At 42.6% G+C, this 236,663-nt stretch overlaps 2 protein-coding genes across 7 annotated transcripts; one reads left to right on the top strand and one right to left on the bottom strand.

Moving 5' to 3' along the window:
• Nucleotides 1-10,809: 10,809 nt before the first annotated feature.
• LOC132835997 (dedicator of cytokinesis protein 7-like) lies at nt 10,810-191,777 on the bottom strand. 6 transcript variants are annotated; one of them, XM_060855177.1, is made up of 50 exons: nt 191,687-191,777; nt 147,940-148,030; nt 131,928-132,103; nt 129,178-129,246; nt 125,431-125,560; nt 123,498-123,710; nt 118,044-118,129; nt 113,037-113,103; nt 111,220-111,369; nt 110,958-111,038; nt 108,018-108,174; nt 106,740-106,864; nt 106,013-106,106; nt 104,375-104,537; nt 93,044-93,161; nt 90,324-90,394; nt 88,711-88,849; nt 87,240-87,341; nt 84,715-84,801; nt 82,701-82,932; nt 76,446-76,610; nt 73,411-73,586; nt 68,747-68,851; nt 67,955-68,044; nt 66,665-66,760; nt 63,971-64,111; nt 63,609-63,722; nt 58,640-58,810; nt 56,995-57,131; nt 55,564-55,733; nt 54,625-54,779; nt 51,553-51,735; nt 50,304-50,430; nt 49,148-49,232; nt 47,980-48,076; nt 45,817-45,951; nt 44,307-44,459; nt 39,284-39,442; nt 38,215-38,315; nt 37,912-38,104; nt 36,577-36,720; nt 31,639-31,770; nt 28,408-28,422; nt 23,680-23,805; nt 22,834-22,923; nt 18,857-19,093; nt 16,655-16,798; nt 15,753-15,859; nt 15,124-15,291; nt 10,810-14,667 (listed from the first exon to the last, which is right to left on the bottom strand). In XM_060855177.1, exons 1-50 carry the CDS (start codon nt 191,731-191,733, stop codon nt 14,625-14,627), a joined length of 6,357 nt encoding a protein of 2,118 aa, XP_060711160.1. In that variant the 5' UTR covers nt 191,734-191,777; the 3' UTR covers nt 10,810-14,624. The 6 variants fall into 6 exon arrangements, with proteins under 6 accessions (XP_060711160.1, XP_060711161.1, XP_060711162.1 ...); XM_060855178.1 differs by lacking the exon at nt 28,408-28,422 and having other exon boundaries at nt 23,680-23,814; XM_060855179.1 differs by lacking the exon at nt 28,408-28,422.
• An 11,691-nt stretch (nt 191,778-203,468) lies between these two features.
• LOC132835868 (dynein light chain Tctex-type 5-like) lies at nt 203,469-224,761 on the top strand. Its single transcript, XM_060854964.1, has 6 exons — nt 203,469-203,522; nt 205,277-205,327; nt 215,611-215,787; nt 217,533-217,646; nt 217,735-217,797; nt 224,414-224,761. Exons 1-6 carry the CDS (start codon nt 203,469-203,471, stop codon nt 224,759-224,761), a joined length of 807 nt encoding a protein of 268 aa, XP_060710947.1.
• The last annotated feature ends 11,902 nt before the right edge of the window (nt 224,762-236,663 follow it).

Here is a 236,663-nt window from a genome sequence, read left to right as displayed (position 1 = left end):
TCCAAACCCTTCCTATTCATATACCCATCCAGATGCCTTTGAAATGTTGTAATTGTACCAGCCTCCAAAACTTCCTCTGGCAGCTCATTCCATACACGCACCACCCTCTGTGTGAAAGCGTTGCCCCTTAGGTCCCTTTTATATCTTTCCCCTCTCACCCTAAACTTACGCTTTCTAGGTTTGGACTCCCCTTACCCCAGGGAAAATAGCTTGTCTATTTACCCTATCCATGCCCCTCATGATTTTGTAAACCTCTATAAGGTCACCACTCAGCCTCCGATACTCCAGAAAAAACAGCCCCAGCCCATTCAACCTCTCCCTATAGCTTGAACCCTCCAACCCTGGCAACATCCTTGTAAATCTTTTCTGAACCCTTTCAAGTTTCACAACATTCTTCCGATAGAAAGGAGACCAGAATTGCACAAATTATTCCAAAAGTTGCCTAACCAACATCCTGTACAGCCAAAACATGACCTCCCAACTCCAAACTCAATGCTCTGACCAATAAAGGAAAGCATAACAAACCTCGCCTTCACTATCCTATCTACCTTCAACTCCACTTTCAAGGAGCTATGAACCTGCACTCCAAGGTCTCTTTGATCAGCAACACTCCCCAGGACCTGCTCTGATGTGCCTTTCCAAAATGTAGCGCCTGACATTTATCGGAATTAAACTCCATCTGCCACTCCTCAACCCATTGGCCCATCTGATCAAGATTCTGTTGTACTCTGAGGTAACCTTCTTCGCTGTCCACTACACCTCCAAATTTTGGTATCATCTGCAAACTTACTAACTATACCACCTATGTTCACATCCAAATCATTTATTCAAATTATGAAAAGCAGTGGACCCAGCACCGATCCTTGTGGCACACCACTGCTCACAGGCCTTCAGTCTGAAAAACAACCCTCCACCACCACCACCCTTTGTCTTCTATCTTTGAGCCATTTCTGTATCCAAATAGCTAGTTCTCCCTGTATTCCATGAGATCTAACCTTGCTAACCAGTTTACCATGAGGAACCTTGTCAAACGCCTTACTGAAGTCCATATAGATCACTTCCACCACTCTGCCCTCATCAGTCCTCTTCGTTACTTCTTCAAAAAACCCAATCAAGTTAGTGAGACATGATTTCCCATGCACAAAGCCTTGTTGACTATCCTTAATCAGTCCTTGCCTTTCCAAATACATGTAAATCCTGTCCCTCAGGATTCTCTCTAACAACTTGCCCACTGCCGATGTCAGGCTCAATGGTCTATAGTTCCCTTATGAGTAAGCTTCTCCTTACCACCTTTCTTAAACAGTGGCACCATGTTAGCCAACTTCCAGACTTATAGCACCTCACCCTTGGTTATCAATGATGTAAATATCTCAGTAAGGGGCCCAGCAATCACTTCCCCAGCTTCTCACAGAGTTCTAGGGTACACCTAATCAGTTCCTGGGGATTTATCCACATCTATTTGTTTTAAGACATCCAGCACCACCTCCTCTGTAATATGGATAATTTTCAAGATGTCACCATCTATTTCTCCACATTCTATATCTTCCATGTCCTTCTCAACAGTCCATCAGGGATTTTCTTTTTGTTTGAGCAGTACGTAGTCTGGGAACAGATCTAGTGCATCCACATCAGATGAGTAAAAGATTTTTGCAGTTCAGGATCCTCTTGGAATAGCAATCACAACATGGTAGAATTCCAAATCAGTGTGAGGGAGAGCAACGTGGGTCTCAAACTAGTGTCCTCAACATTAGAGCAATTACAGAGGTTTGAAGAAAAGATTGTGTGAAGTGGGCTGGGAAAATAGGCTTAGGGGAAGGTCAGTAGATGGGAGTGGGAGACATTTTAAACAGATATTTCATAACTTAGCCACAATTTATTACGGTCAAAAAGGAGTACCATCTGTGATTAACAAAGCCTGTCAAGGAGAATATCCAGTCAAAACTAAAACAGTGGAATGTAAAAACATACAGGAACAGCTTCTACAGATAGAAAAATAAAAGAGTAGCTAGGGTGATGTTGGAACCTTGGAGGGTGTGTGACTGTGGAACCGATAATGGGGAACAGATAATTTAAACCAATATACTTCTGTCTTCATGTGGAGGACACTATAAATGTCCTAAAGATATCAGTAAGCAGGATGCCAATGGGAAGAACGATCTTGTAATGGTCTCTATTACAGGGACAAAGGATGTGACAAATTAATGGGATCAAAGACAAACACATTGGCAGGACCTGATGGCCTGCATCCAAGGGTTTTAAATGAAGTGGTTGCAAAGATAGTGGAAGTATTGGTTGAAACGTTCCAGAACTCACTGGATTCTAAGGGTTCCGGTAGATTACAAATCACTAATGTGACACCCCTGTTCAAGAAGGGAGGGAAACAGAAAACTATAGGCCAGTTAGCCTACCATCGGTATTGGGAAAATGCGAGAGTCTGTTATTAAGGAAGAAAAAGCAGGACATTTAGAAAAGTTTAATGTAATTAAACAGAATTTAACACAGGTGTATGAAATGGAAATCCTGTTTAGACAAATTTGTTAGAGTTCTTTGAGAATACAACATGCAGAGTTGGTAAAGGGGAACTGGGAGCTGAAGTGTATTTTGGATTTCCCAAGGTATTCAATAAGGTTTGACTTAAAAGGTTACTGCTCAAGATAAGGGTTCGCGATTTTAGGGGTAATTGATTGGCATGGATTGAAGATAAACACATGGAAGATGGATAATTAGGATTAATAGGTTTTTAAATCAGATTGGAAAGAACTAGTGGAATGTCACAAGGATTGGTCTTAGGGCCTCAATTATTTATTATCTATGTGAAGACTCAGAGGACGGAGCATATTGGCAAAATTTGCTACTGATATCAAAGTAGGTGAGAGGGCATGTTGTGATGAGGACATAATGAATTTGCAGAAGGATATAGAAACGCTGAGTGGATGGGTAGATGGAGTTTAATGTAAGAGAGTGCTATTGAATGAAAAGGCAGACTATTATTGAAATGGAGAGACTCTAAAACGTACATCACAGAGGAATCTGGTAATCTTATGCACAAACACAAAATGTTAGCACGCAGATGCAGCAAGTAATTAAGAAGGCAAATAGAATCTCTGCTTTTACTACAATAGAATTGGATCTTAAAAAAATTGGGAAGCCCTGATACAATTGTACGATGTGTTACTGAGGCTGTACCTACAGTTGTGCTCCCCATATTTAAGAATGTATTGGTACTGGAGGCAATTCAAAGGAAATGCACAACAGGTTTATAAAATCATGAGGCCATATAGGCAAGGTCTTTTCCCTGGGTGTCCAGAACTAAAACGCAGAGATTTAGGGTGGAGGGAAAAATTTAAAATGGACCTAAGGAACAACGTTTGCAACAGAGGTGGTACATGTAAGGAATGAACTGCCAGAGGAAGTGGTAGATGCTGGTACAATTACATTTAAAAGGCATTGGATGAGTATATGAATAGGAAGGGTTCAGATGGATATAGTCCAAGTGCTGGCAAATGGGACTAGATTAGTTTTGCATGTCTGGTGGGCATGGTTTATCAATAATGACTAAACAGATGAGGCTTTTATCCATTAGACGTTGGAAAAATGAGGGGTGGTCTTGTTGGAACATACAACATTCTGAGGGGCCTGAAAGGGCTGCAGTTGCAAAGATATTTCCACTCGTGGGGGAATCTCAAATGAAAGGACATCATTATAGAATAATGGGACACTCATTTAAAACTGAGATGTGAAGGAATTTCTCCTTCCAGAGGGTAGTGAATGTCTACCTCAGAGAGTCAAGGCGACTAATCATTGAGAGATCATTTAAAGAAAAGGTAGATAGATTTCTTAAAGTATTGGGGAGTTGATGGAGATGATGAGCTGGTAAGAAAGAGGAGTTGAGGATTGGGGCAGATCAGCCATGATCTTGTTGAATAGTGGGGCAGGTTCAGAGGCTGAATGGTTACATCTACTCCGATCTCTTATACGTCTTCATAGTGATGTACAATGGAAATGTTGCATTTCCTGCTTGCCCTTTGTTCTGGGTACCCTTCTCCTTCCAGGTATAATATGGTATTCCAGCCAGACTCCCACATCTACCACTCCACAGGGCCAATTTCTCAGGAAGTATTCAGCCATCCTCCTATATCTTTCTCCCTCCTGTCCTGGCCAGGTACAGTTCCTTAATTGTCAGTTATATATATTTTCTTTGCCAATTTAACATTCCACCCCTCTGCCCTGATAGGCCCTAATTTATGATTCCATCAGCATTCCTATCTTGTAAACTCCTGTGAATTCAACACTCAGTCTCTCCTGAAGTAGGAATCAAAGAATCTCTACAATGTGGAAACAGGACATTTGACCCAATGAATTCACACTGATCCTCCAAACAGTATCCCACACAGAGCCCCCTCCCCCACCCAAACCCTGTAACCCTGCGTTTCCCCTGGCTAATCCACCGGATACCTCTTCCCTGGGGTGGGGGAGTCCAGAACCAGAGGGCATAGGTTTAGGGGGAGGGGGAAAGAAATGAAAGAGACCTAAGGGGCAACTTTCTCATGCAGAGGATGGTATGTGTATGGAATGAGCTTCAAGAGAAACTGGTAGAGTCTAGTACAATTGCAACACTTCCAAGGCATCTGGATGGGTATATAAATAGGAAGGGTTTGGAGGGATATGGGCCAGGTGCTGCCAGGTGGGACTAGATTGGGTTGGGACATCTGGTCAGCATGGAGGAGTTGGACTGAAGGGTGTATTTCCATGCTGTACATCTCTATGACTCTATCTCAACACATCAAATTCAAGATCCTCTTCCGTCTTCAAAATGGTTTTCAAGCCTACTTCACCTGACTTCAGCAATCCCTCTTACCTGAACATGGACTGTGGCTCTTTCTGGATTACTGTTGGCTCCCTCCTTGCATTGCTCACAATCACTACCCCCTCCAACAATTCCAAAAACCTCAATGTTTTTCAACACTTAAATCTTCCTCTCCAATATTAACTTTATCTTTCCTTTGCCATCTCATGATCAACATCCTACAGCTTCTCTGATCAAATGTTGGAGTGTTTTACATAAGTGTATGTTAAGGGGACCATTTTCTACATGCTCTCTTGCTTTGTAGAATGCCATGATGTGGAGGAGCTGGTGTTGGACTGGGGTGGACAAAGTTAAAAATCGACCACCTGAAAAAGGAGCAGCGCTCTGAAAGCTAGTGCTTCCAAATAAACCTGTTGGACAATAATCTGGTGTTGTGTAATGTTTAACTTTGTAGAATGTGTCAGACCACTCAACAGGAAGGTATGGGTTCTGTCAAGGTCATGCAACTCCTGCTGTTTTTTTACTTCAAAAATATACTTTATTCATAACATACTTTGATGGTCTGTACAGTTCGACATGCCATACATATGTAAACATTCCATTTCCTTGCATACCGAAACAGAGTAATCATTCCTATTTACAGGTCTGTACGATTACATATTTAGCTGAGGCGCCAGCAGAGCCCAAATGACTGCGTGGGCCCCCTGTTCTTCTTTAGGCAGGCAGACGTTACACTGTGGTCTTTCCCCACCGCGCCTTGGCGGCAGCTGCCCCAAGCTCCAGCACGTCCCTCAACACGTAGTCCTGAACCTTGGAATGTGCCAGTCTGCAACACTCAGTCGGGGTCAACTCCTTCAGCTGGAAGATCAACAGGTTTCAGACCGCCTAGAGAGCGTCCTTCACCGAGTTGATGATCCTCCAGGCACAGTTGATGTTCGTCTCGGTGTGCGTCCCAGGAAACAGGCTGTAGAGCACGGAGTCCCGCGTCACGGCGCTGCTCAGGACGAACCTCGACAAACACCACTGCATTCCTCTCCAGACTTCTTCTGCGTAGGCACATTCCAGAAGGAGGTGTGTGACAGTCTCATCTCGCCCGCAGCTGCTTTGAGGGCAGCGTGCAGTGCGGCTGAGAGTCTAGGCGTGCATAAAGGATCTCACAGGCAGAGCCCTTCTCACCACCAGCCAAGCCATGTCTTGGTGCTTGTTGGAAAGTTCTGGCGATGAGGCATTCTGCCAAATGGCTTTGACAGTCTGCTCAGGGAACCGCTCGATAGGATCCACCCTCTCCTTTTCCCGAAGGGTCTCAAGGACATTATGTGCTGACCACTTCCTGATGGACTTGTGGTCAAAGGTGTTTTTCTTCATAAACTTCTCCACAAAAGACAGGTGATACGGAACGGTCCAACTACTTGGAGCATTCTGCGGCAGCGAGGCCAGGCCCATCCTTCGCACCACCAGGGACAGGTAGAACCTCAGTACGTAGTGACACTTGGTGTTTGCGTACCAGGGATCCACGCACGGCTTGATGCAGCCACACATAAAGATGGCCATCAGGGTGAGGGTGGCATTGGGTGTATTTTTTCCCCCCATTGCCCAGATCTTTGTACAGCAAGTGTCTTCGGACCCAGTCTATCTTTGACCTCCATATAAACTGGAAAATGGCCCAGGTGACTGCAGCGGCACAGGTTCTGGGAATAGGCCAGAACTGTGCCACGTATAATAGCAATGACAGTGCCTCACACCTGATGACCAGGTTTTTTCCCATGATGGAGAGTGGCCGTAGCTTCCATCTACCCAGTTTCTGCCTCACTTTGGTGATACGCTCCTCCCAAGACTTGGTGCACACCCCAGCCCCCCCGAACCAAATACCCAGCACCTTCAGGTGGTTGGTCCTGACGGTGAAGGGGATCGAGGATTGGTCGGCCCAGTTCCCAAAGAACATGGCCTCGCTCTTGCCTCGGTTACCTTGGCCCCCGAGGCCTGTTTGAACTGGTGACATATGCACATGAGTCTGCACACGGACAGCGGATCCGAGCAGAAAACGGCGACGTCATCCATATACAGGGAGGCCTTAACCTGCAGGCCCCCACTGCCAGGAATAGTCACCCCTCTCAGGCTCGCATCCTTCCTGATGGACTCGACAAATGGCTCTATGCAGCACACAAAAGGCAGGAGAGAGAGAGAGAGAGAGAGAGAGAGATGGCAGCCCTGCCTGACTCCAGATCTGACTGGGAAGCTATTTGATTCCCACCCATTGATTGAGACTGCACTGACAATGTTGGTGTAGAGCAGTCTGATCCAAATGCAGATTCCCTCCCCAAAGCCCACTTTGGAGAGAACATCTCTCATATACCTGTGTGATATCCTGTCAAAGGCTTTCTCCTGGTCCAGGCTGATCAGGCAGGTGTCCAACCCTCTGTCCTGCACATAGGCAATTGTATCCCTGAGGAGTGCGAGACTCTCAGCAATCTTCCTGCCTGGTACATCTCAGGTTTGGTCTCCCCAGAGCAGACCTGACCCGGTTGGCGATTACCTTTGACATAATTTTGTAATCCGCATTCAACAGTGAGATTGGTCTCCAATTTTTGAGTTCCTCCCTCTCCCCCTTCCGCTTGTAGATGAGGGTGATGATGCCTTTCCTCATGGATTCACTCATGGTACCTGCCCGAAGCATACTAACATACACCTCCAGCAGGTCCTGGCCAATCAAGTCCCACAGAGCGGAATAGAGCTCGACCGGTAAGCCGTCGCTTCCGGGAGTTTTATTCTTTTCGAAGGACTCGAGGGCCTTGGTCAGCTCGTCCAGAGATAGCGGCTGGTCCAGCCTCTCGCATGTTCTGTCGTCTAAGGCCTCCGTGATAGAGGACAGGAATGACTGGGAGGCGGTGCTGTCGATCGGCTTTGCGTCATACAGACTGGCATAGAAGCATTTACTGATCCTCATAACGTCAGCCTGAGATGACGATATTGAGCCATCTTCTTCCTTCAGGCTGCTGAGCACGGAGCTCTCTGTGCACCTTCTGGAAGAAGAAACGTGAGCACGTCTCGTCCTGCTCCACCGAGTGGACCCTGGACCGGAAGATTATCTTGGAGGCCTCCGAGGCAAAGAGCGAGGCTTGCTGGCCCTTCACTTCCTTGAGGTCCTCCATGACATCGACCCACATCATCTGCAGCAGAAGCAGGTTCTGCATACTTTCCTGGAGCTGGGACAGTTTTCCCCGACTCTCTCTCGCCTCCTGAACACCTTTGAGGATGAAGAACCCTTTACTGTTTCGCACCAGTCCACAGGGGACTCAAAAATGGGCTTCGCGGTTCTCCAACCTGCGTAGTTCCTCTTGAGCTCCTCGATGTTTCCTGGGGTCAACAGCTTTGTGTTCAGCTTCCACGTTCCCATACCAGCCCGCTGCTCCTCCTGTAGGTGACAGTCGGCCAGCAGGAGGCAGTGGTCAGAGAACACCGGCTTGAAGTCGGTAGATCTGACCGAGAGCGTTTGGGACACAAACAGGTTCCTGTTCTCTGCTGTTAGTTGACTGATATCAGGTCAATAAACATGCCACAATTGCCCAAACTGATCTGACAGAGGAAAAGTAAGCCAGACCTCCTAGTTAAGATCCAACAAACTTTGCCAGTTAAAGGCAGGATACCATGCCTCAGTCAGACCAAACCAGGTTGGTTTGGGATGGCAATATTGGAGAATTGCCTACCAAAACTCAGGTCGAAACCATAACTTGAGGAAAGGATGGGGAATAAGGGACTAAACCTATTCTGCACAGTACTGAAGTAGATATTTTGTGACATTCCCCAAGTACTGGGACATTCGTACTCTGTGTGGTTCATATTTCAAATCACTTTTATGGTCCTTTCTTGAGGTGATAGTCCACAAATATTTTGTGCCATCAATGTCTCACATTGATATAAAAAATACATCATGGCTTGGTACGGCAACTGCTCTGCGAAGGACTGTAAGAAATTGCAGAAAGTTGTGAATATATCCCCACACCATCATGCAAGCCAACCTCCCATCCATTGACTCCATCTACATTTTTCATTGCTGCAGAAATGCTGTATCAGTGATCTGTCCCCTCGCAAATGGAAGCACTGCAGCAATATAGCAAGGTTTGCTTTGGAGGCATAGCCAAGTCCTATCATCTCAACTGCTAAGGAGGGCAAAGAATAAAAATATTCTGGAAGGACCATCATCTCTGACTCACACATGCATTTCTCTCATTCCTGGTTCAATACCCAAGAACTCCCATTCAATGCTCGGGAGGGGTCATCAGCGTGATGGCTACAGTGCTGTGTGAAAAACTCATTAATTTTCCTTAGGTACTAAAGGAGGGAGAATAAACACTGCCTCACCAACACCATTCGCATCTCACAAACGGACAAAAATATGTAGAAAGGGGTCTGAAGTTGCAGTGACTTTGTTTTATTGAAATGGCTGATCTGTAACTCCAATCTGAAGAACTGGCTGATAATCAAGAGATCATACATTTGAAATATCTGACAAAATGTCTATGGAGGAGATGCAGAAAAATGTTTTCATTTAGGATTTACCCTATCAACAATGATGTCGCTTTATAACCAAGTCGAGGTCACTGTTAATTTGGTTTAATGTTGACGCAAGCAACTTCTCTTCATTTAAATGTGCTTGTGATATGTGAGCTTCATTGGCTAGGCCTACATTTATTATCCATCCTTATGTCTGAGTTGTGGATCTGGAGTCACGTATAAGCCAGACCAGGTAAGGACAGCAGATTTCTTTCACTACTGGATGTTAACGAACTGTATTGACTTTTAAAACAATTGACAATGGTTACACGATCATAATTAGGCTAGTCTTTCATTGAGCACAAATTCAATAGCTGCCATGATGGGATTTGAAGCCCATATCAAGAACATTAGCCTGGGGTTCTGGGTCACTAATCCAGAGACACCACCACTTCCCGTATTTATGTTTTAGAACATATTAGAATGCTTAAAAAAAAAGCTCTTTTGTCGTATTAATGTTTACAATGTAAAAACGTTTATGCGTGTGTTTCTGGCATGAATATTTTACTAAAAATCATAAATTTGTACACAGTGAAGAAGCAAAGTATTTACTGTCTCCAGGGGTTCCCAATAATTCTAATTTCTAAATGCAGTTGGAAGTGAAAATGGAGCAGAGGGGACTTTTGAGTGCTTTGCATAGTGGCCCTTAGATGAAAATGTTCAAGAATCACTTGAACCACCTTATCCCTCAAAAAAATGAAATTTTTTTGGTGCTTTCTGAAGTCAATGGGAAGATTCTTCGGAAAGAGTCGCAGGAACTTTGATACACACCTGGTACACGCAGAAAGGAAGATGGAGCAACAGTGAACTGCAACACTCAATATCACTGAGGGCAATGCTACTTTTGTAAAATGCAGTGATGCAATACAGCTTGAAGCTACAACGCAGTGTCAGGTAGTGCAATCAATCCCCAGCTTTGTGTAATACCATTCTCAGCTGCAATGTTGAGGTCACACAGTGATTGTTCGACTTGAGGGATGCACCCTTGTCTGTTCTCTTGCAGCAGTCCATCAAAACAAACTCTTGATGCATCTTTGCATCTCAAAAATCAACCAAAACAAGGAGGGGGGGGGGGCAATGTGAACAAAATTACATTGATCAAAAATAGTATTTGAAACAGGAATTTGAAAGCCCCGTGTTTTATGCTTCCATCAATAAAAACGTGACATTAAACAGTCTCAATGAAATGAACTGTAGCCTCATCTTAAGAGAGATTTTCCAGGGATGACTGACAAAGCTTTGTTAGTGTTATTCATCCATTTTGAGGATCAACTGCCCCCTCTTTCAGGCCAAGAATGACTGGATTTAATTAAAGGCAGGGAAAAACAAAGAAAAAATGCACACACATCAAAGCAGAGATTCTTTATTGATTTACACAGATTATTACAAGTTCAAAAGAAAGATCCATCTCAAAGACATGGGCAACCGTTTCCTAAACTCAGCCCTCCCCTCCCTCCCTCCAAAAAAGTGCAAAGGTAATCAAAAAAAAGAAAACACTGAGTTAACACAGCAACCTGAAAAAAAAACAGGCTGAAGGTGGGCAGGTAACACTATGGGACTTGTGAACTCCCAGCAACCAGTGCTTTGAAAGATGTCCTGTGGCACTGTTCCACTTTAACAAGAGGGTGTTTGGGAACCTCAATTATTGGTAAAATGTTATCCATATAATTGGATAACCAGAACTTACAACCCAGAAACAACTTACACTCAAAAAAAATCTATATTTAATGTGTATATTTAACACACACACACATATATATAAAAGCTATAACAGTGAGGCCTGAGTCCAGTGAAATAAGTTTTTTTTTTCACCTTCTCAATGGAGGGAGGTGTTTCTTCTTCCCAATTACTAAATGAGAATATAGCTAACAAAGGCTTGTTTAAATTTAGAAAACACCGGACTGAATGCATGTCAGTGTGTTCTACACAGAACAGGAGATAACCCTACCTTGCACTCAGTGCCCAGAGTTGTCTGGTAGCTTTTGTGGACAGTGTAATGTGAAAGACATCCTGTTAGTGCACATTACTGCCATTAACTGACCCACTGTGTTACACGAGAATCTTCTTGTTTTGGATTTTTAATGTGTGCAATGTTTACATCTACATCAGGCAACGACAGGTTCAGTCACAACTTTCCCACGTTTATTACTGGTCCCTGTAACTCAGATATATTACAGATTGCAATATATGACATTCTAATATGATCAAAAATACATATTACTAATATTGGCTTAGTGTTTCTGTGTTGGCTGCACTGCCGGAGTGTCATCTTATGAGAAATCAAAACAGTGCAGCCAGATTTGTGGCGTAACTCCTGCCATGAAGAGATTGGTAAAGCCTATGTGATTCCCAAGGTTCCCTTATAGCCTCTTCCAACCTCTGACAAGTGAAAGAAAATGATGCATTCTCACGCAAGATGTCACCGCCCTGAAAAGGTGCACATTTCACATTCTCCTAGCTGCTGCTACAGTGGTAATTGGCATGAACTTGCCCACCTCTGCCCAGCTCATTACGTCCTTTAATGCTGTTCCCAAATTTGGTCCCAATGCATCCTACCTTTAATGGCTCCTTTATTAAAACTAGTTTACATGTTGAATCTATTGGTTAATGGTAGGGTCACTGCCACAGTCTTCTGAGCAGGTGGTTCCCAGCTCTGGTCCCTGTGTGTTGTCTGTAACTGTGTGAGACTGGCAGGAGAGGACAAAAGCTGAATCCACAATGACGACTGAGGTGCACCAACACACCAGCTGTAGCAGCTTACAGAAGAATTGGGACAATCCTGGTGATGGCCCAAGCAATGCCAGCATTTATTCCCCTCCCTTCTACTAATTGCTCAGTTGATTTCCTTTCAGCTTGGCTGCTTATATGCAAACAGGCTACATCTCTGTGCAAGGAGTCTAATATAAAATGAATCAGAAGCACAAACCTATAAAATTTGTAAACCTGAGCATCTGGTAGACATATCTAGACTAGCAATATAGTTCCCTCCTCTGTTTGCAAGTGGAAGGAAAAGTGGGATAAACCAGCCCTAGCTAAGTAACTGTCTAATAAAAGCCCTGGTTACTGGAGTTTATAGACATAGTGCGTCAGACCCCAACAATTTTTAATAAACATGCTCTGTGTAAAATATCCCATCAAATCTTTAAATAATTCTGAATAAATAAGAATAAATCATAAAAAATACAGAAATAGATCTAAGTAAAGATTACAATCAGCTTGTTCCAGATGAGACAGCAGGATCAAGTTTTAATCATGACAGTTGGAACTGACTGTCTCCAAGGATAAAGGCACTCTGATTGAATGGGAATATCCAGAATTCTCTCCTTGGTCCTCTTCAAACATCAAAAGCAAGTTATCCCCACCGTGAACCAAATGCTGGTTCTGGTTGATGGGGGGAGCCAGTGTAAAACGAATCACACATTAGATACCAGAGGATTCATGTGCCCTGGACTTCCACTATTTACAACAAAGTCAAGATAATCAGAATATGGAGTGGAAAATTGATTTGGTCTCTTTTAAATGAAAGGCAAACACTAACAGAAATACAGATACATATAATATAACACCAATAACAATGAGACAGTGTGTTCAACTCAGAAGGTTTCTCTCTGAAAGGGACAGTGATGAATGTGGGCGAGGGGGTTAACTTACTGAAGTGATGTGATGCAGATCTACACATTTGTATTGAGTTAGGGATGTTTCTGTACAGATAAAAAGGTGCCATTCTATGTTAGTGCACGCATACCATTAACCCTCTGACATTCTTAAAATAGAGAACATTTTGTGTCCTTATAGTGTCAGTTCAGCCCCAAAATACAGACATGAGGATTAAACATTGATTAAGACTTTTGTTGACAGATTTTAAAAAAAATATTGTAAACAGCATTAACTTTACATGATCTGTAAAATCTGACCAATGGCCACAACACTGCAGAGAGATCTCCTCAGTTCTTGAGTGACTTTTTTTTTATAACCACTACAAGGAAGCAAGGCTAATCCTACAGCAGAGGCCAATAAACTGGAAATAAACTCCCAACATCATCCAATATGGGTCTACACATTCTCTTTAGGATGCAGTACTCCACGCCTATCATCATTTTGACTTGCACATAAATGTGGTTGCTGTTTAGTAACCCTGTCTACCAATTGTGCCCAATCAAAGACTTTTTGTCTCAGACAGATCTCCAAAATTCCTTGTTAGCCCAGTTCATTCATCAGCTGGGGTTTGCAGGAAAAGACCTGATTAGGTGTGGTTGGATGTCACTAGCCTCTCCAGGTGCTACAACAGGCAGCCCTTCCATCTTGCTGATTAACAAAGCTAACGATGCAAGATCGGAACAGATAAAACATTACAAAACTCAGCATCAGGAGACAACCGGACTGACACAATCAGGGCAGATTATTTTAAAGTCTTATTCTAAGTCTGCAGCCTACATCTCCTAGGAAGAAATCAGTGCCTGAAACCACCAGTTGACTATTTAGTGGTTCCTAGATGGTAAATACATAAAATATGCGCATAACGGAAACAGTAATGGCATTACAAAACAGTTACTATTTGACCAATAGTGGTGATTGGTAAGCACCAGAGTGGTAGTCTGCTTTGCAAGTCAGTGGTATACTTAACCAAGATTGACCCAATACATGTTTCTGTTTCACAATGCCAACTTAAGGCAGTGCCAAAACACAGCCTGTGTGTGCCTCCAGACACTTATGTCAAGAAAAATAAACTCTCACAAAGGAAAGATCAATGCCCTCTTCACAACATGGTGCGTATCCAACTTTTCCCAGTTTGTTACTCGTACAGAATGGCCCATATAATACTGCATAGGGCACAGAACATGGAAAGAACAACACATCAAGCAAAGACAACCTTTTGCCGTATCACTACAGCATCTCCAATGCACACAGACAAATCTTTTTCTTCAAACGTCTGCATTTTGAAAAGTTAACTCACTCTTGGCAATGAATAAAATGATGCCATCAGCAACAGAAGATCATCTCATACAGATCTAGCAGCCAGGCTATCTCAGAGTTACAATTCTTATTCGGAAAATGGTTTTCTGTGACTGGATTGTGAAAGCAAAGCTTCAGTCACACTTGGCTTGGATTTTACAGTCACCTGACTTCTTCTGTTCAGGTCTCATACAACAGCTTTTAAAGAGAATAGATGCTGAGTATTGGGTGCTGTCCCTTCGGCATGATCCTCCTTCATACCAAATCCTTCATGCACAAGAAAAAGAAAAGAAGAAAAGCATCCACATGGTCTTCAAATTTCCACTTTACGCAGACTCGATCTGCTGAAAGAATTCCTGGAAGAAAAGTACCAGGTTTAGAGGAGGATGTTACAGATAACTAATGCAGCACAGAGAAATTGATGATATGGTCTGACAGGAAGGGAGGGAAAAGACAAATAAAAACAAAAGAAATTAATCCCCAGGCTGAGAGCCAAGTGGAAGGAGAACATGGGAAAGATAGAAGGGTTGCATGAGTGATAGGAACAGGTAGTACAAACAGGTGGAAGGAGATGGGAGGGGAGAGTCAGAGAGAGGGAGGGAGCGAGGGAGGCGTCAGCAGAAGAGAAGACTTAGTGAAAAGGGATGGAAGAATGATTATTAAAATTGTTCAAACCTCGAGATGACAGGGAGAGCCAGAAGAGAAAGAAAAGCAAAGCTGATTGAATGAAACCCAAGACTGAAGAGCGGAACACAATTTCAGCTGAGTGAGTGTAATGCTCTCAGTCTCACAGCTATAGGTGAATCCCTTACCGATGGCTGGTGCTGGGTATGAGAGATTTATATAACTGGGGAATCTTCCTGTTGATCATTGGCTGTAGAGACTCTTTCAATCGGTGATAGTTGCGTTCCAGCTCTCGATGGTACTCCTTCTGGTCTGCTCCAATCAGAGTTTTGTTCTTGCGTAAGGCGTCCTCACAGCTACAGATAAAACACTTGTTTCACAGGTGTATCACATAAAGCTTATCATCTTCGCATGGAACAGCTTTGTAAGTGTTGTTGTACGTTACAAGACCCGCGATATTCCTAGGAGACACTACGAATTTTATGCATCCTTGATCTCATCCACATTATGGCGAAGAGTGAAGGTCAGACACTGCCTTAAACTGAAGGTGACCAGCCAATTCTTAATTAGCTACCACTATTCTCCTTTAATCTATATTCAACTGACCGATTCTGGCCTACAACTGGTATTGTACAAAGAGCTAGTTCACTATCTTCGTCTCAATGAGAGGATGATGCATGTTGTAGGGTGTTTAAAAGGGAGTTTTAAAAGGGTAGGTCAGGTTGTAACTGCTGTGAAATAGAAGGGAAGTTGGAAGCTGTAATGCAGAGAATCAACTGTTGACTGGTACATTGGAAACACAAAGGTACTGGCATACCGCTTCATGAAGTCTTTGAAGCAGAGGCGTAGCTTGTTGTGATGTCGGAAAAGCTTGGGATCATCTGGAATGTCTGCCAGGAAAACTTGGGCCACTTCCAAAGGCCCCTGAGAAAATTCCAGAGAGAAATCAGGATCATTTCAATGAGACATCTGTTAGAAACATCATAAACCTAGAAACAGCAATCATTTTTAACCATATGCTACTTGACATAATATTACAGGCTAGAGGTGAAGGTTAAACAGACTTGAAAGAGAAACATTAGTGCAAGTAAGATTACACAGGATACAGTTTAAGCAAACTATAACTTGGCCCCTTCGCACACTGATCCTGGAATATGGATGCTCAGGTAGTAGCTGTTCACCACGCTACTAATCCACGTGGCTATTCTTCATTTAATAAACCAGGTAATGACTGTTTGGAGAACTGTGAAGAGTTATGTGAACATAGGAACAGCAGGTGGCTACTTAGTGATTTGAGTTGAAGACCCATTCAATAGGAACATGACTGAACTGTGAACTAACTCAACACACCTACCTTTGGCCCATGCTTGTCTTTGCAGTGTGTTGTTGACATGGTGGTAAACTGACTAGACTAGCAATCCAGAACCCCAGGCCAATACTCTTGGGAATGAGTTAGAATTCCTCATAGTAGATGGTGAAATTTTAAATTCAATAAATACCTGGAATTAAAAGTTAGCCTAAAAATCATGCAGCCAATGTCAATTGTTGTAAGTTTCCACCTGGTGCACAAATGACATTTAAATTAGGAAACTGCCATTCTTACCTGGTCTGGCCTACACGTGACTCCAGACCCACAGCAATGCAGTTGCTTCTTAAAAGCCCTCAGGATTGTAAACATTGGGACATTATCTGACTATAGAGAGCACTAAGGAACTGTACCTGGTTGACTGTGGTTCCCACACTTCCCTGCAATACCATCTGCAACATTTTGGCATCTGCTGGGTCCTGGTGTGTGGCAAAAGCCAACTCCTGTGTCTTCTTTTGCATGTCCTCAATCGCAACTTCAATTGGGATTAATATAATCTGAAAACAGGACCACAGAGTTTATAAAGATTACAATGCATATAGTGTTGTCTCCAGAACTGTATTTAATTCCTTATTGCATTCTCTATGTCACTGACTTCCCTCAAGTTATCCACTGCACAGCCTGAACATTTTTTACCCACACGATAACATCGACTCGAGGGACCGAATGGCCTACTCTTGTTCCTATTTCTTATGACAGATATGGTTAAGGAAGATCATTTCACTAAATACCCTGATTTCCCGTCTTACTACAACTTTCCTCATTTTTGAGCTCGTTCATTCCACTTCAGTCAATTATTTGCCTGGACCAACAATTTTAGTTCCTTACAGGTCCTCAAGGCTTTGGATTCAGTAGCAGCAATAACACATCTGCGAAATGGCAACAGTCAGCACCTCCAAAAGCCACAGCAGTGAAGGTGATGTTGCCAACCTGTGACAGGGAAAATCAAAGTTGCAGGGTCAGCCAGCCACAGTGGGGAAGGGCCAGTTACAGAGGTACTCTATCTTGGGGTCAATCAGAACCCAAAGTCTCTTCAGTAATTGCTGACGAAAGGTAAAACATTGTAGAGAAATTTCCTACTCATGCATTTAAGTAGAATATCAGTCATCAGAAATGTGCTCAAAATACAACTTCATTGTCTAGATTATACATTCAGTGAAGTTGTCTGTTTGGCTGTCAGCCATGGGTAGCACTCTGGATTCGGAATCACGGGTTTCTGGGTTCAAATCCCACTCCAGTGCTTGAACACAAAAATGAAGGTTGATATTCCAGCACAGCATTGCCAGAAGTGTTTTATTCCAGATGAAATGTGGGAGGGAAGGAGGAAGGATCTGCCTGTTTGCATGGATGTATAAACTGAAGTAACACTATTTCAAGAGACACTAGGGAATTTTCCCAGTGTTCTGGCCAATATCTATCCCTCACTCAGTTTCATTGGGAGATGTAATCTGGTCACTATTACATTGTTGATTGCGGAAGTCTGATGTGTTGCCATGTTCCCTAGAACAATAGTTGTTTTAATATAAAATACCAATATACGTTATAAATATACATAAAACATACACGAACACATAAATATATACTCACATAGTATAACTCATGGGACGTGGGCATGCAAGTGCCTGCTTGGGTACAGCTCCAATAACACTCAAGAAGCTTGATATCATTCAGGACAAAGCAGCCCCCTTGGTTAGAATCCACCAAAACACCCAATCACTCCACCACTGACACTCAGTAGCTACTGTGTGTACCATCTGCCATTTAGAAGGCCAAGGGCAGCACATAAGCTTTCCTCCAAGCTTATGGCTTGGAAATATAAAACTTTCCTTCACTGTCACTGTGTCAAATTCCCTCCCTAATGTCATGGTGGGTCTACCTACAGCAGATGGACTGCAGCAGTTCAAGAAGGCAGTTCACCACCACCTTCTCAAGGGTAACTGGGGACGGGCAATAAATGCTGGCCCAGCCAGTAACACCTACACCCCACAAGTGAATAAATAAAATGCGACCACAGTTAAAAAACATTTCATTAGTTGCAAAGTGTTCGGAGATATCCAGAGATTGTGAAAACTGCAATGTAAGTGCAAATTCTTTCTTTCAAGACCTAATTTGTCAGCTGTTTTAAGTGACTGTATCTCTCTCTCACACACATACACACTAAAGAATGCAGGACATTGTTGTTAAATTTTCACCTCCAGGATGCAGGGCTAAAATCCAACTTGAAGACACTGGGTGAAGATATGATCTTATTCAGATGAGGAACAGATGGCACACTGATTGCTTTACACTTCAGCCTCAAGGCTGCAAAACTGTTTGTAATCTAACACACTCACTCAAACACAGAGATAGCACAGCAAACACATTCAATAAACTGACAATTGAACATTTTGTGCAGGGAGGATTTGAAACTATAAATGGCTAAAAGATAGGGTAAAAACTTTCAGAAACCCTTCACCTTGATAAGAACAAATCATCTCATATCCACACACAAGCCCACACTATCCTCTTTGATCAGAGGAACTTGGTTCAGGAGGATCCTGTCATAGAGTCCCTACCTCTTCCTTATGGATAACATTGATCCTGGTTTTGATGTAGGGGAAGGCATGTGAGGTTGTGAGGATGGTCTTCCGTTTATACTGCTCATGCAGGTCTCCATGAGCACGGCCATCTAATGTAAAGGGTGTGCAGTACATGAAGCAGCGCAGGTTATAATTCTTGTCAAAGTAAGTGATTCGGTCCTTCATCTCATAGGTGTCGAAGAAAGGCTCAACGTAAGTGATCTGTATGTATGCCTGAAAAACACAAACGCTCTTCAGAATGCTTGCAACTTCAGTCGGTTAAAGTTACACAGAAAATACAAAGATGTAAACATAGTGTTGATGCCAATCCTCTGGACAAGTTGTATTTGAATAAAATGTGCCCACTGTATTCGCATATCTCAGTATCCAGTTTCTGCTCAATAGCGAACGCTGGTCCACAACCTCACAAAAAAGTACTTGTAAATCTTTTTTCCTGCTTCCTGTTCTAAATCTCTTTCACTTAATATTGTGTCCATTCCCCCTTTTAGTAGGCTCCTTAGACATGATAAATTCCCCATCTACCTTGACCTCTCCCATCATTAATCTTGAACACCTCTATCAAATTCTCCTGTAACAATTCCTGTCATAATGAAAACTGGCTCAATTTTTTAATGCTTATTTTATCTTTATCATTATCATCAGTTTATGTTTATACGCTTATATTTTCTCATACTAGATGGTATTCTTTCAAGTTACAAAACAGGATGATATATTTGCCAAATAGTGTAAGCAGAAAGTGAGAGAGAGAACCAAACATGCCATAAACAATAGATCAGATCTAAGCTCTGCCAAGTCCAGTCATGAATGGTGGTAGACATTTAAACATCTCACTGGAGGAAGAAGCTTCACAAATATCCTCATCCTCAAAGATGGGGGAGTCCAGCACATCAATGCAAATGATCAAGGAGAAGTATACGCAAAAATCTTCAGCTAGAAGCCCTCAGTCTTCTGAGGTTCCCAGCATCACAGATATCAGTCTTCGGCCAATTCGATTCATACAACAAGATATCAAGAAATGACTTGAGGCACTGGTCCTGACAACATTTTAACAGCAGCGCTTGAAAGCAGGTACTCCATAATTTGCCATACCCCTCGTCAAGCTGATCCAGTACAGCTATAACACTGGCATCTGGATAACATTGCAGAAAATTGTTTATGTATGTCCTGTATATATAAAAAAAGGTGGATTGAACTCAGCCAATTGTCAGGCCATTAGTCTACTTTCAATCGTCAGGAAAGTGATGAAATGTGTCACCAACAGTGTTATCAAGCTACATTTGACAGAGTGTGGCATCAAAGTGCTGCAGCAAAATTAGAGTCAGTGGGAACTTAGAGCAAATCACTTTGCTGGCCTGAGTCATACTTGGCACAATGGAAGATGATTGTGGTTGCTAGAGGTCAGTTATCTCACTTCCAGAACAGTCCTACAGGAGTTCCTCAGGGTAGCGTCCTCGGCCCAACCAGCTTCAGCACTTTCCCACCAGCATAAGGTCAGAAGTGAGGATATTTGCTGATGATGGCACAATGTTCAGTGCTATTCAGGACTTCTCAGATACTTCTCATGTCCAAACGGCAAGTAATATTTGTGCTTTGTACGTATCAGACAATGAACATTCCAACAAAAGAGAATCCAACTATTAAACTTTGACATTCATTGCATTATGATGAATCCTCAACTATCAACATTAAGCAGGGTTAACATTGATCTGAAACTGAGCTGGACCAGCCATATAAATACTTCAACAGCAGATCAGAGGCTAGGAACCCTACAGTGATTAATTCCCCTCTGGATTCCCCAATAACTATCTGCTACCTGAAAGCACAAGTCAGACATATGATGTACATGCCCACTTGCCTTGCTGAGTGCAGCTCCAACAACATTTGAAAAACTTGAAACCATCCAGCATAAAGCAGCCCACTTGAATGGCACCAGTTCCACAAACACTAACTCTCTCCACACTAACATTCAGTCGCAGCAGCATGCACCATCTACAAGATACATGGAAGGAATTCACCAAGGCTTCTTAGACAATATCTTTCATCACCCTCTAGAAGTCAGGGGTACCTGGTACATGGGAGGAAAACTAGCTGCAAGTTCACCTCCAAGACATGGTGGCACAGTGGTTAGCACTGCTGCCTCACAGCGCCAGAGACCCGGGTTCAATTCCCGCCTCAGGTGACTGACTGTGTGGAGTTTGCACGTTCTCCCCGTGTCTGCGTGGGTTTCCTCCGGGTGCTCCGGTTTCCTCCCACAGTCCAAAAATGTGTGGTCAGGTGAATTGGCCATGCTAAATTGCCCGTAGTATTAGGTAGGGGTAAATGTATGGGTGGGTTGCACTTCGGCGGGTTGGTGTGGACTTGTTGGGCCGAAGGGCCTGTTTCCACACTGTAAGTAATCTAATCTAATCTAAGTATATAAAACACTCTTCATCCTGACTCTGAAATATACTGCTGTACCATCAATGTCGCTTGAGGTATTAGCTTTAATCTCGACTTTGTACACAAATCCCTCTGTTCTTCCAAATGACAAGCCCATCTCCCATCAATATGCTTACTTTCCTTCTCTCAAATATTTAAGTATCATGCCACCTGCAGTATTTTGACCATTCCACCATCTCAATGTTGCAGTGGACCTCAGAATGATTAACTCTGTTTCTGAATTCAATATTGTCCCTCTAACTAATGTAAGTCACTTATATACAGACTAATTAGAAATAGTCCCAGAACTAAATGCTATTGGACACTACTAACCACCTCCAACCAGAAACTGCTCTTGACCTCTCAATCCTTTTCAATAGTTTCCAGTTAGGTCCCTTGTCAAAGGCTTTCAAAACGTCACCCAATACATCTGTTACAGCCTACAGAACCATCAGACATGCCAAACACAATCTCCCTTCCTAAAACATGTGTAGGTTGCTTCCAATCATCTTCTCTTCATCTAGACATCCAGTAATTTAATTTTTAATTAAAGATTTCTACAATTGCTTTACCACAGATGTTAACCAAGCTATAATTACTTAGGACAATTAACTCCCACTTCCAAAAGTGGCCACTCTTGGTCTGCATAACATATTCACTCTCAATTGAATCCTGAAACGGAGCTTCTAGATCCTCTGCCGTTTCTTCCACAATTTTATCTCGGCTGTATCCCATCAGGTCTGACATATTATGCTTCTTTAGCTTAACTCGCCTCTCTAATATTTTCCTTTTATCTAACTTTTAAGTGATTTAGGATGTCTGTTCTTCAACAGTTTGTGACGTTCAATAAAAAGGTTTAAATATCACTGTCATTTTGTACTCATCTTTTACTAACTTCACTTCCTTCTGTATTTGCTCCGTTGCTAAATATCTAGCCATAACAGGACAAATGCAGAAGTGCATGTCAAGGCAAGAACTGGCTCCTCAAAATAGCTACATGAAGAATTTACCAATTTTTGAAAGAAGAGCAAAAGGACTGCTGCAGAATGCTAGCATTTCACCTTTGAATCATGGACTACAATACAATCAATCTGATGCAAGTCTCTTCTGTTAACTGTTTGTAAGTATCTAAAGCGATTTGACCTTGAGTAATCTTAATGCAGATCCGAATGGAGAAAGACCCACTGCATACGATTCCTCCTATTTGTTACTTTTTTACGTGCTAAATTAACAACTTCATACAAAGATACCAAAAGTACGTTAGGCATTAGAAGTTTTAGATTGGCACAGGACAGGAAGGTGTTAATGTTTGGAACAAAGGTACACAGTTGTATCAGAGCAGAGAGAGCTTTATGCCGCATTTATCAGAGGTAAAACCACATGGAGCACCTGAGGTCACATTGAAGCTCTTCACTTTGACCTGTGCAAATGCTCTCAAATGCTGTACACTGCAGGATTGAAAGGAAAGCATAGGTTGTGAATCAGCCAGGCGGGCTGTGATGGCGAATAATTTTCACCACTGAGATTGCTGTTACCTTATTAGGATCCAGTTTAGCTTTGTCAACCGGATTGGAATCTTTAATAATCTCAGTAGCCTCTTCACCAAATTGATCACGGTAAAATTCCTGTCACAATGCAGAACGCAATGATTTAGTGACAGCATGTACAGAAACCCCCATAAATCTCAGGACTCATAGCTACACATTATTAAGCCACCCAGTGTTATTGTTATCAGTTCAGACTATGGTTCTATACAACAATTATGCTGTTTCATCTTCTCAGTGAGCATCTATCCTGGACCTCCCACCATGAATGCTAGATCACAGCACTATTAGGTCATGCCCAGTACACAAACAATGTTCACTGAAAGTGCTCCTTTAATGGTTAAATCCCACAGTCTCATATCCGTCAGAATTAGGAGTCAGCCACATTTCTAATGGGTAACACTCTCGCAGAGTCAGGTCATGAGTTCAAGTCTCACTCTAGAGGGTAAACAAATCTCAGCTGACGCTACAGATCCATGCCGAGCAATGCTACACTACAGATTCATTATTTCTGGGTACAAAGTTAAACTGAGGAGTGTGTCCTCTAAGGTAAATGTAAAATATTCCACAAGACTATTAAGAGGAGGAGTAGGGAAGTCATCCCTGGTTCCTTACCCAATATTTATTCCTCAAGTAAAATCACGGAACAGAATATGTTATCCTTATCACATTCCTGCTTCCTGAGTACAAATTGGCGACTGTGGAATCCCCATTACAAAGACTGACTATGCTATGTAAGCACTTCACTGGCTGTTCAACACTTTGGAATGATTTAAGATGGTGAAAACCTCCGTAAAGCTCTTTGTCTTGAAGCTGACATTTTTCGAACTTACTTACCTCAAGCCGATATGAAATCTCTGCGAGCTTGGTGATCGAGGGCTCCTTGTAAACAAACTCTTGTTCATCCAAATCTCCAAACTTACAACCATAGAAACCAACTCGAAAGTAAGTCCCAAACATTCTCTTCGAGTCCTGTGTAAAGTGAAGACAGGAGTGTGTAAATAATCAAAACAAAGCAAAGCAGTGACTTGTTCAACCCTCTACTGACACTCCACTGCTTAAATCTCATTATTTGGCCAGTATTGCTTATATCAAGGTAATCTGGTAAAGGCTAAAGACTGTAGCTCATTGTTAAAGGTTTTGTTTGGCTGGTCAGCAAACATGGCTTGAAGACCAGTGTTGCTTTTTTTACACTTGTTAATGTACCCTTACTTCAGATTAATTTCTTGTCCCACTAACACTTTTAAGCATCTTAATCACAATTAAGGCCCCCGAGAAGGGCAGTACTACTTTAGTATTCACTTTTGCAAGCTCCCCATCCAGCCCCTCCAAATTATGCTGAATTACTTTTAAGATGTAGCCAGACTGACATTAACTAAACACATTTCGATCATTCTGTAGGTCTCAACTGGATCATTCATTTCTCGCTCCATTCGCTTTCCAGAAAATAATTTCCGGCATAGTCATAGAGCCATAGAGACGTACAGCATGGAAACAGACCCTTCAGTCTAACCCATCCATGCCGACCAGATATCCCAACCCAATCTAGTCCCACCTGCCAGCACCCGGCCCATATCCCTCCAAACCCTTCCTATTCATATACCCATCCAATAAATGGTTACAACTGCCAAAGTGGTCAAAACTGAGCCAGCACCCAAGCTATTAATCAAGAATATCAACACACAACCCGATGATGCCAAAGCAGGTACAGAAAATGCATGAAAGGTTTTAAATTCGTTAGCCTGCTGAGAACGGAGGTAAATCCAGTAAATGAATAGAAAGTACAAGTGAGAGGCCAGAATGAAAATGATTTATATAGAGATACCAGGAGGGTCTGAGCAGCCTGTTAGCATCTGAAAAGCCCAGCAAGATTGAGTAGTGGGAGCCTGGATGATTTTAACTGCCAAGCCTCAATTAAATAAGCTTGGGCAGTCTCCCACCTTACAGCAAGACAGACGACAGATCGCCTGGCTCATGGGTAGGAATGCCTTGCAGCGTCAGGAAACCATGGCTAAGAAATCTTGGGGTCAGTCCCCAGCAGTCAGTTATGACGGGTGGGGAAGACACTTAGTCATGACACAGCAGACCATGGCCATGGTTATGATGGGTGGGGAAGACACTTAGTCATGACACAGCAGACCATGGCCATGGGGAATTCAAACTAAAGGTTGGAAACTCATTGATTGTAATGACACAGAAATTGGGACATTCTGTATTTCTACAGTACTTTCCAAATATTTGGTCAGATTTTGGTCTTGTCAAGGTGAAGTGTTCTGTGGTGGGGAATGATACTTAATACAGAGTGTAAGATAGACTAAATGTGAATCACTGTGTCAGAGTGTGTTTTTTCACATTCCCTGAAGATTGAGACTTGACCTCATCAACACATTGCTGACATCCTTGACTTCACCCATGCTTTTTCCCCCCAGATCTTATACTTCAACAGACAGCTGCACAAATTAACAGGCTTGGAAACCTCAGTGACACCCACTCAGGTCCAGACACTGCAGCAGACTTATTTGACTGCACAATGTCAACTCGCTGTCGAGAGAAGAGCCACTTAATATATCAGCCTAGCTGCCGGGACAGAAAGGCTAACATTTAATACATTGCAGTGTTCACCCTTCCCAAATTTGTACAGACTTTCATTCAGTTAGTAGACCCTTAGAGAGAATTTTGAAAGTTGAAGTAACGCCCAAGAACTAGGAGTTGATGGAAGAAATGACTGACTGAACGCCAGAAATATTTGAGATAATTATTCGTTCATTTTAAGTGATCTTCAGTACAAATGATATAATCACTCTAAGTTTGTAGAAAAAAATTAGAGCAACTTACCACAGGGTGAAGTGAGGGGACAGTATGACCAGCAGCAAGTGGAACAAAGGAGAGAGCACACAGAAAGAATCATCAATTGATAGACTTTGCACCAATCACCAATTATATGTACAGGTGTCCACCCTTGACACCAAGGTGCAAGCGCTGCTGCCAAAATGGACAGTGTGCAACCAAAATCAATTCATACCTCATGAAGTTTCATTTTCCTCCCTCCATTCCAAAAAGACAATGTAATTTATAAGCTGCAGGATGAGCCCTACCGATCAGTAAATGGTCATTGTTCTATACAATTTGAGGTGAGTGAGAAGGCACACCTCATACTTCAGAGAGATTTCACTAAGTTTGGATTGTGTGTCCTGACTGGCAGCAGCATTTCACCTCAGGGTTTGTCACAGGGAAAGGACAACCCACCTCCCTCCACCCCGATAACAGGAAGAAGGCACAATTTTGGCTAAAGAGTTGTCACGTATTACAGTCATAGCTCTCGTTCAGATCTCAATGGAACATATAACCAGGCCATGTATCGTCATAAAGCAACTACATTTCTCTCATAGGATCTGAATAAATTCAGTACAAGATAAACATGTGCTACAGCACCACAATTAGAAGGAACCAGTTCCATTGTTTAGTTGAGCTCAACACTGCAGTAAGTTTCTCAATTTAAAACTCCACCCTGGTCACTTCTGAAGCCTTCATATGATGTACCAACATACTAAGGAGTAACTTACCAGAGGCAAGGGCTTATTGATGACAAAATAGTTCACCTCCTTCAATACACTGCAGTGAAATTATGGTACCCACAACTAATGCATTTGAAACATGTCTATTTTCTTAAATGATGAACACACAAAAAAAACACTCAAAATTAACAGAAAAAACATTCAGGAGCACATCCCTGACTACATGGCACACAGGAGCTATGTTCTAATAATAAATCACTTTCCAGTTGCCTTTACAAAGTACAGGGGAAAGTGACTTCATTAAAGCACCCGGCATCCTGCCTAATGCTTTAAAGTCTTCACCTCCGCACTGACATAAAACCTGCTGGCTTTCCTCAATAAACCACTGCTTCCTGCAGGCAGTATGCATTCTGCATCTTAACACAAGATGCAGTGTTTTATGACCCAAGGGCTAATGGCTTATCTGCCCAGAATCCAACACAGCCACAATCAAGCAGCAACATTTTCTAACACATCTAGCGCTTGGTTCGGATCCACCAGAATGTTACTTTGTGTTTTAAAATCAATCAAGATTTTAATTTTCACCCACTCCACCCCACCATGCTCACGTTCCTTTTGGTGCATTAGTCAAATTTAAATTTTGTCTGATGTTTTTATGCAGGTTTTTGAAAACACAGAAAAAGAGCAACCTACACATTGACTACCCTTTCCCACTCCTGTGGAGTTGGTGGGAGGAAGCCAGCAGATGTGTTACCAGGTATGCTGTGAACACAAGCAGAAACAGCTGTGTGAGCCACTAGATGTGAGAGATGGAAATTATTTGGTTACAACATGACTTGAAGGTCAGTGTTACAAATGACGTGATCACACTGGGAAACATCAGTCAGCAAAACAGGGTGACTATGGAATTGTCAGGCAATACTTTAAGCACTCTTCAGGCAGCCCTCTGGATTTATCAGTTCACTGAAGAACATGGAAGAACGCCCTAGGAACCCTGAAGGGAGCTCATTTCCCACCTGAAAACTTATAATTTGACAATTTAAAGACCTGGTGATCCTTCCACAGGTCTGGAATTCAACATCATTTTCAATTCTCAGCCCTCAGCATCCTAGCTTTCTTCCTTATTCTGAAAGCCTGACAATACTGCTCCCGAGTTAGTGTTCAAAGAGACACCCTTTTTCATTCTCAAAATGTCAATAGTCTTAACTTCTACAGAGGCAGGTGAAACTCATGCTTCAGGTGAAGTGCAAGTGCAAATATCTCAGGGTAAGAGTTCAGGGCTAGATATATATCTTGGTCAGCCTTCTAGCTTTTCCTTTGATGTTGACTCGTGTTTCTTAGTCATAAATTAGGAAACCCAGTATTGAGCAAGACCTATCCCCCAGAAGAATAAACTAGGTATACAGCCCAGAAGTTGACTGGTTAGAATCCCTCTGTGCTGAATTTATTAATCTACATTGGAATTTCATTAGGGGGGTGTGCCTAACTAGTATGGGTGTCCTTAGAATACAGAACATTACCTAGGAGTTTGGTCCTTGCCATCTAACCCACATGCATGTAGAGGAGTGAGAACTGCATCAGGCTGGTTTTTCCTCCAGTTCAGAGTTGTCTGGTGACACTCACTGTCTAGACAACATCAAGGCTGAATCTCAAAGTATGTTGCAATAGGAACTCAACAGTGAGTCAGCATGAGGGCAGAAAAATTAGAAACACACTTTAAAATAGCAAGTGGGACAAGCTAAGAGCAGCCTGCCTGCTGACCTCAACGAGGAAATGCTGTAATGTGAAGGAAACAAAGACAGGAAGAAATCATTGGAAACAGTATAAAAATAAAACCAACAGAAATGAGTAACTGTCATTCCTTCCCTCCCCACCCTAGCCAATCCGACGGCTGCCTGAAGCAACTTCCAAAGCCTGCACTCAGTTAGTTAGAACATGAGATATTTCCCAGTTGGAGAGTGCGTTGTCTCCTCACATGATACAGCCATAACATGCAAAAGCACCATCATCATACAAACAATCCAATCCACACGGAGTGCATGCAGCCTACCTCCCAGCCAGAACTCTGCACATGGACAGAGAGAGGGAAGGGGAGAAATAAAGCGAGAGAGACAAAATTCACTGATCAATGAATACTCAAACAGATGCAGGAGCTAATACATAATCGTGAGGTCAAGAGTACACACATTATGATGCTGCATTTCAGAGCCACTTAGATCCTATGATCAAAAGGATGTTTTATCATGATGTTCCAGTAATAACGACTCTAAAGTGCAAAAATCAGGCAACACTGCAGCAAATGTCAAACATGGCTGTACAAACCAGCAAAGTGAGGGGTTTACATCACTCAGTGTCATGGTTTTGGGGGGGGGGGGGGGGGGGAGGGGGGAAGGAATATATATCAATAGGATAGTGAAGGGCATATATCAAATAAAGTGACAGAAAGGAGTCGATATCATTCAATGTCACAGTGAGAAGTTTATATTAGTCGATGTCACAGTGATGGATTTACATTACTCAATGTTATAGCCAGGGGCATACATTTGCTCCTGGAACAAGACAGAACGGATAGTGTCAATGCAAAATGTACACAGTCAAGGTCACAATGAAGGATATGAACCAGCTTGTGCCACAGTAAAGGGTGGCACTGGCTGATTCATATCAAAGCCAAAGGAATACAGTAGCCACTGACAAAGAAAGGGGGAGGAGGAGAAAGAAGTTGCTCTGGATCACTATTTAGGAAATACATTAATCAACACCTTGGCAAAGAGCAACTGTATATTTATCATTTTCAGCTTGATTTTTTTCATTCCACTGTAGGAATCCCACCAAACCACTGCCTCCAATGATCAAGTCAAGAGACAAAATTCTCATGTCTCACCACACAGCCTGCAGTTAGCGTCACCACAAAGATTATAAGCTTTGATTTTATACAGCTTGAAATTCCAAACCATTCTGGTGTTATACCTATACAGCTTTGGACACCCATGCCTTCAGGGTAGGAGGAAATGAGGCACTATAACCAGGAAATGAGTTCGAGGCTACCAGGAGTGGTGGGTGTGTGCGGAGAGTGCATAAAGTCCAGCAAAAGGACAAATGAACTCAATAGTAATCATGAAAACAAGCAGCACTGGGAATGCTTGAAAAGGGTCATCAAAACATTGGGGGCTTCAAAGTTCCACATCTTTAGCAGTGGACTGGGACAAGAGGAACCCATGTTACTGGTAACAAAACTCTAAAAGCAGCAGACTGTCGCAGTTTTCCGAGCGATGTGCCAAGCATTGAGTTGGGTTGAACATTTTGGCTGGTGGGGTTAATTCCAGCACTCAGACTGGTTGGGAAAGAAGATGGACTTCAAATCTGAAGATGAAAATTAATCTCAAGAACCAAACTTACCATTCTGGATCATTTTCCCTACGAATTGCTTAGAATGTTTTGGGATTATCCTCAGCAGATTTCCAGTTATGTGCATTTTAACTTTTGTTAAAGATGTTCTGTGGTAACCCTCTACATTATTTGAAGAATGGCTGGATATCAAATACTGAGCAATCTGGAATTATTATGACCTTCCGAGGATGACAGTCAATTATCTATATTCTGTACTTTTAACTGATCGTGGGAAGTAAGATTTATGATCAGTAGCAGACTGCATACCCATGCAGAACCAAGTTTATCTTTCAAGAGGGCCACATATCAGGATTTGCCTGCACTGTTAAACTAATGTAAGTCAGGGTCACTCACCAGGTTTGACAGCTTGGACTGCAATCAGCCATAAAGTGATGGCACTCGGCCTTTTGACCCAATGTTTTAGCCACTTAACTCATCTAAGTGGCGCTTGGACACTGACAGCTACAGCTCTAATTATAGGATTTTGGAATGGACTTAGAACATTTTAAATACATTTCAAACTTCAGTGTGTTATTTCTTATTGGTGCCTCTGCTTAAACGGTGATTGGTCACATGCCTGACTAGTGTAGCAGCCAGTAGGTTTATCACTAATCTCCAAACAGTACACCATCGCCATCCCATGGCATGGACTAGGTACTGCAGGCATGCCGCCACTGCTTTCTAAACCTCCCCTAATCATGTCCCCCTCCAAATGGGAATAATACTTTTTGTGACAAGCATATGTACATGCCTGTAGGTTTATTCTTGTGAAAGGTAGAAAGCTGCAGCAACCCTATCCATTGGGACTGGCAATGCTTTGGAGTTTGAGCTCATCCAAAACCCTGCAACCCATAAACTAATTTGCACAAAGTCCCATTCACCCAATATCTTTGAACTTGCTGTCCTAAATTACATCCTCATTCACCAACTTCAGAGTTTGCAATTTGTTCAAATGGCTCCATGTCCTGAATCTCTCATATCTCTGTATTATCCATTCTGAATTCTTTGCAGCTTTCCAATTCTCCCCCTGTTGACCGATTTCCACATGGTTACTGGTAGCTGTGCTTTCAGCTGAGACATGATGGTCTGGAATTCCCTCCCTAATCATGTCCACCTCCTCTCTTATAAGATGTTCCTTAAAACCCAGCTCTTCAACCAAGCTTTTCCTCATCTGCCTGAGTGTCTATGTACCCAGGGGTCAAATTTGCTCTGATAATGCTTGAGGGGCTAGGGGGCATTTTCATGCACGACGCATGATAAGGTTAGATACATTTGACAAGATAATGAAGGCAGAGATATGTCATACTTCCCAGAGTGCTGCGGTGAAAGAAATAGCAAACTACACTGCAGCCAACTCCATAGCACCATTGACAAACTGACAGAGTGGACCATCCTCCCTTGATTTACAAAGTGTGGAGGGTGGAGTGCCTGATAGATTAGATTAGGTTAGATTACTTACAATGTGGAAACAGGCCCTTCGGCCCAATAAGTCCACACCGACCCTCGGAAGAGCAACCCACCCAGACCCATTCCCCTACATCTAACACTATGGGCAATTTAGCACGGCCAATTTACCCTAACCTGCACATCTTTAGACTGTGGGAGGAAACCGGAGCACCACGCAGGCACGGGAAGAATGTGCAAACTCCACACAGACGGTTGCCTGATGTGGGATTTGAACCTGGGTCTCTGGTGCTGTGAGGCAGCAGTGCTAACCACTGTGCCACCCATAATGAGGAAGGGTTTTAGCTGGAGTGACAGACAAGGATACCCACCGCCACAGAATAGTGTACAGGTTTTCAAAATGCTTATTTATAATTATGTATCTCCAATGTTGCATTTACTGAACAAAACACTAAGCAAAACAAACAGCTATTGAGTTAACACAGAATACCTGATTTGGGATTTTGTTAAAAGCATCCTGTAGTTTTCCATGGATTGTTGCCAGTTTCTTACTGTCCCGGTTGGCCTCATGAATTGGGATCAGGATCTTGTACACTTCATTTACAGCTTCATACATGCCAGCCTGGTGAGGAAAACAAACCACAGTATCAACATTAGAACTGAAAAGCAGGATGGAAAGGATCTACCTTCAGACATCTCCACCAGCCCAAAACTAATAAGCAGGATAGGTCGCACCACGGTGGTTTATTCACAGTACATTCAGCAGCCTCCAGATAACTGTTTCTTAATGAGGAAAGAAATCAATGCAGGAGATTTGATTTTCAGTTAGATGCACATTATACTGTTACAGCTTGTTTGCAAAGCACAAGCATATCATTATGCTACCATAAAGGAGACTAGCATTGTAACAGTGAGATTTTCCTCAAACACATTATGGTACTGTGGTGGGATTCCATAGCTTTTTTAAAAGATATTTTTATTGAGAATTTTTTTTATTTATAGTATTATAACATTACATAAATATAATATTTTACAATTATAACAATTACAACAAACTAACTACCATCTTACTCTACAAAACAAATCAGAATTACATTCACTACCAATCTATAAATAAATAATACCACCCCAAGACTTCTAACCTTCAGGAGCATTATCACATGCGGATGTATTCGGGATTCTTCCTCCCAGGGCACAAGGCTCACTAAACCCAATCACCATGGCTAAACAAATCCCTCAATTAAAATGGCAGACAAGTCTGCTTTCAGGGTAATTCAAAAAGGGCTGTTATGTCTTCTCAGACAAAGTTCTGTTTTATGGTGCACCATGTTTGTGAGCAAACCCAAAGGGATGTGTTCTACAATTAACTTGTGCCATCCCAACAAGCCCAGAGGGTTCTCAGACACCCAGCTCATCAAAATGTTCTTCCTCGCACAGTACGTGAGAATGTTAAACAGCTTTCTTCCATGTGCGTCTAAGGAAGATAAATTTGGCAGACCCAAGAGCAGAGACATTAGGTCTCTCTTAACTTCGGACCCCAGACCCCTCTCTATTACTCCTGCCACAAAACTTCAGTACCTACGAAGCTTGTGGCATGACCACAAACAATGAGTGAGGGTTCTATGCTTATTTTGCACTTGGGGCACTTTGGAGATGCTCCCTTTTTGAATTTCACAAGCCAATCTGGGGCCAAATGAACCCTGTGAAGAACCTTCAACTACATCGCGTGTGTTCTGTTACAGAACAAGATCATTCTCGCATTCTCCCAAATGTCCTCCAATGTTTCTGAGGGAATGTCCCCATCTAACCCTTGCTCCCAGACCTCACATAGTCACTCAAGACACCACACCCCAATAGGTGATAAAGAGTACTATGCTTGTGGCATGAAGCACCCTCTTCTCTGTGCCAGAAGAACATCACGATCTCCCCTTCAAACAGGTCTCCCCAAACAAGAGACTCCCACAGCTGTCCACAGTTTGAATCCAGGGTCCATCATCCCTGGCCGGAATCCCGGCATACCAACTATAGGGGTAAGGAAGGTGGTTTTAGATAAACTGCCCTTTGCTCTGTCACATTGCTCTCTGTATTAATAATGATTGGATTCTGACAGTACTCCATAACTGTCCTCATCTTATCCATAAACAACAGACTAGCAAGGGGACACTTTGCCTGGGAGGCCTCAATATCCAACTACATTGATCTCGGGTCCTTACAAGCCCAGTCGCTCATGAAGGACAGAAGGGAGCTTAGTTAGTATCGCTTGATAGCCAGAAAGTCTATTGCTCCCAACCTTGGGGGTAACTGCAATTTGGCAAGCTTAGCAAGGGGCTGCCTGTAATGCTAAATAAAAGAACTAAACCAACCAGTAAGTCTCCACAACATTTGCCTGGGAAATATCAGCATTCGCATGGGTTAGAACTGACAAAGAAGGACCTTCATTTTGATAAGGGCTATTCGACCTAACCATGAGATTGGAAGGGCCTCCCATTATTGAAGGCCTTGTCTAATCTTGTCAAGCAAATGAACAAAGTTAGCCTTAAATAGTTGATCCAAGGTGGGAGTAACTAAAATGCCTCAGTAAAGAAAACCCTCTGTGACCATTTAAAGGGGAATCGTAATTCACCTTTATAAGCAGGTATTCCCTTCAGACCCCCCAGGGCATGGCCTCTGATTTTGCAAAATTGATCTTATATCCCAAAAAAGAGCCAAATAAATTAATACATTGTATTAAATGGGATACAGAACCTGCCAGGTTTGATAAGAGGAGGAGAACATCATCTGCATATAACATAATCTTATGTGCCCATGATCCCACTTCTGGGGCAGCTATGTTAGGGTCTTTACGGATCGCCTCTGCTAGCAGCTCAACCACCAATGTAAACATTAGCGGTGATAGGAGACAACCAATACTGAAGTTACTGGATCTTACATCATTGGTGAGAACTGCAGCCAGAGGGTCACTATACACCTATACTCCACCTATTTGACAAAGACCTCATCTAGACCAAACCGTTCCAGAGCATAAAAAAGATATGGCCATTCCACACGATCAAGTGCCTTCTTTTCGTCTAAAGAGATCACCAAACCCTGAACCGAATGTTGCTGACACACTTGGACCGTATTCAGTAATCTTTAATATTATTGGAGAACCTACGGCCCTTTATTAAATCAGTCTGGTCCCCTTAACAATATAGGGTTGTATCTTGGATAAAATTTTAAAATCTAATTTTAACAGTGAAATGGGACTGTACGAAGCACAGTACTCTGGAGTCTTCCCTTTCTTAGGGATGAGAGAGATGTTAGCCTCTCTCAGGGATGGCGGAAGCAGCCATGACTGTATGAATAGTTGTACATGTCCAGCGTCAGCCCTGAAAAGATATTTGCAAATTCTTTGTAGAATTCACTCAGGAGACCATCAGCGTTGGGCGTCTTCCCACTTTGGAGCTGTCTTTCTGTCTCCTGTATCATTGCACTGTCAAGGGGGCATTAAGAAGAGATTCATGTTCCGAGGACAACCATTCACAGCCTATCAAAATATCTGCCACAGTTGCCTTCAACCATGTCTTGAGCTGACGATGCTGCTCTCCCTTCGATCTCTTCCAGCTAGCTGAATAAGAGATAACTATCCCCCTAGCATAGGCCTTAGCAGTCTCCCAGAGTATAGACGGGTTACTAGCCGTCCCCACATTGATAGCCAACAATGCTTTGAACTCACTCGAGAAGTACTCGACAAGCTTACTGTCCTTGAGTATAAAAGGATCGATCTGCCAATGCTGGGAAACTGTTCCATTGCCCTTAATCTCAACCTCCAAATACACTGCCGTACAATCAGAAATGGCTATGTTTCCAATTGTACAGGAAAACACCGAAGGTGCTAACAAAAAAGATCAATCCTGGTATGACACTTGTGTGGATTAGAGAAAAAGGTGAAATCCCTACCCATAGCGTGGAGACATCTCCAAATATCCACCAACCCCAATTCCACGCATAAGTCAACCAATTACTTGAATTGCAGAGGCGAAGGATAAATAAAAATAGGGTATTATGAACAAAAAAAAATTTGCCCATCCCCAAGTCTACCTTGACCTCAATTATTACTGTAAAAAAAATGATAACCAACAACACGTTCTGTAATACAATAGAAAGAAAGGAGAAGCACACAAAGTAGAGAGAAAAAGTAAAGGGAAAGGAAAAGAGAACCATTATTGTCTATACTCTTTGGACCATCCAGTCTATTTCAAAGTGCCCAGAAAGCTCTTTGCTTTCTCTGAGGAGGCAAATACATGCACAGACCCTTTGTGATTAAAGTGGAGCTCTGCCTGGTACCTGATGGAATATTGAATGTCCAGATTCCTCAGTCTCTTCTTCACCCCATGGAAGACTTCCTCTTGCGGATCATGGCCGCAGAAAAGTCCTGAGAAAACATAATCTTTGATCTTTTATAAACTAGGGTCTGAGGAGCCTTTCCCAGCAATCTGGAGGCTTCCATTACCTTTTTTGTCCTTGCAGGACTGGAATTGCACTAGGACCAGGCAGGGGCACTGGTCTGAATCGGGCCTGTGCACCACCACCTGGTGACCTCTTTCAATCTGCACCAGGTCTACCTTGGCATTCCAGCCCAGAAATCGAGGCAGCCATTCTTCAAAGAAACTGATTGGCTGCGCACCTACCTCTTGCTCTGACAGCCCGATCACCCAGATGTTTTATCTTCAACCGCGATTTGAGATCGTCGACCTGTTCTACCAAGGCCCGTACCTACTTCTCCAGGGCCTGGATATATCCCACCGAGGACTCGACCACAGTCTCTGACATCGTGATCCACTGCTCGACCTCTTCCACTTGCTTCCCGAGACTCTGCAGCTCCTGCTCGTGCTTCTGCAGCATGGCTGAGATTGGTTGCAGTGTGACGCGACTCTCTAAAATCGATGCCTCGATCATCTCCCAGATTTTCATGATCTCCGCAGCCAGGCCTTGTTGCATAGATGAGTCCATCGGGATTTTGGGGAGCACCAGCTGCAGCCGTGGGCATGTCCGATGCTGCAGGGGAGTGTCCTGCCTGTTCTGATTTATTCTATCCTTGACCTCTAATCATCTTCCCTCAATAAAAAAAATATGAAGCACTTCTCCCAATATAAAACTGTCAAGTTCCTTCAAAATAGCTTAGTTGGGGAGGGTAAAAGCACCACTTCACCCGAGTTATGGCGCAGAGCTCAGCAAGGCAGACCTGCTAGATTGCCGCCATCTTGGACCCTCTCAGGATTTCATAGTTTTAACAGTGCTATCTGGATTGGAAGTGGGTTGTGTGCAGATGTGAAATAAATGTTAAATAAATGTCCAGGACAAGGATTCCCAAATGCACAACCAAAACAATGTGAGACCGAAATTAGAACAAAACAAGAGGGAAGACACAATTAAATGTATTGTATACCATTGTAAAGGAGGCTGCTGCTTGTTCAAGCAATCCCACCAGACCAGCTTCTGTGAAATACTTCCCAGCACAAATGCCTTCTTCATCAGGAGAAAGAACATCATCCGATACAGCTGATTCCTCGAGAACATTTGATGATATGTACTTTGGGGGAGAAAATGCACAGAATTATAAATTAAAACTGATTCTTAATCCAAACTTTAATTATATAACAGCTTATATTTATACAGTGAGTTTAATATAATGAGATCTTCCAAGGCGCTGTGAAGGAGCATTATAAAATAATGTATAAAACTGAGCTATTTAAGAAAATACCTGGTCAAAGATGTTGGTTTTAAGAGATGCCTTGATGGAGAAAAGTGTGTAAAGAAGCAGACAGAAGATCCTCCAGAACATGGGGACTAGGCAACTCGAGGTATGGCAATTAGTGATGGATCAATTAAAATCAGAGATACTCAAGGAGGTCAGTATTAGATGACTACAGTTCCTCAGAAGGTTGTGGAGCTAGGATAAATTACAGAGATAAGGAGTGGCAAGGCTGTGAAGGGAAAGCTGGGAAACCAACAATGAGAATGCTTAAATCAAGTTGTTGTTTGTGTGGGAGCCAATACGGACCAGTGATCACAAAGCTGATAGAGGAATGAGTCACACTGCAAGTTAAGGCTCCGAAGTAATATAGTAGTCATAGAGATGTACAGCACAGAAACAGACCCTTACATACTTTTACACTTTGTTTTGGGCAACACATACATTAGTACTTTGCTCAAAGCCCCCACAGTTTCTTATCATTACCAAGCTTTTGTCAGCTGGAATGGCAGATGAGGTATTTTCAGTCATAGAATGCAGCTTTCTCGAAAATGATATGAACACCATCCTTTTTATCTACAATAAGTAGCACTTAATGTTATGAGGCAGTCCTGAACACTCAGAAATACTTACCCAACAACATAAAAATTTGAATACCACATCTCTATTTGTACCTGACTGAATGGGCAAACTCAACCTGGGGATAGCTAATCTTTGCTGCCACTTTCCTTGGCCTCAGGTACCAGCTCTTTATAACACAGCAAACAAGAACAAAATATACAGATGCTATAAATCTGCTAGAGGTAGAAAATTCTGGAAAGATTCAACAGATCACCCAGTACAAATGGAGAGAGAAAAACAAAGTACATCTTTGAGATTAATGTTATTTCATCAGAACTGGAAGACAGATTCTGATATGCCATCAATCTTAAACGTTAACTTTCTCCCTTCTCAGATGCTGCCTCACCTACTGACCATTTCCAGCATTTGCCGGTTTAACTTTGCAAGATTGAACCGTCACCCTCTTACCTGAAAGCTGACACAGCCTATCGGCAGATACCGACAGTCTTCCAGCATATTGAGGTATTCTGCCACCAGTGCTGCAGAGTGCACCAGGCACTGTGCCGCTTCAGCGTGGTTAGCTCGCTCGGAGTGTTTCCCTGCCATATTCTGTAACCACGTCAGGCGCAAATCAGGTGATGTCTGGTAACCTTTGGCAATTCTATCAGATCAGGACACACAGGTTAGTCCAAAGCTAGTGGACATGAGCTGCATTTCAACACACTCAATCTTGGAGTGAGCAGAAAGAAACAAAGAGTTTTAGTAATGTACCTGTACATCAGATCCATTAACATTTCTGGATCCTCCTGATGTTCCTTCATCTTCACTGTGTCGGTGAGAATCATGTGCAGGTTAAACACTAAGTCTTGTACCTGAATAGAAAGGAAGTAGGACAGGAAATCTCAAAGTCATTTAAAAAAACTTCCCATAATTTAATAATAAAATAAAGAATAACTTTGATCACTTTCGAAATTCATTCAATACATTAAATATTGCTGAATACCTTTATCTTGTACTTACCAGTATAAACACAAGTATGCCAAATTTCAAATTATAACAAACTAAAATAGTTGAGAATATTTGGAATTTGTCATTGTTACATTTGTCATAATGAAGATAAAACAAAACCTTCAGCAGAGAATTTCTCTTTTCAACGTAGAATTTCATAGAATCCCTACGAGTGTTGAAACAGGCCATTTCGACCCAGCAAGTCTCCAAAGAGTATCCAACCCTCTAAAGAGTATCCCACCCAGACCCATTTCCCTACCCTATTACTCTACATTTCCCCTGACTAGTACACCTACCTACACAATATTCAAGTTCCGTGACACCAAGCGACTCTCTGTATACTTCCAATTAAAATATGTCATGATGTATAGTTCACCTCAAATTTTGTTCCAGAGGTACATCTGACTGTTTTCCCATCTCCAGGCAATTGCCAGGAGATCAGACTGGCTTCCAGTGCTTTACTAAGGAAATCACGTTGTTCAGCCCATTTCTGGGACACATAGACCTCCTGCCATTCACTGATATTCAAATGGAAGGAGGGATTAAGATGTGGCAAAATAGAAGGCATGTTGTGAGGAGATAATTTAAATGTTCTATTGCCATCATCATTTCACGATCTCTATACTCTGAATTTATGGATATGAGGATCGTTATTTGGTAACCAACTTCTGTTGGAAAGAGTTTTTCCATTTCCCTTGGGTTAGGGGACTGGTTCTGGTGACCAGTCATGCGCTTGAAATGTTACCACTGCCTTTCTCTCGCCACAGAAGTAACCTGAACTGCTTAGCACTCACAGCATCTCTGGTTTACTGACAATTTAAAAATGGTCTACCTGCTCAGCAAAGGTGGTCTCCCGCAGTTCTAGATCCTCCTCAGCATATGTCAGAATGGTCTTCAATGAGCGACGAAGGTATTCTTCATTGAAGTTTTGGGAAGTGCCCACCAGTGATGACAATGACATTGTAACTTGCATTTTCACTCGGGCAAAGTTCTGCAGAAAGACTTTTTTTTCAGTTATTTTCCTTAGGCTTGAGGCTATTTCAAGTATTAATATACAAGACGAACTCCCAGTATACACTGTGAAAGTGTGGGTGTACGTTTATTCATAACGAGTGGACAATCAAGGTTAATTTCTTCTGCTGACACCACAAATCTCCCCCCATTCTGATAAGGCCAATGCATTGTATTGCAAAATAAAAGCCACTTTAACTTCCAGATGATCACCAACAGTAGCCACCAATACACAACTTGGTATCAATGAACCACCAACAGTGAAAATGGTGTGACCAGTGAATTGCAGAATTACACGTTGCTACTTTCCAGGTACTGCTACTGGCTTCTTTCTATGTCAACAGGACTAAAGTAGTCCTTGTTTAAAGTCATCCCTGCTTAATGTTACTTTACCATGTTTTGGTCCCCATATTTAAAAAAAAGACTTTCAAAGGAGATTCTCTAGGCTAATCCCTGGGATGAAGGGTTGACTTACCAAGAACAGCTAAACAGGTTAGGCCTTTAGTCAGTAAGGTTTAGAGGAATGAAGGGTGATCTTATTGAGATTCTGAACATACTTGACATGGTAGATGTTGAGAAGATGTTTTCACTAGTGGTGCAGTCTTGCAATAGGGACGTTATTACAGAATTACTAAAGACTCATTTAAAACTGAGATGCGAAGGAATTTCTCCTCCCAGTAGGTAGCGAGTGTCTGGCATACTCCACTCGAGTCGAAGCATCTAGATCACTGGAAGTATTTAAAGAAATGTTTGATAGATTTTTGAGCTATCAAAGAGTTGATGGCTATGCTGAGCCTAGGGTTAAATTGAGCCCACCATGATCTTATTGCGGGGGAGGACAGGCTTGATGGGCCAAATTCCGTGCTTATTTGTTATGTTTTTGCATCCTGCAACTTTGTTTAGTGTACGAATTCATTTTAACACTGGTTCCTGCATAACCAATAGGCACCCATCCCCACCCCCCCAATTCCTGACCTCAGAGTCATGCCCTCCTGCCTGCTGAAATAACTCATGTACCACTTACTCTGCTTGGATTTGCATTCATTTTCAAGATCCAGATTCAATCCAAAGCTGCAGCTACAATGGCATGGAAGTGAGAAGCTAAGTGGTTCCAATGTGCTGGGGCTTGTTTAATCCATGTTCATTATTTTTCTTTTAACTTCATTCATGCGATATGGCATCACTGCCTAGGCCAGCATTCATTGCCCATCACTAATTGCCCAGAGGGCAGTTGAGAGTCAACCCTGTTGCTGTGGGTCTGGAGTCACTTGTGCACCAGACCAGGTAGGACATTAGTGAACCAGATGGGTTTTCCTGATAATTGCTGGTGGTTTCACAGTCATCATTCCAGGTTTATTTTGAATGCAAATTCCACTATCTGCAATGGGCAGGAACCCAGATCTCCAGAACATTACCTGGGTCTCCAGATTACTAATTTAGCAATAATACGCTTAGACCATCACCTCCTCATTATCCTGTATTTAAATAACTTTGAACTCTATTTCTGCCTTGCTGCTCTTCTCTAACGCCTTGCTCACATTGGAAATTCAGTAGAAAGAGGTAAGTGAGCCCTTTTAAAAATAATGAGGCACCAGAAGGATCAGTCAGCAGGAGGATGGTAAGCAAGATCACTGACAAGAGGGAGGGAACTGTACTGTAGACATTAAGTACATTTTCTGTCATAATTTTAAGCACATTCTAAATTTAATGTAATTTACTATTTCAGAATGTAGCACTGCAACACATTTCAACTTTGAGGGCATAGTGTTTTAATTTTTTTTTGCTGATAAGTAAGTTCCTCTAGAATGCAATTAAAACTAGTTGCCATGGACTTTCACTGAAAAGTCATGATTATTAAGAATATAGCCATAACTTTAAGTGAAGATTCATTGTACAAGATGCAAATTAAACACCCAGATAACTTGGAGTGATGACAATTAACTTGGGGTTAACAAGTCCAGCTTTGTGATCAGTTCACCAGTTCACCAGAACAATTCTGTTTGGGGAAAACAAGTACAGAATCATAAACTGGTCTACCATAATCTACCATTCAACGTTGACTTGGCCACTCAACTACTCTGAGCACACCACTGTCACTTTCCTACTCAATGCATAATTTATCCTTACTCAGTGCATCTATTTGATTAACAACATTAATAACCTGGTAGAATAGACACACAATGGACAAACAAATTCAACCTAAATAAATGAGGTAGCATATTTTGGTATGCAAAATAGGCAGGTCACATGACCTGTAAGGTGACAGTCTCAGGTGGGGTAGGAGAATAAATATACCAATCACTGTAAGTGGCAGCACAAGGTCAGCCAGGCCATTACAATAAAAAACAAACAAACCAAGCACAAGGATATATTTCTTGAGACATTATTGAACAAAATGGAAGTTATACTGAACCTGTATCAAATCTTAGACCACACAGAGTACTGTGTACAGTTCTGGGTCACCATGTTTTAAAAAGGATGAAGAAGGCATAAGGAAAATTTACACGGATGATACCTGAAACGTGCACAGTGGATATACACATCAGGAAAGAATGAAAAGGCTATGTCTCTTCTATTAGAAAAAGATTCAGGGATGACCTATTAGAATTCTTTAAAGTTATTAAAGATTTTAATAGATGAGACAGACAATATTTTCTCTCGTGGGGAAGAGCATAACTAGAAGGGACCACCACTTCTATAGTTATGAAGAAATCCAATAGGAAATGCAGAAGAAATATCTTTACCCAAAGAGTTGTAAACAATTTGGAACTCTCTCCACAGGGAGCAATTGAAATGAATTGTATGGATGCATCTAAGGGGTGCCTAAAAACCCGCATATGAAGATGAAGCAAATAGAAGGTTATGCTAATAGTTTAAAATGAGGAAAGACAAGTGGAGAGGCTTGAATGGAGTATAAATACTGGCATTGGCTGCTTGGTCTAAATATCCTATGTATGCAGTAGTCATTTAGAAGCTGAATGCACCACAGAGAAATACCTTGGCTACTTAATGTCTTACAGGTGTACAGGGTAATGAAGGCAGCGTGTGGCACACTTGCCTAATTGGTCAGTGTATTGAATGTAGGTGTTTGGATGTCATGTTGCAGCTGTACAGTACATTGGTTAAGCCACCTTTGGAATACTGTGTTCAGTTCTAGTCTCCCTGCTTTAGGAAAGATGTTATGAAATTTAAAAGGGTTCAGAAAAGATTTACAAGGATGTTGCTGAGTTTAAGGTATAGGGAAAGGCTGAATAGACTGGGGCTGTTTTCCCTGCAGCATCGGAGGCTATGGGATGACCTTACAGAGGTTACAAGAGGGGCATAGATAGGGTAAGCAGACAAGGTCTTTTTCCCAGGGTAGGAGAGTCCATAAGTTTAAGGTGAGAGGGGAAAGATTTAAAAGGGACATAAGGGGCAATTATTTCATGCAGAGGGTGGTGTGTGTATGGAATGAGCTGCCAGAGGAAGTGGTGGAGGCTGGTACAATTAAAAGGCTGCATTTGAAAGGCATCTAGATGGGCATATGAATAGAAAGGGTTTAGAGGGATATGGGCCAAATGCTGGCAAATGGGACTAGATTAATTTAGGATATCTGGTCAGCATGGATGATTTGGACTGAAGGGTCTGTTTCGGTGCTGTACATCTCTATGATGATAAATTACTCATCTTGGTCATTCAATACATAATTCATTGTCAAAAGGCATTTTCTTGGTCGCCTCATCCATTCAGTACTTCATCTATTGAAGTATTTAATATGTTAAGTACCACTTTGGAAGCCTGTGCTGATTGGAACAATCACAAATGTACATAGTGAGTAAGCAGAAGGCTGTAAATGGATTGTTTACGAAAGGGTTTCTCTCAGAAATATGATTAATATGTACGTTAGAATAATTCCAAATTAACCAAATTAATGATTGGTTATCTTGTAATAACACATTCTTCGGCATCATCAGACCTGCATGTCAAAGCTTGCAGTTAAACCCCACCTTAAGGTCAGGATGGAGAATGCTGCAGAAATTTTCTCATGCTGTTTCAACATTGTCACATCAAGTGTGAGTTGAATCTGAACTACATTACCTCAATTTATAACCGTTATACAGTGCTGTTCAAAGTACTCAACAGCAAATAGAGTATTTTCAAAGTGCTGTCACTCTTGTAACATAGGGAAACACAGAATTTAGCTGACATACATCAATGAGATGCTGACTAGATTATCTGTTTTAATGATGCTAGTTGAAGGATAATAATTGGGTGAGAGCTCCCCTGCTCTTCTTCCAATGATGCATTAGGATTTTTATGCTTACCTGAGAAGGCAGATAAAATGTCAGTTTTATATTCTATCCAAAAGAGAGCATTTCCAACAGACAGGCACACGCTTAATACAGTACTGCACTGAAGTATGGTGATTTTGAGTTCTCAAGATTGAGAATACAACCAGTAAATTTCTGACTTGGACACGAGTGCTCCCACTAAGTTACAGATGACACCTCAATTCTATTCCAGAAGTGTGAACTAAGCTAAACTATAAAAGTGCACTCCTTGCTGTGCCAATACTGCAGTTTTGCTATTTCACACACCAGCCTCTCCTTATGGTGTCTTAAAGTGAGAACTTAATGCCAAACGAGGGCAGCTTTCTTCTTTCGATTCATGAGTGAAGAAAGCAGAAGCTATTTTATCTGTGGATAGAGGCAACTTTCATTTCACTGTCAGAATTAAAGCAAATCAATCAGGCTCCAGACACAAATGTGAATTGTTTTACCCAGTTGTATCATTCAGATTACTGGTCTTAGAATCAATACTCACTCTCCACTGTTTCACACAGAAGAGACACAAAATGTACTTACATTGCCAATCTCAAAGTTTTGCCTCATCAGAAGGTAGAGAGAGGCGCTGGCATGTGCTCGGATAGTTCCCACACTGCTGCTGCAGTGTCGCAGAAGCCTTAGACAGAGATCAGCACAAAGTTCAGTATCCTCCTCAAACAGCATTTCAGGAAACTACAGAAAGATAAGCAGGAGAGCAATCAATCAGTAGATTGAGAGGATCAGCTTAGCATCTCCTGACAGAGGACTAAGTCACAGCTTCACAGCATGTTAATGCAGGAATGACTGCTCATTGACAGGGTTAAACTTGCATTTTGCCAACAGGTCGGGGAAAACCAGAAGATCCACTGGGCTTTGAGACTCAAATATTCATAGAGTTCCTACAGTGTGGAAGTAGGCCATTCAGCCCATTGAGTCCCCAATGACCCTCCGAAGAGCATCCCACCTCCTTACCCTATCCTTGTAACCACGCATTTTCCATGGGTATTCCATCTAACCTGCACATCCCTGGACATATGGGCAATTTAGCATGGCCAATCCAACTAGCCTAAACATCTTTGGATTGTGGGAGTAGCAGAGAAAACCCAGGCAGCCATAGTCATAGGGACGCAGAGCACGGAAACAGACCCTTCGGTCCAACTCATCCATGCTGACCAGATATCCCAATTCATCTAGCCCCACTTGCCAGCACCTGGCCTATATCCCTCCTATTCATATACCCATCCAGATGCCTTTTAAATGTTGCAATTGTACCAGCCTTTACCACTTCCTCTGGCAGCTCATTCCATACACGTATCACCCTCTGCGTGAAAAAGTTGCCTCTTAGGTTTCTTTTATATCTTTCCCCTCTCACCCTAAACCTATGCCCTCTAGTTCGGGACTCCTCACCCCATGGAAAAGACTTTGTCTATTTATCCTATCCATCACAAGGTTTGTGAAGGTTTGTAGCTCAGGTTGAGGTTTAGAGTGTAGGTTTGCTCGCTGAGCTATAGGTTTGATATCCAGACGTTTCATTATCTGGCTAGGTAACATCATCAGTGGCGACTTGGAGGGCGCCACTGATGATGTTACCTAGCCAGGTAATGAAATGTCTGGATATCAAACCTACAGCTCAGCGAGCAAACCTATACCCTTATCCTATCCATGCCCTTCATGATTTTATAAATCTCTATAAGGTCACCCATCGGCCTCTGACACTCCAGGGAAAACAACCCCAGCCTATTTAACCTCTCCCTATAGCTCAAATCCTCCAACCCTGGCAACATCCTTGTAAATCTTTTCTGAACCCTTTCAAGTTTCACAACATCTTTCCGATAGGAAGGAGACCAGAATTACATGCAGCCCTGGGGAGAATATGCAAACTCCACACAGACAGTCACCCAAGGCTGGAATTAAACCCGGGTGTCTGGCCCTGTGAGTGCCGATCCCTGTGCCACCCGCATAGGCGCTGAGGGTAGAAAAAGTACTGGGAAGCAGAAGCAATTTTCAACAAAAATAATTCATAAAATTTACAAAGGTTGATTGTGCTTACCTTAAAGACCAATGCCCGCTGTGTGGCAAAGCAGTGTTGCAGAAAGTGGGCACTCTGGTTAGAAGCCATGGCATGTAGAATGACCTTCAGCACTCCACTCAACACACTCTCTTTTGACTCCGACACCATAACTGTCTGAGTAACCGAAAACAACACAATCATGACTTAGTACATACCGGACCGATGTCCAGCTAACTGCAATCCAACTTGATGATTTGTTAGTTCATTGACACAACATTTGTAATATAATATAATTAATTAACTACACCAATTCTGTCTCTTAATTTCACTTCCCCAGCATTACCTACTCATATTTAATGTTTCTGATAGGGGGGCAAGTGAGTTGAGAAGAGGACATAAAGAGCTTCCAAAGAGATCAGTTAAATCAGTGGGCAAAGATCTGGCAAATGGAGTAACATATAACTAAGTGTGAAACTGTCCATTTTGGACAAAAAAAAGGTGTATTATCTGAATGGTCAGAGGTTGCAGAGAGATCTGGATGTCCTAGTGAATGAAGTGCAGAAGGTAAGTATGAAATACAGCAAGTAAACAGGAAAACTAATAGAATGCTATGTTTTATTGCAAAGAGAATTAAATACAAGCGTAAGGAGGTTATATTTCAGTCACACAGGGCACTGAAATGATCACATCTGGAATTCTATGCATAATATTGATAACTATATATATGGATGGATATTAATGCGTTGGAAGCAGTTCAGAGAGGTTTACTAGCCTTACAGTAAGGAAATTGCCCTATTAGGAAAGTCTAGATAGATTAGACCTCTATCCTGTGCAGCTTAGAAGGATCAGAGGTGACTTAATTGAAACATACAAGATCCTGAGGAAACTTGAATAAGTGAGTTTGAAAAGGAAGTTTCCTCTTGTGGGAGAATCTATAACGAGAGTGTCTTTGGAATTCCCTTCCTCAAAAGGCAGTAGATGCAGAATCTTAAAATATTTTTATGGCCAAGTAGATAAATTCTTGATGACCAAGGGGCTGAATAGAGGCCGGGGGGGGGGGGGGCTGGGAAGGAGAAGGGGGCAGGGAGTATGTGGAAATGTAAAGTTGAGATTAAAATCTGAAATCTGATCTGATTGATTGGCGGAGCAGGCTTGAAAGAACAAGTACCCTACATTTGTTCCTTGTTCATATGTTCAAATCATTTACTTCATTCTTAACTAAGTACTCATAATTATTTATTTCATCCTTTACATATCATTGGCCCCCCAAAGGCACAAACCTATACCACAGCAGATTCACTAAACCCATTCTATCCTAAATGTGAAGCTGCTTCTGTTTTCTAACTCATATCAACAATGTTGCAGCAAACCCTCTAACCCGTTTTATATAAAAACAAGCAGCTTCAATACCAATCATCCACAGCAAGGTGAGGGTACAGAAAGCAAGTTGTCCTTTACTCTCATGTAACACAAGCCTCTTAGATTCTTACCTTGGCACTGCCAGGAATTAATCATGGACTCCCTATAGCCTTTGGCCCAAAAAGTTCACACTGACCCTCTGTGAATATCCCACCCAAACTCATTCCCCTACCTTATTACTCACGGCACGGTGGCTCAGTGGTTAGCACTGTAGCCTCACAGCAGCAGAGTCCCAGGTTCGTATCTGGCCTCGGGTGACTGTCTGTGTGGAGTTTGCACATTCTCCCCGTGTCTGCGTGGGTTTCCTCCGGATGCTCCGGTTTCCTCCCATAGTCCAAAGATGTGCAGGCCAGGTGAATTGGCCATGCTAAATTGCCCATAGTGTTAGGTGCATTGGTTAGAGTGAAATGGGTCTGGGTGGGTTACTCTTTGGAGGGTCGGTGTGGACTGGTCGGGTCGAGGAGCCTGGTTCCACACTGTAGGGAATCTAATCTAATTTCCCATGACTAATGCACTTAGCCTAATCATCCCTGAACACTAATTTCGCATAACCAATTCTCCTCAACTGCAGATCTTCGAATTGTGGGAGGAAATTAGAGCACCAGGAGGAAACCGACGCAGGCACAGGGAGAACGTGAAACCTCCACACAGACAGTAGCCCAGGGCTGGAACCGAACCCAGGTCCCTAGTGCTATGAGGCAGCAGTGCTAACCACTGAGCCACCGCGGCTGAAATTACTCCCATAAGCCAACAAGCCAGTCAAAAGAAACCCTGTTTCTTTACCTGAACAATAATTTCAAGTACATCCAAAACTATGAGGTTAGCTTCAGTAACCAGATTCCCATCCACGAGGGTATCATGCTCTAATTCAGCCTTTGTCCTGTGGAGGCAGAAAAGAGAGAGAGAGGGACTGAAAAGCATCAGCCTGTATATCCCACTCAAATAGATATATAAGCAAATCCGCCAGCTGGAATACAAGCAACAAGAGAACAGGAGAAATTTATTTTATTCATCCTCCAGCAGCCTGTTAGCCACAAAAGCTCTTTCTATTCGTAAGTCTTTGTGGTTTTCTTCACATCCTTTAATATGTGTCACTTCAAAATATCTAGTGAAGTAAGCGCAGAAACAACAGAGACAGCTGATCGGATGGCTTCAATTGGCTTGAAAAAACAATTCATTAATTCCTGCAGCAGGATGGAGGAACTTATGGAGATGATTAATAATGAAATAAGGAAGGTGAGCTTATTCTTGTTTTCAAAGAGGTATCTGAGCTGGGGGAGGTTTCAGTATGGGGAGCGAGGACAATGGTCACCAGATTTGAGTGCTAAGTTAATCGAGCAACTGATCAAATCAGCATCTGTAAAACCTGAGTAAGCAAAGATGGGGATCGTAATGAGAAACAAATTGGTTAGGAGCGAGCAGGTGCCAATATATCACAGGTAGGGATAAGGGAGTGATTGAGCAAGATGATGGCTGCAGATGTGTTCTCGTCAATAGAATGCTGAAGGCCACGAAGTTGGGAGTCATAAAACGCAGCATTATAAGTTTATGCCCTTTTTCTATTTTCCCCTACAGAAGCCAAGAATCATTCCCTTTATGACATTAAAAATCAGTTCATCTCAAATCTGCTTCTCCACCAATAATAACCTAGTATACCCACTATCATCATAATGTAGACTCTTCACTCCAGGTTTATGTTAAACTTTCTCAGGCACTGTATCCTTCCAGAGATGGGGCATCCAAAGAAAACCCAATATTACGGGTACAGTCTAACCAGAGCTTTGGATAATACAGTCATACCTTTAAGCTTTCATTTGTAAATCTCCTGTGTGGTGAAACCTCTTTGTTCTAAGAAAGACTATGCATGGTTGTAATCCAACTGATAATCGAGGGGAGGTGTGGGGATTGAGAGAACGTACAACATTCCCATTCTGCAGGAGATTTCACATACTTGTCTACTTTATCAGCATTCTGCTTCCAGTGAGTGATATTCTTTCGCCAGCGAACATTTTCTTGGTTTCCATATGGGCTCCTCTCTACAACAGATTGGAAAATGTTTGATTTTGATCAACTGTCTCTGTACTTAAACCAAAGAAAAGGGTGAACATATTAATTTAAAATACATTCAAATGGGTAACTCACCTGAATCATGTATTTGGTTCAATAATGACTAAGATACCTTCCAACTGTGGGAGGAAATTAGAGCACCTGGAGGAAAACCACGCAGGCTCGGGGAGAATGTGAAACAAGGTTGAAACAAGGGGCTATGAATTGAACTGCTGTTCAAAACTGTGTGCCAAAAGCAGGGTCACAGAATCAGTTCAGCAATTCTGCTCTTTTTGACCTGCACCACAGAATGGAGATGAGAGCTGGAGTTTGATAAATTGCTGACACGGCAGAAAGTGCTGATATTTGACTTTTGAATAGTATCTAATGTACTAATTGGAGATCTCACTTACAGGCTGTCCCATATTTTCAGGGATGTGACATTAGAGCGCGAACATCAAGCGTTGTAACCAGGGACTGGCATTCCAATAAAGGTCAGAATAAAGAGAAAGAACAGTACACTCTAGCTTCATTTAGCCAGAAAACGAGAAGGAAACGAGATTGAGTGGGAATGTGCACTGATTGGCATAGATTTCACATTAATGTACTGTCAATTTCTCTGCCTCCACCCCAGTGACTCGGAAGGTGAACTTGTTGAAGAGGTAAGCAATTTGGGAAATTGCAGGATAATTTCTCTCACTTGGGTTCTGCAGTTAGGCTCAGTGCATCTGTGGTACAGAAGGGAAAATCAGTTGGTGTGCTCCATGGCTACCAGTTACTTTTACTTGGAGGGGAGGGATCAGGCACTGAGTGAAGGACACTCAGTCCCGGTTTCATGTGAACAATAGCCACTTAAGTATGGCATAGAATAGCAGCTAATGCCTGTGGCACATTACTGAAGTCAGAATCAGTTTAAAAGAGTTGGCGAATTGGTTTGAAGTTCCAATGTAATAAAACAATGGTCTGGCATAAAATCACTAATCTGCCACATGCAAACAAAGGCAATGAGTGAATGCTCAAAATGCATTTTAGTGCAGAGAATTTAAACTGAGCTTTCTTACCACGGCTCCGACGCACCATCTCTTGCCGAGCTCCTACAGTGCCAAGTATGGCCTCTTCTAGTCGTGCTTTCATATCCTGGGATTTCTTAAATGTCAGGCTGTTAATCCGCTCAAAAGATTTCTTACCCTGAAATCAACACACCAGAAACATTAATTTAAGGCACTTGCTGAGATTGTGCTTTGTGTCAACTTGCTTTGTGTTATTTGCAGAAATAAAGGCACATCTTCTGTGGCAAGAGACAAGTAGACTGGAAATTGTGTTTTCTTACTACATCAGCCTATCAGCACGCCAATAATAATTTTCCCATAAAGTAATCCTGCCTATGAATGCAATTGGACAGACACAACATACTAAATCTAATAGCAAACTGGTTGCTTACAATCTGCACAATTTTAAATTCTATTTCAATGAAATTTTATGGTCACATGTTTGGAAAACAGAGCTAAATCTTAATCGAATGACAAACATGTCTCACGCCAGATCCAACTCGGAGGCTCCTCCTAGACCATAAAGTAAAAGGATAACTCAAAGCTCAAATATTTCATTAAGAAACATTTACTGTAAAACACAGCAAGGAGGAAAATGGACAAGCTATGGAGAGGAACACGAGTAGGTAATGATGAGATAATGATCCTAAGCCTAGGGGTTAGAGGAAAGAAAGGCACCAGAGGCACAGGATATCCTGATCAACATTCAAAACACACGAGGGAATCTCAGGCAAGTCCCTAAATTATCTGGGAGAATGCATTTATGGCAGTGACTAGAAAGAAGCTACTCCTGTAAACAGAATGGAAGTAAATGGTGAGGAGCTGTTCCTCCAAACGGAATGGTTGTCTTGCCTGTTTGCTGTTGATAGACTCACTAATGTCAGTACTGACATGAAACGAACTGCGAGGGAACACCTCCTGCCAGGTGCCAGGAGTAAGGATCCAGAGGGGTGGGGGTGCAAAGACAGTCTACAGCCACAATTGGCAGGAACATTGAGGCTTTTTGATGAGATCAGAAGGGGTCTTTGCAGGGATTTGGCAGTGCTGTCTGTTGGGTCCCACTTGGGGATAGTGGTGGTAGGAGGAAGCAGGAAGAAGACAAGAGGTGAGGGTTTGGGCAGGGTGAAATGAGGATAATATATGGAAACACACTGTCTTAATACACTATAAATCACAATTTGGCAAATTCTGAAATTGAACTGCAGCCACAGATATCCACTCACACATCACATCACATATATCCACTGTTCTGCATGCTTACTTTATACTCAAAGCAGGAGATGCAGAGATACAGCAAGTCCAACAGCCTGTTTAACTGGAACACTGACAGGTCGGTGAACCATTTCTGTAGGATATCTTCATCCGCATTCTTCAGGACCCAGAGGAAACAGATGAGAAGGATGCGACTTGATTCGGCTGACAGGGTGGAATACTGCCGGCTGGGCTACAAAAGCAGAGAAACTTACATTAGAGGTCACCCAACTTCAGCATCTATTACATCTAAGAGTTCAGTAGTACGGTATGCAGTTGGGCAAATGATACGATTGTTTTTAGAAAGCCCAGTAATTTAGTATCATAGAATCATAGAGTTTTTACAACATGGAAGAAGGCCCTTTAGGCCAGTGTGTCAGCATCAGTCATCAAACATCCATTTCTAACACCATTTTCCAACATTTGGCCAGTAGTCTTATGTTATAGTTTGTAAAATGCTCGGCCACCTTTTCAGGAAGTGGGATCCAGATACCCACAATCTTGTGGGTGAATTTTTCTTCCCGGGAAATCTCCTCCTCACCTTAAAGCTGTACCCCCTGGCTACTGACCCCACTAGCAAGAGGAAACATTTCAGCTTATCTCTACTGCCCACGGCCCTCAGAATTCTGCATGCCTTCATCAAATGCCCCTTGTTTATCACTGGAGGTCAGGGAGTTTGGCTAAAAGAGGAAATGCTGCCACTTAAAATAATTCCTCTCACCTGACCACAAGCAAAAATTAGCTAAAACAATTTCATTTTGTATGGAGCAGTGGTAAGCTAATATTCTGCCTGTGCTACGCTTATACTTCAGGTTGATACCATAATTTGGACATTTCTACTGTACAATGCCCAAGTGGACTTCCAATTACCTACCTTCATTAAAATGGAGGAGAAAGAACAACGCAAATAAGGAGGAGTAAAATCATGCAATCGCATGTCAACCTGAAACAAAACTGAAATTCCTCCCAACACCCTATTAGATAATTTAAACACCTGTCAACTGATTCTGTTGAACTCAGCTGCCTTTGCATTCTATGCATCAATCACCTGGAACCAAATTGATGAACTGGTTCAAAATTTTTTTTCCCCCAACTTCAGCATTAATTTTTATAGTGCAACCAAAGGGAACATTTACAATTACACTATTACAGCAAGTGGACAGATGATTTGCTAGCTTATAGAGCAGGGTGTTCAAAGAGGGAAGTATTTTTAGGAGGTCTAATGTTTTCTGCCTGTCAGAATTTGGAATCAAATTCACTAAAGCTATGGTTTTGCAAAATTCACACTGAGGATTAGATCTGTCACAGATTCTTGCGATGCTTTCTGCCTGTCAGAAAACATTATAAGAATCTTTGAGAGACCCAATCCTCAGTATGGATTTTGCAAAACTATAGCTATACAGATTTTGATTTCAAATGCATAATGGATAAACGTACTGGGACAAGGACATCGACAAATGGCAGGATGGACAGGGATATCGATTTAACTATGATTACATTTTGGAACGGTCAATCTGTCTAAGAGGCTGCCCAGCAGAGTCATAGAGTTGTACAGCGTGAAAACAGACTGTTCGGTCCAACTCATCCATGGTGACCAGATATCCTAAATTAATCTAGTCCCATTTGCCAGCATTTGGCCCATATTCCCCTAAACCCCTTCCCATTCATACACCCATCTAGATGCCTTTTAAATGCTGTAACTGTATCAAACTCCATCACTTCCTCTGACAGCCCATTCCATACATGCACCACCCTCTGTGTGAAAACGTTGCCCCTCAGGTCTCTTTTATATCTTTCCCTTCTCACCATAAACCTATGCTTTCTAGTTTTGGACTCCACCACTGTGGGGAAAAGACCTTTGCTATTCACCCTCTCCATGCCCCTCATGATTTTATAAATCTCTATAAGGTCACCCCACAGTCCCCGATGCTCCAGGGAAAACAGTCCCCACCTATTCAGTCTCTCCCTATAGCACAAACCCTCCAACCCTGGCAACATCCTTGTAAATAGTTTCTGAACCCTTTCAAGGTTCACAACATTCTTCCTATAGCAGGGAGACCAGAATTGAATGCAGTATTCCAAAAGTGGCCTAATCAATTTCCTGTACAGCTGCAACATAATCTCCCAACTCCTATATTCAATGCTGTGACCAATAAAGGCAAGCATAACAAATGCCTTCTTCACTATCCTATCTACCTATGTCTTCACACTAATGTCCCACCACTAATGTCAGGCTCACCGGTTTATTGTTCCCTGGCTTTTCCTTACCACTTTAGTGGCACTACGTTAACCAACCTTCAGTCTTGCGTCACCTCACCTATGGCTATCACTAATACAAATATCTCAGCAAGGGTTCCACAATCACTTCCTTAGGTTCCCACAGAGTTCTAGGGTACACCTGATCAGGTCTCAGGGATTTATCCATCTTCGTGCGTTTTAAGACGTCCAGCATTTCCTCCTCTGTAATGTGGACATTTTTCTAGATGTCACTATTTATTTCCCCATGCTCTCTATCTTACATGTCCTTCTCCACAGGATATACTGATGCAAAGTACTCATTTCGTTTTCCTATCTCCTGCTGTTCCTTGCTCATCTTTAAAGTGTCCTATTCTCTGACAAGTTATCCTTTTGTCCTTACATGTATTTATAAAATGCCTTCGGATTCTTCTTAACCCTATTTGCCAAAGCTATCTCATAAGCCTTTTAGCCCTCCTGCTTTCTCTCTTAAGCATACTCCTACTGCCCTTAAATTCTTCTAGAGATTCACTTCATCTCTGCTGTTTATACCTGACATATGCTTCCTTCTTTTTCTTAATCAAAACCTTAATTTCTCTTGTCATCCAGCATTTCCCTACACCTACCAGTCTTGCTCTTCACCCTGATATGAACATACTGTCTCTGGATTCACAATATCTCACTTTTGAAGGCTTCCCATTTTCCAGCCGTCCCTTCAACTGCGAACATCTGCCTCCAATCAACTTCTGAAAGTTCTTGACTTAAGTATGTTTAACCAGTTCATTGTACAGAAAGAAATTTTTAACGACTCATCCAGCTGCTCCAACAATACGCATCAATGTCCTACCATAACTGGAAGCTGGAACGGGGAGCTTCTATTTGGGTGAGGTACAGGCGATCCTGCAATTGCCATGGCAATTGTTTGACTGATCATGCTGCTGTTCTCAGCGTCCATTTCATCCATTGCTGAGGCAGTGAGCCGGCCCTTCTGGTTACCATTTTCTGCGGGGGAGAGGGATTTGTTTTAGAAACTTATGCAGACCTTAATTCAATCATTGTCAGTTTGTCAGGATATAACATGGAAGGATTGTAATCACTTACAGACACTGCTCAAACACACAAACCTTTTCTTCACTGATTATAATCCTATTGGTTTTTAACTCAACCTCCATTCCTCATTTTTACCCCCCATTCAGGTTTTCTAAAGGCTGAAATCCTTAAGTTTTCCACCTAATTTCCCTGATCCTCACACCCTTACCCTGATAAGATTTCTTATTCTCAGATTTATCCATAGATAAATCTCAAATTCTTTCATGGCCTTGCTCCTTTCTATCTGCATAATCTCTTCCAGCTCCGCTACCAACAAAACTTTCTGTATATTCCTACTTTGGGTCTTTTGCACATTCATGATGTTCTTCCATCCATCAGTGGTCTCCATGTTTTCAACTGCTCAGACTTTAACTTCCTCTGCTTCTCTCCTCCTTGAATACACTGATTAAAACCTCTCTCTTTGACCACTTCTTTACCTTGGTTTCAAAGTTTGTTCGAGATTCCTTCTGTGAAGTCAGTTAAAAGATGTTATCCTACATTAAAGAAGTTAGATAAATGCAAGCTGATATTCTGGCACTGAGCTTTTTATGCCAAGACTCATGTCTTCACTGAACTGTAGAGAAGATCAAATCCACAGAACACTCTTGCCCTCAAACACACCTCTCTCTAAACTGTTGTTAACCCTGATCCTTCATGATGTTGTGCCCCCACCAGACCCTGTAAAGTCCTTTCCTACCTGCAAAGTCATACAGTTGTGGCAGGGTGTCCATGACAATGCCGATTAATGGTAAATACAGCTTTGCAACATGGGCTTTCACCTCGCAATCAGCATACCGAGGGTCTGCATCGTGGCTGCACATTAGGTTATGGACTGCACCGATTGCTTTTTTATGCAGAAAGAACAATCTGGAAAAATAAAGTGTACACACGCATACAGGTTAACCAATCCACAGACTGCAACACCGAACCTGCTAATGGCCTTCTAGTGTTGTCACAAATAATGAATATTGCTATTGTCATACTACTTCTGTTTGAACCACGACAAATACCTCACAGTTGCAATTACATTGTGCATTGTATGTTGTTATGCCTGTAAAACTAATGTGTCAATAGGATCCAACAGAGACACACGTTCTTATCTGTAAGGGGTTATCCGGTTCTGGTGGGTAGCAGTAAGCCACAACATGCCATTTCCCACACATTACAAATACAATTGATGGCACACAATGTTGCAGCTACACATTCTTTGTGGCACTCAATGTGAGAGCAGACCTTTATTCATTTGATACAATATCATCACATTTAGTGATGCTGGAAAGTTTACATTTATTTACCGCTTTCTTACATCCCTGGATGTCCCAAAGGGCTTCACATACAACAATGGGACTAGATTAGTTTAGGATATCTGGTCTGCATGGATGAGTTGGATCGAAGGATCTGTTTCCATGCTGTACATCTCCAAGACTCTAATTACTTTGAAATGCAGTTTTAATTTAACAGCCAAACAAACAGCTGTTAATTTGCACATGGTAAATCCCACATCTATCAATGATATGTTTTTCTTTTAAATAAGGCTCGACTGTAGGATAGCTTTAAGGTATACAGCAAGACTTGTAAGTGAAGTACTGTGGGACTTGCTGGGAGAAGTTTTAAGGCAGTACACTGGTGCAAATTTACAGTCAAAATTGCCACAACAGTATAATACAGGATCGGAAATTAGGAAAAGGAAAATCTGCATCCCCTGATGGGTCAGTAAACCATTGATTTCACTTCTTCTCACTCAGCGGCTGGAGCGGTTCAAGCATGCTCCTTCCTCAATCTTTTCATCTCTTTTTTTCCAATGGCTTTGACAGTTCTACTCAAAGCTACAGGAGGTATTAAGGATTGTCCAGTGTTGTACTCAACAAACTAGAGCTCCCAGTATGATCCTTGAAAACCAGCAGCAATGCGGGGGCTATCAAAGCCATGCCCTATCCCTAGTCTACGTCAACCCCTAGACAGAGGTTTCTAGATAGTAATTGGGGATCAGTTTCTAGGCCAGTTTATTGGTCTCTACATTGACATTAATACACCAGTGCTCTAAAAGGGATATCTGTCTGAATGTTTAACTCCACATAAATATCATTGCCTTCACTCTGTTTAATCAGTGAGAATGAGTAGCTTTTACCCTTCAACATCAGGTTCTAGGATCAAGGCTAGTTCAGTCAGCAGTAATCCCACAAGAAAGTGCTGTTGTCGAAAAGGCACGGACATCTCAAACATGTTGGCTATCTTCTGATCCTGTAGTGTGGAGAATCCTGAACTCTGCAGAACAAAGTAGAATCCTAGTCAAGAGCAAGTCAAATATAGTTCATAAATACATGTTCTCACATAAGAATTTTACCTCCATGTATTTTTATGGAAAAGCATTTAGTCCCCATTTAGCACCATTCCAATAATGATTAGTTTATAATTTTTAAAAAATTATGTCTTAATTCATCTAACAATTTACGCTTAGTTGATTAATAAGATGTGCAAATCACCTGGCTCTCAAGAGTTCGGCCAGCCACATTACAAAAAACAGCCAACAACATCCACTTGCCATTTTTACCAACTGGACCAAAATGTCTAACTAGCCCATCAGGAAGGGTTGACAGTGTAGTTTCTGAAAGTTGAAATTGTTGTGCCCAATGACTATTGCTGACAAGTGTCCCTTAGAAGTGTAGGACACATAGCTCACATGCAACATATTTGAGACTTCAAACCAAGGATCAACCACAGATTAATCTGCTCCAAAGGAACTTATAGTCTGTACTACATTTAGGATAGGATCTTCACAACTGCTCAGTACAGATAATAATTACATCAGTGATCTCAAAGGTGCAGTAGTTTAGACATTAAGCAAGCTCAGTGAAGGTCGAGGCATCTACGCTGAAGGTATAAGGTGCACTTCATTGTACTGGGTTTGCTGACTTCAGCTAAGCAATTGGCCTTGGGTAAAAATGAAGATAATAGCAGCCAGTGTTCCTCTTGTTGAAGCTACTCAGTGACCCCTTCTCAAAACTACTGCTATGGCCAGCAGGAAAGGACAGGGTCAACCAAAGGACCTGCCCAAATGCAATGCCTGGAGTCACAATTAAATGGGAGCAAGGGGGGAGGGAGGTAGCTATTACTGGAATGGTTATACACAGTTTGAAAATGGGTGTTCTTTTGTGAAGTCTCTGGAACCTGAACTATCAACAGCATGGGAAGACATCAGTGAACACATTGACAGCAGAGGAGGAGAGAAAATAAAAAAAAAACCAAAAATGCCTTTGAAAATTTCAAGGAAATCAGTTCTCTTTTTTAATTAATCCACCAGCTTCAACTACAGCAAAAAGAAAAGCTTAAACTACTGATGGATTTCTAAATGTGATTTACACAGTCTTTCAGCTAGATCTCTATCTTCTGGTAGCGTCAAAACAACCAATTATAACCCCTTCCCAAATTAAACCTGAAAGAAGCTAAAGAGAAACTCTGTTTGTTACAGTGAAGACAATGGAATATATAACACAGGAGGTGTTGACTTGTTGTGCTTTCCCTTTGAAAGACATGTCCATTAATCCCATACACCACTGCTCTTTCCCCATAGCTCTGCATGTTTTTCCCTCATCGATTTATTCAAGGTCTTCTTGAAAATTATTACTGAATCAGCTTTGGTCATCCTGCCAGCCAGTGCATCCCTAAAATAAATTCTTGCTCAGAATGTGGTTCTTCTTCCATTTACCTGAAATTTGCATTTGAACTTCTTATTGGTGCCACACTACTTAAATCTATCAATGGAGGAGGCTTACCTGGGAGGTGGCTGAAGAGACTGAAGGGGATGGGGATGCAGGAGGAGACAGGGTGCTGCATGGGAGATTTAGCGTGATGTAGTGTTCATGGCTGCAGATAATTCGAATGAAATCCAGTCGTAGAGCTATGAGGACATTTGGATTCTGTGAATTCTGTAATTTATTACTGACCTGTAGACAGGAAAAGGGGAAGAAAAATACAGAAGGCATTATTTCCAACCTGGAATGACATTGACAGTGAGCTATCCCAAGGTACAAAAACTCCCCTCACTTTGTCATCACTGAGACAGAATCATGGAATTTTACAGTATAGAGGTCATTTGTCCCATCTTGTCTGTACCAGCTCCCGAAAGAGTTACCCAGCTCGTCCCATTCTCCAGCCCTATCTCCACAGCCTTCTAAAGTCATCACTTTCAAATATGTATCTAGCTCCGTTTTGAAATCTCCTATGGAATCCGTCTCGACCACTATCACAGGCAGTGCATTCTAAATCCTAACAATTCTCTGAGTAAAAAAGTTTCTCCTCATCTCACTCCTAGCTCTCTTGCTGATAATCTTGAAATTGTGACTCCAAGTTACTGGTACACCAATCAGTGGATGCAGAATATTCTTCTTTACCCCATCATAATTTTAAACACTTCAAAGAGGCCACCTCTTAATCTTCTCTGCTCCAAGTAGAAGAAGCCCAATCTCAATAACCTTTCCTTACAATCTAAAATCCCTTATTCCTGGTATTAATCTCATAAATCTCCTTTGCATTCTCTCCTAGGATTTCATGTTCTTCCTTAAATAAGGTGCCCGGAACTGGACACAATATTCAAATTAAGGCCTGACTATTAATAATTTGTAGAGGTTTAGTAGCAATTCTTTGCTTTTTGTTGAGCCCTTTACTTATAAGCATCCTTCAAGCCTTCTAACAACTTTTTCAACTTGTATGATCAATATCAGAGAATTATGTGAACCCTGCAATCCCTTTGCCCATGTACACCCAAAGTTGTACCATTGGGCCTGTCTTGTTGCTCCGTTTTTCTTCTACCATATTACTTCACATTGCCAGGTATCCGCCCATTTGGACAACTTGTCAATGTTTTCTAAAGTTGATCAGCATCACCCTCACAATTCACTATTCTCTCTAGCTCTGTATCACCTGTTAACTTAGATATTTTGCTCTCAACACGCATTTCCAAATCATTTATACACATCAGAAAAACGGTTCCAATACCGATCCCAAAGGAACAGCACTTTCAAGTCGCCTTCAATTTGAGAAATGCTCATCTGTACCTACCCTTTGTTTTCTATCTTGAAGCCAATTCCTAATCCATGCTGTCAAGCCCAAAAAAAAATCTAATTTGCTAACGAACCTGTCATGTGGCATCATATCAAATGCTTTCTGGAAATCCAAATATATAACATCCACAACACTACCCACATTTATTGCCTGCATCACCTCAAAGAACTTAATCCAATTGGTCAGCTCTTGACAAAGCCATGTTGATTGTCTAGTATTTTTCTCTAAATATTTATCTTATCCCACATTATGGCTTCCATAAATTTTCCTGCGACTGATGTCATGCTGACAGGTTTGCAACTTTCAGAGTTATCCTTTGCCCCTTTCTTATGTAACAGTGTCACATTTGCAATTCTCCAGCCTGGGATTAATCCGGTGTTCAGAGAGTCCTAGAAAATTTTTGTCAATGGCCCCGCAATTTGCTCCCTTACCTCTCTTCAGTAATCTTGAATGCATCAAATCGATTGATGTAGAATTAGAATAGTTAGTTAGATATTTCCAGACCATAGCTCAGTATTAATGAAAATCAGATCTCCTTTACTATGTGACAGGAGTTCAACTTCTGGCCTGTACTATACATGGCAAGATCAGCTCCTGGTCAACTTCTAACCACCATTTGATGAAGGACAAGACCTGAACCTTTCCTCAGGTGAGAATGTAAACAACGTGAAATATTACAAATGCATAGTTCCTAACATTACTCTCAATTCCAAAGTTCATAAGCGAACTCTTATATGCACTCAAATAATTAGTGCCCTCTTACCCAGTTATCCTCAAACTTAACTGACACAATTACCAGAGCAGAATGAAGAAAAAAAGAATTATTTGTGATTCATTTACTGTAGAATTAAAAAGACTCAGATTGACATTTGCCTGTCTTTATAGAAGGTACATTACAGACATGTGATATTAGGTCATGCCTTTTTTTGCTATATCACTCTCCATTTCTACAATGTATTTTTGATGTTGCAACTATACAGGACATGTGTCAGGCCACTTTTGGGATACCATGTACAATTCTGGTTGCCCTGTAGGAAGGATGTTCTCAAATTTGAAAGGGTTCAGAAAAAAATTACAAGGATGTTGCCAAGGTTGGAGGGTTTGAGCTATAGGGAGTGTGTGAATAGACTGGGGCTGTTTTCCCTGGGGCATCAGAGGCTGAGGGTTGACCTTATAGAAGTTTCTAAAATCATTAGAGACATGGATAAAGTGAACAGTGTTATGAAGGTGTAGAGAGAGGAAATGGCAAGGACAAGCACAGTGTGCTGAACAATTTAAAAATATAACATTTGGTTGAAACAAATAGCTGGTTCTACATTGCCATGGAACAAAAACAAATTCAAATTCAGCCAATCAGTTAAATTATGTCCCAGATTCCAAAATCCAATCGAATTTGAATTTCACTGTTTGGGATGACATCAAGCCAATGAAATGATCTGATGTTTTGGGGTATAAAACCGGACATTTTGAACAGTCAGGGGGAAAACAGCAAAGGGCAGCCAAGCAAGAAACAGACTGCTAGCAGAATAGCTCTCTGAAAGGTACCTGTCCACAAGAAAGTCGTGCAGATAACCAAAGAAAAGACGACCCAGAAAAATCTAGAGTGAAATCTACAAAGGAGAATCGACAGAGCTTGCTGGCTTTGAAAAGTGATTATTTTTCTGCAAATCTTAATCATTTTTTTTTCAAAATCGGACCAGTATTGTAGAGGTGGAAGTAAAAGATAGGTTTCAGAGAAAGGTATTGTAAATAGGCGGAATGAGCTACCAAAGGAAATGGCGGAGGATACAATTACAACAATTAAAAGGTACCTGGGTATGCGAATAGGAAGAGGTTAGAGGATATGGGCCAAAGGCTGGCAAATGGGACTAGATTAATTTAGGATATCTGCTCGGCATGGATGAGTTGAACCGAAGGGTTTGTTTCCGTGCCGTATATCTCTATACGGACAATATTAGCAGCAGGGAAATCTCAATGTCATTTGTCAATCAAATTAGTTGTCTGACCTCTTCACATGTCTGCATATTTGCTTAACAACTCAGAAAATGGAATTTTTGAAGGAGAAAAAAAGTGAAAAAAAAATTGGCAATGGATTTGAAAACAGATAAATGTTTAAACAAAACCAAAAATGTTCCAATTCTCAAAAGAAAACGTCACTGACAGGGCTATTGACCCTTGTTGTTCCCTGACTAGACACTGACTGACCATCTGAGTGCTACCAACATTTTTTTTTATATTTCAGATTTAAAGTTTGGGAGAAGATTTGTAACTCGGGTGCTCATTGTTGTGGTTCTGTTCGCCGAGCTGGGAATTTGTGTTGCAGACGTTCTGTCCCCTGTCTAGGTGACATCATCAGTGCTTGGGAGCCTACTGTGAAGCGCTTCTGTGATCTTTCCTCCGGCATTTGTAGTAGTTTGAATCTGCCGCTTCCGGTTGTCAGTTCCAGCTGTCTGCTGCAGTGGTCGGTATATTGGGTCCAGGTCGATGTGCTTATTGATTGAATCTGTGGATGAGTGCCACGCCTCTAGGAATTCCCTGGCTGTTCTCTGTTTGGCTTGTCCTATAATAGTAATGTTGTCCCAGTCAAATTAATGTTGCTTGTCATCTGCGTGTGTGGCTACTAAGGATAGCTGGTCGTGTCGTTTCGTGGCTAGTTGGTGTCCATGGATGCGGATCGTTAGCTGTCTTCCTGTTTGTCCTATGTAGTGTTTTGTGCTGTCCTTGCATGGGATTTTGTACACTACATTGTACAAAATCCCATGCAAGGACTGCACAAAACACTACATAGGACAAACAGGAAGACAGCTAACGATCCGCATCCATGGACACCAACTAGCCACGAATGACACGACCAGCTATCCTTAGTAGCCACACACGCAGATGACAAGCAACATGAATTTGACTGGGACAACATTACTATTATAGGACAAGCCAAACAGAGAACAGCCAGGGAATTCCTAGAGGCGTGGCACTCATCCACGGATTCAATCAATAAGCACATCGACCTGGACCTAATATACCGACCACTGCAACTGACGCGGCAGATTCAAACCACTACAAATGCCAGAGTAAAGATCACAGAAGCGCTTCACAGGAGGCTCCCAAGCACTGAGGATGTCACCTAGACAGGGGACGAAACGTCTGCAACACAAATTCCCAGCTCGGCAAACAGAACCACAACATATTTCAGATTTTCAGAATCCATCATGTTTTGCATTTGCGCTATAAATGAAATGTCCTTGTCTGCACTAATGTCCTCCAGCTCCTTCATTCTTGTTTAAGTGCTCAGCATTCATATGAAATCTGCATCAGAGTCAAACATCAAAGTACAAATATCGAGGCGTGAAAAATTAGATTTATTATTGTAACAGACAAGGGATGAACTGTACTAAAACCTTCAGACTCTCGTGCATATTTTAGTTTTGACTGATGTTTAAATGTGCTTCCATCTAGTGGAACACCAAAAAATAACAGAAATCTTGTTATGTACAGCAACTTGAGGTTTTTTTTTTGTTTTTCCAATTTTTAGCAGGGTGCAGCAGCCCCAAGTCTCAGATAAATGGATATTCCCACCCAAGTAAAATCATCCAGAGTTACACAGATAATCAAGTCTCTTGCATGCAATTTCAGGGGCAGAAACTCAGCTAGCAATTCCAGTGGCTTTAGTACTCAAGACAATACCTGTTTGTAGTACATGCGAATGAGGCTGAAAACATATCCTCGGTCCATCAGGGAGAGTAAATCATTGAGAAAAAATGCCAAGCTGGTATTCAGCCGTTCCACCAATTCAATATCCTGAAAGAGATGCCCATAAACACAGAAGAGGAATATCACAAATGCTCATGACACCAAAACCATTCACAGCATCAGAAGTTGCTTTCCAAAACAAGATCTCGTAACGTTCTGTGTAGGTTACAGTTAGAAATGCGTAAACATGCAAATACTGTTGGAGAAATCCAACCAGTCCCCTGCTCGCTGGAGTTCAACGACATGTTTGATTTGTGTAACATGTTACATTACACTAAAAACAGTGCAACACTTACCTTCTGGAACCTGCTGACAATATCTGAAGTAATCATGCTGGCTAAAGCTGTTACATCATCCACAAATCTCTCTGGGAATCTCATTTTCCTCGGGGCCTCAAACTTGTCTGAAAGGTGGAGATGATGGCCCATACTTTTTACCTATTTCAAACAGGCACAAAATCAGCAAACTAAAAATAACATCTCTAAAACCATTCTTGTCCAAGGGTAAAGAGAAGGAGAATATAACTGCACATAACTCTCATATTCATTTATAAGCAGCCATGATGCTTTACACAAAGTGATAAAATAAGTCCTGTGTTCCTACACAAGTCCTATGTTTGGGGCGGCACAGTGGCTAGCACTGTTGCCACACAGCACCAGAGACCCGGGTTTGATTCCAGCCTCGGGCAACTGTCTGTGTGGAGTTTGCACGTTCTCCCTATGTCCACATGGGTTTCCTCCAGGTGCTCCAGTTTCCGCCCACAGTCCAAAGACGTGCAGGTTCGGTGAACTGGCTGTGCTAAATTGCCCTTAGTGTGCAGGGATGAGAGAGTTAGGTGTATTATTCAGGGCTAAATATAGGGTAGGGGGAATAAGTCTGGGTGACTCTTCAGAGGGTTGGGGTGGACTTGTTGGGCCTAAAGGCCTGTTTCCACAGTGTTAAGATTCTAAAATAAAAATAAAGATTCTACATTGCTATGCAATAGAAGGTATGACTCGATTCCCCAAATGGTGAGATGCTAATTTCAAGCAGAACCATGGGGAAAATGTTGACTGATGAGGCTGGCACATCCTCATTGTTCTTTTTAGAGGTGAAACACCAGATGTGAACAAATTAGAACACCTAACGTAAACGGAGCCACAAACTCAAGTACAAAAGCACAGCGTCATTAAACATGGGATACAAGCCAACCAAACACTTCACCAAATTCCCAATCTCATCCATGGGAGTAATGATCAAGGCAGAATGAACAAGATCAAGCCATAACTGCAGTTTTCTGTCAGCAGTGTGTTTTGGCAGTCTGTTTAACTGTAGAGGGATTGATGACTGAGCCTTTCTTATCTTCAGCCAGTATTAACACAGGTTCACTTTCCAAGAATGACTCATTGATTATCAACAGCAAACAGAACTGATTATCCAATCCATAGTCCTTGAGGTACTATTGTACCGGAGAGACTAGATGGAAGCCCGTTTAACTTTTCCTACTACCTTGGCCACCATTCCTGTTAGCAATGGTCTATAAGTAATCATCTGTGTTGCAACTAGTGATAAAGGCAAGTCCAAATAGAATTGAGCAAATTTAAATATAAAACTTACACAATAGACCATTTTTCACAAAATTTAAGTATTTGTCTCTTCTGTTACCTTTCATAACCAAAAGACAGTTATTCACACTGATTTTGCATAATTGACCTGCAGTGAAACTGAGTAACAAAACACTGAACAGTACAGCACCGGAACAGGCCATTCAGCCCACCATGTCGTGTGTCGACCAGGATGCCAATCCAAACTAATCCCATCAGCCTGCACACAGTCAGTCCCCTTCTATTCGCTGCCTGTTGAAATGCCTTTAAATGTTGATATCGCATTTGCCACTTTCACCTCCACTGGCAACCTGTTCAGGCACCACCACTGTCTGTGTAAAAATCTTACCCTGCACTGTAGTAACTCCACAAAGGCTAGAATTCAGTCGCCAAATCACCCTCTATGTACACATGGAGAGTCCTTGACACTGACCCAGCCCCTTCAGAGGCGACTCCCAGGGCGAACAGAACCTCTGGCACTCTGGTTTTTTGTCAGATAGTGCTCCCTGGTTGGATCAGATTAACAGCCCCGGGGGGATCTGACAGACGGGATGGTCCTGTGTAATGGAGGGAGGGGGTGGTGACCTGACAGTCACTAACAGTCCCAGTGTAATGGGGGTGGGGGGGGGGCTGTCAGTCGGTGACAGTCACTGTCTAACGGGGGGGTTGATCCGACAGTCACTGAAATCCCAGCGTAATGGGGGGTGGTGATCCGACAGTCAACGACCATCCCAGTGTAATGGGGGGAAGTGGGTGGTGATCTGACAGTCACCGACAGTCCCAGTGTAATGGAGGGGGGGGGTTTATCCAACACTCACTGACAGTCAGGGGTTGTCAGTCAGTGACAGTCCCAGTGTAATGGGGCGGCAGGGGGAGGGGGGAGTTTGTCAGTCACTCACAGTCTCTGTGTGATTGTTGTCGCAGCATTCAGTTCCAGTTTCTTTGTAATGGAAACTGTGAGTGAGACCCTGTATGATATGTCAGTCAGTGTCAGATCTTGTGCTGAGTCAGTTCATGACATTTTTAGGTAATGGTGAGATGCCTAAGTTCAAGATAAGAAAGTAAAGTCTTGTGTTAACATTTTCTCATTGGGAACTATTCCAAACACTCACTGAGAGGAGAGATAACTCCTGCAAAGTTAAACAATCTATTTTTGCCCATTGTCAAATTCTGATACACTGCATATCCTGTTTTTAGTACATGTGGGATGTTTGTGAATAATAATGAATCTAACTGAACAATTGCAATTTTCTCATAAAGCAGGTTATTTTCAGAATGAAAAACACTCAAATGTTCTTAAGTAGTTCCTTAGATGTCAGGCTTTGAGTCATCAATTTTCTGCTCCACTTCAGATTAATTGAGTGAATTGGTATGGCACGGAAATATTGAAACATCATCAGTGCTTACCATAAGCTGGAAGAAAAACCAAGCCTGTTGTAAAGCTGCCTCTCGCACATTGGTGTTGCTGACAACCCACTGTAAGGCGAGCTCCTCATGCAGCAACTGCACAATACAACACAATCATTAGAAAAACAGAGCGATCATTTGAACATATTACATTCATTTTTTATTAATTTAGTAAAAGTGGGTTATTAACTCAGAGGCCATGTTTAAGGACAAATCTAAGATGGTCTTCGATACATTGGAATTTTGACTTGCCAACTCCACTCCAATCTGCAAAGTTTCTTGGCTGAGTTTACTTGCATCACTTTAGACTTCCTAGGCTTAATAAATTAATTTATACACAGCTCCACCTCAGCAGCACGATAATATGTCATCCGCTATAACTATATGAAACAGTTGAACATTTGATTTACTATCAATAACAGATGTGCAAATACATTTTGCATTTGTTTTGACTGAGTATTGGGAGGACTCGCCACTGATGTGACTCAGATCTGTGCAAGTGCTGCTGGAAAATGGTGTTCCTACGGTGTAGGAAAACTCTTTATCAAACATAAAGGCATCACTTCAACCTTGCATCTTAATGTAGCACTAACCAATGATAATGAATGGATGCACCATAAAAGAGAAGATCAGTTGGATTCAAGATGTCGGGGATTAAGTTAAATGTAAATACATGTTGCCAGTTAATCCAAATCTGAATTTCTGCCTATCATTAAAGAATCCATTTAGTCTTGCTGGGGAGTGCTGCAGGAGACCTAACAACAGTCTCCCTACATTACTGTCTTAGCCTCCAGAGGCTCAAGCTTGAGATAAATTTTGACAACTATTTTAACTTTGCTTAAGTAGCTGGTGGCTTGTTAGTTTAATGGATGGGTGCTTGGACTGCTATCTGACAGCTTTGTTGTTTTTCTCTTCAAAAGTACTTAAACAGTGAAATAATTCTGTGCTACTATAGGAACACAGATGCGGTGTTGAATCCAGCAGGAAACTGGAGAGCTCAGATGGCTTACTCCATCAAAACTGCTCCTTGTTTCAGATTAGTATAAGCTTTGTATTACAGTAGTTCAAAACTAAAATACCTCCACAATTCGGTGGATGGATCATCCTTCCCCAGGCACAGATCTATAACTGACTGAAAGCTTGCTCCAAAGAACATTAGAACAGTCATTTGGAAAGCACAGGAAAACCATTTGCTAAGTTTCTACTTAGAAATCACCACCATCTTAGTCCTCACAAGAATATTCTTCACTTTCCCAATTTACTGTAAACCGTAGAAATAATTGGGTCTACCTTTTTTGTTGAAAATCTTGGGTGACTGTGCTGTGAATGATTGAAGCCTTCCATATAAGAGGACATGCGGTTTGGACTCCGCTCAATTGCCTGTGAAATGAGGGACAGGAGCAAGATGGTGTAGAACAGGTATTAGTGGATGGGAAAAAATGAGATGGTGAGTAAAAGATAAACATGGAACAGGAATGAAGGATGGAGATAACCCAGGCCTTGTGTTTGATTTTTTGTTGGCTTACAGCCAACAGAAGACACTTTTAAACTAATACTGCATTCGGGAATACAGCAGCCACTGAACTATATTACAAGCCTATTAAAGTCAACCATTATTCAGAAATGACACTAGATTCACATTTGTGCATTTTCTCCATTCTAAACAAGTATTTCAGTAACTAGGACTTCTGATTAGAAACATTTTGTCAGGCATTACCAAATCTGGATTGTGAGCCTGTTTGCTTTAAGATTTGTAAAGGTGAGTGTTTGAGCAAATGATATGCCACAGAATAATGCCGAGACAAGGGTGGACGATGTAAAGTTGCACCAGATTGGCCTCGAAGGACAAACAGAAAAGAAATGGCTTAGGGCTGGAATCACAGCGCTTTATTTTCTTGAAGACAATTCCCCCATCACCTATCAGTGGAATAGACAAAATGAAAATAAAATGAATGAATCAGATGTGATTTGGACTGCACTTGTTTGTTCAAGTAGAAAGTGGGAAAATGAGAAAGCAATCTATGTGTAGGTTGGTGAAGATGCTTCGATGAATGCTTCAAGACGAAAACACCAGTTCTGCACCTGCTTTAGATCACAGCTGGAATTGGGATGGTTTCTCCGCAAGACAGCCTTTGGCCCACCGGGAGCGTAAGCAGAATTAACCCAGGAGTGAGAGCGATCGATCCCCTGGCAGGTAAAGGAGGCAGAACAAGGAGGAAACACAAAAGTAAAAACAGGAGTCTAGATACAACACAGTCATTCACAGTGAGAAGAGAGCGTTGCCAGCAAGGGATATCACAATACACATTCCAGCATGGATGTACGTCACATATTGGCCAGGTTTGCTTTGAATTGGTCCTAGAATGTTCTGCCTTTGTCTTTCCTGATTCAACTTATATGGAGTGATTGCCAGTAATAATAAATGAGCATTGATGCCAAAAAAAAACAAAAACAGAAATTGTTGGAAAAGCTCAGCAGTTCTGAGGTAGGATTACTCAACCTGGAATGTTAACTCTAGTTTCTCTCCACAGATGCTGCCAGACCTGCTGAAATTTTCCAGCAATTTCTATTTTTGTTTCTACTTTACAGCATCTGCAGCTCTTTCAGGTTTTTACTGATACCAATATCCCAGCTATAAACCTGAATGAAAATACAGAACTTCTGACTGTCAAAGTGGCACAATTGGGAATGCTGAATAGATAGTGGTAGATTCTGCCAGAATTAATGCATTTTTTTATCTAACAATTTAGGGAAAACATTTTTGGAATGGAATAGTTATTAAGGCAAGCAGATCCATAGATTAACCTGATTGCCCATCCTCTTCCTGTATCTCTCAGTCTGTTTTCTCTGCAGAAAGACAATTATCTTCAACTAATTTAGGTTGCCCACTTCAACATATTTTTAAGCAATTTATTTTAAAACTTGCTTTTAGTTTGTGTGGAGACAAATGACCTGATTTCCCTAATTTTCAACCTTAATTTTTAACCTATGTCCTCTGGGAGTAATCCCTATAATAGACCATAAGAACATAAGAGCAGAAATCAGGCCATTCCACCCATCAAGTCTGCTCAGGCATTCAATCATGGCTTATAGGTTTTTCAACCCAATTTTCCTGCATTCTCCCCATAATCTTTAAGTTGCCAAGGGGATTATCTATCTCTATTTTAAAAGTACAGACTACCTGGCCTCCACAGCCTTCTGTGGCAATGAATTCCACAGATTCACCACTCTCCTTATCTCCATTCTAAAAGGTCTTCCCTTTACTCTGAGGCTGTGCCCTCAGGTCTTCGCATATCCTGCCAATGGAAACATCCTCCCAACATCCACTCTGTCCACGGCATTCAGTATTCTGAAGGTTTCAATCAGATCCCTTCTCCTTCTAAACTCCATCGAGTATAGTCCCAGAGTCCTCAAACATTCCTCATGTGTTAATGGCAGTCCTAAATTTAACTGGAACCATTTTGATTTAAGATTGCCATCTGTAGACTTGAACTTGCCTCAATTAAACCATGGATTAAAATGTCTTTCTTTTGGGCAGGATTGAAAAAAAAATACAAATTTTGTAATTATTTAAACTTTTATTGAAATAAAGATCGTTTGATCACTTTTAAATAAATTGGAGTGTTCCTTGAAAAGTATGGGCTGCAGGATCAGACGAGGTATCTCATGTCTTGAGAAATGCCATATACTTGATGAATAAAACAGCCCGTTTTCTGTGCTGTGATATACTATCATTTCAGTCACAAAATTTTAATCATGAAAGGCAAGTGGTCAGTAAGAAAAATAATTTCCCACATTTTAAATATAAATTGATAATGGTTGTACATCACAAAACAGGTAATGCCTTATTGTGATATCTCTCATTCCCAGCACAGTCAATGCATCAAGGCTCAGAAATTATCCATTTTTCCCACATATCATCAACAATACCTGACAAGCAGGTTGTCAGTAAACGGGTCGCATTAGTTTTTAAATCAGCAATCATATAGTGGCTCAATTAAACATAATTAACTGATTAGCAATTTAACATTTAAGCCTTGAATGTTGACTGCTAGGGAAAGAAAAGTCAGAATTAAGCATAATTTGCAGAGTTCATTACCCCCTTCAGTGCTGACTCATGTAAGGAATTTCTCCTCTTTGGAGATCATTTTATTCAGGTGCAGTTCATCACAACACACTGGAGAACAGAGTGCACTGGCTTCACTTAATAAACAACAGCTAGAATTCAACATCCAGCTTGTGAAACTCCAAAAGATGAAGGCAAATAGTATACTCAGCTTGGTGCACTGCTGTCATTTAATCATACACAGTATACTGGATCTTAACATTATTAATAGAAAACAGAATGTACGATTTTAGTTTAGGTGCTTTGGTTTTTACTTCCAGTGCAACGCAATTGACTGCAACACCTTTTCAAAGAGTTAAACCTTCAATTATTGACAAAATATTGGAAGTTACACATGATATTGAAACTAAAGAAACAATTTTTTCTTATAAGCGTATTCAAAGAAAAATGATAATTCAACTCAACCAACTTATTTAGCATCTGGACTGATCTGATCTATTCTCAGTAATAACTTAATATTTATTAATTTACTGATTTCTCCTTTTATTGCAGTCTTCTAATTTTAAGATTTGCAAAGTATTTCACAACAAAATATTTTTAATGTCAAGAAATACAGTACCTCCCCACCTCACACCTCCCATTCTCCATCTGAAGAATTCCAAGACATTTATTTGACGTGCCTGATTTACAATAGCTCATATTGTCATGCATTTGTTTCTCTATTTTCACAAAGCACTTTCTCCCAGAGAGTCCAAAGCTATTTTATCAGCACAGATTCCTGACTAACCAGTCTATAACTCCAATAATCTAGATGCAACAGGGCTAGGGTATGGATATCCAGTTCTAATTTACAGTGAAAGAGCTGTGAAAAGGTCATTTCCTTGTGTGTCGTATCCATCTGTTCCAACGGTTTCACAAATATTTAATTCCATTCTTTTCTAGGCAATCATTTCAACCCCCAGCCTCCATTTTCTGCATTAAACCTGAAAAATTACAGGGTGCTCAAAGTCCTTAACACTGTAGCCTGCAGAGCCTATCAGAAGTCAATCACTCAACGTCATTACAACTCACCCAAAGCTCCTCCCTCACTCTCTTTAAAAAAGGTACAGAAAAAAAAAGTAGCAACTGTTGTGTGAACATACCTATCTCTCAAACACTCAGGCACCAATCACCACTACCTTACCAAAAAAGATAATAGAAACAACCTTCACAACCATGATGTCGGCAAGTCCTGGTCTGATGAAGTGATCTAGGTCATGCTCTAGAGGGTTTGCGGTTACATTAATAGCTGCCAATATGAAACAGTTGAACACAGGCCCAAATACAGACACATAAGCAGCACAGAAGGGACTAATAATCAGCATTATTAAATATTGTTACAAAACATCTGCAACCTTATTGAAAAGCTTTCAAAGAAATGAAGTTAGCCACAAACAACATTGCATTGTTTTGTCATTGCTGTTTATAATTTAACGCTGTTATTAAAATAGATTTTTATTCATCTTCCCTGGCTGAGAATCAGAACATCATTGAAAGAATGTGACATGGTGGTCAGTGGTTATCACTGCTGTCTCACAGTTGCAGATTCCTGGGTTCAATTCCAGCCTCAAGTCACTGTCTGTGTGGAGTTTGCACATTGTCCCAGTGTCTGCGTGGGTTTCCACCAGGTACTCCAGTTTCCTCCCACAGTCCAAAGATGTGTAGGCTTGGTGGGTTAGCCATGGGAAATGCAGAGTTACAGGAACAGTGTAATGGTGTAGGTCAGGGGGTAGTGCTCTTCGGAGGGATGGTGTACACTTGAGCCAAATGGCCTGCTTCCACCCTATAAGGATTCTATGAACTGAAACCACAGAGTGGGTGATTGTGCCATCAATACCCCAAACTGTGCGACAAAGCTTATCCTTATGATTGTTGCTAGAATAAGGTATGTCTTGTGCCACTATGAAGTAAAAATATCCTTGAGACTCTGATGTGGTCATGCACTGTCCTCTTCACGCACACGTATCCTTCCTCCTCCTATGTGGCAGTGTCACAATTCCCTTATCTCAAAATTCTTTTAAAGTGATTAGTTACAAACTGGAAAGCTGTAAATCAATCAATTGGAATCTCTCTTTAAGCATCAAGCTGCCAACATCCATCTGTGAGGTCCACTTTTCTAAAGTGACAGCTAACTCAATTTGCCCTATCTGCAACATCACTAAAATTTGTTAACTGTAACAGTGAGGATCCAATGTGAAACAGTGCTTATTGATAAAGAGGTTTTGCTTTCACCTACATTTACATTTGCAAGAGCAAGACAATTCTTAAACAGGAAGTAGCACAAAGCTTTCAGGGTCAGTCGTCTACAGGAACAAATACGTTGCATTACCACATATACTAAGGAGAAGAATCTACAGAAACATACATAGAGCACTGACTGGGGGAGGTAACGTACAGGAACAGCCACAAATACTATAGGCTGTAGAAGCGCTTTCTTTCTGTCACTCACACATATATCCTAGTAAATCAGTGATACATGGGAGTGCACATTAAGCTGCCCCAAACACTGATACCTGGAGTATCAATAATCTGCAAATATAGGGAAATAGCTGCAATATCAATAGTGCACTGGGGCAAACATGTTGACAGCTGTATCAGTAAAACTGCGATACATTTTTGATGCATAAATATCTGGGCTTACTTTGCAACCCATAATCTTTGTAACCTCATCATCTGGCGTTGCTGGTGTTGTGGCAAGATCTGGATTGCTGTTGCTGATGCTCTTGGAGCGAGACAGGTTTAGACTGGTAGGCCTGGCAGTAGCACGGGATAAGGTGGCATACTGAATGGATCCTGCATAAGAGGGGTTGCTTGGTCCTGAAATAGGAAAATAAATCAGAATTCAGGATAGTCTGGCCACTATATTAGTTTAGCATTTTGGTAACAATGCAACAAGGAGAAAAGTTAGAACTTCAATAATACATTTTAATGTGCCAAATAAACCTTAGCTCATCCTCTTCCAGGATTGATCCTGACACCCAATACAGGAGAGTCATAAAACACAGAAACAGACTGTTCGATCCAATTCGTCCATGCTGACATGACATCTCAATCTGACCGATTGTACTGAAGGGGCACTGCATTGTTGAAAGTGTAATCTTTCAAGTAAAACACTGTGCAGACATAATCAACCCGACCTACAATTTTGCAGAAATCTTCCAGTTATCCTCGCCAATATGTATCCCTCAAACAACACCCGTAAAGAGATTATCTTGTTATAATCACAATGTTTTTGAGAGCTTGTTGTGTGCAATTCAATTGCTGCATCCCTATTGTACAACATTTTAAAAGTACTTAATTATCTCGAAAGTACTTTGGATTGTTCTGAAATCATTAAATATTGATATAAATGCATGTTTTTTTCTGTCCTTTCAAACACTGCCAACTATTAGAGAGAGACCTGGAACTACCATAAAGTTATGCACTTAGAAATGCTTTTTCCAGAGACAACATACACTTGGAAAGCCAAAATCAGGCAGCTTTGAATAATCATAGCAGTCTTATTCTGAGACAGAAGATAGCTTCCAGATATCTTTAGTGTATAACCGATGGCTAGTGCTAGAGTAGGGACAAAAAGACTCGCATTTTACACAGCACCTCTTGGAGACCTTTCAAAGCAGCTCATATAAAAGAAAGAATGTGGAAGGAATGGGCATCGCTGGTGTCAACCACAAGAGCAATAACTTGCATTTACATGGCACTTTAACATAACTAAACATCTCAACAGACTTTGCAAGAGAAAATTTGATGCTATGTCACATAAGGAAGCATGACAAAAGGTGAGTCACACAAATGCTAAGGGATATGTAACTAAAGATATGGTTGAACATCCAAAAATATTATAGAGCAGTGACTTTCTTCAGCCACTGGGCGCACAGGATCCATAAGCAAGGTAGTTGACGAATTAATACTTTTTATTATGTAATATGCTGGTTGCGGGAGAACATGCTCGTGAGGAGAATGCTTTACACCTTTACACAGTACCACAGAATCTTTGACAACCACCTGAAATATTGCAACAGGTTCAATCTTTTAAATGCCAGCACCTCTGCTAGTGCAGTATTCCTTTGATACTGCACTGAAAGATCAGTCTTGATGGCATATCTAGCCCCTTGCGTGTGGAATGGAAACACTGGCAATGGCAGAGATATTTCAGTCAGTTGAAGACTTGTCTGTCTGTTCGAGTGAATAGACAAAAGCTGAAGCAGGCTGATATTCTGCACCAAATCCTATTTTTCCATCCTTAGTCATATATGGCAAGACATTTCCAGAAATCAAATGGACAAAGGATGAGAATTTCAAACACATTTCAAACTTTTGGGAACACTAAATGCAGGACACTATTATAAAGTGTCAATGTGGAAGACTCAATAAACTAACCACAGGGTTCAGTCAATAAATCACAGACCTCCTCTAAAGCTCAGACAAAAGGTAAGATTTTTGCCATGAATGAAGCAGGTGGTTTTATTTAGCTGGTAGCCTGACTCTTGTATCAGATAATGATGTTGCCTATTGCCATCAAGCTGTTAAGCACCTTTATATAATTTTCTAACTATAGCTTGATTACCAAATCACCCACTTAGTTCTGAAAATGCAGACAAGAAGAAACTAGATTTCTCTGTGCAACTGTTGAGGGGGAGAAAATAATTATTATTTATATCTCGGGAACATTTTGTGAAAGTATCAACTGAGCATTATGGGATGTCAGAGAGCTCAGGAAACCTGAACTGTGGCCCTTCTGGGCATCCAAAATCCTCAGGGTAAATCGATGAGGGAGTTAACATTGTCACACCTACTGGACCCTCCTGCTACTGCCTGAGCAGCACACTGGCAAAGTTCTTCACTCTTAGTTTCCATGTTTGTGATCTGCCCAGATGAACATGGCAAAACTGGTGTAACCAATGGAGCAACCTCTGCCTGGCCAATCCAATCCTTAGTGAACAGCAAGAGCAAATGTTTTACACACAGCAGTTAAGATAAACTCACCTTCACAAATCAAAATTTAAATTCAGCTCACTTTTTGACACCTGACTAAGAAATTTTCTACTTACACAATATGACTACTGAAATAACAAAATCCTGATCAGTCATAACTTGTTAAAAGATGCAGAGGCATTCCCGTATCTTGGTGACATTACAGGGGTTATATTGAAAATAATGAATCTTTACCCCCAGCTCATCAAAAAATAATTTGAAATAACTTTGAAAAAAAGTTCATAATCAATGCACTGAATTGTAACATGCAGTTTCTTTATGTCAAGTCACATTCCATTAAAAACTGTATTAAGCTTTTGTTTGTAAACTCATTCTTTTCATGTTTACTTCCTGGATTTCTTCACCTGAAGCTAGCTTTCATGCGCATGCATGTCCAGTTCCTATAGCGTCAGAGTCATCAACTGAGATAGGATTTTGAGATCAGAGATGATTGGATCAGGGAGCAGAATGTAATTCTGTCCTCATTTTAAAGTCAGACACACTGCCTTACTTTTTTGAGATTTCCATTATAAACCTGTAGCTGACATTTGATAATAGATGTTGCAAATGCACATTGCAACTTTAGGTTCTCACTGAAAGGACACAAGTTAACTTGATAGCAATGGGGTGCATGGTTCTCAACAGCTAGTGGAGATTTGCACATTATGCTAGAACACAGTCTGCATGGTTATGTATACGTACCGGAGAACTGAGGACAGTGGTCGGTGTCTGGAAGGTGAAACATGTAGTATATATAGGATACCAGCAAGCTGTTGCGCCCATGCTGATCTTGAGTGCCTTCCAAGTTCCTATGGATCTGGTTGACGAGCTGAGCCATGACCTCAAAAGCAACTCGACCCAGGTTTACTAAAATGTGAAAAAATGAAGTTTGATTTTCTGAGTTAAGTTCCAATTGAGTGAAATCATGCTGCTTGATATTACATAGGGCTTGTTTAACATTTGTCTTACTTTAACATGCACATTAGCACATTCATAAATAGGTTAACACTGTTAAGTAAAACTGCAAAGACAGCAAACTAATTTGGCACAATGTGATTTCATCGCATTTGAGCCTTTAAAAAGGTCTCAGTAACTTCCACACCATGACAGAACATGAAAAAATCGTCCAGATCACATAACACTTGAGAGAATTTGTAGTACATGGAATTAACTCCCCAATTTGTATAAGTGCGTATTCGTATGGAGCGAATGATGACAATAGTCTCTTATTTCAACCTTCCACATTGTTCAGGCGCCAACACAACGAATCAATCAAAAGAGCTGCCTGTGTTGGAGCTACAAAAGCCAACAGAATTTTTGTTTTTTTTCTAATAATTTCTGTGGGATGTGGACATTGTTGGCTGGCCAGTATTTATTGCCCATTCTAAGTTGACAATGAGAAGGTGGTGGTGGTGAGCAGCCTTCTCAAACTGCTGCAGTCCACCCGCTGTGGGTTGACCCACAAACCCATTAGGGAGGAAATTTCAAGATTTTGACCTGGTGACAGTGAAGAAATAGCAATATATTTCCAACTCAGCTTGATGAGTGGTTTGGAGAGGAACTTGAAAGTAGCGAGTTTTGAGAAGATTCATAGCTCAGGTTGAGGTTCTGGATGTAGGTTTGCTCGCTGAGCTGGAAGGTTCATTTCCAGACGTTTTGTCATCCTACTAGGTAACATCTTCAGTGGGCCTCCAGGCGAAGCACTGCTGCTGATTCCTGATTTCTATTTATATGTTTGGGTTTCTTTGAGTTGGCGATGTCATTTCCTGTGGTGATGTAGTTTCCTATTCTTTTTCTCAGCGGGTGGTAGATGGGGTCCAAATTGATGCTTTTGTTGACAGAGTTCCGGTTGGAATGCCATGTCTCTAGGAATTCTTGTGCATGTCTCTGTTTGGCTTGTTATAGGACAGATGTGTGGTCCCAGTCAAAGTGGTGTCCTTCCTTATTTGTATGTAAGGATACTAGTGAGAGAGTCATGATGTTTTGTGGCTAGTTGATGTGCACGTATTCTGGTGAGTAGTTTTCTGCCTGTTTGTCCAATGTAGTGTTTGTTGCAGTCCTTGCACGGCATTTTGTAAATGACATTAGTTTTGCTTGTTGTCTGTTTGGGGTCTTTCAAGTTCATTAGTTGCTGTTTTAGTGTGTTGGTGGGTTTGTGGGCCACCATGGGATGCCAAGGGGTCTAAGTAGTCTGGCAATCATTTCTGAGATGTCTGATGAAGGGGAGAGCAGCTGTGTTCCGTTGGTTTGTCTGTAGGTTTTGTTGTTGGAGGTGAAGTGTGTGGTAAGGCATAGGTCTACCAGCATGACGATAGCTGAAGGACAGTATTGTCAAGCTAGTGGACCTATGCCTTACCACACACTTCACCTTCAACAACAAAACCTACAGACAAACCAACAGAACACCCATGGGATCTCCGATATCAGGGTTCTTAGCAGAGACTCGAACAAACAGCTCTGCCAACTATTCAACCCAAACTTTGGGTCTGCTACGTGGATGATACCTTTGTCATCACTGAATGAAACAAATTAGAGGAAACCTTCAAGACCATCAATAATACCCTCACGGGCATAAAATTCACTAAAGAGGAGGAAAACAACAACAAACTGCCATTCCTCAATGTCACAGTAGCGCGAACAGCCAATGGGGAACTTCAAACCAGCGTCTACAGGAGAACAATACATAAGGACTAAATATTCAACTACAGAAGCAATCATCCCAACATCCACAAATGAAACTGCTTTAGAACATTATTTCAACGAGCCAACACACACTGCAGCACAGAGAACTACGCAGAGCAGAGGAAAATCCCCTATACTGTGTATTCAAAAAGAATGGGTACCCTTTGTCTCAGCATGCTCCTGCCCCACTGAACTCATCTCTACCTACCTCGACACTGTCCTATCTCCCCTAGTCCAGGAACTTCCCACATACGTTCAAGACACCACCCACGCCCTCCACTTCCTCCAAGACTTCCGTTTCCCCGGCCCCCAACGCCTCATCTTTGCCATGGATATCCAATGCCTCTACACCTCCATCCGCCATGACCAGGGCCTCCAAGCCCTCCGTTTTTTTCCTCTCCAGACGTCCCCAGCAGTACCCTTCCACCAACACTCTCATTCGTTTGTCCGAACTGGTCCTCACCCTTAACAATTTCTCCTTTGAATCCTCCCACTTCCTCCAGACCAAAGGGGTAGCACACATATGGGCCCCAGCTATGCCTGTCTCTTTATTGGTTACGTAGAACAGTTGATCTTCCGTATTTACACCGGCACCACTCCCCACCTCTTCCTCTGCTACATTGATGACTGCACTGGTGCCACCTCGTGCTCCCACGAGGAGGTTGAGCAATTCATCAACTTCACCAACACATTCCACCCTGACCTTAAATTTACCTGGACCATATCTGACACCTCCCTCCCCATTAATGACTGACTTGACACTGACATTTTTTTTTACAAACCCACTGACTCTCACAGCTACTTGGATTACACCTCTTCCCACCCTACTTCTTGCAAAAATGCCATCCTGTAATTCCAATTCCACCGCCACCGCCGTATCTGCTCTCAGGAGGACCAGTTCCACCACAGAACACAGCAGATGGCCTTCTTCTTTAGAGACCGCAATTTCCCTTCCCATGTGGTTAAAGATGCCCTCCAACGCGTCTCATCCACATCCTGCACCTCCGCCCTCAGACCACACCCCTCCAACCGTAACAAGGACAGAATGCCCCTGGTGCTCACCTTCCACCCTACAAACCTTCGCATAAACTAAATCATCTGCCGACATTTCCGCCACCTCCAAAAAGACCCCACCACCAGGGATATATTTCCCTCCCCATCCCTTTCCACCTTCCGCAAAGACCGTTTCCTCTGTGACTACCTGGTCAGGTCCATGCCTCCCTATAACCCCTCCCATCCTGGCACTTTCCCCTGCCACCGCAGGAACTGTAAAACCTGCGCCCACACCTCCTCCCTCACCTCTATCCAAGGCCCTAAAGGAGCCCTCCACATCCATCAAAGTTTTACCTGCACATCCACTAATATCATTTATTGTATCCATTGCTCCCGATGGGGTCTCCTCTACATTGGGGAGACTGGACGCCTCCTAGCAGAGCGCTTTAGGGAACATCTCCGGGACACCCGCACCAATCAACCACACCGCCCCGTGGCCCAACATTTCAACTCCCCCTCCCACTCTGCCGAGGACATGGAGGTCCTGGGCCTCCTTCACAGCAGCTCCCTCACCACCAGACCCCTGGAGGAAGAACGCCTCATCTTCCGCCTCGGAATACTTCAACCCCAGGTCATCAGTGTGGACTTCAACAGTTTCCTCACTTTCCCTTCCCCCACCTCACTCTAGTTCCAAACTTCCAGCTCAGCACTGTCCCCATGACTTGTCCGGACTTGTCCTACCTGCCTATCTCCTTTTCCAACTATCCACTCCACCTTCTCCTCCCTGACCTATCTCCTTCATCCCCTCCCCCATTGTACTCTATGCTACTTTCTCCCCACCCCCACACTCCTCTAGCTTATCTCTCCACACTTCAGGCTCACTGTCTTTATTCCTGATGAAGGGCTTTTGCCCGAAACGTTGATTTTACTGCTCCTCGGATGCTGCCTGAACTGCTGTGCTCTTCCAGCACCACTAATCCAGAATCTGGTTTCCAGCATCTGCAGTCATTGTTTTTACCAACCCAATGAACATAGTTTGCCGATTTCTCAGCAACAAACCCAAACAAGCAGACAAAATATGTCCAGAAACCCCAGCCACTCTCCCCTACATCAAAGACATCTCGGAAATGACTGCCAGACTACTCTGACTCCTTGGTATCATGGTAGCCCACAAACCCACCAACACACTAAAACAGCAGCTAATGAACTTGAAAGACCCCAAACAGGCAACAAGCAAAACTGATGTCATTTACAAAATACCATGCAAGGACTGCAACAAACACTACACTGGACAAACAGGCAGAAAACTACTCACCAGGATACATGCACATCAACTAGCCACAAAACGTCATACCCTCTCTCACTAGTATCCTTACATACAAATAAGGAAGGACACCACTTCGACTGGGACAACACATCCATCCTAGTACAAGCCAAACAGACATGCACGAGAATCCCTAGAAGCGTGGCATTCCACCGGAGCTCTATCAACAAACACATCAACTTGGACCCCATCTACCACTCCCTGAGAAAAAGAGGAAATGATATCACCACAGAAAATGACATTGCCAACCCAAAGAAACGCAAACACATAAACAGAAAGCAGGAATCAGCAGCAGTGCTTCGCCTGGAGGCACACTGAAGATGTTACCTAGTAGGATTACAAAATGTCTGGAAGTGAACCTTCCAGCTCAGCGAGCAAACCTACACCCAGGAACTTGAAAGTGGTAGTGTTCCTATACATCTGCTGCTCTTGTTCTTCTAGATGGAAGTGGACCTGGGTTTGGAAGGTGCTGTCTGAGGATCTTTGGTGAATTTCTGCAGTGCATCCTGTAGACAGCATACACTGCTGCTACTGAGCGTTGGTAGTGGAGGGAGTGGATGATTGTGGACGTAGTGCCAATCAAATGGGCTGCTTTCTCCTGGATGGTGTAAAGCTTCTTGAATGTTGTTGGGGCTGCACTCATTCAAACAAGTGCGGAGTACTCCATCACACTGTAGACTTGTGCCTTGTCAACAGTGGCCAGGCATTGGGGAGTCAGGAGGTGAGTTACTCACTGTAGTATTCCTAGCTTCTGACCTGCTCTTGTAGCTACTGTGTTTATGTGCTGCGACCAGTTGAGTTTCTGGTTAATGGTAACCCTCAGCATGTTGACGTGATGGGAACACCACTGGATGTTAAAGAACAGTGGTTAGATTGTCTCTTGTTGGTAATGGTCATAGCCTGGCATTTGTGTGACACGAATGTTACTTGCCACTTGTCAGCCCATGCCTGCATATGGTCCAGATCTTGTTGCATGGACCATTTCAGTGTTTCAGGAATCAAAAAAGGTACTGAATATATGCAATCATCAGTGAACATCCCCCATTTCTGACCTTATAATGGAGGGAAAGTCATTGATGAAGCATCTAAAGATGGTTGGGCATAGAACACTATCCTGAGGAACTCTTGCAGTGATGTCCTGGAGCTGAGATGACTGACCTCCAATAGCCACGACCATTTTCCTATGTGTCAGGTATGACTAATCACTAGAGAAATTTTCCCCGATACCCATTGATCCAGTTTTGCTAGGGCTCCTTGATGTCACACTCAGTCGAATTAGCCTTAATGTCAAGGGCTGTGACTCTCACCTCACCTCCAGAATTCAGCTCTTTTGTCCATGTTTGAACCAAGACTGTAATGAGGTCAGGAGCTGAGTGGCCCTAGCAGAATCCAAACTGGGCGTCGCTGAGCAGGATATTGCTGAGCAGGTGCTGTTTGATAACACAATAGCTAGATAGCTGCTTGATAGAACTGAGTAAAGATAATAGATGGGCAAATTCTGTTGCACGAGAAGTGGAGAACAGATTAGATTAGGGCCTATACTACAGATATTGCCAGTTTCCCTAAAGGAGACATCTCGCATGACCTAGTGTTCCAAGGACTCGCCATGCAGTGCCAGTAGAACACTGGTATTTTGAATCAATGCCCAGCTGATGTTCACTTGCTGTTAGCCATTGAGCACAGCGATGGAGAATAGAAGAACACACAAACTGCGGAAGTGAATATAAAGAAACACAGGTTAAGAGTTCCTCCACCAGGTCACAGCCATCGAATGAGTGATGGACAAAGTAACGTTGTCTAACTTGACATCACTCGAGTGCAGGAGAAAAACAATCTGAATAATAGTTACCAAAAGACCTAATTTTCTTGCCACTTTCCAAACCTTGTAGAATACACTAAGAGCAGCTGAAAAGAATAAATAGTTTATGTTTTCTGCAGAGACAAAAGTCTGCTCGTACCAATTTGTCCATTGATAACTGGAGGCCGGACGATTAAGAGGATGAGTTTGTTGAGGACATGGTGCACAAATCGGAGCAGAGGCTCCATCCGTGCTGATCGCAAGTTGGTTATACTGGCTTTCAACTCCGTTTCCACGTTATTCTCAGAGATTATGACATCCTTCAGCCGAAAAGGGAATGAGTATTCCTCCAGCACGTGCACCAGAGTGAAAAACTTATCCAGAAATTGGTCCTAAGGGCAAGAGAGAATCAATGGTTAGACAAGAATTTCTGTAATAATACCCTTTGTCCTTTTGAATGCACTTTGCTCAGCACCCCCTAAAACAGATTAGAAAATCTGAGTTTCAGGTATTATTATTCTGGTGCTCAACAGCTATACATGTGTATTTCTCTCTTCCCTCTCTCAGCCCCAAATTTAAATTCTTCCCTCATCTAGCAAAGATTCAGGATAGGGTTCACAAATGCCTATTAACATCTGGCGAACCAATGTAGGTATGAATGTTGACAGACTATTTAACTTTGGAGGTCATCACAGGAAATCTGTTGCTGTTTTTGCACACGTACATTCAACAGAGAACAGCAGATGATGGGTCTTGGTCAGTTTTCTCTTTGCTAACCTAACTGTCCTGGCCCATTTGACTGTACAGCCTAAAAGTGCATCCAGCATCTCCCCGGGTTGTACAGAATACCAAAGGTGCAAATATCTTCTGTTGAGAATACCAGGTGAAAGTTCAAGGGCAAATGCAGAACAATGAAAGGAAGAGTAAAAGCAGGCAGATTTCCACACAACTGAAGGTTAGGAAACATCTAAATAACTGGAACTCAGAGGCATGTGCTATAGTGTGCCGTCAACGTTGAGACAATAAAGCTGAGGAAGGGAGGACATCTAGATAACAAGCTTTGCCTTTCTGTGGAGCTGATATTAAAACACTTCTCAAATTTGAGAAGTACAAGATTAATGCACATTTTGAACAGATACAGACTGTAGTCTTCAAAGAGGAATCAAATAAATAATTTAAGGAGAAACAAATTGAAGATATTGAGAAACATAACCGATGGGTCTTATATTTGAAACAGCTAGCACAGTCTTGATGGGCTGAGAGGCCCTCTTTCATGCCGTAACAGTCTATGATTTTATGACAGAGTTCCTGGAGTCTAAGCTTCTTGGAAGCTCTGGTCGTGAAAGGCATGGCGTGAAAGTTCAATTTCAAATCTGAAGTTAGAGTGCTTGAAAATGTAAACTGATCATAAATTCAGACAAATTTCAGGTACTCCTCCCCAAGATGCGTACCACAGAAGGTTGGCCATGCCACTGGCCATGACGTCTCTTTGAAAGAGCTATCCAATAAGTTCCACTCCTCTAATCTTTCCCCAAAGTCCCGCAACTGATTCCTCTTCAAATATGTATCCAATTCCATTTTTAAGGTTACTCCACCACCACTTCAGGCTATGCATAAATAGGATGATCCATTTGCTCATGTCTGCAATGTTCCTTTGCTAATTAGCCCTTGAGTTCTGCTTTCAATTCTAGGTGAAATACTCTCAGAAAATACTAAGAGCACTTTTTCAGACAGTCCAGACTGTGATGTTTGTACTTTCAGCCCAAGGCTAAATAAAGATTTAAAGATGATTGTAGGGCAAGTTCCCAGCTGGGTTACGAGGGCCAGTTGGAAGAATAGTAAACGTGTATCTGAATGATCTTGATGACTTACAGTTTTTAGCTGCCAGGAGTACAGTAATGGTAATCTTCAGTCAGAGGATTTTATGTGTCAGCATTACCTTAGAAACTCTTCAATAACCTTGTTATGAAGCAGCACAACGGTCTGACATTTATTCTGTTGCTCTCTTGGCAATTCACAATTGTATGTATTTACAACTTTGTGACAGATCAGCTAAACTGACTGGTGAGCCAGAGATTTCTAACCATATTGTGTCTTTTACTGAGATCTGAGCTATGCTAGAATGTGAAGAAGAGCTGGCAGGGTGCAGGTTCATCCAAACAAGGTGAATGTACCTGGGTATGAACTGATGATGCTGCCAATACTTCGACATTAAAAACTCCTTTGTGGTTGTCAACCCACTTCATTCCAGGCAATTGGACCTATTGAGAAGATAAATTAAAAAGAAAACAATTATAACTGTACAGATTTGATCAAGAGCATTTCTCAGAGGCCTCAGAACACGTATTAGGAATCAAGCAAGTTCAAAGCCCAAAGATGTCCAACTAACACAATGTCGTGAAATTCATGTGGTAGAGTGCATTCAGACAGCTAAAACATTGTGAAAACATCACTGCACACAGATAAAAGAACATAGAACATAGAAAAGTACAGCGCAGTACAGGCTCTTCGGCCCTCAACGTTGCGCCGATCCAAGCCCACCTAACCTACACTAGCCCACTTTCCTCCATATGCCTATCCTATGCCCGTTTAAATGCCCATAAAGAGGGAGAGTCCACCATTGTTACTGGCAGGGCATTCCATGAACTCACGACTCGCTGAGTTAAGAATCTACCCCTAACATCAGTCTTATACCTACCACCCCTTAATTTAAAGCTATGCCCCCTCGTAATATCTGACTCCATACGTGGAAAAAGGTTCTCATAGTCAACTCTATCTAAACCGCTAATCATCTTGTACACCTCTATCAAGTCATCCTTAAACCTTCTTTTCTTCAATGAAAACAGCCCCAAGTGCCTCAGCCTTTCCTCAAACGATCTTCCTACCATACCAGGCAACATCCTGGTAAACCTCCTCTGCACCCATTCCAGTGCCTACACATCCTTCCTATAGTATGGCGACCAAAACTGCACACAATACTCCAGATGCGGCCGCACCAGAGTCTTATACAACTGCAACATGACCTCAGGACTCCGGAACTCAATTCCTCTACCAATAAAAGCCAGTACGCCATATGCCTTCTTCACAGCACTATTTACCTGGGTGGCAACTTTCAGAGATCTGTGTACATGGACACCAAGATCCCTCTGCTCATCCACACTACCAAGTATCCGACCATTAGCTTATCTATATCCCGCTGTAACCTGCCACATCCTTCCTCACTATCAACAACTCCACCGACTTTCGTATCATCCGCAAACTTGCTCACCCAACCTTCTAGCCCCTCCTCCAGGTCATTTATAAAAATATCAAACAGCAATGGTCCCGAAACAGATCCCTGCGGAACACCGCTGGTAACTGCACTCCAACTACTACCCTCTGTCTTCTTCCAGCCAGCCAATTCCTAATCCAAACCTCCAACTCACCCTCAATGCCATATTTTTTGCAATAGCCTACAATGGGGAACCTTATCAAATGCCTTACTAAAATCCATATACACCACATCTACCGCTTTACCCTCATCCACCTCCTTAGTCACCTTCTCAAAGAATTCAATAAGGTTTGTGAGGCACGACCTGCCCTTCACAAAACCATGCTGACTATCCTTGATCACATTATTCCTATCCAGATGTTCATAAATCCTATCCCTTACAATTCTCTCTAACACTTGGCCCACAACAGAGGTAAGACTCACCGGCCTATAGTTACTAGGGTTATCCCTACTCCCCTTCTTGAACATGGGAATCACATTTGCTATCCTCCAGTCTTCTGGCACTATTCCTGTAGACAACGAGGACATAAAAATCAAGGCCAATGGCTCTGCAATCTCCTCCCTTGCTTCCCAAAGAATCCTAGGATAAATGCCATCATCCATCGTCCTTTCCACTGCTGTAACACTATCTTTGACAAGCAATGCCACACCTCCCCCTTGGAACATTTTCACAAAAGATTGGAACAATTTTACAAAAATCATTTGTGGTTCGTCCAGAACACTCCTGAAAGTGTACAGACAGAACTAGTGCCCAATAATGACAGAGTTTGATTTTGAGAAAATTCACTGTAGCTATGACAATGCTGTCACATGCCCCTGCCAGACTGATGCATTAATGTGTAAATTGAAATTGGTTGGGAAAATAAATGGGAGGATTTTGAGGATGCTATCTGCTCTCACTGAACAAGATTCTACAATATCATTAGGTCAGCTCTCATTTACAAACTATGGAAAATGTAATGGTGTCTTAAATCTTAAAATTGAAAATTCAGCTCCAATGGTTTATTTTCTCACCAAAAATTTCAAGTACTCAATATCACACTTCCTATATCGAGTCTAGCAAGCCCAGAACCTGAGCTTCATTAAACCCTGAGTAGTTCCACTTGCAATGAAAACTAAAAGGGTAATAATCGATGTTCATAACTTTGACTTTGCCGAGATGGAGGAAAATAAAGAATTAGCAATTCAGGGACATCATCCTTGAGTTTGCAAACCATAACGTGCAGGAAGAAGGGCAGACTGACTTTAAGGGTTAAGAGACAGATCTTTGAGGAGGAGACGGAGCAATGAGTCATTATTTCAAAACAGAATGCAATACAGTGGCAAAGGATAAGGAAGCAGTTAAAAACACAGAAGGACGAAGCAATGTATTACTTAGATTATATTTACATTAGGGGTGGAGCAATGTATTGCTTAGATTATACTTACATCGGGGGTGAGCACTGAGTAACTGGGAGGTGGCTTGTCCACTGACACCGGGAGGCTGAATGGCCCAGTTCGGAGACGGCCGTGTTGCATCAAGGGGATCCACTAAATGAATGGGTTACAAGATTAGAATTTGGATAGTTGTCAGCAACCTTCATCACCGCGAAACACTGAATTTATCACTACCATTATGAGATTCAGAGGAATTGAGAACGGGAAAGAGCTGAATTAAAGTGATTGACAAGTTGCTACAATCCTCCGACTTCAACCACTGCTGATGCACTCCTCCATCTTCAACCACAGTCGCTACCTACTTTGAGGAGAAAGTGAGGACTGCAGATGCTGGAGATCAGAGCTGAAAACGTGTTGCTGGAAAAGCGTAGCAGGTCAGGCAGCATCCAAAGAGCAGAAGAATCAATGTTTCGGGCATGAGCCCTTCTTCAGGCCCATGCCCGAAACGTCGATTCTCCTGCTCTTTGGATGCTGCCTGACCTGTTGCGCTTTTCCAGCAACACATTTTCAGCTCGCTACCTACTTTACCTACCAGGGAAACTTAGACCTACTTTAGGTCAGATGTAGGACACCAGAGCAGTGTCTCTACACATGCCTGCTGGAGAAGCGTACCTATCCAATACACACACTCGGGCCAGGCATCTCCACATCCGTTTCCAAGAGAGATGACTATACCCACTGCAAAGAGTCATGTCACTCCAGGGAGCAAAGGTGCATTCCCAGTAGAAAAGGAAACCAGACAAACAAGAACACTTAAAACAAAAAGTGCCACATCTTACCCAAAGAATCAAGTAACATTATTGATGTACAGTATTGAATAATTATCCAGGAATACATACTTGAAACTATAGATAGCTTCTCTTTGCCACACTGAAACATGGTACCTTATAATTGATGACCTGCATTTTAATTTTGTTTTGTTTGTTTATAATTAGAGTCTACGGCATGATTGCAAGAAGCTTATTAAATTCAGTTTAATCTGTTACAACTTTGATTAAAAATCAATCATGGTATGTGGGTATTGTTGGCTGTACCAGCATTTATTGCAAATCCCTAGTTACCCTTGAGAAGGTTGTTGTGAGCTGTCTACTGGAACTAATGCAATCCATGAGTCTTAGATAGACCACAATACAATCAGAGAGGGGATTCCAGGGTCATACCCAGCCACACTAAAGGAACGGTGAACATTTCCATGTCAAGATCTTAAGTGGTTCGGAGAGAACATGCAGGGGATGGCGTTCCCATGTATCTGCTGCCCTTGTCTCCAGAAATGAAAATGGCCATGGGGTTGGAAGGTGCTGTCTTAGGAGCCTTGGTGAACTTCTTGGTGTATCTTATTGGCGATACACACTGCTGTCACTGAGTTTTGGTGGAGGAGGGAGTGGTAACCTGGAAGCCAACTGTTGGGGGTTTTCACAATGCTGGATTACAGAGATCAATTTATCAATTCACTGTTACTCACAGTGTAGCCAACTGGTGTCTCCAATGATGCACTGGGTTTCTGCTGACAGCTAATGTGGTAGAAAGTGAAGAGCAGGTGATGGTTATCTGTTAGGTTTGCTGGTATCTTCATTTTTACTTCCTCGTAAAACTCCGGCGATCTGCAAAGGTCACACAGTATGTCACAAATAAAGGCAGCAGAGCTCTTCAGTCATTATGCATATACAATTACCGCTACCTCATCCAAATTCATTCCACTACTTCGAAAAATGTTTCACTCCATCAACAACTTAATGAAGAGGGGATTAACTCCTTCATTAGCTTAGTGGATAGTTCAATTACACACCGAACTCTGTGTAAGAGTCAGCCACTTGAAAAGTGCCATTCCTCATTGCTATCCAATCGCTTTTGTAGACGTGTTTGCATGTGGTCAGTGGATATGGACAGATTTGGACTGAACTCTGGCTCTGTTGGCTGAATAGATTCCTGGCTGTCATAATTTAGACTCTCTGTAAGAAATGAACATTTTGACCTGGAGAAGTATTTCCCTTGTAATGAGATGGTTGCACCATCAGGAAAAGAATAAAATAAAAGTTCCAACATTCTCATAGTCTGCTTCAATTTTTTTTTATTTCAAGTTACTTTTGTCTGCAAGTCTCGCCACTTGATTAATTTCTGTGCCTTGCTTTCTTCATGCAAGTTTTCATTGTTCACTTATCATTTTATTATCATGAAGTCTACTAATTAGCACTGAATGAATACATACAGAGTAATAGAGAGTAGACTGCAAGTGATAATTGAGCTTTTGGGATTACATTGAACCCAGGGAAACCACTTTAGACAAGACAGGCTTTATGTCAAAGCTGCAGGCGGTATTGTTAGCATTGCCAGTTTTACTGCTTCTATTTTTTATTTCAGCCTCTCAGCTGAAGGCAGCAGGTCATGCTTCAAGCCTTTTATCAACACAGTTCAGATTGCCCACATGTGACTGCACTGCAATAGCTGACAGAAGCCATTTTTTTGTTTAAACTCACTGTGTTGCTGCAGGATTTCAGACAAATGCCAGTTTATAGCAGTGCACAGGTTAAAAGAGATTTGTTTTGAACTGTGTGGGAGCACACATGTACTCTCATTGCCATAGTCAGCTGCCAACAAAGCCTGTCACTCAGGAGAAAACTTTCTTGCAAAGTGGCACTGACAAATTCTAGAAGCAGGCTAGCAGCATGAAGGAAGAATGCATTTATTCAGAAAAAAATAGCAGAATGTGTACAGGCTGAAATACAATAATACAGGCTGAATAAATAATTCTCTAAGGAAGATGGTGGCATCATGGTAATGCTGCTTGAGTATTCAGAATCCCAGACAAAAGTTCTTGGGGATGTGGGGTTGAATCCCACCAAAGTGGATGGTGAAATCTGAATTCAATAAACAAAAATCTGAAAATACATGCTAATTTAACGGCGATCATTTAACAATGGTCATAATGCCATCCAGCTAGCAAATAACTTGATTCAAGGACAATTAGATGGACAATAAATACTGGTCTAACCAGTGAAGCTACATCCCATCAAAGAACAAAGTAAAACATGTACTGAACTTTTAAGGCTCTGCTGAGACCAGTCTTTAATAACTCACTTGTTGTGATACACCACAGCAGAGTATGCTTCTTTTGAAAATTCCGCACAGCTAGACTTCCCAAAGATAACCTGCATTTATATAGAAGAAACAAATGGTCAGTGATAGTGCTGGGCTAGAGAAGCACTGACTGATACACAATGGACAACAGAATCTAATGGTATAGTTCAAATGGCAAGTTGTGAACGGAATAAGGGATCCATTATTTATAACTTCACTTAAAGAGCTGAGGATCCATGGAATGCTCCAGCTCAGAGGGGTGAAGTTGCTGCATTACCAAGTATATTTAGACAGATTTATGGTCTCGTAGGGGTAATGAATATGGGGAGTGGGTAGGAAATTGGAATAGAGACCAAAGATCAACCATGATCATATGAATTGGTGGAGTAGGCTTGATAGGCCATATCATGTGCAGCTGCTCCTACTTAAGGTGTTCTTGAATCAAGCATTTTGATGGGCTTGCTCCTGAAAATTAAAGAATAGAAGCGCCTGGATTGTCAAAGGATCAAGTGGATGCAAAGGTGGAGCAGGTTACAGATTGGGGTGGGGGCAAAGCCGTAAAGGGATTTAAAGACAGAGACAAGTATTTAAAATGTGATGCATTGGAAAAAGCCAATCTTACAAGAATGAAGAAAGGAATAATGGTTAAGCAACATTTAGCACAGATGAGGTTATTCCTATCATTTGGCAGTTCATGCAGGATGAGAGTAGATAGCCACTGAGGTTAACAAAAGGCCAAATGTGGCACTTTGAAAGAGTTATTCTGAAAATAAGAGTGATTATGTTCGAGCAAAGAGAGATATTAATAATGGCGACTTTCCGGTAATTGGCAATTAACTAGTCAGAACTTGGGTGGGGGGAGGGGAGGAGGAAGCAGTAAATGGGACTCATGGAAAGAATGAAATATGGAATGAGGTTGAGTGACTAAATACTAGAGAGTATTGAAAAGGGTGTGCGTGAGAGGGGGAGTGGGTGGGGGTGGAAGGGTGTGAGAGCCTGCACGTGAGAATATCAAGCAAGAATTGGGCTGAGCTTAGTCACGAGGCATGTAATGGACAAGTATCATGACAACACTCACTCACCTCGCATACATAGTACAACAAAGTACAGTACTGAGTGACTACCGAGCTGTGGACCAGTTCAAAGGCAGCAGCCTCAGAAAGAAATCAGTAACATGAAACGAAGAAATCCAAAGTTGTACAAGAAGCATTGAAGAGAAAGACAGCTTTTGATGATGCACACGTCCATTTAGCTCTTGCAAAAATTGAGCTGCCTCATTCATTTCCACTATATTGAGCGTGATCTACATTTGCTGTCTCACCCACACAGCTACTAAAGCTGCTGTAATTGCCTCAAACCATCAATTTTTTTGTTCTTTCATACACTTTGGCATGACATGAGGCACAGAGTGTACTTCACATCACGTATTTATTGTTCATAAACGCAGAAACAGAGTGGAAAATCAATCATATAATTCTCAGTATCAAGAGGTGTTAGACTATAAACCTGTGAAAAGGAACACTCTGACTTGGAATAGACTCTGGGGGTTCATGTCATGTCGACTTAAGCGTTTGACAAGAAAGGAAAATTCTTTCCCCAAATAATATTTAAAACTCCAAAGAAGAATTAACTCATGCAAGTATGCTCCCATTCTCTCAAAGTTTTCACATTGAGCTGTATATAACAAAAAGCTGATTTCACTCTGGCTTCCAATACCTTCTACATGTACTTAACTACTTTTATTATCCTGTTGTTCTTGAAACATCTGCTCTCCTTCTTTTGAGCTGTAGATTCCTTTTCCTGATTGTTAAATTGAGACTTAACTTGCTGCCCCAGATGCAGCCTGTATTCCCAATTGTGCTGAACTTCAAAGACTACTGGATACTCAACAGCAGTATCCAGGATATAATCCAAGTTTATCCCAAGACCATCAAAATAGATTTACCACCTTGCTATGTGTGAGACTTTGCAGAACTGAAATATGGCTGCGGCTCTTTGCAGTAGAACTGCTACTGCATTTCTAATTAAGTAAGCACACAAAGTAAAGCAGTCTAAAAGATTTGAGAGATCAGCCACAAAGAAACATACCATTTTCTTCTTTCTTCCTCAAGGGGTACTCTGGTTTTTGGAACCAGGAGTCACAGCTTAATGACATGGGTAGACAATTTAGGACTAAAATAAGCAGAAATGTCTTTACCCACTGAGTAGTGGAATGCCCTGCCACTGGAAGTGGTTGAGGCCAAAGCATTTAATGTTTTCAAGAAGCAGCTAGTTCTTAGGGCCAAAAGGAGCAAGTTGTATGGGGAGAAACGGGAACAGAGTTGAGTTGAATGATCAGCCATGATCATATTGAATGCTGGAGGTGGCTTGAAGGGCTGATGAACAGCTTATGGTCGAAACTTCGACTTTCCTGCTCCTCGGATGCTGCCTGACTTGCTGTGCTTTTCCAGCACGACACCCTTCAACTCTGAATGGTCTGTATGTCTGCTGCTGTTTTCTCCATTTCTATAGAACCCAATTTTGTTAGCTCTCTTTCTGATTTACCTTACATTACCTTGAGCCACTGTGATGGTGTTCTATTATGCACCCTTCTCTTGGGCTTCTCAACAACAAACAAGAACTGCATGACTTTGAGATACATTTAATACCAAGTATGGCATTTGCATCTGTTTCAGGAAGATAATTGCTAAGATCCCCATTTAATACAAGGCATTTCTCACCGGCATGGCAGTGTTGGGGTCCTCGCCTGCCATAAACTGGACCTTCACTGTAATGTTCCGCACAGACCCCTGACGGCTGCTGAAATTTAAACTCTGTGGGTAGACGTATAGTAGATTCCTGAAAGGGAAAATGTCAGAGATAAGGAGTGTAGACAACACGTAAGTCTTGAGCCAGACTTACAGTGACTGCTGTCCTGACCCATTAATTTTGCTATGTCATAAATATACCCACAGATAACAGTAGCTGCAAACTCTCAAAGATATGGGAAACAGGACATATCCATGGAAGCAAGTCATTATCTGAATAGCAAAAAGAACGAAGAAACATCAAAAATGGAACAGCACCTCAGTTAAAGCAGTCAACTGACTGTCACTTGAATCACTCATAGAACATAGTGCCTTTTAAAATTTGGAAGCTTGGTTTTACCTGACATCTTACATCAAAAACTCAAATCAATCAGAATTCTCAATACACCAAAATAGAGATCAGCAGTGTTGACAATAAAGAAAATGCTGGGTAGAAAAGTTTCAGTGAAGAACTGAGAAATAGAACAGTATATATCATATGTTTATTGAATGCTGGTCTGGCTAGATCAATTCAGTGCTATATTTTGATTCTGTAATGCTCTAAGAATTCTGGCAATCTCCTGGCCCACTGGATATCACTTATTTTTCCAGTTCCCTTCCCTTGTGGTGCTTGGTTGCAGTCTCTCAGTCAGAGGCGTGACAGGTTCAACTACTCTTGTTTAACTACCAGAATCATTCATAGTAAGCTACTGAAGAGACAGAAAACAAGGACATGAACAAAGCAAGCAATTTTACTCAGTTGATCAAACACAGAAATAAAATAAGTCCAATAGTAACTCCATTATAGTAAATTCCAGTTAAAAATTCATGTGACTTGAAACCATTCTTTTTGCTGTGTCTTCTACTTCTCTTTTTTCAAACACCTAGACAACTCTCACCTCATTGCTTTCCTACCTGAGCCCTGAACCCACAGCTTTCCCTAGCTTCACTCTTATCTGTCCTTGGGTCTTGCCCATGAAGACTGGTCCTTGAAACCATTTCCTCCAAAATGCTGATTGTCAACTTCCCCTCCAGATCCATTGCATTAGTTGATTAAAACATCCCTCAACTATTGCACCTTTCTTTCTGATCCCCATCTCTGGCAAGAGTGCAATGGCATTGTCACTGGACGAGTAATCTTGAGAATAACGTTTAAGGACATGTTCTGGAATCTGAATCCCACCCTGCCAGATGTTGAAATTTGAATTCAATTCAATTCCGAAATCTGGAATTAAAAGCTATTCTAATGGTACCATACAACAACTGTCATGAAAGGCCACCTGGTTCAAGATTATATTTTAGGGGAGGAAATCCTGCCATCATTAACTGGTCTGGTCAACATTTGGCTCCAGATCCAGAACAATGTGGTTGACTCCACAATGAAGTGCCTTAGCATGTCACCCTGTTGTATCTAACTGCTATTAAAAAAAAATCTGATAAAGGGAATAAAACTGGACGGACTACCCAGCTGGAAACAACAGCATACACAGTCCTGTCAAGCCTGCAAAGTACTCCTTACTAATAAAGTGAATCTTGTATCAAAATGGAGAAAGCTGCAGACTACAGAGGAGTGACATAATAATCTAACATTGTCTGTAAGATTGTATGAGAAAGACTATGTCCCAGATGCCAACATCAACATCCTTAGGCATGCCCTATCCAACTTAAAGAAGAGACCAACCATAGGGCAGTGCCACAGTGATCTAACAGTAGAGAGGAAGGTACCATGGGAGTTCTTAAATTTGCCCTTCACACTACACAAGCCATTGACAAAGACCAACTTCAACAAGAGGAAATCCAACCATTTCCCCTTAATATTTGGAACGCAGCTATGCTCACCACTATACCACTTGATGGGTATATGAATAGAAAGGGGTTAGAGGGATATGTGCCAAGTGCTGGCAAATGGCACTAGATTAGGTAAGGATGGCTGGTCAGCACGGAGGAGTTGAACTGAAGGGTCGGTTTCCATGCTGTACATCTCTGTGACATTAAATAGCATTACTGTCACTGAAACCTCCACTATCAACATGCTGGGAGTTACCATTGTTATTAGACTTCTGAACAGGTCTCTCAAATTTCAAATCTAATGTTGATTTTTTTTTGTGCACCTTCTTTGCAGCTATAACTTTGTATTTCTCGCTCTGTTCAATCACCTTTTGATCTTTGTGTCTTTGTATGTTTATAATCTGCTGTACTGGTATGCAAAATACAACTTTTTATTTTACTTAGGTACATGTGGCAATAATAAGTCAAGTCAAAATCCTTGCTGCTTTGACACAATCAGGTTCTCTTCTTACATGCAGTACAACCCACTAGGGATCTATCTTTGGCCCTTTCCTCATCTGTACATGACCTGTAGATAACACCAACTGAAGTCACAACTAAGGTCCCATGGTACTGTATCAATACTTAGCTTGAGCTCTAAACCACATATGTTCACCCCTCCACTACCCATGATGTTACACCATGCCTCCCAGATCCAGTCTTGGAAGAGTTATAATCTGCTTCAGTTAAAAATGTAGAGGTATGGGTGGGTTGTGCTTCGGTGGGTTGGTGTGGACTTGTTGGGCCGAAGGGCCTGTTTCCACACTGTAAGTAAGTAATCTAAAACCCAAGATCCGCAAAGCCATTTGATATATAAATTTAATTATGCCAGTTTTACAACTATAAAACTATTCAGCATGTGAAGTTGGTGCAGACACTTGATGGTTCACCAAGCAGCATACTGGTAAAGGCCCAGGTTCAGGTGTGAGAAACTGCGCCAAAGCATACAGAAGGCTCTTATTTCCATGTAAGGGCCAACCTGTTGAAGTCCCATTGCTGAAATCAGGCTGCAGCTGCCACCGAATGGAACTATCTGCATCAATTTACTAAGTAGCAACCTAAATCTTTGACTTTTTCCCACAAGAAACTCCTCTTTCTGTAGCAGAAATTAAGGTTGAATGCAGTTAAAAACCTATTCCTTCTGTAGGCAATGATTCTAATTGATAGTAATACTGGAACCCAGAGTGAGAACTGGCTTGACAGGTCATAAGTTTAATTTTTCTGTTTAGCATGGAGATTGTTCATTGATCACATTCACATGAGGCCTCAAACATATTTTAAACAAAAGAACATTACGGTTTTTACTCAAAAGAAAAACTTTAAGTGTATTTCACTGTTCAAAACCTATGTGAAACACATTCTCATTATAAATATCTGAAACAAAGACAGAATCCTATTACTAGAACAACAATCTTACAAACACCCAAACCTCAGTGGTCACCCTTGTGTTCATGCTAAAAGCTCCTTGTTCAGTTCGTATGATTATAATTAGTTTCTTTTTTAACAAATTTTTGATTGACTCCATGCTATTTTCTTCTGTTAATGTTTCTTCCCAAATCTTTAAATAGCCGTCAGCTCTGCTCATTTTATTATTTAACATGGGTTACTTAACATCACATCTTCAACAGACATGTAGGATAGCTTTCTCTCTGATACTTCCACAGGCATCTGCTTCTACCATTTTGTTTTGAGAAGCACAACGGTTTTATTTTCCCTAGCCCCTGCAGCTTGTGTTGTGAAGGACCTCTTCTCTCCCAATCAACTTACATCCCTCTGAATGATCAGTTCTGATGAAGGGTCACTGGATGTTAACTCTGACTTCTCTCCACAGATGCTGCCAGACCTGCTGTGTTTTTCCAGCAGTTTCCATTTTTGTTTCTGACTTGCAGCATCTGCAGTTCTTTTGGTTTTTAACTTCTGAAAAAACTTGCTTTAGCCTAAATGAATCAGTTTCTGACGTATCATTTCTCAGTCTGTGCTGTGAAATTCAAGCATCCTGAGGAGACCTCTGCTTTCTGTTCAATTTGCTAAAGTCACATGATTTCCTGGATAAGCTTTTTTAAAAAAAAATTCAATTCACAATAAGTCCCAGGCGTCTTTTAAAAAAAACACATTATATCTTTACAGAACTGAAAACTAATATCCATTTTATCTTCACTTTCGAACCCAAGTTCCGAAATAGCAACAACACACAACGTACCTCCTCACACCATGAATTACAAGCTAGTTGCTGAAAACTGCCATGTCAATAACAAGTCATGACAACAATGAAGGCATAAATCAATCAGAATTGTATTACCAAGAATAATAGAGGAAGAATAAATGAAGAGCTGAGCTTGTGGTTGAGGATGTCATTCTAACTCATTCTTGGGACGTGACTGTACACACAGCAGCAAAGACTCAATGTGACACTGTTTGTCAGTGTGGAAACTCAATACAAAGAGCACCCTGGCAACCAACTGATGTCTTTTGTACAAAACATGTCCACCAGATTGCTCCGGTTGGCTCTGTGCCCACTGACTAGCTTTTGTTTTGACAGGTTGAAGAGTATGGCCTTAACCTCAGCTCCAAGAAATGCCTCTTAATAATCACTCTCCCGAATGAAACAATGCATAGCAGGCATGGTGAAACTATACTGTGAAAACTAACAAAATGGCATTGTCTGACATAAGTATTTCCTTATTACAATCATGCCCCAAGAATGAATGACAGTCTGAAACATAATCAGTCAGTCTCTTTTGTTGTTTTTCTCGACAGAAAGATTCTATTTGAATTATGTCATAGGAAGAGAAGGAGGTCAGTTAGCCCCTTAAGCATGTTCTATGAATGAATGAGATCAGGACTGATCTGCAACATAATTCCGTATCCCTTCATGCCTTGAGGCCAAAAACCTATAAACCTTAGATCTAAAATTAGCAATTGGCTTGCAACCAAATGCCCTTTGCAGAAGAAAAGTTATGACCTTTTATCATCCTTTACATGATCAAAGAATCCCTGATTTCTCTCCCGAACATTTTTAAAGACTATAGTCCTACACACATCAACCAGCAGAAATAGTTTGTATTTACCTGGTCATAAAGTCATATGCCTGATGAAGGTCTTATGCCTGAAACGTCGAGTTTCCTGTTCCTTGGATGCTGCCTGACCTGCTGCGCTTTTCCAGCAACACATTTTCAGCTCTGATCTCCAGCATCTGCAGATCTCACTTTCTCCATAAAGTCATAGAGTCAAGCAGCACGGAGACAGGCCCTTTGGCCCAAACTGGTCCATGCCAACTAAAATGTTAATCTGAACTAACCCCATTTCCCTGCTGTTAATGCACTTGCCTTCCATATATGTACCACCCTGTGTTTAAAAAAAAGCTGCCTGTCAGGCTCCTTTCTATTCTTTCCCCTCTAACTTTAAACTGATGCTCTCTAGTCCTTGATTCCCCAACCCTTGGGAAAAGACTGAGTGCATTCACCCTATCAATGCCTCTCACGATCTTACCTGATCTTATTCCTGTTAATGTCTTTAACTTTTCAATCAAATTACCTATGAATCTTCCAGATTCCAGCAATACAACCCTACTTTGTACAATCTTGCCTTGCAATTTGATTTTTGTTGTCAAAGTACCATTCTGTTAAATACATGCTGATTCCTATCAAGGCCAATATATCCTTTCTAACATGTGGTGCACATGTGACAAAACGTCTGGACATGAACCTTCCAGCTCAGTGAGCAAACCTACATCCAAAACCTCAACCTGAGCTACAAATCTTCTCAAAACTCGCTATGTGGTGCACAGCATAAATCACAGTACTCCAGGTAAGGCTTTGCACAGATGAATTATGACTTCACCACTAGCATTCTAGTCTTTTTGATATAATGGCATGTATTCCATTTTCTCATCAATTTTTTCTTTATGTCTTTACATCATTGTAATGATCCACATACCTGGATGCTCAAAACCAACACCATACCAAAGTGCAATCCTGACATTTTCTGAAGCAAACATTAATATGGTTCAAAGGAGTAAATCTCTTAAAAGGTAAAATTCTCTGAATGTGTTTCTGATTGTACAGACTCTAACCTATTTCCTTTGAGAAACAAGTGTTCAGTAATGAATAAGGAAAGCTCTCTTGTAAACAGTTTTAATGTATTAGTAAACATCACATTACACATCATCGTTGAAAATTCAGTGGTTAAATCACTTAACAGCCTTTACACACAGGAAAATGCTAATAACTCTCATTAATTTTCTTGAGGATACTTTAAATGCTGTACATTGGAGCAGGAACACTTACAGGAGCCCACACCATCACTTCCAACCTTAGGAAAATGCACAGGAACAAGTCTGTGTTGCATCTGCCCTAACAGCTGGCATTGCTCACACTGTCTGAAGGATTCCAGTACAATATGTATCGCACCCAAAACAAACACTACCCTTGGCACCGTGTTAACCCAGATCTGCAGAGAAGGCCAATTAAAAAGACAGACACACAAAACATGTGTTTCATTAGCAATTACTGGAATATGTGTTAAAACAAACACTTTTATAAATACACACCAGATTTTAGGTTTAACAGTAATTAATCAGAACAGGGAAATTAATCCTGCTGCTGGTTCTAATATTTCTGTTTTATACCCTTGCAAAAGTTTTCAGCTACCCCACACATACTGATGATTACCTTGTTTCTTACAGACTTACTTGACTTACGGAAATGCACCAGTCTTTTGTAGCAATATCAAAAATAATCATACCCGGTTGTATTTTAGACCAAAAATAAATTCATATAAAGTCAACTTTTGCTAGTGACACTTTTCTTAAACTGCATTTTCAAATTGTGTTAGGATGACAGTAGGGAATTAACAGGCAGGATTATTTCTTGTGAAAACTGGCCAGCCAATTAGGGGTTTAAAAGTTATACCGTGAGTTGCAAATCTCCAGAACGTGCATAGATGAATACAGTTCCAATGTCTCCTTGCACAAGCTACATTTCACTCCAAGCATCCCAGTTACTCTTCGGAATGCCATGGATTGACACATTAATTGCCCATTAAACTCACCACAAAAAGTTACATCCTGTAAACAGCAGTGCAAATATCCTTTTAACAACATCCCAATCAATCTCACCAGCAGAGAAAACTATGGCATCTCATTTCTTCAATTGTAAATAAAGATTTATTTTTGAAAAAGCCAATTTTTGAGCACATTTTGCTTATCAAATCTTTTTAACCTCTGAATTAATCTTTCATCACCCGATGTGGTTCAGATTTCCTATTCAGACATTCATATCTCTTTCTCAAATCTTAATTCTCATCAAATAAGGACATCCACTGTTGAGCCTGCCACTCATTGAATTCCCAGATGTCACAATACTTGCAGCACACACAATCAGCATATACTTTCCAAAAATGATGTTCAGATCTTTTGTGCGAAGGGTGGGACAGAAAACTCCAATAGGTTGCAGGATGTCCCATTTCAGGGAGCTTCTCTTTGGATATAGTGAAAATTAAAATTCAACACCAGAGATTCAGCATCTTCAGGAAAACTTAGAAAAGTTCAAACATTCACCTGCTGCCACAAGATGGCACTCTAACTAAACTGAGGACTTTGAGAGGCCAAATGCCAGTTTTACCTTATTCTAACAATGTTAATTTCCACAAATCATCTGAATCCTGTGACTATGAGTATAATACACCTCAAAGAAGGCTTCTTGTGACACACTGGTAGTGCCACTACCTCTGAACGAGGAGGCCCAGGTTCAAATCCCACCTGCTCCAAAGGTGTGTAATAACATTTCTGAATCAGTTGCTTAGAAAACATCTACAGTATACCACAAAACCTTTCTGCAGTTGCAACCTCAGAAGTTGCTACCTTTGTCTCAACTTTTATTGAGTTCTGACCCTGAAACAGGAAGTGCTCACACTGACGTAGTGTTTGAGCACAAATTCCAGACTGTTCAGGATTGAAAAAGAAAACAAACGTGTATTTATGTAGCAACTACCTGACCCCAGAACATCACATCTTGCAAAATGTCCAGATTACAGAGGAGGAAGTGCTGGATGTCTTCAAATGGTTAAGAGTGGATAAATCCTCAGGACCTGATCAGGTGTACCCGAGAACTCTGTGGGAAGCGAGAGAAGTGATTGCTGGGCCTCTTGCTGAGATATTTGTATCATTGATAGTCACAGGTGAGGTGCTGGAAGACTGGAGGTTGGCAAACATGGTGCCACTGTTTAAGAAGGGCGGTAAAGACAAGCCAGGGAACTACAGACCGGTGAGCAAGTTGTTGGAGGGAATCCTGAGGGACAGGATGTACATGTATTTGGAAAGGCAAGAACTGATTAGGGATAGTCAACATGGCTTTGTGCGTGGGAATCATGTCTCACAAACTTGATTGAATTTTTTTAAGTAACAAAGAAGATTGATGAGGGCAGAGCAGTAGATCTGATCTATATGGACTTCAGTCAGGCATTCGACAAGGTTCCCCATGGAAGATTGATTAGCAAGGTTGGATCTCATGGAATACAGGGAGAACTAGCCATTTGGATACAGAACTGGCTCAAAGGTAAAAGACAGAGGGTGGTGGTGCAGGGTTGTTTTTCAGACTGGAGGCCTGTGACCAGTGGAGTGCCACAAGGATCGGTGCTGGGGGCCCTCTACTTTTTGTCATTTACATAAATAATTTGGATGCGAGCACAAGAGGTACAGTTAGTAAGTTTGCAGATGATACCAAAATTGGAGGTGTAGTGGACAGCGAAGAGGGTTACCTCAGATTACAACAGGATCTGGACCAGATGGGCCAATGGGCAGATGGAGTTTAATTCAGATAAATGCGAGGTGCTGCATTTTGGGAAAGCAAATCTTAGCAGGACTTGTACACTTAACGGTAAGGTCCTAGGGAGTGTTGCTGAACAAAGAGACCTTAGAGTGCAGGTTCATAGCTCCTTGAAAGTGGAGTCACAGGTAGATATGATAGTGAAGAAGGCATTTGGTATGCTTTCCTTTATTGGTCAGAGTATTGAGTATAGGAGTTGGGAGGTCATGTTGCGGCTGTGCAGGACATTGGTCAGGCCACTGTTGGAATATTGTGTGCAATTCTGGTCTCTTTACTATCGGAAGGATGTTGTGAAACTTAAAAGGGTTCAGAAAAGATTTACAAGAATGTTGCCAGGGTTGGAGGATCTGAGCTACAGGGAGAGGCTGAACAGGCTGGGGCTGTTTTCCCTGGAGCGTTGGAGGCTGAGGGGTGACCTTATAGAAGTTTACAAAATTATGAGGGGCATGGGTAGGATAAATAGACAAAGTATTTTCCCTGGGATCGGGGAGTCCAGAACTAGAGGGCATAGGTTTAAGGTGAGAGGGGAAAGATATAAAAGAGACCTAAGGGGCAACTTTTTCAAGCAGAGAGTGGTACGTGTATGGAATGAGCTGCCAGAGGATGTGGTGAAGACTGGTACAATTGCAAGATTTAAGAGGCATTTGGATGGGTATATGAATAGGAAGGGTTTGGAGGGATATGGGCCAGGTGCTGGCAAGTGGGACTAGATTGGGTTGGGATATCTGATCGGCATGTACGGGTTGGACCGAAGGGTCTGTTTCCATGCTGTACATCTCTATTACTCTATGCTGTTGTCAGGTAGGGAAGTGGTAGGCAATTTGTGCACAATAAACTCTCAGAAAATGTCATGCAATACTGGTTTATCAGTTTCCATAATGTCAAATAAAGGATCGATATTGACCTAAGGCAGGGGTAAGAACTCTCTGCTCTTCTTTCAAAAAGCGCCATGGGATTTTTCACATTCACCTTAACAAGCAGGAAGAGGACCTTTGTGGAACCTCCTATCCAAAGGACTGAGGGAGCATTGTACATTCAGAGATATCATCTGGTTGAAATGTTAAAAGCAGTCCCAGACTGCCCTCTTGAGGTAGTCATGAAAGATTCTATGAAATTATTCGGAGTAGCTAGAGTATCCCTGTGTTCTGCCCAATATATACCTCTCAAGCAACATTACTGACTCATTGCTGATATTGGGACCTTACTGAGTGCAAATTATCTGAATTTCCCAATTATAGAACAGCATCTACAATTCCAAACAAGGTCAGAGGTGGGGATGGCACCATGCCCAGTCCCAACTGCAATACTTAAATAATGAAGCAGTTAGTGTTGATACACAGCAAGACCTGGACATTATCCAGGCTTAGCTGATAAGTAACAAATAACATTCATGCCATACAAGTGCTGGTGTGAGTCTAACAATCTGCCTATGATGTTCCATATCGGTTTTAATGCTGCATTTCTTACAATCAACAATGACCAGAACCTGAACTGGACTATCCATCTAAAAATTGTAGCTACAAGAGCAACACAGAGGTTGGAAGTTCCACAATAAGTCACTGATATTATGATAAAGCCTGTCCACAATCTACAAAGCACAAGCATGATGGAATATTCTGCACTTGCCTGGATCTGTGCAGCTCCAACAACACACAAGTTCAACACCATTCAAGACAGTGCAATTTAGACTGATTAGCATTCCATCTATCAAGCTAAAAAATTTATTCCACCTACCACTGTGGAAAGCACAGTGGAACTGGGTAGAGGTAGTTCTTCTATAACATGATGGCTGTGTTCTTGTGCACCTGCACATTATAGAAAAATCACACTTAAAGTATTGGCAATGTAATCATATTATAGCTAACATACATTTTAAAAGTTTGCACTTTAGAAAGTGTCCCCAATTTGTCAATCACATTAGTGACTTCACGTTAACAAAGCATGTATTATAGCACAATGACCTGTACCATACATAAGATGTGCAACTTGTAAAGTCTAGTTCAACAGCACTTTCTATAACCATGGCCTCTACCATCTAGAAGGTGAAAGGCAGCAGATGTATGGGAATACTACCATCTGCAAAGTTCCCATCCAAACCACACATCATCCTGCAAGAGAAACTCATTGCCATTTTTCACTATTGCAGAGCTCCCGGTACCTCTGAGACATGGACTGCACCAGGTCAAGGTGTGGTTTACCACCACCTTCTCCAGGGAAACTGGGGCAAAGTCCAGTCTCGCCAACGACACCAATGTCACATGAATGAATGGGGAAAAGAAATTCCCAAAGAGAATTTCTTTGCAGCCATTGAAGAGGAACAGGACTGAAAAAACGTTGTTTTTAAATATGAAACTTCTATACCGCCAGCACACCTTGATGCACTTCATAATCAACGACATAGGGTCACTGTTCAAATCTAAAGTAGTACTATAATCCACACATGCTCAGCAAACACCTGCAACCGTTTTGACATCCTGAGAATTTGAGAGGCAAGCACAACATCGAAGAAGTTCACCATCAGTGAATAATAAAGTATAGAGAAGATTCTTCTCCCATCCTGCCTTCTGCCTTGCATTGACACTGAGGTGGTGATATGATTGAGATCGATTGTTACCTGTACGCTGTGTAGGGCACATAGACCTCTCTTGCTGGAAACTCCAGGATTTCTTTCGTTGGGCGGACTCGAGGATCTGGGTATGGTTTGACATGAAGCAGCTCAGGGGAGAGGCAGTAGTGTGGACTTTCGGGAGCCGGAGATATATCAATCTTTAATTGAGCTATAAACATAGAAGACATGTTATTAAGATAAATAGGCAAACCAAAGATACAAAGGAAACATGAAGTTATAGATTCTCCTGTTCTAAACCAATGCAGTCAATCTGATGTGGAACATCCACAGTGGTGTTAGGGTGTTCCAGGATTCTCAACTCAGCAATTGGGAAGGAATGGCCAATACAGTTCAAAGTTAGGGACAAGCATTGTTGCAGCTGTCCTCAACCAGGCAAGTGGACAGTTTTCCATCATTCTCCTGAATTGTATCCTGGTTGCTTTGGGAGTCAGAAATTAGTTGTTCCCTCCAGAATTCCCAGTACTGATGGACTAATACCACATCAAATACCTTAAACATTCACTCTCTTCACAGTCAATGCACCGTGGTTCCAGTGTGTATAATCTGCGAGATATGCTGCAGCATCTCACCAAAGTTCCTTCCAAATCTGAGCTCTCTGCCACTTAGAAGAACAAGGGTGGAGATACCTGTAAACACTGCCACTTGCAAGTTCCTCTCCAAGCTACAGACCATGCTAACTTGGAACCAAAACTCTTTCACAGTAACTGAAACAAAATCTCAGAACTCTCTTCCCAATGGCACGATAGGGTACATGCACCAAATGGAGTGCAGCAGTTCAAAAAGGTGATTCATCACCATCTTTCTCTAGGACAGAATCCAGAACCCAGGAAAGACATTTTGAAAAAAGGGCATTCACTCTCGTCATCACTTAAATTTAGTTCTTTTGCCCAGAAATAGGCTAAGACTGATCAAATGAGGTCAGAAATTGAATGATCCTGGCAGAACCCAAACTCAGTATCAGTGAGCAGGTTATTGCTGACTATGTACTGCTTAATGGCATTGTCACCTACACCGTCCATCACTTTTTGATGAAGAGCCTATGCTCGAAACATTGATTCTCCTGCTCCTCGAATGCTACCTGACTGGCTGTGCTTTTCCAGCACCACACTTTTTGACTCTGATCTCCAGTATCTGCAGTCCTCACTTTCTCCTCCTCCACATCCCATCACTTTGCTGATAATTGAGATGACTGACAGGGCAGTAACTGGCTGGACTAAAACTGCCCTGCTTTATAGAACACCATATACCTGGCAACTTCCCACAGTGTCATGTCATAACTGTAACTGATACAGTTTAGCTCAGGCATGAAGCATAAATTCTCAGAACTATTGCCAGAATGTCAAGGTCTCTGCTGAATCTGGTGCCTTCTGCCACTTCTTGATCTCACATGGAGTGAATCAAACTACCTGAGGACGAGCATTTATCATGCTGGTGCTCAGGAAGAGAGGAGTACACATTTAACTTCGTATCAGTCAATGCCAGGTTGAGCAAGTTAAATAATAAGCATTTCCACAAAAGTAGCAAAGTGCTTTGGTTTGCTGCTTCCTCAAAAAGCTATTGCAATCACTTGTCTCAGCCCAGTGCTCACCCTGCCACTTTTAGCTTCAGAATTCAACAATTTACCAGTCACGGGTCGCAGTCTCCGCAGAACAGATGAGGGCCTTCTCATGTCGGCCAGGAACTTGTACAAGTCTTCATCACTTAAACGATCCCCTTCCTGACGAAACAGAAAAGGACAGCAATCCACTATCAAACTCCCAACTTGAGAATGATTTTTAACATTTCATAAGGAGACAGTCTATAAAATCAGAGTGGGGTGCTGGAAAAGCACAGCAGGCTAGGCAGCATCCGAGGAGCCGGAGAATCTATGTTTCATCTGTGTGGAGAGAGAGAGAGAGAGAGAGAGAGAGAGAGAGAGAGAGAGAGAGAGAGAGAGAGAGAGAGAGACATACTGTTTCAAGTCAAGTGTGACTCCTCTTCACAAGAGAGGGCGTGAGTTCTGATGAGAGATTATACCGGACTTGATATGGTGGCTGTTTCTTACTCCACAGATACTGTGAGAAGCTGTACCTCTCCAGCATCCTCTGTGCTTGTTTCCCAGGTTTTGTACCAAGCAAGACTGAAATCTCAAGCAATCTTCGACATCTCACATAGCGCAAGTATTCTTTGCAAGATGTTTCAACTCTAATAATGAAACTACCTGTGGTCATTTGTAGGCAGGATTGATTATGCAGAAAACAACTTGCGAACTTCAAGTGGGCTAATGATGGCTTGCAGGTCCCTCAAATTAATGACATTTGCTTGCCTTGGACCACTTCTTCAGAGTTTGACATTTCTTTTTATCGTTTACCTGTTTGAAGAAGTTTGTGACAGTCAGGGTAGCTGGACGGAAGTTCGTATAATTGCAGGCATCTTCTCCAATACTCATCCGCTCCAATGTCCTTTTCTTCCGATCAGTCCACGTTCCCTTTCGCTCTTGTTAGAAAGCATAATAAAAAGAGCAGTCACTTCCCTTTGTACCAAACAGCACCCTCACTTCCATTTAAAATAGTGTTTACAACAAAAAGTCTTGTCAAATGTGAAGTTTCAACTTTTCATGTTGAGTTCTTTAATTATTCTATTGCCCTTTTCTCGAATGCTTTTCAAACGTTTATTCAATTCCTTTTTAATTGTTACAGTCTCTGCTTTAATAAGAACATGCAAAAGCCATTTTCCATTCTGTGAAAGATTCTGGGCCAGTCTAACATCATAAAGTAATAAATTCACTCACTTGGATTTTCTAGTTGAATGAAGCTGTAAAATCAACTTGACAGAAGCATACGCTATGGTTACAAGGTTACAGTAGGTTTACTAATCCAGTACACGCCCAGTTACCTGACTTAGAACAACATTAATCAAGCAATGTTTGCAGATCATGGGAAATACTTAGCCTCTTGAACAGAAATTGAACAGGTTCAGTGAAAAACTAAGGGGAAAGATTTAGGTACAGCCAGAGATTCTGCATCTTCAGATCTCTCCTGGGGCTTGCTCCTTCTCATTTCTAACATTTCTGAAAACACCATCAAAAACTTTCAGTCATCCAATCCTGGCTCCTTGTGCATCCTTGACTTGCATCACATCAGCAGCTAAGGTCTAAGCACCAGAATTCCCTTCTAAACTTCTCACTCAACTCCTTTTAGATGCTCCTCAAGATTGCTGATAATGGCTCTATCCATCATTGTGAAGCAGAATTTACCAAGCTCTGGACACTTGCCCGCTGAATAGGGAATGCGAGTTGGGATCAGATTGGTCATGAGTCAAGTTAATTTTAAGGATCTGAAATGTTTTTGCAATAATAATTCTGCCCAGTATGAGAGGAACTGTAGGTCCAGACTTGTTCCCTGTTTTAATATCTCCTAGTGTCAAATTTCTGATGTTCTTTTAAAGCTCATGGGACATTTTACAATATCAAAGGCACAATGTAAATGCAAACATCGTTTCTAGAAAGATAATCTCAAAATGCATACTGATACCAATATCCACTTGTAAATATGAATTCGTCTTGCGTCTAACTAATCTCATTAATGGACCCAACAATGTAAGGGATTAGCTTCAAAAGGGCAGAATGGAACCATATGTTGTTTCTCACCACTTTCCGAGTCTGAGGAATCACGCTCCAGGCTCCCTGCGCTGTTCACAATGTTCATGAGGTGGATTGCAGTCCAAGCAAAGGGCATTCGGAATTTTCCCAGCTTGTTACAGAACTGCTCTGCCTGATTCTTCAACTTCTCAACTTTCTCCTTGTGCTGGGCAGGTGACACAAACAATAAAAATGTTGTGTTCAGTTATACTTCAGAAAAATGTGGGAGTGTGAGAAAGAAAATGGCACAACAGGAAGAGAGAGAGACAGACAGATTAAGACAAATAACAGAGAACTGAAAACTGGCAGAGATGTCAAAGGCTAGCAAAGAACTATATTCCATCATAGATATTTTTAAGAGGATAATATAACTTGTGAAACAATGACAAGTTAGATGCTGCAACCATTATGTGGACAGCAAAATCCATGAATCAAGAATTAAAAAAATGACTAAATTGGCACTTAATGGTCTGAGATGAGGGAGGAAAGTTGGCCAGGTCACTGGGAAAACACTCTTATCTCTACATTCTGCCATGGGATCCAAACTGCTGGTACAGACCAGTGATGAAGCAGCACTCCAATAAGGATTAGATGGTAGTGTCTTAAATTAATTATCTTCCCAATCAGAGGCAAATGCTACAAACTGACATGCTAGAAGTAAAGTTTGAAAGTAAAAATACAGTACTGTAATTGTGTCTTATATCAATGTGAGCACTTAACAACCATTTACATGGTGACACTAAGAATGATGCACTCCCTGATGCGGTCAATGCTTTCTATGCTTGGTTCGAGCAGAATGCCAGTGGCGTGGTGTCACCTGCCCTGACAGCCCTGGATGCTCCTGTTCCCTCAGTCATTGCTGCAGATGTCAGATCGGTCTTCCTGGGAGTCAACCCAAGGAAAGCGACAGGCTCGAATGGTGGCCCTGCCCATGCTCTTAGACCCTGCTGGTGGAGGTATTCACTGACATCTTCAACCTTTCCCTCCTACAAGCTAAAGTCCCCATTTGCTTCAAGAAGACCACCTCCATCCCAGTACTGAAGAAAGCACATGCAACGTGCCTTAATGAGTACCCAGTGGATGTGGCCTCAATAGACATGACATGCTTCGAGAGACTGGTCACGGCCCTCATGAACTCTAGTCTCCTAGCCCTGCCTCGATCCCCTGCAATTTGCCTACCAACAAAACAAGTCCACAGCGGACACCATTTCTCTAGCCCTGCACTCATCCCTGGAAAACAAGGACACCTACATCAGATTCCTAATCATCAACTACAGCTCTGCCTTCAGCACCATTATCTCCACCAGACTAATCTCAAATCTGAGGGTCTCAGCTCCGCCGCTGCAACTGCATCCTCAGCTTCCTGATCCATAGACCGCAATCAGTGAAGACAGACAACTGCACCTCCTCCATCATAACACTCAATACTGGAGCCCTATAAGATGCGATCTCAGCCCCCTACTGTACTTCCTGTATATGCACGACTGTGCAGCCAAATTCCCACCGAATGCCATCCACAAACTTGCTGACAACACCACCATGGTAGGATGGATATCAAACAATGATGTGTCAGAATACAAAAAGGAGATAGAGAGCTTGGTGATGTAGTACAATGATAACAACCTCTCTCTCAATGTTGGCAAAACTAAAGAACTGATCATTGACTTCAGAAAGAAAGGAGGAGAACAAGCCCAATCTACATCAACGGAGTGGAGGTTGAGAGGGTTGTGAGTATCAAGTTCCAAGGAGTGATAATAACCAACAATTTGTCATGGACTTCCTAAGTGGATGTGACAGTCTAGAAGGCACAACAAAGCCTTTTCTTTCTCAGGCGACTCAGGAGATTCGGCATGTCCACAAGGACCCTCACCAACTTCTACAGATGCATCATTGAAAGCAGACTGTCTGGGTGCATGATGGCCTGGTACAGCAACTGCTCTGCCCAGGAACATAAGAAGCTATAGAAGGTTGTGTGTACAGCCTACACCATCACAGAAACCAATCTCCATCCACGGACTCCATTTATATCTCTCATTCTGTGGAAAGGTTGCCATCATCAAAGACTCATCCCATCCCGGTAAACTCTGCTATAACCTCTTCCGTCTGGCAGAAGGTACAAAAGCAACAACAGATTCAAGAACAGCTTCTTCCCTGTTGTCATTAGGCTGATGAATGGATTCTCTAACTTCAAATCATGTTAATCTTGTTAGTGTTGTTCTTGCCTTGTCCTGAGCAGTGTAATCTCTACGTCTCACTCTGTCCAAGTTTATTTCACTCTGCGATCTGTATGTCCTTGCTTACAATGATCTGCCTGTAATGCTCACAATAAAGCTTTTCACTGTGCTTATAGGTACGTGTGACAATCAATTAATGATTTATATAATCATCATTCAGCAATAGAACATGGAATTATGCTGTGATTTGCTGAGGTTCCATTCTCATCATGACTCAGCTAAAACATTATTCAGAAAATAAAAACATTGGAGGAGGATTTGACCATTCAGCCCTTCATTCCACTATTTGATATGATCATAGCTAATCCTCGACCTCAACTTCACATTCTGTCACTGTCTCCATGCCCAGTTCTCTTAGTATTTAAAATTTACTCATCTCAAGGTTGAATATGCTCAAAGTTGAAACATCCACACCAATTCTGAAGATTCTCAAACCTCACTGAAGAAATCTGCCCTCAGATCATTTTGAAACGGCTGACCCCCATGACATGAAACTATGACACATACTTTTGTAGTTCCCAGGCTAGGGAGACATGCTTCCAGCATCTACTTTGTTAATGACCTTAAGAACTCACTGCGTTTCAATTGGGTCCCCTCTTACCCTCCATGTATCACGTATATTTGTATACATGACAGTAGTACAATGCATTTTCCAGTGGCCAATAAAGTATACTCTACAGTTTAAAATGATTAGGCGGACATGTGCTCTCCTTACCTTGGTCGAATCAGACTCCTTCATGACCATGTAGGGTTCAGCACACTCCCCAATGTCACCCTGCTGCAGAACCTTTTCAAGCTGCAATAGGGAAAAAGTTGAAAGTGAGAATTGTTATAGATTAAATATAACAAAAAAGATCAGCAACTTCAAAGGTGGTGGAAACTCAAATGACAGGGTAAGAATTTTAAATCTCCAGATTCATAGAGATTAACTTCTTTAAAAAGTAAGTAAGTATTTCAGAGGGAAGCTCCAAGTTTACCTTAATCACCAGGAATATATCAGGAGAAGGATATGTTATGGAGAAGATGGTGGACCTGGCCATCGTTGATATTGCAGCATGGGGAATGTGAGATCGGAGCAAGCCCTTCATTTGGTCAGAATTCAAATCAAAATAGAAGTTTTCAGAAATCTACAACAAACAGCAGGAAAATAAAATTGTTAACTTAATCAAAACATTTGACTAGCTTCACACAATGAATTCGGTTAAGGTAAGGACTGCACTAGACAATAAGTTTTTTTGACAGAGGCATAAGAACTGAAGAAATAGAAGCAAGTGTAGAACATTCGGCCCCTCAAGTCTGTCCTGCCATTTAATAAAATTATGGCTGATCTGTCTCAATCCTCAACTTCTCTTTTGTGCCAGGTAAGTATAGCTGTCAATTCTCTGATACTTTAAAACTCTATCTACATCCTCTTTAAATGCCTTCAGAGATCTCAGACTCCACATTTCTCTCAGGTAGAGAATTCCAGACATTCACTGCTCTCTGGGAGAAGAAATTCCTTCACATTACATATAAAATGACTGTCCACTTATTCTATAATTGTATCCCCTAGTTTGACATTCCACCATCATGAAAACAACTTTTCAACCTTTATGTCAAGCCCCCTCAGAATCTTGTACATTTCAATAAGATCACCTTTCATTCCTGTAAGTGCTAAAGAATAAGGGCCTAATCTGTTGAGTCATTCCTGTCAGAAAACATGCAACAGTGTGACAATGTACAAGACAAAATACAGACCACAATAGCCTGACACACCCAACATAAAAGGCACGTATATTACAAACTGATAAATACACCAGATAAATCCTGTCAAAATTTGACTACAGCTGTCCTATTCCCAAAGTTAAATTCTCACAGTTAGGTGGATATTGTCAGCTGCTAGCACTGTCTTCCGTTCCTGGCAAGCCCAATTAATTCACAACTCCCCACAAGGAACAGCAGCAGCAGCCTGTGTTAAGGAATCAATTCAAAACATCCTAGAGTAAAGCTTCAAGATGATACAAAAATGCCAACCCAGAGCACCAGCAGGCCCATTCAGCACTTTGAGCCTATTTTGCCATTCAAGTAGATCACTGATAATCATCTACACCTCAACAACACTTTTTTATGCAATTCCCCAGCCCTTGAAGCCATTAGTAACTATCAATTGCTGTCAGGAACAAATTCAATGACTGAGCCTCCACTGCCCTCTGGGGTAAGAGACTGTGTCCTCTAGTCATAGAAGTAAACAAAAAGAACATGGAGCTTTGCTGATGATGGCTACAGAGAAGAGTGCGCTTAGCAGTGCTGCCTCAGAGCACCAGGGATCCAGGTTTGATTCTAGCCTCAGGTGACTGTGTCGAACATGTACATTCTTCATGTGTCTGCATGGGTTTTCTCCAGGTGCTTCCTCCCACAGTCCAAAGTTGTACAGGTTATGTGGACTGGCCATGCTAAATTGGCCATACTGTCCAGTGATGTGCAGACTAGCTGAGTTAACCATGGGAAATGCAGGGTTACGGGGATAGGGTAGGTCTTGGTAGACTGCTCTTTGGAGGGTCGGTAGGGACTTGATGGGCCAAATGGCCTGCTTCCACACCATAGTGATTCTGTGATACATTAAAAAGCCAGATAATGATGGACAATTTCCCAGTCGGTGCAGGACTAGGAACACGGTTAAAAACCATTATTGGAAGTTAAATCCAAAATCAATGATCTTTGCCGAGAAAGCAGCATTTTCTCCATCAGTTTGGTTTAGATTCCACGCTGTGTGAATAAATGTAAGTGACAGAAGCTACACATACAAGCCACTTACCTTCTTCTTTTCCTTTACATCATACAGGGCAAGAACCCCAAATATGGGCTCGATTTCAATTTCAAACCTTTGATGGAAGAGAAGAAAATAAGTCCATCACTCAGAGAGAGTTATGTTGCTACTGCATTTAAAGTCATTTGGATTAACAGAATAAATAATAAACTCCACAAATGATTGACAAGAAATTGAAACACTTCTTAACCCTTACAAATGGTAACAATCATATCTTTACAAAGGATCTAACACTCTGCCCAGGTGTCTAAATAATTAAGTTCTGACAGGACTTGGGAAAGAAAGCTCTGGGATCAGCCCAAAAAGGTACAAAACTGTTCTCACACCTGAAAGTTTGGGCTGTCTTAATCTAGATTCGAGAAAGCAAAATCTCAAACTTTCTTTGTCTGAAGGAGCAGTCTATTCGCCAGAGCAGCTCGGCAGCAGAAAGCACATTCTTGGCTTTTTTTTTGTGACTGTGTTTGTGGCCAGTTATTGAATTTTAGACGACACTAAATTTTCTTGTAACCTATTCTTTATCTTCAGAAATTGCTGGAGACACTCAGTAGGACTTGCAGCATCTATGGGGAGAAAACAGTTTTGTTTTGAATCCAGTGACTTCGTGACAAATGATTGGAAAAGTCTTATTTGTGCAGAAGGCAGACAGGGCAAGAGTGAGATATGAAAGGGTAGACAGATGGGGGGGGGGGTGAGATTACTGACAGTAAGGCAGGACTAGAGAGAAACTGAATAAGTGATAATGAGAGCTAACAAGAGGGAAGAATGTGTAGGTTTGCTGAAGGTAGCCTGTGTAATGTGTTAATGGGACTAAAAGTAGGTGAGAATAGGCTGGTGTGCTGAAAGTAACACGTCACGTCAAGACGAGTGTATAGGGTGAGTGAAAACACAGGAAGGACGTAATCAGGCTCTAAAGTTATTCAACTCAATGTTGAGTTCTAGATGTCCCAGTGCCCCAAGCCAAAGATGAGATGCTGCTCTTCAAGCATGTGCTGAAACTCGCTGGAGCAGTAATGTTGATGTGGGAACACTGTTGTGCAATGACATAGCAGGCAACTGGAAGCACGGGGTTATTATTTTGGACAGAATGGAGGTATTCAACAAATATTCACCAGGTCTACATTTCATCTTCCTGTGTAGAGGCAGCCATGTTGTGAGTAGCATTTAGAGTTGACTTGATTGAAAGAAGAGCAGGTTAATTACTGATTCACTAGGAAGGTATGGTTTGGGCTGTGGAGTGAGGAGGTTAGATTAGAATACTTAGTGTGGAAACAGGCCCTTTGGTCCAACAAGTCCAAACCAATCCGTCGAAGCACAACCCACCCAGACCCATTCCCCTACATCTACCCCTTCACCTAACACTACTGGCAATTTAGCCTGGCCAATTCACCTAACCTGCACATTTTCTTTTGAATTGTGGGAGGAAACTGGAGCACCCAGAAGAAACCCATGCAGACACTGGGAGAATGTAAACTCCACACAGAGAGTCACCTGAGGCAGGAATTAAACCCGGGTCTCTGGCACTGTGAGGCAGCAGTGCTAACCACTGTGCCACCATGCTGCCCACAGTTCTTCTGTGATAGCATGGGGGTGTGGGGAGCTATTGAGAACGCAGGAAGATTGGACCAGACTGTCCTGGAGGGAACGGTCCCTACAATGCTAACAAGGCGGAGGAGGGGGTAATGTCCGAATTCTGGTGGCATTCCATTGGAGATGATGGAAATGGCTGCTTACGATCCTTCACAAGTGTGCTGGGAGGGTGGCGAGGACCAGTCGGACTGTATCATTGTTGAGGAAGTAAAGAAAAGTGTGCAGGCAGAATGCAGAAGATGGGTCGGACAGGGCCAAGGGCTTGTCAACCATGGTAACAGGGTATCGTCAATAAAGGATTCTGAGGCATCCTCTGTGGAAAGTGGCATCATGAGAACAGATGTGATGGAGACAGAGAAACTGTAAGAATGAGATGGAGTCCCTACAGGATGCAGGGTATGAGGATGTATCGTTCAGATAACTGTGGGAGTCATTGGGTTTGCTGGCCAGCCTATTCCCCAGAAGTGGGAAGAAAGATGTTGAGGTAGTGAAGGGAGGACTCAGATAAATTTTCTGATTCCAAGCAAGAGTTGGAACCAGCATCCTGTGCTTTAACATACCACCAGTGTTCCCACATGAGCATTTTGGTCTCAGGATTGCTGCAGTGCTCCAGAAAGCACAAGCTTGAAGAACAGTATTTCATCTGAGGAAGGTCACTGGACCCAAAACATGAACTCTGACTTCTCTCCACAGACGCTGCCAGATCTGCTGAGTTGGGAGACAGTGAGGACTGCTGATGCTGGAGACCAAAGTTGAAAAATGTGGTGCTGGAAAAACACAGAAGGCCAGGCAGCATCCGAGGAGCAGGAGAATCAACGTTTCGGGCATAAGCCCTTCTTCAGGAATGAGCTGGTATGCCAAGAGGGCTGAGATAAAAGGTAGGGGGGAGGGGCGCTGGGAATACGATAGGTGGAAAGAGGTGAGGGTGAGGGTGATAGGCTGGACAGGGGGTGGGGGTGGAGAGATCGGGAAGAAGATTGCAGGTCAAGAGGGCGGTGCTGAATCCGGGTGTTGGGACTGAGATAAGGTGGGGGGAGGGGAAATGAGGAAGCTGGAGAAATCTGCATTCATCCCGTGTGGTTGGAGGGTTCCTTGGCAGAAGATGAGGTGCTCTTCCTCTAGGCGTCGTGTGGTCAGGGTCTGGCGATGGAGGCGGCCAAAGACCTGCATGTCCTTGGTGGATTGGGAGGGGGAGTTAAAGTGTTCAGCCACGGGGCGGTTGGGTTGGTTGGTGCAGGTGCCCCAGAGGTGTTCTGCCGCCTTCACTAGGACTAGGACTTCAACTAGGACTCTCGCCCACCCTCTGATGACCCCTTCTCCCGCCTCCAACACACCCCATCCACCTGGACACCCTGTGCTGGCCTCTTACCCGCCCTCGATCTCTTCGTATCCAACTGCCGCTGCGACAGTGACCGCCTCAACCTGTCTACCCCTCTCGCCCACTCCAACCTCTCACCCTCACAACGCACAGCCCTCCACTCCAACCCCAACCTCACCATCAAACCAGCAGACAAAGGAGGCGCAGTGGTAGTTTGGCGCACTGATCTTTACATTGCTGAAGCTAGACACCAACTCGTGGACACCTCCTCCTACTGCCCCCTTGACCATGGCACCTCCCACCACCAAACCATCATCTCCCAGACCATCCATAACCTCATCACCACAGGAGATCGCCCATCCACCACCTCCAACCTTATAGTCCCACAACCCCGCACCGTCCGTTTCTACCTCCTGCCCAAAATCCACAAACCCGACTGCCCTGGCCGACCCATTGTCTCAGCCTACTCCTGCCCCACCCAACTCATCGCTGCATATCTCGACACTGTCCTGTCTCCCTTAGTCCAAGAACTCCCCACCTACGTTCGGGACACCACCCACGGCCTCCTCCTCCATGATTTTCACTTCCCCGGCCCCCAAAGCCTTATCTTCACGATGGACATCCAGTCCCTATACACTTCCATCCCCCATCACGAAGGCCTTTAAGCCCTCCGCTTCTTCGTCTCCTGCCAACCCAACCAGTACCCTTCCAGTGACACCCTCCTTTGACTGACTGAACTGATCCTCACTTTTAACAACTTCTCCTTCCAATCCTCCCACTTCCTCCAAACCAAAGGAGTAGCCATGGGCATCCACATGGGCCCCAGCTATGCCTGCCTCTTCATCGGATATGTGGAACAGTCCATCTTCCGCAGCTACACTGGCACCATCCCCTACCTTTTCCTCTGCTACATCGATGATTATATTGGCGCTATCTCATGCTCCCACGAGGAGGTTGAACAGTTCATCCACTTTACTAACACCTTCCACCCCGACCTCAAATTTACCTGGACTGTCTCAGTCTCCTCCCTCCCCTTCCTAGACCTCTCCATTTCTATCTTGGGCAATCGACTCAACAGAGACATTTACTACAAACCGACTGACTCCCACAGCTAGATTACATCTCGTCCCACCCTGTCCCCTCTAAAAACGCCATCCCATATTCCCAATTCCTTCGCCTCCGCCACACTGCTCCCAGGAGGACCAATTCCACTACCGAACTATCCAAATGGTCTCCTTCTTCAAAGACCACAATTTCCCCTCAGAAGTGCTCGACGATGCTCTCCGCCGCATCTCCTCCACTTCCTGCTCCTCCGTCCTTGAACCCTGCCATTCCAATCGCCACCAGGACAGAACCCCACTGGTCCTCACCTTCCACCCCACCAACCTCCAGATACATCGTATCATCCTCTGTCATTTCCGCCACCTCCAAACAGACCCCATCACCAGGGATATATTTCCCTCCCCAGCTCTATCAACGTTCTGGAGAGACCACTCCCTCCGCGACTCCCTCATCAGGTCCACATCCCCCCACCAAGCCAACCTCCACTCCCGGCACCTTCCCCTGCAACCAAAGGAAATGCAAACCTTGCGCCCAGTACAAAAGAATAGGTGAAGAACCTCATTCTATTCACTATGCAGAAGTTCTGAAGTTCAAATGTGACCACTGGCAAAAGACAGGGTTGATTGCTCCCTCAATGACCCAAACCGAAAAAACCTATTAACCTGCAGTGCGCTGAGTTCACATCCAAACAACTGCTGAATATGGTACGTTCAGTCGTGCAAATGAAGGAGGCAACTTATATAGTCTATTTGGTTAACATTATAACATTATTGGGAAAGTTAAAAAAAAAATTGAGCAGTCTGAAGAATTGTCTGATTGAATCCTGGGTGAATTATCACAAACAATATCCTGACTTTTGAGTCAGATTTCTGATACATTGAAATGTTTACACTGCTTATTAAACAACACCCAAGCCCACCTGCAATATCACATTCCACAGGTTAATATGTACATAATCCCATTTTGTGTCCTACATACTGAGGGAGAATATGGCAATTACTTCTAAGCTGTAAAGAGGCCCGACTCACTTCAATGACAGGCATTTTACAAGAATTCTTTGTCCAAAATGTTCTTTTGGGACTTCAGGAATGGTGCATCGTTCAATCGCTTCATCCTGTGAGTGGAAAAATACAATTAGTGTGTCTTGGCAGAAACACCTCATTGGTCAGTGTTCTTTCAAAGTTTAAAACATGCCCACATCTATTACCTGTTGCTAAGTGCAAATTCTATTTGGATACTGAGGCCAACACTATCGCCCAATTATGCATTCAGCAACCTCTGACAACCAAAAGGACTTGATGTAATTGTTGACAAGCTTTTAATCATCAATGCTTAGATCAACTTCAAGAGAGCTGAGTTCTAGGCTCAACAAATCCAATAAGCAAGATGGCAAGTGCAGATCACAAAATGGACAGTTACACTAATCAGCGGATTGGCAGCTGTAAGTTTAAGTATCTATCCATTACATAGGGCTTGTATTGTGCAGATAGTAAGAGGGTTGGTTAGCTCAATCAGCTGGACAACTAGCTTGCAACGCAAAGTGACACCAATAGTACAGGTTCAATTCCTGTGCCAACCAAGTGTCCCAGCTTCTTGACCTCGTGAACCTCAGTTTAAACCACTATGGGTCAGTTCTCTTGAACAGCAGCCCCTGCTGTCCTCTGGGTCTACGGCAACCGTACCTTTTATGTTTATTGTGCCAAATCATCGTCCAACAGCAAAATCTACATACACAGGAATAACAAAATCTCTCAGCCAAGTTGTTATATATCTACTGGATTGAGACCATCCAGAAGATGTACTAGTCTTCAACAGACTTATGAGTGCTTTGGCAAAGACCCCACTCAGCATGCCAGCTTCTAAATATGCCAGATGTCAACGACAAGATTCCATCAGAGGGTACACATCACCATGTCACCGTCTGCAACTGTTTCTTAAATGAAATCACAGTTTTCTGCATTGTGGTTTGTAGTTATTTTGAAAGCACCAAGCATGGAGAAATATGGCTTCACTCAAACTAACAGGAACCTAGGTGAGAAGGTTTGTGTTCAGGTTTTAGCAGCTCCACTTGGGGCCCGGCAAAAAATACCCATCAAAATATCTGGTTTTTCTGTGGTAGTACTGTCACTGTAACAACATCCTGAAATGATAGTTAGAAGGTTCCTTTGCCAAGTTTCAGGATATTTTTAATCAGTCTAACTTCATTGTTGGAGCCCCTTCACTCCTTGCATGTGGGAGATTTCACAAATGGTCTTCAAATACACAGAAAAAACCAACTCGTCCACAAGATGGTGCCAAAACACCCAGTATTACAGACAGCGATTGAGGAATTTGGGATTATAAATACTTTGAAAATGGGATTCAGGGCAACTATACCCTGGTCAACGTTTCTGTAAAGGTGATGTTGTATAATGTATGATACCAAGTATCAGATGGCAACAAAACAAAACAAAACTCAAAGTTCTGCAAAGCAGTTAAAGAAGTGGTACTTTTGATGGTTTCAGTTTCCTTCATCATTCCTGATTTTACAACTAGGCCATACCCTGGGTGAGAGTATGACACTACTCCATGTAAACTAACTACCAGAGTCTTGTTCCTCCTCCTGCTGCTCCAGTTAAGTTGCACCTCAATATGCACTTTCCCAACACCTTGGCTGAAATCAGGTTTGAGGCCTGGCTTGGAACGAAACCTAAGCTCTTCTCTAATCCTTAGAAGAGGGGTAGGATCTTTCTCGTGAAACTAGGGGAGAATAGCAATGAATTTTAAAGGATATTCTCATTACAACAGGGCTTCAGATGTGGTCTGAGGTAATACAAGTGCATTAAAATAAATTAACAGGAGATTACCTACTTGCAAGTGGGATTTGATGGTAGCAAAAATCTCTGATGGTTCAGTGGGCAAGTATGTAGACCAGTGTGAAAGTCAGCCACGTTGACCAGGAAGATCTAAAAAAACAACCTGCTTTTGTGCAGATCTTTTTTACTCTTTAATATCCAGATGAGCTGTGACATACAATAAGTGTGTTTTTCTTCCTCATCACCAAATCTACTGGGCTATTTTTGCATTTATTAAGCACAAATACATCACCCATGTTTCAACTTGAATACATTTAGAATTAGAAATAGAATCTCTACAGTGTGGAAACAGGCCATTTGGCCCAACAGGTCCACACCGACCCTTTGAACAGTATCCCACCCAGACCCTTTCCCCTGCACCTATTATTCAACATTTACCCTGACTAATGCACCTAGCCTACGGAGCCCTGAACACAATGGGCAATTTGGCATGGCCAATTCACCCTAACCTGCACATATTTGGATTGGAACACCCAGAGAAAACCCACTCAGACATGGGGAGAATGTGCAAACTCCTCACAGACAGTCGCTTGAGACTGGAATAGATCCTAGGTCCCTGCCGCTGTGAGGCAGCAGTGCTAACCACTGAGCCACCGTGCCGTCCCAAGTGAGAACAGCAATTGCTCCGTCCCTGGCTGGTCTCGAACCACCAACCTTTTGGTTAACAGCCGCACATGCTGACCAATTGCACCCAGAGACTGGCAAAAAGAGTTCATGCAAAGCCCAGCAAGGGCAATGCAAATCACTGTTAGTGGTGGTGATGACAATCATAACACAGTTGGTGCTTTTGCTTAGGTTGATGCTACTTTGTTAAGCACTTCAGCTCCCAATCACTAACTGATTCCCAGATGTAAGTCAATGCTAGCCATGCACTCCACTATGATGCCCTTTTGGCTCAAACCAAGTGCAAGTTCCAAGTAGCAAGTAATCAGAGAATTTTAAGATCGTTGGATTGTGATTGTAGATTGAAAGATCACCAGCGGAGCTGAGGTGTGATTGGTCGATCTTTCTGCTGGCTTTATCGTAAGACCAATTCAGTGTCCAGCCAATGGGAGCTATGACCACCACAAGTGCCAAGCCCCAGTCCACAGTAGTGGGGAATCCTCAGTCGAGGAAAAAGGTGTACATTTCTGAAGCATCCCCTGCGGAAACTGGCATCATGGGAACAGATGCCATGGACACGGAGGAACTGGGAGAATGGAATATAGTCTTTACTGGAAGCAAGTTGTGAGGGTGTATTGTCATAGCAATTAGGAGAGTAACTAGAGTTTGTTGGTGGCCAACCTATCCCCAGAAATGGAAACAAAGATGTCAAGGAAGGGAAAGCAGGAGTCAGAGATGGACTGGTTGAAGGAGTGTGTGTGTGTGTGTGTGTGTGTGTCTGTATATACACACACACACACACACGTGCATGAAGATATCAATAAACTCTTCCAATTCCGGATGAGAGAGGGAAGCAGCAACAATGATATCATCAATATATCAGAGAAACAGGTGTGGGTGACAGCAAGAATAGAACTAGAACAAGGAACATTTCATGTAAACAGTTAGTGTCTGGCCATCCTTCAGCAGCTCCCACTGCTACAGTCCATGTCCCAGGCTGCCATTCTGGCCGGAGACTTCAACTGCATCACTGATGCAGATGGATGTGCCAGAGGGGCTGGTAACAAATTAGACATTATGTCCACATTCCTGATGGAAACAATTAAAGTCATCAAGCTGCATGATGTCTTCATCACCTCAGCAGATGGAGTGCAGCAAAGACAGACCTGGTCACAGTCAGACTATCTGCTCAAGGATAGAAGCCCTGTTTATTTCCCGAGCATTTTCGGTCAGGTCCACTGACATCAAGCCGGTCTTCTTCTCTAAGTACTGCATCGCACGGGCTGTCACATACAGAATGACCAGCAGGCTGGCAAGGGAACGTGGAAGTTGAACGTGAAATTGTTGACCCCAGAACACACTGGAGGAGCTCAAAAGGGAAAAAAGATTGGAGAACTGTGAAATCTTTCTTAGAGTCTCAAACGGATGGGCAAGAAACAATCAAGGGGAACATAAAGAGGTTTTTCATCCTCAAAACGGTGTTCAAAAGGTGAGAGAAATCAGAAAAATAGTCAAACCCCCAGAAAAACATGCAGAACCTACTCCTTCTGCAAACAATGGTGCTTGATGTCAAAGATGATTTTCAGAAGGTGAAGAACCAGAAGCCTTGCTCTTTGCTTTGGAGGCCTCTGAGATGATCTTCCAGTCTGGGGTCCGCACTGTGGAGCAGGATGAGATATGCTCGGATCTCTTCTTCTAGAAGGTGCTGAAGGAGAGCACTATGCTCAGCAGCCTGGCTTGGCAACATCATCTCAGTCTGACATCCTGAGGATCAGCAAATCCTTTTATCCCGGATTGTATGACATGAAGCCCACAGAGAGTGCAGCCTCCCAGTCATTCCTGTCCTCTATCGTGGAGGTGTTAGGTGACAGCACGTGGGAGAGGCTGGACCAGCCATTATCCCTTGATGAGGTGACTGAGGTCCTCAAGTTCCTTGAAAGAATAAAACTCCCAGGAGCAACGTAGCAGCCAAGTTGTATTCAGCTCTGTGAGACTTGATTAACCAGGACATGCTGGAGGTGTACAACAGCATACTTCTGGCAGGTAGCATGTCCAAATCCATGAGGAAGGGTATCACCTATGAGTGGAAGGGGGGGAGGCGAGACCGGAAATTGGAAATAAGTCTCACTGCTGAATGCGACTACACCCCAGCAGATGGTGAAAAGCATTCTCTGGTCTGCTCAAACTAGCTGGTCTTCCGGTATAAAGACTTGACCTTGACCATGTGGGTGCATTCCAAGGTTCAAGACAGCTAAGGGATGCGCTAAAGCTTGAAGCAGCTGCTGTCAAGGCACAGTGGGGAAAGACCACCATCTAAGGTCTTCCTGCCAAAGTTTAACCAAGGTCTGTTCAGCTGACAGACACTCTCAGTGCCTCAAAATGAACATAAATAGTCACCTGCGTAAGTGGAAAATGTCTTGTTTGTAACTGTAGAGAAGCTCTGAGAAATGCCAAAATTTTAAGTTTTGTTTTATTTCTGCCTGCAAAGACGGTACTGAACTGATTTAGAACCTTTATATGTACTTATATATGTTTTTTATGAATAAAGTATGTTTTTGAAATAACAAACTAAGCAGCTGACCTTTGGTATCTGTGCCACATGTGAAGGATGAGCTAATTGAAGGCTAATGACCATAAATCTGAAACTATTGCCTTCAGTACAGGGAGATAAAATGTGCCTGCAACACGACAATTTTATAAGATCACAGAACAGCATTACACAGGAGGCCTGCTATTCAGTCTATCAATATACCACCCACTCCCGACTTCTTCTGAAGAGCAATCCAATCCCACCCATGTCCTATATCCCTGCAATTTTTGTCCAACAAAAGTTTTGTACAACAAAACATTTGTCCAACATCCTCTGGAATGTTGCTACTAAATCTGGTTCCACTATGCTATTAGCAATTGTCAGCAAACCTGGTAGCAGATTTCTAAAGGGACTGACTCTGTAGAGGATGGACCATTCTCAATGCCTGTAACTGCTGCATTACATCATCATATTACATAAAGCAGCTGATTTACCTCATCTGGTGGTGGAAAGAGTGCCAGCACTTCCCGATGTCTATTCTCTTTCCTCTGCTCCCCATTGCGTCTATCCACTTCTTCAGGGGCTGTGCGTTCTAGGAGGCTGGGAAGCAGCAAGTCTGCAGTTGAGTTCTTCAGGTCGAAGATACTGGAGGCCCAGCTGCCCCGTGGTGTGTCGTCCAGAGACACTGACCTTCGCTTCAATTCATCCTACCAGTGAAAGTGCAATAAGTCATTTGCAACTTTTATCTATCAAGTATTGCCCCTTAATCTCCCCAGCCAGCTCCAAGTTTCTATCCAAGGGAGCAGGTGAAACAGTGAAAGAAGAGGCTGGAAAACAGTCAGTACATGTAAGGAAATGGAAAACATTGACATTTTGGGTAACTGAACGTCCACAAATCATAGAACCATATATTCCAGGTCACCAACAGGTCCAATGCATCTTTCCTGTTTCTTTAACAGTTATTCAATTTGCCTCACTCCTGTATCCCAGATTCATACAAGTTTTAAATACTACCCAACTCTCCTTTGAAAGTTAGGCCTGATACATCAATGGTTTTTATTTTGAAGTGCTGCCTGACTTCACACAGGTTTCTTTGGCTATATTGTCTTTTTAAGTGATTGATATGAGTTTTAAACCCCGCATTTGCAATATGCAGCTTCCTTGCAACATATCTGCATACATCATCTGCTACAACTACTTTATACCAGCCACTCTTGCTCCAGCTGCGAGAAGCTGCACAAATGCAGCAGGGACAGCCCTCTCATTATTGGAAACGCAGGTCTTTGGTAGCCACCAGAATGATAGCAAGGAACTAGCCATCAGGTAACCACTGGTATAAAACTCCTCAATTGAAAGATAGTTGGAACAAGCAGATGACACCAAAATTGGAGGTGTAGTGGATAACGAAGAGGGTTACCTCAGATTACAATGGGATCTAGACCAGATGAGTCAATGTAGGCTGAAAATGTGTTGCTGGTTAAAGCGCAGCAGGTCAGGCAGCATCCAAGGAACAGGAAATTCGACGTTTCGGGCAAAAGCCCTTCATCAGATGAGCCAATGGGCTAAGAAGTGGCAGATGGCGTTTAATTCAGATTAATGAGAGATGCTGCATTTTGGGAAAGCAAATCTTAGCTGGACTTGTACATTTAATGGTAAGGTCCTAGGGAGTGTTGCTGAACAAAGAGACCTTGAAGTGCAGGTGCATAGCTCCTTCAAAGTGGAGTCGCAGGTAGATAGAATAGTGAAGAAGGCGGTTGGTATGCTTTCCTTTATTGGTCAGAGTACTGAGCACAGGAGTTGGGAGGTCATGTTGCGGCTGTACAGGACATTGGTTAGACCACTGTTGGAATTTTTTGTGCAATTCTGGTCTCCTTCCTATCAGAAAAATGTTGTGAAACTTGAAAGGGTTCAGAAAAGATTTACAAGGATGTTGCCAGGGCTGGAGGAACTGAGCTACAGGGAGAGGCTGAACAGGCTGGGGCTGTTTTCCCTGCTGCATCGGAGGTTGAGGGGTGACCTTATAGAGGTTACAAAATTATGAGGGGCATGGAGAGGATAAATAGACAAAGTATTTTTCCTGGGATCGGGGAGCCCAGAACTAGAGGGCATAGGTTTAGGGTGAGAGGGGAAAGATACAAAAGAGACCTAAGGGGCAACCTTTTCACGCAGAGGGTGGTACGTGTATGGAATGAGCTGCCAGAGGATGTGGTGGAGACTGGTACAATTGCAACATGTAAAAGGCATTTGGATGGGTATATGAATAGGAAGTGTTTGGAGGGATATGGTCCGGGTGCTGGCAGGTGGGACTAGATTGGGTTGGGATATCTGGTCGGCATGGCAGGTTGGACCAAAGGGTCTGTTTCCATGCTGTCCATCTCTATGACTCCAAATAATTAACCACATTTAAACATTCTCCTTCTCAAATACCTGTTCATCCTGGCTCGTTCGGTCATAGACAACTTCATCAGACTCGAAGATCTGCTTGGGCAGGCCCCGCTGCCTTTCGCGCTGTTTCTCCAATGTGTTAGGATTAAATGCAGTGCTCAGCTTTTGATACCTTTTTCAAAAACAAAATTGTAACAAAAATGAAGTAAAGAGAAAGAACAGAATGACTGACAGACTTATTCAGAACCTGTGTGTACACTGGGTCAATCTATTCTCATCCTGGATTTTCTCTTACTTCAGAAAAGGTGAGGCAAAATTATAATCAAAGGGTTAAGATTACAGAGATTTGTGGCCACAGTTTTAACATAGATTGTGTGAACTTACTAAAGATACTGTTCACAGATTGGAAATCATTCAAACAGATAGGCATAATGAAAACATTTGTGCACTGCTGTTTCTCTAAATATGATTGTCTTTAAAATAATCTTTAACAAAAGAATTCAAATTTATTTCAAAAAACAAAAAGCTATAAAGAAGTGTTAGAAAATGTTAGCTTCAACGTATTTCCCAGCAATATCGCCTTACAGATACACACAGAAATATCACTCATACCTCAAGCTTTGCATTTTGTACTGAGCTGACTTTGTTCAACTTCTCAGTTTTACATTGCAGAGACAATTTCATGACACCTCTCCAGTTCTGGTGGTCTGAACCTCTTTCAGTCCTGACAACTTGAAAACACTTTTATACAATTTCTCCTGAACTACAACCCTTCTGCTTAAGGGAAACTGCTCTTCTAAAGTTAACTCCAATTCTGCTGAAATGAGGTCAAACTAAATGAAACCTTGGCCTGTTTACTCTCTGTCATGAATCCAACAGTATAAACATTTAATCTATTAACACTGCAAAACTCCGATTTGATATTTAGCTGAATCACATAATTTCTTGGAAATGATGAATCTTGATCACTGTCCTTGTGGCTTGTGACCTTCTCAAAAAAGTTATTTTCACAGAAATATAAATCCAAATTCGTAATGGTAGCATATGTTATACACCATGATCACAATACTGATTTCGTGACAAAGCTGAGTCCAGACTCTGGCCAAATGGCCTCCATCTGCAACATATGGATTCTATAAATAGCATATGTTGAGGTGAAAGGTCTTGACTTACTGAAAAGGTAATATTAAACAATTAATCCAGAAATTGAAATAAAGCATAGAGTCATACAACTTTGGACCAATCAGTCTATGCTAACTATGTTCCCAAACTAAACTAGTCCCACCTTCCTGCATTTATCTCCTATCCCTCCAAACCTTTCCTATTCATGTACTTATGGAAATGTCTTTTAAACATTATAACTGTATCTGCATCCACCATTTCCTCTGGCACTTCATTCCACACATTAACTGCTATCTGCTTAAAAAAGTTGCCTCTTATGTCCTTTTTAAATCTATCTCCTCTCACCTTAAAAGTATATTCCCAACTTTTGAAAACCTCCACCTTAGGAAAAAGACCTGGGCTATTCACATTATCCATGCCCCTTAGGATTTTATAAACCTCTACAAGGTCACCCCTCAACCCCATATGGTCTAGTGAAAAAGTTCCAGCCTATCTTTATAATTCAATACAAACAACTTTGAATTGGATTCCCAGAAGTTCAGCCATTGTGAAAGAAACTATACATTCTGCTGCTTGGAGTTTTACTTGGCACAGAATAAGATGGTTGTGGTTGTTGAAGGTCAATCATCTTGGCTCCAGGACATCAGTGCAGGTGTTCCTCAGGGTAGTGTCCTAGATCCAGCCATCTTCAGCTGCTTCATCATCGATCTTCCTTCCATTATAAGGTCAGAAATGGGGGTGTTCACTGATGATTGAACAATGCTCAGCACCATTTGTGACGACTTAGATACCAAAATAGTCCATGTCCAAACACAGCAAGACCTAGACAATGCCCAGATTTGGGCTGATGCATGCCATGTCACTTCACCCCATGCAAGTGCCAGACAATGACCATCTCTGACAAAAGAGTAACCAACCATCACCCCTTAACATTGAATGGTATTACCATTGCTGAAGTTTCCCATTATCAACATCCTAGATGTTACCATTAACTATAAATTGAACCAGACTAGCCATTTGAATACATTGTTATAAGAACAAGTCAGAGGTAGGCATCCTGCAAAGAGCAACTCACCTCCTAATTCCCCAATCTACATGGCACAAGTTGAGAGGTGATAAAATATTTTGATTTTCCTGGATAAGTGCAGTTCCAACAACCCTCAAGAAGTCTCACATTATCCAGGGCAAAGACTTCCGCTTGATTGCCACCACATCCATAATGACCCACTCCATCACTACCTGTGCACAGTAGCAGCAGTGTGTACTATCCACGAGATACACAGCAGAAATTCATGCAATTTCCTTGAACAGCGCCTTCCGAACCATACACACAACTATGTAGAAGGTTAAGGATTTCAAAGTAGGTGAGAAGATTTGTAGCTCGGGTGCTCATTGTTGTGGTTCTGTTCGCCGAGCTGGGAATTTGTGTTGCAGACATTTCGTCCCCTGTCTAGGTGACATCCTCAGTGCTTGGGAGCCTCCTGTGAAGCACTTCTGTGATGTTTCCTCCAGCATTTATAGTGATTTGTATCTGCAGCTTCCATTTGTCAGTTCCAGCTGTCTGCTGCAGTGGCCGGTATATTGAGTCCAGGTCGATGTGCTTATTGATTGAATCTGTGGATGAATGCCATGCCTCTAGGAATTCTCTGTTTGATTTGTCCTATAATAGTAGTGTTATAGGACTATTATAGGACAAGCCAAATAGAGAACAGCCAGGGAATTCCTAGAGGCATGGCATTCATCCATAGATTCAATCAATAAGCACATCGACCTGGACTCAATATACCGGCCACTGTAGCAGACAGCTGGAACTGACAACCGGAAGTGGCAGGTACAAATCACAGAAGCGCTTCACAGGAGGCTCCCAAGCACTGAGGATGTCACCTAGACAGGGGAGGAAACGTCTGCAACACAAATTCCCAGCTCGGAGAACAGAACCACAACAACAAGAAGGTTAAGGATATTGGATACATAGAAACACCATCAACTGCAAGTTTCCCTCCAGGCCACACACCATCCCGATTTGTGAAATACATCGCTGCCCCTTTGGTCTCACTGGGTCAAAATCCTGGAACTCCTTTAACGGCATTGTGAATCTACCATAAGACCATAAGACATAGGAGTGGAAGTGAGGCTATTTGGCCCATCGAGTCCACTCCACTACCGAAATGAAATGGACTGCAATCAAGGTGGCATCTCACGTTCTCAAGAGCATCTTGGGATGGGCAATAAATGCTAGCCCAGCCAGTAATGCCCACATTCTCTGAATGAATAAAGAAGAAAAAAAACTTACAATGCCTGTGTCCTTATAATACAATCAGGGTTGCACAATGCATCACCATGTGCAGATACATTTTCTCTCATGACTCAAACAAGTATCTTACAGAGATCACATGTTGAACTATGATAAAATGTTGATTCATACTGCATATTTACCAATCACAACAGATTAGCCTTTTGTGCTTTATTATTTTACAAGTACAAAATTAAGAGTGGACTCAACCTTCAATAAATATTAAAAACCCACATAATCTCCAATCTTCCTTCTGCTCTCTTCATTTTCCTCCTGAAAGTTTTCTAGCTATTCAGCTTCCTCTCTTCTCTATCAATAACAAACATACAGCAAAAACTCAAATCAATCAGCAAAAATACAAAAAAAAGACTCACTTTCTGTGAACGATGATCCAGTCTTCTGTGTAGATTTGTACTGAGTCCCTCACACGAGGGTCCATTCCCCTGAAAAAGGATAGAATATTTAATTTGTTCAGGGTCAGCTTTTTTTTGTCATTTTTTTTGCCAAAAACCAATACCATGTCAATCCTGCAGTTGGTGCTGAAATGTATCAGGCCTTAACTCACATGACTTCATAAATCACTGTCAGAAGTCACACAACACCAGGTTATAGTCCAACAGGTTTATTTGAAATAACAAGCTTTCAGAGCGCTGCTCCTTCATCATGTAAATAGACAATAGACAATAGACAATAGATGCAGGAGTAGGCCATTCGGCCTTCGAACCAGCACCACCAATCATTATGATCATAACTGATCATCCTCAATCAGTATCCTGTTCCTGCCTTATCCCCATAACCCTTGATTCCACTACCTTTAATAGTTTTATCCATTTCTTTCTTGAAAGTATCCAGAGACTTGGTCTCCACAGCCTTCTGGGGCAGAGCATTCCATACACCCAACTCTCTCTGGATGAAGAAGTTTCTCCTCAACTCTGTTCAAAATGGCCTATCCCTTATTTTTAAACTGTTCCTCTGGTTCGGGACTCATCCATCAGCGGAAACAGGTTTGCTGCCTCCAGAGTGTCCAATCCTTTAATAAACTTTATGTCTTAATCGGATCCCCTCTCATCCTTCTAAACTCGTGTATAAAAGGCAGAAGTGGGTGCTGCAAATGCTGGAAATCAGAGTCTAGATTAGAGTGGTGCTGGAAAAACACAGCAGACCAGGCAGCATCCAAAGAGCAGGAAAATCGATGTTTCAGGCATCTTCCTGCTCCTCGGACGCCACCTGACCCGCTGCGCACCCCCCCCCCCCCAGCATACTCCAATCTCGACTCAAGTGTATACAAGCCCAGTTGCTCCAATCTTTCAACATATGATAGTCCCGCTATTTCGCGAATTGAGGGACACACTGGCTACTCAACAAGGAGGCCAACATTTGAACTCTAACTTCAAAATCACAAATTAGATTAGATTAGACTTACAGTGTGGAAACAGGCCCTTCAGCCCAACAAGTCCACACCGACCCGCCGAAGCGCAACCCACCCATACCCCTACATTTACCCCTTACCTAACACTACGGGCAATTTTGCTTGGCCAATTCACCTGACCCGCACATCTTTGTGACTGTGGGAGGAAACCGGAGCACCCGGAGGAAACCCACGCAGACACGGGGAGAACGTGCAAACTCCACACAGTCAGTCGCCTGAGTCGGGAATTGAACCCGGGTCTACAGGCGCTGTGAGGCAGCAGTGCTAACCACTGTGCCACCGTGCCGCCCCTAACTGTGCCACCGTGCCGCCCCTGTTAGCTCTGTTAAAGAGCAATCAGGACACAAAATTTAACTCATGCATAGACTATTAAGGTAGTCATTTGACTGAGTAACCTATTGCCATCCTGCAGGTAAAGAACTTTATTTTGTACAAGCCAGATGCTTCAATAACTTTACCCTTTACATAAAGAATGGGCTGACTATCATGCAAATCTGGAGGCATATAAGGACAAATGATCAAATGCTTGATTAAATGTTGGGTTTTAAGGTCTGTCATGAAGTGGGAGGGAAAGGGATAGAGGGGTAAAAAGAGGAGACTCCAAAGTTTTGGGCCTCAACAGTTGAGGCCACTAATGGTGGGGTGGGGACTGAGAGGCCAGACTTACTGCAGTGCATTTATCTTGGGGTTGTAAGGTTGAAGGTCATGGTGATGGGGAGAAGGACATAGAATCATAGAGACATACAGCACAGAAAAAGACCTTTCCGTCCAACTTGTCCATACCAACCAGCTATCCCAACCTAATCTTGTCCCACTTGCCAGCACCCGACCCATATCTCTCCAAATCCTTCCTATTCATGTATCCATCCAGACACCTTTTTAAATATTGCAATTGTACTAGCCTCTACCACTTCCTTGGGCCACTTATTCCACACACATACCACCCGCTGCGTGAAAAAGTTGCCCCTTAGGTCTCTTTTATATCTTTCCCCTCTCACCCTAAACCTATGCCCTCTAGTTCTGGACTCCCCAACCCAGGAAAAGACTTTGCCTTTTTACCCTATCCATGCTCATGATTTTGTAAACCTCAATAAGGTCACCCCTCAGCCTCCGACGCTCCAGAGAAAACAGCCCCAGCCTATCCAACCTCTCCCTATAGTTCAAATTCTCCATCCCTGGCAACATCCTTGCAAATCTTTTCTGAACCCTTTCAAGTTTCACAACATCTTTCCGATAGGATGAAGACCAGAACTGCACACAACACTCCAAATGTGGCCCAACCAATCTCCTGTACAGCCGTAATATGATTTTCCAACTCTTGTACTCTAAATTATATAAATTAAACTCCATCTACCACTTCTCAGCCCATTGGCCCATCTGATCAAGATCCCATTGTAATCTGAGGTAACCTTCCACTACACCTCCAATTTTAGTGTCATCTGCAAACTTACAAACTATACCTCTAATATCAGTGAGCAAAGGGGAGATGTTGAATGCCAGACACAGAATAAGTAAAACTGATACCACCTAGCTCACCATACTTCGTTTAGGCTCCTGCTAATCTTGCTCAATAGCCAAAGAGAGCAGATGCAGAAAATTCAGTGACCTTGGTGCCTGAATACTATGTAGGGATGCATGAACTTTCTAAAGTTCTTTTCAAAATTGCTTTAACAACAGACATATAGAAATACTCACATTTCGTCAGGAACCCCAGGCTCCACAGTTCGACATTCTCGTGGCTCATATACTAACTCTATATCGTCTGCAGGAAACTCAAGTAGCTCTCGGAGTGGGCCTGGTTCTGGGGCTGGAGGATGTGTAGTCAGATATTCTTCAAAGTCTACAGGCTCCACTACTTCAGAAAGGGGTACCTGTGAGAAACAGCAAATATGGCACTGTGATTTCATCTTATGATGAGAAACATCAGTAAAACAATTGCTTATATTTACAACAATGGAGACTGCTGTGACCTGTATTCTTGACAGGCAGGAGTATTGAGAATTATAGATTAGATTACTTACAGTGTGGAAACAGGCCCTTCGGCCCAACAAGTCCACACCGACCCGCCGAAGCTAATCCCACCCATACCCCTACATATACTCCTTACCTAACACTATGGGCAATTTAGCATGGCCAATTCACCTGACCCGCACATCTTTGGACTGTGGGAGGAAACCGGAGCACCCGGAGGAAACCCACGCAGACACGGGGAGAACGTGCAAACTCCACACAGTCAGTCGCCTGAGGCGGGAATTGAACACAGGTCCCTGGCGCTGTGAGGCAGCAGTGCTAACCACTGTGCCACCGTGCCGCCCTAAAGCAAGACAAACTGATGAATTTGATTCAGATTTGCTAGGATCTAAATGAACAGTGGAACAGATTTGAGGGGGTGAGTAACCCAAAATTTACTGCTGTGAATTGAGGGGTGCTGGCTAGAGGTGAAGATATAACCTAGGTCAATGTCCATCCATTTAACCGCAGGGGTGTGGTTATATTGGGCCTGGTTTTGGGAAATGAGCTCAGACAAGTGAGTGAAGTTTTTGGGGGGGGGGGGGGGGAAGGAGGTGGGAGGGGCGGGCACTTCAGGAACAGTGACCATAATATCTTGAGTTAAGAGGTACATGGATAGGGATAACAGCAGTTCTCAGGTGAAGGTGTTAACTTCGGGGAAGGTGAACTACAACAATATTAGGCAGGAATTGGAGAGGTTTGACTGGACGCAGCTGTTTGACAGTAAATCTACATGGAGCATGCGGGAGTATTTCAAATGTCAGGTTTCAGGAGCAGCATATTCCTGCAAGAATGAAAGATAGGTATGGCAAATAATGTGAACCTTGGATGACCAGGGATGTTATGATTTTAGTCAGAAAGAAAAATGAAGCAGGTGTAAAGTATCGGAGAGTGGGAACTGATGAAACCTTTGAAGTATATAAGGAAAGTAGGAAAGAACTTAAACAGGAATTAGAAGCGCGAAAAGGGGGCATGAAAAGTCATTACCATATAGGATTAAGAAGAATCCCAAGGCCTTTTATACATATATAAAAAGCAAGAGGGTAGCCAGGGAAAGGGTTGGCCCACTCAAGGACAAAGGAGAGAATCTACAAGAGTTTTGAGAAGATTTGTAGCTCAGGTTGAGGTTTGCTCGCTGAGCTGTAAGATTCATTTCCAGATGTTTCGTCACCCTACTAGGTAACATCTTCAGTGGACCTCCAGGCGAAGCACTGTTGATAATCCCTGCTTTGTATTTATATGTTTGGATTTCTTTGGGTTGGTGAAGTCATTTCCTGTGGTGGTATCATTTTATGTGGTCTTGTCATTTCCTGTTCTTTTTCTTAGGGGGTGGGAGATGGGGTCTAACTCGATGTGTTTGTTGATAGAGGTCTGGTTGGAATACCATGCTTCTAAGAATTCTCATGCATGTCTCTGTTTGGCTTGTCCTAGGATGGATGTGTTGTCCTAGTCGAAGTGGTGTCCTTCCTTATCTGTATGTAAGGATACTAGTGAGAGAGGGTCATGTCGTTTTGTGGCTAGTTGATGTTCATGTATCCTGGTGGCTAGTTTTCTGCCTGTTTGTCCAATGTAGTGTTTGTTACAGTCTTTCATGGTATTTTGTAAATGTCATCAGTTTTGCATGTTGTCTGTATAGGGCCTTTCAAGTTCATTAGCTGTTTTAGTGTGTTGGTGGACTTGTGGGCTACCATGATGCCAAGGGGACTCAGACAAGGGGTTTGGCCACAACATGACTAGTAGTATTCCACAGATATCAGTGCTGGTATCTCTGCTGTTCATGATCTACATAAATGATTTGGAGGAAAACGTAGCTGGTCTAATTAGTAAGGTTGTGGATGATACAAAGGTTGGCGGAGTTGTGGATAGTGAGGAGGATTATTAGAGGATAAAGCAGGATAATAGATCAGTTGGAGGCACAGGCAGAAAAATGACAGATGGAATTTAATCTGGCCAAATGTGAGGTGATATATTTTGGAAAGTCAAGTACAGGTGAAAATTATATAGTGAATTGCAGAATTCGTAGGAATATTGATATGCAGAGGGATCTGGATGTGCAGGTCCAGAGATCAATGAAGAAAATAAAAAAGGCTTATGGCATGCTTGCTTTCATTAGAAGGGGCATTAAGTATAGACAAGTTATGCTGCAGCTTTATAGAACTTTAGTTAGGCCACACTTGTAATACTGCATACAGTTTTGGACACGACACTACAAGAAGGATGTAGATGCTTTGGAAAGGGTACAGACAAGGTTTACCAGGATGATGCCTGCTGTGGGGGATTTTAGCGATGAAGAAAAATTGGTTAGACTGGGTTTGTTTTCACTGGAACGCAGGAGGTTGAGGGGCGACCTAATAGAAGCTTATAAGATTGTGAATGGCACAGATAAGAGTGGAAAGTATGAGATTCTTCCCAGGATGGAGGAGTCAATTACCAGGGGACACAGGTTCAAGGTGCAGGTGCGGGTGTGGGGGGTAATTAAAAGAGATGTGTGAGGCAAGATTTTCACACAAAGGGTGGTAATTGCCTGGAATGCATTGCCATAAGTAGTGGTGAAAGCAGACACAAAAGCAGCATTCAAGAAGCACCTGGAAGAATACATGAACAGGAAGGGAATAGAGGGATACGGAACCTATAAATGAAGAGAGTTTTAGCATGGAAGGGCAAAATGTGGCAGCCCAGGCTCGGAGGGTCTAAGGGCCTATTCCTGTGCCTGTACTGTTCTTCGTAACACCAGCTCAGTATGCCGGCAGGAAATGTAGCCTATAAGGTTCACTATAGCAATTTACCAGGTTAATTACAGCAGCTGCTCCTTTCCCTGTGATCTCCGCAATGTGAAGGTGCACATCAACCTGACTTAGACAGGAAGAAAAGCATCTTTTTAATGCGACCAGTAACTATGATCTGCATTGGGTGTCAAAGGGCTCTGGAGACAGATTCAATTGTGAATTTGAAAAGGAAATACAATAACAATTTGTAGGGGGAATAAATTTGTACAGACTGCTACAACACAGGGTAAACCCCACTGCTAACTTAAACAAGCCACACAGAAAAGATTCACCCCCTACTCTAATTTATTAACATTAGAGAGACAAATAACTATTCTCAAAATCACTATTTAAAGTACAAAAAAGTTAAGAACTTTACTCTTTAAGTCTAATAGAGAATATTAGCTAAGAACTATTTACAACTCCATTCTCTTAACATATCTTTTACTTCCCCCTCTGCAAAACTGGTCTGATAAAAATCCCAATTACATTGACAAAAAATTATCACGTTTCAAAACAAAAGATTGGTGAATGGGATTGGAGTAATTGCTCTTACAGGGAACTATCATGGGCTTGAATGCCTGATTGCTTACAATAATGAAAGAGACCATTCTCTCATTCTATTCTATAGCATCACTGCTTCATTGCTGATCCATCAATAACCTAGAGTTCACTCTCCAATGCTTTGATTGGTGAGGCAGGAAAGTGCAGAATTTAGTGATTCAACTCTTGTTACATACATGCTGACTATAAGTGTTTCAAGTTTTAAAATGATAGTCTGAGGGCTGAAATCATTTTTCAGACTTCAATTATTCATGACATTCATGAAACCACATATTGAATACTGTTTGTGACTTTGGTCTCTTTATAGAAGAACGCAAATGGATTGGAGGCAGTTCAGTGGAAATTAACTAGAATGATTCTGCAAAAGAGAAGACTATCTTATGAGGACAGGCTGAACAGACTCAGTTTACACTGGAGTTTAGAAGAGTGAGGGGTGACTTAATTGAAATGTGTAAGATCCTAAATTGTCTTGACAAGGTATATGTGGAAATATTTAGTTGCCTCTTGCGAGTGAGTCCAGAACTTGGGGGCATTGTTCTAAAATTGGGAGCGTTTGCTGACACTGATAACCACATCGGCACGCTCATTTGGGAACGCTCGGTTCCAAACACCGATGTCATCAAGTAAACTTTATATCGGGCGGCATGCACAAATGCATTCCTACACATTTTCAGGGAAGTGTGCACAATTTTGAACTGGGGAGAGGGGATGCTGGATTTGAAAGGGGTGGGGTATAGAAAATGATAACCTCTTGGACTAAGTAGGGAAGATGGCCCAGAAACGGGTTGGGAATAAAATGTAGAGTCTAGGGCAGTGAGGCTGGCACCCTCTCTCCCACTTCAGCACTACCCCTGGCTCTCTCACCACACTTCTCCTCAGTCCTTTCCCAGATTCATATTTCCTCACTCTACAACTTTCCCAGGTCCTCCTGATCTCTCTCCAACTCCTCCAACCCACCGATTCTATTGCAATCCCACCTTCTCTCCAGTTCCAATTTCTCCCTGTGTCCCAAACTCACTCATTCTCATTCTCTCTCTCTTAAATGCAAAATGTTTTTGTCTTGCAGGTGGAGAAGATGGGATTATTGAATAGTCAAAGTCGAGATAGAATGATTTCCTTGCTTAGTAAAATTTAAGGTTTTCAGGTGTAGCTGGCAGTGTGGAAACAGATCGGCCATGATCTTATTCAGAAGTGGAGTGGGCTTGATTTGCAGAATGCCCACTTCTGCTCCTAATTCGTAAGTTTATGAGACCAGTTTCGATATCTGGTTTCAATTCCTGACCAAGTGAAGAGGTTAAAAAGAAACTGTTAGAATAGATTTCACTCAGCAGACTTTGCACTTAGTGTTCCTGATGTCTCATAACTTCCTCTAATTAGCAACTGAATGGCAGGCGACAGGCTCAGGAAATGTGAAAGTTATATTGTCATTTTTCTAAGGCTGAGACATGACATGAAGCTTTCCTCTGAATCTGAATTGTGTTGTACCTACCATAAAAGTGTTTTATGAACTTGGATTTCAGGTACATTATTAGTTTGACACTGGCAACACCTATTTATTTAATCTGCATGGAACTGTTCAAAACTGTTCAAGTGGAAAGTGCTCCTTTTGCCCAGCCAATAAGTTATTTGAGTTCCATCACAGCAAAATATTAAAAATAACTAGTTTGATATTTTCATTAAGGCATCAACACGACACTTCCCAAACACAAAGCTTAGGTCAGGCTCAATGGAAAACCACCACCTGCAAATGTTCCCGCAGGTCACATACCATCCGGTCTTGGAAAGACAATGCTGTTCTTTCATTGCTGCAGGGGAAATTCCCAGAAATCCCGACCAAATTACACAATGGAAATATCTTCACCACACAGCTCTCACATATCAAGACAGTTCACAACCATTTTCTCAACAACAATTGGAGATAGCCAAATAAGCTGGTGTTGCCACACAATTAAGAACAAGAAAGGCAGCATGTGGTTTGATGACTTCCTTCAGAAACCACACTGAAAACCTAGACATCACTAGCTGCTACCACATCCGGTCTGCTCATTACTTACACATGCACCCTGAATGTCACAATTTCACTTAGTTCATAAGACTTTCAGTGAACAAATGATGCAGCTCATCATTCATTCACTTCCTCCTTTCCGCACAGGCTCCACCTGAGAAATAAGTCTGAGCAGCAAAGAACAATCTGCAGAAAGGGAAATTCAAGGACCTCGAGATGATTTTTAATACCATAACCTGTAGCTCTAATCAGCAGTGCAGCTCTGAGTGGTGCTTCACACTCACTTACAGTTCAAAAGCTATTAGGCAGAAGCGTAAACTTCAACACAATGTTTTCAGTCTCAACCTAACTGACTCCAGAATGTGAATTCCTCATTAGCTGGTTCTGCTTAAGTCCTGTGGAAAGTGACACATGTGTTATTCCTAAAAACAACGGGATCTTGAATACTTTCTGGATAGGTGACCTTCCCTCATTGGAAGTGAACTCAAATTCAATGTGATAACATTAAAGTGGAAAACTGCACATTTTTCCATTAAATTTCAAGAAAACAAACAAGAAAATAAGCCAGAGTAAACTCACTGTCTGGAATTTATTGTGGAATGCCAATTTACAGAGAAATCTCTGCAACCTAACATTAATAATGCATCCCAGAGGTTCCAAAGAGCAAATGAACAGAACAGAAACTACAATCTTCTTCAAAAGGGATGGTAAGGTGAAAGAACCTTGGGTGGACAAGGGATGTAGAACATTTAGTCAAGAAGAACAAAGAAGCTTACTTAAGGTTGAGGAAGCAAGGGCCAGTCAGGGCTCGAGGGGGTTACAATGCATCCAGGAAGTAACTGAAGAATGGGCTTAGGAGAGCTAAAAGGGTGCATGAAAGAGCTTAGCGGGTAGGGTTAAGAAAAACCTTAAGGAACTCTGCACTTATGTAAGGACCAAGAGGATGGCCAGAGTGAGGGCCGGGTCAATCAAGGATGGTGGAGGGAACTTCTGCCTGGAGTCGGAGGAGGTCTTTAATGAATACTTTGTTTCAGTATTCACTACTGATAGGGACCTTGTCATTTGTGAGGACAGGGTGAAACAGGCTGATATGCTCAAACATGTTGGTGTTAAGAAAGAGAATATGCTGGAAATTTTGAAAAATGTAAGGATAAGTACGTACCCTGGGCCAGTTGGGATAAAGCCAAGGTTACTACAGGAAGCGAGGGAAGAGATTGCTGCATCTTTGGAGATGACCTTTGCATCTTCACTGTCCACTGGAGTTGTGCTAAATGATTGGAGGTGGGAAATGTTATTCTCTTGCTCAAGAAAGGGAATAGGGATAATCCTGGGAATTACAGACCAGGCAGTCTTATGTCTGTAGTGGGCAAATCATTGGAGAGGATTCTGGGAGACAGGATTTATGATTACTAGGAAAGCCATAGTTTGATTAGAGATAGTCAGCATGGCTCACAAGCCTTAATGAATTCTTAGAGGATGTGACAGAACATATTTGATGACGGTAGAGCAGTGAATGTGGTGTACATGGAATTTAGCAAGGCATTTGGTAAGGTTCCCCATGGTAGGTTCATTCAGAAAGTAAGGAGGGATGGGATACAGAGAAATTCAGCTGTCTGGATACAAAATTGGGCAAAAGTGAGGACTGCAGATACTGGAGATATGTCTTGATTAGAGTGGTGCTGGAAAAGCACAGCAGGTCAGGCAGCATCCGAGGAGTAGGAAAATCGACGTTTCGGGAAAAAGCCCTTCACCAGGAATGAGGCCTCTTTCCTGATGAAGGGCTTTTGCCCGAAACGTAAATGTTCCTACTCCTCGGATGCTGCCTGACCTGCTGTGCTTTCCTAGCACCACTCTAATCTAGACTGTGGATATAGAATTGGCTGACCCATAGAAGACAGAGGATGGTAATAGATGCACAGTGTTCAGCCTGGAGTTCGGTGACCAGTGGTGTTCCGCAGGGAACTGTTCTGGAATCTCTGCTCTTTGTGATTTTTATAAATGATTTGGATGAGCAAGTGGAAGTGTATGTTAGTAAGTATTCAGATGACACAAAGGTTGGTGGAGTGATAGATAGTACGCAGAACGGTTTCAGGCTGCAATGGGACATTGAAAGAATGCAGCACTGAGTTGAGAAGTAGCAGATGGAGTTCAACCTGGAAAAGTCTGAAGTGATTCATCTTGGAAGGTCGAATTTGAATGCAGACTACAGGGTTAAGGGTAGGATTCTTCGCAGTGTGGAGGACAGAGAGATCTTGGGGTCCATGTCCACAGATCCATCAAAGTTGCCACCCAAATTGATAGGGTTGTTAAGTCGGCATATGGGGCATTGGCTCTCAAGAGCAGGCGGATTGAGTTTAAGAACAGCGAGGTTATGCCGCAGCTCTATAGAGCCCTGTTTAGACCACACTTGGAATTATGTGTTCAGTTCTGGTCGCCTCATTATAGGAAGAATTTGGAAGCTTTTGAGAGAGTGCAGAGGAAATTTACCAGGATGCTGCCTGGACTGGAGGGCATGTCTTATGAAGGTAGGTTGAGGGAGCTAGGGCTTTTCTCACTGCAATAAAGAAGGGCAAGAAGTGACTTGGTAGAGGTGTACAAGATGATGAGAGGCATAGATAGAGTGGATAGTTGGAGACTTTTACCCAAGGCAGAAATGGCTGTCACAAGGGAGCATAATTTTAAGGTGATTGGAGGAAGGTTGAGGGGAGATGTCAGAAGTTGGTTCTTTACACAGAGTGATGGGTGCTTGAAATGCATTGCCAACAGTGGTAGTAAAGTCAGATACATTAGCGACTCTTGAATAGACACATGACAGTAAAATGAAGGGTATGTAGGTTAGTTTGATCTTAGAGTAGGATATAAGGATGGCACAACATCAAGAGCCAAAGGGCCTGTACTGTCCTATGTTCTAAAACAAGCTGAGCAGTGAGGACAATAATACAGTAGGGGCCTTGGAGAACATAATAGGTTAGACACTGACCTTGACCAATAGCTCTGGCATTAAATCTAACTCAAACGCCTGCAGCTGCTGTATGTAGCTACCCTTGGCAGGAAATCTGCTGTCATGGTTTGCCATGCATGTCCATCTTGCACCAATCTCATATATCTACTATACATTTGTCAGCAACTGTTGTGGCATCTGTTATCCAACTATACCTAGGCAGACCCATCTTTCTGCTGCCCTCACTTTGTCCTCAAGAAGAATTTGCTGTAGCTTCTCAGCTTTAATCAAATACAAGTTATTTTTGGGATGCCACTTCCTTTTTCCAAGATTTTTTTCGTTCTTCAAACACTTGTTCACTTGTCTTTTGGTCTATATATGGAATGTTAACGTACACCTCAGCCTCCATTTCTCAAATGTTTCCAGGTTTCCAAGGCATACAACAAAGTGGATAGAATTGGCATCTCTTATAAGCTTTATTCCTTGTTTCAAACAAGAGTTTACTTGTGGTTAATATATCTTTCACCTTCACAAAATTACTTCTAGCTATCTCTGCATCTTTAAACCGAAAGCAACAACTCATTGAATCCTGTGGTCCAGACTGGTGCTATTGAACTGTGTTTCCCTGAACTATTTTTCCTTTTCTATACCCTCTCTGTTTTTGAACCTGAGAGGGAAAATCTAAGAATGGGTAGAGTTTAAGTTATAAAATTATGAGTTAGCAATTCACATTTCTTAATTCGCGCTGGTCAAATTCCATTCATTTACATTAAACTGTTACTTTCTTGTTAAGTACAAAAATTGGATTAGTATTTTCTTTTATCCTGAGTTTGCCAGTCAGGTAAACTGGAGACTTTGGGATAGCTTGATTAAATCTTTTTACACTTATGAGAACTTCAGTAATAATTAGGCTTAATTTCCAATGCCCTTCCTCAGTGTGTTATGACAACGTAAACAAATGTGAACATGCAGCGTGCTAAATTGGGCAAACTCACGATAAAAGAAAATAGCATTTCAATTTTTGTACTTAACAAGAAAATAACTGCTTAATATGAACAAATGGAATTTAACCAATGGCAATTAAGAAATGTGAATTGCTAACTCATAACTTTATAACTTAAAACTCGTTCCATTCTTAAATTTTCCCTCACATTCAAAAACAAACAAAATATAAAAAAAAGGAAAAACATTTCAGGGAAACACAGTTCAACAGCACCAGTCTGGACCACAGATTTGATGAGTTGTTTCTTTGAGTTTAAAGAACAAAAAACAGTACAACACAGGAAAAGGCCCTTCAGCCCACCAAGAACCGTGCCTTTCTAAGCTAAAAATCTTTTGCCTCTACACAGTCGCTGTATCCTCTGAAATTTCATATATCTATCAAAGTGCTTCTTAAATACTGCTAATGTATTTGCCTCTACCACCTCCATGGGCAGCACATTCCAGGCACTTAATATCCTGTGTAAAAGACCTGCTTCTCCCATCTTTAAGTTTACGAACTTTTAACTTAAACCCCTGTGCCCTAGTAATTGACATTCTCTATCCTCGGAAAAAAGACACTGACTACTGATTCTATCCATATCTCTCAATTTTGGAAACTTCTATCAGGTCACCCCTCATCCTTCGATATTTAAGTAAAACAAACCAAGTTTGTCCAATCTCTCTTCATAGCTCGTACCCTCCAAACCAGACAACATCTGTTAAACCATTTCTGTGCTGTTTCCAAAGTTTCGACAACCTTCTGACATTGCCTTCGAAGGTATTTTATTCTTCCTTCAACAGATTTGCAGATAAAGGTGAGTAGAAGGCAGCTGAAAGTTACTGGAGACTTTCTTTTATCTCCATTCAAGGCAGAGACTCATAGAGATTTTATTTTAGATGTTTTCTCTTCTCAGCTTGTGAGGAGCCAGTGAAAGCAATGCCATCTTGGCAAGAGACAATCTATATGGTGTCAACAAGTAATCAGCCTCCTCAGTTCAAATTGTGAAGTTACGCACTTTGATAACAAGAATAGAAGAGCTAAACATTAGTTAAAAGGAGAAAAACTGCAGAACATTGTGAAACAAATACATTAAGAGCAAGTGGGTAACTAGAGAGAGAGTAGGGCCTCAAAGATCAAGGACGTCATCTTTGTGTTGAATCCCAGGAGATGGCAGAGATACTAAATGAATACTTTGTGTCAGTATTTACTGTGGAGAGAAAGAAATGGAGTCAAGAGAATGCAGTGAAATAAACTTTGATGTTTCAAAAACAATTCACATCACAGAAGACAAAGTTCAGGAGGTCTTAGAGATAATAAAGGTGGTTAAATCTCTGGGACCTGATCTAATGTATCCCAGAATGTTGTGGGAGGTAAGGGAAGAAATTACGAGACCCCTTACAGAAATATTTGCATCATCAGATGCCTGATGACTGGAGGGTGGCTAATATTGTAATTTTGTTTAAGAATGGCTCTAAGGAGAAACCGGGGAACTACAAACCTGTGAATCTGACTTCGGTTGTGGTTAAGTTGTTGGAGGCGGTTATAAAAGATAGGATTTATGGACATTAGAGAGGGGCAAAAATTGATTTTGGATAGTCAGCATGGTGTTGTACAAGGAAAATAGTGTCTCACAAACCTGATTGAGCTTTTTGAGGAAGTTATCAAAGAGGTTGATGATGGTAGAGCAGTAGATGTTGGTTATTTGGATTTTAGTAAAGCCTTTGACAAGATTCCGTGTGGTAGACTAATTAGCAAAAGTTAAGTCAAATGGGATTCAGGGTGAGCTTGCCAACTGGATACATAATTGGCTTAACACAGGAGACAAAGAGTAATAGTGGAGGGTTGCTTTTTGGACTAGAGGCCTGTGGCCAATGGTGTTCCACAGGGACCAGTTCTAGGTCCTCTGTTGTTTGTCATTTACATAAATGATTTGAATGAGAATATAAAAGGCATGGTTAATAAGTTTGCTGATGACATCAAAATTTATAGCACAGTAGACAGTGAACCAGGCTATCGAAGATTACAAAGGAATCTTGATAAATGGGCAGAAAAAATGGCAAATGAAGTTCAATCTGGATAAATGCGAGGTATTGCACTTTGGTACAGCAAACAATGGTTAGACTTATACAATTAATGGTAGGGCCTTGGGTTGTGTTGTAGAACAGAGGGACCTAAGGGTGCAGGTACATAATTATTTAAAGTTTGCATCACACAGAGACAGGTTGGTTAAAAAGGCATTTGGCACACTTGCCTTCATTGCCTAGTCCTTTGAATATAGGAATTGGGACTTTGCCTTCAACGGTCAGTCCTTTGAGTATAGGAATTGGGATGTTATGTTAAGGCTGTATAGGACATTGGTAGGCCTCTTCTGGAGTACTGTGTCTCTGGTCACTCAGTTACAGGAAGGATATTATCAAGCTGGAGAGTGTTCAAAAGAGATTTACCAGGATGTATGGAATGTTTGAAATATAAAGAAAGGCTGGGACATTTTTCACTGGAGAGTTGGAGGTTGAGAAGTGACCTGAAAAAAGTTTATAAAATAACGAGAAGTACAGATAGAGTTGATGGTAGTTGTCTTTTTCCTAAGATGGGGAATTTCAAGATTGGGGGATGCATTTTTAAGGTGAGGGGAGAGATTTAAAGAAGACATGAGGCAATATTTTTTACACAGAGGATGTTTTTGGTGTGGAATAAACTTTCTGAGGAAGTGGTGGATGTGGGTACAATTACAACATTTAAAAGACATTTGGATAGACACATAAGTCGGAAAGGTTTGGTTGGATGTGGGCCAGGAGCAGGCAGCTGGGACTAGTTTAGTTTGGGATTACGTTCAGCATGGATTGATTGGACCAAAGGGTCTATTTCTTTGTCTTATGACTCTATGACTCTATAACTGAAGGATTTGGGATCCTTGCATATGAATCACACAAGGTAACATAAAACTTAAGTGGTAGTAGAGAAGGCAAATGGAATGTTGGCCTGTATTTCAAAGGGAATGAATATGAAAATAGAAAAGGATGCTAAAACTACACAAGGTACTCATGAGATGACATCCAGAATACTGTGAACAATTATGGCCTCCTTATCCAAGGAAAGATACACTAGTATTGGGGGCAGTTCAAGAGGTTCACTCAGTATAGAGCAATTTCCTTATGAGGAGAGATTAGCAGATTGGGCCTGTACTCATTTGAGTTTACAAGAATGACAGGTGATGATACTTATACATGTAATGGGGCTTGACAGGGGAGATGTGGAGAGGCTGCTTTCCCCTGTGATAAAGTCTAGGACCAATGGACAAGGGGCCAACTTTTGAAGATATAAATGAGGGGAATTTCTTCTTTCAGAAGATAGTGAATCTGTGGAACACTTTCCTGTCAAGTTGGATTGTTAGAAACATTCAACGCCAAGACAGACACATGTTTAAGCAGTAAGGGAATAAAAGGAAGAAAAACAATAAAATGGGGCTGAGGATTATCATTTCAGCCATGATCTCACTGAGTGGCAGAGCAGGCCCGATGGGCTGAATGGTTTACTTTTGCTCCTATACCTTATTGTTTTTACCTATCAATTCGGGGGTGTCTGCTTTTGCGCTCACTGGTCCGGGAAAGGCAACACTGCACACAATGGAGTATGCTTCAGCAAACATGCTATTTAAGACTGTAGCCATCTCTTTACAATCTCCTTGGTTTGAAGCAGTATCATCCTTTATTTTAGTCCACATCCAAAAGTAAAGGAAATAAAAAAATATGGTCTTGACATACACATATGTGGGCGGCACGGTGGCACAGTGGTTAGCATTGCTGCCTCACAGCGCCTGTAGACCCGGGTTCAATTCCCGACTCAGGCGACTGACTGTGTGGAGTTTGCACGTTCTCCCCGTGTCTGCGTGGGTTTCCTCCGGGTGCTCCGGTTTCCTCCCACAGTCCAAAGATGTGCGGGTCAGGTGAATTGGCCAAGCTAAATTGCCCGTAGTGTTAGGTAAGGGGTAAATGTAGGGGTATGGGTGGGTTGCGCTTCGGCGGGTCGGTGTGGACTTGTTGGGCCGAAGGGCCTGTTTCCACACTGTAAGTCTAATCTAATCTAATCTAATGTGAAAGGGCTGCCAAATTATAGGTTATTTTCTTCAGAACAAATCTTATGTCAAGTGATGGAAAAGGATAGACCAGATCTAAAAGTTGAAGTTCTAAATTGGAGAAAGACCAATTTTAACGGTATTAGGCAAGAACTTTTGAAAGCTGATTGGAGGTAGATGTTTGCAGGTAAAGGGGCAGCTGGAAAATGGGAAGCCTTCAGAAATGAGATAACAAGAATCCAGAGAAAGTATATTCCAAGGTGAAAGGGAAGGCTGGTAGGTGTAGGGAATGCTGGATGATTAAAGAAATTAAGGGTTTGGTTTAGAAAAAGAAGGAAGTATATGTCAGGTACAGACAGGATAGATCGATTGAATCCTTAGAAGAGTATAAAGAAAGCAGGAGGATACTTAAGAGGGAAATCAGGAGGGCAAAAAGGGGACATGAGATAGTTTTGGCAAATAGAATTAAGGAGAATCCATAGGGTTTTCACAAATATATTAAGGACAAAAGGGTAACTGGGTAGAGAATAGGGCCCCTCAAAGATCAGCAAGGCGGCCTTTGTGTGGAACCACAGAAAATGGGGGAGATACTAAATGAATATTTTGCATCAGTATTTACTGTGGAAAAGGATATGGAACATATAGACTGTAGGGCAATAGATGGTGACATCTTGCAAAATGTCCAGATTACAGAGGAGGAAGTGCTGGATGTCTTGAAATAGTTAAAGGTGGATAAATCTCCAGAACCTGATTAGGTGTACCCGAGAACTCTGTGGGAAGGTAGAGAAGTGATTGCTGGGTCTCTTGCTGAGATATTTGTATCATTGATAGTCATTGGTGAGCCTGACCTCGGGCAAGCTGTTAGAGGGAATCCTGAGGGACAGGGCGTACATGTATTTGGAAAGGCAAGGACTGATTAGGGATAGTCAACATGGCTTTGTGCGTGGGAAATCCTGTCTCACAAACTTGATTGAGTTTTTTGAAGAAGTAACAAAGAGGATTGATGAGGGCAGAGCAGTAGATGTGATCTATATGGACTTCAGTAAGGCTTTCGGAAAGGGTCTCCATGGGAGACTGATTAGCAAGGTTAGATCTCATGGAATACAGGGAGAACTAGCCATTTGGATACAGAACTGGCTCAAAGAAGACAGAGGATAGTGGTGGAGGGTTGTTTTTCAGACTGGAGGCCTGTGACCAGTGGAGTGCCACAAGGATCGGTGCTGGGTCATGTACTTTTTATCATCTACATAACTTGATTTGGATGCGAGCATAAGAGGTATAGTTAGTAAGTTTGCAGATGACACCAAAATTGGAGGTGTAGTGACAGCGAAGAGGGTTACCTCAGATTACAACAGGGTCTGGACCAAATGGACCAATGGGCTAAGAAGTGGCACATGGAGTTTAATTCAGATAAATGAGAGGTGCTGCATTTTGGGAAAGCAAATCTTAGCAGGACTTGTACACTTAATGGTAAGGTCTTAGAGAGTGTTGCTGAACAGAGACACCTTGGAGTGCAGGTGCATAGCTCCTTCAAAGTGGATTCACAGGTAGATAGAATAGTGAAGAGGGCGGTGGTATGCTTTCCTTTATTGGTCAGAGTATTGAGTACAGGAGTTGGGAGGTCATATTGCGGCTGTACAGGACATTGGTTAGGCCACTGCTGGAATATTGCGTGCAATTCTGGTCTCCTTCTTGTCAGAAAGATGTTGTGAAACTTGAAACCGTTCAGAAAAGATTTACAAGGATGTTGCCAGGGTTGGAGGATCTGAGCTACAGGGAGATGCTGAACAGGCTGGGGCTGTTTTCCCGGAGCGTCGGAGGCTGTGGGGTGACCTTATAGATGTTTACAAAATTATGAGGGCCATGGATAGGATAAATAGACAAAGTCTTTTCCTTGGGGTGGGGGAGTCCAGAACTAGAGGGCAGAGGTTTAGGGTGAGAGGGAAAGATAAAAAAAGAGACCTAAGGGGCAATGTTTTCACGCAGAGGGTGGTACGTGTATGGAATGAGCTGCCAGAGGATGTGGTGGAGGCTGGTACAATTGCAACATTAAGAGGCATTTGGATGGGTATATGAATAGGAAGGGTTTGGAGGGATATGGGCCAGGTGTTGGCAGGTGGAAGTAGATTGGGTTGGCATATCTGGTCAGCATGGAAGGGTTCGACCGAAGGGTCCGTTTCCATGCTGGACATCTCTATGACTCTTAAGTTCTGAATGTGTGGTTGTTGCTAGCCAATCGGGGAGGCCTGCATTTGTTGTTGCACTTTCCTACTGGCACAGCTGACTCTAACATTTTTCTCTTTCTGCCGAACAATAATCTGGGACACTCTTTTATCATCAGGTTATGTTGTAACAGCTGAACACTCACCAACTGATGGGAACCACTGCGTTTCTTGGATAGCTGCGGTGAGCTGCTATATTGGCTGGACACTTGCTTTCTGACTTCAGCTGCCACAGTCCTGCAAAGAAAACAATAATTTGTTTCAGTGAATTTCATAACAATGAGAATTTGCCAACTGTAACTTCAGAACAGAGTGAGCCAACCAGGTCAGAGCTCTCTAGGATGATAATTAAAAGTTCTGACATAAACTCACAGCAACCAGTATAGCTTTTTGTGAAGCTCTCACCCTGTTTTGTTATTTTATGCATTTTCACTGCTTAAAAACATCTATAGCAGCCCAGTCTTGAGGAACAGGGCACTGAACATCTTCCTCTAATCTGAATATCACGCTGTATTGAGAAAGTGCAACACAACAACTCTTCACCTTTCTCTTTCCAAGACTCTGACTAAAACAACCTTATGAGGACCATAAGCACTGGCGTAGAGCCAGTGGTTCAAATGACCTGGTCTGTGCTGTGGAAACGTATCAAATGCAACAAATCAGAACACAGGCAAAAAAAAACAAGCAACCAATCTCCTATTTAAACATTAAGATCATATCCGACTCAATGTTATGCAGGGTTAAGGTAATAATTTACAATAAAAATAATGATGAAAAGAGAACCAAGAATGCCACTCAGTGGTTACCAGTCTATTTGGCTCTGGATCTGCATCTTGCTCAGCCATTGCATTAAATATTTAACCATCACTTCAAATGGAAGAAGCAATTAACCAGGGCTTGACCCAGTTCTACGAATAGCTAATAAAATGCATACCTGCTAATTATTCATTCATTAAATTCATTGGAATCAGGAAACAGTATAAAAATGAGAGCCAGGTTTAGCTCCGAAGCAAAACTCAATGCCAAATGCTTCCTTGGGATTCCTAATCTGTACTATGTTGTGTCTCCCTTTCAGTTACTTGCTAATTGCCAGGATCTGGTCCAGATCTAAGGGCAGCAGTGTGGTATCATCTCAAAGTAGCCAGTTCAGTTCCAATCCAGTCTCAGACATGGCCACAATGTCTTTGGAATCTTCTATACATGTTTGCGAAGAGTCAAAGTCTGTACTTGAAACAATTTCCCATTTGTGTCATCATGCTGCCAAATTACATATTTTTTCCCATGTTTCCTTCTCAAATTTGTTGGACAATACACGGGTGCCTGCAGTATTATAACCAGGTAGCTATTCTTTCACATTTAAGCCTTAGAGTGCCAGCATTTTATAAATACCATAGCTAAATTTCAGCCTATCTTCACAGAAAATCAAGCCTCATGCTTTCAACAGGCATCAGCAATTAGGAGAGGAAAATTATTTTCCACAACAGTACTTTAAATGTTATGAAAATACCCCACAAGCGTCATCGCGCTCAGTGTTACATGTAGTGGAAGGCCATTCGGATAACAGATGCCGTTAGAACATACCAGCCAGTGTTTTGAATATTTGCACTTTTCTGAGGTTGTAACTTGCCCACTCCACATCTGCAAAACAGCTCTAGTTTCAATTAATGGGTTGGATTTTTACTTAAAGAACTACCAAGATCAAAAAAGGTGGACATTTTCAATTTGAAGAACAAAGGTGACAATAAAATGACTCACAATGAACAGAGATCTGGCATCAATTTCATGTTCAAAGGTTGAAGGCATGTTCCCATATCTCTGGCAGCCTGGTATATAAAAGAAGAGCTCAGACTCGCCTGTCAGCCCACATGGGACCATCACAGGAACAGGAGCCAATCATTAGCTACAATCACTAACTGGCTAATGAAAATACACTGTGCAGAATCAGTTGAGAAGGCTCATTCCAAGTGTTGTGCACAAGTCCTAGTTGCTTGCTTGTGGCAAATCTGTAGCCCAGTAAGGAGGCCTTGAAGGCTGATGATCAATACTAGGAGCTCAAATGTGCAGAATCATGGTTTCCAAACCCACTCAAATATTGAAGGTAAGCCAGGGATTCAGAATATAAATAAACAGCCAATTAGTTCACCAGGAAACTTCCACAAAGAAACAGCTAGCACAAGCTACTTACACTACTCTATAATAGAAATTTCTATCCAATGAAATTGTCTCAACTGTGATCAAAGTCAGAAATCACACAACACCAGGTTTAATCCAACAGGTTTCTTTGAAATCACAAGATTTTGGAGCAGTGCTCCTTTGTCAACTGTAGTGGCTTCACCTAATGAAGGAGCAGTGCTCCAAAATCTTGTAATTTCAAATGTACCTTTTGGATTATAACCAAATGTCGTTACTTCCAACTTTGTCCACCCCACTCCAACACTATCACCTCCACCTTATCGGTCATGACTGTGCAGTTCTGATTTGAAGAAATGAAACTCTTGGAAATAATATTTCCACTTTAAAATCTGCAATCTGAAAAAACATACTCTATCCTGTGAATTAAGTTTTGAAAGTTGGCAAATCAAAACCTATATTATCCAAGTACGTTGTGAATCTGTGTTGTTATCGCAGCTTCAGTCACAAAAGGAGACATTTTAAATTTGATGAATCTTTGGACAACACAATGGATCCTCCTAAAATGTGTAAGAATTCAAAACTTCTGAGAGAACAGGAGACTGTAAGGACACCAGAGGGAATTCCAACATCATTATCTTCTTCGCCTCGTGGAACAATAGATTAATTGAAATTTAAAGAGCAGCTTTTTGCTTTGGTTTTACTCAGACTTTAGATGGCTCTCTTTTCAGAATTGCAAACTCACTAACTCTCTTGGAGTTCAGAGTTCACAGCAGGGAGGTAGAAAAGACAAATTAGGGAAAGGACCGCTGTATTCAACCAGGCTACAAAGGATGCAACTTATAGTGCTGTAAAAGCAAAATAAAAAAGGACCTTCACTCTCATCCAGAATCTTTCCTGCTTAGTCTACGTTTGGGAGAAACAACTAACTAAATGGCTACAAAGACAAAGACAACCACACAGATGAATTCTGAGTTCAAGTTTTCAGCTCCTTCACCTGATCTGAATGTATCCTACTGAATGACTGAGCAGTTTTGAGTGGCCAAAGAACCCACTCCTGTTCCTGTCTCTCATGCTCTTTAAGCATCTTTAACTGAACTTATTTTTAATATTTGTATGGGCAATTCAGCTAATAATTACTACTTTTTCAAAAATATAAATAGCTGGAGAAACTCAGCCAGTCTGGCATTGTATCTGTGCAGAGAAGATTTCTGTTTTTTCTGCACAAATGCTGCCAGGCCTGCTGGGCTTGCTCAGCTCTGTTTTTGTTTCAGATTTCCAGCACCTACAGTTCTTTGTTTAATTCTTTAATTTTCATATTTTACTGAGTAATTTTCAATAGTAGCTGTGTAATAACCTAACCGTTTTTGAAGAAGTAACAAAGAGGATTGATGAAGGTAGAGTGGTAGATGTGATCTATATGGACTTCAGTAAGGCGTTCGACAAGATTCCCCATGGGGGACTGGTTAGCAAGGTTAGATCGCACGGAATACTGGGAGAACTAGCCAATTCGATACAGAACTGGCTCAAAAGTGGAGGGTTGTTTTTCACACTGGAGGCCTGTGACCAGTGGAGTGCCACAAGGATCGGTGCTGGGTCCACTACTTTTTGACATCTACATAAATGATTTGGATGCGAGCATAGGAGTTACAGTCACTAAATTTGCAGATGACACCAAAATTGGAGGTGCAATGGACAGCGAAGAAGATTACCTCAGATTACAACAAGATCTTGATCAGATGGGCCAATGGGCTGAGAAGTGGCAGATGGAGTTTAATTCAGATGAATGGGAGGTGCTGCATTTTGGGAAAGCAAATCTTAGCAGGACTTGTACACTTAATGGTAAGGTCCTAGGGAGTGTTGCTGAACAAAGAGACCTTGGAGTGCAGGTTCATAGCTCCTTGGAAGTGGAGTCACAGGTAGATAGCTGCAAATGTGTTGCTGGTCAAAGCACAGCAGGCCAGGCAGCATCTCAGGAATAGAGAATTCGACGTTTCGAGCATAAGCCCTTCATCAGGAATAAGAGAGAGAGCCAAGCAGGCTGAGATAAAAGGTAGGGAGGAGGGACTAGGGGGAGGGGCGATGGAGGTGGGATAGGTGGAAGGAGGTCAAGGTGAGGGTGATAGGCCGGAGTGGGGTGGGGGCGGAGAGGTCAGGAAGAGGATTGCAGGTTAGGAGGGCGGTGCTGAGTTGAGGGAACCGACTGAGACAAGGTGGGGGGAGGGGAAATGAGGAAACTGGAGAAATCTGAATTCATACCTTGTGGTTGGAGGGTTCCCAGGCGGAAGATGAGGCGCTCCTCCTCCAGCCGTCGTGTTGTTGTGTTCTGCCGGTGGAGGAGTCCAAGGACCTGTATGTCCTCGGTGGAGTGGGAGGGAGAGTTAAAGTGTTGAGCCACGGGGTGATTGGGTTGGTTGGTTCGGGCGGCCCGGAGGTGTTCTCTGAAGCGTTTCGCAAGTAAGCGGCCTGTCTCACCAATATAGAGGAGGCCACATCGGGTGCAGCGGATGCAATAGATGATGTGTGTGGAGGTACAGGTGAACTTGTGGCGGATATGGAAGGATCCCTTGGGGCCTTGGAGGGAAGTAAGGGAGGAGGTGTGGGCGCAAGTTTTACATTTCCTGCGGTTGCAGGGGAAGGTGCCGGGGGTGGAGGTTGGGTTGGTGGGGGGTGTGGATCTGACGAGGGAGTCACGAAGGGAGTGGTCCTTGCGGAACGCTGATAGGGGAGGGGAGGGAAATATATCCTTGGTGGTGGGGTCCGTTTGGAGGTGGCGGAAATGGCGGCGGATGATACGTTGTATGCGGAGGTTGGTGGGGTGGGAGATGAGAACCAGTGGGGTTCTGTCTTGGTGGCGGTTGGAGGAGCGGGGCTCAAGGGCGGAGGAGCGGGAAGTGGAGGAGATGCGGTGGAGGGCATCGTCGATCACGTCTGGGGGGAATCTGCTGTCCTTGAAGAAGGAGGCCATCTGGGCTGTGCGGTGTTGGAAATGTTGTGCTTTGACCAGCAACACATTTGCAGCTGTGATCTCCAGCATCTGCAGACCTCATTTTTTACTCACAGGTAGATAGGACAGTGAAGGCAGCATTTGGTATGCTTTCCTTTATTGGCCAGAGTATTGAGTACAGGAGTTGGGAGGTCATGTTGCGGCTGTACAGGACATTGGTTAGGTCACTGTTGGAATATTGCGTGCAATTCTGGTCTCCTTCTTGTCAGAAAGATGTTGTGAAACTTGAAACCGTTCAGAAAAGATTTACAAGGATGTTGCCAGGGTTGGAGGATCTGAGCTACAGGGAGCGGCTGAACAGGCTGGGGCTGTTTTCCCTGGAGCGCTGGAGGCTGTGTGAACCTTATAGAAGTTTACAAAATTATGAGGGGCATGGGTAGGATAAATAGACAAAATCTTTTCCCTCGGATCGGGGAGTCCAGAACTAGAGAGCATAGGTTTAGCGCGAGAGGGGAAAGATATAAAAGAGACCTATGGGGCAACTTTCTCACGATAAGTTCCAGTATTTGAAAACCACTAGTTTTGAATAACGACTGAGTATTTATCAACTCCAACTATTCCACCTCATACTATTTATCTGCAATTATGCAAATTAGAGGTGGGTCAAAAAGATTTTAAAGGATCACCTGATGTTCGTGCCTAGGGGCTTTTACAACTGCCATTTTAATTTGCAGAATCATGTGTAATTAGTTGCTACATAATTTACATAATTTATGTGTATGGAATGAGCTGCAAAGTAAGTGGTGGAGGCTGGTACAATTGCAACATTTAAAAGGCATTTGGATGGGTATCTGAATAGGAAGGGTTTGGAGGGATATGGGCCAGGTGCTGACAGGTGGGATTAGATTGAGTTGGGATATCTGGTCGGCATGGACGGGTTGGACTGAAGGGTCTGTTTCCATGCTGTACATCTCTATGACTTTGTGACTTTACCTTAGCTTATATAATGAATAAAGCTTTTCTTCTCATTCTTAAAGGAGCTCAACAAGCAAGACAAATTTATATTTCATGGCAACTCTGAGGGCTTGCCCAATGTGGTCAAAGCATTTCACAGGAGCTAGTGACCACGGGATAACAGCCCACTGGCCTCTTCACTTCCATTAAGTCACCAATGTTGATTTTAAGATCTTTGTTCTCAAAGTGCTCCATTCAGCACTTTTTTTTTAGTGATGTATCAATACATCTAACAAAAGGTCATCGACCTGAATTGTTAATTAACAGTTTGTCTCCACAGATACTGCCTGACCTACTGAATTTTTCTTGTTCTCAGATGTTCAATTGTTGAACTGTACAAGTGGGGAAAATTAAAAGGATTAAACTGGTGATTTGACAAGGGCACAAGTAAAGGCTGCAAGTTTGGAAGGTGGATGGAAAGGGAGGATTGCTACAGTATTCTGTGCCTTCATGTACAGTTTATGAACTTTAGATATTTGCCAAAAGAATAAAATTCTTGTTTGTGATATTCCCCATAGTGAAATAGTTTTTTCCCCAGCCATTGCCATTCACTTTGGGTGAATCGAGGCAAGTGCTGAACAGTAGAGAATCTCACTCAACATAAAAGCTGGATACCCTTGTTCAGGTTGAAGAACTGGGGTGAAAATGAACAAGTACAGTGGTAACTGACTCCATAATGACACTGGTCCCATACAAAACGTGATCCTTACTGCAAGGTTTGTAGCTCAGATTGAGGTTTAGGGTGTAGGTTTGCTCGCTTAGTTGTAGGTTTGATATCCAGACGTTTCATTACCTGGCTAGGTAACATCATCAGTGGCGAACTCCAAGTGAAGCAAAGCTGTTGTCTCCCGCTTTCTATTTATATCTTTCTCCTGGATGGGGTTCCTGGGGTTTGTGGTGATGTCATTTCCTGTTCGTTTTCTGAGGGGTTGATAGATGGTATCTAGATCAATGTGTTTGTTAATGGCGTTGTGATTGGAGTGTCAGGCCTCTCCGAATTCTCTGGCATGTCTTTGCTTAGCCTGTCCCAGGATAGATGTGTTGTCCCAGTCGAAATGGTGGCTTTTTTTCATCCGTGTGTAGGGCTACGAGGGAGAGAGGGTCGTGTCTTTTTGTGGCTAGCTGGTGTTTGTGTATCCTGATGGCTAACTTTCTTCCTGTTTGTCCTATGTAGTGTTTGTGGCAGTCATTGCATAGAATTTTGTAGATGACATTGGTTTGGTTTCAGAAATGACAGCCAGACTACTCAGACCCCTCGGAATCCTAGTAGCACACAAACCCACCAACACACTCAAACAAAAACTAACAAATTTAAAAGACCCAGTACAACCCATGGACAAAACCAACGTCATCTACAAAATTCTATGCAAGGACTGCCACAAACACTACGTAGGACAAACAAGAAGAAAGTTAGCCACCAGGATACATGAACACCAACTAGCCACAAAAAGACACGACCCTCTCTCCCTCGTAGCCCTACACATGAATGAAAAAAACCACCATTTCGACTGGGACAACACATCTATCCTGGGACAGGCTAAGCAAGGACATGCCAGAGAATTCCTAGAGGCCTGGCATTCTAACCACAACGCCATTAACAAACACATAGATCTAGATGCCATCTATCAACCTCTTAGAAAACGAACAGGAAATGACATAACCACAAACCCCAGGAGAAAGATATAAATCGAAAGCGGGAGACAACAGCTTCGCTTCACTTGGAGTTTGCCACTGATGATGTTACCTAGCCAGGTAATGAAATGTCTGGATATCAAACCTATAGCTCAGCGAGCAAACCTACACCCTGTGATCCTTACTGTCAAATGTTTTGACCTACCAGCATAATATAAAACAAGTGACTCTAGAGGTTTAGGAGACATTGAAGTGAGACAGCGGTGTGAACATGATATACAAAGGAGACTGAGGGTTCAAAAATTTAAATCCAGTTGAACAGGAAATAGCTGATACTACTTTGAAGAGAACAAATCACTAAATAATAAATGTTTTATGCTATAAAACACACACTGAAGCTGGCCCATTTTTGCGACAAGTTCCAGTATTTGAAAACCACTAGTTTTGAATAACGACTGAGTATTTATCAACTCCAACTATTCCGCCTCATACTATTTATCTGCAATTATGCAAATTAGAGGTAGGTCAAAAAGATTTTAAAGGATCACCTGATGTTAGTGCCTAGGGGCTTTTACAACTGCCATTTTAATTTGCAGAATCATGTGTAATTAGTTGCTACATAATTTACATTGCATTTCGAGCATGAACTGATGTAACTTTGTTAGTAACGATGGACTCTGCTACCAGGCTGAATGAGGCAGTTTCGATAGATCCAAAAACATAATTTTGCCTAAACCCTCATCATGAACAGTTAGCATTAAAAATATTACAGAGAATTATCACATCTGAAGAGGTCAAAGAATACAATAAACAACTATGCAAGACACTTTTCATTACACAATTCTTGCAAGATTTCTTCCTTTTTCTCAAGAGGCCAATTCTTCCTGGGGTTCATCTCCAGAAATATGAACCACTCTTTCACACTCTTCCCAAGTGTCAGAGCACAGGTCCTTATTCCTCATGTCTTGGGTCAACACTGATATTGCAATAATTTTATACATTTAAATAAAGCTGAATCATTTAAAAAGGCACTACAGCCTTTTGTCTTTTGTCCCACCTCTTCCCCACTTTTTTAATAATACCATAACTGGTAATATGATCACTTATACAATAAGATCTCTTGAGAAACCTCAATAACGATGATAGGATAATAGAGATATTTACAGATCCATGATACTCCAGTCGACACTTTTCTCATCTACAACATGAGAAGGGACTATTGAATTAAATAACTACTCATTTCCTGTACTGAAATTCCTGTCATTCACTATCCCTTTGATAGCATCATGATGATTCCACAAAATCTAATAAAAGATTCTAAGCAATTCTAAAAGAACTACCATGTGAGGTATGAGTGCTCAGCTCCAGATGGAGAGAAGGATTGTCAAAAGATACAGCGGGATAGAGATGGACTGGAGATTTGGGCAAAGAAATGGCAATTGGAGTTTAATCCAAGCAAATGCGTTTTTAAAGATAAAATTCAAGTGCAAATTATACAATAAATGTCAAAACCCTTGGAGCAGTTACATACAGGTCCAGAGATCTATGAAAGTGGCAACACAGTGGATAATCTTCGAGTAAAAAGTGAGGTCTGCAGATGCTGGAGATCAGAGCTGAAAATGTGTTGCTGGTTAAAGCACAGCAGGTCAGGCAGCATCCAAGGAACAGGAAATTTGACGTTTCGGGCCAGAGCCAACAGAGCCTGATGAAGGGCTCTGGCCCGAAACGTCGAATTTCCTGTTCCTTGGATGCTGCCTGACCTGCTGTGCTTTAACCAGCAACACATTTTCAACACAGTGGATAAGGTGATCTGGAAGGCGCACAGCATACTTGCCTTCATGGGCTGGGGTATGGAATACAAAAGTTTGGAAGTTATGTTACAGCTTTACGAAACTTTAGTGAGGCCACATTTGGAATATTACATGCAGTTCTGGTCACCATACTACCAGAACGATGTGGATGCTTTAGAGAGGGTGCAGAGAAGGTTTACCAGGATGTCACCTGGTGTGGAGAGTTTTAGTTTTGAGGAGAGGTTAAATAAACTGGATTGTTTTCACTGGCAAGACAGAGGCTGAGGGGTCGCCTGACGGAGGTCTACAAAATTCTGAGAGGCACAGACAGGGTTAGAGGCTTTTCTCCCAAGGGTAGAAAGGTCAACTATAAGCAGACACAGGTTCAAGGTGAGAGGAGGAATGCTATAAGGAGAAAATTTCTCACAGAGATTAATGGGAACATACTGGCGGTGGAAGCAGGCACATTTAAGGCGTATCTTGATAGTTACATGAACGGAGGAATAGAAGCCCTATATGGGCAATAAGTAGTGAGTCGAAATAAGGACTAGAAATTGGCACAGGTTTGATGAGCCAAAGGGCCTATTCCTGTGCTGTTTTGAATTGAATACAAAAAATTGAACATAAATAGAATTCCCAAGGCAATAGTGATGAAAATCCAATATTCTCATCCTTACACTGTACAGTCATAGGACGGGAAGAGGTGTATAAATACTGCAGCTGCTTTAACATGACTTTGTGCAAATACTGTAGGTTCCAGATCTCTCCAGCAACCCTCAGTGAAGAAATAAGTTGCAATTATATTGAAGTTGTCACTCAACAAGGACGACAAAGCCTGCATTTGTAGCGAATCTATCATAATCTTAGGAGGTTCCAAAATGCCTTACAGACAATTAACTACTTTTAGTGTGTAGTAAATGTTATAATGTAGGAATCACAGCAGCCAATTTGTGCAGAACAAACTCACGAAAACAGCAATTTAGATAATGACCAGATCATTTGATTTTGGCATGCATATTGGCGAGGATACAGATAAAAGAGTGAGGAATTCATGCCATAGAATCTTCAGAAAAAGATCTTTTAATCTAGCACCTTTCATAACCTCAGGCTATCCAAAAGCAGTTTAAAAGCAATGAAGTATTTTTGAAATGTGAGCTCAATTGTCATAAGAAACATAGCAGTCAATTTAAGTACAGCAAGTTCACACAAACAGCTAAATGAGGAGTCATTTTTAAAGTCCTGGCTGATGGATAACTATTGTTCAGGATATTGACAGGTAATAACATTGAACTCATTTTCAAATTTGTGTCATGGGATCTTTTGCATTTGCCTGGATGTGTAGACAGAGTCTCAGTATAACATACCTCCGAGAGAACAGCACTTCAGTACTGCACCATAATGTCAGTGCAAGAATATAGGTTTAAGCTTCTACTGACATGAATGCATGACCTGACTCAAGACTACTACTAGTTTAGCGGAGGCTAAGACTTCAAAAAATAGTTTACAGTACTTGTCCATAGATTTCTATTTGAAAGAAATCAGAACCTCACCATCAAATCTCAGAAATGGATGGTGGAAAGCAGGATAGTACTGTAATGTCACAATGTATAGTTTGCTCATCTTTACAGGGAGCTGATGTAACTCAACTGCTAATTTCGTGCACAACCAAGCTTACCTTCATTCTAAGCAAATGCAACGGCAGAGATTCTTTTCAGTAAGAAATGTCAATAAATTGATGAATAAGTTCCTAAATTTGAGTTTTAAAACTCATATCCTAATAATCATGCATTCATAGAGCCAGCTTCATTTGCTGAAGTTCAAGTATTCACAATTCCAGTGGCACATCCAAGGATTATTTTTTTAATGTGTGGAGACAACAAAACTTATTCTGAGCATCACAATTCATGAAACTGCTCTCACTCAAGCTCACACCTTAAGTTTTTCTTCAGCTGTTAGGCTTAAAACTAACAAGAGTGAAAAGAAACATTCCAGCCATTTTCAGATTGCCATATAAAATCTATCCATCACATAAACACTGATTGCGTCGTCTCTGGCAGGTGACTGTGCAACGCAATTACATATATCATTCATGAGGTGACAGTGCAGTTTAACCATGACTGTTCCTCACTGATTACATAACAGCAAGGCAACCAGTAAAGAACTATTGATTCACAAAGTTCAAGATTATCGTGAATTTCGAAGCTCATATACTATAATATTTTCCAGGAAGATGTATCTTGAGTCAGTGATGTATCAGATATGAATGTTGCAACCTGTCAAACTTGTTCATAGAAAAGTCAGCCATACTGACAAGCTTTAAATCCATTCAATCGTGTCTTAGGTTAACAACAGGAATTGATTTATTCTTTGGCAAGAACCAAGGAATGGATAATGCTTACTCATACAATTCTTTGTGCTCCTAGTCTTCATAAAATGTAATTCGTTCACTGTGAGAAAAACAAATGGTGCACCATTATTGTGTTAAAAGACCATCTGTAACACATGACAAGCCAATCAGGAATTTGACCCAAAACTCCTAAAGATTTAGTGGCTTCTTACCAACACTAAAATGAATAACTGAAAACTCAACAACAGCCCTTCCAGGAAACAATCATAAACCCTTTGTGTATTACTTCATATGAGAAATCAAACTGGATGAGAAGAACAAAGCCTGCACTGTAATTCCCACAAGTATTTTTTGGCACAAGTAGCAGTCCAATTTTTTTCTCTGCAGATACTAGCATTTTATGAAGGAGAAGGAATGAAAGTCAATGTGCCATTTCCCTTAACTTGGCTGTTTTGTCTGTTCATCCTTCAAATAAAAGTACATAGTTGAGCATCTGAAATATTATAACGTTCAAAGTTGTAGGCCTAGTGCTAGAAAGCAGGATAGTAGATTTAGCATAGTTTTGCCAGTACAGATTCGATGAACCAAAGGGCCTTTTCTAAGACTGTTTCTGTATGTCACGAATACAAGGGCCAATACTAATCTCTTTGTTAAAACCCTGGTCAGAAACCTCCAGTCACACAGACAGCCTTCTTCCCCACCCTGTGTTGTCTGTCCTTAAGTCAATTTTTGCTCCATCTTGCCAAGTTATCGCATGTTATTTTAGCTCCTTTATCAGTTTCCCATGTGGGACCTTGTCAAAGGCTTTGGTGAAATCTATATAAACTACATCAAATGCACTACCTTCATCTATACACTTGGTCACCTCCACAATATTCAACCAGATTTGTTAGCTATAATGTCCCAGAGACAAAATCATGCTGACAATCCTCAAATAAACTTGGGTCTATAGATAGGGATTAATTCTCTGCTTCTGCATTTTCTCCAGCAGGTCCCTACCACTCACTTGTCTACAATTCCCTGGTTTGTCTTGACCACCCTTCTTTAAAGAAGGAACATTAACTGGTCTCCAGTCCTTTGGCACTTTCCCTGTGGCCAGAGAGGAATTAAAAATTTAGATCAGGACACCTGTGATTTCTTCCTACATCTCCCATAGCAGCCTGGGATACAATTTATCGTGATCTGGGGGTTGATCCACTCTTAAGCACCACCCCCCCCCCTCAAAAACCTGGTCAACAATCTCACAAGCCACCTTTCAGAAATCTGTATTACATCCTTTAATGCCAGAGTGAAAATACATGTGAAGTACAGATTTAACACACCACCAATGTCCTCCAGTGCCACACACATATTTCCCCCTTGGTCCCTACTCTTCCCCTGGTTATTCCCTTCCCCTTGATATAGATTTGTAGAAGATCTTAGATTTCTCCTTAATCTCGCTCGTCAGTGTTTTACTTTGCATCTCTTTACTCTCCTAATTGCTTTGTTAAGTTCCCCCATGCACATAAATATTCCACTCGGGTCTGTTGATTTGTTCTTTCTGCACCTGTTCTGCTTTTAATTTTGGAATTTACTTTGGGTGGTGAACCAATAATAAAGAATTTCTTCCTGATTGCTTGAACTTACTTCGAAGTTTCATATTGTTTTCTTAGGTAAAATTGGATAGAGAGATGAGCCCAAATTATTCATGGGACATCATAGGGCAGTCTCTTACAGACATGATGTACAAACGCCTCAACATCTGATTTTTGGAACAACAGAAGTAAAGGCTGTATAATTTACATTTTTCTTCAGGGAGTCACATAAAGCCCTTTTTGAGCTTGAACCAGTTTTTTGCTTTTGATTGGATATGTGGCAATGTATGAGCAGTTACCACACTGAGGCTCTTACAGACTGTAGGAGAAAGTAAGGACTGCAGATGCTGGAGATAAGAGCTGAAAATGTGTTGCTGGAAAAGCGCAGCAGGACAGGTAGCATCCAAGGAGCAGGAGAGTCGACGTTTCAGATTCCTGAAGAAGGGCTCATGCCCGAAACATCGACTCTCCTGCTCCTTGGATGCTGCCTGGCCTGCTGCGCTTTTCCAGCAACACATTTTCAGCTCTTACAGACTGTACTCATCGATTGATTTAACATTACTTTTGACAAAATCAAGATCACAATTGCTCTGCTCACTAAGAATCGCCCAACAATTTTAATGTCTGTTCTAGGAAGGGTATTATTAAATTAGAGAGGGTTCAGAAAAGATTTACCAGAATGTTGCCGCGAAAGGAGGGTTTGAGATATAAAAACAAAATAGGTTGGATAGGATGGGAGTTTTTTCACTGGAGCATAGGGGGTTGAGAGGTTTATAAAATCATGACAGGCATCGATAAGGTGAATAAGCAAGGGTCTATTCCGAACAGTGGGGGAGTACAAAACTAGGGGGCATATTTTTAAGATAAGAGGAAAAAGATTTTTAATAGGACATGAGGGGCAACCATTTTTTTAAAAAACAAGAGAGTAGTTCATGTGTGGAATGAACTGCCAGAGAAAGTGGTGGATGCGGGTACAGTTACAACGTTTAAAAGATATTTGGATAAGTTCACGAATAGGAAAGGTTTGGAGGGATATGGGTTAAGCGCAGGCAGGTGGGACTAGTTTAGTCTAAAATTATGGTCAGCATAGAGTGGTTGGGCCAAAGGATCTGTTTCCATGATGTATGTCTACTGCCACCTAAGTAACTGGTACCACAGTAATAAAGTAATTTTCAAATTTTGCTCAACTGCATTAAATGAGAATCTGACAATGAGCCCCACATGAATTGTTAACTGGCTTGATTGTCACATTTTCCCCTAGTTTTCTTCACTTATATAGTATTTAAATTGAAAACTGCACTTCACTACCTCTCCAAATTTACTTTGGTATTTTGTACAGATTTTCTATCCCTTTTCACACACAGAATTAAAGCTGAAAAACGCAGAGAGACAGATCCAGAGCACATTTCTGAGGTAAGTATTCACTGTGCCTCAGATTGTGTATTGATGGACAAGCGTTTTAGGGAAATATAATGCAACTATCTCCCATGGTGGCAAAAAGGACAAAGGCAAAGAGCTTTTTTTTCCCTGACACTAATAAACAAGAAAAAGGGTTTTAATTATTTTTAAGCTAGTAGTTGAACATTTCAGCCACTGATTAAAGGATTTAAACAGCATCAGTTCTCAAGCATTAACTCATGTAGTCTGTCCAGTTAACTCAATGTCACAAATATCCATACTCTATTCAACTCATTTATTTCACCCTCCTTGTGTCAGACTGTCTCAATTCATTTTCAACTGACTACTAGAGTCACAAGGCCACTTAATCATCAAGGTTTCGACAATTGAGTAAAATCATATCCACGCTGACATGTGCACATCAGACTACAGGAGCTCTAAGTAGCAATCAAGTAACCCAGGCTGATTTTCTTTTCCTGGACACTGCAGCCAAATGAATAAATCCAACAAAGGCTAAACTCAGCTTTGTTGAGTGATCAAATCCGGACATTTCTTGTTTGGATGACTTAGCACTACATTGGGTGGGAACCTTCATCAGGCTCTTTCAAAACAATTCTTCCAAACTTGGCAATGAATGGGTTAACCTTGGGAAACACCTGGACTTAAATCAACAAGGTAACAACATAGACAATATGTTCTGCTCAACTGTTATCAATCAAACTACTGGCAGGAAACCACAGCCCATTTCCTGCTATTCATAGCGTTGGTTTATCACAACCACCATCTGTGGTAACATCAAGACACTGAATTGGTTTAATTCACTGTGTTTATGTGTGTAGTATGTTCATGTCCTAGAGTGAATCCAAAGCCAGCAATCAATCAGAGCTTTCCTGCTTTGGATAAAACCAGGAAGGATATTGTAATGCCCTATATGACTTAACACAGAGAATTCAGCAGGCCAGAGATCATTTCTGATTTAAACTATGAACTGCTTTACTTAACTGCCATTTGGTTTGGATTTTGGAATCCCTTTACATGCAAATTTCTCCAGGTGTTTGTGCAGATGAGTTTAGTTCCCTTGTCCAAGTCGGGGATTCCACGGCCTTCAGTCCAGTTCAATGAGTTCTGATACAGCATTTGACAAAGCATGGCATTGAGGAGTCCTATTAGGATAGCTACAGTCAATGGGAATTGAGGAGGGAGGGGGGAATCTCTCTTCTTGTTGGAGTCATACTTGACACAAAGGAAGATAGTCTCACAAAGATGAACAGCATGGAAACAGACTCTTTGGTCCAACATGTCCTTGCTGACCGGATATCCTAAATTAATCTAGTCCCATTTGCCAGCACTTGGTCCATATCCCTCTAAACCCTTCCTTTTCATGTACCCATCCAGATGCCTTTTAAATGTTGTAATTGTACCAGCCTCCACCAGTTCCTCTGACAGCTCATTCCATATGTGCACCACCCATTGTGTGAAATGTTGCCCCTTCAGCCCCTTTTAAATATTTCCCTTCTCACGCTAAACCTATGCTCTCTCATTCTGGATTCCTCCACCCTGGGGAAAAGACCTTGTCTATTACCCTATCCACCCCGTCAGCCTCCAAAACTCAAGCGAAAACAGCCCCAGCCTGTTCAGCCTCCCCCTATAGCTCAAACCCTCCAACCCTGGCAACATCCTTGTAAATCTTTTCTGAATGCTTTCAAGTTTCACTACATCCTACTGTTAGGACGGAGACCAAAATTTCACACAATATTCCAAAAGTGGCCTAACCAACATCCTGTATAGCTGCAACATGACCGCCCAACTCCGATATTCAATACTTTGACCAATAAAGATAAGCATACCAAACACCGCCTTCACTATCCTATCAACCTGAGGCTCCAATTTCAAGGAGCTCTGAACCTGCACTCCAAGGTCTCTTTGTTCAGCAACGCTCTCTAGGACCTGATCATTACATTTATAAGTCCTCCCCCAGCCTTGCCTTTCCAAACTGCAGCACCTTACATTTATCTAAATTAAACTCCATCTGTCACACCTCAGCCCATTGGCCCAGGCACGGTGGCAATGGGCAGCACAGTGGTTGTTAGCACTGTTGCCTCACAGCCCAGAGACCCGGATTCAATTCCCGTCTCAGGCGATTGGCTGTGTGGAGTTTGCACATTCTCCCCATTTCTGCGTGGGTTTCCTCCTGGTGCTCCGGTTTCCTCCCACAGTCCAAAAATGTGCAGGTTAGGTGAATTGGCCATGCTAAATTGCCCGTAGTGTTAGGTGAAGGGGTAAAATGTAGGGGAATGGGTCTGGGTGGGTTGCGCTTTGGCAGGTCGGTGAGGACTTGTTGGGCCGAAGGGCCTGTTTCCACACTGTAAGTAATCTAATCTGATCAAGATCCCATTTTACTCTCAGGTAACCTTCTTTGCTGTCCACTACACCTTCAATTTTGGTGTCATCTGCAAACTTACTCACCATTCCTTCCATATTCACATCCAGGTTGAAGATTTGTAGCTCGGGTGTCCGTTGTTGTGGTTCTGTTCGCCGAGCTGGAAGTTTTTGCTGCAAACGTCATGGAACATCAGCTAGCCACAAAACGACACGACCAGCTATCCCTAGTAGCCATACACTCAGACAACCAGGAACATGAATTTGACTGGGAAAACACTACCATCATAGGACAAGCCAGACAGAGAACAGCCAGGGAATTCCTAGAGGCATGGCATTCATCCACAAACTCCATTAACAGACACATGGACCTGGACCCCATATACAAACCACTACAGCTGAAACTGACACCCGGAAGCGACAAGAACAAACCACTATAAATACCGGAAGAAACATCAAAGCAGCGCTTCACAGGAGGCTCCAATAGCACTGATGATGTTCCCTAGCAGGGGAGCGAAACGTTTGCAGCAAAAACTTCCAGCTCGGCGAACAGAACCACAACATAGTTACATCCAAATCATTTATATAAATGATAAAAAACATCTTTTAACTTCCTGAATTGGAATTATATTACCATTCCTTCAGTGTGGCTGGATCAAAATTTTAAATCTCCCTTCCAAGTATCATCATGTATGTAACTATCCCAAATGAACTGCAGCACTCCAAGAAGGATGTTCACTACTATCTTTTCTAAGACAATTAGGGAGTGGCAATAAATGCTGGCCCAACTAAAATGTCCACCGTTCCATGAATGGATTAAGAAAACACATGGAACTAATTCACTTCCTACTGTACCATGATGATATGAAGCTGCAATGCTCTCAAGTAGAATACGAAAGAGGACAGTGGTATTGAAGTACAAACTGGTCAAGGTCAAGTTCTTGATTGACGTCAGGAAACATTTCAAAAAGTGATTAGCAACCCAATTAATCAAGATTAACCGGTGAAAGTAGGTAGTGAAGATGAAGCATTCAATCCTTCATGAGACACTGGATACATTATGCCCTTAAAATTGAAGTAGCAGCACCATCACAGCAATTTTTTTCCAGATTTTCCTGGCCAGCTGTGCGTCTGAGTTTGTAAGTGCTGTGTTCTATTGTAAAATGGGTATATCTGTACAAATATATCTGGGAGATGATGCAAAGCCTAACCATTTTTGAGTAGCTTTCATAGCAGAAATGAAACAACATTCAGAACAGTTTTACACTACACAAAGTTTCAAGTTTCTATCCAATCATTTTAATACAGAAGTTACAAACCTCAATGAAACTCAAGCACTAACATTACTGTAGGAATCAGAGCATGTAAGAATTTCTTTATGCATTCTGTCAACTTCAGAAAATGTAAACTTTCCTGCAACTAAATTACATTATGTGAGAATTTTAATATTAAGCAGGGTAGATTCAGAGTGCTTCAGGTACTAATAAAAGTATTTTGATTTAAAATAATGACTAATTCAATCATTTGTAATACGTTCTGTCAACATAATAATACATAATCATCACATGCTCTCTTATAACTGTTTTTATGTCACAAACATTGAACATCTCCTCACTCAATGTTAGTGGGCCACTGGAATCCATCATCCAATCTCCAAAGAAAACTGAGTCCCCCGATTCCATTCTAAGGATCCATTACTCCAAATAGGCCTTTTATTCATATATAAGCAGCAAGATGGACTTCAGTAAAGCGTTTGATAAGGTTCCCCATGGTAAACTAATGGAGAAAGTGAAACAGGTGGATAAAGAACTGGTCGAGCAATAGGAGACAGAGATTAGTAGTTGAAGGAAGTTGCTTGACATAAAGAAAGGTGACCAGCGGCATTCCACAGTGATCGGTGGTGAGGCTACTATTGTTAGTAATATACATATATCATCTGGAACCGGGCATTGTTGGTCTGATCAGCAAGTTTGCAGATGACATTAAGATCGGTGGAGTAGCAGAAAGCATAGGGGACTGAAAAAGAATGCAAGAAAATACAGATAGACTGGAGAGTTGGTGGAGAAGTGGCAGATGGAGTTCAATCCAGGTAAATACAATATGATGCATTTTGGGAAGTCTAATTCCAGAGCCAACTATACTATAAACAGAAGAGCCTTGGGAAAAATTGATGAGCAGAGAGACCTGGGAGTTCAGGTCCATTGTACCCTGAAGGTGGCTGCACAGGTGGATAGAGTGGTCAAGAAGGCATATGGTATGCTTGCCTTCATCAGACAGGGTACAGAGTATAAGAGCTGGCAGGTCATGTTAAAATTGTACAAGACATTGGTTTGGCCGCATTTAGAATACCGTGTACAGTTCTGGTCGCCACATTACCAAAAGGATGTGGACGCTTTGGAGAGGGTGCAGAGAAGGTTTACGAGGATGTTGCCTGGTATGGAAGTTACCAGCTTAAAGAAAGGTTGAGTAGGCTAGGATTGTTTCCATTAGAAAAAGGAAATTGAGGGGGGGTCCTGATGGAGGTCTAAAAAATCAGGAAGGGTATAGACAGGGTGGATAGAGATAAGCCTTTTTCCCAGGGTGAGGGATTCAATAATGGAGAATTCATGCGTTAAAGGCGAGAGGTGAAATGTTTAAGGGGGATACACACGGCAAATACTTTAAACAGAGGGTGGTAGCGCTTGGAACGCGTTGCTAGCAGAGACAGGCAAGGTAGAGTCATATAAGGTGCACCTGGACAGATACATGAGTAGATGGGGAGCAGAGGCATACAGATGCTTAGGAATTGGGTGAGAGGTTTAGACAGTGGATTTGGATCGGCTCAGGCCTGGAGGGCCGATGGGCTCGTTCCTGGGCTGTAAATTTTCTTTTTTATTTTAAATAACATCACCTCAACCCTTCAATTAGATTCTAGACTCTTCAGTGTCTATTATTTAGTATGTAAATATAGTGTATTATGTCTCTCCCTCTAATACTTTGAATGTTTTAGTGCATGATAAACCATTCAAACTTAGAACTGTTAGCAAACTTACAGTTCTTTGAAGGTTACCTCAAAAGTTAGTTTTTGTCTGAGAAACTTCCTTAAAACTGATACAAAGAATTACATGGATGTTTCAACCTCTGAAGGGAAAATATCTTGCATTTAAAACTTTTAAAATGCTGTATCTTAGATTTAGCATGTAAAGCACCATTTTAACAACCAAGACACCTGTGAAGCGGTTAATTTTATGAGGTCTTAGTTTCTGACATCACTTGGAGCTTCATCGGCATTTCATGTGACCGACAGTGACTGCACTGGTTAAAATGAAGGAGGTGAGCTCCAACCCTCAAAAACAACCAGATGTGACACGGGCTATATAAGGAAAATATTGAAACATTGCCTCTATCAAATCCAAGAGGCTTAGTTTGTAATACAGCCATCAAACACCATCCCACAAGCTCAAGGAGCCTCTCACTCTGGCAAATTGTACACTTGAAAGCAATAAATTACAAAGATCAAAAAGTAACCATTCTGAGCAGAACTTAACTCCATTAAATGTGAAACAACTCCTCTTTCTTCTCTAAAACACAAGAATTGTTTGTGGCAAATGCTGAGGCTGAATTGTTATCTTCAAACCTCTGGCATAGGTTGAATTTCTTGCAATTGGTGTCAATTTAAATCAGACAGGCTGGCTGAGACTCCAAATTTACCAGATGTGAAATTGGAGAGGGAGGCCAAAGTTGTTCAAACTACTAGTTTGATGGGCTTCAGAGTAACAGCTTTTTACTTAAATTGCTTTTTACACTCACAATATAATGCCACAATGGGAATTACTGTTAGATTAGATTAGATTAGATTACTTACAGTGTGGAAACAGGCCCTTCAGCCCAACAAGTCCACACCGACCCGCCGAAGCGCAACCCACCCATATCCCTACATTAACCCCTTACCTAACACTACGGGCAATTTAGCATGGCCAATTCACCTGATTCGCACATCTTTGGACTGTGGGAGGAAACCGGAGCACCCGGAGGAAACCCACGCAGACACGGGGAGAATGTGCAAACTCCACACAGTCAGTCGCCTGAGTCGGGAATTGAACCCGGGTCTCAGGCGCTGTGAGGCAGCAGTGCTAACCACTGTGCCACCGTGCCACTGTGCCACCGTTAAGTACTTGCAATCTTTTAACTTCATTTCTTAAGTTAAAAAAATTAATACAATGCATTCAAAAATCAGCTTAAATGGTTCTCAAATGATAACACAAGCGAAAGCCTGAGATATTTGTTTACATCATTCACGAGTCTCAAAGTCAAATCACAAATTTGACAGGGATGCCAGAAAAACCAAAATGAAATTGGTGTGAGAAGGTGGTGCTGAGAGAAAAGCCAGCTGCTTTACTTGATTTTAAGACATCTGTAGGACGATTTTCACTATCTATCATAATTGCCCAGAAGATATTGACAAACTTTCCTGTTTCGCTGCAGTCTGTTTGGTAAAGATTCACTTTCAAGATTTTGGAATTTTATGAAGTTTCTCCATTCTGTCTGCACAGCAGGCTCAGTGTGACCAGCATTACAAGCCCAATGGCAAGGGGAATTTGAGTTTTTACTCCAGACATTTGAAGCAGTTTTAATGCTGTTTTGGTGCTGCTGATTGACAACGCATAATGTGCAGCAACCCCTAAGTGAACTTACCAGATTTACTAAAACCAACCTAGAACACCAAATGTAATTTAAATGTATCTTGCATTTAAAGGACTGTAAAAGAGACAAGTCACCCAGTCAGTGGTGAAAAATAGATGGGGCGTACTCTGATTTTAGAAATTGGTCAGTAGGGTGTAGCACAGCTCATGGTTTAGATGATGTCACAAACCACAGGATAATAGGTTACACTGTTTATAAAAGATTTCTGGTTTCAGAGAAAAAAAATCACAACCATCAACATAATCCATTACTGGTTTCTACATTTATATTTCATGGTATGCATTTCCATATTTTAGAGCTACTATATATTGTATACTATTTGCATCATGCTTAAAGATGGGGTACATTGATAAAGGCCTGCTATACGAAGGAGTAAAGCAGGTAAATGGTTAAGGAAGCTTATTTGGTCATGTCTCTGGGGTTAATTAGAATTGGGTGGAGAGGGGCCTTACAACTGATGGCAAAATTCCTGGCAGGCATAATCTTTTATACTAATGGATGAGTAATTGTGTTGAGGAAAGAGTAATGATAAGAATTCAACAATTTTGCAAAAGCAAAGCCCTAAAGCAGTATTTCCCACATTCTCGAGCCCGAACCTCATTTACACAACTGTTTTCGATGCTATGTGTTTTAAGCATATTGTTGTGAAGAGACCTTCATGAGTAGCCAAGCTCCAATAGCCTTGTTAATGGATAGTCTCGTGTCTGAAACAGATTTAATGTTTAATTGATTTTACATTATTGCCTTGTGGAAATTCAGGACATGTAATTGAAAGAATTTGTAAACTACAAAACACATTAGTAACAGCTTTCATGTCAATGACCAACTTTCTTGCAAATAAAGTATTCTGTGGCATCTGATCTGTAACAGACATGCACAAAATACAAGACTTGTAAATCTATCTATAAATCTATAAAGTTGGCAAATTTGGCATGCATTTGTCCATCACATTTAAAATGTCATACAAATATATACATTCAGTCAACTGATTAATCATCAGAAAATAAAACCACCAGTAAGGCTGAGAAACCAAAGAAAAAAGTTGCAGATCCAAACTATCCTAAGAATCATTTCAGACATAAATTTGGGTTTCCTGCTAAACTAAGCAGTTGCTACAAGATGACATCTTTAAAACATAAAAAGTACAACCTTTACAAGAAAATGTTTTGATATAATGTTTGTTGTTTGAAATGCAAATTTCCTATCAAAGATCTTGACTTTGGAAACAGCACAAGAATCAAAATTTGACCGAATTCCCAGTTTCTAGCCAATGACAGACATTCTCATGAGCATCTTCTGTTTGACAGTGGCAATAGCCATTCATTCACCAGAATACAAAGTTTTGGAAGAGAAAAAAATAACACCTGCACCTTTTGTCCTAAATTAGAATGCAAAGTGAATCAAACACAAGGTTCCTGATATTAACTTTTCTGCGTCAATTTATCATACACCAACCAAAATCTCTAACTTGGAGACAGACTACCTATTTTAAACAAGAGACTTTTCCAAGAATGGCCAAGACAACCAATATGTCTCAGACACAAAGAGCAGCATATCAAAACATGTACATAAATAAAACATAGAATAGGTGTGTACTCAGGCAACTGGACAGACACTACGTCATGTGTTTGGTCTACACTGATGCAAGACGTGCTCTTTTTGTGTGAATTTTGTTTTACATTCCATTACATATTGAGATAGAAAAAAACCCCAACTTAATCATGAGAGAAAATGCTTCATTATCAGAGTCATACAAAAAGGAAACAGACCCTTCAGTCCAACCAGTCTATGCCAAACATAATCCCAAACTAAACTAGTCCCATCTGCCTGTTCCTAGCCCATATCTCTCCAAACTTTTCCTACTCGTGTATCTACCCGTGTCTTTTTAATGTTATAATTGTACTCACATTCACCACTTCCTTATGAAGTTCATTCCACACACTAATTCCACCCTCTGTGCAAAACATTTGCCCATGTCTTTTTTTAAAGCTTTCTCCTATCACCTTAAAAATGTGCCCCCTCATCTTGAAATTCCCAGTCGTAGGGAGAAGGCAACTTCCATTAAGTACCTAGACCCCTCATTATTTTATAAAATTCTGTAAGGTCTCCTCTCAATGTCCTATGCTCCAGTGAAAAAAGTTCCAACCTATACAGCCCTTCTTCATAACTGAAACCTTCCATACCTGGCAACATCCTGGTAAATCTCTTCTGAACCAGGACACATAGCCACTGAATAACTACAAGCTGTGTCTTATGACTTCAAGACTCCACTATCTTTACATTCGTACCTTAATAAACTGTGGTGCAGTGAGAAGAACCTCACACACAACTTGTGAAAACATTTGAGTAACTCACTTACCATTATTGAGTGCTTATGTAAGAAAGGCACATCTATTGCACATGTGCAGTTTGGTGTTAATGTACATAAAATTTGCACATCATAATTGCATTTCACCAGCAAAATAAACAGGGTGTCAACACCCCATCAGATCCTGCGACACTGAGACACAACAGTTATAATTAGACAGAAGGTTATTATAAGACCATAATGTTGTTTAGAAGATACTGGCTCCAGCAATCTTGAGTAAAAACCCATTGTCTCAGCCTGCTCCTGCCCCACCGAACTCATCTCCCAATACCTCGACACGGTCCTGTCCCCTTTAGTCCAAGAACTCCCCACCTACGTTCGGGACACCACCCACGCCCTCCACCTCCTCCAGGATTTTCGCTTCCCCGGTCCCCAACGCCTTATTTTCACTATGGACATCCAGTCCCTGTACACCTCCATCCCCCATCACGAAGGACTCAAAGCCCTCCGCTTCTTCCTTTCCCGCCGCACCAACCAGTACCCTTCCACTGACACCCTCCTTCGACTGACTGAACTGGTCCTCACCCTGAATAACTTCTCTTTTCAATCCTCCCACTTCCTCCAAACTAAAGGAGTTGCCATGGGCACCCGCATGGGCCCCAGCTATGCCTGCCTCTTCGTAGGATATGTGGAACAGTCCATCTTCCGCAACTACACTGGCACCACCCCCCACCTTTTCCTCCGCTACATCGATGACTGTATCGGCGCTGCCTCGTGCTCCCACGAGGAGGTTGAACAGTTCATCAACTTTACTAACACCTTCCATCCCGACCTGAAATTCACCTGGACTGTCTCAGACTCCTCCCTCCCCTTCCTAGACCTTTCCATTTCTATCTCGGGCGACCGACTCAACACAGACATCTATTATAAACCGACTGACTCCCACAGCTACCTGGACTACACCTCCTCCCACCCTGCCCCCTGTAAAAACGCCATCCCATATTCCCAATTCCTTCGTCTCCGCCGCATCTGCTCCCAGGAGGACCAATTCCAACACCGCACAGCCCAGATGGCCTCCTTCTTCAAGGACCGCAGATTCCCCCCAACGTGATCGATGATGCCCTCCACCGCATCTCCTCCACTTCCCGCTCCTCCGCCCTTGAGCCCCGCTCCTCCAACTGCCACCAAGACAGAACCCCACTGGTTCTCACCTACCACCCCACCAACCTCCGCATACAACGTATCATCCGCCGCCATTTCCGCCACCTCCAAACGGACCCCACCACCAAGGATATATTTCCCTCCCCTCCCCTATCAGCGTTCCGCAAGGACCACTCCCTTCGTGACTCCCTCGTCAGATCCACACCCCCCACCAACCCAACCTCCACCCCCGGCACCTTCCCCTGCAACCGCAGGAAATGTAAAACTTGCGCCCACACCTCCACACTCACTTCCCTCCAAGGCCCCAAGGGATCCTTCCATATCCGCCACAAGTTCACCTGTACCTCCACACACATCATCTATTGCATCCGCTGCACCCGATGTGGCCTCCTCTATATTGGTGAGACAGGCCGCTTACTTGCAGAACGCTTCAGAGAACACCTCCGGGCCGCCCGAACCAACCAACCCAATCACCCCGTGGCTCAACACTTTAACTCTCCCTCCCACTCCACCGAGGACATGCAGGTCCTTGGACTCCTCCACCGGCAGAACACAACTACACGACGGCTGGAGGAGGAGCGCCTCATCTTCCGCCTGGGAACCCTCCAACCACAAGGTATGAATTCAGATTTCTCCAGTTTCCTCATTTCCCCTCCCCCCACCTTGTCTCAGTCGGTTCCCTCAACTCAGCACCGCCCTCCTAACCTGCAATCCTCTTCCTGACCTCTCCGCCCCCACCCCACTCCGGCCTATCACCCTCACCTTGACCTCCTTCCACCTATCCCACCTCCATCGCCCCTCCCCCTAGTCCCTCCTCCCTACCTTTTATCTTAGCCTGCTTGGCTCTCTCTCTCTTATTCCTGATGAAGGGCTTATGCTCGAAACGTCGAATTCTCTATTCCTGAGATGCTGCCTGGCCTGCTGTGCTTTGACCAGCAACACATTTGCACCAGCAATCTTGAAACAATCTGCATTTGCAAGCTGCACCACACTCAAAAACTACACTCAACAAACTTTTAAAAGAACAAGAAAACAAACTGTTGAAGCCAAACTGGAGGGAGAAGAAAGAATGGGATAGAAGGGTGAACAGCACATAGGCATAGGAGACAGCGAGGTCTGCAGATGCTGGAGATGAGAATTGAAAGTGTGCTGGTGGAAAAGCACAGCAGGTCAGGCAGCATCCAAGGAGCAGGAAAATTGATGAAGGGCCTCAGCGCATAGGCATAGTCAAACTAGCAAGTTTCAGCAAGCGTGGTGAAACAGTGAAAAGGAAGAGTTCAGAAAGCAGCAATTAAATTGCTAATGGCGGAAGAGCTGAGACAGAACCAGTGTCAGAAAGCATCTAAAAGGAGTGAAATGAGCCAATATGACTCACAAACTCGGGATATAGCTGAATTGGTGTATGAGGCAAGGTAGTGGTGAGAATTAAAATAGAGGATGTAGGAAACACGCAAAGCCTGCCAACGTGAAAGGAAATGGGTGGAACAACTTGGTTAAAGTGAGAGTATGGGCTACAATTAGTTACAATTAATGGAGGTAGAGATGTAGAAAGCACATAATGAACAATCTGACAAAACTGCACCTTCATCCTCAGTCAGAAGAAGCATTTTGCTCAACTGGTAGTCAAAACAAAACAATTATAGAATGTTGATTAAAACTGCCAAAATAAGTCGATTGTACTTATTCTGGAGGATACATTAAGTTACCTGCTCACCGTTCTATCAAAATCAATTCTCTTTAGAAAGCAAGTCTCATAATAAAAAATGGTCCTGGAGATCAAGCAGTTACAAAGGAATAACTTTGAACATCATTCTCAATTACTTTTCCCCAAATGGTTTTAAACAGTAAATACCAATTACATCTTGATAATTGGTCTTAATGCAATAAAAAAAATTAACACATTTATAAAATTGCATTTGGATTCAGCATCATTACACTGTCAAGTCTGGTTACTTCTTCAGTCATCAACATTTGTAAACACCTCACACACCAATTGAGTAAACTCAAATGCAAAGAAAACCAAAATCAAGAAGGGACCACAAAATTAAAGGGATGCAATCCAGAAGGGAATCAAAGCACTGTTAACTGAACAGCAATTAGTTATTGTGGAGGCTGTCAGATGCAGCTGCACTAGTGTCAGCCAAAAGTGCAAAACACATCATCTCCCAGCTTTTATTTGGCTGTAAATTTGAGGAGAAAGATTCCCGTCTGTTGTGTGATAATTGCCAAATGGTGAAATTGTCAAGTATGCCAAAGTGAAAAAGATAAGCAATGGAAATAACTTCCAGAAAGTCCATTTGACTTGACAGTTCTCAAACCCTATATTTAATCCTCCACTCATCCTGTGCTCACATTTTCCATCAAAATTACAGAATTAGTCATGACGAAGCTAGGGAGCAAAATATCATAGACGTCAATCAATATGATATGCAAGATGTTCAATTAGAAAAAAAAAGGATGGGAGGCAACTAAGGGAGGTGCACAGTGAAGTTGTTCAATAACTACTTGTGTTCCTTTGCATTCAGTTTTGCAAAGCATGCAAGCAATGCCTACAGCTATTTAATGGCTTCATCCCAGGTACATTTGCAATTGCAGATATAAATTTCTAGTGAGAGATTCCACTTTCTCGGGTTGGAGGGGAGGTTCAAACAAACAAAGCAACAAGTTTTGAAAATACAAAGTTTGAAAAATAAAAATAATCCAAAATTGAGAGTCTGGCTTAGGTTACTTAACTTACGTTAAAGGAGCATCAGCACAAAAGGACACCAGGCTACTTTCTGTTGTATCTATATTTATTTCTTCCTTCTACTCTGCCTCATATCCAACCTACTGCCTTCATGTGAATGCTTTCCTAAGTACAGCTCCATTGGTCCCAAGATTGCACTAGTACCGTGTGTTATGAAAGTGTAGGTATGTACTGTACCTTTAAAAGAAAGTGAAAGCTGGCAAGGACTGACTGAAAGCAAAGAGTTTGCTGAACAATTTAAAAATGTAACATTTGGTTGTGAAACAAATAACTGGAGCTGCGTTGCAATGGTACGCAACACATTTGAATTCGGCCAATCACTTTAAATTATGCCCCAAGATACCAAAATCCAATCACATTTGAATTTTAATATTTTGATTACATCAAATCAATGAGATGGTCCGATGTTTTGGGGTATATAAAATCGGGTATGTTGAACAATTGGGGAGAACAGCAAACAGCAGCCAAGCACCAACAGACTGCTCGCTGAATTGCTCTCTGAAAGGTACCTGCCCATAAGAAATTTGTGCAGCGGAAGACCAAAGAAAAGACAACCCAGGAAAAGCTACAGAGGAAAATCAACAAAGGAGAACTGACACAGCTGGCTGGTTTTGAAACGTGATTTTTTTTTTGTAAGTCTCAATCGGGGTTTTTTTGTCGGACCAGTATGGTAGAGTGGGAAGTAAAAGATAGGTTTAAGGAAAAGAAGATGCAAATAGTTGTTGTCTCATGTTCCCTTTGGACTGAAAGAATAAAATTGTCAATGTTTTCTTTAAATAGAGATATTTGGGATAGTTCTTTACCACACGAAATTTAACAGATTATAAGGAGAGGTGAGCTTTTCTGTGGGTCAGGTTCAAATAAGCAGATGGGTTTACCCTGTGTCATACGGCATGCACTCAATGCTTTCTATGGTTGATTCAAGCAGAATGCCAGCAGCGCAGTGGCACCAGCCATGACAGCCCAGGATGCACCAGTGCCCACTGCCACCACTGCAGACGTCACATTGGTCTTCCTGGGAGTAAACCCAAGAAACCTGGATGGCGGCCCCAATCATGCACTCAGATCCTGTGCGGACCAGCTGGTGGAGTTATTCACCGACAGCTTCAATCTGTCCCTGTGACAAGCCGTAATGCCCAGCTGCTTCGAGAGCATCATCATTCCAGTACCTAAGAAATCACACACAACGTGCCATAATGAGTACCACCCAGCCGCTCTGACTTCCATAACCGTGAAGTACTTCGAAAGGCTGGTCATGGACATGATTCTTGATGAAGGGCTCTTGCCCGAAACATCGATTCTCCTGCTCCTCGAATGATGCCTGACCTGTTATGCTTTTCTAGCGCCATACCTCTCAACTCTGATCTCCAGCATCCGCAGTCCTCACGTTCCCCTGGTCATGGACCACATCAACTCTCGGTTCCCAGCCTGTCTCAACCCCATACAATGTGCCTGCCGACATAACAGATCCACAGCGACATCATAATGACAATGAGAAGAGGGATGGTTAATACAGGACTGAAGGTGTTTATTCTGAATGCACGCATTTAAAGGAATAAGATAGAATGAGCGTGTGGCACAGATTGAAATTAGTAGGTATGATGTGGTGGGCATCAGAGACACGTGGCTGCAAGGGAATTAGGATTGGGAACTGAATATTCAAGAATATACATCCTATCGAAAATATAGACAAACTGGCAAAGGAGGTGTGGTTGCCTTATTAGGAAAAATATGAAATTAAATCAATAGTAAGAAACAAAGTATGGTCAGATGGTGGAGAATCTGTGTGGGTAAAATTGAGGAACCATCAAGGTAAAAGAAACCATAGCTGGAGTTACGTACAGGCCTCCAAACAGTAGGCAGGAGCTGGGGCGTAAGGTATACCAGGAGTTAGAAAAGATGTGTAGGAAAGGCAAAGTTACAGTGATCATGGGGGATTTCAATATGCAGGTGGACTGGAAAAATCAGGTTGTTAGTGGATTGGAAGAAAAGGAATTTGTGGAACGTCAACGGGTTGGCTTTTTGGAGCAGCCTGTGGTGGAGCCCACTGGGAAGCAGCCAACAGAGTTGTGTAATGAGGCAGACTTGATAAGGGAGCTTAAAATGAAGGAACCCTTAGGAGGCAGTGATCATATTACAATTTAATTTACTCTGCAACAGCTGAGGACAAAGAAGCATGGTACTGGAGAAGTCAGGGATAGCATAAAAGCAAACAGGAAAGCATATAATGTGGTGAAGAGCAGTAGGAAACTAGAGGAAGGGGAAACTTTCAAAGGCCAACACAAGGCAACAAAAGAAGAAATAAGGAGGAAGAAGATTAAATGAGGGTAAGCGAGCCTGCAATATAAAGGAAGACTGTAAAAGTTACTTTAGATACATCAAGGGCAAAAAAAAAAGGCAAAAGTGGACAGTGGGCTGCTGGAAAATGGCGCTAAAGAGATAATAGTGAGGAACAAGGAAATGGCTGAGGAACTGAATAATTACTTCATTTCAGTCTTCACAGTGGAAGGCACAAGGCATATTCCAAAAACTCAAGAGTGAGGAGACAGAGCTGAGCATGGTGGCCATCACCAAGGAGACATTGCTAAAAAAACTGAATGGCCTCAAAGTGGACAAATCGCCTGAACCAGATGGACTACACCCCAGAGTTCTAAGGGAGATAGCTGAAAAGATAGTGGAGGTATTAGTGGTGACCTTTCAGGAATTGTTAGAATCAGGGAAGGTCCCAGAAGGCTGGAAAATCGCTAACATGACACCCATTTTTAAAAAGGGAGTAAGGCAAAAGACAGAAAATTACAGACGAATTAGCCTACCCTCGGTCATGGGTAAGATCCTGGAATCCATTGTGAAGGATAAGATTTGTGAATACTTGGAAGTCTGTGGTAAAATAGGGCAAAATCAGCATGGTTTCAGCAAGGGGAGGTCATGCCTGACAAATCTGCTAGAATTCTTTGAGGAAGTAACAAGCAGGTTAGACCATGGAGAATTAATGAATGTTACCACCTGGACTTCAACTAGACCTTTGACAAGGTGCCACATAGGAAGTTACGAAGTAAGATAAGGGTCCATGATGTCAGAGGCAAGGTGCTAGCATGAATAGAAGCTTGGCTGTCTGGCAGAAAGCAGAGAGTGGGGAGAAAAGAGTCCTTCTCAGGGTGGCAACCAGGGACAAAAGGTGTTCTGCAAGGCTCAGTGTTGGAATCACAACTTTTCACTTTATACATTAACAATCTAGATGAAGGAATTGAGGGCATTCTGGCTATGTTTGCAGATGGTACAAAAATAGGTAGAAGGACAGGTAGCATTGTGGAGGCGAAGAGGCTGCACAAGGACTTGGAACAGGTTAGGACAGTGTGCAAAGAAGTGACATATGAAGTACATTGTGAGAAAGTGTGAGGTCACATACTCTGGTCAGAAGAATAGAGGCACGGACTATTTTCTAAATGGTAAGAAAATTCAGAAGTCTGAAGTGCAAAGAGACTTGGGAGCTTTAGTCCAGGATTCTCTCAAGGTAAACTTGCAGGCTGAGTCAGTCGTGAGGGACGCAAATGCAATTATGGCATTTATTTAGACAGGACTTGAATATAAAAGCAGGGATGTACTTCTGAAGCTCTAAAAGGCTCTGGTCAGATCACATTTGGAGTATTGTGCGCAGTTTTGGGCCACATACCTCAGGAAGGATATAATGGCCTGGAGTGTGTTCAGAGGGGTTTCTCGAGAATGGTCCCAGATGTGAAAAGCTTAACATATGAGGGACATTTGAGGACTCTGGGTCGGTACTTTAGAAGGATGAGGAAGGATCCAATTGAAACATACAGAATGCTGAATGACTTGGGCAGAGTGGAGGTTGGAAAGATGTTTCCATTGGTAGGCGAGACTCGGACCTGAGGGCACAGCCTTTAGAACGGAGATAAGAACAAACTTTTTCAGCAAGAGAATGGTGAATCCATAGAATTCATTGCCACAGAAGGCCAGGTCATGGACTATATTTAAGACTGAGATAGGTCGGCTCTTGACTATCAAGGGGATCAAGGGTTACAACGTGAAAGCGGGAGAATGGGGTTCAGAATCTCAGCAGCCATGATTGGATAGCAGAGCAGACTTGATGAGTTGAATGGCCTAATTTTTGCACCTATGTCTTATGGTCTTATATCCCTAGCCCTGCACTCAATCCTGGAAAACCTGGACAACAAAGACACCTACGTCAGACTCCTTCTCATTGAATACAACTCCGCTTCAATATCTCTAGATTACGCTCAAAAGTCTGGTTGGCCTCGGCTCCTCCCTCTGCAAATGGATCCTCAGCTTTCTGATCCACAGAACGCAATCAGTGAAGATAGGTAACTGCACCTCCTCCACAATAACGCTCATTACTGGAGCTCCCACAAGGATGCATCCTCAGCCACCTACTAAACTCCGTGTACACCCAAGACTGTGTTGTCAAATTCCGAATGAACATCATCTATTAGTACCACACTACCGTAATAGGACTGATATCGAACAACGACAAGTCAAAGTAGAGAAGGGAATTCAAGAGCTTGATGCCATGTTGCAATGAGAACAACCTCTCTCTCAACATCAGCAAAAAGAAAGGAAGGAGAAGAACATAGCTGAGGTTAAGAGGGTGGTGAGCATCAAGTTTCTTGGAGTGACGATAACCGACAACCGTCTTGGACTTTCTACATAGATGCGACAGCCAAAAAGGCACAACAATGCCTCTTCTTCCTCAGGCGGCGACACACCACTGACAGCAAACTGTCTAGGTGCTTAACTATCTGGTATGGCAGCTGTTCTGCCCAGGCCCATAAGAAACTGCAGAATATTGTGCGCACAGCCCAGACCATCACAGAAGCCAACTTCAGATCCATGGACTCTATTTACATCTCTCATTGTTGCAGAAAGTCTGCCAACATTATGCAAGACCCACTGCATCCCAGTGATAATCTCCTACAACCTCTTCTGTCAGGCAAAAATACAGAAGCTTGAACTCATGCACCAGCAGATCCAGGAACAGGTTCTTCTTGGCCATTATTAGACTGACAAATGGACTCTCTAGCCTCAAATAATGCTGATCACGCTAACGCTGATCTCACCTAGTGCACACTCTGTGCAATACAACCTGTATGCCTAAGTTTTTTTAAACAACGTTTGATCTGTACACCCTTGCCTAATATGATCTTCCTATATGCTTGTAAACAAAGCTTTTCACTGTACTTTGGTACACATGACAATGAAATCAATTCAAACATTATTCATGTGCATTGCCATACACCAAAACCCTGAATTTAACTAGGAATAGTAATCAGATGATTGGGGAAATTTTAATTGAGGTATAATTGTGGAGCTGGTGGAGGCATATCGAAACTGCCAACAACTGTAAGATCGGGGTCATTCTTACCAATGTGGAGACATTCTGCAAAACAGTCACCCAGTCTGCATTTGCTCTTGACAATGTAGAGGATTGTATTGTGAGCAGCAAATACAGTAGATAGATTGAAAGAATAATTAAATCTGGAAGGTGTGTTTAGGACATTGGATGGTGAGCATCCAGCGGAAAAAGGCAAGTGTATACTGATTACACAACTTGCACTTGCTTAGAAAGGTGCCATGAATGGCAGGATTAAATTAGGTATAACAGAAGAGTGGACAAAGAGAGGGAACAGCCACTATGGATTGCTGGTAGGGGAGGGGGACAGGAAAATTCTGATTGGTTGCAGCATCCTGCTGGAGGTGGCAAAATTGGCAGAGGATGATCTTTCGAATGTAGAGGCTGGTGGAGTGGAAAATGAGGAAATTGTTCTTCTGGAAGGGATAGGAATGAATGAGAGCAGTGTGTGGAAAATGGATTGGGCAAGACTGAGAGTCCTAACAACCATGATGAGGAAGAAGGATCAGTTGAGGAGAATGGAAGACATGTCAGAAACAACTCTGCAGAAGGTGGCAGTAATGAAAAAGATACAACAGAGACAGAGAAACTGACAGAATGGAATGACACTCTTTCAGAAAGCAGAGTGTGAAGAAGTGTAGTCAAGGTACTTGTGGGAGTCAGTTCGTTTGTAGTGGATATTAGTAGACTACCTAGCTCCAGAAATGCAATCGGAGAAATCAAGGGAGGGAACAGTGAGTGGTGGATCAGGGCAATGTACAATAAGGAGAAAGTGAGGACTGCAGATGCTGGAGATCAGAGCTGAAAAATGTGTTGCCGGAAAAGCGCAGCAGGTCAGGCAGCATCCTAGGAGCATGAGAATCCACGTTTCTGGCATAAGCCCTTCTTCAGGAATGAGGAGGGTGTGCCAAGCAGGCTAAGATAAAAGGTAGGGGGGAGAGACTTGGGGGAGGGGCGTTGGGAATGTGATAAGTGGAAGGAGGTTAAGGTGAGGGTGATAGGCCTGAGAGGGGGTTGGGGCGGAGAGGTCAGGAAGAAGATTGCAGGTCAAGAAGGACTTCCCCCCACACCTCCCCCCTCACTTCCCTGAACAGTCCATCTTCCACAGCTACACTGGCACCATCCCCCCACCTTTTCCTCCGCTACATCGAAGACTGTATTGGCGCTACCTCATGCTCCCACGAGGAGGTTGAACAATTCATCCACTTTACTAACACCTTCCACCCCGACCTCAAATTTACCTGGACAGTCTCAGACTCCTCCCTCCCCTTCCTAGACCTCTCTATTTCTATCTCGGGCGACCGACTCAACACGGATATTCACTATAAACTGACCGACTCCCACAGTTACCTAGATTGCACCTCCTCCCACCCTGTCCCCTGTAAAAATGCCATCCCATATTCCCATTTCCTTCACCTCCGCCGCATCTGCTCCCAGGAGGACCAATTCCATACCGAACAACCCAGATGGCCTCCTTCTTCAAAAACCACAATTTTCCCTCAGAAGTGGTTGACAATGCTCTCCACCGCTCTCCTCCACTTCCCACTCCTCCGCCCTTGAACCCCACCCCTCCAATCGCCACCACGACAGAACCCACTGGTCCTCACCTATCACCCCACCAACCTCCAGATACATCGTATCATCCTTCATCATTTCCACCACCTCCAAACAGACCCCACCACCAAGGACATATTTCCCTCCCCTCCCCTATCAGTGTTCTGGAAAGACCACTCCCTCCACGACTCCCTCATCAGGTCTACACCCCCCGCCAACCCAACCTCCACTCCTGGCACCTTCCCCTGCAACCGCAAGAAATGCAAAACTTGCACCCACACCTCCTCCCTCACTTCCCTCCAAGGCCCCAAGGGATCCTTCCACATCCGTCACAAATTCACCTGCACCTCCACACGTATCATTTACTGCACCCGATGTGGCCTCCTCTATATTGCGGAACATTTCAGAGAACACCTCTGGGACACCCACACCAACCAACCCAACCACCCCATGGCTGAACACTTGAACTCCCCCTCCCACTCCGCCAAGGACATGCAGGTCCTTGGCCTCCTCCATTGCCAGACCATGGCAACACAACGCCTGGAGGAAGAGCGCTTCATCTTCCTCCTAGAAACCCTACAACCACAAGGGATGAATGCAGATTTCTCCAGCTTCCTTATTTCCCCTTCCCCCACCTTATCTCAGTCCCAACCCTCGGACTCAGCACCGCCTTCTTGACCTGCAATCTTCTTCCCGACCTCTCCGCCCCAACCCCCTCTCCAGCCTATCACCCTCACCTTAACCTCCTTCCACCTATCACATTCCCAACCCCCCTCCCCCAAGTCCCTCCTCCCTACCTTTTATCTTAGCCTGCTTGGCACACCCTCCTCATTCCTGAAGAAGGGCTTGTGCCCGAAACGTCGATTCTCCTGCTCCTTGGATGCTGCCTGACCCAATGTACAATAAAAATGGAAATTGGGAGCAAAATTAACTAATTTTTCCAAATTCGACTTGGAGCTGGAAGCAGCAATGATATCAATGATGTGCCGGAAATAGAGTTGTGGGACGAGGCCCTTGAACAGGAATGACGAATGTGCCCAATACTCCACAAAGACATCTCCATAGGCACTCCTTTTACTTGGGAAAAATGTGATGCGTTAAGGGAGAAATTATTCAAAATGAGATAGGCAAAGGAGGGTGTAAGTGGATGGGACCTCATTTCAAGGAAGAACGCGGAAGCCTTCAAACCATCCTGACAGAAGATGGATACATAGATGAATTGCACATTCGTGGTGAAGAGATGGTGGCTAGGACAAGAACACTAGAAATTGTGGAACAGATATTGTCATACAGCATACAAACAGTTCCTTTGGTCCGACAGTCCACAATGACTATGTTCCCAAACTAAATTTGTCCCATTTGCCTGCGCTTGGCCCATGTCTCTCAAAATATTTCTTATTCAAGTACTTGTCCAAATGCCTTTTAAATGTTGTAACTGTACCGCATCCACCACTACTGCCTCTGACAGCTCATTCCACACATGAACCACTCTGTGGAAAAAATGTTGCCTCTTGTGTCCTTTTTAAAACCTCCTCCTGTCACCTTAAAAATCTGCCGCCTAGTTTTGAACTCCCGCACCTTAGGGAAATACCCTTGTTATTCACCTTATCTACACCCCTCATAATTTCATAAACCTCTGAGGTTACCCCTCAATCTCCAATGAAAAACGTCTCAGCCTATTTTTATGACTCAAACCCTCTATTCCTAGCAACATCCTGGTAATCTTCTCCAATTTAATAATATCCTTTGTGTAAAAGGGCAACCAGAACTGCACAAAGAATTCCAGAAGTCTCACCAACATCCTGTACAACCTCAACTATTGTAAAGTGTCAGAAGAATCAGGAATCTGAGTGGGAAAAGGAGCCATTCTTTACCTGCTCTGAATCAGGTATTACGTTACTCACTGTGAGGCAGGTATAACTAAAACCCATAATTCAAGAGCTTCAGCTAACGTTTGAAGTGCACTAGCCGACAGAATCTTCTTCATTTATCTCCAAAGACAGGGGCAAAGTGCACTTTCTCAATAACACACAAGTCAAGAACACCCCCAAGTTACGGTAATTGGTTAATACTCCACATGTTGAGAGTGTAGTGCTGGAAAAGCACAACAGGTCAACAGCATCAGTAGAGCAGGAGAACAGACGTTTCGGGCATAAGCCCTTCATCAGATTTTCTGATGAAGAGCTTATGCCTGAAACGTTGATTCTCCTGCTCCTGCTGTGCTTTTCCAGCACTACACTCTCGACTCCAATCTCCAGCATCTGCAGTCCTCACTTTCTCCTATTACTCCACTAGTCGAATGCTGGAGTTTTATTAGAGATATTTTCCAATCTGTTTGTTCAGAGAAGTTATTACACATCTCTGGAGGATGTGGGAATTGAACGCAGGCCTCCTGGCCCATAAATAGGGACACTACCACGATACCACAAGAGCCCTTTGGCATTTTATTAAAGAATTAAATAAACTGGCAGGCCCTCGAACTCTATTACAGGCATGATATTGTGCAGCTGTTGTGTTTATAACAGATTGTTCTTTAGGAGTCTCTACACACTTCTCCACTGTCCATTAACCAACTGTTGGTGAGAGGGTGGAAGTGTGACAAACTGTTTGGGATCTGCCAAAGCTGCTCTTAGCCAGCCACTGGGACATGGATGAAACATTTCCATAACAAAGCAGAGGGAGGGAAAGGGAGAAAATAAATACTTTACAGGAGTTTCGATTAGATTAGATTACTTACAGTGTGGAAACAGGCCCTTCAGCCCAACAAGTCCACATGACCCGCCAAAGCACAACCCACCTAGACCCATTCTCCTACATTTACCCCTTCACCTAACACTACAGGCAATTTAGCATGACCAATTCACCGAATCTGCACATTTTTGGACTGTGGGAGGAAACCGGAGCACCTGTAGGAAACCCACGCAGACACAGGGAGAATGTGCAAACTCCACACAGTCAATCGCCTGAGGCGGGAAATGAACCCGGGTCTCTGGCGCTGTGAGGCAGCAGTGCTGAGTTAGAAGAGTGGAGATAAAAACAAGAGTGCTATTCCCTCTGACCTTCCTTCCCTGAGTCTGAGGAAGTATGTGCTGCTGATAAGTCAAGATATTACACCCACTGTAATTTCTTTTACCTGAAAGGGGAGGATGAATGGTACATGAAACTGGGCCTGGGTATAACTTAGAGCAATGTTTCTAACACAAGTCACAATTAAAGGAGTGAACAGCATCAGTGAGGTTATGATCATATAACTCAGTACTTCATGTATTCAATTTAAACTTTGCACTAAGCAACTAATTAAAAGTTACTTTTAAGTCGAAATGAAAGAAAAAATCTTCCATACATCTAGTGTTTTTGATGACCACAGGATGTTCCAAAGCACTTTAGAGACAATTAAGTACTTTTGAAGTTCTTAGTCTTACAAATCCCTCAGAATCAATGACAAATTGCTTCCATTAGGCTTTAAGTGTACTTATTGTTCTTAGGTAGGAAATGCTGCATCCAAATTGCGCACAGCAAACTTCCACAAACATGTGATAATAAACAGATGGACATTTTTGTGATGTTGACAGAAGGATAATTATTTAACCCAGATAGCAGGGAGAATGCCCCTGCTCTTCTTCCAATTAGTACCACGGTAACATCCATCTGAGAAGATGGTTGGCCCTCAGTGTAACACCTCATCTGACAGACAGTACTGTAGCACTGACAGCATAGACTGACTCGATAATTCATTGAAATGTCAGTTTTTGGCTTTTGTGCCCAAGACCTAGAGTGAGACTTGAACATATAACATTCTGACTCAGAACTGAGAATACTACCAAAGCCAGAGAAAACGTCAACAGTATAATTACAATCTACTGTAGACAGAAATGGGACCGACAATAAACTGCAAGCATCTTCCCATTCTAATCCTGTCACCAAAGGCACGGAAAACTGAATTAATATGACATCATCAAAAACAAGAGGCTTATATTGAAAACTTGATGTGGATCTGAACACTAGAAATAAAGGGAAAAAACCCAGCAAGTTTACTTTTCTACTGGCCCTGAGAAAGTAATAGAAACTTCCAACAAGCAGGGAAATAATCAACGCAATGCAATCACATTCAATCTGCCAAAGTTTCTGCCAAAAGATGTTTTAAAAATTAAGCTTCATTAAAAAATACCCAATCTTGTGATTACACTTTGTCCTTTCCTTCAACGTGTGCTGAAGAAAGCAAATACACTCTTGCAAAGTCACAAACTGAGCCTCAAATTGTCTGTTGTGAGCCTCGCCTAATGAAAACACAACAGCTCTCCTCAAAGTTGCTGAAAGCAGATACTTGTGTTGTACTCGATCATCATAGCCTATGGCCAGATGGCTGGGACAAACAAAACATGTACTTACCCAGGGTTTCAGATTACATCACTGATAGTCAATGGGGTTACAGAGGTCCTAGAAACAACTTCGCCAAATTTACTGATTATAGATTAGTGTAATAAAATAAATCCCAATAAAATGAGCTGCCATAAAATAACATGATAGTTAAATGTAGTTCTTACAAATAATATGGATACATACAGTCTTCTTATGGTATAAGGACATCCAATGAAAGCAACGACCACTTGCATTTATATTGTGCTTCTAATGTATGAAAGGCGCTGCATAGGAGTGTAATCAGAAATAAATTGAGGAACCAAAGAAGGACTAAAATATTGGTTAGAGATAGTTTGCAAATGAAGAGCTTCACTGAAAAGAGGAAGGTGGAGTGGTTTGAGGAAGGAATTCCAGATCTCAGACCTAGACAGTTGAAGGTATAGTTGTCAACACTTTTTGGATGCAGCTTACAAAGAGGCCTTAGTTGCAACAAAAGAGTACTTGTAGTGACATCCAAGTGGAGAAGGTTAGAGAGATATGGACGGACAAGACTACTGACTTGATAATGGGTATAGCAATTTAAAATCTGACCAGTGGATCAGGAATCAATATAAGTTCCAGAGCACAGGATTGATGGGCAAATGGAATTGGGATGAGTTAGGATATGAGTAGCTGAGTTTTGAATGAGTTCAAGTTTACAAAAGGTTGTAAAAGTAAAAACTGGCTAGGAGAGCATTTGAATAGTCAAATTTGAAAGGATTAAGGTTTCAGTTGCAGGTGGGCAAGTGGAGGATGACCCAAAATTACTGGCAGGGGAGAGGTAGAGACATTCAAGTGGAAGATAATGGGATCACAGCCAGATCAGCAATGATCTTTCTTACTGGCATACGATCAAAGAATCAGAGAATTAATTTCAGTTCAGAAAGAGGCCATTTGGCCCATCACGTCTGCACCAGCTCTATTACCTAGTACAAATCTCTTGCCTTTTCCCCATATCACTACATACCATTACTATCCAAAAACTAATCTAATCCAGTAGGCTCTACAGGCCAAATGACTGACTCCTGCTTCAATGTGAATCCATACGAATGTAGGGATGTTCCCTTCAGAATCACACTCAAAGCTCATGCATGAGCCTAAGCACTGTCACCAGTAGATTTGACCAAAGGGCACCATAGCCAAATCTAATCTGGTCTTCATTTGAGTTTCACACACCCTGTCAATATTGTTGAGGATTTTGATTTCAGCCCAAGTTTCTTCTGTTCATCCAGGTGCACTAAAGTCAAATGAAATATTCTGTCCCACCGAGCAGGTCCTCCTGTGGCACAGTGGTAGTGTCCCTACCCCTGGACCAGGATGCTGGAGTTCAAATCCTACCTGTTCCAGCGTGTAATAACATCTCTGAACAGGTTATTGGAAAAATAGGTCTGTCTCACTGAGATTAGCTACAATATCTCAGTACAGTCTGGACAGGTTATCACTAGAGCCTCAGCACACTTTTTTTAAGCAAATTAAATATTAAACCATAGACAATGCTAGCTGCTGAAGTCAAGATGATAATTTTGCTCTTGGACTCTGATGTTACAACCCTGTCACAATGCTTCCAACGCCATCAATATTTGCATTCATCTGTTTGAACCATCAAAGACTGGAATATCATTGCTTTAACAGTACATGATATAAATATGCAAACGCTCATTGATTATTACAAATAAATCATAGGTGATTTTGTACAAATGCAACAAGAAACAAGGGTGTTGTTAAATGTATTCTGTTGGAATTGCAATACAGTGTAAAGCATTGAGAGTAGTAAAACAGATAAAGGTTTCTGGGATAACTCGTGTATCTCATCAACTTAGAATTATGAAGTTCCTTTAGCAAAGTGAAATTTTCCAAAGCAATTGTCAAACAAAATGTGACACATACCCACATAAGAGACTTAACTGAGAAGAAAGAGACGGACAGGATTATGGAATAGCTAAGGCAACTAAAGGCAGGGCTACTCCAAGTGAAGATAGACTGGAGTGCTGCACCTGAAACACAATTTCTCATTTCTCTTATTTGTTTGAGAAATATCCAGATGAAGATCAGACCATAAGCAGAATAAACTCCCTCACAGAAACTCAATATATTAAATAACAATCATCAGCAGACAACAACTTTCGGTTTGGAATTTAATCTTGAGTGGTGGTTATAAAATGGGAACAGTTCACCTGAGTATGATGTTACCTGAACCTGAATAGATTTAATCACCCTTTTACTATTCACTTGATTTCTGTGCTATACCTGAAATTCAGCTCTTCAAAGCCTGTGCTACAAATAACAATATCACGGAACCAATCTACTAGTTAACTGAAAAGGACTGATCAAAACCGAGAAAATTTGAAGGGGAATAAACAAAACATAGTAGCTTACATACAGAAATACTATCAGTTTAATTTCAATACCATTTCTCTTTCTATAAACTAAAATAAATAAAACGTATGTCCCATACGGCACTCTTAGTGGCTGTAACCATGCAACCTCTCAAAAGACTCATACACTTCTGTATATTCTAAATAAGTCAACATTGTATATCAAGCCAGGTTCTTTGTTTCTTTCATATGCTAGTTAATGATAATGCAACCAGTTAGTCTGATGGCTCAATGTGCGCAAGTGCATTCATCTTGATCTGGAAGACAAACAATGATCCCCCATGGAAAGGGAGGGATTAACACAACCAGGATGCCAACTCCTGCTAACTCATTAAGAAACTCCACATAAGTGGGAAGACAGAACTGGTGTGGGCTTTGATGCTCCACACAAGTGATTGTCCATCTGACGTGCAATTAATTTAATAAAAACAGGAACTCCCCTTAGGGTTACCTCATCCCCTTTCTGCCATTGATAGATTTTTGATACCTTAAACTTATCTAAAGACAGATCTTCAGCAGCTATGATAGAGAATTCCAAAGGTTCACAACCTTCTGTGTAAAATCATTTCTTCTTGACTCAGACCTAAGTGGCATCCACTCTTTTTTCAAAATGTTATCCTCTGCTTCCAGACTCCCTAACCAGGGAAACATCTTACCTGCACCTACTTTCTAACCCTTTCAGGATTTTCTAAGTTCCAATGCGATCATCTCTCATTCTTCAAAATGCTAGAAAATATATGACCAACTTGCCCAATCTCTCTTTTTATGGAGGTCCTACCAGTCCAGAAACAAGGTTGCTGAACCTTCATTGCACTCCTTCTACAGCATTAAACTTTTCCCTTAATGCACTCAGAACTGCACACAACACTCCAGATACCTCAGGACATCCCAAAGAATTGTATATTACAAATGCAGTACTTTCATAAAAGAGGCACTGTTGTAATGTTGGAATTATGACAGTCAATTTGCACACAGCAATGTGACAATAAACAGAAAGTTTACTTTTATGATGTTGATTCAGAAATAAATATTGATTGGGACAGTGGGGATAACCCCCTTACACTTAATGGCAGGAAGATCGACGTTTCGGACAAAAACAATTCCTGATGAAGGTTTTTTGCCTGAAACGTTGATTTTCCTGCTCCTCAGATGCTGCCTGACCTGCTGTGTTTTTCCAGCACCACTCTAATCTTGACTCTAATCTGCAGTACCCACTTCCACCCTTGCTCTTAGTGCCTTGGTAATATTTTACAGCCAACCTTAACAGCCAGGCAGGTTCAGCATCCCTTGAAGAACGATTCTCTGACAGTGGAAAACCTTCTCAATATTGCACCTGGCATGTCAGCGATGATTTTTTTCGGGCTCTGCACTGGGGTTTGAACCAACAAATCTGTTGTGTTGAGAAGTGGGGGCAAAAAGGAAAAATTCCTGTCCCTAAATCGTGTAATGTTGGGTTAGAGGAAAGGCATTTTTGGGGGGGTGGTGAAGAGAACCAAAACTCCACCCAACTATCACTCCAGCTCACAAGAGAAACTTCACCTGGTGGACCCAGTGATGGCCAGTACAACAAGGAGCTAGCCAAGGAATAATTAGCGGTGGGTGAGCCCAAAACCGACCCGAATTTAGGGAAGGCAGAGAGATTAAACACATGAGAGAGAGAGAGAAGCTTATTCGTTGGAGGAACAATTGGAATCATGTTTTTTTCCCCCCTCTGATGTTTGGCTTCTTCAAACCCAGGCAGCCTCAGGTAAAAAGAGGCGGCTTGACACCTGCGCCAGTGCCACTTGGGCGCAGCTCCCACCCCAGATCAGGACGGGCCTGGCCGGGCCTGGCCCTCTGCCCGCCGCTGTCTCCCATTGTTTTCAGCTCCTGAGGTAAAATCTCAAGCTTTCCAGTCACTGACTGAATTCAAACTTCAGACTTTCCGGCAACGGCGCCTTCCCCCGCCCCTCCTCCCCTCCACCTCTTACTGCTCGGAACAACACCCCGTCCCTCCAACCGGTCAGAATACAATTAAAAGTTACTCCCGGCCGACGAAAGTTGCCTTGGGGGACACATCGTGCTCACTCACCGGTTAATTTTCTGAGCGAAAGCGCGGCGCTCCGTTGAAGTGGCCATCGCCTCGCCGACAGGAACCTCTGACCGCGAGCGGCAGACTCAACCTTCTCCGCACTTCGGCAGTTCCCGCCAATACTCGGCACCGGCGGGGCTGGAGGACTCGGGGTTCGTCGATCTCCGGCAGACTCAACCTTCTCCGCACTTCGGCAGTTCCCGCCAATACTCGGCACCGGCGGGGCTGGAGGACTCGGGGTTCGTCGATCTCCGGCAGACTCAACCTTCTCCGCACTTCGGCAACACTCGGCACCGGCGGGGCTGGAGGACTCGGGGTTCGTCGATCTCCGGCAGACTCAACCTTCTCCGCACTTCGGCAGTTCCCGCCAACACTCGGCACCGGCGGGGCTGGAGGACTCGGGGTTCGTCGATCTCCGGCAGACTCAACCTTCTCCGCACTTCGGCAGTTCCCGCCAATACTCGGCACCGGCGGGGCTGGAGGACTCGGGGTTCGTCAATCTCCGGCAGACTCAACCTTCTCCGCACTTCGGCAACACTCGGCACCGGCGGGGCTGGAGGACTCGGGGTTCGTCAATCTCCGGCAGACTCAACCTTATTCGCACTTCGGCAATTCTCGGCACCGGCGGGGCTGGCGAACTCGGGTTCGGCAGTTTCCGGCATCCCGTGGACTCTGCAATCGTGGGAGAGCCGAAGACTCGAGTCTGGGTTCGGCCGCCTAGTACTCGGCAACCTCCGGCAGCCCCGGGACCATGGATTCGGCAATCTTCGGCAGCCCCGAGGACTGACAATCTGGGAGAGATGACATATTGTCATCTGGGAGAGATGACACATTGTCTGCAACTGTGGTGATCTATCATTGTAAAACTTGGCATTCTTCCTCCCCTCCCCATATATTCCAGTCCAGCTGTTCTCTAGTAAACACTCAAGGATTTGCATTTAGATGATGAAAAAAACTAAAAGGCTGCGGATGCTGGAAATCGGAAACAAAAATTAGAAATTGCTGAATAAACTCAGCAGTTCTGGCTGCATCGTGGGACAGAAAGCAAAGTTAACGTCTCGGATTCAGTGAAGGGTTCTGAAGAATAAACTGGACATGCAATCCTTTAATTGTTTAAACAAGCCTTGCTTTTTTTTCTAAATAGACTGCCTTTGATCATATTTTGTTAAGATATATGTCTGATAATCTCGTCTGGCTCTGATTCGTTTCTTTTTTGCAATGCTAAAGTGTATTTCTCGGAATTGGCCCAATGTTCTGTTCTAAATCATCTGAATCTGTTCTTCTATGAGTTAGTGATGTAAACTGGGAGGGCTGTGCTTCTACATTTAGTCCAACGGTTACCACCTAAACCTCTTTTTCTTAATTTCAAAAATTAAAAATCTTTAAGTTTATACAATGTCCTAAACGCAGTTTGATTCTGTGCAATAACATTATTAAGAAAACAAGCAAACATCGGAGTTTGACTCTATCCAACAAACAAACCCCTGATCAGCGATGGATAACTGAATGCATTTATATGGTGCCTTTTATGATTCATTGATGTCCCAAAACGCTTTGCAACTAGGGAGCGCTTTTGAAGTCTAATTACTGTTGTACGGTAGAAAACGAAGCAACTAATTTGTACAGAACAGGCTCCTACAAACAGCAATAATGTTAATAAACAATAATCTGATAATGACCAGATAATGTGTTCTCGCACTGCTGTTGAGCTGAAGTTGGTTTGCGCAGTTACACACGCTGTGGTTACGCTTTTGGCGACATTGAAATGCAGGAAATTTCACTCTGAGAGTGACATTTGTCGTTTAACAACAGCTTGTGCAGAAAGTAGGTCCTTTGACCAATTTATGCAGAGATATACATCAGAAAAAATAGGCTAACTGGAATCTGTTTGGGTCGCAGGCTCTCTATTTAAATAAACTCTGCACCAAAGCAGTTATTGAACTAGGCGGTGTCAAAAGCGAGTAGTTTCGAGTCGTTGCTGGGGTAGATGTTTCGATAAAGTCGTTCATCAGCATCTACCACATTGCCCCAACGATATGTTGAACAGTGGAAGTGTGCTGGGATCCGTTGCAGCTGAAAACCAAAACAAAAACACACACAGCCCAAAGAGAGAACATAAATAAACATTTTGAGAGTAAACTCAGCATATCATGCAGGTCACTGAAGGGGCAGTGAACTACATAAAACATGCAGACATTGCCCTCTTGTGACAGCAGGCAGCCAGCAGATGGATTCTTAAGCAGGGACTTAGTGAGAAACTACAGTAGCTCGTTCTCATAAAGTTGCATAGACTGTCATGACCGCTGTGTTATCAATGTCCCAGTTTATACGTACCACAGCTACTGGTACAAAGAGGCAGCTCCCCAATCTTCTCAAGAGCAGCTCAGGAGAGGCAATGAATGCTAGTGAATTAATGAATCAAAACAACATGCCCTAACAATTTACATTTGATATACAATTATTTTTTGTTAAATCATTGGGCAGAAACAAGTCTCGTTATTAGGTTTGCAGATTACACCAAAATTAGTGGTGTACTGGATGGTGAGGTAAGTTACCTCAGAGTACAATGATGGGATAGGATCAGATGAGCCGATGGGTCGAGGAGTGGCAGGTGGCATTTAATCTATATAAATGTGAGTGCTACATTTTGGTATGTCAAATCAGGACAGAACTTATATACTTGGGTGGCATGTTGGCTCAGTGGTTAGCACTGCTGCCCTGCAGCATCAGGGTCCCAGGTTTGATTCCAGCCTCAGGCAACTGTTTGTATGGAGTTTACACATTCTCCCCGTGTCTGTGTGGGTTTCCTCTGGGTGCTCTGGTTTCCTCCTACAGTCCAAAGATGTGCAGGTCAGCCATGCTAAATTGCCCATAGTGGAAGGTGCATTAGTCAGAGGGAAATGGGTCTGGGTGGGTTACTCTTCGGAGGGTCAGTGTAGACTTGTTGGACTGAAGGGCCTGTTTCCACATTGTAGAGAATCTAATCTTAATGTTAAGGTTCGGAGTTCATATTGCAGCTGTACAGGACATTATTTAGGCCACTTTTGGAATACTGTATTCAAGTCTAGTCTCCTTGCTATAGGAAGGATTTTGTTAAACTTGGAAGAGTTCAAAAAAATTTACAAGGAAGTTGCCAAGGTTTGTGCTCGAGGGAGAGGCTGAATAGGCGAGAGCTATTTTCTCTGGAGTATTGGAAACTGAGGGGTGACCTTATAGAGGTTTATAAAATCATGAGCGGCTTGGATAGGGTGAATCATCAAAGTCTTTCCCCATGATAGGGGAGTCCAAAACCAGAGGACATAGGTTTAAGGTGAGAGGGGAAATATTTAAAAGGGACCTAAAGGGCAATATTTTCATACAGAGGGTGGTGTGTGTACGGAATGAGATGCCAGAGGAAGTGGTGGAGGTTGGTACAATTACAACATTTAAAAGGCATCTGGATGGTAATATGAATAGGAAGGGTATGGATGGATATGGGCCAAGTGCTGGCAAATGGGACAAGATTAATTTACAATGTCGGGTCGGCAAGGACGGGTTGGACCAAAGGGTTGCTTCTATGCTGTACATCTCTATGACTCTATCACTCTAAGCATTTATGAAAGGGAGCTTGTTTTTTTTTAAGTGTGTAACTCGAAGGGTATAATATTTCAACCAGTATTGAATAAGATGATGTATGAAAGTTTGGGGTAGCTGCCATAAAGACTCAGTGGGGAAAAAGCCACAACCTATAGCCTTTCAGTTGCTATACATCAAGTGACTGGAAACAGAGTATGTTTAAACTGATAATTAATCACTTAAGTGTAATTATAAAAGTAAAGAAAAACTGATATAGTTTGCAGCATATTTAATGTTAAATTTGAACAATTAGGTAAATTATGGCTATAAATTTTACGACAAAAGTCTATTTCTGTAAAATAAATTGTTTATTCAAGGTTTGTGCGAAGATTTGTAGCTCAGGTGCTCGTTGTTGTGGTTCTGTTCGCTGAGCTGGAAGTTTTTGTTGCAAACGTTTCGTCCCCTGGCTAGGCGACATCATCAGTGCTTTGGAGCCTCCTGCGAAGCGCTTCTTTGATGTTTCTTCCGGTATTTATAGTGGTCTGTCCTTGCCGCTTCCGGTTGTCAGTTTCAGCTGTCCGCTGTAGTGGTTGGTATATTGGGTCCAGGTCGATGTGTTTGTTGATGGAGTTTGTGGATGAGTGCCATGCCTCTAGGAATTCCCTGGCTGTTCTCTGTCTGGCTTGCCCTATGATAGTGGTGTTGTCCCAGTCGAATTCATGTTGCTTGTTGTCTGTGTGTGTGGCTACTAGGGGTAGCTGGTCGTGTCGTTTCGTGGCTAGTTGATGTTCATGTATGCGGATTGTTAGCTGTCTTCCTGTTTGTCCTATATAGTGTTTTGTGCAGTCCTTGCATGGTATTTTGTACACTACATTAGTTTTGCTCATGTTGGGTATCGGGTCCTTTGTTCTAGTGAGTTGTTGTCTGAGCGTGGCTGTTGGTTTGTGTGCCATTCTGAGTCCTAAGGGTCGCAGTAGTCTGGCTGTCAGTTCAGAAACGCTCCTGATGTATGGTAGTGTGGCTAGTCCTTTGGGTTGTGGTATGTCCTCGTTCCGTGGTCTTTCTCTTAGGCATCTGTTGATGAAGTTGCGCGGGTATCCGTTTTTGGCGAATACCTTGTATAGGTGTTCCTCTTCTTCTTTTTGCAGTTCTGGTGTGCTGCAGTGTGTTGTGGCCCTTTTGAATAGTGCCCTGTTCAACTACAACCACAGGGATGCCAAGACAGCAGACTTCCTAGCAGCACTGGAATGCACACTCAGGAACAATGGACTGACAGAAGAGACACAACAAACAGTGAGACAAACTGTCGTACCTATGATGATAAGGAAAAGACAAACACATAACCTCAACACCAGGAAGAGGGAAGCACTGAAAGCACTAAGAAACGATAAGAACATAATCATACTACCAGCAGATAAAGGCAGAATGACGGTCATCCTAGATAAATCAGATTATATCCGAAAAGCACAACAACTACTCGCAGATACCAACAGCTACCAAATGAAGGAATTTGACCCCACACCACAACTCACCAATAGAATAAATAACACACTAAGGAATCTACAAAAAAAATGGACAGATAACCAACGCTGACCTACAAAGAATGAAACCGGAAAGCAACAACACCCCCAGATTCTATGGACTACCTAAAGTACACAAACCAGACATCCCACTCAGACCCATAATATCACTACCAGGAACACCATCATACAAACTGGCCAAAGAACAACAACAAAAACTGAAACACCTGGTCAGTGGATCCAAACACTCCATACAATCAACACAGGAATTCTTGGACATCATCAGAAATATACACATAGACAAAGAAGAAACCATGATCTCATTCGACGTGACAGCACTGTTCACTTTGATTGACAAAACCCTAGCCAGAGAAACAATAGCCAACCTACTGGACATACAGAACAGAAAACAGGACGCGGAACCTATCAACAAAGACGGCATACTTAAACTACTGGACTTGTGCCTCACTACACACTTCACATTCAACAACCAGATATACGAACAAATCAACGGAACACACATGGGATCACCAATCTCGGGACTCATAGCAGAGGCAGTTATGCAAAGGTTAGGACAAACAGTCCTACCACAAATTCAACCCAAACTCTGGGTCAGATATGTCGATTACATGTTTGTAATCATTAAAAACACGGAAATAGAAAAAACACACCGGATCTTCAACGCCACACTCACAGGAATCCGATTCACGAGAGAAGAAGAAAAGGATAGCCAACTCCCATTCCTAGACGTGATGGTACAGAGAACACCGAACGGAGAATTCACCACAAGGGTACACAGGAAAATAACACACACAGACCAAGTCCTAAACTATGAAAGTAATCACCCCAACACACACAAACGAAGCTGCATCAGGACACTATTCAAAAGGGCCACAACACACTGCAGCACACCAGAACTGCAAAAAGAAGAAGAGGAACACCTATACAAGGTATTCGCCAAAAACGGATACCCGCGCAATTTCATCAACAGATGCCTAAGAGAAAGACCACGAACGAGGACATACCACAACCCAAAGGACTAGCCACGCTACCATACATCAGGAGCGTTTCTGAACTGACAGCCAGACTACTCCGTCCCTTAGGACTCAGAACGGCACACAAACCAACAGCCACGCTCAGACAACAACTCACTAGAACGAAGGACCCGATACCCAACATGAGCAAAACTAATGTAGTGTACAAAATACCGTGCAAGGACTGCACAAAACACTATATAGGACAAACAGGAAGACAGCTAACAATCCGCATACATGAACATCAACTAGCCACGAAATGACACGACCAGCTATCCCTAGTAGCCACACACACAGACAACAAGCAACATGAATTCGACTGGGACAACACCACTATCATAGGGCAAGCCAGACAGAGAACAGCCAGGGAATTCCTAGAGGCATGGCACTCATCCACAAACTCCATCAACAAACACATCGACCTGGACCCAATATACCAACCACTACAGCGGACAGCTGAAACTGACAACCGGAAGCGGCAAGGACAGACCACTATAAATACCGGAAGAAACATCAAAGAAGCGCTTCTCAGGAGGCTCCAAAGCACTGATGATGTCTCCTAGCCAGGGGACGAAACGTTTGCAACAAAAACTTCCAGCTCGGCGAACAGAACCACAATAAATTGTTTATTACCAAGATTGAGGTTGAGTGTAATAAACTAAGCTGAAAATGTGTTGCTGGTTAAAGCACAGCAGGTTAGGCAGCATCCAAGGAACAGGAAATTCGACGTTTCGGGCCAGAGCCCTTCATCAGGAATGAAGGGCTCTGGCCCGAAACGTCGAATTTCCTGTTCCTTGGATGCTGCCTAACCTGCTGTGCTTTAACCAGCAACACATTGTCAGCTCTGATCTCCAGCATCTGCAGACCTCACTTTTTACTGTAATAAACTAAGATCAATGTAGGATTGGTTAAAAGACAGGAGACAGAAAGAAAAAATAAATCAGTTATTTTTAGGTTAGTAGGTATAAGGAGTAGGGGACTTCAGCTTTTTACTATCTATTCAAAGGCACCAAGCCTAATGGATCCAGATTTACTGATTTTACAGAAGGAAGTAAACCATGGCAACAATACAAAAGATGAGCCGTGAGGTTAAATCAATGGGAAAATGAGGATTATAATATGAGGTTATTCAATTTAACAGGAAGAGCAGAAAAACAAAATATTTTTTAAATGGAAAGAAACCATTAAGTGTTGGTGTTCCAGCGGAAGTTGTGGATGAAACACAGCAAGCTAACATGTCGGAGAATTAGGAAATGGGGAACAAATGTTGGTTTTGCCAACAATGCCAGTGTCGCTTTGAAAACTAAACAAAAGGTTAAGCAAGCAAATGGAAATGAAAATGGTACATTAGCTTTATTGAGGACTTGATATACAAATGTTGCTGCAAGAATTCAGGGATTTGGTGAGATCACATTGATTAGCCACCAAAGTTCTGTAAGATTCAGTGGGCTGAATTTGTTGGTTTTGGTGAACTGCAAGTAGTCATGTTGAGTTTATTGGAGGGATTCTCAGTGAGAGGCTGATTAAGATTTCTCACTATTTCTTACTAAAAATGTCTCATTCACCACCTACCCCACCCCATGGCATCCAGAGTGCCTGATTCAATCTTAACCACATGCCTTTCCAAGAACAAATCAGCACACAGCAAATGTGGCATAGCAGTCTCAAAGCTACACTGCACAAGGCATATGGATGTTAAACCTCAGGGCATCAATGTGGACTTCACCAGTTTCCTCATTTCCCCTTCCCCCACCTCACCCCAGTTCCAAACTTCCAGCTCAGCACTGTCCCCATGACTTGTCCTACCTGCCTATCTTCCTTTCCACCTATCCACTCCACCCTCCTCTCTGACCTATCACCTCCATTCCCACCCCCATTCACCCATTATACTCTTTGCTACCCTCCCCCACCCTCCTCTCTGACCTATCACCTCCATCCCCACCCCCATTCACCCATTGTACTCTTTGCTACCCTCCCCCACCCTCCTCTCTGACCTATCACCTCCATCCCCACCCCCATTCACCCATTGTACTCTTTGCTACCCTCCCCCACCCTCCTCTCTGACCTATCATCTCCATCCCCACCCCATTGTACTCTATGCTACTTTCTCCCCACCCCCACCCTCCTCTCATTTATCTCACCACCTTTCAGGCACTCTGCCTCTATTCCTGATGAAGGGCTTTTTCCCGAAACGTCGATTTTCCTGCTCCTTGGATGCTTCCTGAACTGCTGTGCTTTTCCAGCACCACTCTAATCCAGAATCTGGATGTACATACAACTCCATTCTCTCACTGTTCAACACCAGTTCATATGCTTTACCTGTCCATAACTACATCCTATCAATCCTCTCTACAACACAGATACTTTGTCCCCAAGGCCATTGCAGATGTGTATCTTTGTCGTCTACTGAGGGGAACATCACATACAGACAAACAATCAGACAACTCCAAATGTGAGCTTTTATTTGTAACTGCGAAAATGAACACAAACAAAATCAGTCAAGGCTGCAGTTCACCCCCACAATACAAACCAAATGCTGGTGTTATGGTGAAGGACTAGGTTTCAGTGTAAGATGGTCTGCTGCTGACAGCCCTCACCCACTGGACCCATGTGTCAATCAACTCCCATCTACCTTGTCACACTCATACAGTTCAGCCCTGTCATCAGCAAGGAGACCTTTCCCCTCCTCAATATCCTCCTCCTCCTCGATCTCAGAATACTGCTCCCATTCATAGAGTCATTCAACACAGACACAGACCCTTTGGCCCAACTCATCCATGCTGACCAGATATCTGACACTGATTTAGTGCCAATTACCAGCATTTAGTCCATATCCCTCTAAACCATTCCTATTCATGTTCCCATTCAGACGCCTTTTAAATATTGTAATCATTCCAGCCTCCAGCACTTCCTCTCATTCCATTCATGCACCACCCTCTACATGAAAAGGTTACACTACAGGAACTTTTTAAAATCTTTCCCCTCTCACCTTAAATCTATGCCCTCTAGTTAAGAACTTCCCTATCCCTGGGAAAAAGACCTTGGCTATTCACCCTATCCATGTCTCTCATGATTTTATCAACTTCTATGCAGTCAGCCCTGAGTCTCAAATGTCAAGTATGTGGCAGATGCGGTGTAAGGTAATGCACATTGGTCACTAAAACAGGAAGGCAGATTATTATGTGAATGGTGATAGATTGGGAAAAGGGGGCGGTGTAATTAGTGCTGGCTGTCCTTGTACATCAGTTGCTGAAAGTAAGCATTGCAGGTGCAGCAGGTGGGGAAGAAGGTAAATAGTATGTTGGCCTTCAGAGCAAGAGGGTTCCAGTACAGGAGTAGGATGTCTTTCTGTTACTGTACTTGGTGAGAGCACACCTGGAGCATTGTGTACTGTTTTGGTCGCCTTATCTGAGGAAGGAAGTTCTATGGAGGAAGTGCAGTGAAGGTGTACCATTCTGATCCCTGGAACCTGGAGAGATTGGATCGGTTATGACTACCAATTACTGAATGTAAATCACCTACAATCAACCTTTAACACCTTTACTCTGCATGGGGTTTGCAAATGGCTACTTTGTGAATTTGCCCCTTCAATAACCTATCATCCTTCTAACATGGATCCTGCACTTTCGCCCATCAAAGTGGCACTGATTCTGCCTACACTGGGCACTGTCCCTCCTACTCTTGGGTCACATTTAGTATTGAGAGATGACAAGTGAAGGCAGGGAACACAGCTCATGATGGGCACCATCAGCTCTGCCTGGCAATCAGCTACCTCTGCAGAGCCTCCATGTCCCTTCCACCTCATCCTACCTGAAAAGCCCATTTCCTCCTGAGCTTGGGATGTGGAGAGCCACCACTTCTCCTGCCCCCTGAAACCTGACATTATACCTTAAGGCTGCCATCCTGCTCTATAATTCATTGTCAACTTAATGCTAACAAGTGAGATACTTGCCTTGCCATTTGACAAAACATAAAAGAAGCAGCGAGATGCTCCAGATGTCGAAATAGGTGTTGCCAGAGGTCTAGCCTGATAGTGCCACAAATGACACCATAGCCCACATTGTTCAGATTCTGCCCAGTCTCTTTGTTACAAATTTCATGAGTGAAGCATGTTTTGGAAAGAAAAAGAAAACCTCTGAATTTATTGCTTACTTTTGAGAGGGTTCGCTGGATTGATTCATGGGATGAGACAGAGATTGAGCAGAATGGGCCCAAACTCCTGAAGCATAGAAGAACAAGAAATGATCCCCACTGAAACTTCCAAAATTCCAGACCGGCTTGACAAGATAGGCAGCTTTTGCTGACAAGAAAATCTAGGACTGGGGGATATAGTCCAGGATGAGATATTGGTTATTTTGGACAGTGCTAAGGATACATTTACCTCCGAGAGTTAAATATCTTTATGATTCTCCACCCGGAATAGTGATGGATGCTCAGCTGTTGAAGTTTGAGATTATTCTGAACACATCCAATTTTATCACCAAAGTCTGCATGAAATGAATGGCTTCAAAACCCAACACAATTTGATTTTTGATTCATTATTGTCACATGTACCTAGGTACAGTGAAAAGTTTTGTTTTGAGTGCAGTACAGGCAGATCACACCATACAAAGTGCATTAGGGTAACAGAACAGAGCGAGGAATACTACTGTTACAGCAACAGAGCAGGTGCACAGAGAACAAAGTCAGCATTAGATTTAAATTGACAGGTCCATTCTAAAGTCAAATAATGGCGAGGAAGAAGCTGTTCTTGAATCTGTTGGAATGTGTGTTTAAGCTTTTGTATCTTTGCCTGATGGAAGAGGTTGGAAGAGTGTATAATCGCGGTGCTGATGTTGGCTGCCTTCCTGAGGCAGCAGGAAATGTAGGTGGAGTCAATGGATTGAAGGTGACTTGTGTGATGGACTGGGCTGTGTTCACAACTCTCTGTCCTTTCTTACAGTCTTGGGCAGAGCAGTTGCCATACCAAGCTGTGATGCATCCAGACAGAATGCTTTCTATGGTGCATCTGTAAAAATTGGTAAGAGTCTTTATGGACATACCGAATATCCCTCACCTCCTGAGGAAGTAAAAGCATTTGTTGTGCTTCAACATGGGTAGACCAGGACAGATTTTTGGTGACCATCACTCCTAGGAACTCAATACGCTCGACCCAGTTGGCACCAGGAGAGACTTTCTTTTCATCTTCTCGTGGATTTCAAAGTGTGGAGGCTGAAGGAACAGTCACCAGTGGTAGAACCAAAGATCGGAGCCATCAGAATGCCGAGTTTAGTAGAGCAGGAGGATCTGAGGAGGGAAGAGTGAGGAGGAATTCCTGGAGGAATCTCCAGAGAAATCTGAAAATGTGAATTTGGAGTTAGTGGGAGGAACTGGTAAGGAATAAGTGAGAAATCATGGCAGAGGTGAAGTTCAATGAGTGTGGAAGCTGAGCAGCTAGTCAGGAGAGGATTGTGATTGTCACCCTGGAGGAGAGAGAAGTAGAAACTCAGTTGGAGCAGGGCAGAGACAATGCTGACATTGTAGAGTTGGGAGTAAGTGGTCCTTACGATGGAGAGAAAATGGAATCTGATGCTCAAGACACCAAAAACAGCGGCTTCAGTTTTGTCGGTGTTTTACTAAAGGAGGCCAGACCAGCAAACTCTGAGGCAGTCGAGAGGCTAAAGAGGCACTGGGATGGTGGAGCTGAGTGTCATCAGTGCATGTATCAAACCTGACCTCAAACCGCCGGTAGTATGGTCTAAGCACCAGCATGTTGGGATAGAAAATGAATGGGAGGAGAAGCCATTGCTGGAGATTCAGGGAGAAAGCGGGAGAATGGTGTTGAGAAGCTTATCAGCCAGAATTGAATGGCTAAGCAGACTCAATGGCCTACTTTCTGCTCCTCCGTCTTATGGTCTAATGGTCTTCTGGAGATGATCTGGCTATGATTGGACAGTTAAATGTGAAATGAAAGGATGACAGTCATAGAGTCACACGGCGCCCAAAAGGTCCATTAGGTCTGCACATACATAATTACTTCTAATCAAATCCCAATTCCCTGTATTTGTCCCACATCTTTAAATGTTATTATATTTCACGTGTTAAAGGTTGGGAGGTTTCCATCCCAGATTCTCACCTGTCTCTGAATCTCCTGCCCCTTATCCTAAAATTATGTCCTCTTGTGATTCCTGCCAAGTGGGAAACTGAGGGCAAGGATGGGAGGTGTGGATAACCATGTGAAAGGGTACAGGCTGAGGAAGGATGGTGTCTCACACTCTGAGGGATGAGGGATTGACTGAACGAGGTGTGACTCAGAGGGAATTTGAATTGCGACTTTCATGAGATCCATTTGTTGCTGTGTGGGAGGAATGGATAACTGATCAGACGCGATGTCATGGGAAAGGTAGACACGGATTTGGGAAGCACCGGACACATCCAAGAGAGGAAAGGGACATTGAAGAGGTGGATTGCAAATCCAGAGCACCGAGGGTGGTTCATTTTGTTGAGAGACTGATGAGCTAATTTTGGTAAGATAGGGTAACAGAAAGGGCAACACTACAAGGTGGAATAGTAGAAACTGAGCAGTTATCACTTCTAGGGGATGGGGACAAGAGGTGAGTAGCATGGGTGAATTCAGACGAGGAAAGGGACATGTGAAGTTAGGAAGAAGGTAGAATTCAAGGCTGAGCTAAAGGGGAGTCTGGAGGGAATATTAACGGGATGAGAGAGGAGGGGCTGTAACGTAGAGGCACCTGCCCAATTATTCTCAATCACTGTGACAAAAACATCCTTACACCTGTTGGTGAAGTCTGAGTGCATGTGTTGGTTCCAAAACATTAGGTGTACACATGTCACTCTAAATAACTTGTTCAATGATGTGACAACTCAGCAGGGTACAATTCCCATTGAAATACACCATATTTCCTCAGTTCCAGTATTTCATTTCTGAGTAGTGCCTGACCCTGAAATCCAGTACCTTATCATTGGCTTTGTCTTCACTGACAGCTGTAATCATAGCTCAGTTGAATAATGAGAAGTTATTGGATTGCTACTCCCCACCCCCCCACCCCCCCCCCCCCAGCCATAACTCAAAAGCTTTTCCTTTCAAAAAGTTTAAATATTTACTTTTAAGCATGCTCTGCCTACTTCACAGCGCTTCTGTCTCATTCTGTTCAGCGGCTGATGGATGGCTTTCCAATTGCTAAAGTTGTTAACAACACCCAGAGTAAACATTTACTTTTTAAGATCTTGTTCATGAGTTTGTGATTAGCTCAATGCTACTCCCTCCCCTCCCTTTCTCAGCCTAGCACTGATTGGGACTGGGATCCCACACACAGCAATCCAGTCAGGAACCTTATCACAAGTCTTCACATTCATGATCAGTGCTGGCTCCAAGTGACAACTGAATTAATCTTAAAAGGGCAGATACTCATTGCAATTTGCTGATTTCATCAGAACTCACTCACTGAAGCCTCAGATTGTGTTTTCAATATCATTTCCAGGATTCGCTTCTCACTTGGGCGCGTTTTAACCAGTTTGCCCTGGAGCCTAAGGTAAAAATTTTGATCTTTCTATGTTCAGAAGTGATTTTTTAGAAGATCACTTGGGGGAATCATGGGCATCGCTAGTGAGAATATTGATTACCCATTCCTGGAGATCTTTAAGAATATAGGACTATAGGAGTTGGGATGTCGTGATGAGGTTGTATAAAATGTTGGAGTCTCTTCTGGAGCACTGCGTCCAGTTCTGGTCACCCTTTTACAGGAAGGAAATTATTAAACAGAAGAGATTTACCAGAACGTTGCTGAGAATGGAGGGTTTGAGTTATAGGGAGAGGCTAGAAAGGCTGGGACTTTTTTCACTGGATGTTAGAGGTGTGACCTTATTGAGGTCCATAAAATCATGAAAGGTACGTTTAAGGTAAACAGCAGGTATCTTTTCCTTAGCGTGGGTGATTTCAAGACTGGGGGGAATATTTTTAAGGTGAGAGGAGAAAGATTTAAAAAGGACATGGGCAAGTTTTTTACACACGAGTGGGTTGTGTGTAGGATGAACTTCCAAAGGAAGTAGTAGATGTAGATACACTTAGAGCCATTTAGATAAATTCATAATTAAGAAATGTTGGGAGGGATATAGGCCAAGTGCAGGCAGGTGCAACTAGTTTGGTTTGGGATTACGGTCAGCACACAAACGGTGACACCTTCCTCACCCAGACACGAAACATTAACTCTGATTTCTCTTCGCAGATACTGCCAGACCTATTGAGCTTTTTCGTCAACTTCTGTTTTCATTTCTGATTTACAGCATCCGCAGTTCTTTCAGTTTTAATGGCCGGCATAGACTGGTTGGACCGAAGGGTCTGTTTCCATGCTGTATGACCCTACGGTATTGGTGAACCTATACAAACTACTTCAGTCTGTATTGTTTAGCCAGTCCTACTGTACTGTACATTAGGGAGTCCCAGTACTTTGATGCATTCATGGTGAGGCAATAGTGCTATATTTATTTGAGAGCTCTGACCCAGTATAGTCAGAACTCACAACATCCCAATTTTTAAAGTATAAGTCATGAAGGATTATACACTAAGAGATTTCTGATGAGTTACATGATTTCAGTACCACTTTTCGCTATAGAAGCCTTCTATTGGATCTGGGGAGCACAGAAAGGCTCCCCAGCCTGAACTGTTTCCCTGACATTCTGCTGGAGATTACAGGAGTGCAGTTATTGGGTGAGAACAAACCTGCTCTTGAGCTTGGACTTGGTGCAATGCCACTAAAATGGAATGCTCTCTTCGTGTTTACTACAATGGGAGTTAATACTTTCAGCAGAACTGAGACAAAGTCAATGAAAGGGAGAAAGCACGGCACAAGGGAAACATAATGTCATTGAGTTGGACATAAAAATCTGTCAGCCCTAGTGCTTCGTTATACCTGTCTTGTTTAAATCTATATCCCTTTTTGTTTCCTTATTTGAGAATACATGCAGTATGGCATGCCTTTATAGTCTATTTTAATTCAAAGATTTTACTACACTACATGAACAGCACTCAATGGCAAGGATAGAAAGACTTGCATTTATATAGCACCTTTCATGACATCCCAAAGCATTTCATTGCCATTGAGTGCGATTACTGTTCTAATGGGAAATATGATAGTCAACATTCAATTCTCTCAAACAATAATGTGGTAATGATCAGAAATCTAAAGATATTAGGAACACAAGGTGTAAATCCCTTCCAACTTTCATCATTGAGAAACAATGCCTAGAAATTGTAATCTTTATGGATATGGACAACACCCCCCTCCTCTTCCCCCATCACATATGCGCTGTCGCCCTGCTATGTACTATTAAGAAGATGTACTGCTGCAGTTTTTACCAAGGTTACTTCAACAATATCTCCCAGCCCCATTTGTTCTGCACCAAAGCATAACTATATTCATGCAGAATTCAAGTTCACAACTGAGAGCTTCATGTTAATTAGGTACATTTCAGCAAACTCCCACCCCACTGATGACTGGCTCCCAATATTTATATAATCAATTCAAACCCAATCCATCACTATTCCCTGGTCCTATTCAGTGTCAGGTATTCCTTCAGACTATATGAGATGATAACGCAAAGAAAGACAAGGGCAGTAATCAGGTCACACTCTCCACCCTGACTACATCATGTGCCATCACTAGCAATGCCCACCCCCACCCATTCGAATACTACCATGGGGATAGGGTGGGTGGGAGGGGGAATAAAATGCCAATTTGTAAACACTTCAAAATGGTAAAACACAATGACCCACCGAGGTTAGAGGGGAAAGAATAAAAGGGAATGCAGAGAGTGGTACACATATGGAATGAGCAGCCAGCAGATGTGGTTGAGGCGGGTACATTAAGAACATTTAAAAGGCATTTGGACAAATACATGGATAGGGAATGTTTAGAAGGACATGGGCCAAGTGCAGGGAAATGGGGTTAGCGGGAATGGACAATTTGGTCGGCATGGACTGGTTTGGGCCAAAGGGCCTGTCTTTGAGCTGTAGGTCTCTCTATGACTCTGCCTCTCTATGACCAAGCCACATAAGAGGATAGTAGCATAGATAAGCAGAAGCTTGATCAAAGAGATTGCGTCAAGAAGCTTCGTAGAGAAGAAAACAGATGAAGAATCTCAAAAAGATTTTTTAAAAATCCTATCAGGAAGGTGACAGAGGACCAAGCTCTCTTTTACTGACATTACTGACCTCCACTGTATAATCTCAGTATTGTCAATACTATCTTATCTCCATTAAGTAAAGTTTTGATTTTAAATTCCTATCCTTGTTTTCAAATCCCTCTCTCCCTCCCGATAGAGTCAGAGAGTCCCACAGTATGGAGACAGGCCCTTTAGCCCAAACCGGTCCATGCCGACCAAAATGTCTGCCCACGCAAACCCCATTTCCCTGCACTTGGCCCATATCCTTCTAAAATTTTCTTATCCATGTATTTGTCCAAATACCTTTTAGATGTTGTTAATGTACCCGCCTCAACCACTTACACTGACAGCTCATTCCATATGCATACCACCCTCCGTGTGATAAAGTTGCCTGTCAGGTTTCCTTTAACCTTAAAATGATGCCCTCTAGTTCTTGATTCTCCAACTCTGGGAAAACGACTGAGTGCATTCACCCTATCCATGCCTCTCATGATCTTATGCACCTCTATAAAGTCCTCCTTCAGTCTCCTATGCTCCAAAGAAAAAAGTCCTAGCCTTTCCAACCTCTCCCTATAATTCAAACCGTTGAGTCCAGGCAACATCCTTGTAAGTTTCTTCTGTGCTCTTTCCAGTTTAATAACCTCCTTCCTATTAACAAGGTGACCAAAACTGAACTCAATACTCCAAGTGCGGCCTTTCCAACATCCTGTATAACTGCAACATAACTTCTCAACTCCTATACTCAGTGCCCTGACAGATGAAAGCCCGTGTGCCAAAAGCCTTCTTCACTGCCATATTGTCAATGCTATCTTGTCTCCTGTTGTGGTTCTGTTCGCCGAGCTGGAAGTTTTTGCTGCAAACGTTTCGTTACCTGGCTAGGGAACATCATCAGTGCTATTGGAGCCTCCTGTGAAGCGCTGCTTTGATGTTTCTTCCGGTATTTATAGTGGTTTGTTCTTGTCTCCATTAAGTAAAGTTTTGTTTTTAAATTCCTATCTTTGTTTTCAAATCTCTCTCTCCCTCCCAATCTCCCAATTCCTCCAGTCCCACAATCCTCTTAGATATTTGCACTCCACTACTTCTGCACCCTTGGAGAATAATGCAGGAAAATGTGAAACTCTCTATTTTGACTGGAAGAATAAATAAAAAATGTTACCTACACGCTGAGGGAATGCAGGTCTGTGAGATGGAGAAGGTTCAGGTCGTCTTGGTGCCTGAATTGGAAAATTATTCAGGAAGCGAATGAAATTTTAAAGTTGTGAGGAGAAAGATTTTTAAAAAAACATGATGGGCAACTTTTTTACACAGACGGTGGTTCATGCATGGAATGAACTTGGAGAGGAAGTGTTGGTTTGGGTACATTTACAACGTTTAAAAGACATTTGGATAAATTCATGAACAGGAAAGGTTTGGAGGGATGTGGGCTCAGCACAGGCAGGAGGGATCTAGTTTAGTTTGGGATTATGGTCAACATGGACTGCTTGGACGGAAGGGTCTGTTTCCATGCCGTATGCCTCTATGGCAAGTTCCTGCAGAAATGCAAGAAAACAGGAAAGATCCCAAAAGGACTATGGATCATGAACCCACTCAAGTCGACCTACAACACAAGGAAAGGCTGGACAGACTAGGCTTGTATCTGCTGGAGTTTGTATCTGTTTTTTAAAGTAACAGATGTCTTGATTGAAACATAAAAGATCCTGAAGTGTTTGAAACATTACGGTTTATAGCAGGGGGAATTGAATGCAAAAGTGTGGAGTTTATGCATCAGTTATACAGAGCAATGATGAGACCACATCTGGAGCACTGTGTACAATATTGATCAATTTATTTAGGATGTGGAAGTGCCAGTGTTGGATGGGCGTGGACAAAGTTAAAACTCACACAACACCAGGTTATAGTCCAAGAGGTTTAGTTGGATGTACTAGCTTTCAGGTAGCTCGCAGGGCGGGATCATGACACATAATTTATAGCAAAAGATCAAAGTGTTACACAATTAATGCAAAGTATTGAACAAACCTAGACTGAGTCTGTGTTGTAGGTCGACTTGAGTGGGTTCATGATCCATAGTCCTTTTGGGATCTTTCCTGTTTTCTTGCATTTCTGCAGGAACTTGCCAAGATGACCGGGCATATCAACACAGACATCAAATTTCTGCAGCGTTCCAAAAGCTTGTACTTATAAATAAACCGGTTGGACTATAACCTGGTGTTGTGCGATTTTTCACTTTCTTGAAAGAGTAATGTAAACACATTTCAGCAAATGTTTATGAGATTGTTCCATTGATTGTCTATCGAGGAAAGGCTGGACAGATTAGGCTTGTATCTGCTGGAGTTTGTATCTGTTTTTTAAAGTAACAGATGTCTTGATTGAAACATAAAAGATCCTGAAGTGTTTTGAGAGGGTGAGGGTAGAGAGGGTGTTTTCACATGCAGGGGAATGACCCATCTCAGACAGAGATGAGGAGAATTTTTTTTCTCTTAGAGAATTTGAAATTCTCCTGAAAAGACAGTGGAAGCCAGGTTGGTGAATATTTTAAAGGTAATTGTTGATAGACTGTTGATGAGTAAGGCAATGAAATGTTAGTTATAATCGGCAGAAATGTGGAATAATGAGATTTACCGTGATCTTACAGAATGGTTGAACCAGGCTGAGTGGCCGACTCCAGCTCTGAATTCATTTATTCTTCCGCATGTTCATATGTACCTAATTTTAAAACTTTCATTATCCATATTCTGACCTTCATCATATGTTCTGACACTCCCTGTTGTAAATTTCTCTGAGTCTCTTCATTTCTTACCTCACTTTGAAACCGATCCTGATTTGTTAGGTCAATGGGCTAAGGAGAGGCAGACAGAGCTTAATTTGGATAAATGTGAGGTATTGCATTTTGGTAAAACAAACAAGGGTGGGACTTATACTTATAAAGTAGGGCCCTGGGTAGTGTTGTGGAACAGAGAGACTTCGAGGTTCAGACTGATAATTCTTTGAAGTTTGCATCACAGGTAGACAGGGTGGTTAAGAAGGTGTTTAGCAGGCTTGCCTTTATAGAACATAGAATATAGAAAAGTACAGCACAGAACAGGCTCTTCGGCCTCCGATGTTGTGCTGAAGATTATTCCTAGTCTAAAATAAAATAACCTAACCATGTTACCTGTCAACTCACTGCTGTCCACATGCATGTCCAGCAATCGCTTAAATGTCCTAATGACTCTGCTTCCACCACCACTGGCAACACATTCCATGCGCTCACAACTCTCTGCGTAAAGAATCTTCCTCTGACGTCTCCTCTATACCTTCCTCCTAACACCTTAAAACTATGACCCCTCGTGGCAATCTATCCTGCCCTGGGGAAAAGTCTCTGGCTATCGACTGTATACATGCCTCTCATTACTTTGTACACCTCGATCTGGTCACGTTTCTTCCTCCTTCTCTCCTGAGAGAAAAGTCCGAGCTTAGTCAACCCTTCTTCATAAGACAAGCCCCAGTCCAGGCAGTATCCTGGTAAACCTTCTCTGCATGCTCTCCAAAGCCTCTGTATCTTTCCTATAGTAGGGCAACCAGAACTAGACACAATATTCCATGTGTGGTCTCACCAGGGTTTTGTAGAGCTGCAGCAAAACCTTGCGGCCCTTAAACTCAATCCCCGTGTTAATGAAAGCCAACACACCATATTCTTTCTTAACAACCCTATCCACTTGGGTGGCAACTTTGAGGGATCTATTCCCTTGAACACCAAGATTCCTCTGTTCCTCTACACTGCCAAGAATCCTGTATCAACATTCAAGTTCGACCTTCCAAAATGCATCCCTTTGCATTTATACGGATTGAACTACATCTGCCATTTCTCAGCCCAACTCTGCATTCTGTCAATGTTGTGCAGCAGCTTACAATAGCCCTCAATACTATCAACGGTACCTCCATTGGCAAATTTACTAACCCACTCCTCATCCAAGTCATTTATAAAAACTACAAAGAGCAGGGGCCCAAGAACAGAGCCCTGCGGGACCCCACTCAACACTGACCTTCAGGCAGAAAACTTTCCATCTACAACCACTATCTGCCTTCTGTCGGCCAACCAATTCTGAATACAGACAGTCAAATCTCCCTGTCTCCCATTCCTCCTGAGCCCACCATGGGGAAACCTTGCTGAAGGTTCTTGCTGAAATGCCTTGCTGAAGTCCATATACACCAAATCCACTGCTCGACTTTCATCAACTGTCTAGTCACCTCCTCAGAGAACTTAATAAGATTTGTTAGACATGACCTGCCCCTCACAAGGCCATGCTGACTGCCTTTAATCATGCTATGCTTTTCCAAATAGTCATAAATCCTATCCCTCAGAATTCTTTCCAAAACCTTGCTGACCACAGCCATAACACTGCCTGGTCTGTAATTGCCAGGGATTTCCCTATTACCCTTCTTGAAAAGAGAAACAACATTTGCCTTTCTCTAATCCTCCAGTACGACTCCCGTGGAGAGTGACGATGCAAAGATCTTTACCAGCAGCTTAGCAATCTCCTTTCTCGCTTCCCAGAGCAACCTGGGATAAATCTGGTCTGACCTTGGAGACTTATCAATCTTAATGTTTACCAAAATTTCCAGCACATCACTTCCTCAATCTCGATCTATTCAAGCCTGTTTCCCGGCTCCTCAAAGTTCTCATTCACAACAAGTTCCCTTTCCTTAGTGAAAACTGAAGCAAAAGACTGACTTAGGGCTTCCCCTATCTGCTCAGACTCCACGCTCAAGTCCCCTGCCCTAACCCTGACCGGCCCTGCCTTCTCACTGATTATTCTCTTATTCCTTACGTATGAGTAAAATGCCTTTGGTTCTCCCTAATCCGTCCTTTTTCCTGCTCCTCCTGGCTCTCCCCAGTCCATTTCTGAGCTCCTTTCTAGCAAGCCTGTAATCCTCTAAAGCTGTGCTAGACTCTTGCTTCCTCCACTTTACATAAGCTGCCTTCTTCTTTTTAATGGGAAGCTCCTCTGTTCTGGTCATCTAAGGCTCCTTCATCTTACCCCTTCTTACCTGTCTCAGGGGAACAAATTTGTGCATCACTCACAACAACTGCTCCTTAAACAGTCTCCACATATCTGCTGTGCCCTTTCTGTGGAACAATTGCTCCCAATCTGTACTTCCCAAATCCTGTCTGACAGCATCATAATTTCCTTTTCCCCAATTAAATGTCGTCCCATGGTAACTGCTCCTTTCCCTCTCCACAGCTATGATAAATGTCAGGCAGTTATGATCACTGTCACAAAAATGTTCTCCCACCATGAGATCTGACACTTGTCCTGGCTCATTGCTGAGCACCAAATCCAAAATGGCCTCTCCCCTCGTCTGCCTGTCTACATACTGAATGAGGAAACCCTCCTGAACACACCTGACAAAAACTGCTCCATCCAAACCATCTGCACTAAGGAGGTTCCAGTCAATATTGGGAAGTTGAAATCACCCATAAAAACAACCCTGCTACATCTGCATTTTTTCAAACTCTGCCAGCCTATGAGCTCTTCGATCTTCCTATTGCCATTACAGGGTCTGTAGAAAACCCCCAAAGAAGTGGCTGCTCCTTTGCTGTTCCTAACTTCCACCCATACAAACCTTCCTTGACAACCTTGGTTTCTGTAGCTGTGATGCACTCTCTGATTAGCCATGCTACACCTCCTCTTCTTTTTCCACCTTCTTTGTTCTTTTTAAATGTTCTAAACCCTGGAATATCAAGCAACCATTCCTGTCCCTGTGAAACCCACGTCTCCATTATGGCCACGACATCGTAGTCCCAAGTACTGATCCATGCTCTAAGTTCATCACTCTTATTTCTGACACTTTAACCGATCCGTTTGTTTCATTAGATGAAAAACCTTCCTGATAGATTGCTCAGAATTTTGAGTGTACAATTTGGGACATCATATTGAGGACATTGGAGTATCATATAATCCCTACAGTGTGGAAGCAGGCCACTCAGTTCATACTGACCCTCCAAAGAGCATCCCACCCAGACCCACCCTACATTTCTAACCGTCCATTTCCCATGGCCAATCCACCTAACCTGCACATCTTTGGACAGTGGGAAGAAACCAGAGGAGACCCAGCCAGACACGGGGAGAATGTGCAAACTCCACACAGACAGTCACCTAAGGCTGGAATCTAACCCGAGTCCTTGGTGCTGTGAGGCAGCAGTGCTAACCACTGAGTCGATGAGCCACCATGTTGCCCACTACAGTGTCCAGTTTTGATCCCCTGTTACAGGAAGGATAGTATTAAGCTATAAAGGGTTCAGAAAAGACTTACCAGGATGTTCCCAGGAATGGAGGGTTTGAACAATAAGGAGAGACTAAATCAGTTGGAACGTTTTTCACTGAAGCGTAGGAGGTGACCTTACGGAGGTTTATAAAGTAATGAGGGGTATAAATAAGGTGAATGGCAGGTGTCTTTTCCCTAGGGTGGGGGTTTTCAAGACTAGGGGGCATATTTTAAGGAGAGGAGAAAGATTTACAACAGATATGAGGGGCAAATTGTTTTTAACACTGACTGTGATTAGTGTGTGGGATGAACTTCCAGAGGAGTGGTGAATGCGGGTACAGTTACAACATTTGAAAGACATTTGGATAAGGACATGAAAAACAAATATTTGGAGGGATTAGGGCCAGATGCAAGCAGGTGTCACCAGTTTAGTTTGGGATTATGGTCAGCATGGACTGGTTGGACCGAATGGGCCTGTTTCCATGTTGTGTGACTCTCTGACTCTCTCTCTTTGACTAAGCTTTTGATCATTTGCCCTCGTAAATAGCTGTATGGCTTTGTGTGACAAATTGCTTTATATGCTGCTGTGGAGCGCCTTGGGCTGTTTCACTACATTAAAGGCACGATATAAAGACGACTTGTTGTCAACCTGTATGAGGAATTTGAAACAACGATCTCTCTCAGTTAAACAACCATTCAGTCAACTCCTGCAGATCAACACACATAATAGGTATGTTATGGACCAGACCAGACCCCTCAAAATATTTTAAAGTGGTCACCTCAACCCTATCTTTTTCTTTTTATAATGGCAAATTAAAGAGTTGTGTTCCAACGTGGCTGGTCAAAATACTCAATGTTAAGCAAACCACATTTTATTCAAATACTATAGCTAAAATAGAACAAAAGAAATAAGAACTTAAATTAACTTAACTCTACTGGAAAGCTTAACAGAATAATTAGTAACTATTACTAATTAACTTCCAACACCGTAACATCCCATAACCACCCCTTAGGCAAAAAGGCAAATTCAGAAAGCTCTCATGTAACATCTGACAGAGAAAGAGAAACCCTGGCTTCCATTTGTAATCAAGAGAGGGGACAAAATAGCCTTTACTTCTTAAAGCCTACAGCAGCTTCTGCTGAACCCAGAAGTTGAAAAAAAACAATCCTGGACTCTAAGAGCTGGCCACACCCATCCAGGCTGCTTCTATTGTTCCAACTTCTTAAAATAAAACCCAAGGTCTCATAGGCTGTTTACGTTATCACAGATGGCTCTCGTTCAATCTCTCTCTTAACACAAACGAGGACAAAACACACCTTTAAAAGCAACAGCATCGTCACAGGTGTAACAATAGAGTACTGTGTAAGTGTGTTGGGGATACTGAATGCTATGTTTCTTGTGTTGCAGGAACAAGTTATGAGCAAAGATCCAGTCGATAGTTTGCTGAGTTTCACACAGCTCAGCATGGACAAAAGAAGGAGTGAGAGCTCAGTTCTCGCCAGAGGCAAGGAGAAACGATCGTCTATCTCAAGTAAAGCAAGAGCCAACAGCCTTACTTCAGCATGTAAAGCAACAACAACAGAGGTAACAAAAAATCACAATGTAGCTAAGCTGCAGTCAGAACGTGAGAAAAACATCAATAGCTCCATTCAATTATAATGTATTGGTCACACTTTTCTTTCCCTAATGTTCCCACATTGTCCAAACTAATCCCAGCTTGGCGCTAATCCCACTCTTGCTTCACAGATGTTCAGAGTAGCAGTCTCAGGATGACGTTCTCTCACTATCTGAGCATGGCAGATATTCTGAATCAGACAGCACAGATGGAGGTCGTTTGGCCCAATGCGCCTGTGCTGACTCGTGATGGAGAAATTGAACTTCTCATTTCCGGATCCTTTGTCTATATGCTGCGAATTCCTTCTTTTCAAGTACAGATGGAAAGCTACTATTGAATCCACTTCATCTGCCATTTTAAGCAATGCATTCCAGTCAGAAAATAAATGATTCTCAATTCTTTGTTCCTTTTGCTAACTATTTAAAACGTGTCTCTGTAAGGGCAAGAGCAGCCTATGCAACCTTTGTATTATTGTTGGGTATAAATACCACAGTGTGGGTGGAGTTAGAAAAGGTAAAAACACTGACTGCAGATGCTGGAAACCAGATTCTGGATCAGTGGTGCTGGAAGAGCACAGTAGTTCAGGCAGCATCCAAGGAGCAACGAAATTGACGTTTCGGGCAAAATCCCTTCATCAGGAATAATGAAGGGCTTTTGCCCGAAACGTCGATTTTGCTGCTCCTTGGATGCTGCCTGAACTGCTGTGCTCTTCCAGCACCACTGACCCAGAATGGTGTTAGAAAAGTCTGGCAAGAACATTGGAAGAAGTACGTTAGAATGTGTGATGACCTGAAAGAGACAAAGAGAGCATATTGATGTGAAAACTCCATGAAGACAGATTAGGAGTTATGTATTGTAACTGTAAAACAGAGCTTGGTATAAGATTAGCATGTATCATAGCGTCTTGTATAAAGCCTAATAAGTAGTGTGACTGAAGAATCTGCCCGAAGATGGTTCTTCACTTTGCCTTCTCCCCTACCAGTTTGTATCAAATCCAAAACATACCCCATGGCATAAAAACTTGTGACAACAGAATCTGCAATGGAAACAGGAGCAGGAGTAGGCCATTTGGCCCTTCAAGCCTGCTCCACCATTCAAAAGGATCATGGCTAATCATCCAACTCACTCCCCTCTTCCCATTTCTCTCCCTTCACTTCTTGTCCCCTTTAGTCCAAATAACAATATCTAACCTCTCGTTGAGAACATTCAATGTTATGGCATTCTGTGGTAGAGAATTCCACATGCTCATCACTCTCTGGGTGAGGACATTTCTCTTCAGCCCAGTCCAAAATGGCCAACCCCATATCCTTACACCAGATGCCTGGTTCTTATTTACTTGAGATATTTCCTGAGCAAGCTGTTCTGAGATGTTATTACATACCTCTGAAGTAGACAGGATTTGAAGCTAAGCCACCTGGCTGAGAGGTAGAGACACCACCACAGCACCACATGCTCTCAGAACATTAGTTTAAGGTTCTGGATGACTAGTTCAGTGGCATGACTGCAATGCCACCACCTCTGACCCTCTCTTATTTGGATTAACAAATCTTTTCATCACTGAATAACTTGACTTTCGGAACTGGTCTGGTTAAAGATATAAACTCTCCCATTAATAAAGGGATCTATAGTGCGAGACTCTCGCACCTACCCCTCACTACACTTCAAAAATGCACTTGACATTAGTTCCTTAACTCCCTCTAACTCTCTATTGCAGGTTGGAGGAGTGAAAGGGGGAGTGCCACTGGGGAATGTTTTAAGTGTGACACGCCCTCCTGCATTCACCTTCAGTGGGATTGTCGTTGCCAGGAGACTAACGAAGAATTTAAAGGTGATTGAAGTTTGAAGTTAAAGAATTCCAAATTCACTGTCAAAGCACGAAACTAACTTTTGTTTTCAAATTGCTTTTATGATGGAAGGAGAGAACAGCTTTGAAGCGAGCTGCAAAGATACCAACGGTTACCAAGATTATAAACGAACAGGTCTGTAATATTCTCTCCATCAATAAGAGTGCTGGCAATCCTCCATTGCTTTTGTCACTGCTGATAGATTAACTGTTTTGTCAGGATTGCCAAGTTTGGGTGAGTGTATCACTGGATGTCTTGATAAATGACCTTTGGCCTCCAACTACAACCCCCCACCCAGCATCTACCTTCTGCTAGGTTCTTGTGTTTGGTTACTCTTCCCTCACAGTACCCCAACCAATCTGGAAAGACAAAGATTCTTCCTTGCCAAATTCGATTGCTGAACAACAGCCTTTTCCACTATGCCCCCCCACCCAGCTCCATAAATTGACATGGGTGGAAAACAGACCCAATTTATTCCAATGCCCTTATTCTTTTTTCAGTTTTTGCTCAAGACAATGTCCAGAAAATGTGTCATGAGTCCTGGAAATCCAGGTCAATCCTGGATGTCGGTAACCCTACATGCGATGCAGGTTCGGGGGTGACGAGTCCTCCTTTGACTACCTCTCCCTCTCTGGGAGATACATGGAACCTCAACGTGACAACAGCACTGCAGAATCCAGGCATTCTGATTGGGATGTTGAGAAACATGGGTGTGAGTGCATTCTAGTTGCTCTTTGAAAAGAAACAAAGCAGTTGTAATTCAGAGGATGCCTTCAAAATACAAAGGTTTGGGTTCAAATCCCACACTAGGACTTAACTCAAGGTTGGTGTTCCATTGTTGTGCTGAAGGAGTAAAGCTAAAGTTGCCATAGTCCCAGAAGGCTACTCTTTCATTAGAGAGACAAACTGGTGCTGTTTAACCTGAGGGTCACCATGCCTCAGGCGAGGGGAGAGGTTGAGAAGGAGAAAGACTGAAAGACTGAAGCGACTGGGCTTGTATACCCCTGAGTTTAGAAGACTGAGAGGGGATCTGATTGAGACATATAAGATTATGAAAGGATTGGACACTCTGGCAACAGGAAACATGTTTCCGCTGATGGGTGAGTGCCGAACCAGAGGACACAGCTTAAAAACACGGGGTAGACCATTTAGGACAGAGATGAGGAGAAACTTTTTCACCCAGAGAGTGGTGGCTGTGTGGAATGCTCTGCCCCAGAGGGCAGTGGAGGCCCAGTCTCTGAATTCATTTAAGAAAGAGTTGGATAGAGCTCTCAAAGATTGTGGAATCAAGGGTTATGGAGATAAGGCAGGAACAGGATACTGATTAGGAATGATCAGCCATGATCATATTGAATGGCGGTGCAGGCTCAAAGGGCTGAATGGCCTACTCCTGCACCTATTGTCTATTGTCTATTGTCTATTGAGAATCCTTCATGGTAATCTCAGTTGGTGCGGGCATTGAACCTGCGCATCGTTCTAAATCACAGACCAACCAACTGAGCTAACTGACCCCGAACTGACAGATTGCTGCATTGCTGGAAGTGCTGACTTTGAGATGACACATTAGTCCAAGACCTTGCCTGCTAAAAAAATCCCATAGTGCTAATGGAAGGGGAGCAGGAGAACTCCCCCTTCACATCCTGGCCAATATTTATCCCTCATACACCATGTGAAGGTGGATAATATCCTCATCACCTCATTGCTGTTTGTGGGATTTTACTGTGTACAAATTGGCTTCCCTTTAACGGTCAACATTAGCTGCTAAGTTTCTGGAAAGAACGAAAGAGTTGCATTTGCAAAGCATTTTTTTTATGACCACTAGATGTCCCAAGGTGCTGTACAAACAGTGAATTTTTGTGAACTCACTTCTGTGAATTATAGTCACCATTGTAGTTTCAGAAACGAGGTAGCAAAATGTATAATAACTCCCACAAGCAGCAATCTGACAACAACCAGGTAACCTGTTGTTTGTAGCTTTTCATTCTCCTGTCTAGATCATTATCCACTCCTTTGTCTATCCAAATGTTCTCTCTTTGAGCTCTACCTGCACCTGATATTTACTCCTTATTTCCTCCTCCCACCTTATCGTCTGCATCAAAAACAACTTGTTTTGAATTACCATCAGTTCTGGGGAAGGATCACCGGACTGGAAACATTAAGTTTGGGTGAATGTATCACTAGATGTCTTGATATATGACCTTTGGCCTCCAACTGCAACCCCCACCTCTACCTTCTGCTAGGTTCTTGTGTTTGGTTTGATTTCCCTTCACAGATGCTGCCAGACCTGCTGAGCTTTTCCACTTTTTGTTTCTGTTTTATTGTGCTGTTGTTGGGGAGCTCTCATGATCAAGTAAGTCTATTAGCCTGTGCTCAGGTAGGAACGATGTCAACGCTTTGGGGAGGGTGCAGAAACGATTTTGAGAATGGATCCAGAAATTGGAGCCTTCATTGATGAGGATAGATTGAAGACACTGGAACCCTTCTCCTTGGAGAAAACAAAGCTGGGAGGAGATTTGAACGAGGTTGGGTAGAGGAGATAAGGAAAAGCTGTTCTCGTTCATAAAAGAGGAAAGAACAAGAGAATACAGATTTAACGGGATGTTCAGATGAAGCAAAGGTGATGTGAGAAAAACTTCTTCACGCAGCGAGTAGTGAGAGAATGGAGTTGACTGTCTGGAAATGTGGTGGATAGGATCGCAGAATCCCTACAGTGTGGAAGCAGGCCACTTGGCCCATCAAGTCCACACTGACCCTCTGAACAGCATTCCACTTACACCCATTCCCCTACCCTATATTTCCTATGGCTAGTCTATCCAGCCTGCACACTATGAGCAATTTAACATTGGCAATCCACCTAACTACACATCTTTGGACAGTGGGACGAAACCGGAACACCTGGAGGAAACCCACGCATACACGGGGAGAATGTGCAAACTCCACACAGTTGCCCGAGGATGGAATCAAACCTGGGTCCCTGGCGCTGTAAGGCAGCAAGGCTAATCACTGGGCCACTGCGCTGTGGATATGAGGAAAAGGCAGGAAATTGGCATGAGATAATTGATGGGCTGAATGGCTCCCTTCACCGCTATAATAATTGACTGATTCTGAAGTCTCTGTGGGATTGGTAACCACATCTGCTGACTCCCTGAGGCAACAGTGCCACTCAGACACTGTAAGAAACTAAGGAGAAACAAAATCATTTAATTTAATTCACCATCTCTCACCTGGGTGAACAGGAAAATGGAAAGAGGAACAAGAAAAAACCATTCAGCTCTTTGAGTCAATTCCATCATTCAGTTAGATCATGGATGCTAATTACCTCAATCTCCATTTTAGCACATGCTTGCTCAGTGGTTAGTATTGCTGCCTCACAGTGCCAGGGATCCAGGTTCGATTCCAACCTGTCTGTGTGGGATTTGCACATTCTCCCCGTGTCTGCGTGGGTTTCCTCCGGGTGCTCTGGCTTCCTCCCACAGTTCAAAGATGTGTGGGTTAGGTGGGTTGGCCATGCTAATGCCCATAGTGTCCAGGCTAGGGGGGTTAACTATGATAAATGTATTGTTACATAGATAGGGTGGATGCTTTTAGGAGGGTCAATGCAGACTTGCACTGTAGACACTCCACCACAAAGAGATCTTGATCGATGGGGTCAATGGGCTGGGGACTTGCAGATGGAGTTTAATTTGGATAAATGTGAGGTTTTGTATTTTGGTAATACAGGACTTATACAATTAATGGCAGGGCCCTGGGTAATGTTGTTGTAAAGAGGCCATCAAATAACGCTGGGGAGCATCTCAGAGACCTCCTCATCCAAGGGTCTGTCATCAATCTGAAGACCCTTGAATGCATCCCACAGCAGACTAGATACCACGAGCTCAGCAACACCCAGCCCTGAAAGAAGAAGGCCTTCCACTGGCTTAAGAACAAGGCAGCTGGAGCAGACAGTATTCCCACTGAGGCATTGAAGTGCAGAGGCACGAGCTCCCAGAGCAGCTACGTGCCCTCGCCTGCCTTATCTAGAAGGAGGGGAGCATCCCAGGAGAGCTCCGAGATGTCACCATCGTGAGTATTCCCATAAAAGGAACATGTTCATCTGTGGTAACTACAGGGGAATCTCCCCGCTGTTGGCCATTGGAAAAGTCATCGTCAAGGTCCTCCTCAACTGTGTCCTCCCTGCGGCTGAGGAACTCCTGGAATCGCAGTATGGCTTCTGGCCACAGGGGGGCAGAATGGATGTGATTTTCATGATGTGACAACTGCAGGAGAAAAGTAGAGAACAGAACCTTCTCCAGTACATGGCTGCCCCGACCTTACAAGGACTTTTGACACCATCACTCAGGAAACAATATGGAGTGTCCTTCTCCACTTTGGCTACACCACGAAGTTTGTCCCCATCCTTCGCCTGCTCCACGATGACATGGAAGTCATGACAAATGGCTCCCCCATCGACCCATTCCCCGTTCGGACCGGGTTCAGGCAGGGCTGTGTCATTGCGCCAACACTGTTCCTGATCTATCTCGCTGCAATGCCTCACCTCACCGCCGACAAGCTCCCCGGTGGAGTGGGGCTAAGATACAGAACCAGCAGGAAATTATTCAACCTCCCCCCGCCTTCAAACCAAAACCAAACTCACCCCAACCAGCGTCATCGAGCTGCAGTAGGTGGTTGATGTTTGTGGGTGTGTGTGTGTGCAATCTCAGAGGGCAAAGTCCAGGTTATTGTCAGCTTCTTTCCAGAGGCACGTAAAAGCATGAGTCTCACCCTGAAGGTCCTCCACCAACCTGGGCCGGTATTGCAGAGCTGACCCCTGATCATCAAGGTCAATGGCTAGGCCTTAGAGAAGATTGACCACTTCCAATAACTTAGCAGTGTCCTGTCGACCAAAGCAGATATTGATGCAGAGATCCAGCACTGCCTCCAGTGTGCCAGCACAGCCTTCAGCTGCCTGAGGAAAACAGTGCCTGAGGACAACAATACCAGATCCCAACACCAAGCCCATGATATATAGAGCTGTGGTGGTTCCCACCCTCTTAGATGGCTCTGAGACGTGGACGGTCTACAGCAGACAGCTCAAGGCTGTGGAGCAGTCCCACCAACACTGCCTCCGCTAGATGCTGCCAATCCGCTGGGAAAACAACGTACCAACACCAGCGTCCGCGACCAGGCCGACATCCCCAGCATTGAGGCACTGACCACCACACACACACACACACACACACACACACACTCCAATCCCCTCCCTCTTGATCGGAGCATGGCGTCCAGGTGACTGACACGAGACTCTTGAGCAGGTGCTCTATTCCCAGCTCCAAACTGGTAGGTGAGCCCCAGGTGGACAGGAGAAGCTGATACCCTCAAGGCCTCACTGGTGAAGTGCGGCATTCCCACAGACACTTGGGACTCACTGGCCCAAGACCTTCCTGAAGTGCAGGAGAGGCACCTTGAGACTTGTCATTGGGAAAAAGTAGAAGTTGGGTGCAAGCAGCAGAAGTAGCGCGCTTCTACCCCAATACCCCACCCACCCCTTCCCTCGACCACCTTCTGCCCAAGTGTAACAGAGCCTGTGGTAGCCTCATCGATCCGTACAGCCACCTATGGGCTCACCCTGAGAGTGGAAGAGAGTCATTCTCGTCTGTGTGGGACCGCCAATGATGATGATGCAGAACAGAGAGACATTGAGGGGTTCAGGTACACAATTCTTTGAAATTTGCATCACAGGTAAACAGGGTGGTTAAATAAACTTTTAGTATGCTTGCATTCTTTGCCCTGACCTTTGAGTATAGGAGTTGGGACATCATGTTAAGGTTGTACAGGACATTGGTGAGGCCATTTTGGAGTACTGTCCAACTCGTCCATGCCAATCAGATATCCTAACTTAATCTAATCCCATCAGCCAGCATTTGTCCCTATTCCCACTAAACCCTTCCTATGCATGTACCCATCCAGATGCCTTCCAAATGTTGTGATTGTACCAGCCTCCACCACTTCCTCTGGCAGCTCGTTCCATTCACATACCACCCTCTGCATGAAAAAGTTGCCCTTCAGGTCCCTTTTCAATTTTTCTCCTCTCACCCTAAACCTATGCCCTCGAGTTTTGGATTCCCCTACCCTGGGGAGAAGACCTTGTCCATTCACCCTATCTGTGTCCCTCATGATTTTATACACATCGATAAGGTCATCCCTTCAGCCTCTAATGCTCCAGGGGAAACAGTCCAAACCCTCCAATCCTGGAAACATCCTTGCAAATCTTTTCCGGACCCTTTCAAGTTTTACAACATCCTTTCTATAGGAGGGAGACCAGAACTGAACACAGTATTCCAAAGTTGGCCTTGTTTGCAGAAAGCAAACTGATTACACCCGAGCCAAAATCTTGACCCTGGAGGTGGGGTAGTTCTTCATAGAGGTTTGATTAGCTGTAAAGGTAATATTGGGGTAAAGGGGATTAACTGTCCTTTCTGAAGCTTATAGAGAGATAATTTCCTAGGTATTGTCTAGTGTAATATAGTTTGTAGTTTTCTTCCATGTAATAAACTTTTATGTTCTTTTGTTGAAAGTACATTGGCAGCCTCTTGTGGATATGTTCTCCATGGTAAGCAGAAGAATAAGACGAGAACTTATTGAGGCAGGTTTCACTTTAGGATCTTATTTATCCTGTATTACCATCCTGCGAAATAATAACAATATATCCAGTGACAGAAATATCTAAATGGAGCAGAAAGTTAATCATCGGACTCGCTTCTCCATTCTCCAGGTGCCACCATTTTCCTCGAACCCCCCTCAGAAGTTCTGCACCTTCCGTGTTCAAGGGTTCCTGGAGGAATACCTGCCCGACAAGCTTCGTGGCATCACTTACGGCCCTGCCCTCGCCAGTCAGCTCTCGAAAGAAATGAGTGACGAGATTAAAACGTTTGCAAAGGGGATTCTGCCGCCCAGATACAAGCTGGTGTGCATGGTAACACTGGGCGAGAAGAGAAATGAGGATGCTGTGTTGACCAGCCGGGCACTCTGGGACAGTTACGCAGACACCTTTGTGTCCCATTGCTCTGAGTGTGGCACCATGTTTTGTGTGGCCTGCATCTTCGCTGTGTACTGTGAGTGAACAACTCTTGGGCTGGAGGCTTACAGTATCCGAAGGATTACATCAGCTTGGGTTGAATAGAGGAGATTGCTGGGGTCTAACTGCTGTGCTGAGAGGTAGCTGGAGACAATTGTTTTCCTTTGGTGTGAGGGAAACTCTTTATCAACTGCTTTGTCCACCTGTTCATTGCTCTGAACCCCTTCTAAAACTGTACCCGTTATGTTGTGTTGTCTGCTCGTGTACCCTGTTATGACACAGGTAAACCCTTCTGCTAATTTAACCAAACTCACAGAAAAAGTCACCTTGCCTCGGAATCTGTTAAAGTATGAGTAATAGAGATCTACCCCAAATCTCACCGTTTAAAGACAAAGAAACAATTTTATTCTTTAACTCCAAAAGAGATAATTAAACAATTATCGACAACTGTATGCCTCCTTTGTCTTAACGATTTATCTACCTCCCACTCTATAACAATATACTGACCCGATAATGCCCCTATTAAATTTATGGAAAATCAATTTTCAAAACCAGCCAGCTGTGCCGATCCTCCACTGTGTCTTCCTGGGTCATCTTTGGTCTTCTGCTGTACAGATTCTTCAATCCTTTTAGAGAGAAGGATTGCGGGCAGTCTGTATGGCAGTAGGTGCTCTTATCTCTGGCTAACTGTCCAAAATGCCTGCTTTTTATACCCCAAAACACTGGATCATCTCATTGGTTTGATGTTGTCAAACTAGCAAAATTCAAATTCGATTGGGTTTTAGTATCTTGAGGCATTATTTAAACTGATTGGTTGAATTCAATCTGCTGTGAAAACGATGAGGTATCTTTTGTTACAGCTCAAATGTTACATCTTCCAATTATCCAGTACACTCTGAGCCTGCAGTCAGTCACATGACAGGCTTGTCAGCTTTTCAACTTTCACTGTAACTTAAAGGTACAGTGCACACTTTCAACTCCACAACAACCCAAAATGTCTCACCTCATAATGTGATGCCCAGAACGACCCACAGTAACTCCAGGTTTGACATTATCAGTATGCTGAGGCTTGAGTTCTGTCCTCTTGTATTCTACCCACCTTGATATATAAAGGTCATAAGTCAATCCTTCTTTAGTTTCTGTTCATGCCATTTTAATGATTTGCACACCCCGGTCCGCAGTCTGTTTTAACATCCAATGCACCCCTGCCCATCTGAGCAAACTCTACAGACCAGGTTCAACAGTCTTCATGGCTCTGGTAGGATATCCAGTTGTTTTCAGAGAGCAGAAAGTTCATTGGTTACCAATCTATGCTCTTCCATGGAAACAGGACTCCTTGGATTAGGAAGGGGGGAAAAGTCATTCTGAGATCTTCCTCCAGTAAAGCGACCACCTGCCCCTTAGCTATAAATGTTGAATGTGAACAGGATTGAGTTTGATGCATTGCTTTACATGGGCAGTTGAAGACAAATGGGATAAAGGGATCAAGGGTAGGATTGTTGCTTGCACGGAAGATAACCCCTGTATGATTGGGCTGAAAGGCCTGGTTCAGTGCTGTCTGAAGTCTAATTAGATGAACATCACAGCTTACAAGTGAGGAACATGGCCTAGGGATGCGCCTGGTGATTGGAAATCTGGTGTTTATGAAAACGTGTTGCCTTCAGGGAATGAAGAGATGAAGCATAAAGCGAAACACCACATCCATGGGATGCATTGCGATGACCCCAGTACAAAGCCTTCAGCCACCCAGTTACTGTGAAAACCACATGCATTTTCCCATTCCTTACAGCACTCCAAGACCCAGCTTTGGAGCAGGTTGCTGTGGCTGGGTGGGTGGGTGTTTTGTTACGAATGGTCCTCAGGTCCTGTATGACCTCAGTGCTGCTGGAGGTTCCCAAATACCAATCGGAGTGAGCAGGCTGCATGGTTGTAAAGCCAGGCATGCTGGGATATGTCAACTGTGACCCTGCTTTTTCATTGACTGAGGTGGAAGTGTCAGGCCACATTGTGTCAATTGTTCTCATGGCAACCGGTCACCCTGGGGTAACTCGTAGCCAAGTGAAAACATCTCAAAGCAAACAGCTTTTGGTTAAGTTGCTGAACAAGCTTTGGACACTGTTAGGGTTCATCATAAAAGAAAGACAGCCATTTGTTTGATTGCTAAAGCACCACCTCTGTATGTCCTATTGTCCTTCAGTCAATGACATTTGGTTTTGAAGTATAGTCAGTGTTGTCATGTAGGAGAAAGTGAGGACTGCAGATGCTGGAGATCAGAGCTTAAAAATGTGTTGCTGGAAAAGTGCAACAGGTCAGGCAGCATCAAAGGAACAGGAGAATCAACATTTCAGGCATAAGTCCATCTTCACGAATGAGGAGGGTGTGCCAAGCAAGCTAAGATAAAAGGTAGGGAGGGGGGACTTGGGGGAGGGGCGTTGGGAATACAATAGGTGGAAAGAGGTTAAGGTGAGGGTGATAGATCAGAGAGGGGGTGGGGGCGGAGAGGTCAGGAAGAAGATTGCAGGTCAAGAAGGCGGTGCTGAGTCTGAGAGTTGGGACTGAGACAAGGTGGGGAGACGGGAAATGAGGAAACTGGAGAAATCTGAGTTCATCCCTTGTGGTTGGAAGGTTCCTAGGCGGAAGATGAGGCGCTCTTCCTCCAAGCGTCATGTTGCCATGGTCTGGCGATGGAGGAGGCCAAGGACCTGCATGTCCTTGGTGGAGTGGGAGGGGGAGTTAAAGTGTTCAGCCATGGGTTGTTTGGTGCAGGTGTCCCAGCGGTGTTCTCTGAAATATTCTGCAAGTAGGCGGCCTGTCTCCCCAAGAAAGAGGAGGCCACATCGGGTGCAGCGGATGCAGTAAATGATGTGTGTGGAGGTGCAGGTGAATTTGTGACGGATATGGAAGGATCCCTTGGGGCCTTGAGGGAAGTGAGGGGGGAGGTGTGGGCGCAAGTTATGCATTTCTTGCGGTTGCAGGGGAAGGTGCCGGGAGTGGTAGTTGGGTTGATGGGGGATGTGGATCTGACAAGGGAGTCGCGGAGGGAGTGGTCTTTCCAGAACGCTGATAGGGGTGGGGAGGGAAATATATCCTTGGTGGTGGGGTCTGTTTGGAGGTGGCAAAAATGACGAAGGATGATACGATGTATCAGGAGGTTGGTGGTGGAAGGTGAGGACCAGTGGTGGCGATTGAAGGGGCAGGGTTCAAGGGCGGAGGAGCGGGAAGTGGAGGAGATATGGTGGAGAGCATTGTCAACCACGTCCGAGGGCAAATTGCGGTCTCTGAAGAAGGAGGCCATCTAGGTTGTTCGGTTTTGGAATTGGTCCTCCTGGGAGCAGATGCGGCGAAGGCGAAGGAATATGGGATGGCGTTTTTACAGGGGCAGGGTGGGAGGATGTGTAATCTGGGTAGCTGTTGTCATGTAGCCAATTTACACACAGTATGATCCCACAAAAAACAATGTGTTAATTGCCAGCTAAATATAAATATAGGCCTGGGAGGTAAGGGAGATCTCCTTTCTTCATCTTCCATTATGGGACTTTTTAACCGACACCCACATTTTACCTTCATTACGTTTTAACTCTGCATGTGGAAATGCTACCTCTGATAGAGCAGTACTTGTTCAGGATTGCATACACTTTATGTTCAAGTCCATAGAGTGGAACCGGAGTCCACAACCTTCTGAAGCCGAGGTGAGACTGTTCCCAGCTGAACTGAGCTGGTCACAGATAATAAGAGGGGAGCTAGAATCATTACAGAATGATTACGGTGCAGAAGGAGACATTCAGCCTGTGGTACCTGTACTATCTTGATTATCTAGTGTGAATCTCCTGTCTTCTTCCTATCTCCCTGTACAACGTCATTAGTGAAGAAACATTGCAGCTCAGTGGTTAGCACTGCTGTCTCACAGCACCAAGGACCCAGGTTCGATTCCAGCCTTGGGTGACTGTCTGTGTGGAGTTTGCACATTCTCCCTGTGTCTACGTGGATTTCCTCCCAAAGTCCAAAGATGTGTAAGTTAGGTGAATTAGCTATTCTAAGTTGCCCATAGTGTTAGGTGCATTAGTCAGAGGGTAAATGGGTCTGGGTGGGTTAATCTTCGGAGGGTCGGTTTGGATTTGTTGGGCCGAAGGGGCTGTTTCCACACTGTAGGGAATCTAATCTAATCCTATGAATCTCTTGGATGCCACAATCAAACCCGCCTCAACTTTATTTCCAGGCAATAGCCTTCCAATCTCAACCACACAGTGTGTGAACATGTTTTTCCTCACAATACCCTTGCTTCATTTGCATATCACCTTAGACCTGTGCCCTCTCCTTATTTCTTTTACAAGCTGAAACAGCTTCTATCCGTTCTGTTTGACTCATTCATGATTTTAAAAGTTTCTGTCAGGTCTCCCCTCAGCCTTCTTCTCATCCCAATTAGGGCAGGGACCCAGGTTCGATTCCAGTCTCGGGTGACTGTCTGTGTGGAGTTTGCACATTCTCCCCGTGTCTGTGTGGGTTTGCTCTGGTTTCCTACCACAGTTCAAAGATGTGCAGGTCGGGTGAATTGGCCATGCTAAATTGCCCCATATTGTCTAGGGATATGTAGGCTTAGTCATGGGAATTGCAATGTTACAGGGATAGGTCTGGGAGGGATGCTCGTCGGAGGATCGGTATGGATTAATGAACTGAATGGCCTGCTTCCACATTGTAGGGATTCAATAATTCCCCAGTCAATATTGAAAGCTAATGTTCGTCGTACCTGGAACAATTCTAGTGAATTGCCTCTGCACGCCCTCCAATGCATTTGCCTCATTCTGATAACATGGCACCCAAAACTGTACACAATATTCCAGCTGTGGGCCAAACAAGTGTGCTGTACAAGTTCAACATCACCCACTTGCTCTTGTATATCATGCCCCTCTTATTAAAGCCAAGAACACTAAGCTTTATTTACTGCTCTCTTCACCTGTTCTGTCTCCTTCAATGATCTGTGCACATCAGTCTTCATCAGGAAAGCCACTGTCACTGAAATGAGGAAGTGTTAGATAAATTAGCAGTGAAGACAGCAGATCTCTGTATAAAACACAGAATGGGACAAATCACCAACAATTGTCCAAGTGTTAATCTGAAAGTGACGACTCAGTGAGCTGACCAGCAAAGGACAGGAGCCTTATGGGAAGCAAACAGTGAAAGACAAATTATATAATACGTTCTGATATTGCTGACAAACACAATACCAGAGTCATGATTTACTGTACAATTGTGGAGGATGGAAATAGATGATTTGGTAGAAAAAAATGAAGCTTCCTTTGCCAGTTTTGATTCCTCTCAACTGGACAGGATAACGAAGCAATAGCAGATTGGAGAGTGACTTATAGCCCTCTGTTTGCATTGACCTCAGTTGGTCAAAAAGCTATCCTGGGTCACTGTGTCTCTACTGATCCCTAAAGCTGCTCCAATGCTTGGGGACTGACACTGGGAACTCAGTGAGAAAGGAGGTCTCAAGTCTGTCTGACTATTGGCAAGTTAGAATCTGGCTGCCCTAATGTGCTGTCGCCAATGTGGGAACTCTTACCATAACCCGATCACAGGTAAATGCCGGGCAAATGGGAGGCGTATCTGTGATTGTTACACAAAATCCCGCATCCCTGTGGGGAAGGGAATTCCACAGTTTAATGACCTTCTGAAAGAAAAATAATTGTCCTATCTCTATCTTAAAAGGGAGACATAATGTTAGTGACCAGGAATTTCTAAATGATTGATGTAAAAGTCAATTTGTTTTCACTGGTATAATCAGTCACCTTTACAGTTACAAAATTTGACAATTTTCCAGGTGGCACTGCAGTGTGGCAGCATTTTACAAGCTGTCTATAGCAGATCTTTCTCTTACATGTCTTATAATTGTTCCGCTATTCTGAACCTCAATTCTAAATCGATCAGAATTACTAACAATGTTCTCTTAAATCTACTTTCAGGTTTAATCAGATTTTAGAGTGGACCTCTCAAATACTAATTCTGGCCTCTTTCTCTGCAGCTTCTCCAGGGCTGTAACACTGTATTCTGCACTCTGTTTTGCTACCCTGATACAATTTGCGTGGTATGCCTCAGAAACCTTCAACCCCAGGGCATCAATGTGGACTTCACCAGTTTCCTCATTTCCCCTCCTCCCATCTTACACCAGTTCCAGCTCAGCACCATCCTCATGACCTGTCCCACCTGTCAATCTTCCTTCCCACCTATCCGCTCCACCCTCCTCTCCGACCTATCACCTTTACCCTTTCTTCCATCCACCTATCGTACTCCCAGCTACCTTCTTCCCCAGCTCCACCCCCTCCCATTTATATCTCCACCCCCCCAGGTTTCCAGCCTCATTCCTGTTGATTATCTTGCTCCTCAGATGCTGCCTGACTTGCTGTGCTTTTCCAGCACCACTCTAATCTTTAATCTAATCTCCAGCGTCTGCAGTCCTCACTTTCGCCTTTGTGTGGTACGGTCTGCCTTAGAGCACGTAATACAATACTTTTCACTGTATCTCAGTGAATGTGACAACAATAAATCAATCAATTAATCAACCCGAAACATGGCAATATGGTGATTCTTATAATGTCTTTTCATTTTTGCATTATTTAAAATTGTGGACAGAATTGAGAAAAGACTGTTTTAAAACAAGTGTTTGAAAAGATTGCTGTATTATTTGAAAAGCAAGTAACCTAACTCTCATATCTTAAATAATTGCTTGAGCAAGCAATAATTGAAATTTTGATTGCAGGTAAATGGAGCTGTGCAATTCTATATTCAGGTGGAGTATTGTTTGACAAGAGGACAAGGATTGGTCTAAGGTCTAGTGACCAGTTATCAATGGTAAAGGCTTTACGCTTGCCAACAGTGGATCTCCACTAGTTCAGGAGATGTCTCTCTGAACTCTGAAGTCAAAACCCACAAAGGAAACTAGTTGATCTTTTCTTCAGCAATTGTTATGGTTTTTAAGAACTAAGTCAGAGATGTTTTCCAAGTGAATCAGCCACCCTGTGCCTTTCACAAACCAGAGCATTCAGGAGAAAAGCTGAGAATCATAGAATCTCTACAGTGTGGAAGCAGGCCAAGAAACCTTCAGATCACAAGAACCAATTCAACTGATCTTATGAACACAGAGTATTGTACCACTTTCCCAGTCTTCCTTTGTCTGTAACCTATTTCCCTGTCCATGTCTTTGTCTGCCTGTGGGAGAGTTCAGGGGATTAAAGTTTGCATTTGTTGTGTGATATACTGACAGTTTTTAACCATTTATCTGTGGCTAGATGTACTTAGGATGTGATTTCACCAAGGCCCTGTACAATAGAAGCATAATATCTTTACTTTTATGTTCAGTTCCTCTTGTAATAAAAGTTAGCTCCCATTAGTCTTCCTGATTACATATTGTAGCTGCATATTAATGTTTTGTGCCTCATCATCTAATCCTGCACCTGGGATTCTGCAGGGATTCTCAATTTAAGTAACATTCTGCAGTTTTTATTCCTACAGTCAGAGTGAACAAGTTCACATTTTCCCGTGTTATACTCCATCTGCCAGATCTTTGCCCTGTTGGATTGCATCACTAAGTCTACTTCACTTAACACTTTCCTCGCTATCTGAGTGTCATCTGAAACTTTAGCCACAATGCCTTTGATGCCCTCACCTAAGTCATTGACGTAAGTTGTAAAAGGCTGAGAGCATAGCCCAAACCCTTGCAAGCCCCCTCTCATCACACCCTACCCCTCTGAAACAGACCCATTTCTGCATACTCTCTACTTTCTGCCTGCCAGCCAATCTTCTATCCATGCTGATATGTTACCCCTATACCATGGATTTCTACTTTGCGCAGTGGGGAGTTGGTTGGCTCAGTTAACTGGATGGCTGGTGTAGATCTGATTGGTACCAACACCAATCTTTGTTGGGGCATGGGTGGGTTAGACACCTGTCGAGAGTGTGGTGCTGGGAAAGCACAGCAGATCGGACAGTTTCCGAGGAGCAGGAGAATCGACATTTCGGGCAAAAGCCTTTCATCAGCCCTTCATTAGATACCTGACCACTTGCCTTATCCTTAGTAGAGAGAACAGCGCTTTGGTTGGACCTCCAACTGGGCAGAGAGTCCAAAAGAAATCTGACTTAAATTTGCCTTCAACAAGGATAGCCCAGTCCACTTGGACTTTGCTATCAGGTGGCATGGGAGCTGTCCTCAAGTTGGCAATGATGGCACTGCCAAGTGCCTCACTTTAACGGATTCCAAACCTTTCAAAACCAATCTTTCAAACTAACAAACCATGGCATGGATGTTGTGTCCAGTGATGAAGGAGTGGTCCTTGCTGCTCACCTTACTGAAGACAGCCCACCAAGGGTAGTACAGGCTTTAGAGTGAAGACCTGCTCTAATCCTCTGGTTCAACATGCCACCTGCTCCATGACATCTCTGGTTTCTGTCTGAGAAGCTTTTCAATTAATCAGGTTGAAGAATCCTTACCGAGTCACAAAGAGTCTAAACTAGCAAGTTAAAATGGGAAAATTAGACCAAGTTTAATGAAAATGGGAAATATAGACTGCGTTTAATTCATCATAGGAGAAATCAAAGCAAAGGTTGGAAAATTCACAGAGAAGGATGGAACAGACATAATTTTTTTTGTTTAAAACAAGGCCAGGTCCTCTTCACACACCACAGTTATTCTCGTCTGCTTCCCCTCTCCCGCTTCACGTCATCACCTTCTGTAGCCTGGGGCAAAGGTAAAAGCTCTTCTGTCAGGGATGTCACTAATGGATGAGTCTTGTTGCTGGTGTTGTTGACAGACTGTAACACTGTGGACATCGCATCGTACAGCAATACTGTTGCAGGCCCATTTGATACAGGAGCCCTGCATGCCCTTGAACGTGGACATTCCAGGCTAATCTTAGAATAAACAGAGTCCTTAAATGGTGCTAGGAATTCAACGCAAAATGACTGGTTCTGAAAAAAATCCAAATTCTTATACTGTGAAAGGAAATACAAATCAGATGCGATTGAATTGACTCAAATGCCATGCAACAACATCTCAAAACACCTTCTACACTTTATTGTTGGTAACTTTACCATCAACCCATGTTTATTTGTTTCCCAAGGTGATTTCTCCTCACTAGTTCTGAAACCTTTAATCTACCTTCATGAAGGCACTCAATGTGACAACCATCATTTTAGTGGCAGACAGTAAGACATGGCTAACCCCAGCTATATCAATCTTCTGACAGTGTTTATTTCCGAGGGTCAGTTGAAGTCATATTCACTAAATCAGATACCTATTTCAAACAGCCATGCTAGACTGAATGGCCTCCTGTGCTGAACCGTTCCCTGATCCCATATCTCTGGCCCCAGCTTGATCAAACAAAGGGTTGGATTGTGAATTGCACCGTAGACACCCACAAACACAGAGACGTATCAGAATACTGCGATTTGATGGTGATGACAGGAATGAACTGGTACACTATTTTGTTGACCTCCATGTTCATGGATGCTTACAGGATCATTTCCAACTGAGGTTCAGTCATTGGTCACCCTTCAAGTTTAATGCCTTGACTGGATGAAAACTGTAGGAAGGAGCTGGTCTTGGCTCTCCTGAAAAGTACTTCTTTGCACAGATAATTTCCCCCAAAACATCGGTTTATCCCTCATTCCTTGGTCAGTCACCTTAAAGGAATTATCTCACTCATTAGCTCCATTGCAACTCTGTGGCAGAGCTTTCAGAAACTTGATCTTTAAGAGAGGAGGGAGTGGGAGAGGGAGCTGGTGGTGGTGATGGTGAGGGAGTGGAGAATTGTGTCCTTGAGTGGAAGCCATCAGCTTTCTGGTGGTGCCACTTCTCAAGGTGCCAAGGGAAGCAAACAATGCCCTTGACTTCACATCCAGTAGCAAACAGCATCATGGATAGATCCATTGTCAGGGGGTGGGGGGGAACAGGAGTGGTCAGTCAGTGGAGTTGTAGCTAAGGTGAGCAGAATCAAGTAGAAGCAAATGCCAGGACAGTTTGAATCTCCAGACAGAGGGTTACCTGAGGGTCCTATCAGCTACTGAACCCAGAGTTTTGTATCTAGCCAATCATCTGTACCAGTTCATCACCGTTGTCACTATCAAATTGCAGTGTTCTGACATGTCTCTGTGTTTGTGGATATCTACAGTGCAATTCACAATCCAACTCTTTGTCTGACCAAGCTGCAGAGAGATTTGTACCTATATGGGATCAGGGAACGGTCCAGCACTGGAGGCCATTCAGTCTAGCATGGCTGTTTGAAATAGGTATCTGATTTAGTCCCATGCCCTGTATGCCCTTCCCCAAAGCCCTGTGAAATGCTCTCCTTCATAAATGTGGCCAGTGGCAAAGTTATAAGTGGATCTGCTTCCATCAACTGTTCAGGCAACACACTCTTCACAACCTCCAAGATACCTCAGACGGAAGGAGTACTTTTTAAAGTGTCGTCTCTGATATAATGTCGGAGTCATGGCAGTTTCTTCATGCACAGCAAGTTCCCACAAACAGCAATTAATTCAATAATCACATTGTTTGTTTTATGTGTGGTTGAGAGGTACAAACGTGCCAGGGCACTGCGAGCTCTTACTTTCCCGGATTTAAAATAGTAACATGTTGTTCTTTCTACTCAGTTGGGAGGGCAGACAATGTCTTATCTGAAAGACAGCATCTGTCAATGCAATGTTGTTTTCCCATATATGTTCACCCAGATAACAGAGACTAGATTACAATTGAGACAGATGTCTTGAAGTTTATCAACAACTCTGACTGTACATTGATACAACATCTCAATCTGTGATGATGATGTGGCTTTAAGAAATGAATTTTTTTCCTGTTTTTGTTTTGAAGAGAGGTTTTAAGCCATAGGTACAAGTTGTCTCCTTTTAGTCAATATAATAGACAGGTTGTGAAGCTTTGGGGTTTTTTTTGTTTAAGTTGGAACAATAGAAGCAGCCTGAATGGGTGGGGTCAGGCTCCCATAGAATCAAAGTTTTAACTAAGCAGTTGTTAGGGCTTTGAAGCTGGTTGTGGAAGCTACTACATCCCTGTCTCTCAGCTACAGCTAAAAGCTTGGATTCTCTCTCTGCTACTGGAATCACCTGTGAGACAATCTATGTCACTGCTTTGCCTTTGCAAAGGGTGTGTTTATGGCAGGTTACTAAACTCAGACAGTTCAATTGCTGTTTAGTAGCTAAATAATCTATTACACTGTTTGGTTTTCCATTAGAGTTAAAGATGCATCAATTCTTCTTTATTTTGTTTATATTTTAACTGTAAGGTAAGAATAAAGTGTGTTTTGCTGAAAGTGAAGTAATGTAACCAATTGAATTACATCCGGAACGCAGCACTTTACACTTGCTCTTAAATAAAATAAAAGTTAGGATCTAGGCTATCTCCTCGATGGTCTGGTCCATAACAGTAGACAGTCTGGGTCATAAGCTCACTTACATTACTCATGCATTAGAGTTATAGTGGAGTGATTGACTTGCTGAACTAAGCTGCACTAACTGTTCGGTCTGGCTAACTGCTACAGATCAACTCACAGACTCTTGCAAGTAAGATGGTCACGAGAAGGTCACATCTCATGATGTCATCTAAGACCACCTACTTTAATCTCTGTGTCATCACCCAACTCTGTCTCTGCTCGTCTGTTGCTGAAATCCTCACTCATGCCTTTGTTACCTCGAGACTTGACTGTTCCAGCACACTCCTGGCCTCCCTATTCTACCTTCCGAAGCTGATCTCTTGTGCTGCTGCCTCTGCCAAATCTTGTATAAAGGCCAGTTTTACCATAAACTCCTCTGGTCCCTGACTAATGTTGGTTAAGCTCAACCTTGATTTAAAATTACTGTCCTCATTTTCAAATTCGTCCATGGCCTCAACTCTCTGTAAACTCCTCCACCCCACCACCTTACAAGATCTCTGCAGTGCTTCCAT

The sequence above is a fragment of the Hemiscyllium ocellatum genome, chromosome 45 (genome assembly GCF_020745735.1).
Source record: "Hemiscyllium ocellatum isolate sHemOce1 chromosome 45, sHemOce1.pat.X.cur, whole genome shotgun sequence".
Classification (NCBI taxonomy): domain Eukaryota; kingdom Metazoa; phylum Chordata; class Chondrichthyes; order Orectolobiformes; family Hemiscylliidae; genus Hemiscyllium; species Hemiscyllium ocellatum.
The sequence above is the reverse complement of the archived record's forward strand: the minus strand, read 5'-3'. Positions and strand labels throughout refer to the sequence as shown.

Coding starts and splice junctions, on each gene's coding strand:
- LOC132835997 (XM_060855177.1), bottom strand. CDS start 191,733: ATGGCCACTTCAACGGAGCGCCGCGCTTTCGCTCAGAAAATTAACCG. Junction 73,587..76,445: donor CCACTGTCCTCAGTTCTCCG/GTACGTATACAT, acceptor TTCCTATTTCAG/GACCAAGCAACCCCTCTTAT. Junction 31,771..36,576: donor CAGCAGCCTCCTTTACAATG/GTATACAATACA, acceptor TTTCCTCACCAG/GCTGGCATGTATGAAGCTGT.
- LOC132835868 (XM_060854964.1), top strand. CDS start 203,469: ATGGTGGAGCTGAGTGTCATCAGTGCATGTATCAAACCTGACCTCAAA. Junction 205,328..215,610: donor AGTTTGCCCTGGAGCCTAAG/GTAAAAATTTTG, acceptor CTTGTGTTGCAG/GAACAAGTTATGAGCAAAGA. Junction 217,798..224,413: donor CCAAGATTATAAACGAACAG/GTCTGTAATATT, acceptor TCCATTCTCCAG/GTGCCACCATTTTCCTCGAA.